This window comes from Crotalus tigris, unplaced genomic scaffold (genome assembly GCF_016545835.1).
Source record: "Crotalus tigris isolate CLP2741 ecotype Arizona unplaced genomic scaffold, ASM1654583v1 scf7180000017663.5292952, whole genome shotgun sequence".
NCBI classification, from domain to species: domain Eukaryota; kingdom Metazoa; phylum Chordata; class Lepidosauria; order Squamata; family Viperidae; genus Crotalus; species Crotalus tigris.
In genome coordinates, this window is record NW_024096550.1 from 4,121,724 (window position 1) to 4,389,820 (window position 268,097).

At 39.3% G+C, this 268,097-nt stretch overlaps 3 protein-coding genes across 13 annotated transcripts; all 3 read right to left on the reverse strand.

The window, feature by feature from the left end:
- Positions 1-4,252: 4,252 nt before the first annotated feature.
- On the reverse strand, positions 4,253-175,734 carry PLCE1 (phospholipase C epsilon 1). 9 transcript variants are annotated; one of them, XM_039335999.1, is made up of 35 exons: positions 175,450-175,734; positions 165,235-165,392; positions 156,353-157,726; positions 93,981-94,239; positions 77,353-77,648; positions 64,879-65,024; positions 63,034-63,292; positions 60,709-60,923; positions 51,701-52,376; positions 51,316-51,498; positions 49,530-49,647; positions 45,909-46,071; positions 44,432-44,554; positions 44,212-44,348; positions 41,484-41,722; positions 40,388-40,449; positions 40,143-40,308; positions 38,383-38,490; positions 37,944-38,060; positions 36,853-37,011; positions 33,644-33,773; positions 32,019-32,060; positions 30,801-30,925; positions 28,896-29,013; positions 27,557-27,688; positions 16,710-16,997; positions 14,513-14,676; positions 13,779-14,040; positions 12,577-12,695; positions 10,744-10,872; positions 8,879-9,088; positions 7,917-8,078; positions 7,031-7,249; positions 6,401-6,600; positions 4,253-5,103 (listed from the first exon to the last, which is right to left on the reverse strand). In XM_039335999.1, the coding sequence occupies exons 3-34, from the start codon at positions 157,187-157,189 to the stop codon at positions 6,421-6,423; spliced, it is 6,543 nt and encodes a 2,180-aa protein (XP_039191933.1). In that variant the 5' UTR covers positions 157,190-157,726; positions 165,235-165,392; positions 175,450-175,734; the 3' UTR covers positions 4,253-5,103; positions 6,401-6,420. The 9 variants fall into 9 exon arrangements, with proteins under 9 accessions (XP_039191933.1, XP_039191931.1, XP_039191932.1 ...); XM_039335997.1 differs by lacking the exon at positions 175,450-175,734 and adding an exon at positions 175,018-175,427; XM_039335998.1 differs by lacking the exon at positions 175,450-175,734 and adding an exon at positions 174,336-174,502.
- A 30,176-nt stretch (positions 175,735-205,910) lies between these two features.
- SLC35G1 (solute carrier family 35 member G1) lies at positions 205,911-224,324 on the reverse strand. Its single transcript, XM_039336007.1, has 3 exons — positions 224,044-224,324; positions 210,528-210,708; positions 205,911-208,730 (listed from the first exon to the last, which is right to left on the reverse strand). The coding sequence occupies exons 1-3, from the start codon at positions 224,273-224,275 to the stop codon at positions 207,971-207,973; spliced, it is 1,173 nt and encodes a 390-aa protein (XP_039191941.1). The 5' UTR covers positions 224,276-224,324; the 3' UTR covers positions 205,911-207,970.
- Positions 224,325-235,299: 10,975 nt separating this feature from the next.
- LGI1 (leucine rich glioma inactivated 1) lies at positions 235,300-252,634 on the reverse strand. 3 transcript variants are annotated; one of them, XM_039336009.1, is made up of 9 exons: positions 251,717-252,634; positions 251,081-251,593; positions 250,603-250,674; positions 244,503-244,574; positions 244,335-244,406; positions 241,172-241,243; positions 238,024-238,193; positions 236,586-236,750; positions 235,300-236,506 (listed from the first exon to the last, which is right to left on the reverse strand). In XM_039336009.1, the coding sequence occupies exons 2-9, from the start codon at positions 251,275-251,277 to the stop codon at positions 235,689-235,691; spliced, it is 1,638 nt and encodes a 545-aa protein (XP_039191943.1). In that variant the 5' UTR covers positions 251,278-251,593; positions 251,717-252,634; the 3' UTR covers positions 235,300-235,688. The 3 variants fall into 3 exon arrangements, with proteins under 3 accessions (XP_039191943.1, XP_039191944.1, XP_039191945.1); XM_039336010.1 differs by lacking the exon at positions 251,717-252,634 and having other exon boundaries at positions 251,133-251,245; XM_039336011.1 differs by lacking the exon at positions 251,717-252,634 and having other exon boundaries at positions 250,585-250,674; positions 251,081-251,110.
- Positions 252,635-268,097: the final 15,463 nt, after the last annotated feature.

Sequence of the window (268,097 nt, forward strand, 5' to 3'; positions counted from 1 at the left end):
ACTTTACTTGCTTTATCTATAGCCACTCTCTTAAGAACATTCAGCGGGTGCATCAAAGCACCTGCTCTCTATTAACCTGGGGAAAAGTTCCCCAAGCCTTCTCCCCACGCCCTGCAGAAGTCAAAAATCTCCTGCATTTCAGTCCTAGACCACACTTTAACCCAGGAGTTCTCAAAAGAAATGCATATTTGATCACGTCTTCCAACTAAGGAACGTACAGAGTTGTCCAAGGAATAAATATACTGCTTCCTAAAACATGTAAGTTTTCTCACATTTTCTTGACTGTTACCAGTCGAGACCAATAGACTACCAGTAGACTGATCATCTCAGGCTTTTCTCTTTTAAAAGAGAAAGATTTAATGGTACACTGCTTGACTTCACTAGCCTAGTCACTTTTATGCACAGAACTATTGCATGTCGTGCTGGACCTCTCCTGCCTGGAACTGTTGTCCCTGCACTACTGTGGTAGGCCTCTGTTTGGACAGAAGTCTAGACCCATGGCTAAGCCCATAAGCTTCACCGCTGGAACCCACACCACTGAGAGGACAGATAGGACTTAACCACATCTCTGTAGGCTTTATGACAGCCCTATAAAGCTTCTGAAGTCCAAATGACAGACACATGGGATGCCCTGGTCCAATGAATATTCCTCCCTCTGGGGCAGACACATGTGCCCAGCCTGCATATATCTTTCAGGGCCTCCAATAACTATCTTTGTCATCTGCATTCTAGTGGCATCCAGGTTGGCACAGCCACATTCAAAAGTGCTAGGAGTGTGATGGGTGCACCAGGCACAAAATGGAAGACCACTCAGCTTGACTAGTCCTTCCAATTTGGCATCCCTTAGCTCCACAAGCCACTGATTTTGCTTGATCAGTATTACAAGACCACTAACGTGATATCATAGTGGACACGTGAGCGGCCCAATAGCCAGTGTCCACCCTACTTTTGGTTCACATAATGTTTGACCTTGAAATTGATCCTGCCTCACTTTCCATACCATCTACTTCTCCTTATTGTCTCATGCAACAGTGTATCTGGCTGGCCCTCCATAAACGCTCCAGCTGTAGTTTCTTGGTCTGTTGAAACATCAAACAGGAGTAGAAAGATACAGATAAGAAACATGATTTGTTCTCTATTTCCGTTTGTGTTGGTGTCTTGTAAATTGAGATTAATTTTCTCTTGATTTTTGTACAAGTATAGCCACAACCCTATTTTATTTATAGAATAATAAGGTTCTCCTATCACTGGTTTATTTATTTTCAAAGCTCTTCTCTTCCTTTGAAGCTTCCACTTTAAACATATAAATAAAACATTGTTTGCAATCCGCACTTGGTCTATAATGATTGGAACAAGTGCTGAACTATGTATTATTTTAAAGGCAATGTATTAAAGAAGCTGCCCCTGGATCAGTAAGAACTCACAGAGAGTAAAATAAGTGCTGTTTTAACAAAAACATATGCTTAGGGCAAAAGGGCCTCTTACAGGTCAAACAATAAAATACTGTACAGAATTTAGCAAGGGTATGATCAAAAGGGTCAAGATAGCCATGATGATGCAATTGAAGCTCTGGCTAGTTTTTATGTTGGGTGTAATATAGTTGAGCATCTGGAAGCAATTTTTTTTTTTACTTTCACAAATTTACATAATACTACCAACATCTATAGAAGTTTACCTAAGAAACAAATAATGATTTCCTAAAGACAACTGAAAATGTCTATAATAAGGATACAATGCATACATGAAATGCACTTCATTTTTTTGATCCAATAAGCTGGATTTTAATTGTGTTGAAATTATGGAAGAATTTAAGCAATTTGAATAGCAATAAAGGCTTTAACCAGACCTATGTATTTTTTTTTCTGTTGGGGATTCTTTGTAACTCATGACATTTTTGATCTTGTAGTTTCCTGTGGCTTGATTATAAATGCAACTTACTGTATTTGTTTTGGGGGCTTGCCTATGGCATGTTACTGAAGATGTCCATGCAAGCTTGATCTGCCTTTGCAAACCCATCATAAATTTTGGAGACTGAATTATTCCGGTGTCCTGCTTGAGTCAAGAATGAACTTCTGTTGTTCCCGAGGCCAAGTGAGAAGAGCCCAAAACCTGTATATTATAATCAAGAGGACGATGAATTTAGAAGGTCTTCAATACACTTATCAATCAATAAGTAAAAGAATTTCTCCCCTCATGACACTACAGCCAACCCAATGGTCTTCTGCTGCACAGAGCTGATTAATGAAATGCTGAAATATGAAATGGAGGCAAATAATTATGAGATAGAACTACTCCATAAGCCTGCTGGTCCAGAATGGATATTTTCCAATGTTTCTGCTTTCTCACTGATTGCATCAACATCAGCATTGCTGGTTTCTTTTGAGTTGGGGAAATATAATTATCAGCAAGGCAGCTTCCAATACATGTCTTGTTTCTCCACGCCTACCAAAGGGAAACTTTGTAAGTAAAAGTTTTCTGTGCAAGGCTGTCCACAGCATCAAAAGCTAAGATTTTGTCAGCCCTTCAAGACAGTCAGGACAAGAAGCTCAAACCATGACTAAGACTAAGACTTACTCCGAAAGAGCACTTCCCCTCTTGCTTTACTTTCCAGGAAACTAGAAAGGGTCCCTTTTGAAAAGATTTCCATATCCCTTTTTCTTCTGTAGGCTGAGGTATCTTTTGCATGATGGTTATCTAATCTGCAGCTCTTCCTCCTGACTCCCAAGGCCATTCCCACATGCCGTTACAGATTTTATCCAGCTAACAAGAGAGGCATCACAACGTTGCAATACACCTTGTCCCTTGTGTACTTAACTATGATGTGGCAATGACAAATGAAAAAGTCAGAGGTCTCATCATAATGCATGCTTCATAATTCCTCCCTGCCCGGCTCTCTCTCCAAAATGTCCATTGGCCCAAAGCCACAATTCTATTTCTCAGTGGCTGGAAATATCCCCAATAGATATTTTAAAGAGAAAAAAGAGTAAATAAAATGCAAACTTTGTGTCTACATCCAGTGTGTACTGATCCAACCAAGCTATAATCCCTGACCTTTCTAAAGCAAGTACTTATTTGTGAACCCCTAAATGCACAAAAACAAATACGTTTCTGCTTCAGATTTTTTCTTCGAATAATGCATTCATTTTCTCTCTGAGGGACAAATTGTGTTTAGTCTAGGATATGGACAAAAATAAACAAGAGTCTTTTATGGATTTAAGTATTAAATTTTTCCACATTAACTACAAAAAGTTAGTATATAGCTATTAGCTCACTGTGTTTCTATCTTTCAAAATAGCTCTTTGGTGCTTCTTCATTGACAGGTAGAATCTTTTTGTCCCAGAGGTGAACAATATGTTTTGCAAACATGAGAACAAAGCTTTGTAGCATGTCCAATCTGATTATAACTTTACATTCCATTCAGGTACAAATTGGGTATTTTGTGTCCTTTTAACTCCAGTTAAGCAAACAGGCTCAGTTCTTGGTTTATTCATTCAAGTTCAGTCTGTTGAACTGCAGGTATACTGTGTTGCTCAAAGTTTCACATAGCCTATTTTGACAGGTTTACACTGCAATCCTAGACAAGTTTTTAAAAAAAAATTAAGCCTGGTTAAACACAAAGGAAATTAAACCCGAGTAATGAATATGCGATTGCAGCCTTCAGATGTGTTATGGCTCTAAACTGTAAAGCACATTTGCTACCACTTTTAATCTGTTTTCTATCAGGTGGCACAAAACTTCAGATTCAAAAGAAAGAAAAAAAAAAGGGGGGGGGGGATAAACCAAGCTACAGCATATGATAACTCCTCCTTCTTTTCCTTAGCAGCCATTCTAAATCAGCACTGCATTAAGGAGATGAAGTGGGGGGGGGCATTCTTATCCCTGCCTCCACTGGAGAACCACATGGCCTGTAAACCCCTACTGTAAACATCCTATTATTTTTGGATAGTTATAATATATAGGCAAAAGGAAAATATCTAATAAATGTTAGTAGTTTTATAAAATATATTCAAAAACCTGTGATTTTATAAAAATAGGTAATTATTTTACAAGACTTTTAGGAAAAAAGAAGCCCCAAGTTTTATATCAACCAGTCCATACATTCTACTTAAATGGCAGGTTTTTCTCCTTTCTTTAAATACTACTTTAAATACTTTCTACTACGCAGAACATGTGTAAGTACAAAAAGTATAAATTTTACTTGGGTCTTGTGTTGTGTGCTGAAGAATCCAGAAAAAAAAAAACTTTACTTAAATGGCTTTTTCTCAAAAAAATTTAATATTACTTACTGATATTCAACATATAGATGTACGAATGTACTTTTTCATTAAAATTAAACATTTACCCCTTTAAATTGAGAAATAAGTAACACTTTCTATAAAGATAGGTAAAATTCTCTAAAGCAAGACATGATAAATATATTACAGTGTCACATACTTTAAAATATTAAAATAAATTACTATATTTCAAAACAGGGAAACTAGGATACATTACCTGAAAAAATCTTCTAATCAATATATATACCATCTACTGTACACTGTCATTAAGACAAATGATATACTCACAATATTCTACTAAAAATGTGAATTGCAATGTACTACATACATCTACCTTTTGACCATATGAGTGTGAAGAGGAATTTTTAAAGGTGCATTACAATTATGCAACAAACTATGAAACATTATGAACCTTTATTTTCCCTTAAGATACTTATTAAAATCTTCTATTCCAAAAAACAGGCTTCTGTTTGCAAGGGTCTACATAAGGTGCATGCTTTGTTCTCCCAAACCAAGGTGCTGATTTTGAAGAAGAAAACTGTTTCCAAATTCTTCCATGGGATTCTTTCAAAGCTCAAAGTCACAACTTTTCCTCTGCAGAAATCCATCAGCCTCTCACGTCCATCACACCTGCATTGCCAATCAACCTCAGCAGGTCCTTCCAGGGCCTCACTGTTGATTTCTTCCATTCATCAAAGGTTTTTTTTCCCCTCTCTTTCAGAGAAATATTCCAGTAACAGAAAAAGGACTGCCCAGATAGGAGGCTGAAGGATTCGTTTTTATATCTCCTCATCTTCACTGTGGCTGTTGTCTCGTGTATTTATAATACCTTGAAATCAGGAAAGAAAAAACAGCTGACATGTTCTGAAGCTGACATGCTACTTAATTTCTTTTAAACTTCGGCTCCTATACTATTCCTTTGAAGCTTTGTGGTGGGGGTCACTAAATTAGTATTTCTATTTAGGAGAGAACTTTTCAATCAAGAGTGACATCACATGCACTAAGAAAGGCCTGTGAAAATATGATTTGTTTTGTGTACTAACAAGTCACACTGTCTCCCGCAGAAGGGAAGATGTCTTGAAGATTTCTGGGAAAGATGTTTTGGGGGCACTGATTGAGAGCATGAGAAACTACCATGTCAAGGGAATCCTAAATTTAACTCAGTGGAAAGAATAATCTGTTGGTTTTGTTTTTCCTGCTATCTTTTATTAGAGCAATAAACCACACTGGTAATAATGGAAACACACAATAGAAGCTCATCATAGTTCAGTACAGTTCTCTTAGTCCAGGGGTCCCCAACCTGTGGGTAATGGCCCATTATGGGGCCATGACCTATCAGCCACCGGACTGCATGAGTGGCTGGCCAGTGCGCGTGTGTGTGTGCACACGCTCAGCCCCACTCGCACGAGTGTTGCCGCAAGCATTGTGGGCATTCACGGCCCCATTCATGAGAGCATCGCGGGCGTTCACGGCCCCACTTGCATGAGCGTCGCAAGCGTTCATGGCCTCATTCGTGCAAACATTGTGGGCCTTCGCAGCCCACTCATGCAAGTGCTCACGGCCCCATTCATGTGAGCAATGGGTGTTCTACAAAACCATTCCTTCTTTCCCCCCTCCCCCTGCTCTGGGCTGAAAGGTTGGGGAACTCCGTCTTAGTCTACAGGGATTTATTACATTATACAGCCAAAGCTCAGCAATATTTATGCAATTTCTGTGTTCATCTTTAGGATGTCATTCATAGTAAATAAAGACATCCTTAAATGAAAATTCATTCAATGCTCTTAATAGCTTCCAAGCCTAGACAGAAAAGTTAAATTCTCCCACCACATCAAATTTCCTGTATTTCATGAAGCATGCCTGAATTAAACAGCCTGTCCATGAAATAAAAAATAGTTCAGAAGCATAGAACTACTGTATTAGTTCTCTAAAACATCAGCTGCCTTCGTCTTCCTTCAACTGACACCTAATCTCTGGACTTGCTTTCTTCTTCCTTGCTGTCCAATCATTTTTCTTCCTGCGTTATGTCTTTGAGACTGTTAACCTGAAAACTCCCACCGGTACGGAGAACCTTTTTTTAACTAAAGAACAACTTTTTACTTAATATTTAGACAATGACGATACCCTACCTGAATTGAAAGCTGTTAAGTTATTCCATAGCATCACTAAAGGTCAAATGGCAAGTGGCCTTTTCATCTTTACTCTGAAGACCTTCTGGAGAAGTTTGTAGAGGTGGAGTTATAAAGCCTCTGTACTGCTTACTTGACTTTGTTAATTTCTTAAATTCATTAGCAAAGGAAATGCCTTTTCTTTTATCATCTCGACTTGCCTGCCCAGAAGAAAAAAGGAAAGAAGGATCTCAAAAGAAATTGTCAAATGTGATTTATACACATAAATATTGGAAAAAAATACCTTTATGAAGAACATGACTCATTACATTATTATTAATAATATGAAACTACATAATTTTCTATTTTCTCTTTCCCTAACAAAGCTTTCTGTAAGATGCATAATGAACCCAATTCATACCTATTAATTATCCAAAGAAGATTAAAAATAATTAATTTAGAAAGAAGTGAAGAAATATGTGTGTCTGCCAATTTTACTTTCAGATAGGTATTATGTGTTGGGTTTCTTCTTATTTAATCCATTTCTAATGATGCATAACTGTGAAACAGCAAAACATTTTCAGAGCTGTACATCATGTTATATACTGTTACCTAAAATCCAAACTTTGATCTCTTTAATTATTTACTTACTTGGACTTGTTCCTTAAGTTTAAGAATAAATTTACCAGCTCCTTTCCATTTGTTCTGAACCTGAAACACACATTCTTGGTCCAAAAGGATCCTCTGACATGTTTTAGGTGTGGAACATCTCTTGTTTGCTGGCTCTTTTGTTACTTCTTCCAAAAGGACGTAATCACTTGGGTTAGGATTGTTCAAAATACTGTAAGAGTATTTGGCTTTGCATAAAGTCTGTAAAAGAAAACAAGTTGGAAGCCAATAAGCTTCCCTCAATTTATGAGTGTCGGTCTTACCAGGTAAATCAGATTGGACTCATAAACAGATGAGCTAATTCTACTATGTCGTAAAGCTACATGGACAGAATTATGCATGTCTGAAAGTACAAACCTGCCCCCATCTCCCTTACAACCTAAGATACTCTTCTGAGCCTCTTGCCTCACCCATCCTCTAGTTGCGGACTATGTTGTAATATAATAATAATAATAATAATAACAACAACAACAATAATAAAGTTGGAAGAGACCTTGGAGATCATCTAGTCCAACCCCTGATCAGGTAGGAAACCCTATACCATTTCGGACAAATGGCTGCCCACTCTCTTTTTAAAACCTTGCAGTGTTGGAGCATTCACCGCTTCTGGAGGCAGGTTGTTCCACTGGTTAATTGTTCTAATCTAATCTGTCTCTAATCTAACTATTTTCTTGCCAGCATTTTTTGGTCCAATCTTCCAAGGTCCTCCCCAAGGAGCAAGTCAACACTCAACCAATTGTACCCTGGTGATCTGAATTAGACACTTCCATACTACCCATTAAACATGCCTTTGAATGATATTCTATGCTTCCGCTGAACACCAGTGTGAATCTCAGCTAGGCGCTAGGAGCAAAACAATTTGTTCTACCTGCTGGATTACATCCTGGGCTGTGCTGAAGCAAGGAGCCTTGATGACTGTCCGAGGTTGCTCAGGGGAAACATCATGAACTTGAACAAAGAAGCTATCATCTTCAGAGACTGCGAGGGCATCGTCTTTTTCCTCTTGACAGAGATTCCTTGTATTTAAACTCTAGAAAAAAATATTTTAAATATTAAGAGCATCTAGGTTTTCAGAGTAGAGCCATATCACTTAAGAACCACAGAAGCTGCTCCCTCAAATCTCTTCTCCCTTCTTTATGGGGGGGGGGGGGTCCTTGGTGCTCTCTGAGCTTGGCTGTTTTCTTGCGGATGTTTCATTACCCAAACTAGGTAACCTCATCAGTGCTAGTGATGAGATAGAGTAGCACTGATGATGTTACCTAGTTTGGGTAATGAAATGTCTGCAAGAAAACAATCAAGCTCAGAAAGCACCAAAGATACTCCCCCCCCCCCGCAAAAAAGGCATCCTAGATCCTAATAAACAATGAAGAGTATGAGTTTGCATACACATATTAAAATAGAGAGTAAAAGTGCAGAATCAACCATGTCCTTACTGAGATTACAATAAGATTAAAAGGAAATTTGAGAGTATACTTCTCTCTTCAGTGGTGACCAATTATGTATCAACATGGGATGTTTTTAAATAACTGGAAAGGCTCAGATCATAGCAAAAAAAAAAAAAATGCTTTTAGTTTTTATTCCATGCTGTAATGCACATCTCCAGGGCAGAAAAAAGAATCTTAGAATGCAAAATAACATCTTGAGAACAACTTCACATATTTAATTTAAGTGCTTTCACTAAGAGTGCATAACAAATCCAGCTTCTTTACAAGGCTGGAATCTTCTGTACAAATGCCAAGAATAAATTCCAGCCAGCCACACATGCTGTTTTTGTCACTCCACCGGCTCCCCAATACTATCAGCAATAGATGTCAAGGCAAACAGACTCACTTCCTCACGCATTTTAAAGATAATTCTTCCGACGTAGCCTTCCTCTGGGAACCAGCTGTTCAAGAGCTGGACAAGCTCTTCCTCAGGACCAAGTACCCTCTGGAACGGTGGTTTCCTGTACTCATTTCTGTCTTTAGATATAAAGCATTTCTCCTCCATCAAAAAATAGTCAGTGGGATAGTTTCCAATACCATTTGCATTAGCCAAAATCTAAAACAGAACCATGAGGATAATTAAAATGGCAAAGGAACGAAAGTTCAATACTAAATAATCTCACGTATATGAATACATATGAATGAATTACTCAGAGGGTCTTTTGTAGAGTTTTGTACGATGTAATACAACTGATTATTTTAAAAGAAGCAAATGCTTTTGGATCCTATGTTCTGTTCAATCTGTCTTGCCAAAATATTTATTCAGCATCCCAAGATAGTAGAATGGAAGAGCAATCTCCCAATCAGTTGAAGGATTTTCTACTTATGAATTTGGCACTTTTAGCTTTGGCTCCAGATGGGAAAATACATGACAAACCAAAGTCCTACGATGAAGCCAATTTGTCCGGCTCTGTGGGACATCTCATTTCTCACACCAAACGTATCCTCCAAGCACACTTTAGGGATACAAAGAATTATATTGCTGCCATCACCCCAGTTATTTTTTTTTCTTTAGGATCTCAGTCTTTCTGTTGTCCTAAAACGGGTCTTCAAACCTGGCCCTTTTATGACTTGTGGACTTCAACTCCCAGAATTCCTCAGCTAGCATGCCTGGCTGAGGAATTTTGGGAGTTAACTCCACAAGTCATAAAAGGGTCAAGTTTGAAGAACCCTGCCCTAAAAGCTTGCATCACTTTTTAGTATCACAGAATAATTGACAATCAAACGTTAACAAAACCTTTTTGGCAGCCCTGCAGTATAGGCAGTGATGTGTTTTTCCCCCAAAGATGCTTCATTTTAGAGTTATATGATTTATCTGATTCATATTAATTTCTAGACGACTGATTACAATGACTTCAGTTCTAATGAGCGAGGGCGTGGGCAGGAAAAGATCTGGCTGAAACCTATTTAATTGATTATAAATTTATTAAATTTATATTTTTCCTCACTCATCAGACAACTGCAGCATGTCAGCTCTATGAAATTGAGTTTGAAGACAATTATGGCTATGATGTGTTCCAGGTACATTTTTACCTAATGAACTTCCGGCTGAACATTTCTGTATGTCAAGATAATAAACTAGTCTTTGATGTTAAAGAGGGAAAGGGAGGAAAAAAGAATATATGCAAAAACCATTTTCTGATTGGGGATTGGAGGATGTGACTGGAGAAGAGAGAAGGAGGACAACTACTAACACCATTCATACATGCGTAACATTTTCAACTTAATTTCATCAGTGCAAACACAATTTCTTCACAATTACTAGAGAGGACAAAACAAACTTCAGCATTTTTGCCTCATAAGCTCAGTGCTGTTCTAGGGGGAAAAACTGACAATAGACAATTAACAATTCAAGGAAATCAAGAAAACTCTTGGGGCTTTTCAGTTATACTTAGGATTTTTGCCAAAGAAATTGTCACATTTTTTTCACTACTGTGAAGACAACGAATCACTATGCAGGGCTTGAGTGCATAATGAGTAGAACAAGTGAAAGAAATCAAATCAATTTTTTTTTGGGGGGGGAGGGTTGCTCAAATCAGCATACAGATGAAAGAGCAGAACTCCAAAGCCTGTCGTAACCACCATTTGTTCAGCACTGTTGTAACTTCAAATGGTCCTTGAACGAATGATGGTTGAGAACCGTCTGTGGTATTGGCTACATGCCTCTTAATATTTTAAGAATTCAAGTGACTTATTTCATGCAAAACTTACTTCATGCAAAAGCTGAGCTACTGTAGTTCCTTGCCTTACAGGAAAAATTGTGAATGGTTCTGGACCTGGAACGCCATGTATGGTGACTCTGTACACTGCAGCTGCTCTCCATTCTGTTGTGCTGAATTGCTGTCCAAAATACACACACCAAAATAGTATCAATCAGAACAGAGCTGGAAAGGACCTTGGAGATTTTCTAATCCAACCCCCTATTTAAGCAGGAGACCCTATACCAGATGTCCTCAACCATGGCAACTTTAAGCTGGCTGAGAAATTCTGGGAGTTGAAGTCCACAAGTCTTAAAGTTGCCAAGGTTGAGGATCCCTGCCCTATACCATTTTCAGACAGGTGGTTGTCCAATCTTTTCTTAAAAATCTCCAGTGAGGAAGTGCTTACAACTTCTGAAGGCAAGCTGTTCCACTGGTTAATTGTTGTTAGTAAATAGTAAATAGAACCTGCTTCTGTATATTGTAATATATTGCACTCAACTAGTATCAGTGCTAGACATTGCTTAATAGCACATTCTAATTTCATAAGGTCCAATTCATACATCAGGACAGATTTCTCTAGGCAAATTCTAGGTACAATGCAGAAAAAGAGAGACTCAAGAATGAGTCTAGGTGGGACAACTCGGCATGGCCAACTCTCCACGAGACACTTCACCAAGGGGCAAGAGTTACACTGATATTGAAGAAATGAAGGAATAGAATCATTAAAGAAAGGATGCCAAAGGAGGGACAAAATGAAATGTGACTGAAAAAAATGAGTTATTGAATTGTCCTGTGGCGAGTAAACCCATGGCAAGTTGGTCATGTGAGTCAGAATTCATAATAAAGTAAGCTATGATTCAACGTTATTAAAAATAAGTAAGGAGAAAGAATAGTCAGAAAGACTAAATTAACCGAATTAATTCAAATGAGTAAAACTGAATAATTTGTCATATGGAGAATTGGGTAATGCTTAGGAAACTGGAGAAATACAATTGCCCGTGTAACAATATATAAACACTAGAAAAAATAAACTATAGTTGCTATAGTTTCTTATGAACTGAGGAATGATCAAAACTGGTTAAGAATTAATCAAATTATTAGATTGTAAGCAAGTGTTTATCTCTCAAGCTCAAAGAAGTCAGAATTAAGCCTACTTAACATTGGGTGACCTCTATTTCTAACTTTACTTGCCAAAAAAGCAATAAAATTAAAAGAAATACACTTTATATACCCAGAGTTTAACCCAGTTAATCAGCAAGTCATACAGAAGAATTATATGTAGAATCATAATATGGTCACATTCTATCTCCTAAACAAAAAATCATTTATGGAATCACTATTAAACTACTAATTCAAGGCACATCATAGAATTTTATGATCCAGTCTGATATAGTTGAATTTTTAAATTAAAATTAATGAGCCAATATATTCTTGTACAGAAAAAAATATATGTGCATATATATGTTGGTAGCTGATATTCAAATAGGTTAAAAGCCACAGTTCTAAAAGAAAGAGAGCAATACTCAGTATGTATATTGGAAATACAGTTTGTGTGAATGTTATTAGTAGGCAATTAAGATTAGCTTTGAAAGAAAGAAAGAAAGAAAGAAAGAAAGAAAGAAAGAAAGAAAGAAAGAAAGAAAGAAAGAAAGAAAGAAAGAAAGAAGGAAAGCAAGCTCCATAGATGCCAAGGCTATTTTGTTGGTTGTATAGGAATAGATTGAGCATCATAAATGTAATTGTCTACTCAGATTTTGGTCCTAGCTATAGCTCGTACCTAGCTATGTAAAACTGTTAAAATTTTAACTAGAAATATAGTGCTAAATATATTTTAGTTAATTACCCAAGAAGTAGGTACAGCATTCAAACAAGAACTTTCTTCCATTCTTCGGCTGTTAATAAACAAACTGGAGATTTCTAATGCTTCATTATGCAGGTTTCGTAACTGGAGATGTCTGTAACCTTAAAGAATTTATAATTGAAAATTGCAGGAAAAAAAACAATGAAACAGAGTGTATTCTTAAATATACAGTGTATATCACAATCAAGTAAACAAAAAAACAACTAATGTCCTCTACTCTATCCAAGTTGTTTTTCAAAGAGCTCATCTTGAAAAAGATTCATTAAAAAAGAGTATTCTCTTATCAAAGACAAATAAAGAAATTCAGAGTGGAATCAATGGCTGCCCATTAAGTTAAATTGCCTATTCACTTGTGTGGCATAAATGGCTAAATACTGCACAAATACTGTAGACTATGCTGGGTAAGTTCCTCTAAAACAGAGTTGAGTGATGACAGGTGGCATCTGTTAAGATATTTTGGAATTAATTGTTAGGATATTTTGGAAATAGGCTATTTCAATGTACAATTAAGAGGGTCAGCATGTTATGAAACATGCACACAGACTAATTGGTGTACATACTAGAAAGGAAGGAACTCTTCTGCAGTCTAAGAATTCCCACCGCATCAGCAGTTTTCTGAAACTGAACATCTTCTAAACAATTAATCTCTGAATAGCTAAATATCCTCTTTCTTTGTTGCCTCCAGGGTCCCTTGCAGCTCTATTCTATTCTTCTTCTCAATATGCAATAGAGGCAGCTGTGCAGTCAGGAATGAACCAAAGACTTAACCTAGCACTTAAATCTTATAAATTGGTAAGTTAAAAAAAAACTTTATATTTTATATGTAAAGAATACACACAAAGTCCAAATCAAAAGCCTTTTCCCACGCATCAAGAGATATTGCTATTTATATTTCTCTCTCAGAAGGCATTAGTTGCATGAAATAAAATCTGCGTGTGCTGCACCATCATTTTTAGTGCTAACGACAATCTGAATTTGTGATCAAACATTATTTTCCCTACAAGTAGAATTGTAAGGTAGGAAAATGCTGAAGGCACGTCACTTATTTTTAATAAAATACCTCAGCAAAGCATGCAAAGAGAGTAGAGTCCAGCCAGTAGTACCTGCATGCATTTTCTTCTTCACCATTAGGCAACAACTACTAAGCAGCGTAGTCTGGGCTTTGCATCCAAGCATTACCTTACCTCTCTTTAAAGCTTTCAGAGGAATTATTCTCTGAGCCATCACAGTTGAGGAATTGTTTTCAACAACGGCAAAACGAAGGAATACTAGATCCTCAAAGTGAATCCGGAAAAGGAACTGTTCATTCCACATGGGATTTAGAGTATTGCGATGAATCGGTTTGGTGCGGAAATGACAGCTATCCAGAGGCATCCCAAGCACATCAAGTTCAATGCACGGGCTTCCTGTGCTGTTGCTGGGACAAACATTTTGTCCGGACACAATCTGACACATAAAAAAAAAATAGAAGTTGATAACAGTGATTTTCATACGTTTTTTTATTCTCAAACTGAAGAGTTCAGGAACTTCCAAACCGGGAAAAAAAAAAATGCCTACAATGATTAAAGCTTGATTTCAGAGAATCATTAAGAGGAAGCAGAAATATATCTATACATAAACACAACTATAATAACAGTCTTGTTATTTACTGCTAGCTTATTCTGATCCGTAAAACAGTATCTGCTTCTGGGAAAACACCCGAGTGGAAAATTGCTGCAGCCAGGAGCCCAAAGATCCAATGCTTCCACCATCAAATATATATATATATAAAAATTGGTCTGTAAATGGTTCCCATACATGTGCGGTTCTTATCACATCAAAGCTCACTGTGAAAGTTTTATGACACCATTTGCTCCTATACTTCATTGTATGGGAGCATTGATTGGTTGCTTTTGACTTTCAAACAGGGTGCACTTACTGTTAGTGAATAAATAGCCGGTTCTATATTGTCAAAATCTCGTTCTAAAGGACAAAACTGCTGATATTTGGGGCAGTTCTTATTCCAATAAACAGGTGGCTTCAGAACATATCCACAGCCTCCGTTGGCTTCGAACATTGCTGCATTCAAATGCAGGGGAAGATCTATGGATACAGCATCCCAAATATTACAAATTACTATACCTAGCTTTCAAAATAAAGCATATTAAAAACAGATCAGAAAAATATTTCTGCAAAATTGCAATGGTAAAATATGCACATTAATCTTGATTCCTTCCAGTGTGACAACACATTTAACCTATATACATACATACATAAGTAGATACATACCGTAATACATAAAATAAAATTAAAAGCAATAGATTTTTATTAAGCTATTTAGAAAGTGTGTAAGTTATACACTTCTTTAATGGCTCCATAAAATTTATTACAGATCCATTCATAGGTCCATTATTGAAAAAAAAATGATTATAATGTTTATGGAAGAATTCCTTCTTGAAGAAACAAAACTAACAAAAGTTAGCTTATGACAACTTTCTCAAAACTGATTTTTCTTCAAAATTTAAATTGGTTTGAACTCAAGCATTAATCTGAAGAGTTAAGACTGTCATAAAATATACAATAGTGTAAGAAGTCTGGAAACTCTATACCATAGGTACATCTGTATAAAAATTATGGTTTTTATTTTGTTTTGTATTGTTAAAATCTTAAAAGCTCCCTTATGGTTCAACCATCAAGTAACATATAAAAAAACTTAAACAAAAGCAAAGCTAAGAAGAGAAATGAAATGCTGATTTAGAATATAAACAGATTTGTACACGTGAAAGCAATTATTTAACTAATCTTTATAAACCAGTATCAATACTTCACCTTAAAAATGTTTGGCAGAATTAGAAGAATTTATTTAGGAAGTGCTAATCTGCACAGTGCCTTGATTATCCTAGCCTTCTCACCAGTTTGCATGCAAAATTGCAAACTTCTTAATCAAAAGCCACTTCTAACACTCATTTTACCAAGATTCTTCTTTAATAATGTGCAACTGATGATATGTAAAAACAGTAATAGCTGTTCTATCGAATATATTTTTGCAAAGTCAAAAGGATTTGTTTGGTGTAAATACACAGGATTATTATATACATTCCTCTGTTGAGTGATGATACAGAAATATGTTTTTCTCATAAATGTCACCATGCTACATTGCAAATATGGAAATTGAACCCCCCCCCCCAAACTGGGCATAGAACAGACATCTTAAGTTGTTTCTTTAGTGGTGTATTTTTCCATTGGATACTTTGGCTGCCCTCCATGCTTCCTGCCTCCCAACTCCCATTTAACACTGAGCTAGCAATAGCCAGCTTCAGAAAGCATTTGTGGCAGACTTATGGAAAAGCGTATTGGGCTTACAGTGCAATGAATACATTTCACAAGTTGGAAAGATTTAGCTGCAGCCACAGCAGGAAGAAGAGGAATCTGTGAAACCACTTTTTTCTTTCTTTCATTGAACTTGATAGTCTTTGTTTTATAACTACACAGTACAGGTAGTCCTTGACTTACAACAGTTCATTTGGTGACCGTTCAAAGTTAGAACTGCTCTGAAAAAAGTGACTTAATAACCATTTTCCACCTTTGCAACATCCCCATGATCGGGTGATCAGAATTCAGATGCTTGGCATCCTGGTTCGTATTAATGACCATTGCAGTGTCATGTGATCACCTTTCATGATCTTCTGACAAGCAAAGTCAATGGGGAAGCCAGAATCACTTAACACAGAGGTCCTCAACCTTTTGGGCACCAGGGACCGGTTCCGTGGAGAGAAGTTTTTCCACGGACCGGAGAGTGTGTGGTTTTGTGTGCTGCCTGCATCCCACGGATGGGGCTTGGCTTGTTTGTGTGGACCGGTTGCTGGCATGCCGCGGCCCAGTACTGGTCCACGGACCAGGGGTTGGGGACCTCTGACTTAACAAATTGGGTTACTAAGTTATCAGCTGCAATTTATCTCTTAACAGCTGAGGCAAGAAAGGCCGTACTGTGGGGCAAAACTCACTTAACTAATGCCTCGCTTAACAATAGAAATTTTGGGTTCAACGGTGGTCGTAAGTTGAGGACTGTATGTACAATTATGTAAGCCCAGAAAGACACTTCAGCACAAATCTAAGAAGAATCAGAGAGCCCATACCATCCGTCTGGTAGTTCAGTGCCACTAGCTGTACTCCGTGGAGCCAGAATAGAAGGGGATGAGGGTTGGAAGAATCGATGCGGGTTGCTGCCGGATAGGTTCTCAGTAGCTGGCAGGTGGTATGCTGTATCAGTTTCTGAGAATATCGCCTGCACAAGCGCTTGGCGGCGTTTTCATTCAAGGAAGAAATGTGGTAGCACCTCGGTGTCCTTATTATAGAACTCAGAGAAGTTGTGGGAAGAGGGGAAGAGGTTTCTTCCCAGGTCTGCCGTACACTATCAGAGGTTCCTAGAAAATAAGTGATACCTTCAAATGACATTTTCCAAATGTGAAGTTATGGCATTTACCTGATGTTGCGCTCATCTAGAAAAATATATTAATAGGAAATAAATACACAATTCTTTAAAATCATGATGATAACCCAAGGTATAATTGGCAGGACAGTAAGGAATTCTTGTGTGTCATGACCACTTTTCTTGAAAACTTTGTTCCCCAAAGGAAACAACATTTTAAGAAATAAAATTATAGCTTAACTCTTCAGAAATGATAAATGCTGCAGAATATATTCTTCAGAAAAACATATCCAATGTTATGCATTTTCTATTCTTTATTTGTGCTTAAATTAATCTGATTTGTGGCTGATTTATTATCTCATAAATTAAAAGCAGTAGCAGTGCATGCATAATCAAACATTTCAACAGAAAAGAATGCCTCCTGGCACATACATAAATCCTGGTGTAGATTAACAACTTAACATTCATAATTTAAATCTAAAAAATAGAAAACAGATGTTACCATATTCTTTTTTTTTCCCTTTGGAACAAGTCTATACATCAATATACTTTAACTGCTTCTACACATAGTTACACAACATTTAACAAATATTAAGCAGAGCTTCCTCTTTAACTACAGCTAGTATTAGATCAGAAAAACTTATTTGATTATACAGGAAGGAAACAAAATAGAAGGTTGAAATCCAAGGAACAGGTATCATCAATCTCTTATGGCTAAAAGATTGGCACAATTACATCAGCATTTTGGCTCCCTCTTGGAAATTAAATCTTTCTAACTGCACTGTCATTTCCTTACAAATAATTACATTAGATAGAACTGGAAAGCTTTTTTCCAGTATTACCATTTCTTAGAAATTTAAAGTAAGCAGGGACAACATGTTTAAATTTACTCCATATTGCATCTTCACTGTCATATTCTCAGAAACAATCCTATTTAAATCACTGCTGCTACTGCTTTTTAAAAACACAGCACATTCATCTTTAGTTTATAAAACATTTTTTTTATTAAGTTTTTAAAAACTTTTTACAGTATATAACCCAGATCCTTCCCACCCCTTCACCCCTCCCAGAGCTGATTACAGGGTTACAAATAAGCAATCATAATCTAACTAACATTACTCAACTCTACTAACAATCAAACCCATAACATACTTTAACTCCTTTTCAAAGTAAATATTAACAAATTAAAAACCAAAAATAATAATATAATTAAACAATACAAATAATATAAATTCAATCATATTAAACTGTTAAAAATAATCTAAAATTTACTCATAAGCTAAATAATACTTTTTAGTCTCATATTTATTCTGGATATAATCTATCCATCTTCTCCAAACCAAAATATATCTTTCTTGTGAATAATCCTTCAAATAAGCGGAAACTTTTGCCATTTCTGCTAAATTAGACACCTTGAGTATCCATTCTTCCACGGTAGGCACTAAATCTTTCTTCCAATATTGCCCCACCAGTAATCTTGCAGCTGTTAAAGAAATTAACATCAAAATCTACAATAACACCTAATAAAAATAATTGTGGCGTAAACTTTATCTTTCTCTTAAAAATCTTTTGAATGTTCCACCAAATCTTAATCCAAAAAGCTTTTATATTTCTACAAGTCCACCAAATATGAAAATAAGTTGCATCTAAGCTTCCACATCTCCAACATTTGGGCTGTAAATTAGGATACATACAAGACAGCTTTTGAGGATCCAAATGCCACCTATAAAACCTTTTATAAAAGTTTTCTCTTAAATTTTGAGCTTGAGTAAATTTTACATTTCTAACCCAAATTGTCTCCCATGTATCCAATAGAATCGGCTCTTGAATATTTTGAGCATTTTACCATACAGTCTTTAACTAACTCCATTTCAGAATCCAATTCTATTAAAACATTATAAATTCTCTTTATATGGGCTCAAGTTTGATCTTTAATCTGTTTTACCAAATTCACGTCCTTTAAAGTAATACCAACCTTTTGATCTAAACTCCACCTAGCTAACAATTGATTATACTGAAACCAAGAGTGTACAATATTTTCTTGCTTCAACTCAGCTAAAGATTTTAATTGCCAATCCTTCCCTACCAAACTAAATAATTCCTTATAAGAAATCCTATCCAAATTCACTCCCCTAGATACCCCCTCTATCACGTGTCCAGGAATCCCCCAAATTGGAATTTTATAATTTAACCTATAATAATACTTCTTCCAGACACGTAATAAAGCGTTTCTTAAACTATGAGATTTAAAAACCTTATCTACTTTTTTATTATAAATTAAATATGCATACCATCCGTATAATAAATCCCATCCCTCAAGAAGAAGTATATTTTTATTTGTTAAGTTAAGCCAATCACTAATCAGAGTTAAAGCCACCGCATCATAATACAATTTTAAATTAGGCGCCTTAAGTCCTCCTCTTTCCCATGCATCTTGTATAATCTTAAACTTAACTCTTGGTTTTTTCCCTGCCCACATCAACTTATTAATACCCTTCTGCCATTCCTCCAAGTTGGCATCTTTTTTCAAAATAGGTATCATTTGAAACAAAAAAAGAAACTTTGGAAGAACATTCATTTTAACCGCTGAGATTCTCCCCAACAAAGATAACTGTAGTTTTTTCCAATCATTAAAATCCTTTTGCACTTTTACCCATAATGTCTCATAATTATTTTTGTACAACTTAACATTAGAAGCTGTAATGTAAACTCCCAAATATTTAACCTATTTCACTATTTTAAAACCTGTTAATTTAGCTAACATATCCTTTTCCTTCATAGACATATTTTTCGAAAGTATTTTAGTCTTATTATTATTTACCTTAAAACCAGAAACTTTCCCATACTGGGTTATGATTTCCACCAAATCCCTTACCGAATCTGTCAGTTGAGATAATGTCACAATCAAATCATCGGCAAAAGCTCTCAACCTATAATCATTCTGTTTTATTTTTATTCCCTTTATTGTAGTTGATTCATGAATTTTAATTAATAAAATCTCTATTGTTAAAACAAATAACAATGGGGATAGTGGACATCCTTGTCTAGTACCCTTTTCAATTTCAAATGCTTCTGTTAATCCTCCATTAATTATAGTTTGTGCTGATTGCTGTTGGTATATAGCCTTAAGAGCATACAAAAATTTATCCCCAAAATTCATTTTCTCTACAACTCTCAATAAAAATTGCCAATTTAACTGATCAAAAGCTTTTTCAGCATCCAAAAATATCAAAGTCACAGGGATTTGATTATTCTTATCCAAATACTCAATTAGGTTAACAATTTGTCTTACATTGTTGTTGTTAATTGCGAAGTCGTGTCCGACCCATCGCGACCCCATGGACAAAGTTCCTCCAGGTCTTCCTGTCCTCTACCATCTTCTGGAGTCCATTTAAATTCACACCTACTGCTTCAGTGACTCCATCCAGCCATCTCATTCTCTGTCGTCCCCTTCTTCTATTGCCCTCAATCTTTCCCAGCATTAGGCCCTTCTCCAGTGAGTCCTTCCTTCTCATTAGGTGGCCAAAGTATTTGAGTTTCAACTTCAGGATCTGGCCTTCTAAAGAGCAGTCGGGGTTGATCTCTTCTAGGACTGACCGGTTTGAACGCCTTGCAGTCCAAGGGACTCGCAGGAGTCTTCTCCAGCACCATAGTTCAAAGGCCTCAATTCTTTGGCGCTCAGCCTTTCTTATGGTCCAACTTTCACAGCCATACATTGCAACTGGGAAAACCATGGCCTGGACTATACGCACTTTTGTTGGCAGGGTGATGTCTCTGCTTTTTAGTATGCTGTCTAGATTTGCCATAGCTTTCCTCCCCAGGAGCAAGCGTCTTTTAATTTCTTGGCTGCAGTCCCCATCTGAGGTGATCTTTGAGCCCAGAAAAATAAAATCTGTCACTACCTCCATTTCTTCCCCATCTATTTGCCAGGAATTGAGAGGGCCGGATGCCATGAGTTTGGTTTTCTTAAGTTGAGTTTCAAGCCAACTTTTGCACTCTCCTTCTTCACCCGCATCAAGAGGCTCTTTAGTTCCTCTTCACTTTCTGCCATTAGAGTGGTATCATATGCATATCTTAGGTTGTTGATATTTCTCCCGGCAATCTTAATTCCAACTTTTGATTCATCTAGCCCTGCCTTTCTCATGATGTGCTCTGCATATAAGTTAAATAGGCAGGGCGACAGTATACAGCCTTGCCGGACTCCTTTTCCAATTTTGAACCAATCAGTGGTTCCGTGTTCGGTTCTCACTGTTGCTTCTTGACCCGCATATAGGTTTCTCAAGAGACAAATGAGATGGTCTGGTACTCCCATCTCTTTAAGAACTTGCCACAATTTGTTGTGATCCACACAATCAAAGGCTTTTGCATAGTCAATGAAGCAGAAGTAGATGTTTTTCTGGAACTCCCTAGCTTTCTCCATGATCCAGCGTATGTTGGCAATTTGATCTCTAGTTCCTCTGCCTCTTCGAAATCCTGCCTGTACTTCTGGTAGTTCTCGATCCACATACTGCTGGAGTCTAGCTTGTAGGATTTTAAGCATAACTTTACTAGCATGTGAAATGAGTGCAATGGTGCGATAGTTTGAACATTCTTTGGCATTGCCTTTCTTTGGAATTGGAATGTAAACTGACCTTTTCCAATCCTGTGGCCACTGTTGAGTTTTCCAAATTTGCTGGCAAATTGAGTGTAGCACTTTTACTGCATCGTCTTTTAAGATTTTGAATAGCTCAGCTGGAATACTGTCACCTCCACTAGCTTTGTTGTTGCTCAGATTTTCTAAGGCCCATTTCACTTCACATTCTAGGATGTCTGGTTCGAGGTCAATGACCATCTCATTGTGGTTATCTGGGATGTTAAGCTCATTCTTGTATAGTTCTTCTGTGTAGTTTTGCCATCTCTTCTTAATCTCTTCTGCCTCTGTTAGGTCTCTGCCATTTTGGTCCTTTATCATGCCCATCTTTGCATGAAATGTTCCCTTCATATCTCCAATTTTCTTGAAGAGATCTCTGGTCCTCCCTATTCTGTTGTTTTCTTCTATTTCTTTGCACTGTTCATTTAAGAAGGCATTCTTATCTCTTCTAGCTACTCTCTGGAATTCTGCATTCAATTGGGTGTATCTTTCTCTTTCTCCTTTGCCTTTCGCTTCCCTTCTTTCCTCAGCTATTTGCAAAGCTTCCTCAGACAGCCATTTTGCTTTCTTGCATTTCTTTTTCTTTGGGATGGTTTTAGTTGCTACCTCTTGTACAATGTTGCGAACTTCCATCCATAGTTCTTCAGGCACTCTGTCTATCAGATCTAATTCCTTAAATCTATTTGTCACCTCTACTGTATATTCATCAGGAATATGATTTAGTTCATACCTGAGTGGCCTAGTGCTTTTCCCTACTTTTTTCAATTTAAGCCTAAATTTTGCAACGAGAAGCTCATGATCTGAGCCACAGTCAGCTCCTGGTCTTGTTTTTACTGACTGTATAGAGCTTCTCCATCTTTGGCTGCAGAGCACATAGTCAATCTGATTTCTATGTTGACCGTCTGGTGATGTCCATGTGTAGAGCCGTCTCTTGGGTTGTTGGAAAAGAGTGTTTGTTATGACCATCGTATTCTCTTGACAAAATTCTATTAGCCTGTGCCCTGCTTCATTTTGTACTCCAAGGCCAAACTTGCCTGTTATTCCAGTTATCTTTTGGCTTCCTACCTTAGCATTCCAATCCCCCATGATGATAAGGACATCATTTTTTGGTGTTAATTCTATAAGGTGCTGTAGGGCTTCATAGAACCGGTCAATTTCATCCTCTTCAGCACCAGTGGTTGGGGCATAGATTTGGACTACTGTGATATTGAATGGTTTGCCTTGGATTCGAATTGAGATCATTCTGTCATTTTGGGGATTGTATCCCAGTATTGCTTTTCCTATTCTTTTATTGACTATGAAGGCTACTCCATTTCTTCTGAGGGATTCTTGCCCACAGTAGTATACCTGATGGTCATCTGAGTTAAATTCACCCATTCCTGTCCATTTTAGTTCGCTGATTCCTAAGATGTCAATGTTCAGTCTTGTCATCTCTTTTTTGACTACGTCTAGCTTGCCTTGATTCATGGATCTTACATTCCAGGTTCCTATGGATAAAAAATCTTTACAGCATCGGACTTTCCTTTCACCACCAGATATATCCACAGCTTAGCGTCCTTTCGGCTTTGGCCCAATCGCTTCATTCTTTCTGGCGCTACTAGTACTAGCCCTCTGCTCCTCCCCAGTAGCATATTGGACACCTTCCGACCTGAGGGGCTCATCTTCCAGCGTCATATCTTTTTTCCTTTTAGTACTGTCCATGAGGTTTTCATGGCAAAGATACTGGAGTGGTTTGCCATTTCCTTCTCCAGTGGATCACATTTTGTCAGAACTCTCTGCTATAACCTGTCTGTCTTGGGTGGCCCTGCACGGCATAGCTTATAGCTTCATTGAGTTAAGCAAGCCCCTTCGCCACGACAAGGCAGTAATCCATAAAGGGGTTACATTATATTGTCTTACATTATATTTCATATATCATCCAGTTATAAATACAGATTGATCACTATGGATCAATTGCTTCAAAACTTGCATTAATCTATTTGCCAATATTTTTAAGAAAATCTTGTAATCCGTATTCAAAAGAGATATAGGTCTATAATTCTTAGGCTGTGTCAAATCTTGATCCTTCTTTAGGATCAACGATATGAAAGCCCTTCTCCAAGATGGAGGTACCTCTGCTCCCAACAAAATACTATTAAAAAGTTCCTTCAGTGGTTCTATCATTTCTTCAGATAACATTTTTTAATAAATAGCTGTTAATCCATCTGTACCAGGAGCCTTACCAACCTTTAATTGTTTAATTGCCCAAATAATTTCATCAGAAGTAATTAAACAATTCATCTCATCTCGTTGGTCATTAGAAAGTCTAGGAAAGTGTGCTGCCTGTAAGTACTTTTCTATATCTGAAACTTGTATATTTTCACTAGCATATAACTTTGAATAAAAATCTAAAAAGCTCCTTTTAATCAAATTCTGTTGATATACCTCTTTACCTTTATAATCTATTTTCTCTATAATCCTTGACTTCTGTTTCTTTCGTAATTGGTAAGCCAACCATCTACCAGGTTTATTTGCATTACAAAAGGTATTATGTTTCATATACCACAAATTAATTGCAATCTGGTCAGCCATTAACATATTAAATTTCTCCCTAAGCATAGTTATAGAAACCTTTAAACTATTATCCAGTGGATTTAAAATAAGAGCCTTCTCTTTGAGTTTAATCTCTTCTTCCAACTCTTTATGTTTTTGCATCTGATTACACCTATGCGCATTATTCATATGAATCAAAACCCCTCTCATATACGCTTTACTAGCATCCCAAACCATTGGCATCGAAGTACCCTTATACATATTCAAAAGAAAAAATTCCTTCAAATATTCTCTACATTTCTGTGAATTCCCCTCATATCTAAATAAATTTTCATTCAATCTCCAAGTCCTTCTATTCCCATCTTCAACAGATAACTCCAATCATACAGGACTATGGTCAGACAATATTCTAGGGAAAATCTTAGCATTCTTAACCCTAGAAAAAAAATCATTAGTAATTAAGAAAAAATCAATTCTGGAATACGATTGATGCCTGTCTGGAAAAAAAAGTGAAGTCTCTTTCTTCAATATTCCGTTCTCGCCAAATGTCTCTAAGTTCCAAATCATCCTTCAAGTCAAAAAAAGCTTTGGGTAGTTTAGCATGATTAGGAGATTTAAAAGAACCCTTCTTATCTTTACTTGAATCTAAAACACCATTCCAGTCATCCATCATAATAACAGATTTATAATCCAGTTGACTTAATTTCTGATGTATCAACTTGTAAAACTGTTTTTGTTGTTGATTAGGGGCATATAATCCAATAATTAGGGGCATATAATCCAATAATAAGGTATTTAATAATAAATCAATAATAACATATCTTCCTTGTGAGTCAGAATCAATTAATTTAGGCGATAAATCTTTCCTCACATAGATAACTACTCCCCCTTTTTTCTGCGGAGCAGAGGCTATAAAATGTAATCCTAGCCGGGAGTTAATCAAATACTTTTGGTCCTTTGAAGTAATATGAGTCTCTTGCAAACATACAACATCATTCTTATGTTGTTTCAAATAGTGAAATACTTTCTTTCTTTTCTGTGGTGAATTCAAACCATTAACGTTCCATGTCAGAAACTTTGCCATCTTTAGTGGCCTGAAGCCTCCGGAACACTGCTTGTAAATCTGCCGTCAATGATCTCTTCAGTCTTGTTCCTCCCACTGGCTCTGAGGTAGTCGAATATGTTGTAGATCCAACATCCACTTTTTGTTGTTCTTTTCCCTTACGTCTATGAGCTGCATGAGTCATTCTCTGTTCCTTTGGATCATCTTTTATCTCCAAACACTGTTGCATAGATTCAGCCTGCAAATCTCCTGGAACTAATGACATTGCTCCTTCAGCCAGCTGTTCTTCAAGCTTTTCTTCAGTTCTCTTAGATCGTGGAGATGGTGGTGTGCCTGCCTTCAGGACGGGAGCATAAAAATCTCTTGCTTTAAAAATTGTATTAAGTCTATAACGTGTCCCAACATAGTTCACCACTATTTCAACAAGTAAACCCCATCTGAACTGAACCTGTCGTTTTTTAAGCTCCTCAGCCAAAAAAGCGAAGTCCTTTCTTTTTCTAAGAATTTTTGGAGGTATTTCTTTTAAAATTATAACATCTTGAGCTGCAATTTGAAATCTCTGCTTATAAAAAGGCTGTATAATTTCATTACGAAGTGATCTTCTGGAAAAATAAATAACCACATCTCTTGGTAAATTTCTCTGTCTTGCAATCCATGAATTAACCCTAAAAAAATTTTCTATCTCTCTCAAAATTTCTTCAGGATCACATCCCAAAATAGGAGCTAAGTCTGCTGCAATTTCTTCTTTCAAATTCTCTCGCAAATTCTCCTTCAGCCCTCTTATTTGCAAAGCATATTCCATATCTCTATATTGTGACATAATAATTTCATTCTGTGTTATATCAACATTATTTTCAACTTTTTCAACTCTATCTTCTCCTATTTTTCTCCTCAAAAAGCTCTGATATCTCTTTTTTAATCCACCGTGCTGTTTTCTCCAAAGCATCCTGTAAGTCTTTGAGTGTGAATGCCGATGGTGGGGGAGAGGGTGGGGGAGACTTAGGCTTGGATTGCTGTACAGTCTGAATTACCGGAGAGGAAATTGAGCTTTTAGGAAGAGCAGAAATTCCAGAGCATTTAGAAGCCATTTTCAAACCATTTAAAACCACTTCTCTTATAAAACCAACAGTTACAAAAGATGAAAAGAGGGGACAGTAAAAACAAATCCCCCCCAAAAAAGGGGAAAAAAGGCTTATTCTTTAAATAAGTAACCAAAATCCATTACTTTGTTTAAACTTTGTTGCCAAGTGAAAGTGAAAGTCTTTCTTAACAATGTCCTTTCAAAGAAAGAAACGGCATTCCTCTGCCATTTTTCTCTTCTTTCTTTTGTTAAAATAATAGATGGAGAAGATACTTTACTTATTTCCTGAGTTAAAGTCCCAAATTTTTCACAATTCTGATCCTCCTGATCAGCTCTGTCTGCTTTTAATTTTACTCACAGATCTCTTTAAACAGCAGATGTGGAAGCAGCGTCTGGCTTTGTTCCTAAGAACAAAGGCATCCCAGGATGTGGAGAAAACCCAGACTCCGTGGGAGTTCACCCCCTTCGCCTTCCAAAAAATAAATTTAGGGAGGACCTGGGGAACTCGACCTCTATCTGAGTAAGCTCACCTTCTCCCCTTCTCCCGGGGAGAAAGGCTTCAAACCGCAAAACAGCTGTTGATTGCTGTCTCTGCAGGCTTTAACGCATTTCCAGGGCGGACAGCTGGAAAAAAGCCTCCATCGGCGTGGCAATCGCCACCGGAAGTCATAAAACATTTTTATAAGAAAAATTTCTTTGCCTAGAAAGATAGCTTTAAGTTGCCTAGAAACCAGGAGACTGTGAGTTCTAGTCCCATCTTAGATGTGAAAATGGCTGGGTGACCTGAGGCCAGTTACTCTCTCTCAGTCCAACTCATCTCCAGTGTTGTTGTTTTTGTGGGGAAAATAGGAGGAGGAAGAAGTATTAGGTATGTTTGCCGCCTTCTTATAAAAATAATAAAGGTGGGATGTAAATTAGTTAACTAATTAAAAAGATATTGATATTTCCAGTGGCCCAACAGAGGTCTAATTCAGTTTCCAGTGTCCCAAAGGTGTTCCCCCCCCCCCAATAAGTTAACCAAGAAAGTCTAGTTGTCTTTTGAAAAAAAGCACATTTGGGACTTCCACTTTGTTAATTTGTAGAAGATTACTTCTAATCTTCTACCAGGTCTACTGCTGGTAGAGAATCTTTCCATATGGTGAGCACTGCCCATACAGAGTCACACATTTAATTTATAACAAGTACTTGAGGTATGTGTGTTGAGTTATGGAGCCTTCTCTGGAATTGATCTAGGAATTCTGACAGTACCTTTTCCAGATGCTTTTGCAAGTATGGTTGTCTCCCCTGGGCTCAGCCTTCCTGGACTGTTGCCAAAAATGGACTTCCGGCTCTTTCTTTCCTTCCCTCGGCTAGAACCAGATGGATTTAGAGTTGACAAGCCTTTTCCCATAAAAAATATAACAAATAGATGGGGAAAAATGAGTGTGAACACATTTGATCATTTGTCAGCTTTTGAAATTTCAGCTGAGTTTTGCCAGGTTATACACTGAAGGGGCCATATGGACTCTTAATGATTTATCAACTGCTTTGCTAATTAGTGTATTGGTTATTTCAGAAATGTTATGGCTTGGATTCTAACTTTCATTTGTGGATTTCTGGTTGCAAAAATGGAATTCTGTAAGATTTGGAAATTCTCTGGAACATAAATGGTGAAGATTTAATTTGGGGAAGAGAAATACAACAGTACTTGGAAATTGAACAAAATACAGATTGTTTTTCACTTTTCCTTATTTCCCCGTGAACTAGGTGACAGACATATACTGGCCTGACTGTATGGGCCCACATGCTTGGCATATTGTCAGGTAATTGGCTGTAAATAATTTTTGGAGGATCAACTTCTCTAAAGGAAAACAAAATGACAAAAATGAAACATGTAGAGAAACTTTTTATAAGCCAATAGAAAGTCCTAAGCAGCATTTTAAAGCTAGTGCAGTACATAGATACAAAATAATCTTCATTTCCATGCACAGCATTATGAGATTATTCATCTTTTCTTTAAAATTTCTACAATGTTATTTTATTCTTGCCATAGGCCTTTTTTTCCCCTCCCACCCTATCCATTATGGAATGCCTGATGGCCCATTTACTGCAACTTGTCTATTCTTACTCTGCTCCAATTTCCTGTTTGTGCTCCTATCCCAATACAACCCCTCTTTTTTAGTTCCCTTGTTGGACTACAACCAAATGTCTACTGAAAGGAATACTTGTGCATAGCTGTGCATGAGCTCTGAGGAAGACAGTGGAAAAAGCAATGCCTAGAAAGAGTGCTTCTTGCAAAGGAAGAGAGAGAGAGAAAAAAAAGAAAAAGAGAAAGAAAGAAAGAAAGAAAGAAAGAAAGAAAGAAAGAAAGAAAGAAAGAAAGAAAGAAAGAAAAAGAGGAGGAGGAGGAGGAGGAGGAGAAGGAGAAGAGGAAGAGGAAGAGGAAGAAGAAGAAGAAGAAGAAGAAGAAGAAGAAGAAGAAGAAGAAGAAGAAGAAGAAGAAGAAGAAGAAGAAGAAGAAGAAGAAGAAGAAGAAGAAGAAGAAGAAGAAGAAAGAATCAATGCAAATGAAGTAAATAGTCAAAGGCAGTCAGGACAATGTACTTACCAGGGAATTTCACAGCCTGACAGTAGATGACAAGATCGGAAAGTTCTGGTGCTATTTGTCTACTTTCTTTTTTATTTTGGGAAAGATAAAATTCTTCACTCAGTTCCATATCATAAACCTACATCAAATCAAATAAACTTTCATTATAGTCATAGATCAACATAAGGTCTTGGGATACAATTATTTAAAAGAAGCAGAACATTTTAAATCTATCTATCTATCTATCTATCTATCTATCTATCTATCTATCTATCTATCTATGTATCTATCTATCTATCTGAATAAAAGATGAAAATCTAAAAGCTAGAAGATACCAAATATACTTACATTTCACACATATATATATTTATTATATATTGTACACACATATATAAACACATATATACTCTGTACACATATACACATACATACACAAATATGTGATAAAAAATAAAAATATGTGGCTATATCTATCAAATTACAAAGCACCCTAATGTGACAAACTAGGTGCATACCAAATGTAGTTTATTAAATTGATCATCAAGCACAAGACAGAATTCATCAACCCCTCAAATGTTGAGTGCTGTTGCAATCCACTTTTGAGTTCAATTAATCAAAAGGGATTTAGCCAAACTTAATGCAATAGAAATGACCAACCAGCAGCAACAAAAGCATGAGAATCAAGCATCTTAAATAGATCAAAAATGCAAGTTTATACATAATGTCGTAGAACAGTGGTGGTGGACCTATGGCATGCATTCCAGAGGTGGCACCCAAAGCCCTCTCTGTGGGCACACAGGCCATGCCCCGAAGATGCAACCATCCCTCTTCAGCCAGCCGCCTGCTAACTCACCAAGGTCCCATGTGGCTGGATGCATCCCAGCACAGCTGGTTTCCCTCCCCCTATCCCATCCCTCCTGGCCTTGCATGCTCTCCTTTTCCCACTGCATCGCCTCTTCAGCTGTCGGCAGGCTGTCCAGCTCAGAGACGGCTTCTCTGAACTGCTGCTAGTGGGCTGCGGAGCCCCAGAGTGCGTCAGTCAAGAGGCCGGCAGGCTGTGGATGCTGACGGACACTGTCAGTCCCTATGTGGTCGCTGGCCTCTGTGTGCGGGGCCCAATGGTGTCAGGCAGCAGCCTCCCCGGCCCCTGCCTCACCTTGCCCTGCAACAATGGCACCCCTGCCCTGCCTCGCCTCACCCCGCAGGACGAACCTCTGCCCACTGCCTCACCTGCTAGAGATCCCCTGGATCTCCCCCAATCATGCCCGGCCCCCACAAGCGTCCCTCCTCATGAGCCACATCGAGGAGACCACGCTTACCTTGGCCACACCCACCCAGTCTGCCATGACCACCACAGCCATGCCCACCCAGTGGGCCACGCCCACCTGGCACCCAGCGATAAATAAATGGATTTTGGGTTGCAGTTTGGGCACTCAGTAAAAGGTTCGCCATCACTGTCTTAGAACCTTGGAATTCTAAAGTTGGAAGTTTGAAGTTTACTTCTAGAATCTATGGTTCACGTTTTACATCCTGAAACATCCTTCATTAGGTGCAACAAGAAATAATGGCAGGTCAAAATATTTTAAATTTGCTTCTAAATAAGACCAACTGTGAAAAATACATCACAAATAAAAAGAGGGCTTTATGTATTATGATGAAGATATTACAACTGGCTATTTATATTTTCTTCTAACCACCTTTATCTTTGTGTCGAAAATTTAAGAATAACCATATTATAGAACTCACTTCTAATATCCTTTTCAAGTACTGACAAAGTTGTTTGCTGATCACAAAAGTTATAATATATTGACTTATCTTTAAAAAGCTTGGTTGTTTTTTTTTTTAAATAGGTTCTTAATAAATCCCAGCTCCCGCCAACCCTTCTTTAGGATAGATAGAAGTTTGGAAGAAAAAGCTAAATACTACCTTTCCTTTAGAGCTGCACACGGTGCTATCAGCCTTTTTAATTCTCTTGGCACTTTCTTCACCAAATTCAAACTGAAGCTTATCAATCGTTAATTTATTCTCAGGTCGGTCTTCCAAAATGTTATCTGGAAAGAAAGTAATATCTGATTGAAGTTTCTGAAAGGGAAATTTTATTTCAAGTGAATGTTTTGGGATGGTATTATCTGAATAGAGATTAACCAGCCAACTAATGTTTCTTTCCCTAATACTATTCTGTTGAGTCAGAATAATATCCTATTGTAACCGAGTTCAGCAACCAACATTTCCTTAAAGAAAGAAAGCAGATTTTTCCAGTTATATATCTATGCATTACAGGTAGTCCTCAATTTACAACCACAATTGAGCCCAAAATATCTGTTGTTAAGTTAAGATATTGGTTAAGTGAGTTTTACCCCGTTGTATAACCTTTCTTTCCTTAGCTGTTAGGTGAATCACTACAGTTTTAGGTTAGTAATTTGGTTGTTAAGTGAACTGGCTTCCCTACTGACTTTGCTTGTCAAAAGGTTGCAAAAGATGATCATATGACCTTGGGACACAGCAACGGTCATAAGTATGAACCAGTTGCCAAGCATCTGAATTTTGATCACATGATCATGGGTAAAGTTGGGGCTTATAGTATTTGCCGGGATTGTAAATGTAAAAAATAGTCATAAGTCACTGTTTTCAGTGCTGTTGTAACTTTGAACGGTCACTAAAGGAACTGTTGTTAAGTTGAGGACAACCTGTAATATATTACATTAAAACTGCCCAAGTTACTGTATATGGACAAAAGCAATCTGATGCAATTTTCCAAAAACTTAAGTATTTTAAATACTTGTTGCATGGCAATGTACATAGCCACACTATGGATAGCTAAAAGGGAGGCGTGTGAAAAGGAACTGAGGTGCTTATTAACACACATATTCATTTATTCATTCATTCATTCATTCCCTCACTCAAATTGTATTGCATACTTTAAATCATATATGTGCCCCAAAATCTATTTTACTTTCAACATGTATAAGAAAAAGTGCAATATCTGCAGATATTATAAGCTTCAAAGCAGGAAAAGAAAATTAATGAAATATGCAGTTGAACTTAACTGTTATGTGAAAATGCATTCAAAGCACACATTCTAAATTGCTTGGAAATGCAGAGATGTAATTCATGCAGTTAAAATGTTTGATCAAGGGGTTTTACCTTCCTGGCTGTTAGCAGCAGGAGAAGCATTAAGGACATCAGCTATGAAAACAGTCAGAAAAGAAATAAAAGTAAAGGGAATTGACAGATAAATGAACATAACATTCAGACTAGTAGAATTATCATACTGACACAAACACTTGAAGAACTGCTTTAGGGAAACCTCAGTAGTACTTTATAAAAGAGAATACGAAGGCAAAGCAATTGGCCTTCATATCCAAAGCTGTCGGAAAATCAAAGAAGAATTGACTTCTTAGTATGAGTATTTAGCAAAGATGGGAATCAGGTAAGAGATTAACACAACAGTCTTATACACACTTTCAATGACAATGATTGGATGCAATGGAGCTTACTTCCATGTAAAAATGCACAGAAATTGTGATGTTAATTTATCAAACAGGTACTTTAATCATATTAGCCACAGAAGAGTCTACCTGGGATGACTCAGCAGATTCTTTACATCATGCAAGAAAATAACCAACAACATATTAATATTTGCTTTTGCAACTTATTAGTTAAATTGTATATTCTAATTTAACTTGTTTAATCATATTCAACTGAATCAGCTCTCAATGAGGGGTACTATCTTAAGCACTGAGCTCATGGCAGAACACTGAAGTTAGAAATGATTGTTAGTTGTCTTAATCACAGGATATCTTTTGGGATTTTTGTTCAGTGTTTTGGCCTTGTCATGATCATCTAAATTAAAGCCTTCAATGTGACATACATGAATGTCTGGAAATGTTAACCTGAGGAGCTTTCAATAATGAAGATTTATTTAACTAAGATTTAGATGAAATGTATACGGACTGACATGTCATACAATTATTTTCCCAGTACTTTATGCAAACTAAGTATCTCTATTAACAAAAGCGGATATTAGGGAATATTTTAAATCACTCCACCTGAACCAGCAATCTTCCAGGAATTATCTAGGAGTTACAGAAACTGATTGATTAATTTCAAAAAGATAAGTTGGGTTAGTACCAGCAACGTTTGCTAGATTGAGGTTTTAAAAAATCCACAACGCTGTCAAGAAAACTATAGAGGTACCCATGAAGTCACCAATTCAATTTGATTTAAAAGGTTTGCATTCGCTGTATGAGAACGTACCAATCTCTGGGAGGCTGAAGAGATTCTATGGATTATGGTCAGCCAGATAGATGCTCAAACTGCTTTGGCATTTTGGTCTACCTATTGAGTCCCTTCCAAGAACGTGGACTATGACTATTACTGTTACTACTACTACTATAGATTGTATTGACAGTCTGTACTGTATTTTGACATGGGTTTATTTTATTTATTCCTTGACCCAGGGATTTCAAGAATAGTGACCATGTTTCCCCCAAAATAAGACCGGGTCTTATATTAACTTTTGCTCCAAAAGACGCATTTTCCAGTTAGGTCTTTTGGGGGAAATACGGAACTAAATGCATATGTCTGGCTGACGATCTTAACTGGGGCTTATATTTGGGGTGGGGCTTATATTATGAGAGTCCTGAAAAATCATACTAGGGCTTATTTTCTGGTTGGCTCTTATTTTCGGGGCAACATGTTATGACAAAAATTTTGGCCTTGCCATAAATCTGAAAAATGCAGCATTATATGCAAGTGTGTTCATTTACCATCAGACAAGGATTCATAGTCATAATCATATTCATCTTCTTCATCCTCCTCTTCTTCGTTAGCAGTGGAAAGATTTCCCACACTGCTACCATTGCTTGCCTGAGTCTGCATGTATGCCAGCTGATGAGCCTGCAGCATCAAATCAGATTTTTGAAGTGAGACTGTATGTTCAGTTAGAAAATAACAACAGGTCCTCTACCTTCATCCTCCACACCCAGTTATATACCACCTTTCTTATATTCCCATTTATCCACTCCTACTTCCTACTAGATTATTCTTTCCATTGAGCTATCAATAAGGCCTTACTAGACATATAGGCTTCCATCCACTTGGAATAACATTTAAATTTATTTAACAGAGGAGGTCAGCTACAAAAATATTGGTACGGTAGTGGTGCAGGGGTTAAAATTCAGTATTGCAGGCTAACTCTGCCCACTGCCAGGACTTCAATCTTGAATAGAATGGAGCTGGAAGAGACCTTAGAGGTCTTCCAATCCAGCCCCCTGCTCGAGCAGGAGAACCTGCACCATTTCAGACAAGTGACTGTCTAGTCTTTTTTAAAAACCTCTACTGATGGAGCACCCACAATTTCTGAAGGCAAGTGTTCCACTAGTTCAGTGTTTCCCAAACTTGACAATTTTAAGGCATGTGGACTTCAACTCCCAGAATTCCACAGCCAGCAACGCTGGCTGTGGAATTCCCACAGCCTTAAAATTGTCAAGTTTGGGAAACACTGCACTAGTTAATTGTCCTCACTGTTAGGAAGTTTCTCCTTAATTCCAGGTTGCTTCTCTCTTTGGTCAGTTTCCAACTATTGTTTCTTGTCCTGCCCTCTGGTGCTTTGGAGAACAGTTTGACGCCCTCTTCTTTGTGGCAGCCTCTCAAATACTGGAACACTGCTATCACATCATCCCTGTTTCTTCTTTTCTTTAGACTAGCCAAACCCAAGTCCTGCAGCCGTTCTTCATATGTTTTAGTCAGTGTTGATCAAATTGTGGTTCTTGTGGAACTTTTTCTCCAAAGTTCCAGGTTTGTTCTCTCTTTGTGGAATTCAGTTGAAGTCCACATGCCTTAAAATTGTCAAGTTTGGGAAACACTGCACTAGTTAATTGTCCTCACTGTTAGGAAGTTTCTCCTTAATTCCAGGTTGCTTCTCTCTTTGGTCAGTTTCCAACTATTGTTTCTTGTCCTGCCCTCTGGTGCTTTGGAGAACAGTTTGACGCCCTCTTCTTTGTGGCAGCCTCTCAAATACTGGAACACTGCTATCACATCATCCCTGTTTCTTCTTTTCTTTAGACTAGCCAAACCCAAGTCCTGCAGCCGTTCTTCATATGTTTTAGTCTCCAGGCCTTTGATCATTTTAGTGGTTCTTCTCTGAACTTTTTCCAAAGTCTCAATATCATTTTTGTACAATGGTGATCAAAATTGGTTGCAGTATTCCAGGTGTGGTCTTACTAGGGTTTCATAAAGCAGTACTAATACTTCACGTGATTTTGATTCTATGCCTCTGTTTATATAACCCGGGGTTGTATTGGCTTTTTTGGCTGCTGCTGCACATTGCTGGCTCATAGTCAAGTGATCGTCTACTAGGACTCCAACGTCCCTTTCACAGTTGCTGTTTTTGAGCCAGGTCTTGCCTAATCTGTACTTAAACCTTTGATTTTTGCTGCCTAAATATAAAACTTTGCTTTTCTCCACATTAAAACTCATTTTGTTGGATAGGGCCCATTGTTCAAGTTTGTCAAGGTATTTTTCGATCCTGAGCTTGTCTTCTGGGGTATTGACTATTCCTGCCAGTTTGGTGTCATCTGCAGATTTGATGAGCTCCCCTTATATTCCCTCATCTAAGTCATTAATGAAGATATTGAAGAGTACTGGGCCTAAGACAGAGCCTTGTGGTACCCCATTGCTTACTTCTCTCCATGTGGATGTAGATGTCTTGACCGGCTCAAGGTTGACTCAGCCTTCCATCCTTCTGATGTTGGTAAAATGGAGACCCAGATTGTTGGGGGCAATATGCTGACTTTGTAAACAGCTTAGAAAGGGCTGTGGAGCACTATTAAGCAGTATATAAGTCTATGTGCTGTTGTTAGTGCTACTCCATGCAGAGACTAGCTATCTCTAATGACATGAATGTAAGCTATTTATACAGCCTGAATCTTCTCCTGCAACAGTAAGCATGTCTTTTTTTTCTCATTAAAGAAACACTAGAACAAAACATTCCATGCCAAGATATAGTATACAAATAAACCTCTCCCTTTGGGCATCTATGATTTCCAGTCTTCATGCAAAATATCTTCATTGCATAAGATATGCATTTGCTTTGATCATTTGCTTTGATATTTAGCACAAAAAGGTTAGATATACCATAACTTAAAGGAATGTGGGAGTTTTGTTTTTGTTTTCAATGAACAACATCTTACTCAGTCATAAAACTCAGATCTGTAGCTCATCCAGGTTTATTTAAACCATTTTCATAAATCGTGGCTTTAAGATACCTTCTTTGGAACTGATAGTTAATATTAATAACTGTTTGTTAAGTTTAGATATGTCAAGTTGTGGCTGCTAAATGGAAAAGCTTTTAAAACTTTTCTCTACACCAGACAAGGTGTAGCTTGTCTACACCACCTTTGCAGAGGTGGCATTTGCTGTCTGTTGCTGTCTTCTCAATTCTGTTTGTATGCATTTGTTCATAAGCTTGGTCTTTTATAGCCAGAATTAGCCCCTCGGTCTCTTTCTTCAATATTCCTGCTCTTATCCATTGCCAGATCTTGTTATCTGCCTCGGCTGCTATTTTCTTTATGTACTGGCCACATAATACTTTGTCTTGCCATGTCTCATTTCTATTCTTCATTTGATCTTTATTGTAGAACATTTCGTCTCTTAGGTATTCAGTAAACTTTCATGCTTCAAAACAACTTTTTCACTGCCTTTCAGATATTCTTCCAATGCTTTTTTTCTTTCTTCAAATTATTATTATTATGGTTGGTCCACAGACAGCCAGATATTTAGACTGGATTTTCCACCTATCATGTCCTTCCCAAGGACCTGAAATAGGTAGATATTGTTGTTTAATGGTGTTAAAGGTATAGTTGCAAGAAGTTAGTGGCTCCAAATAAAACTGCCTTTTATTTCCTTAAATTCAAATTTTATTCTTAAAACATTGTGATGTCCAAAGTGGAATATCTGTAGTCAATTTAAAACTTACCTTTTGTTTTAATATATCCACTGGAGTTTGATGAGCTTTGAGCTTCTTATTTTTAAGCAGAATCTTTCTTCTTAATTGATGGGGAGAAGGTAACAATGGGTCATCAGAAAAGTCAGTTTCAAATAAAAATTTAGTTACCAGTTTATCCCCAAATGAATTCTGGAATATCAACATAATAAAAGATATTAGTTCTGAATGATGTTATTAACCCCCCTCAGACAATCAAATTTTGATTCTAATAAACCAGGATATGTATAAGCTTTATATACCTGCATTCAGTCCTTTTTTTGCTTGAGTATTTATTTATTTATTATGAAATTTATTTGCCACCCTTCTGATATTCAACAACTCATGGCAATAAAGTTAGGACTCTGCAGTTAACCATAACATACTGTTTATTTCTATACAATTTATTATGAAAATTGATATGCTCTGAGTACCCTACAGCATTTATATAATAAGATTAAAAATACAAATCAATTCATCCAATTATAATCAATTGAACTGATTGAGACGAAATGGTTTATGACTTCCTAAAAATGTGGTAAGGTGGGTTTTGTTTTTGTCCAAACCATAAAAATTATTATTATTGTTGTTATTTTCCTAGGAAGCAAAGATGCAAAAAAGTAATGGTAAAGGTTTCTGAAGACCCTTTTCCATGATCATGTGGCCAGCATGATTATATACCGAAGCGCACAAAAACCTGTTACCTTCCCACCAAAGTGGTACCTATTTATCTACTCACATTTGCATGCTTTTGAACTACTAGATGGGCAGGAGCTAGGGCAAGTAACAGGAGGTCACCGCATCACTCATGCTCAGGTCTTGAACTCAGTGTCTTTAACCACTGAGGCATTGTGACATTTAAAGCTATGTTTTAAAAGTTAATTTCAAATCCTCTCTTATTGGGAAGCCGTTATTCACAGTATCCTTGTAAGGATACAGTAAGAAGATAATAACTGACTGCAATTTCTAACATATTTGCTAATATAGAAAACGAAACATAGGAGAAAAGGAATTGTATATGTATTAATGATTATGTTAATAGCTTGGCTTGTTAAATCTGACATGAATATAGTCTTGTAACCCACCTTGAAAATGTCAGCCATCTTTCGTTGCTGTGGCAAAGAACAATGATTTTCAATAGATATGATAACCGGATTATCTGAAGTAATGAAAGCATTACGATCAATAGCTTCAATTACTTCCTGTAATAATAAAAAACAATCAGAATTACAGCATTCCCGAATCACAATTAACATGCACAATACTACAAATTACTAAAGGAAATCTTAGTATACTGACTCTAAACCAAAAAAGGAATGCAAAGTTTAGGGAAACTTAAATTAGTTTGAAAGTCTTCTGATTAAAGCACAGTCATAATCACAATTTCAAAGGTTTTGATCTCATATGCCTCAAGAAGGTTAACATATACTCTTCTGTCAAATTAATTTATTGTATATATGATTTGATATTAATTATATGATATATGATATATATGTTCTGTTATTTATTATAAACTACATATACCTTAAAAGCTATCTTGGTAGTAAGTGTATGTCCATGATAAATTACAGGCATGCCGTCATCACCATCCCAGCAGTCTAATTCCACACTCCGACAACCTTGTAATAAAATCTGTAATACAGAAAAGCATGATAATGTAATGATCCTATAACAGTGTTTCTCAGTCCACACCTTAGAGTTGTTCTCTAAGATGTGTGGACTTCAACTCTCAGAATTATCCAATCAGCATGCTTTTGTTCTGTGAACAAAAGAAGCTGTTAAAGATATAACAAGGACAAGGTTATTCCTTTTTTGAAATTTACTAGCTCTATGCAAAATTTCTTTTACTGTATCATTCTAAACCTTCCATCTTTTCATAGGTCCCAGCAAAACTTTCCATTACAGACATAAACAAAATGTAAATCAGATTATGTTTTATGAGCTTCTTCTATTTTAGAAATAAATTCACATATTGTAGATTTTAAATGCACCTGGAAAAATAAATGTGGAAATTAACCTTGGTTTGGGATGGGTGCATGCATCTTCTTTTGGCACGCACATCAAGGATGCTTCTAAATGCTTCCCCAGAGCTAATTTCATCTTTTATTTTAAGACAATTAATGGGTGAGAAAAAAGAAAGAGAAAGAGAGAATAATTGTGCAATTTCATTTGACTGATAGTTCCAAAAACTGTTATGGGTAATCCTCGATTTATTATTGTGATTGAGCCTGGTCCTAAATTGTGGTGATTGTTAAGTGAATCACAATGTGACCACATTTGATTTTACAACCTTTTTTGCAGTGGTCATTAAGCGAACACTGTGGTCACTAAGCAAACATCACAGTTTTAAGAGAACATTGTAGTCATTAAGTGAATGTTGCAGTTGTTAAACTAGTACATTTTCCCCAATTGGATTTTTTTTTTTTTTTTTGCTGGAAACCGGAAATAAATCCTGGAAACCAGCAAAACCTGCTGAAAGTTGCAGTCATGTGACCACGGTACACTGCAAACAGAGGTAAATATGAACTGATTGCCAAATGCCTAAAATAGGACCACATGATCATGGGGAGATATGGCACTCAGAACTTCGAAAATACGTTATAAGTAGATCTGTCATAACTCTGAATAGTCACAAAGCAACCGATCATTCAGTGAGGACTACCTGTACTCTGGAAGTATCCATTGAAGCTAAACTAGGACGCATTTTATTCAATGCTAACGAAGTGTTTATTAATATCTACACATAATAAGTGAGATGGTTCTAGCATTCTTTTAACTATCCTGGACCTTCATTATGCACACAAATAAAGCTGAATCCCTGGAAAATATGTTTTCATCTGGGTCACTTTGCTTGGAAAGTATGTCTAAAATATTATATAATATTCTTAGAAGCAACATTCTCTTGAGTAATAATTTTGCTACAAACTCATCATCTTTTTAGCACAAGTTACATTATTCTGAATGGTGCCTTGACATCTACACGAAACAACATATTAGCTCAGTCTTTCCTGTGGGAAAGTCTAATTTTAGCAGTTTAGATCAGACTGGCTAGTGTCTAAATTCTATGACTCTCAAATGAAAACTCAGAACAAAGCATAAATATATAAATATAAAAAAAGCATCTGAGCACAACTGTGCATACAAACCGCTTTCCCACAGATCTTATTTTCCTACGTTTTACAAGCCATGACTAGGAACATGTGAAAGGTCATGCTTTTTTGACTTTACAAATAAATAAACAAATACTTTTAGAAGAAAGGAGACAGCAGATTGACTTTCTATACCTGGCTGTAAAGTTCAACTGAAGATTCTCCTTTAAGCTGATGTCCCGTGAGATATGTATTGTGTGAAGATTCGATGTAATAATATGAGAGTGGAAACTGTAAATCTTCTATGTTCTCTTGAGATTCATTATTCATACAGGCAAAATTATCTTTATCCATCAGAAACCTAAGATACAGATTTTTAAAATTCATAATAGTTACATAAAGCATCTGGACTGTACATTGGAATATCCAAAGATAATTACCGTGTGAATCCTTCAAATGACATTAGCCCCTGCTGACACATATTGATGCTTGGTTCAAATTTCTGCAATGGTAGAAAGGGAAAGGGTGAAAATTAACTGATCTAACAAACATCCATTTTGACTCAGTTTTTACATATAAATAAATACAATACACAATTGGCACAGCTAATTAGATATGATAATGGCAGATCTAGGTTTTCAAATGAAGCTGTATGTTAACATGGCATCTAAAAGGGAAAGGTAGCACTGGACATAAATATCAAGTAGAAAAGCAGAGACTGGAAGAGAATAATACAACTCTCATTTGCCAATTTTCAACCATGCCAAGATCAACACCCTCCATTCCCACAACATTCGTCTTAGCCATTTCTGCCCTTCAAACCTAGCCAGAAGAAACTGGTAGAGAGGAAAATGTTGGAGGATAAAAACAGTAAATAAGGAATCAGTATTGAACTTTTGTACATCACTACTTTCAGTCTCTTGTACATCTATGATATGAATATTGGGAGGAAGGTGGTATTAGTGCCTTCAAGGCAATTTCTACTCCAGGGAACTAGGAGCCATGGGGGCGCAGTGTTTAAAAAGCAGTAATGCAGGCTAATGCTGCCGACTGCCAGCAGTTCAATTCTCACTGGCTCAAGGTTGACTCAGCTTTCCATTCTTCCGAGATCGGTAAAATGAGGACCCAGATTGCTGGGGCAATAGGCTGACTCTGTAAACCACTTAGAGAGGGCTGTATATAAGTCTAAGTGCTATTGCTATTGCTACATGGATAAGTTCTGGAAGGTTTATGGCCACATTTTCAGAAATGGTTTGCCACTGCCTTCCTCCTAGGTCTGAGAGAAGTGTGACTAGCCCCAAATCATTCTGCTGGCTTTCATACCATAATAATCAATTAAAATATTAAAAACACTAAGTTTGGGTTAGAAAGTTGACAGGTTAACCAACTCTCATTTAGTCAAACTTCATTTGTTGTGCCTTTGAGGCACAAAGTGTCATCCCATAGAGACTATCATGAAGGGCTTAAAAAGCAATGTGAAAATACGAAGAGCAAATTAGCTAAATACATGCACTTTGAAAAGTCTGCATTACTTACCTGAATAACACTGAGGATTTCATCATAAGTATAGTGCTCTCCTTGGCAATTGACCAAGAAATCATTCAGCTGCTGTATTCCCACACCAAATACTCCCAAAGATGTGCTCTCTACTCCGGTGCCATTAGTAACAATGCTTGCGGCAGCAATAGCAGCCGATATTTGTCGCTGGTTGTCTGACAGCTGCTGCCTATTCTTAATGAACAAGCCCAAATCTGATATGTTCCTCGTTAATAAATCTGAAAGATTAAAAACACGATCAGAACTTTCATAGAATACTCATGCTGCTTTTTTCCAGTCTTTAAGTAGTCAGCGATATTTGGAGAACATTTTGCTGAATCTACGATTTGAAAAAAAAAATACTGAATCCATGATTTATATGATTTGGAAATGTATTGGTAATATTGAAATGTTACAATGTGATTTACCCCTCAATGCATTGCGCTGCACTATATAAAAAATAAAAAATTGGCCAACAAACATACAAAATTATTACAGATAATTCTTTTTTTAAATTTTTTTTATTAAATTTTATTAAATAACAAAAAAACAAAAAGTTTAAAAACATTGAACATGGTAAATCAGACTTGACCAATATATCAGTTCATTCCTATTCATAATTAATTAAACTCTATACAATAACATCACTCTAAACTCAATCTTAACTTATCTCATCACAGTGACCTCCAAATTTTTTCCCCCACCATTTATAAAATTTATTCCATATTTGGTAAAAATCCATAACATCCTGATTTTTGAGTCTTTTAGTTAACCTATCTAATTCTGCACAATGCATAATTTTATAAATTAAAATTTCCTCACTAGGTACAGCTGTATTTTTCCAATTCTGAGCGAATACTATTCTTCCCACTGTAACCACATGAATAAATAAATACATATCCTCTTTACTAACATTTTCTTCAACAATTCCTAACAAAAATGTCTCAGGCTTATACTGAATATTTTGTATGCTCATTTCTGTTACCCATTTCCAAACCATACGCCAATACCCCTGTGTTTCCTTACATGACCACCACACATGAAAAAAGTGCCCCTTTCTTTTTTACATTTCCAATATAAAGTTGAGTATCCTTTATACATTTTGGCTAGTCTTGCTGGAGGGAAATGCCATCTATAAATCATCTTATATGAATTTTCTTTATAGGATGACGCCAATGTGATTTTATTGTTTCGCATCCATACCTGTTGTCATTGATCCAAATTAATATTATGTCCTAAATCTATCGCCCATGTCACCATTGTTTCTTTAACTTGTTCTTCAAATAACCTATGTTCCAATAAATGTTTATAAATATTCTTTGATTTTTCTTCGGACCAAGTAAAATTTTATATAGTCCCGTATCTTGTCTATAAATACCCCAATCATGTTTATCTTTTGAATATCTTGCTTGGATCTGGAGATAAGACCATCACTCTATTCCTTATTGTCTTAACTCTTGTCTAGATTTTAGAAGACCCGTCAAAATATCTTTGTATCTAATAACCTTATCTTTCCTAAGCAAGTTGGGGTGTATAACTGCCTCCGATGGAGAAAACCAAATCGGGATCTTTCTATAGTATTGTGATTTAACTGTATTCCAGCTTTTAATTAACCCTTGTCATACTTTGTGCTTTAAAAAATATTGATAGTTTCTGCTTTGCTCCTTCCACATATGAGCATGCCATCCCTGTTGAAGATCAAAACCCTCTAACTGTATACATCTGTGATTCTCTAAAGTTATCCAATCGCTAGTCCAAGATAAGGCCGCAGCTAGGTAATATAATTCCCAGTCAGGGAAGCCTAGACCTCCCCTTTCCTTAGCGTCTTGTAGTGCCTTCAATTTTATTCTAGCCTTCTGACCAGACCATACAAATTCTAAAGTTATTTTATTTAACTCTTTAAAAAATTTCTTATCCAAATAAATTGGAATATTCTGGAACAGAAATATCAATTTAGGTAGAATATTCATTTTTATAGCAGCAATTCTCCCCAGTAGTGAAAGACGTAAATTTCTCCAACGTTGGAGCATTACAGATAATTCTCACTGAATGACCGTTTGTCCAGTGACTGTTCAAATTTACAATGGTACTGAGCAAGGAGGATTTATGATAGTCCTTGCAACTGCAGCCACAACAGTGTTCCTATGGTCATGATAACAATCTAAACTGGTTGCACTTGGCAGCCAGTTTATAATTATGATGTTGCAGCATCCTGAGGTCACATGATTATTATGTGCAACTTTCACTACCAGCTTCCACAAGCAAAGTGAATGGGGAAACCAGCAGGACGTTGCAAGTCATTCCAGTAAATTACTCTTGCTCCTGTCCATTTTTCTCTCGAGAAGCTCCCAAGCAGCAGGGCAAGTGTAGGACCCACTCACTCTGGGTCATAGCACTCATCCTGTCTTCCACACTGCTTGCAAACCATGTAAAGAAAGGCTTCTCATGACTGGGACTTCTGTCTTCCTGCCAGCTTCCCCATTGTTTGTTGGAAGTAACCAGGAAATTTCAAATACTGGGGATGTAAGGCCCTCACTTAACAATCTACCATCTTTGCTTAATGATGGCAACAGGGCTGCCAGTTGTATCATTGCTAAGTGACGTGTTCATATAACATTGCACATTACAACCACATTCATTACGCAAGGACTATCTGCACTGGAATTACAACTCTGTCATAGACAACCCAGATCTAAAACCAATTTGCTATCACATTGTTTAGTTTTACCTAAATCAGGCTGGAGGCCGTTTGTATTTTCATCAATCTTCAGGGAAGTATACAACGGAGCTGAATCAGGACTCAGACGATTGCATGGTATGGCATATGTATCAAAAAGATCCTTGAGATCTTTGCGGCTTCGTACGCTGTAATATACAGACTATTTTTATTATGTATTTTTCAATTATGTAAACTGAATCTGCTTATGTGGAATAAACTAGTAATTTACCTGAAAGACTTGAAGAGCTCTACAAATTCAACAAAGCTCATATTGCTATCAGAAGCCATACATGTCTGGAAGCCTTTCAATCCTCCTTTACCTCTTCCATGCCAGCTACTACTGCTCCAGGTGCTAAAAAAAATATTAAAGTGTGTATATTTGATTATAAGTTTATGTAAAAGCAGTTATTTAATTGTTATAATATTGTAGAGTACAATAATATTGCACTCTAAACACACCATCTTTACAAGGCCAATTTTAATTACTTGATTAAAGAAGGAAATTATATTGATTTATTTAATCATTAATACAGTAATATTATATAAAAAGTGACAATAAAGGTTATCTCATCTTATCCTCTCCTCTCCTCTCCTCGTCTAGCCTATCTTATCTCTTTATTTTAGAAGGCTCAGCGCGGGGCACATTTTATTTATTTATTTATTTGTTTGACTTATATACCGCTTTAAGTGCAAGCACTCTCTAAGCGGTGTACACCAGTAAGCAATGTATATATATATTTACATTGCCCCCAACAATCTGGGTCCTCATTTTACCTACCCCGGAAGGATGGAAGGCTGAGTCAACCTTGAGCCAGTGAGATTTGAACTGCTGATCTGCTGAACACAGTCAGCTAAAGTGGCCTGCAGTACTGCACTCTAACTGCTGCGCCACCTCGGCTCTTTTTTTATTTTTACTATACCCTATCTCAATGGTGGTGAACCTATGGCACGGGTGCCAGGGGTGGCACTCAGAGTCCTCTCTGTGGGCACACGCGCCGTCGCCCCAGTCCTAGGCCTTCAGCTGGGTTTTATAAAACCTTTTTGCTTTAGTACTCTGCAGCTGTGTGCAAAAAAAAAAAAAGGTTCAATCAGTCAATTTCAACTTCTTGCGGGAAAAAAAAAGATCTTGCAAAGTTGGAATTGATTAATTGAACTTTTTAGTCCCACCCAGTGCAGCCATGCTCACCCAATGGGCCACATCCACCCAATGGGCCACACCCATCCGGCACTCAACGATGCATAAGTGGGTTTTGGGTTGCAGTTTGGGTACTCAGTCTCTAAAAGGTTTGCCATCACTGTCCTATCTGATAGGGTAGGCAATGATTTGTTCAAAGATGAGCAAGTACTGTGGCTGAGTAGATATTTCAGTCTAACAACTAGGCCTGAAATGCTATAAAAATGGCATCCTATCCTTAGAATGAAACCAGGCATTTAGTTCCTTTACTTGTAGAACAGATTTTTTAACAATTAATTCTGATTTTGTATGATGATTTCCACGATCCCCAAATTCTGAGTTTCTGTACACACACAAGTACAATTCTGTTACAAGTGATAACTAAAAAAAGCTGCCAACCATCAGTTTCTCAGATAATAGAAGCAAACCTTTTTCAAACCATGCATGATACGCTTCAAAAAAAAAAAAAAAAAAAAAAGCCAAACTCAAAGCCAACACTCACAACAGGCTTAAAAAACTGCTTTCTTCTTACCTAGGTTGGCTTTTGATTGACAGTGACATCACGGGAGAAGACTGCGGTCTAACAGGTGAAGAGACACCAGGTGTTACACTAGGTGGCTCTGAAGTAGTCAGTGACTGTGTTCTTCTGGAAGGCAGAGTGTTTGCTCCAGTAAAAGTAACCAGAAGAGTTGGCTCTAACAATAAAAGAAATTTTATCAGTGACTTTTATTTATCTGTAAATCCTACCTGACCCATGCCTAATGCTCCATCAAATAAATTATAACTAAAGAACTATATTTTATTGAGCTACTTGTCCAGTTTCTGAAACAGTGTCCAAAATGTTGTGTTATATGCAAGCATTTGTCAGACAGAAAGAAAAGTGCTGAAAACAACTGTTCATAGTGCTTTAGGAAATATCTAGTAACATATATCACTAGTGTCCCACATTCTGTTTCCCATTTGGGAGTGATTTACTTCTATTTAAAAAAAAAGAGAAATGTTCATATTTCTAATATTCATTAGACGAAATAATTTTATTCAAGCAAAATAAAACCACCAGGTAGTAATTACTAAGCATAAATTAAAACACTGACATTTTTTTTCTCAAATGTTTGGTTTCCTGAAAACATTTTGGTCATTATGATAGCCCTCTTCAAATTGAACACAAATGGAATTTTAACTGACCGTATCACATAGGAATCTTGAAAGATATGAAATTAACCTTTAATAACTATAACGTATTTAATCACATAATGTTTCCAATATGCAGCATTAGTTCAACTGTTTAATTATTAATAAGGGAGATCTCTGGTGCCCTCTGAGCTTGGTTGTTTTCTTGCAGATATTTCATTTCCCATCATTATTAATCTGTGCATTAATTTACGTGTGTCCTCTCTTTTTCAGCCATCATTCTGGCCACAGGTAATTTGCATTTTTTACTTACCTATAGTAGACCTTAATAACCATACATTCCAACAAGCTATCAGCTTAACCCATAATTGAAGCTGGCTTGTTTCTAACAAACTGTAATTAAAATTAAACAGTTCGGATGAAATGATAAGCAGCAGTTGATTGGAATACAACAAAAATACCTTCTGGACTTCCAGTTAGGTGTTTTGGTATAATGGATGCAGGAAGTTAGAGCTCCGTCTTTCACATTTGATTTCGCCCCCCTGAGGACCCTAAAAAGGGTCAAAAATCGCCACGGAGAGGCTACGAAGGAGGGAACCCTTGTCAATCGCACAGAGGTGGCAGAGCTTCCGCTGGATCCAAGGAAGCCATCCAAACCAACGGGGGAAAGTCTGGCTACATTCGTGTGGCCAGTCAGAAGCTGCTGACAACCGAAGATAAACACTAACTAGCAATTTTTGAGCAACATGGATGGAACTAGGTGAGCCTTTATCCTCTTTTTATGACCTTAATACTACTTTCCTGGAAAAAAGAATGCCCAAAGAAAAGAATCCTCCCCGATGAGAGAGGGAAGTTTTTGCCCCGCTCCCTCAGGAAAAAAAAAAGCGGCAAATTAATTGCTTTGGGGGAAAATAGAGAAAACTAAAAGATCAATTTGGAATTAATACAGATATATAGCTTTGAAATTTGGGGACTAAAAGTACTTTTGAGACTTTTTTTTAGAAAAGATATTTGAAAGTCTGTAAAATAGGCTTAGATTTGGAAAGCTGGAAGATAGTGTCAAGATGGTGACATCTAGTGGCAAATCATGGCACTACAATTTATTATGCTTAAAGGAAACTTGGCTTGAAGCTCGGACTTAGACAAGACTCTTTGTTGTTCCTGGAAACTTTCACTTTTACAGACTGCAGCTGGGAAAAGGGAAAAAAAAACCTCTTGGGCTGCTTATCTGTTTTGGGGACCCTATTGGACTATAAATACTACAACATAAAAAAACAAAATGGGTGTTCCATACTTAGCCGCAAATGGTAAAAAACTGTCTTTAATACTTGCCTCCGAAGCCCCCAGCTTAATATACCAGCAAGGAAATGCTAATGAATCTCAGAAAGAAATTCTTTCTATGTTGAAATCAATCCAAGAGACAATTATTTTATTTCATGATAAGACTAAAAATAACGCAAATGAGATAAAAGAACAATTCTCTAATCTAAATTTACAAATCCAGACAATGACTACAAAGAAGGAACTAGTAACCCAGAAAACAGAAAGAAAATTAGAAGAAATGGATCCAAAGATGGAGGACCTAAAGGAAGGAATTAACAGATAAATACAGACAAATAAAAAATTAGAAGATGCAGCGATAACACTAGAAATGGAAGAGATACCTTACTTGTCAAGATCTCAGAACACATTTGAGGATAAGGAAGAAGAACTGATCGAATGGATGATAAAGCTGTTAGGAGAAATGTTAAATATTGACAAACAAGAAATGAAAAGAAAAACTGAAGGACAAGGACAGAGGCTGTTTAATGAATATAAATGGGTTGAACGTTCTTCCAAAAATATATCAATCAAATTCTCTTCCTCATTCCGAACAATATATACAAAAACAGAGGAAGAATTACTTGAGTATTCAAATGCAATGACTTGGCAAGTTATTTGGCAAAGGAAGAAAGCTAGAATAAAACTGAAGAAAATAGAGGTTTTGACCTATTAGATGACCTATTATAATATTAAACAGATGTTTGAATATGATTAAGAAAATAGATAATTGTTAGAAATAAAAGTATTATTATAATTAGAAGGATAGGATTATACTTTGTTATGAGATAGGAAATATGAAAATTTTAAAAGGGTTTGAATAAGGGAAGTTTTTGGTTACCCAAATATAATTTATTATAAGAAAAGTACAAGTGAAAGAGATATTTTGAATATTGATGGGAAATTTAAAAAATTTAAAAGCGGGAAAAACAGGATATTGATTGAACAAATGGATTTTAAGTGCAAATACAATTGAGATATGTTCTGGCTAGAAAAGATATTATAAACTGACAATATTATGTATAATACCAGAAAAATGTGATGAAGATGTCTATATTTAATTGTATATGTATTAACAGTAACAAGAATTGCATTTGCCCAGTGTGAAAAATGCATACCACCAGAAGAAGAGAGGACCAAGGAAGCACTGGATGGTGTAGTACTGGAACTAGACTGAGAAAGTTAATATGTACTACTGAATTACTAATGGACTCAGACTACATGTTGTTTATTAAGTACTCATGATTGTAAAATTAGAAAATTAATAAAATATTTATATAAAAAATATCTTCAAAGTCCTCTTTGCAGCTGTATTAGAGGAGAGGAACTGCTACAATGTGTATTGCTTATTTCAGCATTGAATTCTCAAGTGTATCCCACTTTTAGTGACCACAGTTTGCTACTTTTCCAAATCTGCAGTCATGGCTAACTATAATTATGATTTGTTTTACTTAGCCAGTTTTGGAGTTCTTGGCTGAAGTTTTCTCATTTGAAACTAACCAAAGTTAGATATTCATCACAATTTTTCACGTTGTTAATCTTGAAGGCTGTATGTATGTGTCACGTACAGCTCTTGAGGATGTCATGGTCACAATCTTTTAGCTTTTTATTGATTTTATTATAATTTCCTTCATTGCTGTGAGTTACCCAGTCATTGAGAGTTGAGTGGCATATAAGTTTAATAAAATATTATTATTTTTACCTGGTTCTTCTTGTTCATCAATATCTTGAGGGTCTGAACCACTTCTATTCCGATTTTCCTTAAGAGGTTTTACTTTTCGACTTGCCATCTCATCATCAGTGCCATCTCCACTTTCACCCTTGAAACAGTGACTTTCTCAATAAACGTCTTAGAAAAACAGCACACATTTCAACCACTTTCTATTTTGTAAGTCACACAGTTCTATGAGCAGCTAATCAAACCAGTTGGTGAAAGGCTATGAAAATTGCATATGGAACAGAATGAGTAATAATATTCATTGGCGGGTCAAGCTAGCCATTTTTAAAAAAATATATACTATATATACATATATATATATATACACACATATACATACACAAAAATACATACACATATACATACACATACACACACACACAAATATATATATATATATATATATATATATATATATGTTTTCTGAGGTTTTCGCGGGTGTTTGTATGTAGGTCTTTGGTTGTTCAGGTTTTCTCCCGCGTAAAATTGGAAGTGTCTTGGCGACGTTTCGACGAAGTCACATTCGTCATCTTCAGGCTGGTGCTCCTCGAAGCACGAAGCTGAAAGCACCAGCCTGAAGATGACGAATGGGACTTCGTCGAAACGTCGCCAAGACACTTCCAATTTTACGCGGGAGAAAACCCGAACAACCAAAGACCTACATATATATATATTCTTATTAATATATATATATTAATAAGAATAGTGAAAATAAAAATATGATTCCTGGGTGAATCCATAGTCAATTACCAATAAAACGTGAACACCAGGAATATAATAAACTATAAAAGTTTAATACCATCACCGATCACCAAGCTTTCGTCAGATACTTCTGACATCGTCAGGGTAATGCTGGTCTGTGGGAGAGTGCCTTTAAAGGTGAGCTGTCATTGCACATGGCTCCTAGATGTCGTAGGTCCTAATTGATTTAACTGCTTTTTAATTACGGCTTCCATACTGATGACTCCTCTTTTCTTGCTTTTACTGCTTGTGGGTGTGTCATTATTCCCCTCTACCTCCCACTGTCTTGAATTAGGGAGGTTCTTTCCTCCCCTTTTTTGGTCATTCGTATCTCTTAAGTTGTTCCCTCTTCACACCTCCGTGTCTCCTGCCTTCCTCCTTCTTCTGATCTTTACTTGCTCCCCAATTGTCATCCCTCATTCTATGGGGGTGCACTCTCAGCCTTTCTCCCCATCCCTTGCTTTCCATTTCCCTCTCTTTGGCTGCATAAACTCCGTTTCTGTCATTGCCATTCCGTCTGACATCTACTTGCTCTTTCACCCCATTATCAATGTTCTCGGACTCCACGTCAGTTAAATCAATTAGGACCTACGACAAGATCTAGGAGCCGTGTGCAAATGATGGCTCACCTATAAAGGCACTCTCCCATAGACCAGCATTAACCCTGACGATGTCAGAAGTATCTGACGAAAGCTTGGTGATCGGTGATGGTATTAAACTTTTATTATATTCCTGGTATTCACGTTTTATTGGTAATTGACTATATAAATATATATATATATATATATATATATATATATATATATATATATATATATATATATATATATATATATATATAAATAAATAAACAAAAAGAAAAAAGAAAAATTGCATTGCTTCCAAATAAATGAAATTTAAAGAACTAAGGTTTACTTAATAAGGTTTATTTAAACTAAGGTTTATTTATGTAAAAGTTCACTCTGACAGGTAAAAACATAATAAATCTTAAATAATCCATGTACTAATATTAACTAACAAAAGATCCTACCCTCATGAGCACTTTTTTTTTCTTCTTAGCTGCACTGATTCCTAAAGTGTTGGTTCTTTGCATGCCTGGCTTCTCTATGCTTTTTGCCAAATTTCCCGAGCTTGCATTTCTCGTACTCCAGCGTCTCCCTCCGAATAACTCGACCGCTTGAGCCAAGGTTGGACCCTCGTATCGGCCATCCTCCTAATAAATGTATTCAACTTTATTAAAATGTACAACCTACATAATTAAAGAGAAATAGTTTATATTCTTTTAATTGTGTGCAGGCATGTTAGAAAAGAACACAGTGTAGGAATGGAAAATAGATGATTACAGAATTCAACAATACAATAACAGGAAAAACAATATATTTGATAGGAAAAGGGAGAATTATAGTTCACTTTACCTGATAGAGGCTGACGTACTGTTTCCGCAGCCACTGTAACCTCTGATCAGGAAATCTCCTCATCTTCCTTATAGCATTAATTAATTCCAGCAATCCATGAAACAACATTTTAACCGTATATTTTGGAGCAACAAAGTGCAGCAATTTGTTTTCAGTAGTTTGAAGTCCATATAATAATGTTATACCATTCTCTTCAAGAGTCATGTTTAAAAGGTTATTCTGGATGCACACCGCATGCATATCAATGCCGGAGTGTCCCATATACACAGCTTTCGCTGATAACAGATCTAAGCAACCCTCGGCCACTCCGTTTAATCCAGTACTGCCAAGAAACTGAAATTTTCCAAGGTCAGTGGTGCTACCTAATGTGCTAAGTTTTATTTTAGAATTTGTACAGCAAGCAATGGTTGGCTTTGTCCATATCAATGTACTATTGTCAGGTTGAAGCTGAAGGAAGCAACGAGCTGATAAGTGAGTTTCTTGATCATAACGTATGACGGTTGCGCCTTGCAACATGAACTGATGGACATCAGTTCTGATTGACAGCACATACCAGGGAATTATCTCTATTCCATGGCCGAAAGCTTCTTGTTGTTCTTCAGCAGCCTGGGTAGCCCACTCTTTGGACTGCTCAAATATGTCATTTTCAGAATCTGACAGCTCTCCAGTTGTTAAGCTGAGTAGAAACCAAGATACAGTGAGCCTTTATTTGCAAAGATCAACATGTCACTTGTTATTTCATCATGCAATTCTGTAAAGTAATATGCAGCCTTGCAATATGTTATATGCAAAATATTTTAACATTAATTAATGTTTAAACTCATACTTTCTCAATGAGCTTCATTTGTAACAAAAGGGTTATTTTATTAAAAACAATATAACATCGTAAAATTATTGCATTTATTTAAACATTTATATTCTGCGTATTTTCCAAAGAGTTCTTATGAGTAAATCCCCATGTCACCAATGTTGGTTTTGCTTTTTTAATAAAAAATATAGTAGAATTAATAAATGTTTATTATTTCAGGCAAATTAAAAGTATATTCAAAAGGAAGTAAGGCCTGATAAGACACCACCGTTCAAAATGTATGCATTAGATTTTCTTTCTCTTTCTTCCTCATTTAAAATGCTTGTTCATTTAAAAAAAAGTGGAAAATATACACGCATGTATAAAAAAAAATCAAGAAAAGACTCTCTTCCTATGGCTTAAGGAATGCAATCATGGAAAAGATCTGAGAAGTATACTTAAAACAGTTCAGCATCACAAATTATTCAATACATGCCAAAGCCGTAATGTTCAACCTATATGATATAAGTGATGGACAAGTCTGTAATAATATGATTACGTGATTCATATATTTAGAAGCTCAAAGCATGGCACTAGAAAATAGATTTCAAAAAGCACTATTACATTATACCAGTGGTGGCACAGTGTTTAGAATGCAGGATTGAGGCTCTGCCAGTAGTTTGATCCTGACTGGCTAAACCTTCCATCCTTACAAGGTCAGTAAAATGAGGAGGTCCAATTGTTGAGGGCAATTTGCTGAGATTGTAAACTGCTCAGAGAGTGCTGTAAAGCACTAAGGGGAAGTATATAAGTCTAGGTCACAGGTCGGCAACCTGCGGCTCCGGAGCCGCATGCGGCTCTTTGAGCCTTCCCCTGCGGCTCCCAGCCTCCTCTGCCTTTGCAGAGAGAGACAGAGACAGAGAGAGGAATTGCGCTTCCCTGCTTTTCTCTCTCTGTGTGTTTTTGTGTGTGTGTGTGTGTGTGTGTGTGTGTGTGTGTGTGTGTATAAAAAAAAGAGAGTGCACTCACAGTGTTCTCCGAGGAGCTGAAAAGCTTACTGAGCGGAGCTCTTCCCTTTGCTGCGTCTCTGCAGGAAGCAGGAAGGGCAGGAGAGAGCTAGCTAGCCCAGCTAGGCTGACTCGGGAATTCTGGGAGTTGAAGTCCATGAGTCATAAAAGAGACGAGGTTGCCTACCCCTGATCTTGTTGGACAACAGCCTAAAGCTTGTCAGGTGAGCAGCAGATAGGAGAGGGGGGGGAGAGAGAGAGAGAGAAAGAGAGAGAGGGAGAGAGAGAGAGAGGAAAGAGAGAGAGAGAAAGAAAGAGAGCGGGGGAAGAGGAGTGGCAGACCAAGGGCAGATAGAGAGGGAGAGAGAGAGAGAGAGACCCTTTTGACATCTAAAATGAAGATAACACTGCATATATCCTTTTTTACCTTTGTGTGTGTGTGTGTGTATATATATATATATATATATACATACATACATACATATACATATATACACACACACACACACATACATACACACACACAAACACACACACACAAACACACACACATAAATAAAGGTAAAAAAAGATATATGCAGTGTTATCTTCATTTTAGATATCAAAATGGTTTTGCGGCTCCCAGTGTTTTGTTTTTGGTGGGAAACGGGTCCAAGTGGCTCTTTAAGTGTTTTGCGTTGCCTACCCCTGGTCTAGGTGCTATTGCTATTATGGATTTGAAGTAAAGAAATATTGCAAGTTTTTTCAAAGACTCACAACTAAACATTTTACAGTATGGAGAAATTATTCCAAGTATATTGCTATAAAAATGTACTACTACAGAAATCAACATTGTTCATCAAAAATATGTGTCGAAACTGAAATGAACAGTTATAACAGAGAATGACATGGTTATTTTTATTCCATTGAAACAAATCACTGCTTCAATCTCCAACTATTCTCATATTTGAGAATTTTTAAGAAGACTTTAGTTTACCGTAAAAGAATGCTGAAGAATTAAATTTTAGGCAGTAATATTTTCAATACAATCAAAATGAATGTGTTTTGCTGCTTCATTTTACCAAAAACGGCTATGACTGAGAGAAAAACAAGCATTTGAATAATGAGAAAAAGATAAAGAATATAAAGTTCAGTTTAGTAGCACTTTAAGTGGCATTCTACTGAAACAAAGAAAACAATTAAAAAAAATAAAGCCAGCCAATTGGAATGTAATTACCAAATCCAGCTTAGAGATACAGTATACTGCCTCCATTTTTCTTCATCTTCTTCTAATCCCTGAAAATGTCTATTTATTTTTAGGGAAAGCCTTTCAAGTTTAGTATCCAAGAAATATAATGTTTCAAAGAAAACATAAGCTTCAATTAATAAGCTAATTCTCCCCCCAAAAGCTGTAAATTGTTAAACAACAATCCAAGGCTTTTCAAACATTTTTAGATGTCAAGAGGTGAAATGAAAGGACAAGAAGATCAGCCAAACATCAGATATTGTTCATATGCCCAGAAAGAACTGATGCCAGATGATAATTACATTATAAGCGCTTTTGTCAGGAAGCAAAGATGACTTCACATACATATTAAGGGAATGAGCACATTTAGAAATAGGCATTTGTGTTTCCTGCACAAATGTTGATTAACTGAATATTAATATAACCTTCATTGTTTAAAATTATATGAGGTCAGGTTGTTTGTGATTTTTTTTTTACAGCTGGGCAGCTATGTAAATATAGACAAAGATGAACTATAGTCTTCACTATATTTCACCATTATTTCCTCTTCTTCCTTTTATTCCCTCTGGTAATCATGAAATTCAGGATGATTACTTGTAATTACTGTTCTTCAAGTGTACTTCGTTTATGTATTTATAGCCATGGCTTTGCATTTTTACAAATTTTTGCTCAAAACCATTTCAAACTGTGTTTTCAGTGCAAGACACCACCTCTTATTTATGTTCAAATAATTTGTCCACCACTTCCTAGAACTGTTCCTAAAACTAACACTTTGCTAAAGACCAGGTGGATGAATTATGTGAAGGACTAGGTGATCATTCAAAACAACCAAGTAATTATTATTAGTCTTCATAATGAGGGAATAATTGTTTACCTTAAGTTATTTATTTATTCAAATTCATTATAGCTGCCTAACTTAATGGACATTTTAGTCCATTTATTTGGTTGTGAAATATAACACAAGAGAAGAATAGAAGACAGCATTGCAAATAATTCATCCAGGTAGAAATCTTAAATAAGAGTATTTCAAGCAAAAATGTAACTTATACCACTAAAAAAACCAAACCTTTTTTTAAAAAAGTGATAAAACTTTTGGCTTGAAATCTCAAAAAAAAAAAAAAAACAACTAATCAAATCTAACAAGTAAAATGATCCATGATTTACAGTACATGTAAAACAGTAATAATGTAATAAAGCTGATTTCTAGTTGGTTCTTTCATTTGTCTGTTTTTAAGAAAATTCCAAAAGTACTGATTCTTGATTGGGCTGTCTCTGAGCCAGATTTCATTAATGCCAGCACAATAGTTTACACCAGTCAAATGGTCTTTCTTTATATGTTTTAGTAGCTTTAAAAGGCTTGGCTTTATAGCCACTTCTAATGATTAATTTGTTACTGCTTGCTTATAATGCTACTTTTCAATGTTGATGTTACTGAGATTTTATTTTGATTTTGGCCATGTCCAGATGTAAATATACTTTCTTTCCTGCAGTTCTTATGCTTTATTATGAAGATGTCGGGTGTATACCATCGGTCTCATTGGACTGATCATAATAAAGTAGCCTTTCATCTCTCCCACCCCAGTCCCTTTCCTGAATACAATGATAGTTGTGAACAGGAATGCAAGAGTTTCACATACCTACTCACAAAGACCTGCAAGACTATAAAACTACTCAACCCCTCCCCCAAAGATTGCAGGCCTATAAAGGATTCCTAAACTACCACATTTGTCGCTGACCTTCCTATGATAATACAACTCTTTTCTATCTATGAAATAAACTATTTTTCCCAATGATTTTTTTTCCCTTGTAGAGCAATAATTTGGAAATTATTTGTTAAACGGGTGACAATTTCTTTGGGTACAATTTATTGTTCATATATTGCCATATACAGTGGTACCTCTGAACTCATTATTAATTGGTTCTGGGAGGTGGGATGAGTACCAAAAACAGTGACTACCGAACAAATTTCTCCCATAAGGAATAATGTAGTGAGTCACAAGGCAACCGACATGGACAAGTTCTAGTTTGTGCGTTGAGTACCAAACAAACAATGAGTACTGGGACAAAATTTTCATGTTAAAATGTGTTGAGTACCAAATTCAATGAGTTTCAAAGCAGTTGAGTACCAAGGTACCACTGTATGTGTAATTTTTAAGAAAAACTGCTTACTTGCAGATACATCACCCATCTCTGTATAAAAACAAAAATATGTCCTTTCTATGATTGAAGGAAAACTAGGTAGAATCGAGGAAAAAAGTTAGTTTTAAAATTTCATTGAAATTGCCATGTTTGCATGCTCACAAGTCACATTTTCAGGGCAATGGCAAGAGGAAGGAAAAATGGTGACTGCCTCTAAAGCCACTACCAAAATCCTGACAAAATTACTGCTATGAGTATGTCTCTCTAAACAGATTGTCCTTGTTAACAGGAACAACAACAGAAAAAAGAGGATGAAACATGAACTGGTGACTAAGAGATGGTGACATCTGGATGCTCTGTGAATTTGGATGAATAAGCATATTGCACATGAAAAGGTTTCCTGGAAGCAATGTTTCTATTTTGTAATGTAATTATTTTATAATTTTATTATAATTATATGGCAGAATTGCCTTCAGAAGCTTGCAAGAACACCAAAAGGTTTATTTTAGTTGTTTGCTATAAGATGGGTAGCAAATAAAGTCAATAAATGAATAAATGCATTTCATGAAATAATTTAATAGCTGTGTGTTTTGAAACCCATAACACATTTGGCCTAGGTATTTAATGTTACCTGGAATAGAGAGATATAGATATAGATATATAGAGAGAAGGACAGACATACTAGTTTCCTGTTCAAAGAAGATCATAGCTTCAGTAGCAGTTTATAAATTTAGAATAAAGTTAGGCTGATAGATAGCAACTTGCACAGACCACCCAGTTGAATTTCACAAATGAACAGAACTCTGTCCTTGGGTCATACGCGTACGAGAAATTTTATCTCTCTATATCATAGCTGTCGACTCTCAATTCACCAGGAAAAGAGAAATAATAGTGGTTATATTTTTTCATGGACATATAGTTGAAGCAGTGTAACCTAAAAAAGTTTTCATTGCTCTCTCAGAACATTCATTTAGGTGCACGGTGTTCTGGACTCAGCTGTTTTCCCACCACACAGAGAGAATTGGGAGAACAAAGAATAATAACCTTCCCATATGTCATAATTAAAACAACACCTGTGCTGAATAGCTGTGCTCTAGTGTGAATATTCAAAGCGTTTACTAGCTCTGATAAGCTCTTCCTAAAATAATTCCAGAATCTCAGATAACATGTCCTTAAAAGTAATGGGATTAGGAACAATAATAAATAACCTTTATTTTGACTGAGTTAAAATGCTATTCCAGCAGGATACAATGTTCTAAGCTAAGATCAACAGAGATGGCATGATGTTATTCTTGGCATTGCTGACTTATGTCCTAGTGGCATCTGTAGGCTTCTAAAAGTTTCATATACAAGATGAAATAATTTCCCCTGAAAGTAATTACATCATGAAGGAATATAAAACTTAAAAGAGAAAAGATTCCAAGAATTTTAGAGCCACAATTCCACATATAATTCTTGACAAAAGGACTGGATTTAGAAGTTCAAGTACCGTATACCCTTGTTTTAAGTTATGTATTCTCATATATTACAATCGAGAATATACATTTTAAAATGACATATTCAGCTCAGCTGAATGTAAAGCTAAAGATCAAAGTATAATTTAGTTTTTTTAAAAAGGCCTTCCAATTCATAGCACCTCTCTTCCTTTTCTGAGGCTAAGTTCAGAAATTTTTGCTTCCATTTTAAAGTAACTGTTAATTTACTATAATATCCAGGTTTCAAAAAAACCTACATTAATGTCCTTGAGCTCACTTGTGATTGAAGGAACATTTAGTTTTCATGGCAACAATACAAAATTATTTATTTTTTATTTCATTATCAAATTTAGATACCACCCATCCCAATGTCTAGGTCAGGCGTCCCCAACCCCCAGTCCATGGACCAGTGCTGGTCCACAGCATGCCAGACACCTGGCCACGCAAACAAGCAAAGCTCCATCTGTTGGATGCATGCAGCGCACAAAACCACACCCCTTCCGGTCCATGAAAACATTTCTCTCCACAGAATTGGTCCCTGGTGCCAAGGTTGGGGGCCGCTTGTCTAGGTGACTGTGGTCCACCATTGCTTTCTTCTGGGCTGTTTTCTGTTTCCTAAGTTAACCCACAGCCCTAGTATTTTTTAGCAATCTCTCATCTAATTATATACTTAATCCAGTTGCTTTATGGCTCTGCTAGAGCCGAGGAAGAAACATAGAAACCTATTATTTTCTGAGCCTTGATGCGTCTAAACAAGGAATTAGTTCTCTCTTCCCCTTCCAAAGGGTTCTTTCTTGCTAAGAAAAAAAAAGATGAAAAAATATGGAAGAGTTTTAGACAAGGAGAGAATGTGATTAGAATTCCCTGTAAAATTACCCAAATAACAAGAACTGGAACCACACAAGGAAAACTAAAACTGGAAACAGGAACAACCCATCAAATTCTAAACTAGAGATATGCAACCTTGTTTCCTGTTGAGCATCATGATTTGATCAGTACTTTCAAGTACTGGGATACTCTACTCCCATATATAAAAGTAGAGAAAACTAGGAGACAGAGTGGGCACCATCTTTTAAAGGGATCTGAAGGTCACTTCTAAGAATTTAGGCCACATGCCTTCTCCAGCTTCAAATATCTCCATACTGAGTCATGATTTAGAGATATTTCTGATAATGGTTGCCAATATAACCACATTTAAAAATGTAAGATCTCATTACTTAATGATATTTCTGAAAGAAAAAATATGTAGAAATATAAAAAAAGTACAAATGGGAGTTGTAACAACAGTTCATGCCTATGAAATTCATTCTTATTGAGTTGAATTCTGTGGGTATATATTGTTACAAATTTCAAGGGTTCCCCATTTTTTTCAATATTTGTATGTTGTATAAGGATGATGCCATTTTGAATATTTAAGATCATGACTGACTGGTCATTTTGGGGCAATTATATGAATTATGTCTTACATTTAAAACTTACATCATAATCTTTTTAATGCTATAACTATTCTCCAAAGCATCTGAAGACAGGACAAGAAGCAACGGATGGAAACTAATCAAAGACAGAAGCAACCTAGAACTAAGGAGAAATTTCCTGACAGTTAGAACAATTAATCAGTGGAACAACCTGCCTCCAGAAGCTGTGAATGATCCAACACTGGACGTTTTTAAGAAGAGACTGGACAGCCATTTGTCTGAAATGGTATAGGGCGGGGGTAGGCAACCTTGGCTCTTTTATGACTCATGGACTTCAATTCTGGGAGCCAAGGTTGCCTACCCCTGGTATACGATTTCCTGCCTGAGCAGGAGGTTGAACTAGATGACCTCCAAGGTCCCTTCCAACTACTACTACTACTACTACTACTACTACTACTACTACTACTACTATTATTATTATTATTATTATTATTATTATTATTATTATTATTATTATTATTATTATCGTGCATCATCCAAAGTCAGCCAGATGTTCAGACTGGATTTGTCATTCTGTCTACTTATTGAGTCCTTACCAAGGACCTGGGATAGGCAGATGTGGATGTTTGATGTTATTACAGATATCGTCGCAGAATGGAAGCGGTTCCGAGTAAGGCCGCCTTTTGCAATTGACTAATGGTGAATTTGTCAATGCCAATGGTGTTCAAGTGGTGCTCCAGTTGTTTTTTGATTGCACCCAAGGTGCCTATTACTATTGGTACTACCCTTGCTTGCTTTTGCCACAGTCATTCTATTTCTATTTGTAGGTCTTTGTATTTTGTTATCTTCTCCAGTTCTTTCTCATCTACTCTGCTGTCTCCAGGCACTGCTATTATTATTACCATTACTATTATTATTATTATATCTAAATAAAATAAATATTTTTTTAAAAAAACTTACTGATAGAGAGTTTTGTCCTTCAAAGAATTTTTTCTGGAGTTTCCACCTTCATATTCAATAAAGTTATCTTCTCCATCTTCTGACTCCAAGCTTCGATTACAGCTTCGAATTGTTTGAAATATGTAATTAGCCATAGATTCTTTTTCTATATCATGTAGACCATCTTGACCTATCCTTTGCAAGTAATTATCTTGACCACTATATTCTGCAACAAACTAAAAAAAAGAAGATACAGTACTAAGTATTCACTTTTTAACTATTCACAGCTAAAGATTATTATACAAAAATATATATTTTAGACATCTTAGGGGTACAAGTAGTTATTTTTTGAACCAGATAACATAGATTATCCCTTAATGTTTCTGGCCAACTGGAATCGCATTAAATCTACTACCAGCTCAAGGTTCACTCACCCTTCCATCCTTCCAAGGTCAGTAAAATGAGGACCAAGATTGTCAGTAAAATGAGGACCAGATATGCCCAATGGAATTGAATGGGGTATATTCTTAAATAAATAGGGATAGACTTTCAATGGGAATACATTTTGGCACATACCAAAATGTACTTGCATGCTTGGAATGTCTACCATTAATTTTGCTTTGGCACTTCAGTTCAGCTCACAGAACAGTCTCTGTTCTTGATAACACTGATAGTGCTGTTATAGTAAATCTGAAAGGGCATTTATCTGGAAATAACTACAAAAGCAGAGTATTTCACTGAGGAACATGGGAATATATTTATTGCATTTTTGCTAATTTAGAAACCAAGGAAAGATCCAACAAACTATAACTATAACTCATCCAAAAACGTATTTAAAAAATCTAATAATAGACTATTTTGTATAAGAAGTTAAGCAGATTTTAAGGATTACATTGAATGTGTGAGTGTGTGTATCTGAGAGAATCATTTAATAATCTTACTAATTAATTCTTGTTTGATATAGGGAATCTTCACAGACTTACATGGAAGAAAAGATGATTTTGCCATTTAACCTAGTAATTCTAGTACAGAATAACACAACTATTCATTTTATTTATTAATTAAAGCTTTTTATATGGCCACCCATCTTGCAATTGGAACTCTGGTCAGCTCACAACACATTAGAATAAAAAAGAATATCAACAACACATAAAAAGCAAGAAGTAAGATGACAACAATGCACAGGCTACTTAATCTTCCAACTTGCATGTTCTGGAGTACATCCAGTTTTAATGCTTTGTGAAAAGCTTGCAGCTCCATGTAAAGTATTCCATGGCAGACCCATAAAGAGCACATTGCAGTTGGGAAGTAACTAAGGTGTGAGGGATGAGGAGCAGTGCATCCCAGTCCAGGAAGGAATGTAACTGGCACACAAAATTAAGTTGTATGACCATGTCTTGGATGTCCTTCATGTACTGTAGATGTTAAATAGGACAGTGGAGAATGTTAAGTCCTGATGGACCCCACAGACAGACAATGGGTCATATGCTGGATCTCTCCCATACCACCTATGCCAGAGGTCATCCACAAGTATAATCAGTGCTGTTTCAATTGCATATCTAAGCATGAAACCAGCTGAAGAGAATTTCCAGGATTCTCTGAGGCTGTAGCATAACCACATTCTCAAAAAACATCTTTAAGAAGTGAAAATTGGAGAAGGGTCAAAAGTTACCCAAAATAGTTAAATACACAGATGGCTTCTTGAAAGCAGCAGTGAGACCACCCCCTCTTTCAAGGATGAATTCACCACCCCCGGGATCCAACCACAGATTGCCTCTTAGGATACCCTTAGTTAACCAAGAGGAAGAACAAGGGTACAACACACAGGTGACTGAACCCTATCCACTTCATCAGGACCAACATGAACCACTGTGCTTTGGTCATTTCCATGGAATGTGCCTTAACATCAGAGTTCAGGTTGGAGAGAATCTGAGCAATTTTATCTAGTGCAGAGGTCCCCAACTTTTTGGCATCAGGAACTGGTTCTATGGAGAGAGGTTTTTCCACGGACCGGAGAGGGTGTGGTTTTGTGTGGTGCCAGCATCCCGTGGATGGGGCTTTGCTAGCTTGTGTGGACCGGTTGCTGGCATGCTGCGGCCTGGTACCGGTCCACAGACCAGGGGTGGGGACCCCTGATCTAGCAGATGACTTGAAAGCTTATCAGATAAAACATTATTGCAATTGTAAAGGCTTCAATAAATAAATATTTATGCCTTTACAAATAACATACAGACACACTTATAAATGGACCTCACCTTTTTATGCATTGCCATATCATCAAACTAGGTAAAACATGATGGAAATATAATAACTCTCTTAGGTAAGATTGCTCACGCATTAAATTACCTCTAGTGTTTCATCCTGAGAATTATACTGAGGACAAAGTCTGATGAGGCTTGCAGCCCCATCCAAAACTTCATAGAGCTCTTTTAAAAATACACCACAAAAAGGAACTACTTTACAGCCAGAGATATTCAGAGCTCTGTTGACAACTTTTTTATATTCAAATGATGATTCATGCTGTGCCATAGCATCTTTCAAGCTTCGCATTGTTTCAATATCAGATTGGTCCATGAACTGCCACATTTTTAAAACTTTTCTTGACCTATTTGGAAAACATAAGAATATTTACTAGCTTGTTTGTACATATCTTGTTAGCAGTAATAACAAATAATATCATAATGCAGTTATGAAAATATCATTGCTGCTATACAATTACAATTACACAATTAATCATATTAGCCATGTAAATTTCCCAAAAGATATGCCTGCTTTATTTCTTTGAGGACAGTGTTCTGTCTGGGACATGAGTGCTTTTACCTACTCTTAGTGTGGTCTGGTAATATAAGTACCTAGCAATCATTTAGATGTACATGCTCTAAATACAGGTAGTTTTTTACTTACAACAGTTCATTTAGTGACTTTGAAGTTACAATGGCACTGAAAAAAGTGACTTATGACCAATTTTCCACAACTATGATTGTTGCAACATCTCCATGGTCACGTGATCAAAATTCAAACACTTGGCAATTGATTCATATTTATGACGGCTGCAGTATCTCGGTGTCTTGTGATCACCTTTTGCGAACTTCTGACAAGCAAATTCAATGGGGAAGTAAGATTCACTTAACAACTTTGTTACTAACTTAGCAACTGCAGAGATTCACTTAAGGTAGCAAGAATGATTATAAAATGGGGCAAAACTCACTTAACATTGTCTCATTTAGCAATGAGACAGAAATGTTGGGCTCCATTGTGGTCATAAGTTGAGGACTACTTGTATGTAAGGAGAATGAGTAGATATTCCTGATTTACTCTCATCTTACTCAGTTAATTCTATGTACAATGACACTTGAATTAAAAATTGCTCAAAATAAAAACTGATAAGCCAACAGCAGAAGGAAGATTGTGTTTAATGTAGACTATATACTGTAAGCATATCAGATTAGATTCATCATCACATAATTTCATGAAATCATACACATCATTATGTTTTATTACAAACCAGCAGGAAAAAGTTCTCTTCAAATATAGAATACATGATCAAGATACTATGAAATGTTATGATAAATGGATAGAATGAAGAAACTACAAATATTTTCAAGTATAAGGCTTCCTTTGTACCGCCATACAGCTTAGATCTTGCCTCTGCCCTGTCTCACCAAGTTACTCTTATTTTCCAATGTGCATATTTTATTGATTATAACTGAGAGAAGATATGGTTGTATGAGAAATCATGAATAGTAATGAAAAATAGAGCAAGGATTTTTAATATGGTGGGTTTGATAAGATATATTCTAAAGTTATCTAAAGTATAGATAACTTTATGTCTTCCTTTCAGGGTGGTAATTAGCACTTTTTCTTAACTATGTTTAAATGTGGTACTAAGAGATTAAAAGTTTTTCCCCTGATTTACTTGTTTATCACTCCATAAGATAAATGAGGCCCCTTGAGTTTTCTAGAAAAACGGTATAACCTCTGTCATCCATCTTATTCAATTCTGCCAAAACATCTATAATCATAAACTCAGGGGGTGAGATAAAGGATGCTATTTAACAGAACATTCAACACAATGACTGATGGAGTGAGGTTCAACATTTATTTATTTTTAAATAGACACATGGTATATAACAGATGCTGTAACATAATCTATCCCTGAGTTGCCATCATTTCAAGAATGAGTTCAAGTACCTGAGCCCTGCCAAGAATTCCATTACACCATTGTAGTTGCCCATGTTCCAGCAACATTTTGCCACATGTATTACATAAGAAAAAACTTCTCGCTTTTCCTCCATAGAACCAGCAGTCAGAATCAGCCATGTCACCCAAGAGCTTACCTTGTTAAAAAGAAAAAAGGAAAGCAGAAAACATTACTGTACTTTTTTATTATTCTCCCCCCTAAAATGTTTCAGTTTGTTTTTCAAGTGAATTGTACAGCTTATATGTCATATTAAAAGTGAAAAAAATTCTGAAGTGATTTATTTTAGTCTTGATTTTTTTTACATCTCAGGAACCTGAGATTTTAATAGTGATGTATAGATTTTTTATATCCAGTGTAATCATGGTAACATTATTATTGGGGTGCATAATACTAAGTAATTGTGTACACAATCAAGCAAAAAATATTTTATCTGTATTTAAGAAATTTTCACTTTCATTGTCAATATATGTAAAATTAGTTATGAGTAAATTAAAACTAGCCTTTTTATACAGGTATTGTACACACAATGATAGATTGCTAATTTTAAAGAAAAGCACTAAGGCTTAACGTTTAGTAACATTTTATAACTATAAAGTTTTATGCTTTTTAAATAATACATTTTTTATATTACAAAGTCATGCTCTTTCTTTAAACCATATTTTAAAATGATATTTTACTTTACACCATTTGTAAGAAGTGTGAATAATTTCCCCTCATTAACATCATTTTATATACATATCATTTATTGCTATAAATATTTTAAAAAATAAATTCCAGAAATATTTTAAAATCATTTAAATTCTCAGAACACTTCATATGTTGCCTAACATGTAAACACATCTACTTTAATTTTATTTTACTCATATTCCCAATATGACTTCATTGCTAAATTCCATTTTAGGTTCAGTGAGAATACTCATTTCAGCATAATTTGTTTGAATGTTCAAACCTGAACAATTATCTAACACTTATAAAATGCAGTTCACTTTCCCACAACATTAATTGAAAGAAAAACAGAAATATAGAAACACCATATTTCACATGGAAACATAATTCAAACCAACTGGACTATTTTATAGTGAGATTCCCAAGAGTTTTGTTTTTTTCCCATTGTATAAACACTTATCAACATGAGATAATAAATGCAATCTTTTTTCTCTCCTCCATTTAGTTTTCTTCTTCTTGGCTCATGAAGGATTTATAATTTATGTTTACTGACATTCTTTCAGTAATGAGATCTTCACATGCATTTCATCATCTTTTAACAGTTAGATCTAAAGACACAAAGCAAACTGGGCTACAAGAGTATACTAAAGTAACTAAAAACTATTTATAAAGGGAGAAAACTACCAAAAAAATCAAGTATCTTATTTGCAACAATATATGTCTGGGCTTGGAAGAGAATCAGGCTTGGGCTGGGTTAAGAAGACGCCAAGGGAATATACCAGGGCACAAGATTAAACTGTACTGTTGAATACTATCTGGAAAAATGGCACTTTTTATTGTTGCCAACATAACTGTACAAGGAATCCTCAACTTACAACTTACAACCTACAACCATTTATTTAATGACCATTCGAGGTTGCAACAGCACTGAAGGTGCCTTATGATCTATTTTCACACTTATGACTATTGCAGCATCCCCACGGTCAAGTGATTAAAATTCAGATGCTTGGCAATTGGTTCATATTTATGACAGTTGCAGTGAAATTTGCAGTTGCAAATTTCTGACAAGGAAAGGCAATGGGGAAGCCAGATTCACTTAACAACTGTGTTACTAACTTAACAACTGTAGTGATTCACTTAACAACTGTAGAAAGAAAGGTTGTAAAACCGGTCAAAATTTAACAACTGTCTCGCTTAGCAATGGAAATTTGGGGCAATCAATTGTGATCATGCAGTGCACCCATTTAAACAGACAAACTTGTTTCAGAGGGGATATTATGAGCATTAACCTTAGCATTATTGTTAGCAGTTACAATACTCCTACTTTAGTATATAGAAGTGGACAGCATCCACAATTCATTACTACAAGACATAGAGATGATGTGATTCCCATAACTGAAAGAGGATAGTCCCACAATTGGGACTATCAATATGAATTCTGGGAGTTGAAATCCACAAGTCATAAAAGAGCCAAGGTTCCCCACCCCTGACACAGCACAATCATTTTGCTCTTTATCTGGTTTTTACTTACAATACTTGGGTCCCCCCCTCCCCCCATGTTGTGGTATTCTATTTTTTTTTGTTGTTGTTGTTGTTATGCTGTGCTCTGCCTAGATTTGTTTGGAGTCAGGTGGCATCTTAAATCAAATCAATTAAATTAAATTATTTGAATTAAATCAAATCACAAAATCATCTTCTGCTATTGGAAGTGTCAACAGAGGTTGCAGAGGAAGTCCAGAGCACTGCAGAGAGAAGCAATGTGGCCATTTCGCTTTTAGAAGCAATGAAATCTTCAAAAATCTATTTAAATGGGTGCCCTGCATGATATTTCAGCAAAATCAAGCAGCCCTTCAAAGTTTTGTGCAAGAAGCACCACTAAACTAATTTCTTATGCAGGTAATGTTTTGCTTACAATCTTAAAAGGAAAATTAGAGTTATACAGGGAAGAGAAATGCCAAAAAAAATCAGACAAGTTTGCAGCAAAGTAGAGAGATATGAAATCACACTAAACTTTCATTTACTTTTTGCATCAAATCAATACTTATTGCAGTCAATAACTAACGCGAAATAAATAGAAGTCTTAAATCTAAAGATGAATCTAAAATGAATAAAACACATGACAATGTAAATATAAAATAATTATAACTAAAAGCAATTTTGAAAGTAAAACACTTCCCTTAATAAGCAAGACGTTTCGGGATCAAAAATAAACAAGTATGTTCAATGCGCTGGAGAAAGCAAGAGAATGAACCAAGAAGGTAATGATAAACACTGAGAAGACTGTGTAGGATAAGAACATTTAACTGACAAAAGACTAGAATGGTTAAACAATCCTCTGTCCACTAGTAATGCATTATATGAAAGCTAAAACCCCAAAACAAGGCAGCATTACAGATTCAGAAATGTTTAGAGTATCAGGGACTGGGGGGGGGAGACAATCAACTAGTCCTAGGCTACTTAGGGCTTCAAGTATTGACCAGAAAACAAAAACTCACATACTTGGTTGTATGATGTGAATGGACAATGAAAAGGGGAAATTAGGTAATTTGGGTGGGTTATTGACTAAACCAAATTTTGCAGACTCCTTTTGAACAGCTCTAGCGAAAAAAGACAAAGAGGTCGCCGCCTTAATTGCCGATGCTGAGGCCTGGTGATCTCTACAGAGAGAGAACTCAAACCTCTTGTCCTCCGCTTCAAGGCCTCTGCCATGTCACCTGGGATTGTGGATGTAGAAAATAAAGAGGTTAGTGGGATGTCCACAGTAGGCACCTCCAAGAGGGAAGGAAATGAAGAAGAAACATTGAAAATCTTCTTTTCCGTGGTACTGGGAGAAGGGAGAGTGGCCAGTGAAGACCGCTGTTTCTCCACCGTGGAGCGAAAGACCTTTGGACAAGGAATTTGTTTCTCCTCCACTACCTGCTCAGAAAACAAAGGATTGGATTCTTGCACATTGGAGGTAGATGGTTTAGTTTCCTGTTCAGGGGTGAGGTTGGCTGTGGTACAGGCCTTCAAAAGTAAAGATCTGAACAGAGGGGGATCAAATAGTCCTGATGTTGGTGCCGGTTCCGGCCCTGCCTCCTCATCCTCCGACATGGGCATGTCAGTTGGCTCCAGGTCCACAGACCCCTCCTCACCCAATTGAGAAGATGTCTCAGAGATGCCTGAACCGGTTAATGGAGCACATGCAGTGTGAGGTTGAGGCATGGTTGGCGGAGGCGGTGCTTGCGAGGGACATTGACTCATAGAGGAAGACATGAATTGTGTGAATGCATGGTATATAAATGCCTGGAACTGATCTGACCATATGTCATGTTTGTCATCAGAACAAACCCCAGCTGCAGTGGGAGTATATGTGGCCTGAGGGCCCTGTTGTTTTGTAAAAGAAGAGGAGAGAGGGGAACCAACCTGTTCAATTTCCCCCTGAGGAGACCATGCCCTAGGGGCATCATGGGAAGGTGCATAAGAAGGCTCGAATGGGGAACGGTCCAGTGGAACGGAGGGAACCACCTGCTTCACTGGACAAGAGCCTTTGAGCTCTGGAGAACTCCCTCTCCAGTGCCTGATGTCTCCTCGAGGCCTCTCGCTCGGCTGCTTTGGAGGATGATGCCTTTGTCTTGGCCTTTTTCTTCCCCCCCGCATCCAAATCAGAGGATCTGCGTTTTCTTTGTTCGGGGGGAACATCAGAGCCCTGAGATGCCTGGGGCGATGCACTGTCTGTCATTGCACCCTGGATATTCCGGAAGGAGATGTCCAGGAATGGGGGGAAAACAACACGCAGATCTGGTTGTCAGAGAGGGAAATCCCGCACTCTGAACAACAGCAATGGCAAACAGCCAGACAGTTCTCTAAAACTACCTGTCTAGGCCTTGTGGCACAGCGCCACCCACTAATTGGAACAGGTGGCCTCTAACATAAATTCCCCCTCTCTGAATTTAATATCAGAATATTTGAGTCAAGCAAGAGGATTCAAAATGGCGGCCGCACCCCTTCCTTTAGTTGACATTTCTTTGAAATATAAGGAATTAGAGCTCTGAGAAAACTCTGAGTTCTTCCCCCCAGGAGGAGCCTGTCACAGCAGGCATAGATTAATCGGAAAACAGGTCCAGTCGTACCCTTAAGGTACACGAGGTTCCCTCAAAATGGCTGCCGTGCCTTACACGTGGTCAAAATGGCGTCCCCGCCAGCTCACACTTCCAAAATAGCCTCCGCGACAAGAAAAAAGCACAATCGGAAGGTTTTTAAAGCCACTCCAGTGGGAAGCGCGCTGAGGGAACCCTTTGCCTCAATCCCAGGACCTCACTTTCCCTGTTAGCTGGGAAAACAGTAACTTGCGGTTAAGATGCGCAGCCTCCGCTGCGATCCGAGAACACCGCTGCTTCAATGGGACCTCGTGGCTTCGAAAGCAGTCCGAGTGGGGCCGTCCAGCCTTACCGAACTCCGAGGTGTTCCCAGGAATCGCCAACCGGCTGTTCGCGCCGACCAGCTGGATCGGGGCTGAAGCCGCTTCGGAGCGACTTAATTTCGGCTCGTCCAGAGCCTACGAGGCTTGTGGAAGCCTAAGAGGCCTAAAGCTACAATTACCAGATTCTTGCAATCTTAAGGACAAATTTAAATAAATGAACAATTTAGAATAAGTTTAGAAGAGCAATAATGCCAATAAAGATTCAATTACACTAAAATCACAATCCAAAAAGAAATTAACCTAGTTTAACTGAGGAGCCAATTCAAATTGCGTCCTACTGAGCTGAGACTAAGTCAATAACTGGGAAGACACACCCAGAGGGAGGCGTGACTAAAGTTCTGACTTAGTCTCATCTGAGCAGAAAGGCTGAGATTACCCACCGGTGGATTTTACACTCAACATGCTGGAGAAAGGGATTTGTGGCCTGTACTCACACCTACAACCATCACTCCACCCTGCATTCAGTGTAGTAGAGTTTTGCAGTGTTTGGGGTTAATCCAGTGTTTGGGGTTCAAAGTGCTTTAGACTGCACGCAGTTCACATGTAGCACCTCTCTTAGATAACTCAAGTAATTGTGCCCTTTCCCAGAAGTATGTAGTAGCTTCAGAAGGCAGTCACAAGATCTTGGAAATCAGAAAAATCAAAGCTGCCTTAAAATGTTGCAGACAGGTGCTGTGACTGTTTTCTCATACACTCCAAAGCACCTCTAGATACTGAATTTGAAGCACTGCATAGTATAATCATTAGTAAACATATATATTCCCAAATAGATCTTGATTGGAAACAAATGTAATCTAACAAATACAATAAATCAGATTATTAAACAGTATCAGCCTTAACAGAGTTGAGAGTTTTGTGTCATATTTCATTCTTAGTTCGAGTAACACATAGCTACAGAATTATTCAGAGATTAAACTCTACACAACATATTTTTTGACAGTTGTCCTGGTAACATAAACAGAAGCCTGTCTAGCTTCCAGCAGAATAGGCCATACTGAACCATTAAAAACTTTCAAATTGTTTCAAAAGTAACAGTAAAGAGCATGGCAAGGAAATGTTTTATACTTTTGACTAAGCAATTAATATTAAGAAATGTAATTAAGGGGGATCCAGTTTATTTGGGAAATTAAAGAGAAAGAAGAACCCATAAATAAGCAGGTCTCTATTACAGAAGATTCTAAACACGTGATACGTTATTCTAAAATTCCCATTACTTTAGACTTTCAAATATGGTTGAACAACATAGTGATTTTGGAAGCATAAGCTGCTTTGAACATAGTCCATGAGGCATATACATTTAAGCATGCATATGATTGTAACCTAAATTCTGAAATCTTTGCAGGGAGGGTGAAAAAAAATCAAGACAGCAACTGTAACCATATCATAAAAAACACAACCCCTTTTGTGTTCATTGTGTGTGGCAATAGGCATAAAAAAGGACTGGGCTCTGATCACATCTTCATAACCACTACACTCACCTTTTTGATGCTCCTGTTTTAAGTTTATACATTTTTGGACATATCTGGCAAATAATCTTAAATGGTAGATTAAGGAATAGGTATACAGTACATATATTCATACACACAGAGGCGCATAAATTCTCTCCAGCTGAGGTGGAAAAGGATGATTTATTTATGTATTGCTTTCATATCCCCCTGCAATCAAAACTCCTGATGGTCTGTGCTAGCAGGAAAAAATCATGTACTTCCTACCCAAACATTAGCTTGGTTGGCTGGAGGATGTTACAGACTCTTCTCAGTCAAAACTCAATTTCACTAGGAGTCACTTGTGTTAACTGGTTGGAATGGGTTTTTTATTTTGTTTTTTATTTAATTATACATGCATTTATATTGTATTTTCATTCTTCTTAGCTGCCCAGAATCAGTGAGATGGGTGGCCATATAAATCTAAATAAATAAATAGATGTCTTTATAAAATCTATTAAACTTAGAACACTGAGTTCCTAGCCAATGTAATTAATATAAGCTAGTTGTTTTTAAGTATCACAGCAAAATCACATTACATTTTCAAGATTACAGTCAAGATTTTCTATAGAATTCTAGGATTTCTGGCAGTCCAGTTGCCTTGACTCACCTTTCAGCCAACTCTACCTGGATGATTTTCATTGACATCTAGAATCTCTAATGAATTATAATTATGAACATAATGAACATACCATCATGGCTCTGTGGTTTAATAAAGATTAATTATGCAGAACAATTTTAACACATCTGTTTGTGAACTTAGTAGTTATGTCACTAAAAACATTTTAGAAAAGATCTGCAACTAGCAAAAGGTAAAATTCTTTAGAGGAGCACAAATGGCTGCAACTTTTCCAAAGTTGTCAATCAATTTAGGAGCACTTAAAAATATGAATAAAGTGAAAAATAAATATGTTCTCAGCCCTCAAAAAGTGCAAGAAACTAATGGTAATATCTGGATTGAAAAAGAAACAAAACTGAAGCCAAATATCCCAAACATAAAGCCAGATCACTTGGTATTTATTTAATAAATTGGCAAATCTTTTTTTCACCACCAGCAATGAACTTTACAATTCTTTTACTTTCCTTTTAAATATTCCAAGTGAGAAAATAAGAGTAATATAATCCGTTTAGAACAGTCAATTTGAGCAAAATACTATATAGCTATATTTTAAACTTTGTTGGATAATATTAGTCCTTCTGGGTAAACAATGCAAGAAGCCAAACATCTGAATTATGTACAGTAGATTTATGACTGAGCAGGGCAGAGCTTGAAGCAAGGGCTGTAGACATGGACCATCAAATTGAAATCTCTACAGCCCATCCATTTTGGAATTTAATAAATGCTTCAAAACTAGCTGGGTATTTAATCAACTTGTGACTTCTAAATATCACTTTGATGTTATACTGTACCTTCAGCTGTTCTCAAGAATCTTTAGGATATAAAACTCTACCCCTAGACCTGAAATAGTAGAGTATCCACTTCATTTTATATTGGCTTTTCTTTCAGTGAACCTTAAAACAAATTTAAAATGTTCCACATTCAAACTTTCCTTAGTCAACCAAACAAATTCTATGCTCTATATACAGTAGCTTCTATCTGTTTTTGTCTCCAACTTTCCTTAAGCACTGTGTCTTTCTGGGTGAACAATGCTAAAAACAATGTGTAATGCATTTTAACTCTTTAAAATTTTGATCACAAATCAAAATAAGAGTATAATAGCTTTAAAATAAAGACTGTATGTCTTTGTGCCATAACACACTAATAACTCCAAAGGCAATCACCAGAATAATTTTTATCACACTTCTTCTGTGGCTAGAATCAAATAGGAAATCTCATAAGCCATCCACTTTAAAAAACTTGTCAAATGTTTAATCCCAAGCCTCTCGGCTAAATTTACACATGGGTTATTCAATACTAAGCCTTGGTGCCATACGGTATTTTGGATTTGAACGCAAAAGGTGATCTCGAAGCACGTAGGCACACAAATATAGCAGTCTGCAACTGTTTTGAAAAAGCTGCTTGGCAAAGCAGGGCTATCTGCTACACAATACTAAGAAAATAAGGATTTGGTTTAAATTGCAGGCACATTCCATAATGTCTTTTTGCCTTGACGGCAAGCAATGGATAACTCCTACTAAATATCACTCCATACAGGTAGTCTTTGACTTATGACAGAAGTTACAAGAATTTTCCAAATGTTCTGAGGGCTGCTCCCCATAATCACATGACTCATTTTGGCAATTGGCCTGCATTTACAGGAGTTCATTGCTAGTATGGCCAGAGGGACTTAAAATATGAAAAGATAAGAGCCACTAGATTAAGCAGCTTTATCCTACTACATTTTCCAGCTAAAATTATAGAAAGACAGACCTAGAAATGTTGTTGGCTTTGTGTTTGGAGGTGGTACCAGGCAGCAAAAAAACACATAAACAAATAAACAAACAAAACCCACTCTGCTTTCTTCTTCTTTAATAAAATATGATGAATTAACTGTTCTGCTTGAAAGGAATAAAATAGACTAATAAAGTACCTTCACCAGTTTAATCCAATTATATACTAATTCAAACATAGTGTTCCAAACAAGGACTGGAAACATTTGGCTATTTATACAAACATAATATTTTCTAAAGGTTTTTGCAAGCTCATTTAAGTTTTCAAAAGTTCTGAACTGGGGGATGAAATATTTATTTACATTCCACTGCTGAAGCAAATTTATATTTTTAAGCCCTCTCTTTTTGGACTGTAAGATAGTTAATCTTTCTTACATACATTTATTACATCCCAGTCATTTACCTCTATAGGATTGCAATAGACATATAAATAGGAAGACATAATGTTATATGAGAGTGGAAAAACATTGGAAATTACTTTTTAAAAAGTAAAAGGATCCAAGAACAAGTTAATTTACTACAAAATCAGTGATAGCTGGTTTAAACTTAGAAATTTGACAGATAGATTGTGAATGTATCTAAAATACTAACTATAGTGTTTAAATAATAGTGATCTTTAATTGATTAAGTAACTCTAAAACAGTAGTTCTCAACCTTTTTAATGCCGCAACCCCCAACCGGTCGTAAGTCAAGGACTAAACCTGTCATAAGTTGAGGACTACCCAACCGGTCGTAAGTCAAGAATTTTCCTTGCCCGGGAGCACCGCGCATGCTTGGTGCCGCCCCCTGCGCCGGCCGAGGCATAGCTGGCAAGCGGCAGAGACGGAGCAGGCCGACCACCGGCTGGGCCACCAGCTGGCCCAGCCCAAGGGAGGTAAGGCGCCCGCCGGAAAAGGGGGAAAAAATGGCGGACAGCCTTGCTTGGCGACCCCATGAAATGGTTGATCGACCCCAAATGGGGTCGCGACCCATAGGTTGAGAACCGCTGCTCTAAAAGGTTATCACTTTTCACCTTGTGATCAATGACCATTTATGGCTTTAAAAATCTATTGATACTCAAAACACAGGTATATAAAATTAGATTACTGTAAAAATGCCTTCTACATATTCTTAGATATTATTTCTTTCTAAAAGGATCTGAAAATATTTACTATTCCTTTTTAATCTAAGCAAAGATTTTTACAACAATCCAGTTTCATTTAACACATAAAACTGTCTTGCAATGTTTCTCTTTTATATTTCATGGTCAACCATACTAGGACTTTAAGGCCTTTACACATTGATTTGATAATAAAGTTAAATTACACAAACACAAAGGGCTAACTTGTAAGAGGAATGGGTAACCACATAAAGCCAAAAGTTCTTTTCTCAGAGAATAAAAACTATTAAGTAAATAAAGTGCTAAAACATATAAGACAAACTATTACATAGTAGAGAATTTGCAAGAAATAATTGGGGGAGGGGAGACTAAGGTATGAAATAGTTTTCTTCCATTAAGTATCAAGAGTCTGCCATCTAAAAATTCATTCTGGCTCCCACAATATAAATATAGTGAATTATTTTTACAAGCAATGCCAGAAAGCAGTTACATTTTTTTTTTTTTTTTGGCAGTCAAAGTATGACTCTTGCCCCTGGAATCTTTTTTTTTTTTTTTTCAGATGCAATAATATCTGCATAAGAGTATATTTTTTGAAGAGAATTTTAGGCCAGCCACTAATTCTCTAATCTTGTTATAGGTATTTCTTATTTTCCTTTTCTTGTTATATCTTTTCATGTACTCATATTTTGATCAGGATCTTTCTGATGTACTGTAAGTTGACAATTTTGTAGGTTTAAATACAAAACAAATCTTAAGCACTATACTGCCATATATAAAACTGATACTCACTAGATAGCCGATAATTCTAACAGATATGATTCTGTTGATTATAATAGACCCAAATACACATTTAGCCATGTCCTTTTTGATCAACACTTCCAGTTCCATCGTGCCTTGAATCATGTATCTATCATATGACTGACATGTGGACTAAGATGGCTCTCATTTCTGCTGTCACTATTACACTATAAGAACATCCAAAGTCAGCTCAGGAAAACTGCACAGCAGTATATATTACACTGTTCTAATTGCACTTTTGGATTTCAGTCATATTCAAATAAATTAAACAGAAAATAAGTTTAAGGTTTGCTTCAAAAGAAAAACCAACATCATTTCCTTAAGAACAATAGCATATCCAAAGGGTTTTGGATTGTGGATTATGAAAAAATACGTAGAATCTGTTAAGAGTTTAGAAATGCTTGTTTCATATTTCTTTCATATAATTAGGAAAATTATATTTACTCTGTAACAAAATGGTCCACCAATTAAATTATAAGCTCTCTGCAACAATCCAACCCATTGTTACAATAAATCTATTTGTCAAAAGATCAGGATTGGCAATTATACAGTTCCTCAGGCAACTACCATGGACCAGTGAAATAGAAAGCCCACTGTTAAAATCTGTCCTTTGTTCTCTAAAAAATATTCAGCCCAATACGCAATATACAATTTATGCCAGGCTCCAAAACCCAAGAAAGGCATGCTATGTTACTTCAAAGTAAGGTTTTTTTCTATTGTTCCTCACCTATAGACAGAAATCTTGCCAAACTAAAGCAAACTATGCTTTATGCTACCACTATAAGCCATGGTGGCACAGTGGTTAGAATGCAGTATTGCAGGCTAATTCAGGTCACTGCCAGGAGTTCGATCCTGACCAACTTAAGGTTGACTCAGCCTTCCATCCTTTCAAGGTCAGTAAAATGAGGACTGATTGTTGGGGGCAACATGCTGACTCTGTAAACCACTTAGAGAGGACTGTAAAGCACTATGAAGCAGTATATAAGTCTAAGTGCTATTGCTATTGCTAAACTATTGCATCACTAAAGATATACTCTGAGAACCTAAGGAAGAGGTGTCTTGACCTTGTTCATTCCAAACAAACTAGCTAAACTTTCCTGTCTCTTACTTCTCTGGAATACAGCCCTCCTTCCTGGGAATCCAGGCTACATTCTACCACAGTTCATCAGTGGCTCCAACATAGTTTCCCATAATGTCCTAATGCAGGGATATCAAACTGCCGGCCCATGGGCCGGTTGCATCATGCGGAAGCTGCACCCACCCCAGCTCCAGCAATGCAAAAAAAGTCACGATATGTCACAACACGTGACATGACATGGCGAGTTTGACACCCATGCCCTAATGCAATGGCTGTAACAGAGGCACTGTGAGGAATTAAAGATGCAGCTACATCTAGCTACTTCACTGCTTCACAAATGTGTGCTCCTATAAAGTCAGTCTGAAAGTTCATCAAAGAGGAAAAGGCCCCAGTAGTGCTCTCTTCACTTGAGACCCTTCCAATATGTCCTTTAAAATGTACAACAAAAAGCAACACACAGAAGATAATCAAAATCCCTCCACCTACCTCATTGAATCGTGTCACCAAATTTTCAAGAGCACTCTGCTCCCCATCTGGGACAGAGAGAAAAGCTGCTTTAATGGATGAAAGTTTGTCCCGACATTCAGCATTTCCCAAATCTCTGGTTAAGAAGCAGAGATAGTCAATGGGCAACACTTTTCTGTAAAGATCCTCCTCCTGCTCCATCAGGATACTAGCAACTTCCTCTGGAAATTGAATGAGATGTTGCAGGTCTACAAGTTCTTTACTGGTGGTGGAAGTAAGGGCATTTGATGCAGCCATTGATGAACTCATCTGTCGTTCTAAAACAAATAAAAGTAAAAACTGGCTAACATTTTCTCTTTTATCAGATTTAATTAACATTTTATAAGAAGCTTATCATATGTTCTGCACAAGTTTAAATGCTGAGTGATTTCACATTTGAAGTTCCTTTTTGATTTCAATAAAATATATTTTAAAAATGTACAACTCAGGGCAAATCACTTTCCAATAATAGCATTGGTCCATACAGAGATACATATTTCAAGTGTTAACATTATTAAATACATTAAATTATAATGTGGACAATAATATATAAACATCTACATAGGTAGATATGTTATGTTATCTTCTCCACCCAATGGTACAAGTAATTTATATTCATTTAAATGCTCTGCATAGGACAATAATTATTTCCTCAGTTCTAAAATCTACTCAGTTCATGATAATTTATCCTATTTAGTGACAAATGGGAGAAAGTCACCATGAAGTGAATGAGACCAAACTTTAAAAATTCCATAGAATTTTGGTATTAGTGTCCACTATGGTTCTGTGAAACCTCAGGTCTGTGATCAAAATTTTAATAACGCCAGGCATTTATAGGCAAGATCTTCACAATGCATATCCAAGAAGTACTCTATCTTACCCAACACTATCAAAATAAAACTAATAGGGGCACATGACTCCTTTCATCAGCTGAAATGTTCATAACAGTTATGTTCCATTACATTGGCATCTATTCTTAGCAACCACAAAAATAGATATTCTCCAGAAAGATTTTCCCCCCAAACTGCCCCTTCAGGTTTTCCCACTGTGCACCCATCACAAGTATAATTGTGTCTACCCATCTTCTTGCTTGTCACTGAGCCCAGTGGTTAAAATGTAGTATTGCAATATTGCGGATTGACTCGTCAGGTGTTCAGTCCTCACCGACTCAAGGATGACTCAGCCTTCCATCCTCCCAAGGTCAATAAAATGAAGACCCAGATTGTTGGGGGAAATATGCTGACTCTGTAAACCACTCAGAAAGTGCTATACAGCTATTGCTATACCCTTTTTTGGACTTGACGGTATCAGAATAAGGAAATCGTCAGGTGTAAAAAATCAGGAGCTAGGCTAGAGCGTTTCAAACGAATACAGGTTTATTGCATGCTAATACTGTACTCTGTACAACAGAGGGCTCCAATCTTTGTCGATTGGCAGACCGGAGGAAAAGGGAGGGGGAAGTATTTTATACGCCGCAAATGGGGCGGGGCTAGCACCTACGTGATACTCATTAACCCTGCCCCGTTCTTGCATGGCGCAGCGCCTTGTTTCTGCACCTCAGTTTGGAGTAGTGGTTAAGATATCAAGCTAGAAACCAGGAGATGGTGACTTCTAGCCCTGCCTTGGGCATGAAGCTAGCTGGTGACTCTGGGTCAGTCATTTTGTCTCAAAAAGATCATCTCACTCATCAGCTTTTCTAGCCAATGATCTGCCCAGTTTTACTTTTTCTTGTTTTCTTCCCACCCATTTTTCATGTTACCTAGCAGAATATTTTTTCCCTGTATCACACTCATATTTTTGTACAGTTTTTCAGTATTGATCTTTGGTTCTTCCAAAAAAACCAAAGATACCTGGCACATTTTCCCCAAAAGTAATTTAGATATTCTCAGCACTTTGCTAGGTGAAAACCAATGAAATGCCAAAATTCAGAAAACAAGGACACTTTGAGAACAGTGATCTCAGGCAGTCTGACTTAAATACGATGCGTCTGATTTCTCTTTTCAAATTTCTTTAAATTTACCTACACAATATTCAAAAACTTGCCTTCAGAAATGAAGAGGGATTGTGCTAGACTTTTTGACAACTGCCAACAACAAGTGAAGTCTAGTTTAACTCCAGAAAAACCCATTTATTTTATCCATGTTTGGCTTCCTCCAAAACTATCCCAGTTACTAAAAATGTAAATACTTCCTCCTGAGCTAATCTTTATCTCCCAACCTATCTTACCTCACACGTTGTTGTGAAGATAACAGTAAATCTCTAAAGCCTGAGAACAAACAGGCCCAAAAATTATGAAGAACTTTAAAAACTATTTGTTTTACCATGGTCTACAAAAGGTACTGTTTGTCCTGGCTGCATCTTCAAGTCATTCTTATGATGAAAATCATAACACTGGAAGAGAAGAAGTTACATAGGCTTGTCTCTGTAACATAATAGACAATAGCCAGCACTGCAGCTCCCCTATGCCAACAGAAGTTCTACACAACTGCTATTGGCCCACCTCTGTTTTCAAAGTTGGTGAAGATGAATATATTATCGTATCTGGAATACAAACTGGTCTCACCTTGGATTTTTTTAACAAAAGAAATGTGCTTAAAGAAATAAAGTTTTAAGAAAGTACAGCAGAAGCAATTTAAAATCCTTCTCAGACTTAAATAATTCTGAAACAAAATTCATCTATTGAACACCTAAAAAAGTATTGTTTGATACTGCAATATTTACAGCACAGTTTTCAATGTGTATGTTTTATCTCCTTTAATGCACCAAGTACTGATCAGAAATAGCAGAAACGTACGGAAGTAAGTGAGGTAATATAACTATATATGCAGTGGCACTACAATTCCTATATTTTGCTATATGAAGTTGAGGTAACATATGATGCCTTCGCTAGTTACCTAATTTTTCCTCACTACTGATAAAGCCTATTAAACCATCTTTTCAAAGCTTTGTGATAACAGAATACAGTAACAGAGTTGGAAGGGATATTGGACGCTTCTGATCCAACTCCCCTGCTCAAGAAGGAAACACTATTCCTTTTCAGACAAATGGTTGTCCAACCTCCTGTTAAAAATCTCCTGTGATGGAGCACCCACAACTTCTGAAGGCAACTTGTTCCATTGATTAATTGTTCTGTCAGGAAATTTCTCCTTAGTTCTATGTTGCTACTATCCTTGATTAGTTTCCATTTATTGATTCTTGTCCGGCCTTCAGGTACTTTGGAGAATAAATTGACCCCCTCTTTTTTGTTGCAGCCCCTCAAATATTGGTGCTATCATGTCATCCTTAGTCCTTCTTTTCATTAAATTAGACATACCCAATTCCTGCAACCAATCTTCATATGTTTTAGCCTCCAATCCCCTAATCATCTTGATTGAGGTCTTATTAAGGTATTATAAAATGGTATTAACACTTCAAATGATCTTTTGAACAGTTTATACTATTATACACCAGTTTTACATACCAGTTTACATTACAGAAGCAGCATAGTTTAAATTTCCTTTAGCCTTTGAGGATCATGTCTGGAAGGTACCATCTGACGCTGACTCACCTTTGAAACACCATAAACCACAAACCACTCCATTTTTCCAAAAGAATTCTGGAATGCTGCAGGATCACTCCTACAACATTTGAATGGAATGGCCCAGTAGAGGAATGAAATAATCTCAACTTTTACAAATATTCCATCTACGAACAGAATGTTTGGCAACTCTCTACTGTAGAAATACACAAGGGTCACCATGGGCTGCTTGCAGTGTGCCAACCACACAATTAAGAAATTTCCATTCTGTGACCATTAAAGTGGCTTTTTTTTCTAATGGATCAACAAGACCATGCACAACTTCTTCATTGTTTAGCAAGATGATAAATATGCATACAGTCTAAGCAGGGTGCAGAAAGAACTTAAATAATGTTGGTGCTTCAGGATGATGTTGCTATTTAGGAAAAACAGCTTCTAATATTTGATTAATATAATTTCTGGCTTTAACAATTCATGCATGCAAGCGTATACTATGAATTGGGTCCTAGCTATCAGATTAAAAAAACATTTTTATAACAGAGGTATTGTTTTTCACAATGCACATAACAAGCAGAACAAAAAGGGGGTAAGGAAGAAGCAGAACTGCAAATTACATGGTGACATTATAATTTTCTTTAATACTAAATTCAGTATCTATAATTTATTGCCTATAGCCGTGGTGGCGAACCTATGGCATGTGTGCCACAGGTGGCATGCAGAGCCCTCTCTGTGGGCACGCGCGCCATCACCGCAGTCTTAGGCCTTCCGCTGGGTTTTATAAAACCTTTTCGTTTTAGGCCTCTGCCACCGTGTGCAAAAAAAAAAAAAGGTTCAATCAATTTCAACTTCTCTCGGTAAAAAAAAAAGATCTCACAAAGTTGGAAATGATTGATTAAACTTTTTAGTCTTACCCAGTCTGGTGTTACCACCGCAGCCACGCCCACCGAATGGACAATGCCCACCCAATGGGCCACACGTACCCAATTTAAATAGTCCACTACAATTTCAGAAAGCCATTAAGGAAAAATAACTTTTTTTGTCTTTGGAAAAATATGTATATGGAATTTATATAGGTTGTCCATTGTATGAAAGCTTAGGTTTAAAACATGAACCAATACAGATTTTCTTTTAAAGTAGTGAAGTTCTCCCTAGCATCTATTTTGCCGTTTTCATGTTTGTGCCTCCATTGGATGTTTTCATTTTTATATATTTATAGAAAAAGCAATGTGATTTGTTACCATTTTTGTATTAAAAAAGAGCGTTGTCTTACCTGAACGCTTTTTCTCAGCAGGATGGTGTAGACTCCACTGATTGGGTAATTTAATCCCATCTGCTCAGACTAAGACAAAAAAACTCTGCCACGCCTCCTTCTGGGTGTGACTTCCCAGTTTTTGTCGAGGCAAAGCTACCAGACGCAAGGCTCCAAACAAAAAAGGAAGACACAGGCCTAGACTAACACTAACAGGGTGGGTGTGGAGTCTACACCATCCTGCTGAGAAAAAGCGTTCAGGTAAGACAACGCTCTTTTCTCCATCAGGATGGATGTAGACTCCACTGATTGGGACATACCAAAGCTGCTCATGTCCCTATAGGGAGGGAGTCTAGGCTTGTGACCCCTGAGAACCCACTATTTGCTGTAGGACTCTCCTACCGAAAGCAGCCTCAGCTGCTGCAAATTGATCTATCCTATAATGTTTTATGAATGAGGAAGGAGAGGACCATGTCGCAGCCCTGCAAATCTCCTCGAGTGATGCCTGGGTAGACCAAGCCGCTGAGACAGCAGCACTACGTGTAGAGTGATATGTGAAGGTACCGGAAGGGACTGGGAAATATAAGCCCTGGAAATACACATCCTTATCCACCAACCAATGGTGGAAGAAGAGACCTTCTGACCCATAGTTGAGGGTTGAAAGGACACGAATAATGCCTCAGACTTCCTGAAGGTCGAGGTTCGTTTAATGTAATGGCGCAGAGCCCTGCGCACATCCAACATATGCCACCCTCTCTCCAGATGATGGGAAGGGTTAGGACAGAAGTTAGGAAGGACTAGTTCCTGCGAGCGGTGAAACCCTGTATTGATCTTTGGAACAAATGCAGGATCCAACCTGAGGACCACTCTATCCTCATGGAACATGCACAAGTCCTCCCTGACCGACAGGGCCGCCAATTCTGAAATCCTCCTGGCCGACGTGATGGCCACTAGGAAGGCTACCTTCAATGTAAGGAAGTGAAGGGAGCAAACTTTCAGAGGTTCAAATGGAGAGGACGTTAAAGCCTGTAACACCTTAGAGAGGTCCCAGGATGGATAACGATGAACCGTGGGGGGCCCTACATTGGCCGCACCCTTGAGAAAGGCACTGACTGCTGGGTGTTGGGACAGGGAAACCTGGTTGTCACAGGTGAGAACTGTCGACAAGGCTGCTATCTGCCTACGTATGGTGCTGGTTGACAGACCTCTAGTTAACCCCTCAAGTAAGTAATCTAATATGTCTGGGATGGAGACAGCAAGCGGTGAAAGCCGCTTTTTGGTACACCAAGAGCAAAAACTTCTCCAAGTGGCGTCATAGATTCTGTTGGTCGAGGGACGCCTCGAGGCCTGGATGACGGAAATAACCCCAGAGGAGAAAGACTGTTTGGTCAGACTCTCCCGCTCAAGTGCCAAGCGGCTAATTGGAGCCACTGTGGATCCGGATGTTGGAGGTTCCCCTGGCTGAGAGCTATTCGGTCTGGGGGAATCTTCCATGGAGTGAAATTGACAGGTCCACCAGGTCGGCAAACCACGGGCGTCTTGGCCAAAATGGAGCCACTAAGATTAGCTCTGCCTGTTCCTGGATGAGCTTGCGAATGGTCGCTTGTATTAGTGGAAGAGGAGGGAATGCATAAAGTACGCCCTCCGGCCATCTGCTCCGGAGGGCGTCCGTTCCCTTCGCCCCCCTCGCCGGAAACCTGGTAAAAAATCTGGGGAGCTGTGCATTGATCGGAGAGGCAAAGAGATCTAGGATGGGCTGTCTGAACCTGCGTGATATTTCCTGGAATAGGATTGAGTCTAGCTTCCACTCTGAGTGATCCACTGTGACCCTGCTCAGGGAGTCTGCCTGTTGATTCGCCTCCCCCGATATGTGCTCTGCCCTGATGGACCTCAGGTTGGACTCTGCCCACAGCCCTATGGCCTGGGCTTCCTGCATGAGTGTCCAAGAGTGGGTGCCCCCTTGTTTGTTTACGTGAGCTTTGGCCGCAATGTTGTCTGTCAGGATTAATACGTGTTTCCCTGATACCAGGGGGGAGAATCTTTGGAGAGCCAGGTGGATGGCCCTGAGCTCCAGCCAATTTATATTGTGAGCCAGGTCTGAACTGGACCACTGACCCTGGGCTAAGTGGTTCAGAATATGACCGCCCCAACCGAACAGACTGGCGTCTGTGGTGAGGGTGATCCTGGTGGGTTCCTTGAACAGAGTGCCCTTGGACAAGGCGGACGAGGTCCACCATAGGAGGGAGGACAGAGTGTGATGGGGAACCCTGACCTTCCTGTTGGAGGCGCTGATGTTGCGTTTCTGAAAAGGAAGAAGGAACCACTGGAGGTTCCTGGAGTGCAGTCTGGCCCAAGGAACGATGCCCAGGCAAGAGATCATCTTCCCCAGGAGTTGGGATAATTGTACTGGGGGTACTCTTTTTTCCCCTCGGATCTGCAGTGTCAGCTTCCGGATGCTGACTTGTCGCTCCTGGGAGAGATATACCTTGCATAGGCTGGAATCTATCAGAGCTCCTAGATGGAGCAGACGTCTTGTGGGTGTGATGTGACTCTTTTTGAAATTCACGGAGAACCCGTGATCCTGAAGTGTTTGAATAGTGATTGCCAGGTCCGACTGCCCTGATTGGAAAGATTTGGACTGTATCAGTATGTCGTCCAGGTAGCACTGTACCCGTACGGGTATCATCCTTAGATGAGCCGCCAGCACGGCCAAGATTTTTGTGAAGACCCTCGGGGCCGAGGATAGGCCGAAGGGAAGAGCCCGGTACTGGTAGTGTTTGTGTGCGTAACAGAACCGCAGGAACCTGCGGTGTTCCTGGATGATCGGAATGTGTAAGTAAGCCTCTGTCAGGTCGATGGAGGAAAGGAAATCCCCCTTCCTGATACTTGCTAAGATGGACTTTAGGGTCTGCATCTTGAACCTCCTGTAAATGAGGAAGAAATTTAGACCCTTTAGGTCCAGTATCGCCCTCCAACCACCTGAGGCTTTGGGAACTACAAACAGGATGGAGTAGAACCCTTCCCCGATCTGTTCCTGAGGAACCCTTTCTATGGCTCTGATCTCTAATAAATGAGCGATGGCTGTTGTGATTAGTTGTGTTTTTGATGTATTGTTTGAAACCGGGCACTGTATAAAACGATCTGGGGGAGAAGATCGAAACTCTAGGGAGAGACCCTGTCTTATGGTCTCTCTGACCCAGGCGTCTGTGGTTGTGTTTTCCCAAACGTCGTAAAACAGTGCCAGTCGACCCCCAATGGGGTAGTCCTCCTTGGCGTCATTTGGACCGCCTGTAAGGACGACTGCCTGATCCCCTGAAGGGACGCTTGGTCTGGAACTGACCCCTGGCTGCACTACTCTGGCGGTCCTGTTGCCGATCCTGTCTGAAAGAATAGGATCGCGAGCCTCTGGGCCAATCCCAGGACTGCCCTGCCCGAAAGGGCTGTCTCCAATCCCAGGAACCGCTGGGACGGAATGATGGCCTACGGAAGTCCTGTTGGGGCCGTCTATCTGGTTTTTTAGAGGGATGGGCCAGCGCCTTGCGCTTGTCCTTGCCCTCAATGATATGAGGCTCTAGGACCGGACCAAAAAGGTGGGTGCCACTGTACCTAGATGTTGCTAAGCGCCACTTTGCCTTTAAATCCGTGCTCCATTGCTTCAACCAGAGCAGCCTACGTGACGCCACTGAGGCTGCAATGGATCTGGCTGAACATCTAGCCGAGTGTAAGGATGCATCCGCAATGTATTCGGATGCTGCCACTATTTTCCCTATTGTTTGGTGCGCTCTGACCTGATCCGGCGGAATGAGCGTCTGGAGTTCCTGCAACCACATAATTGCCGAGCGTGCAAAGAAGGAGGATGAGGTTGCCGCCCTTATGGCCCAAGCCGAAGATTGGTGAGCTCTACGAAAAGAGAACTCGAACTTTTTGTCCTCTGCCTTCAAGAATTCAGCCATGTCCCCCGGGACGGCGGTATTGGAGAACAGAGAGGTCAGCGGAGCGTCTACAGATGGGACTTCTAGAAGAGAAGCGAAAGAAGAAGAGACATTGTAAAGTTTCTTGTCTAAACTGCTCTGTGAAGGAGTGGTAGCAAGGGATGCCCACTGCTTTTCCACCGTAGACCTGAAGACTAGTGGGCATGGAATCTGCGGTTCCTCCTTGACCTTTTCCGCAAACAGAGGGTTGGCTTCCCGGTTGGATGAGGAAGAAGGAGTCTCCTCCTGGGCTGAGGTAAGTTTTACCGTGTCAATAGCCCTTACGAGGAGTGACCGAAAAATGGCCGGATCGAAAAGCCCGGAAGAGGTCACCTGTTCAGGAGCTGGATCCTCCTCCTCAGACAAGGGAGTGTCTGCAACTCCCAGTTCCACTGATCCCTCCTCCCCTAATTGTGAGGATGTCTCCGAAACAGCAGAGCTAGGTCTAGTATCATGCTCCACCAGAGGTGGGGGAATAGATGCGGGAGGAGTAGGATGGGACTGCACCTGGCTACTCTCAGTTGATGACATAAACTGCCTGAATGCTTGGTGCATGAAGGCCTGGAATTGAGCCTGGGACCACATTTCCCCTTGGTCCCTGGAACTGACCCCAACCTCCATTGAGACACACCTGGTCTCAGGTGGTTGGTGTGCTGATGAAGGAGAGGGGCGAGGAGGACCTACCTGCTCGGTTTCCCCCCGAGGAGACCAAGGTCTTGGGGCATCCTGAGATGATTCAAATTGAGGTTCTGTCAAAGGAGTATCCAGTGGGGCGGGGGAAACCGTTTCAGTCCCACTGGATCTGAGCCTTTGTGCCTTGGAGAATTCTCTCTCCAATGCTAAGTGTCTCCTTGTGGCCTCTCGCCCGGCTGATTTGGAAGTATCTTTGGAAGACAGATGTTTGGTTTTAGCTTTTTTCTTCCCCCCCATGTCCAATTCTTCAGATCTGCGCTTTGCTTGAGCAGGGGGGACACTAGATTGAGAAGCCTGGGGCGAGGAGCTGTCTGCCATTGCTGTCTAGGTATTCCTGGACAGTAGTACCTAGAAATGAGGGGAGGAACCCAACACGCAGATCACAGTCAGAGATGGAAAACCGATCCTCGCTCTGAACAGAAGGCAATGGCAAGAACAGCCAGACAGTGTTCTAATGCTGTCTGTACAGGCCTTGTGACAAAAGGTCACGGGCTAAACTGAGAAACAGGTGGACAATAAAGGAATCTCTTCGCTCTTCTCTTCTAGGCCTTAGGACCAGTTAATAACACCTTGGTCTGCTCAAATGCAGCCAAGGCCCACACCTGGAGTAGCCCCCTCAAGTTTGACCACAACTCCTGTGGATACAAAAATATCTTCCCCCCTGAACAGGTCTGCTCACAGACCAAGTGACACAGGCAACAACTATGCGTCTGCAATAATGCAGGAATAACTGCCAATGATTATGCAAAAATTTCAATTAGGCCTCCAAAATGGCGTCCGCCACGTGGGACCTCTAGAAGCAGCTGCGCTAGACCATGCAGTCAAAATGGCGGCCGCCAGGCCTTAAGGCCTGGAGAAGCAAAACCCTGTCGTATTTTAAACAGGAGAATCAATTACACAGCAGGGGAATACAAGGCTGATTTGGGATTCCTCCCCCAGTCCCCAAGCACTTGCGATTAGTAGCGCAGCCCCTGCTGCGATCCAGATAAAGCTGCAGTCAGGAATTCTCCCTCAAGGCCTCGAGGCAAGTAAATCACTCAGGAGGTCTCCGAGTTGAAAAGCCGACCTCCGCTACCCAGCTGAATTGGCGGAATCGCAAAGAGGCTACAGATCGTCGGAACGGGAGCTCCCTAACGAACGAAGCCTGCAGCCTCCTTTTCAAAGCCCAAAGGGCTGCAGGGGAGGGAGGACAGAGTCCCTATCCCCCCCAACGCAATCCTCTTAATTTGGAAGTGAAGCCGAATTAATCTAATTGTTAATCAATTTGAATTTAAAGTATCCAATTTTAATTTGAATAGCCTAAAAGAAAAAAGGAAAGAATCAAACTTAGCTAGGAGCCTTCTGAAAAGCGTCTTGCTGAGCACGAGACTAAGACAAAAACAGGAAGTCACACCCAGAAGGAGGCGTGGCAGAGTTTTTTTGTCTTAGTCTGAGCAGGTGGGATTAAATTACCCAATCAGTGGAGTCTACATCCATCCTGATGGAGAAAATACAAAATAAAGTTCATCAGATAAAGTTCATCAGAAAGTTTTTCTTTCAATCTGGTCAAATTATGTCAATGTCCTATTTGGCTTTAAATATACTGCTCATTTTTTTAAAAACCATGTGATGAAGGCATTTTTGAAATTGTGTGACATTTTTAGACATTTTCAAATAAGAATTTAGTCTAATATTTTAAAAAATGCTATTTATTAGTTACTTCTCTAATAAACAATACATTAAAGTAATAAAGATTAATATGTAATCATAGCTCAGATTCATCTATTTTCAAACTGAGTATTATAAAAGTTCAACATATATCCAAAAATAATGAGACACAGTAGGGTGTTAATAGTAATTGTACTACGAAGTCCTGATGAAGTCAAGTTATTCCCTGCAGAGATGAAAATTGCTTTGGCAAATTATATTATATAATTATATAATTAAATGATGTACTACAGAAAATATTACAGCTGAACAAAACATATTTGAAAAAACTTGAGCATTAATAGTACAAAACCCCAAAACATATTCTAGCACTTGAATCTTACTTGATATTAGAGTCCAACAGTGGTACTGTACTACTAAAAGTATCATTACCCATCCTAGAAAAAGTAGCAGCAGCAATATAAGCAATGGCTCTGGGGAGGTACCACTATTACAGGTAGTACTCAACTATAGACAGTCCTCAATTTACGATTTGTTGCTTAGCAATTCTTCAAAGTTACAACTGACCTGAAAAAGGCAACCTATATCCTACAGTTCCAACACTGCTCCCCCCCCCCACCATATTCATGAGACCACACTTTGGGCACTCAACTTGATTATATCTTCAAATAACTGTATTGTCTGTTCCTACTCTGAACTGCTGGTAGTCCTCGACTTACAATGGGTTCATTTAGTGACAGTTCAAAGTTACACTGCACTGAAAAAAGTGACTTATGACTGTTTCATTGCAGCATCACCATGGTCACATGATCAAAATGCAGACGCTTGGCAACTGACTTATAGTTATGACAGCTGCAGTGTCCCAGGGTCACCTGGTCACCTTTTGCAACCATCTGACAGACAAAGTCAATGGGGAAGCCAGATTCACTTAACGACTGTCGCAAGATAGATTGTAAAATGGGGCAAAACTCACTTAACATCTATCTCACTCAGCAACAGAAATTTTGGGCTCAATTGTGGCCTGTTGTGGACTAACTGTATCAGAAATACGTATCTACAGGAGCCAGAAATTGCAGGGGGTTAATGCTGTTTTAATTTATTAAAAGCTGATAATTCAGGGCTAAATTCTGATATTTTTAGGTACAAAAAGAAAAACCCGTTGCTTATTTCTTAACAACTCCTTCATAAGCAATACATTCTATAAGAAGAATGGGGGGGGGAATCTAAGTATACTGTATTAATCCAATTTGCTTTTAGTTATAGCTGACTTATTCCTGCTGTCTAACTGGAAACAAAATTAGCGCTTCTATATTAAAGATTAGCCACCACCTGCTTGTGAAAGAACAAGCTACGTGAGTGTTAACTGAAGCAAAAGGAAAAAAAATCAACAGGAAATTGTTTATACAAATCCTGCTTTTTTGCCATATTTCTGCTCCAAAGTCTCCTCTTTCCAATCTTTGCAGAGCATAATTATGTATAGTCAACTATATTATAAATCTGCTTGTCACTGACTAAAATGAAAATCATAGCTGGTTCAGTATTACAAATGAGATGGAACGGTTTAATTGTTAATCAAATTGTATTAAAATAAAAACATATACAACAAAATAAATTAAATCCTTCTGGTGAAACATATTATCCTTCTCATGAAAACAGATTGTTTAAATTCTTTTTTCAGTGAATTAGGTTACCACTGATTAAGTCATTAATAATTTTGTCAATGAAATAAGTCATTGCCACTGATTTTCCTTTTTTTCTCATGCAAATAAATGAACAATAACCTTGTAAACCATGGGAAATCTGTTAAAATTAACATCCTTTCTACCCTCCCCAGTCACAACCCTTCTTTGCAATATCATATAAGAATGCTTATGACATTCTAATATTAAATCTGGGCAGCTATTATTATCCAACTTTCTGGAATCTCCAAGACACTGCCAAGAATTCTAGTGAAAAATAGCATTGTAATTAAGCTTACCCAGTGGCTTGTTAGAATTTTGGTTACCATACTGTGAGAAAGCAACCAGTTGTAAACATTTTGTTCTGATTTTCCAAAATTTGATTTAAAGGACAGAGAAAATTTTGCAGAATGATCTGCTCCCCACATCATTACTCTAAACTTTCTCTGGTAAATATGTTTTCTCCTCTGCATTGCAATTTGCACAACTATTGCTGATTGTGATATTCAAATAGGGCAAATAAGGATTCAAGAGAACTTGAAATTATCTGTTATGGGAGAAGGAAAAGGTAACATTTGCCATCTAAACGAAAACAATAATTCCTGATACAAAAGAAACACCTTTACTGATTTCTAATGCTAGGTATGTTTATTAATCAATAAATATTGTATTCACAATAATAGTCAAGTCAATAAAATGCTCAATATTTTTCACTAATTATTATTAGAATGTAATGTCAACTATTACATTACAACTCTTCTAGGATGATATAAACTTGCTTGGTGGTTTTCTATGTGAATTTTTTGGAAATTATGCCAGATAACTTTCTAATATAATTTTTTTAATTTACTTCTAAAACAAAGAAAGTAAGCCTTATTACCTAAAATAGTTTTCTGATATATAAATATCCAGTAACATAACCAACACGAACCACAGTTACAATACTGAACTTACTATAATAAAACATGTATTAAATAAAATACATTAGTATTAAAACAGACTAATCTAAATTCATTATAACTAAATTTTCACAACATTTAACATATTCAGAAATATAGCCAAAATCTGTAAAAAAAATGATAAAAATACATATATGTTAGATATGCTTTCCCACAAATAATGCCATTATCTCGATCTCAAAAACATTTTTAGATTAAAAAGACAAGAGAAATGACTATATAAGCCATCAAGCTTACCGGTAAACTGAATATTTCTATTCATTTTCTCCTAAAATGTCAGTGTGTACAGATGCTTTCAAAAGCAGAGAAATGTAACATGCACATTTACTTGCATTCACTATTGTGCAACAGCTGCTCAGTGTGAAACTATGAACTATCAAAATACACAATTAGCATACATTGTGTAAGTCACAAAGACAACAAGCATAAAGGTCAAGTTACCTACTTACCAGATAAAACCGGAAACAAGATAGATTTTACAAAGAGTAGCATTTTATTTGGTTACAAGAAAAACAAACACATTTATGCAACATGAAAATCAATATACCTGGAACAGACTCAGTGAGGCCAAAATCTTCTAATAATCAATACTGTACTACCGGTAGGTTGTTTTTAATATATCCTTTCATATTGTCAAAATATATTAGAAGCCCTCCCCTCAATGATTTTTTCTGAAAATTCAAACATGTTCCTAATTAGCACATGACATATTTATGTATGGGTTTGTTTTTGTTTATATTATCAAAACTCCAAATTTATTTTGAATTTTTTTCAGAGGAAAAGGTTAAAAATTCAACTACTTAGAAAAAGTGTTTTTCATCCCATCTAAGAGGTCATTGATTATATCTTCAAAGTCTGATGAAGTATAAATGAACAATGTTCAAATGTTAATTTTAAGACCTCACATATCAAGATATTTACTTGCATTAATTCTGGACTACATGAATATTTAACTCTTCCTTGCTTTTATCATGTTGCAATATGATACACCTCTTGAACTTTAGTGCAACATATTCAAATGACTTCAATAATTCTGGCAAATGTGACATGATTCACAAAAACGTCAACAATATGATAATTTGGTTTTAGTGGAATGAAAGAATAACAAGGATAAGAAGATTACAGATCTCCCCAAACCCTCTGGCTGCAGCCCACTACTGGGCCTTGAGCCGTTTGGAACTGGGCTGCAGAAGTGGCGAGTAAGCACATGGGCATGTCTGTGCATCCTCACTTGCATGAAAAGTGTGTGTGCACATGCTCCATCTGGGCAAACAGCAGGCACGCATGCCCGCCATTTGCACGGAACTATCCCCTCCCCCCCATTGATCCACAAACAAATAGTTAAATATTTTAAGTTATTCCCTAAGCTGTTTGATGTGTTTAAGTACACAAACAAATCAACTTTCTTTATTGTGCTGCCCATTAAAAAAGAAATTTGTATAGATTAATAAAATGAATAGGAGTGCTAAATAATCTTAGAAATAGAGGACCATGGCAAGAATTACTCTTTATATTACCAAACAAAACAGTATAGGGGAAAAATTACAAAAAAAAGTAATGTTTTAATAACATGACATCACAATACATAGTAGAAATTGTGATTTTCTTAAAAGTATTTTCCGTGGATTTGGGGAAGATGTGATAGGAAAGTAGGGAATGGAGTGTTTTAAATATATCCTTGGCCTACATTCTTCTCTGTATCCTGCAATCTCCCAATTTGCTATAGAGAAGCAAAATTAGGATCTGGAAATCTGATTTAGTAATGTACTGTACAGAAGTAGAGATACATATATTATTTTCCCAACTAATGTTACAGCATTTATTATAGCAACAACATACTAGATTGACAGCATTGTACAAATAAGACACTAAAATATAACAATGTTTATTCATTGAAGTTTTATGTTACTCTACAACATTCTAAAATTGAATGATGCATTTATTTAATTCCTCATTTTATAAATCTTTTGACCATAAGCTTTCAGGAACATAATAAACACATAATTATTTAACACAGAAAGAGACGTGTATTCTGAATGTATCTTAAACAATGAGGACTGTACTTTAATTCTCCTTTCATTAAGAACCACTTTGACATGGAATCTTACTTCAGTACAAACTACAATAAAAACACACTTAAGTATCTTCACCCAGTACTTTGAGACATTACAATCTAAAGTGGTTAACATTCCTAAAAACATAAAATTTGAGAGACTCCACAAAACAATCTAGGAAGAGGGATCCTTTTTAAAAAAAATTCAAAGAATATGTAATCCATGTGATGAGATTAACCATATTGGCTATAGAACTTGAAGATACAAAAGAAAATAAAAACAACTTGTTCCAAGAACACCATGTGAACTTCCCAGACCTAATGAATAGATGCTGATTATGTCAGCTTGATCATAATCTACAAATTCTGATCATTTTTGTTAAGAAAACTTTATACCTATGGGCAATCTTAATATGGTAATTTACTTCCTTTTAAATTATTGGTTGTAAACAGCTTCTTTGCATTCTAAAGATAAAAATCAGAGGCTCCATGTTTCTTTTAAAAAAATAACATGTATGGAAAACTTTTAAAATATCCATCATTTGAACTCTAAAAATGTGGTCTGTATGTATGTATGTATATGTATATAAGTATTTATTATTTTAAAATAATTTTAGATGTATGTAAGTGTGTATATGTATAAGTATATATGTATGTACAGTATATGTGTGTGTATGCAGTATATATACACACACACACGTGTGTTCACACACACACATATAGATATATATATATACACATGCACACACCATTTGGCTTACGACTGGCTCTTTGGAGAGAGATTCCACACATAACAGCTTTCACAAGCAGACCATCAAAAATTATATAGCTTCCTTCATTACCTTTTAACATGATCTTCCCAGTTGATCCTCCTGAAATATTTAAGGTGCCACTTCTTGCTCCCAGAGATATAGTAGCTTCGAGTAAGGCTCCACTGATAAAGTCTGAAAGAGACGTTCTACTTAAAGTAGCCCGGTATTTGGAAACTCTTTGAGGACATGGGGTCATGCAATTTGCATGATGGTCTGATCTTAACAAAATCCTCTCTGGATAGGGAAAGCAGTCCAAAGAATCTTCAGCTCCTTGCGTTGACCTGAAGAGCTGAAAAACAATATTGGAGTGAATAAATTGAATTCTGCGTTGAATTTATTCATTCTTCAAGCATAAAAATAAAAAAGAAGTAAGTCTAATATAAGAAAGTGCTCTTTCAGGAAGCTTTCATACAAGGCTTTCACTGACTAATTATGCTGTGTCACCTACATAATTTTGGACTCCAGATAAAGACTTCCATACATCTGTCTTACCTCTATTCCCCTTACCCACCCTCCAGCATTACTGTTCTTTTTTTCTTATTGGGAAAATAATCTGTTAAGGAGTCTCTAGAATGGATTATTAGCACTAAGAGGCATTTATATAGAAACTCCTCTGGAAATAATCAAGACACTGTAAATTGTTAGAAAAAAATGAAGATGCGACAGGGCTGCTGAGAGCTTTGTACTACAGAAGACAATTGTAATAAGATTTTAAAAAGGCTTCATACAGGCTAGTTTTACACATTATACAAAACTATAGTGTGACTTCCTTGCATATGGCTTAACATGTTGCATAAATCTAGCCAATCATATTTTAACAATAGCTTATTGTGATTTATGAATAACTAAAAGGAAAACAGGTAAATTGCTTTAGCAGAAGGATCCTGGACCAATTTCTGAGAAGTTGAATGTAGAATCATTCAATCTGCATTTTTCAATATAGTTAGTTTAACAGTATTAACAATATTTAGAGGATACATAAGTTCTTATTGAACAACATGTGCACCTCTAAAGATCTTAACATTAAAACAGAATTCTAGATACCAGATAAAACTATTCCACAACAGAGAAATATAATTTTAATTATTTTAATTATTTTATTTGGGTAGCATTATAAAATATCAAAAATGTATAGGCTATCCAATTAAGAATCATCATAGCCGTTAGTTTATTGAACAAGTATTATATTATGTATTCAACTGCTCTGCTTAAAAGCATGGCAAGAAAAATTGTTCCACTGAAGATAATACTATAGACCTCAGCTGTTTTGTTAGAGAAACAAATTTATTTTAAAATATCCAAATCTAGTTTTGTTCTTTATGAAAATAAACTACTAAAGCATCTTTAATAAAATCATCCAAGAATTCTTCCAAAATCCAACCCTCTGCTCAGGCAGGAAACCCTACACCTGAGCAGGGGGTTGAACTAGATGACCTCCAAGGTCCCTTCCAACTTATTATTATTATTATTATTATTATTATTATTATTATTAATCGATCATCGCACAGTCAGCCAGGTGTTCAGACTGGATTTGGCATTTTGTCTACCTATCGAGTCCTTACCCAGGACCTGGGATAGGCAGATGTGGATGTTTGATAGTATTACAGATATCGTCGCAAGATGGAAGCAGTTCCTAATAAGGCTGCCTTTTGCAATTGACTAATAGCGAATTTGTCAATGCCAATTGTGTTCAAGTGGTGCTCCAGTTGTTTTGGGATTGCACCCAAGGAGCCTATGACTATTGGTACTACCCTTGCTTGCTTTTGCCACAGTCTTTCTATTTCTATTTGTAGGTCTTTGTATTTTGTTATCTTCTCCAGTTCTTTCTCTCTATTCTGCTGTCTCCAGGCACTGCCACGTCCACTATCCAGACTTTTTTGTCTTTCTTATCGACAATTGTTAAGTCTGGGGTGTTATGTTGCAGGTGCTTGTCTGTTTGAATTCTGAAGTCCCAGAGCAGTTTAATTTTATCATTTCTATGACTTTCTCTATTTTATGATCCCACCAGTTTTTGCTTACAGGCAAATGATATTTTTTGCAGATCTTCCAATGCACCATTGTTGCTACTTTGTCATTATTATTATTATTATATTATTATTAATATTATATTATTATTAATATTATATTATTATTATTATTATTATTATTATTATTATTATTATTATTTACATGAAAGGTATTGTCCTTATTAGATTATTCCAGAGGTCACAATATGCAAGCTTTAGGTTTCTCCAAAAATCAGGAGTAATATTAAATATAGCAAAAGGGAAAAGGAAAGGGATAACGATTGCTAAACTTCAAACTTCATTAGTTAATATTGCAAAGGAGAACATTTATTACTCATAATGCCACCACAACCTCATTTTTATAAATTATTTTTTCTTCATGTTACACAGCATTAAATGAGTTATTTGGTCAGAATGCAAACTAATTATATTTGCTTTATTACAAGATAATAGACAAGAGATGAATTAACTACATTATAAAGCCTAGATTTGGAAATTTATCTAGCAGAAAGCACCCAAAATTTTCTGAAAGTTAAATTATTTATAATACTTTATTTAGTCTTGTGGCTCAACAGAGGAACACAAAATTTGCATGCAAAAATCCAAGGTTCAATCTATGGCATCTCAGTATGGATTGAAAAAAATAATTCCAGGAGAGGGAACATGATGCAATTATTTCAAATGCTTGTAACTTTTTTCCTCGCTCAAAAACATGGTTGTAAAGATTTCCCAATTAATTAAAAATAAAGAAATTAGCATCCAGTTGAGGTGATAACCAGAACTAAGAACAAACTTCACAGTTCCAATTATTTCATAAAAGATATACTGTTCACTGTGCAGAGAGATGAAGCAATGAACTGCATACCCATTCTGAAAAAGAAAAGGATTGCTTCTCTAATATAGTATTCAATGATGTGTATAAGCATATAATTCAGGAAACATTGGTATAAATCAGTGGTGGCGAATCTATGGCACGGGTACCAGAGGCGGCAATTGGAGCCCTCTCTGTGGGCACACGTGCCGTTGCCCCAGCCTTGCCTCCACCCGTGATCCCCTCCTGGAGGAGAGTTACCCCCCAAGCATGGCCCATGCGGAGCAGCGCAGCCAAGGACATGGCAGCCAGGCAGCGTAGACAAGACTCTGCCCTCATGCCCCAACACCCACAGCTGATGCTGCGGGGCGCGGGAAGAGGGCGTAGTTGCCATGGCGCTGCTGGGCTGCCTGGGCGATCTGCGGCGTGTCCTGGAGACAGTGAGTGGTCTTGCGGGCAGGCAGGGTGGGGCGGAGTGGGGGCGGGGCAAGGGGTGGGGTGGGGCAGGGCCAGTTTTTGGGCACTCGGTCTCTAAAAGGTTCGCCATCACTGGTATAAATCAAATAATTGCATTCATTCCTCAACTTTATTACATTTATAAATTTATAACTCAAGGAGACAAAGATGCCTGATAGATTGATTAGCCTTTATTGTCATTTTTTACTATGGGCACAATGGCACACATTAAAAATGAAATTTAGTTGCTTGCTCTCAAAGTGTATACATACATAACACATATTTAAATATACTATATACAACATATGTATAGACCTACACCCTTACTTATAAGTAACATATAAATATTAATCACTGTCCATCTTGAAGACATAACGGAAGGATGAAGCTTTAGAGTTCACAAAGTTAATACTGTATGGAACAAAATTGTGACTGAATCTGGATGTTCTCCTTTGGATACCACGAAGCCTCCTCACAGAAGGTAACAAGGAAAAGGGGCGTTGGTCTTACCTGAACGCCTTTTCTCAGTATGGAGATGGAGAATCCACCGATGGGTTTTCTCTGTCTGCCTGCTCTTGAGACCAAGTAGCCAAATTTGACACGCCCCCTCTTGCCAGGGGATCCATTCTTAACGAGGGTGAAGTGGCTGAAGGTTGATGAGATATTGGCTCTCAGTTCCCTAATAACAGCCTAACTGACCTTAGGGTGGGTGTGGATTCTCCATCTCCGTACTGAGAAAAGGCATTCAGGTAAGACCACTGCCCCTTCTCCAATACAGGAGATGGAGAATCCACCGGTGGGACATACCAAAGCCTCACTGTCCCGATGGGTGGAAGACAGAAAAGGCCAGAAGGGTGTCCTTGGAGATCACTTGCTGGAGGACCCTCCTACCAAAGGAGGCGTCCGCCGAAGCAAAACGGTCGATCTTGTAGTGGCGTATGAACAGGGAAGGTGAGGACCATGCAAATTTCCTCGATGGACGCCTGAGTGGCCCATGCCGCCGAGGTTGCAGCACTTCGAGTGGAATGGGCAGTGAGATGACTTGGAGACGGCACCTTCCAATGGTACCGGCGGAAACTTTCTGCCCCAGAGTGCCCGGTCTGAAGGACACAAAGAGGGCCTCTGACTTGCGGAAAGGCTCCATATGTTTTATGTAACATCGCAATGCCACGCGTATGTCCAATGTATGTCACTGCCGCTCCTGATCATGTGTCGGGTTTGGGCAGAAGTTTGGGAGAACAATTTCCTGTGCCTGTGAAACAGAGAGTTTACCTTTGGGATGAAGGAAGGATCTAGCCTAAGGACCACCCTATCACTGTGGAAGGTGCAGAGGTCATTCCTGACCGACAGTGCGGCCAGCTCAGAAATTCGCCTAGCCGATGTGATGGTGATCAGGAACGCCACCTTTAGAGACAGGTGTTGTAATGAAACGGTCCCCAGTGGTTCGAAGGGCGATCCTATGAGAGCGCAAAGTACTCGCGGCAATTCCCAAGATGGGTATCTGTGTACCACTGGGGGTCTGGTGTTACACGCACCCTTGATAAAGGCGCGAACCCTGGGATGGTGAGCTAAGGGAACCAAATCCTCACACGTGAGAAGAGTGGACAGAGCCGCCACCTGCCTGCGAATAGTCGCCGGGGTGAGGCCTCTGTCCAGTCCATCTAAAAGATAGTATACTGTTTGAGGGATGGTTAATTTGGAGATTTCAAACTGCCGCCCCCTACATCAAAGGCAAAAAATTTTCCAAGTGGAATCATATATGCAGTTGGTTGCTGGACGGCGTGCAGCCTGAATCATGGTAATGGCACGAGGAGAGAATAACTCCTGCGTCATTACGCGGCGCTCAAGTGCCAGACAGTCAATTGCAACCATTGAGGGTCCGGGTGGCAGATGGCTCCCTGGTGTAGGGACACTCGGTGGGAGGGGATCTTCCACGGAGTTGATTGAAACAGGTTCATCAGGTCTGCGAACTACGGTCTCTGTGGCCAGTGTGCTGCCACGAAAATCACCTCCACTTGCTCGTGTAGCAATTTGCGGATGGCTGCCGGTATGAGCAGAAGTGGGGGAAAGGTGTAAAGTAGGCCTTGTGGCCACATAACTCTTAATGTGTCCGTCCCCTCTGCCCCTGGATTGAGATAGCGGGAGTAGAATCTGGGAAGTTGAGCATTGTCCGACGATGCGAACAGGTCGAGGATCGGTTGACCAAACCTGCGGAAGATGTGTGAGAACAGGTCCGGGTGTAGCCCCCACTCCGAGGGGTCCATTGTGGCACGACTCAGAAAGTCCGCTTGCTGGTTGTTGACCTCCTATGTCATGGCCCCCGAATACAGTGGTCAGGGGTGACAAGGTAGGAGTACCTGTGACAGTGGTTGTTTGTTGGGCCGATGTGCGGGGCGAGCCTAGTGGTGGCAGAGATCCCGGAATGGACCATACGCCCTGTGTCGATGTTGATGGCCCCAATGGTAGTTCCATCTCGGTGGTGGCCATTTGATCCAAATCCAATTGGGCCTGCCTCTGTGCCCTGGAGAACTCCTTCTCCAGGGCCTGGTGCCTACGGCTGGCTTGCTTTTCCGCCAAACTGGAGGGCTTCTTAAGCGTATGCTTGGTCTTGGTTTTGCACTTGCCTGCCGCCTTCTGGCCAGAAGGAGTGTTGCAGCCGTAATTGGGAGGTGGAGAGGTCGTGCCCAAGGACTGAGGCAACGAGTATCCCTCCATCGCTTTGGAGCAATCTCAGGAACAAGCACTGAGAAAAAACTCTGGCAGGTAAGTAGTTGGCGGAAGCGAGATTGGAGCAAATACTGAGATTGCCCCCCTGATCACCCAACCAATAAAAAATTCTCTCTGGGCTACAGTCATGGTAGGCGAGGCGGGTACTGAAGGCACGTTTGGAACCACTCTCTGGGCTCCGCCCAGAGGCCTTAAGTGACCAGGCAGTGTGCACCAGTAAAAGAAAAAGGCAAAAAGATCAGGGCAACCTCGAGGAGGTTTGAAGGCCTGAGGTAGTCAGTAAAGGGTATCAAATGGCGGCTACCAAGACTGAAGGTTACAGACTCCCCCCCCCCCGATTTATATTTGATTTGATAGCCTTATGGTGTGTGTGTGTGTGTGTGTGTGTGTGTTCTGCTATGGGACTTGCTGTGCCTGGCCTACCACGTGGCTCCCCCTAGGCCACGCCTACGGCGAGGTAGGCCTCTTGGGCCTAGAAGGCTTCCCGTGGCCTAGAGGGTCTCACGTGGTATCCACGGATCTGCAGCTTTTGGGGGCGCGCGCTGCGATGCTGGGTCGGCTTTCTTCCGGAGCCTCCCCCCCAGCTGCCTAGTTGCCAGGAGCCTTGTGAAAGGGAAAAAAAGGCTCCATTTGCTTTTGCGGCTTGAAAATGGCAGCCGCGGCCCGTTTCCTTCTGAAAACGGGCTCCGCAGCCTGTGTTTTTTGGTGTTGGGGGGGTGGATGCAGCGCTGGGTGTGCGCTGCGATTTCGCTGCCTTGGGGCTTAATTTGGCTGAAAAGTCAACTTCCCTTCAGCTTCCTTTGTCTACAAGGGCAACCAAAATGGCGCCCGCGTTTGCCCTGGGCTGCTGAAGCGAGCTCCAGTGATTCAGATTCAACTTGAATCCGAGTCTGGAGCTTGCTATTTTTCCCCCAAAACTGGGGAAATGGGGAGAAAGGCACAGCAAGTAGGGGAGAAAGGCACAGCAAGTAGTCTCTGCTGGTGCCTTCTCCCCCCCCCACCAGAGCCCTGGGAAAGGGATGGGAAGCTGGACGAATTTCCCCCCCACACCCCACCTTTTAAATAACTTGAGATCAGAAATGATCTCAGTGCCTGTGGGGAAATTGTTAAAAGAAGGTAGCCAATTTAAAAGCCAATAATTTAGAGTGAATTGCTCTGACTAACCTGAAATCTCTGAAAGCCAAGCCAACACGAGTCTGCAAGAGCTGAAACCAAGTTAAGAATGGATCCCCTGGCAAGAGGGGGCATGTCAAATTTGGCTACTTGGTCTCAAGAGCAGGCAGATAGACAAAACCCATCGGTGGATTCTCCATCTCCTGTACTGGAGAACAGGTCGTGAAAAGGATGAGTAGTGTCCCAGACAATCTTGCAGACTCTGCTCAAGCAACACTTATTTGCTATGTCCTGGATGGAAGGGAGGGAGCCCTCTCTGTGGGCACACGTGCCGTTGCCCCAGCCTTGCCTCCACCCATGATCCCCTCCTCACCAGCAAGCCTCCTGGAGGAGAGTCACCCCCAAGCATGGCCCACGCGGAGCAGCGCAGCCAAGGACATGGCAGCCAGGCAGCGTAGACAAGACTCTGCCCTCATGCCCCAACACCCACAGTTGATGCTGCGGGGCGCGGGAAGAGGGCGTAGTTGCCATGGCGCTGCTGGGCTGCCTGGGCGATCTGCGGCGGGTCCTGGAGACAGTGAGTGGCAGGGTGGGGCGGAGTGGGGGCGGGGCAAGGGGCGGGGTGGGGCAGGGCCAGTTTTTGGGCACTCGGTCTCTAAAAGGTTTGCCATCACTGGTATAAATCAAATAATTGCATTCATTCCTCATCTTTATTACATTTATAAATTTATAACTCAAGGAGACAAAGATGCCTGATAGATAGATTGATTAATCTTTATTGTCATTTTTTACTGTGGGCACAATGGCACACATTAAAAATGAAATTTAGTTGCTTGCTCTCAAAGTGTATATATACATAACACATATTTAAATATACTATATACAACATATGTATAGACCTACACCCTTACTTATAAGTGACATATAAATATTAATCACTGTCCATCTTGAAGACATAACGGAAGGAGGAAGTTTTAGCGTTCACAAGGTTAATACTGTATGGAACAAAACTGTGACTGAATCTGGATGTTCTCCTTCGGATACAAAGCCTCCTCCCAGAAGGTAACAAAGAAACAGGTCGTGAAGAGGATGGGTAGTGTCCCAGACAATCTTGCGGACTCTGCTCAAGCAACACTTATTTGCTATGTCCTGGATGGAAGGGAAGGAACTGCCAATGATCTTTTCAGCCATCCTCACCACTCTCTGCACAGCCTTCCTGTCTGAAGCAATGATTCTTCCAAACCAGACTGTGATGCAATATGACAGGATGCTCTCAATCATTTTCCCCATATTAACAATCCTGTGAGGTGAGCTGGGCTGAGAGAGTGACTGACCAAAGTCACCCAGACGGCCTTCATGCCTAAGGCAGAACTAGAACTCATAGTAGGCTCTTGATTTCTAGCCTGGTGCCTTAACTACTAGGCCTCAAAATCAAAATGCTACACTTTCTCAAAACAGAGCATCTTTATTGGACCACAGAAACCTTAACCAGACTTACTCCACTTCCAATATGTAAACTCACAGACAGTATTGGGAATATTCCCAATAGATGAGACTGACTTATCTCATTTCATGTTCTGAGCCTACCTTTTTTAAAATTCTCCTTCTGCCATTGTATTTGGGGAAGCAGAAGTGAAGGAGAAACCTGGAGCTGGTTTTTTCTATGGACCATGTATTTGTAAGGGTTTAATTGTACAACAGCATAGTTTCAGTCATATTTCCCATTTTTAACTATGCCATGTTTTTCTAGGGTTTTTGCTGTATTATGTGTAGTTGGGGAGGGCTTTAAGATGAAAAAACAAAAAAGTTCCAAAATGTATATGTTTAATTAATATAGTGTTATTCACTTTAGTTTGGAAGCAAGTGCTGAGTCCTAACTTTAAAATAACCATTTTGAATGAAGCATGGAAATATCAGAACTGTTTTGATTACATTAAACAATATCAAACTGTAGTAATAGCAAAAGGAGGAGATTACAATTCTGTATTGGTAACTAAGCCACAAAAAGTTATTTGGGGATTGAATTTATTCAGATTGCCCCACATTTAAGTTTGGTACAACATTCTTGAACTGCATTTCACATTTTTATTTCCTAAAATTATATCTAATTAATCTTCCCAGAATATCTCTTCTACTGTTTTCTCAAAATATTTGGATAACAAAAGTGATTTCAAATTATTATACTTTCCAAAATGTTAGTATTATGCAACCTACGAATTTGATGGCTCTTACTTTCTTGCATTCAGTTTTTCTTAACTACCAATGTTTGCAGAAACAGGAGACAGTAGCTTGCAATCATGAAAGGAGACAACAAGGCACCTGTCCCCAGAACATATGAATTTCTCCAACTGTCTCTAAAGAATGTATTTCTCACCTTTTTTTTTAAATAGTATCTGGTTTCCACATGGGAAAGGAATTTGGTTAAATTTAGGTCAGATAAAAATAAATAAAGCACATTTCCTTCTAAAGTCTAATGTTTAAAGGATGTGTGTTTCAATATTTTATTATTTAGTGTACTGTATTATTATTTCATTTTTGACACTCTGGTTCTGCCTCCTGCCTTAGTATGTCAGTTTAATCACTCATCTTCTAGGGAGGTCTTTACTTCACATTTTACCTCTGAACCTTGGCATGTGAGACAGATAAGATCCACACTTCGTATATAGCTCTCCTCTGCTTAAAAAAGTAGGAAACTGACATAAGCTTGCTTTTATCCTTAGCTTTCCAATGAAAAGACAGCCTGGAGAAGAAATCCCAGCAAACGATGCACTGAGTAGCAAAGAAATAGAGATAGCATCTCTCCAATCTTCCATGCAACCCACATCGGATTCTAGTCTGAATAAATGTGTCTGGGACTTTCATAGTTAGCTTGCCATTGTCCTAGCAATAGGGAAGCTTTGATGGAGCAAATATAGACCTCTGCTGAGCTATGTAAGTAGTCCTCAACTTACAACAGTTCATTTAGTGATCATACGAAGTTACAACAGCACTGAAAAAAGTGACTTATCACCATTTTTCATACTTATGACCATTGCAACATCCCCATGGTCACGTGATATATATTCAGATGCTTGACAACTGACTCATATTTATGACAGTTGCAGTGTCCTGCAATCATGTGATTCCCCTTTTGCGGCCTTTTGACAACCAAAGTGAATGGGGAAACCAAATTCAATTAACAACCATGTTACTAATTTAGGAACTGCAGTAATTTACTTAACAAATATGGCGAGAAAAGTGGTAAAACGGGGCAAAACTCACTTAACAAATTTCTCACTTAGCAACTTAAATTTTAGGCTCAATTGTGGTCATAAGTGGAGGACTACCTGTAATATACTCAAAGATTTTGACTTTACCATATATAACCATAGATCCTTCCAGTTCTCTGGGTTACAGTTCTAGTCTTTATTCCTCAAACTTTCCTGAAACTTGCGAGAATTCAGAGATACATGAGAAAGCAATACAATCAGACTGTCTAATGGGAAAAGGAGACACAGTATAACATGGACAACTGAATAGACAATCCACATTTCACATTCATAGGATATAGTTATCCTCATCCTCCAGAATCCTTTTACATGGAAATCATGCATCCATGAGGCCACTTCAAACTAATGTAGCCCAAGCTATGGTAATGAAATACAGGTCATTCTCGACCTATGTCCACAACTTGGAGCAGAATTTTGGTTGCCAAGCAAGATGGTTAGTAAGTGAGTCACATTCGATTTTAGGACCATTTTTGCCATGATTGTTAAGTAAATCATTGCAGTCATTAAACAACCCAGCTTCCCCCATTGGTTTTTCTTGTCAGAAGCCAACTAGAAAGGTCACAAATAATCACCTGACCTTGGGATGCTGCAACCTTTGTAAATACCTGCCAGTTGCCAAGTGCCCAGATTTTGAATATGGGACTGTGTGGACTGTGACAGTCATCAATGCCATTGTAACTCTGAACGGTCACTAAACCAATAATTGTGAGTCAGTGACTTCCTGTAACTGATTTCTACAACTTGCTTATTGTCTAAAAAGTATATTCTCTGGGATGTTCCATGTTTAATTCACAAGCACTTTACAGCCCTTGTATAAGCTCCATTAAGTTAGGGCTTGAAAGACATTTTGAGCTGCATTAATACCTTTGTTAATATTAGGATGACTTTTACTTTCTAAAAACAAACCCTGAAAATCAATCCACATTAAGTGGACTTTGTTTCTATATTATTGTGTACTTTGACCATACTTCACTTTCTTTTTCTTCTTTCATCAGTTAACTCTCCCCAAAGGGAAGAAATTTTCAAGTTCTCATCTACCACATTTAACTTAAATAACGATTAGGGATGTTCAATTCAATCTGTTTATTGAGCAAATAGATTGAGTAAACTAAAATGATGACTTACTCCAATTAAAGGACATAAAAATCAAGTAAAACATAGATGGCATTATTTGTAGAGTATAAAAAGTTAAGAACTTTTAATAAAATCATTTCTCCGTTTAACAGCCACTCGAGCAAAACTTGCCAGCCTCCATAATACAGTCTCCTTGTTTAAATTAATTCATTATTTAATTTTGTGTGATTCAAACCAGAATAAGTTTCTCTACAAGAGGGTTCTAAAAGTTCCTCACAAGCAGAAGCAAAAATAGAACAATGGAATAAAAACAGTGGCAGGTTATTATAGTTCTATTGGAGTATGGGCAGAAATGCATGTGATATACTATTTTAGGGAACCCACCTTCTATAGTAGTTAAAGACCATTGTTTATTTGTTTGTTTATTTATATCCCATCTTCATTATTTTTATAAATAACTTAAAGCAGTGAACATATTCAACAAACCTTCCTACTCCTATTTTCCCCACAACAACAATCCTGTAAGTTGGGCTGAGAGAGAGTGATTGGCCCAAGATCACTCATCCAGGTTTCATAGCTAAAGTGGGACTAGAACTCATGGTCTCTTGCTTTCTAGCTGGTACCTTAACCACTAGACCAAATTGGCCTGTTGAAACTTGTTCAAACCACAGTCTACCAACTACCTCTCCAAGAGATGACTCTGCAATACTTTACTCAATCTGGTATTAAATAGTAATAGTATTCACATTTGAATCTATTTTTATTGCATGCGTACCAACGAACAATTTTATTTTGTGAAATTTATAGATGGATTCTTTTGAACAAAAACATCTCAAACTCTATTTTTAAATAGCTAATTATTATTGTGCTGTTTGAATTCAGTAAGAATGCTCATGTAAAAGATATGATTGATTGAACATATAAACCAGGGGTGTCAAACTGCCAGCCTGTGGCCAGATGCGTCATGCCAAAACCGCACCCACCCCAGCTCTGACAATGGGGAAAAAGCCGCGACACATCTTGTGATATTGCGAGTTTGACATCCCTGATATAAACTCTCAAGTACAAGATGACATGCGGAATTGCATTTACTCCCAAAAGGCACAACTCGACAAGTCAGGAATCAGATAGTGAATGCAACCTAACTCATTAATTAAATGCCTTAACAATTATTTTGCCTTTAAGTGAATATACGCCAGTTTGTGAGTGCAAAAGGAGGTAGTGTTCCTTTAGGTCCGTGGTGGCGAACCTATAGTACGCGTGCCACAGGTGGCACACAGAGCCGTCTCTGGTGGCACGCGAGCCATTGCTGGGCCGAGCTGTCCCCTCCTCCTCTCCAGGCATGTGCAGTTCTCCGCGCATGCGCAGTCTGGGAATAGGCGAGAGGCTATAAAAAGAGCAACTTTCGGCGGAAGCAGCATTTGCTGCAGAAAGCGAGAGAGTGAGCACAAGTCGGAGCAGACAGCGAGCGAGCAAGCGAATGAGCACGAGCAACAGTTCAGTGGCCACGCCCACTCGGTGGCACACCCACCCGGCACCCGGTGATGCATAAGTGGGTTTTGGGTTGCAGTTTGGGCACTCGGTCTCTAAAAGGTTCGCCACCACTGATTTAGGTACACTTAAAATAATTATATGTTTTGAAAAAACTCTTATGTCATAAGGGATAGAAATCCCATTACTGTATATTATATTCAGAAAATAAGGAACTAATTTGTTTTTCAGAAGAGTTAAGACTGAAGATATTTGCTGTCTACTGCTTGTATGTAAAAACTTAATTATTCTGGCTAACAATTGATCAGCTCTGATTTTTGAGAGTCATGAAAACACCACTTACCTGAAATCACAAAATGAATTTCTACATATGCATATGCAAGAACATGTTCTGTATCACCTTCCATTTATGATTTTTCTTTTTTCCCCCGAATATCACCAAGTTTGTCTTTTCAGCATTTAAAATTAAGGAATGTGTAAAACATTCTAGTGCCCAAATCTATGAAGGCCTGGCTGATAGAATGAAATGGGCGATAGTATACCTTATTGAATTTTATCATTTGAATCAAGAAGTAACAGCAATTTCCTATTTCCCAACTATTTGGGGAAAACAAGAAAAGGGCTGAAACAATATGATTGATGAACAAGTTGAATAAAGACAGTGCTAGCACGCATCATTTCATCCTTTTAAAGATCAGAATAGTGTGTGTTAAATAGCCAACAGGGATATACCTAATTTGAAGTATTTTGGTATAATGCCATACAGGTAATATCAGTAATTTGTCCAAGCTGTTTTAATTTAATCAGTAACTTGCTTTTAGTTGTAAATTCAAAGATGGCATGAAAATCAATTTCTTTATGGTATATTTTACATTGACTTATTTATCAAATGATTCAAGAGGAAACAGTGATCAATTGTTGACTCTAAATTCAGCCTGTTCCTGTGAATGAAAAGAAGAAGAAGAAGAAGAAGAAGAAGAAGAAGAAGAAGAAGAAGAAGAAGAAGAAGTAGTAGTAGTAGTAGTAGTAGTAGTAGTAGTAGTAGTAGTAGTAGTAGTAGTAGTAGTAGTAGTAGTTGGAAGGGACCGTGGATATCATCTAATCCAACCCCATGCTCAGGCAGGAAACCCTATACCACTTCAGACAAATGGCTGTCCAATCTCTTCTTAAAAACTTCCAATGTTGGAGTATTCACAGCTTCTGGAGGCAGGTTGTTCCATTGATTAATTGTTCTGTCAAAAAATTTCTCCTTAATTCTAGGTTGCTTCTCTCTTTGGTTAGTTTCCATCCGTTGCTTTTTGTCCTGCATATATTTCAATTGGGATAGAATTTCATCTATTCTTAGATGAAAATCTCCTTCCCTATAATAATATCTACTAGAAATTTATTTTCTAATAAAGCCATTGAAAATCTAGTCCTGATTTTAAAATTTGGCACTTCTAATAGGCATGTAGTATGGGTCATTTATTATCATGAATTTCACTATCAATAGAGAACGATCAAAATCCTGATTTATTTGAGGTATCTCCAGATTCCACATCCTATTTAACGAAACAGACACATAGACATACCCCTAAAGGGCAGCCATAGAGTGTAATTTCCATGGTAGAATAATTTGCAATCTAAATCCTGCTAAATAAATTATGTCAATGTGACTTCCTGGGATCCAAATTTTCTTACAAGCCTACTATGTCATGGGATTTTAATAACTATGAGGAACTCTTATCAGCAGTTTGAGCATTTAATTTCTGCCGCATTCCAAACCAGGATGTGAACCTGAAGTTCACAGCTAAATTATAAATTGCTATGTGAGATTTTCCTTCCAATTATAAATCTAGGAAGACATATTGCACTTATAACTTATATATTTTAATAGACTCGGTTTAGGTTGACACACCGGTACCTTTTTTTTTAGTGCCAAGTATTTCAACACCTGGACTGGATTTGAATTTATCAGCTCAGAGCCTAAAACAATTTCATCCAACATGTTTAGTTTAATCTCATTGATTTGTCTGCTAAATCAGAAGGCAACTATAAGTATCCTATAGACTGAATTAAATTGCAACTGTTTATGGGGAGTTATTTGCAAGTGGATGTAGGTTCTTGTATCTTTAATAAGAGGCTCTATCCCTTGAAAAGTGGGGCTATTTAAATTATTTTCATATAGTTTCAGAGGGTTAATCTCCACTACTACTCTTCTCAATCAGAGTAATAGGGTCTTCACTGCCTTTTCTATAGACTGATTACTTTTAGGTGTTTTTGGCTAGTAATACTAAGCTTGCTTTTATCTCCTCTTCTTTCATATTAGGCATTAGTCTTTTGGGATCATCTCCTTCCCACAGCTTTTAGGATTAGGAGGGAATTGAAGTTGATAACTGTCTATATTCCATTACAGGTTGTGTCTAGAGTTGCAATTTATTATTGCTATTCTTATTATTTCTGCTAATAAAGCAACCCAGTTTATATGGCAAACTTCACAGACCTTCTGCTTGAATCTGTGGTTGGTCATAATTTCCAAAAGGGAATATTAAAGCCAATATGTGTTAAATCAGCTGTGACTTTCATCTATGTTGATACTGTAATGTTACACAAAGACCCACACAGAGACAAAGGGAAAGTCATCGAGGTTTTTTATTTCTTCCTGCTCTTTCTGCTCTTCTCTCCCTCTTTGCAGCCCGAGTAAAAATTTTGTGCCCTATTCAGCACTATAAGTATAGTCCAAAAGGAGAGATAATCTAAGATATATAATTTAAAAACTCAAGAATTTGTCTAAACTGTGTTGTTGCTGACTCTGGCCCTCACTCAGAAGTCTGCCCACCATTACATAATATAAAATGATATGATTAATAGTGAACCCACTAAGATTTAAAATTATTTTCTGAGTGCAGCAATCCATTTTATGGGCAGCTAACTGGTCAAATAGGGTGGGTCCCAGCTACACAATTGAAATGTTTCACTTCTTGCTATTAAACATAATCAATTAGTGGTTTGCATGACACATTTCTTTACAAAATATCTATCTTGTGTAAATCATCTCTAATATTTCAGGATGCAGTTACCTATATATACCTAAAGCAGCCAGATTTTTTTGGCATGATAACTTTGCAAATTCCTTTAGAATTTTTGAGACTTCTCCCATAAGACATTTTCTCACATGAATGTGCTGAATTTCCAACAAAGCAGAGAGGAAGTACAGCATGCTTCCAACTTACTGTTTCTTCCAAACAAAGCAAAAGCCAATCCAGCTTTTAAAACAAAAATCACCAGCCCTTTCACTCTTTTTTTTTTTATATCAACACTTGATTCTTGAGTATCTATTGCAGGGGTCTTCAAACTTGGCCCTTTTATGACTTGTGTACTTCAACTCCCAGAACTCCTCAGCTGGCTGAGCAATTCTGTGAGTTGAAGACCACAAGTCATAAAAGGGCCAAGTTTGAAGACCCCTGATCTATTGTCTTTTTAATCTTAGAACAAATTTCAAAGCAAGCCTATTGCTGACCACCGGAAGAGAGGCAGGTCTTTGTAAACTGGGGGAGGAGGATCCCACAAATGAAGACTTTATCAGACACACAGGTATACATCAATAAATTAGCATGCAATGATTCCATGCTGGCTACCAATATATTCTATGAGTGTGCAGATCTTCACAGTTCTTTGCCTGGAACTTGCAATCAAAGAACAAAATGAAGGCTTGTTTCTAAGTGTCAGAGCAATGGCAATCTATTCAATAACAGGCACTTCCATACATGGGCAAAAAACATTGTTCTCAAAGTTTCCACTCAGCAAGATAAACTTTTCCCATTGAGGCTCATCTGTATTGCTTAACTATTCCTGATTTCAATCATTTGTAGTTTTGAAAAGATGTATAAAATTAATTCTGTGAAAGATGGTGGATTGAACCCACTAACACCAAAATCCTTATTTAAGCAAAGCAATACAATTATAGCACTTAACACTTATTTCCCTAATGAGAGGAAGAAGGTTCTTCTATGACAAGTTATTCCACCCACTGTACTTTTTTTAAAAAAATAAGTTTTATTAAATATTCTAAGCTCTCTCTCTCTGTGTGTGTGTGCACACAGACACTGTAAAACACTACAATACACGGAGTTGGCAGATTCAGTTTATTTGCCCCCAGTTGAGCTATCAGCTAGCAAAAGATATAAGTAATATTCATAATTGAATAATTTGATATCACTAGAAGTTAATCATTTTATAGTATATATTATATTCAACATATAATCTCTAATAGATGCACATTTCTATTTCATTAAAATAAAGGGAATTTCAGCATTGGTATGTTATGTGATTATAACTTTTTAATACATTGAAATCTTAGAAAATATCTGAATTTGCTCTCAGTCAACAGATAAAATGTGCTTAAAATGTGTAATTAGACACTAAGAGAGTTAAAATACTACAGATAGTTTCTGCTGTGCCCAGTAACATATCAAAGGTTTATAAGAAAGCTTTTCTGAGTTTTCCCACTGGAGTTCAATGTCATATGAGGCATCACTCTCTGAATTTAAAACATCTGGCTTAGGGCCAGGAGAACAAAAATACTTTATATTAACTTCTCTTATCCTCTGGAGACTATTACAGAGCCGGGAGCTGCAAGAGAGACATCCATGAGATTTATTTTGCTTTATAAGTGTTAGTTTCAACTGAAACTTTTTGTATATGTTACAACCTGCTTGCAAAAATCCATAGACACTTCTATTACTCTAAGCTATATTGATATTAGGGATCTACCAGTACTATGACAACTCTTCAGAAACATAAAACTGAACTTCAGAGAAACATGGGTTGATGTTTTTAAATAGCTTTTTAAAATAAGTAATTGCTTATTTAAATCGACTCTCTTCCATTTTAACAGATATCAATGCAGGGACCTAATCAGACAGACACATAAAGTAGACTTAAACTACTTGTAGGAGCAGGGAGCTAATGCCCTTAATAGGGCAAAAAGAAGACTATTAAGTGCTTTACCATCCGTCTTATTATTTCTTATAAATTAGCAGAATGTGTAATGGTTACAGTAATATGTGACTTTATCTTCAGAGGAAAATTAAGAGGGCTGAGGAAGCTGAAAAAAGTTCTTGCTGTTCAAGCAATTTAAACAAACCAAGTATAGATCAGTAATGTACTACTTTTGAATGATATAGGCAGCACGATTAGTTCCTTTTGTCCTCAAAATTGATAATGGTTCTAAATTGCTGTGCCTTGTGCAACTGTAGTAATCTTCCACTATGTATGATTTCCCCTTTTATTGGACAATTGCAGGTCCACCAGCTGCAAAGTAGTGCTAAAATATTTATACGGTCCAGTAAAACTGCAACATTATTTGATATTGGAGCCTTAGCAGTGAAATAAAAACTGTTTGCAGAACTGTTGTGGAGAGCTAAATTATTCTCCTATTGTTGATTCTCAACACCATTTTATTTATACTAACTTGCTGAAAATAAGACAATTTATTTTTCCTTGAGTAAATGTTACCAGGTACCTTATTTTGTTTTCATATTAAGTATGTCATTCTCATGCAAGCCTCTGGCATCTATTCTGGATCTCTGGATTTTTCTTTTTAATTTCACAGCCCTTTGCTTTTCTCTTACTGTCTTTTTAGATATCTTAAACTTCCAATCAGAGGTAGCATTTCTCATTTTAATCAAATTTCTGGTAAGCTCAATATTTCAAACAACTTTTTGTCAAGTTTATTAGATTATAAAAAATAAAGCTTGTTTTATTAATTATATGTATTTCATACAATATAATAGAACTTATGATATCTTGTATTCTATGTCTCTGTGTGTATATATATATGTTTGTGTGTGCACATGTGTATATAGAAAGATAGATACATATGTACATATACATACATATATATATATTTGCACACACATGTATGTATGTATACACACACACACACACACACACACACAATTAATCAGTGGAACAGCCTGCCTCCAGAAGCAGTAAATCTCCAACACTGGAAGTTTTTAAGAAGAGACTGGACAGCCATTTGTCCGAAATGGTGTAGGGTTTCCTGCCTGAGCAGGGGGTTGGACTAGATGACCTCCAAGGTCCCTTCCAACTTTACTATTACATACACAGAGAGAAACTATCCTTTCTTCCAAGCACTTTAAGTTGTAGCACTCATTAAGTAGGTAGTCAAATACAATATTTAGGTTATAAGTATCATTTCTGATTGGAGGCTTTTCTGACTGCTCTTCAGTAGAAATTGAATGCTATTAACAAAACCTGACATACAAGAAAATTGGCTAAGTTTAAATCTTTTAAATCATGTATTGATTTCCACTGTGCATATAACTTGAAGGGCATTTAATCAGGTGAGTGTGTACTTACATACTCAACTAGCGGCAGTTTTACTATCTTAGAAAAAAAATATCAAACCCTAATTCTAACAGTTTTATATGCTCATTCTAACAGATTCCTTGAAATATAGTATAAAACAGTCAAAGACAGCAGAGGGGAACTGAGTATCAATACTATATTCATCCATCTCTTATATTTTCTTTTTTAAAAACAAAACCAAAATAACCTATGCGATTACTGAGATATCAATGATTGCCTTGCTCCCTTCACTTAATAGGTAAAGTTTCACAGGACAGTTGAAGTCTTTAGAAAATCCCAGTCCACAGTTTACTGACATAAAACTCAAACAAATTCAGGAACAAAACTTCACATTAAAAGCAAGGTTAATATATTCTGATACTAAATTAGGTGTACTTTGCAATCTATTTATCTGTTTATCTTATTAACACCTTCATCTTCCTAGGTAATCTACAATTGTCAGCAATGCAGCAGTGGATAAATTGAATTTAAAAAGTTTTCAAACTGTGTACACTATTCATCCTTTTGATCTTTCATGGTGATATTTGTCAATAAATTTAATATTCTTCATTTATATTGTAACCGCCACTTGCCTAGATCAAAGTAACAGAAACTTTAGCAGAGCTGTCATTCAAAGCTGACATCCAGTGAAACATTATGTGGAAAAGTTTTCTCCATTTATAAGAACTTGCACTGCTTGAAACTTGTCAACTGCATTTAAAATAGCAAGCAGTTCAATACCTCAAAACCAAATTACTCTTTTGCTGTGATGGCTTCCATTGTTAAACTACAGTATGTATTTAATAGATCCATATAAGTACAGTGAAATAAAACTTTATATTAATAAACTGCAATAAAAAATAATTGATCCTCCTTATAGAACAAAGCATTTTTTCATTTTATCAGAAATATACAATACTGAATTAATGAACAGAAACTTCTAAAAGCAGCTTTATTCTGAACTCATGTTCAACATTAGAGCAAGAGTCAACCCACAATTGTACATTTAATTCTTATCTAAATTTCTAGAATTATTAAACAATGCCTCATCAAAGGTTTCAAAAACAAGACAGTAAATTCCAAAACTGGAGTACTGTAATACAGTTACTTTCCAACAAGCATCTATAAACAAATAACATTAATCTGATTATAAACAATAAGCTGGCTTTCAAAATTCATGATCAACTGCTAAACAGTCAATACATAACAATGGGAAGCTAACAATAAATTATATACATATTTAACAAATTTTGTTTTCAGCACTAAAAGCACGGTTTCTATGAAATCATTCTGTTATTTGCAAATAGTCTTTGAAGAACATATTACCATCACGCCCGATAATAAGAAAAGTTAAATAAAATCTCTTTCAGTGAATATGCCATACCTTTTCCACTTAAGGGTCCAGAGCTCACTTATCCAGATCATATCAACTTGAACCAAAAGCTACATTGAAAAGTGGAATGCAGAAAAGCATAATACACATACAAAGTCCAAACAAGCCAACTGCACTCAGCTCTCCAGGATGACAGTTTGTTCTCGTCTCAAGAAGCTGTGCCTAAAAGCCTGTGCAGAAACTAGTAATGCAGTGCCAAATCTTAATCCCTTTGCTGAATTTCACAGGGTCCAGCCTCACTTCAGTTCCTGCAAAACCTAAACCTATTTTTCTAATGGTGATGTCTTTTAAAAGCACATTAAAAAATCTAGAAGCCTCATGGAACTGAATCTCAACACTTTTTAGCATATTTTTCTGAATATTACATGTTTACTGTTATGTTTACATATTAAAAATATGTTAGCATATTTTCTGGAGCTTACATATTTAGTCTTGGGCAAATTCAGTGTAGAAATTTAAAGAGTTGAATACATTGGTTTAGATTTATATGCTGTGAATTCTGCAAAGCATAATTTTCTGAAGAAATTTAGTATCTGACCTTCAGAGTTTAGTTGAATTGTTCTATCTATCTATCTATCTATCTATCTATCTATCTATCTATCTATCTATCTATCTATCTATCTATTTACATTAATTCTATTATTAGTATGGGTCAAAGAATTAAATATAGTTAAAACAATGGAAAGACTGTTATCCCAATTATCTTAATGAAAGAAAAAAATTCTTATGATGTAGCAAAACCATGCAAACTTACTAATATGTTTATGTCTCCTCAAAAAACTGATATGTACAGTGAGTGAATTTCAGCAGGTAATAGAAAAATAAAATCTTCCATTTCAGGAAGACAGAAACATTTCACTATTCACAACATCCAAGAATTTCATGAGATACCCATTGTAACACTCTCTCTTTCTGCTTATTTACCCCACCAAGTTGATTTCAAGATAGTTAGAAATATAAAATTACTTAATTAAAAATGACCTTGCAGTCAGTAACTTTGGCTGGATTATTGGAATGACTAAAACAGAGAGATGTGCATTCCTTATATCGAAAGTGACCAAGTATAGTTATAAAGAAAAGCACTGAACATAAGCATTTTAACTGTGCTCAACTTAAATACTATTTCCTAAAAGTTAGAGCTGATAGTTCAAAGTCATCTATATGTATATAGAAACAAACCTCTCTAAATTCAGTGGAACACCTTTCCAGCTAAATGAAGAACATGTTCTATGTGGAATAGTTAAAAGTGTTAGACTATCAGTAGGGAGACCCAGATTCAAGTCCACCCTTATCTATGAGAGCTGACGGAAAGACTTTGGGCCTGTTACTCTCTTTCAGTCTAACCCAATGTTTCGCAACCTTGGCAACTTTAAGCTATATAGACTTCAACGTCCAGAAGTCCTCAGCCACGTTGAAAAACAATTGTCTAACTTATTTCACAGAGTTAGCATTGAATGAAAAGCAGGAGGGAGGGCATAAAATAAAAGTTTTTGGAGTGGTAGGGTCTGAGGGGGGACATTTGATCTTCCTGCTTGCATTGTGTTTGTTGAAGCATATGTTTCATTTTTATATTTTTTACCCTGCAGTTATTCATTCTCTCTCTCTCTCTCTGTCTGTCTGTGTGTGTGTGTGTGTGTGTGTGTGTGTGTGTGATTGCAAGAAAGAATTTTTCCCAGTATTCCTTATGGACAATGAATAATTGTTTTGCTTCTGTCAGGCACAAAGAACCAGGAACACTTAACCTTGTGAACTCTCAAGCTTCCTCGTTCCGTTATATATTCAAGATGGACAGTGTTTAATATTTATTTGTTATGTATGTGTGGGTCTATACATATGTTATAAATAGTATGTTTAGATATGTGTCATGTATGTGTTCACTTTGAGAGCGGGCAACTAAATTCATTTTTGATGTATGCCGTTGTGCCTACAGTAAAAAATGACAATAAAGGTTATCTTATCTCATTGCTACCTATACACAAGAATCTGGTCAACTAATAGTCAAAGCTAAATTGGCGCTAGGTAAGAGTCAATGCAATTCACAGGAGACTGGACTTGAATCTCTTGCAGTTGCGCAATGACTCCAAATTGATGACACATTTAATCCCCCCTTCCAGCTCAGCCTGCTCATCTCCTACAGCTTCCTAGGATTAACATATAATTTGGCTGGTGGAGTTATATGCCATCTTTTTGTGTACATTTTCTTGGCCAACATATTTTGTTTGAGCCTTAGAAGTTCACCTTTTTGATTTTTGTGTATAATAATATGATCTGATAAGGTATGACAATTAATTGGATGGAATTTGAAGTTTGTGTAATGAATTGGAAGGAATTAAGGTTTAACATTATTATTTTTTATATCCCTTAATTAAATCAGTTATAACTATATACATATGTGTTTAAATTAGTTAGATGCTTTTTTTTTGTTGTATGGAATGGTTTGGATAAAAGAACCTTGGCTCTATGGATTGTATTAAGGATAAAAAATATATAATCATATGCATATACATATATATATATTGGAGTTGGAAAAAAAAAAAGTTCAGTCATGAGAATGTAATTTTGAAGTGCTTAAACTGATTAAGTGATTTTTGCCTATAATAATATGATCTGATAAGGTATGACAACTAATTGGATATCTGAAGTTTGACTAATGAATTGAAAAGAATTAAGGTTTAACATTGTTTTTTTTTTAATTAAGTTAGTTATCACTAGAAAAAGAAATGAATGAGATTGGTGATAAGAAGAGGGTTGAGAGAGATTAAAACTTTAATATACATGGTAGAGATACTTGAAGTGATAATTTGTTGATGTAAAACAATATTTGACTATGATAATTTTAAATTGATAAAGCTTTAAAACAGGTGGAGTAGTAACAGAAATTTAAGCTAGAAATGGAATATATTAAATCTATTATGTTATTTGTGAGAAATAGAGAGTTGATAGTGAATGTATTAAGTTGAGCTGTTTATGTATGTTTTTCATCTTGAATTTTGTTTACCCAAACACCACAATGTGTCTAAAGTACTCTTTGTTAAAAAAATTTTAAAAAATCAATAAAATATATTTTTTTAAAAAAACAAGAAGTTCACCTTTTGACAAACTTGTCAATAGTAACTTACCATCCCCACTATGGCTGCCATTTTGTAATAACCCCCAGAGTGTTTTTTTTTTTAAGCATCCAAATCCCAAACCAAACCTAGAAGAAGCAACAACTCAGTGGAAAGCTCAGCAATCACATAGAAAAGCTACGGGAGCTATATTTGAGAAGCTGGGGGAAGTAAGCTGTTCTAATACAGTTATTAGAAACTGAATAACTAAGCCTGTGGATTTTGTAAGGTCGAATCACTGGTATAGGTGAAAGACAAAATTGTTGATACAGAGAGAAATGTCCATACGCTCACAGAGAGAAGCTTCTTTTAAAATTGTAAACTATGTACATACGAAGACATTTCTTCCTCTGCTTCAAAAATATAAAACAGCAAGTTTTCACTTTTTTATATGCTGACTCATGGAAAATATCAAAAATATTAGAAGCCAGTAATGTAAAAGAAATTCAAGCTAAGAACAGTAATATAAAAAAATGCTCATACAAACGTTATCAATATAATAAAGTTTTGTGCTAGACAACAAAAACTAGAACAGAAGAAATAAGATTAAGGACATGGATTAAGAGCACCCATCTTCCACTGCCAACTTCCAATCACTTCTCACCAAATAAAAACAAACTCTTCAGCCCCAAAAAAGGTACAAAGGGAAAACACAGCACTATAATTTAACACACAATTATTTTGTGTGCAGCCAGAAGAACAGTTTAACACTGAATTGAAAAAATACATTAGTCTTGGAAAGATTTTCCTCTCTTTTTAATGTAAGGTAATTTGGGGACCACACCAGCAGAATCCTACATAGAGAATGAGTTGTTCTGAGCAATTCCTAAATGATGGATTTTTTTTCAACTACAGGTGATCCTCCTTTTAGAACAACCTGTTCAGCAACTATTCAAATTTACGATTTATGGGCCAATTCTTGTAGCTACGGCTGTCACAGCATCCTCATGGTCACGTGATGACAATTCAGATGCTTTGGCTCACAATTATGATAGTCGCAGCATCCCATGGGCAAATGATCATAATCTGCCACCTTTATTACTGGCTTCCAACAAATAAAGTCAATGGGGAAAGCTGACAGAAGGTCACAAAGGGCGACCATGCGATGTCACACTTAATGACATGCAGGATTTGCAACCAGAATTTGCTACCTGCTACCAGAATTATTGTGCAACATTGCACTATGGTGTTCAAAAACTGATCCCAATTACTGTTGTTAAGCAAGGACTATCTGGGTATTACCCAAACAAGAAGATAAGTTTGATCCCCTTTAGTAGGGAATAAGGAAAAGGATACTGGTGGAGATATGCAGGAACCATTAGGGAGACAAAAGGGACTGATGCATTCTTTAAGCCAGAGGTCCCCAACCTTTTGGGCACCAGGGATCAGTTCCGTGGAAAGAGGTTTTTCTGCAGACCTCAGGGGGCGTAGTTTCATCTGCTGCCTGCATCCTGCGGATGGGGTTTTGCGTGTTTGTGTGGACCGGTTGCTGGCATGCCATGGCCCAGGGGTTGGGGACCCCTGCTTTAAGCCTAAAGCTGCCAGATAACATTTAGAAGTAATTCAGGCAGATGGTTCCCCTATTCCCTGGAGCTGGGCTTTTCAACCTTTTCACCCATTGTACCACTTTTAGGATATGGCAACATCCGAGTACCACCAGTCGCCTAGCAAGGTGTCAAAAACTTGATGACAAAAAAAAGGAAAAAAGTGATAAAGTACAGGTAGTCCTCGACTTACAACAGTTCGTTTAGTGACTGTTCAAAGTTACAATGGCATTGAAAAAAATGCCCCCCAAGCCACAGCCGAGCAAGACACCTGCCTGCCCGCCCACCTGTCTGAGGTTTTCATTGTTGTGAGTATTTCTGTTCAGGATTGGCAGCGGGGGTGGGGTGGGGGTGTTTGGTTCCCCCCCCCCATCTGCTGGGTGGTTGCAGCAGGTTTTGGTCACTTCACATGACCCTGGGACACTGTGACTGTCATAAATATGAATTAGTTGCCAAGCATCTGAATGTAAATCACAAGACCCTGGAGATGCTGCAACATTCCAGCTGATCAGCGCTTCTTCGGGGTTCAGCAGAAGCACCAGGATCAGAGCCAAGCTCCAGCTGGAGCTGAGCTCTGACAGCCTTGCAGTTCCAGCCATCTCTCGCTCAAGCTTGTGCGGTGCTGCCACCGGTTCAGCTCATTCCCCTCCCTCGCTACCACTTTTCTAGGATGGTCGCGTACCACCTGCCAGATTCCAATGTACCACAGGTGGTACCCATACCACTGGTTGAAAAGCCCTGCCCTGGAGTATAAGGTGGTGGAGAGGTACAGCACAACCAAACTTGCAAGATTTCATCATTGCAGCTAATCTCAATAAAAGTAGTTTTCACCTTACTGTGGATTTCCTTTCCTGGCATGGTCTACCCAGGTAGTATGTCACCTTTTGATCCACCTTTTGGGCTGATTTACTCAATTTATAAATTCAGTACTACTAATGATTTATTGCTATAGTTGCTGTTGCTCAGACTTCTGTTAAAATATATTTTAATTCTATTATAACATTATCTTTTTTTCTTCTTTTTTGTAAACTGCTTTGAGGGTATCTTGGCACAGAAAGGTAGTATACAGATATTGCATTGCATGAATAAAATAGTGTCCTAAAAACATTTGGAATATAGCAAATTACAAAAAAGACCTTTCTTCTCCTGCTGTTCCTATCTCCAAAAGTATATGGAACAGATCTAATACATATAGTGATAAAAATTAAAGCACAAAATTAAATTCACAAGAAAATGAGGAATATTTTAAAGTACTAAATTAACTTAAAATATTAAATCTGGCAAATTAAAGATATCTCAATTATGCAACTAAGATAAGAAAAAAGCCTATGGTGGGATAAGGGATATTAAACCACAGAAAGTTTTTAATGGTACAGTATAGTATATCACAAAGAGATTTAAGCCACAACTTTTTTATTTTCACTAATATAAACCCCATATTCTTATTTCAAGAAAATGCTAATATTTCCCTATATAAATTTAGCTGCAAAATAAATATCTGAAAGTTAATCAAGTCTCCACCTGCTGGTCAACAAAGCTGCTTTCAGTAATACAAGATATAGAATAAAAACCCATTTTAAAAAAACTACAATTATTAGAATACATGGGAAGTGAAATATAGAAAAGATTTAGAGAATTTTAATTTTTAAAAATAAAAATAAATGCACAAATGGAAGAAGCTTCAAATATTCATTAGATACAAAGGAAAAATGTATACTGATTTCTTATTACTCTATCATTTGTTCAAATTTAATTTTAGAAACTACCTAGATTGTAATTCTGAATATATTAACCTACACATCCAACGAACTCCACAGGATTTTTTCTAGCACACATGGACAATAATTTAGAGTGATTACTGTATTTGAACAAATTTTATTTACAGGGTGTCAGATAAGGTTTGCTTCTGTCTTTTAACTAGACACAATTATATTCAGTTTTTCTCCTCTGATAATTTCTTCTGTGTTCCCCTTTATAAAAGGCAAAATAAATGTGTCAAGAATTAAGTGATGATATAATCTAATTATTGCATATTTTCAGCTATTATTCCAGAAAAAATATGAAGAAATAAAATCTGACTATAACATACATCCTAATTTGATTATTAAAATGCTAAAGTGCTTTTATGGTTCCATTCTCTATTGCTTAAACATGAAATATAGAGATATATGGGAGCTGTTTCCAATTTTCTGACACTTTGGCAAAAGCTATATCGTAATAAATGTACATATTCCAGGAGAAAAAAGCTATGCAGAAGGGATCTTTCTGTCAGTCAAGGGGAACGAATATTCAGCACAGCAGACACAAAGAACTGAAACTGCATCTTCCCAAAGACTAAAACAGCATACTGTATCTCAGGGATAAGATGTCTGGAATTATATAGGTCAGTGTTTCTCAATCTCGATAACTTTAAAATGTGTGGATTTCAACTCCCAGAATTCCTCACGCAGGCTGGAGTTGACGTCCATGTATCTTTAAGTTGCCAAGATTAAGAAAAACTGATATAGGTTATCATCACTAGGAGGACACAGTTTTACTAACAGAGAAATGGGACAGAACAACACTTTTCAGAGTCCTTTCAGGCCACAGCACACAAGAAGGCTATGTGTTCCCTGCTTCTGCCTTGTAATTCCTTCATTAGTTGATGTTACATTCATATAAATAAAACAAAGGGTTGCAGAGGTGGTCATGAAAAGACTGCATGTGATAGCCCCTCGGTAATTTTGATTGACCTTGCAAAGTTAAGATAGGTCAGACTCTGATGAGAGACCACCAGGAAATTCCAAAGCCTTAGACTTGACTGGCTGAGGAATTCTGGGAGTTGAAGTCCAAAAGTCACAAAAGGGCCAAGTTTGAAGACCCCTGCCTCAAAAGAAGGCAACAGTCAATAACTTCTACACTTGTGTCAAGAAAACTAGGTGGTTGTGTCCACGAAGTCCTATGGAATTGAACTCATATTGAACAAAGCACTAGGTTTACAAATTTAAAGTATGTTCAGACTTACAAAAAACTCAGTACAAGCCATGAAGAGATTTACCAAGCATTGTAATGATAAATAAGTAGAAAGCAGAAATTCTGGTTTGGTGCTTCTTGAGAAAGGCATTTTTATCAGGCAAAATGTTAGCTTTAGACAAAACGCATGGTGAGAGAAGCAAGAAAAAAAATTACATTTTTAAAAAGAACTTTGCTATTTATTCCCAAAGGAAAAAAAGATCAGTAAACTTGTATTTAAAACTTTTTTCATTAAGGATGAAGGAAACTCACCAGGTGCTATAAAACCTGTTGATTCCACAAGATTCTAATAGCCAAAAAAAAATAGTTAACAATTTCCAAAAGTGATTAGAAAAGGAAGTATGTAAACCCATTGTCCTTTTTGAATGCAATTTCAGCAAGACAACTTTCCTTTGTCTTCTAGAGCTGTAAATCTGAAATTGCTGTTGCATGGTCTCCTTATGAGGAGCAACTGCCAGGAGCACCTGTGGGTGATCTCAAGTCCTCTCCTTGTTCAGAGAGGAATTACAAAAGCTGGTATATTCACTGTCTCTTCATTCTACTGCAGTCGTCTTCAGTTCACCATTTCTTCTCTGGAAGAGAACCAACCCCTATTCAGAAGTACTTCAGTTCTGGAGTAACCTGACCTAGACAGCAGAAACTGGAAAATGAAGCCCTTTTGCTACCAACTCCTCCTTGGTTATAAACTAGTTTCTACCTTCCTAGAGTGATATGGGAAAATGACCTTAGTAAATCTTCAGTCTAGACATCAGTATGATAAATGAAATTTGACTCCAAAGGAAGGATGGGGATGTGAGAAAGCATCTCAGAAGAGATCCTCCCTAGCTTTGAGGAGAGTAAGAGTGAAGGAAGGGAGAGGAATTTTCAGATCTGCAACATTCTGTTAATGTAACCATACAATAAAAGTAGTCCTAATAACCCTAGTCATGCTTCCTGTCTGGACTACCTCACAAAATTGACATCAATCTTGCAGTCAAATCCTAAATCCCCTAATTATCAGTTTTGTCTTTTCTTCTGTCAGCAAAAAGTCTTGTTTTTTCCCCTGACTAAAGGAGTGTTGGCTTACCTGAACGCCTGTTCTCAGCATGATGATGAAGAATCCACCAATGGGTTATTTCAGTCCTCCTGCCCAATCAGACTAAGTTGTCAATTTGTCACGCCCCTCCTTGTCTGGGACCTCCCAGTTTCATCGACGGCATAGTCAATGACAACAGTTCGACGTTCCAGGTACCAGGAAAAAAACAACAAGTCCCCAACACAGACCTAACTGACCTCTAGAAGGGAGGGCGTGGATTCTTCATCATCATGCTGAGAACAGGAGTTCAGGTAAGCCAACGCTCCTTCTCCAGCATGATGTCTGAAGAATCCACCAATGGGACGTACCAAAGCTCCTGGAGTCCCTACGAGTGGGAGTCAGATGTGGTCTGTGAGCATGATGGTGTCACTACCTGCTGTAAAATACGTCTACCGAAAGCGGCCTCAACCAATGCAAACTTGTCCAAACGGTGATGTCTAATGAAGGGGGAAGGCGAGGACTATGTCACCGCCCTGCAAATGTCCTCAACTGAAGCTTGAGTTGTCCACGCTGCAGTTGTGGCAGTACTGTGGGTGGAGTGCGCCGTCACATGACTAGGAACAGGCAGAGCAAGAGATACGTACGTGCTTGCGATACAAGCTCTGATCCACCTACCTATGGTGGAAGCTGACACCTTTTGGCCCATCGAGGAAGGCTGAAAGAATACAAACAGGGCTTCTGACTTACGGAAAGGTGCCGTGCGCTTGATATAACAGCGCAAGGCTCTCCTTACGTCTAGTGAGTGCCACTGCCGTTCCAAGTCATGCGACGGGTGAGGACAAAAGTCTGGGAGAATAATCTCTTGTGCCCTATGGAACATTGTGTTTATTTTTGGAATAAACGAGGGATCTAACCTAAGAACCATTCTGTCCTCATGAAACGTGCACAGGTCCTTCCTGATAGATAAGGCAGCCAATTCCGATATTCATCTGGCAGAATTGCTATCAGGAAGGAAACCTTAAGTGACAGGTACCGCAAGGAACATGTTCTAAGTGGTTCAAAGGGAGAAGAGGTTAGTGCCTGTAGAACCCGGGGTAGGTCCCAAGAGGGATACCTATGAACCACAGGGGGTCTACTATTAGTGACTCCTTTGAGGAAAGACCGGATGGTAGGGTGTCGAGACAAGGACTCTGAAGAGTCCCAGGAAAGTACCGTGGAAAAGGCCACTAGATGTCTACAGATAGTGTTGGACGACAACCCCTTGCTGATACCCTCCAGTAAGTATTCTAACATCTTGGGAATGGTTACCTGTGACAGACTCACGTGATTCTTGTTGCACTAGAGACAGAAGTTCCTCTACGTATGGTCATAAATACGATTAGTAGCCGGTCTTCTGGCAGCCTGAATCATATTGATCACCCCTGACGAATATGATTCCCGAGTCAGGGTGTGGCGTTCAAGTGCCAGGCAGTCAATTGAAGCCACTGGGGGTTTGGATGTTGAAGATCCCCCTGCGTCAACCATATGCAGTTGTCTGGAATCTTCCACAGGTCTGAGACAGAGAGGCTTACCAGGTCTGCGAACCATGGTCTTCTAGGCCAGTGAGGGGCAATAAAGATTACCTCCGCCTGCTCCTCCAGGATCTTTCTTATAACTGCTGGAAGCAGAGGCAGTGGGGGAAAGGCATATAAGAGGCCTTGCGGCCATTGGCTGCGTAGGGCATCCACCCCCTCCACTCCCTGAGAGGGCAACTGAGAAAAAAATCTGGGCAGCTGGGTGTTCCCTGGCGAGGCGATTGGACGACCAAATCTGTCCAAGATCTCCCTGAAGATATCCGGGTGTAACTTCCACTCTGAATGGTCCACTATGGACCTGCTGAGGAAGTCTGCCTGTCGATTCGCCTCTCCCGAGATGTGCTCGGCCCTGATGGAAAGCAGGTTGCTCTTTGCCCAATGCTCGAGCCTCCGTCATGAGGGACTTGGACCAGGTGCCCCCTTGCCAATTCACATGAGCTTTTGCAGCCATGATGTCCGTCAGGACCAGCACATGTTGCCCCTTGACTACTGAATGAAAATGTTTGAGAGCTAGGTGGATCGCTCTGAGCTCCAACCAATTTATGCTGTGTCTCAGGTCTGTCTGTGACCACTGACCCTGAGCCATCTGGGTTTGGAGGTGTGCATCCCAACCGAAGAGACTTGTGTCCGTGGTCAAGCTGATGCGACTGGACTCTTTGAATAGAGTCCCCCTGTGAATGGCTGAGGATGCCCACCAGCCTAGGGAGAGACCCACCTGCCGCAGGATGCGCGCCAACTGGTTGGAGGTACTGGTATGTTGTCTCTGATACGGGAGCAGAAACCACTGGAGAGCCCAAGCATGCAGTCGGGCCCAAGGCACTATCGCTATGCAGGATATCAACTTTCCCAGGAGTTGAGAAAGAAGAGCCAATGAAAAAGTCTTGCTCCTGCATACCCTGAGTGCCAGGTCTCTGATGCTCCTGTGTCTCTCCTCTGACAAATACACGTGACAAGATTCCGTGTCTATTACCGCACCCAGATATAACAGGCGGGTCGAGGGAGTAGTCTGGCTCTTTTTGAAATTTATTAAGAACCCGTGGTTCTGTAGGGTCCTGATTGTGAGCGCCAAATCCGACTGGGCGGTTGAGACTGATTGAGACTGAATCAGTATGTCGTCCAGATAGCACTGGACGCGCACTGGGACCAACCTTAAATGAGCTGCCAGCACTGCCAGGATCTTGGTGAAGACCCTGGGAGCAGAGGAGAATGGGAGAGCCCTGTACTGAAAGTGGCGGTTGAGATAGCAAAACCACAGGTACCTGCAATGTTCCGGGAGGATGGGAATGTGCAGGTATGCCTCTTTTAGATCTATTGATGTCAACAGGTCCCCTGGCCTGATACTGCTGAGGATGGAATGTAACGTCTGCATCTTGAACCTCCGGTATTGTAGGTGGAGGTTCAGCTCCTTGAAGTCAAGGATTGCTCTCCATCCCCCTGAAGATTTTGGGACTACAAATAGGATGGAGTAATACCACAATCCCTGCTGTTTCAGGGGGACCTCCTCTATGGCCTTGATGTCCAGTAAGTGATGAATGGCGTCCTCCATGAGCCCTCTTTTTATCGGGTTTCTCATGGCTGGGCAAGAGACAAAGTGGTCTATTGGCGTGGATTTGAACTCCAGGGACAGGCCTTCCCTTATGGTGCGCAGAACCTAGGAGTCTGTGGTCGTGCTTTCCCATTGGCGGATAAAAACAGTAAGTCTGCCGCCAATGGGGGGAGTCCCCTCTGAATCACTTGGCACGACGGAAGGGGTGACCCCCTCTGTCACAAAAGGAAGGTTTATTCTGGGTTTGGTACCAGGATCTGTCCCTATAGCTCGCCCTGTCAAAGGAGCGCTCTGTCTTAGGAGCTGGGGGCCGGTAGAATTGCTCCGGCTCTGTTGTGGTTCCAGTCCAAAAGGACTGACGGCGACTGTAAGGGAGGAAACACCTGTTAGTTCTCCTAGCCAAATGAGAAATGACCTTCTGTTTTTGCTTGTTTTCAACGAGATATGGAGTTAATGCCTCCCCAAATAATCTGCTACCTATGAAGGCGGAGGTGACCACACGCCACTTGTGTTTGCTCTCAGCCCTCCAGTTTTTAAGCCATTGTAGCCCCCGAGCAACTACGCTGGAAGCCATTGCCCAGGATGAGTGTTTGGCCAAGTACAGGGAGACATCCGCCATATATTCAGATGTGACTATGAGTTTGGTCAGATCCTGATGTATCCTGACCTCCTCCAATGGAATTCTATCCTGCAATTGTCTGAGCCAGGTAATGGATATCCTGGCAAAAAAAGAGGTGGAAGTTGCCACCTTTGCTGCTCACGCCGATGCCAGGTGAACTTTGCGTAAGGCAAGTTCAGATTTTTTATCCTCCCCCTTAAGGATGTCTGAAACATCTGCCGGAAGACTAGTTGCAGAGAAAAGTGGGGCTAATGATTCATCCACCTTAGGTACCTCAAATAAGTCTGTCAAATTCTTTGCCATGTCCACAATATTGCGCTCAGACGCCCCCTGGGATGACTGAGCTGCCGGTGATTCCCATTGTCCCTGAATGTTCTTCAGGAATAAGGGGGGACATGGGATTTGAGGTGTTTGGCTACTGGCTCAGCGAACCAAGGGATTGGTGTCTTGACCTCAGGAAGGCTGTGGGGAAGGAGCCGGATCGGAGGAGAGCTTACCCGCTGTGCAGGCCCTGCGCAGCAAGGAGAGAAATAGAGATGCATTGAAGAGCTCCGCCATGGGCTGAGATTCATGTGTAGGCTCCTCGCAATCTGACCAGCGGTCCACACCTTCGTCATAATCCAAGACATTGGAAGACTCGGATTCAGGAGAATGGGATGGGGAAACCATACCTGAACGATCCAAAGGAGATCGTGAAGAGGAAGCTGGCACAGAAGAAGGCCCTGGAATTGGGGACGCTTGATGGTGACCCAATGATGCCATGGCTTGGAGCACCGCCTGCGATATCCACGATTGGAGCTGGTCTGAAAAAGATGGCTCTAGCACAGGCCGTAACCCTGCAGCTGTCGGTGTGAATGTTGCAGAGGGTGCTGTTGACGGGCTGGGTAGATCAAGGTCCTCCCCAAACAGGGGTGGTCCCGCCTGACCAAAGGTCTGAGTTGAGACCTGCTGAAGTACAATCTCAGGAGACCAAGCTCTCAATGTTGACGGTAGATGTGCTCTAGATGTGGACGGTAGATGGAAGATGGTGCGGAGATGGGAGGTGTATGACCATGTTGTGCTGACAAGCGTTGGGCCCGGGAGAATTGCTTCTCCAGGGCTCTATGTGTTCGGTCGGCCTACCTATCACTTGCCTTGCCAGCCTTTCTGCCATATTTAGATTTGGCTTTGGCCTTACCTTTAGGCTCCTCAGAAACCGGCTCAGCTTGGACGGGGATGTTGTCTGTGTCCAAAGGCTGTGGCTCAGTGGGTTCTGTCATGTCGATCGAGATGCACCCCAGACAAGACTCTGGAACTGACTCGCTCTGCAAGAGACATCAGGAGCCCTCCCGAAGAGGGACTGACTGCATGTGGATAAGCGTGAGCCGGCCCACTGGCAAACCTGGGCTCATGCTGGGCGCTCTGAAGTACTCGTCACCAAGGCACAGGGCAATCCGTATACCAGGCCTGAGGTCAAAATGGTGAAGAAATCACACGTGTCTCACAATTGTGGCAATGGTCAGGATCTTGTAAGCAACCACTAGATGCACAGTGGCAGATACTCAGGCAAAGTATGGCGAGCAGGGCCTGATGGATTGTCGCTTCAGCAGTGATTTCACGCAAATTGTTGATTTGATGTCATCAAATGGAACAGTAGATCCTGAAACTAAAGCTCAATTGCAAATTTAGTTTAATAAAGATCTAATTACGAATAGATATGTTATATGTAGATATATCAGTTACAACTGTGAATAAAATCTAACTGCAGCAATCACAAAATGGCGTCCTAGCCTGTGAGACAATTCTGGGCATTGCCCTATGGCACTACAAGCTAACAAAATGGCGGAAGCCTCGAATCCAGAGGGGGGGAGGGGAGGAAGAAAAGATAATTTTACAACCAGGCTTTGAATGCTACAACGCCATAAATTGCAATTTCAAATTTATTTCAACGTTGAAATTATTGACTAAGCAAGTCGCGCCTAACAGCAGTTAGGCGCGATCAGTTTGCTGCTCCTAAATGGGGCCTCGGTCCCCTTAGCAGCAGCCGGAAAAAAAGCATTTTAAAGTTAATGAAAACGTCCCCCGCAGCACACTCCGAGCGGCTTGCAGCTCTCATTGTTAGACCGAAGGGCCTTCGATGAAGAGCTGTAGGCCAGAGGACTCAAAATGGCAGCCGTTAAGAAGAAGCTCAAACCGGGCCCGGTTAGGGAGGAGGCCACGTGGCCTCAAAATGACGGCTGCTAGAAAGAACTGAGTCTGCTGCTAGGAGAGTGGGAAGAACTCAGTCCCCTTTCAATTTAAAAAGAAAGAAAGAAAAACCCAGAAGGCTGCTGAGTTTGGGAAAAAGCCACCCCCCCCCCTTATGTGGTGAATACCTGAAGGAAAGGGAAAAGGGTCAGACCTCCCAGAGAAGGGAACAACCAGAATTATAAATCTCCTATTCTCCAGGAAGAATCCACCAATGGTTTATTAATATCTAGTCTGACCTGCTATCCAAATGAAGAGAGAGTCAATTTATCATGTCCTCATGGGCGAAAGACTAAGCTGAAACTGGGAGGTCCCAGACAAGGAGGGACGTGACAAATTGACAACTTAGTCTGATTGGGCAGGAGGACTGAAATAACCCACTGGTGGATTCTTCAGTCATCATGCTGGAGAACGATCAGCTCTGCTATTCCTACAAGCTTCTTTAGTTTCATAATCTAATTCTCTAATGGTGATATTTTGTTATTCTTCTATCTTTTCAGCTTCCACAAACTTTTTCTAAATTTCTATACTGAATGATAGCTTTGATTGTGCAAATAACAGGGTTTTTCAAACTTCAAAATGATGGCAGTGGCATTCTGGAAATTGAACTCCACATGTCTTAAAGTTATCAAATTTGAAAAACACTGGATTAAGATACCCCTTTAGTATTTCACTATACAGGCTGTCCTTGACTTGCAAGGATTCTTGTGGCCAACATATTTCTTTACTTTAGGTGTAGAATGTCCATTCTTACAATGCCTAAATTTCCAACACTATAAAAGTATTCATATACTTATATTACAATGTTGTGCTGGAAGAAGGAAATGGAAGTATGTGTTTCTGTCTTAAATGAGCTGGACAAAGAGATGGGTTTAAACAGTATTTTGATTACAGTTTAAAACATAAAGCATGATGATTGCTGATCCCAGCTGGTTTGGATGGAAACAAGAAACTGTTTACTTTAAATAGAAACAGATGCTTCTGATCACCTTGGATCCAAGCCAGAAAGTAGAGGAGAGCATATTTATACAGAAGGCAAGTTATGCTTATATCAAATCACATTGCATTCAGGTGCCAAGTCAAATGTTTGAACTAGCTTCCAGAGAATGCAAGATTGCTCTACTTAGAAAAGTTCTGTAATCTACCTTACCACAGAAGTTGGTTTATCTTATCCATCTTCTTGCCTAAAATATATAGGCATTATTTTTAATATGTAAACAATTATGAATATCTTAATATAAAGCAACTGCTCTTAGTCTCTTTCTTTGCACTTAGTCCTCCAAACAAAGAAAAACCGGGGATTTGTAAGAACATTAAAAATGGAAATACAGAACAATTTATCTGTGCTTACAATTTCTTTCCTAATCTGTTTTAAAAAGCATACATCAGAATATCAAATATCTGAGAGCACAATAAACCTGCATTTATCGGTTTTGCCACCAGATGGTGCATCTATTCCATTAAGAACAAAAATTATTTCTTTGTTCGGCAGTTCAGTCTTCACATATAATTTTATTTATATAATTTATAGCTATGCTTACCGAGTTATAGCCAAAATATTTATAATCACAGGATTTTGATTAGTTGTCTATGACAATTAAAACACCCCCCCCTCAAAAAATAAGACTAGAAGTTTTTAGAAACTAAAAGGAAAAGATGAAACTAGATTATGTTTCTCACACCAAATTTTAGGCTAATTATGAACTGTAGGCTACATAGGATTAACTATAACTAATATTTGAACTAATATTTGTGGACTAGTAATATGAGACTAATTTACAAGGATGACATATATTTCATTATATTCTTTTTTCTAAGGCCATATCATCTTATACATTTTAAACAACACAGCCTCCACACATTTTCAACTATTTTTGAGGACAATGATGATTAATTATACTTGTATGTTGCTGCCTCCTATACATGGCAGTTTACAACAAATCGTAAAATAAAATGTTCACAGCATGTATATGCATGTATAAAACAAAATTAGGCGAGAGTCAGTTTGATGTAGATTAAGGTATCAGACTAGAAACCTGGAGGTAGTGAGTTCTAGTCCCAACTTAGGTACAAAGCCAGCTCGGTGACCTTGGGCCAGTCACTTTTTCTCAGTTCTGGGAAGGTGACAATGCAAACCACTTCAGAAAAACTTTGCCAAGAAAAGTAAAAGGAATAATCCAGGTAGTCATCAGGAATCAAAAACTGACTTGAAGGCATCAAAAAACAAATGCAATATTGGTAATTATAAATAGCATTGTAATAAGTATATTGCAAAAACAACAAAACGATTAGCTGCTGACAAGCAATTTTTATCCAAAAGCTCTCGGAAAAGTTAGGTTTTCAAAAATTTCTGGAAAGTGACTTGTTATGCGAATTTAACCATTGTAACCATTTGTAAACTATGGGTTTATGGATATTTTACAAATTATTTTAGAAATCATGAGTAAAACATGCAGGGTTGCTAGTCATTCTGGTCTAATTTATGAGAACTGGTTGTTAAATATTTATACCTATTAAAGTAGCTAAGTCATAAAAATATATATTTCTAGCTGATACAGGCAGAAGAAGACGGAAAATCAAAAGATGTTTTGATCAGGCTTTGTGTGAATAGGCAAAACCACAAGCCTGAGAAGACTGCATTCTGGACATTCCAATTCAAAAATATGGTATTTAGCTTAGTTGTTTTGAAAAGACCAGAATTTAAATATCTCCATTTAATGTCTTACTTAGCCAAAAAGCTTTTTTCAGTCATAAACCAGTAAACAGTCACACTAATAAGAATTATAGCCATTTCATTGCAATAGTGGTATTTATGAGAATTCTAAAAGATACCTAAAATCTAGCAGTACCAGTCACATACTACAACAACATCAAATAATAATGGTTGAGGCCACCAGAAGAACAAGAACTTTGTATCTTCCTTGACACCTAGAGCAGTATAGAGCAGCGTTTCTCAACGTTTGTGTGATGGCGACCCCCGTCACACAAACGCTATGCGCATGCGCGGCGCGCATGGGGGCGCCCCCGTGTGCGACACGCATGCGCACCGCCGCCCCCATGCACGGTGCGCATGCGCGGCGCCCCCAGAGGCGCACCGCCGCCCCCATGCGTGGCGCGCATGCGTGGCGGCGCCCCCGGAGGGAACAAAATGGCGGATCGCCGCCTTTGGCGACCCCCGAAAAGTGGTCGATCGACCCCAAATGGGGTCGCGACCCATAGCTTGAGAACCGCTGGTATAGAGGAAGTAAAGAAGACAATTGAGATGGGCAGCATAGAAATTTATTAAATAAATTATTTTTAATTTATAAAATACATGATTTGTTTTCTGTCTTTCTTTCTGTAGATCTATACTAACAATAAAAATGACTAATGACGTGTATGTACATAGTTTGAACATATAATTAAGAACCAGTGGTTCAATTTGTTTTCAGGAAGAGTAATGATAAACTCCAGTGTTAGAAGACTCCTGAGCATATCATAGGCAACCAAAAAACCCCAAAATGGATCATTGAACAAATCAACCCATAGTTCCCACATGAGACACAACTGATCAGGCTCAAATTATCCAACTTCAGATACACAGACCCAGCTCTGTGGAAAAGGCTCTAATACTGGGAAAGTTGGAAGGCAAGAGAAAAAGATGACAACCAGCATCAAATTACACTGATGACGAATACACTGTGGGAAACCCTGAAAAACTAAGGTAGGGGCAGATAGTCATGGAGAACGGGCGTTGTCTTACCTGAACGCCCTTTCTCAGCATGATGATGTAGAATCCACTGGTGGTAATATCAGCCTTCCTGCTCAGAATAGACTAAGTCAGAACTTTAGCCACGCCTCCCTCTGGGAGTGTCCTCCAGTTTTTGACGAGGCAAAGCATCCATGACGAAGTCTGACGCAATGGCTCCAATTAACATGACACCTGCCTAAACTGCCTTAAGGGAGGGTGTGGATTCTACATCATCATGCTGAGAAAAGGCATTCAGGTAAGACAACGCCCCTTCTCCAGCATTATGAATGTAGAATCCACCGGTGGGACATACCAAAGCTCCTTCATGTCCCTACGGGGAGGGAAAGTCTAGGCTTGTGTCCCGAGAAGAAACTACTTGCTGCAGAACTCTCCTACCCAACGAGGCATCCGCCGCAGCAAACCTATCAATCTTGTAGTATTTCACAAAGGAAGAAGGGGAGGACCAGGTCGCTGCCCTACAACTCTCCTCGACCGATGCCTGGGTGGACCAGGACGCAGACGCAGCTGCGCTCCTCGTCGAATGAGCGGTGATATGTGTAGGAACCGGAAGTGACTGAGAAAGGTAGGCCCTAGCAATGCATGCCCTGATCCATCTACCAATGGTCGAAGAGGACACTTTCTGACCCATGGCTGAGGGCTGAAAAGACACGAACAAGACCTCCGATTTACAGAAAACTGAGGTCCGCTTAATATAATGACGCAGAGCCCTGTGCACGTCTAACTTATGCCATTGTCTCTCCAGATGATGCGAAGGATTAGGACAAAAAATCTGGAAGAACTATGTCCTGTGACCTATGGAACCATGTGTTAACCTTGGAACAAAGGAAGGGTCCAAACGAAGGACCACCCTATCCTCAAAAAGGGTACACAAGTCATTCCAAATTGAGAGTGCGGCCAATTCCGAAATCCGTCTGGCCAATGTAATAGCCACCAAGAATGCTACCTTTAAAGAAAGGAAATGAAGAGAACAAGACCTGAGGGGTTCGAAGGGCGAAGAGGTTAGGGCTTGTAGCACCCTAGGTAAGTCCCAAGAGGGATAACGATGGAGCACAGATGGTCTGGCATTAACCGCTCCTTTCAGAAAGGCACTTACAGCTGAATGATGTGATAAAGAGACCAGGTTGTCACAGGTAAGGACCGACTGCAAGGCCGCAACCTGTCTGTGGATGGTATTAGGCGAGAGCCCCTTATTCATACCTTCCAAAAGATACTCCAATATGTTAGGAATGGTGACAGCTAATGCCCTGAGCGGCTGTTTAGGGCACTATGCGCAGAAGTTCTTCCACGTGGCGTCATAAGTCCTATTGGTCGAGGGGCGCCTTGAGACTTGGATCATCGAGATCTCCCCTGACAAATAGGATTGTCTAGCTAAACTTTCCCACTCAAGTGCCAGGCGGCCAACTGGAACCACTGTGGATCTGGATGTTGAAGGTTCCCTTGGCTGAGAGCCACTCGGTCTGAGGGAATCCTCTACGGTGGCGAGAGAGATAGCTCCGCAAAGTCAGCAAACCATAGATGCCTTGGCCAATGTGGAGCAATTAATATTATCTCCGCCTCTTCCTGAATCAGTTTGCGAACAGTTGCCTGCAACAACGGGAGGGGAGGAAAGGCATAGAGCAGACCCCCCCGGCCACTTGCACCGGAGGGCGTCCGTTCCCTCCGCCCCCCTTGTCGGAAACCTGGAGAAAAACCTGGGAAGTTGGGCGTTCATCGGAGAGGCAAAGCGATCCAGATGTGGATGGCCAAACCTGACCGAGATGTCCCTGAACAGTGCCAGGTCCAGTCGCCACTCTGAGTGGTCTACTGTGACCTTGCTCAGGGAATCTGCTTACCGATTCTCTTCCCCCCCAATATGTGTTCCGCCCTGATGGAACCCAGAGTGGACTCTGCCCATAGACCCAGCTCCAAAGCCTCCTGCATGAGTGACCAGGGCCGGGTCCCTCCCTATTTGTTGACGTGAGCCTTGGCTGCCACATTGTCTGTCAGAACCAGGACGTGCTGTCCCGGCACTAGGGAGGAAAACCGACAGAGAGCTAAGTGAATGGCTCTGAGTTCGAGCCAATTTATGTTGTGGACTAGATCCGATCGGGACCACTGTCCCTGAGTAAGATGAGTCTGAAGATGGGCACCCCAACCAAACAGACTGGCATCTGTACTCAAGGTGAGCCTGAGAGGCTCCTTGAAATTGGTCCCCTTGGACGTTGCGGATGACGCCCACCAAGGGAGAGACAACAAGAGTGTGATGAGGAATCCTAATCTTTCTGGTGGATGAACTGAGGTTCCGCTTCTGGAAGGGAAGGAGGAACCATTGGAGACTTCTGGAGTGAAGTCTGGCCCACGGAATGATCCCCATGCAAGAAACCATCTTTCTCAAGAGCTGAGACAGCTGGACCAAAGACACTGTTCTCTCTCTCCGAACCTGGTGCACGAGCATTCGGATGCTGATCCGACGCTCCTGAGAAAGATAAACCCTGCAAAGGTCCGAATCTATAATTGCCCCTAGATGGAGGAGGCGCTTTATGGGGATCGTGTGGCTCTTTTTGAAGTTCACAGAGAACCCGTGGACCTGAAGGATATGAATTGTGATTTCCAGATCTGACAGAGCCGATTGGAAGGAACTAGACTGTACTAAGATATTGTCCAGGTAACACTGTACGTGCACCGGCATCATCCTGAGGTGGGCCGCCAATACTAGCAGAACTTTAGTGAAGACCCATGGAGCTGAAGATAGACTAAAGGGAAAGGCCCTGTATTGGTAATGCCGGCACGCGTAACTAACCCGAAGGAACCTGCGATGGTCCGGAAGTATCGGAATGTGCAAGTATGCCTCTGTCAGGTCTATGGAGGACAGAAAGTCCCATTTCCTGATGCTGGCCAGGATGGACTTCAGGGACTGCATCTTGAGCCTTCTGTAGGTCACAAAATGGTTTAGTCCCTTTAAGTCCAGTGTTGCCCTCCATCCCCCTGAGGTTTTGGGGACCACAAACAGGATGGAGGAAAACCCCTCTCCTTCCTGTTCCCGTGGTACAGGCTCTATTGCCCTGATTTCTACCAAGAGATGACCGTGGCTACTAATTTTGCTTTGGTTGTGTTTCGTAATACTGGGCACTGGATGAAGCGATCTGGAGGAGGTGAATAAAATTCTAAGGTGAGCCTGTGTTTTATGGTCTCCCTGACCCAAGAGTCAGTGATGGTGACCTCCCAAACGTCACTGAACAGTGCCAAGCGACTCCCTACGGGAGAGTCCTCCTTGGCGTCACTTGGACCGCCTATAGGGATGGCCCCCAGAGGTCCTGAAGAGACGCTTAGACTGGAACTGGCCCTTGGCTGCAATGTTCTGGCGGTCCTGTTGGCGATCCTGCCTGGGGAGAAAAGATCACAAGCCTCTGGGCCAAACCCAGGACTGCCCGGTCCGAAAGGGCTGCCTCCACTTCCAGGAACCACTGGAACGGAAAGCCTGCCTACGAAACTCCTGCTGGGGCCGCCTATCCACCTTTTGGAGAGGTGTGCCAGGAACTTACGTTTGTCTTTGCCCTCAATTATGTGTGGTTCGAGGATTGGACCGAATAGGTGTATACCACTGTACTTGGACATCGACAGACGCCACTTTGACTTTAAGTCAGTCTGCCACTTTTTCAGCTACAGAAGTCTGCGAGAAGCAACAGTAGCTGCAATGGATCTTGCAGAATACCTGGCTGAATGAAGAGAGGCGTCTGCCATGTACTCTGACGCTGCCACTAGTTTCCCTAGTGTCTGATGTGTCCTAACCTGATCAGGAGGAATGAGTGCCTGAAGTTCGCGGAGCCACATGTTTGAAGCTGTCGCAAAAAAAGGAAGATGAAGTCGCAGCCCTGATAGCCCAGGCCGAGGATTGGTGAGATCGACAAAGAGAGAACTCAAACTTCCTGTCCTCCGCCTTCAGGGCCTCAGCCATATCCCCTGGAATAGCAGAGGTGGAAAACAAAGAAGTTAAAGGAATGTCCACAGAAGGCACGTCTATAAGAGAAGCGAATGAGGAAGAAACGTTGAACAGTTTCTTCTTCTCCTCCACAACCTTGCCTGCAAACAAAGGGTTAGACTCCTGGCTAGTGGAGGTGGAAGGTTTGTCCTCCTATGCCAAAGTGAGTTTGGCCATGGTACAGGCCTTGATAAGTAGAGATCTGAAAAGAGATGGATCGAAAAGACCCGAAGTTGTCGCCTGTTCAGGCGCTGCCTCCTCATCCTCAGACATAAGCATGTCGGCTATCTCTAGGTCCACTGACCCCTCTTTTCCTAACTGGGAGGAAGTCTCAGAGACACCAGAACCAGGGACTGTGGCACGTCCCACTTAAGAAGGTGGTATGGATGGAGACAATGGAGTTTGCAAAGGTGGTTGACTCCCAGAGGAGGACATAAACTGAGTAAATGCATTTTGCATAAATGCCTGCAATTGAGTCGACCACACATTCTGTTGGTCCCTAGAACTGGCCCCAGCCTCAGTTGAGGCATACGTGGCTTCAGGACCCTGTTGTGTAGGTGAGGATAATGAGTGATGGGGACCAACCTGTTCAGTTTCCCCCTGAGGAGACCATGCCCGAGGGCATCCTGGAAAGGTGCAAATGGAGGCTCAAATGGAGAAGTGTCCAAGGGAACGGGGGGAACCACTTCAGCTTCACTGGACCTGAGCCTTTGGGCTTTGGAGAATTCCCTCTCCAGCGCCTGATGTCTCCTCGTGGCCTCTTGCCCGGCTGCCTTTGGGTCTGTTTGGTGGATAAGTATTTCGTCTTGGCGTTTTTTCTTTTCCCCCGTGTCCAAATCAGTTGATCTGTGATTTGTTTGTGCGGGGGAAATACCAGAGCCCTGGTATGCCTGGGGCGAGGAACTGTCTGCCATTGCAGTCTGGATAATCCGGATAGGAGATATCTAGAAGTGGGGGGAACCCAAACACACAGATCAAGTTGTCAGAGATGGAAAACCGATCCTCGCTCTGAACAACAGCAATAGCAAAGGACAGCCAGACAGTTTCCTAGAACTGCCTGTCTGGGCCTTGTAGCAAAGTACCACAGACTAATTGGAACAGGTGGTTCTGAAATAAAATTCCGCTTCGCTCCACTCACACAGGATTAGTACCTGGGCCTCAATGAGTAGTTACAGCAATATTACAGGCATTAAGGATAAGTACCTGGACCTCAATTAGAGTTATAGCAATATTACAGGTATTAAGGTTAAGTACCTGGACCTCAATGAGTATCCAGAATAATAATGATGATGCAACGAGGTGATCACTGGTGTGATTCTCTTTAAAAATCGCACCAAAATATCTTGAATTTCCACAAATGCTTCCCCCCGATGAAGGCCTGACACAGCAGGCCTGGACAATCAATCAAGCAGGCCTCAATAAGGCACAAAGGAACACGAGGCCTCTACAAAATGGTGTCTGCCTAAATCTGATCCAAAATGGCGGCCGCGCCCTGAGCACGCACTCAAAATGGCAGCCGCGTCTTTAGTGCCTCAGAACAATGGTGAACAAGCCAGAAACAGAAAGAAATGAATCTACAAGTCCTCTTGTACATAAGAGCCTTAGACTCAGCAGTCTAAAGAGGCTCCCTTCCCCCGGCTCCGAAAAGGCACTTGCGGTTTGGTCGCGCAGCTCCGCTGCGATCTGAAGTCACCTGCTTCCAACGAAGAAGCTCCTGCGTCGGCAATAGCAAGAAAGATAAAATCTCGGGTCTGCAAGCTCCGAGGAACTCCGAAAAGCCGCAAACCAGCTGTCCTGCTGATCAGCGGTCCCGCTGATCAGGTAGATGGGAGCAAGAAGAATCCACCAGCGAGCAGCTTGTAGCCTGCCCTGTAGGAGCCTATTAGGCTCTTGAGGCCCCAAAGGCCTGAGTAAAATCCAGGAGGTTGTAGTGCCTCTGATTACTGCCAAATTCTTGCCAATTTAGATCCAAAAACCAAGTCAGAATAAAACAAATAAATTTAGAACTCTTTTAAGTAATTTGAAATGCAATTAGGAATAAAGCAAAATTAATTAACTAGTCTAACTGAGGAGCCAAAGTAATTGTATCCTACTGAGCGAGACTAAGTCAAAAAACTGGAGGACACTCCCAGAGGGAGGCGTGGCTAAAGTTCTGACTTAGTCTATTCTGAGCAGGAAGGCTGATATTACCCACTGGTGGATTCTACATTCATCATGCTGGAGAAAATCCATGTGGTCACTAAAGATCAAAAATGATTTGATGACACATAACAATCAAACTATTATCTCCTTCATAATTATAAAATTTTATTGGATTATAAAATAAAATACAAAAAACAAAAAACAAACAGTAGGAGCCAGTGGGGAAGGAAAAGGGAAAAAGAGGTGAGGGGGGGAAAGGGGGGAAAAGGGGGGGAAAGAAAAAAGGGCATTGACTTCCAACTTCCTCTACTGCAGTAGAATAAAGCATTAACATTGAACCTCCATTTTTTATTTTTCCAAAGTAGTATAAACTAGCCATTTTTATAACAATAATTCAAGCTAATCGGTAAATCCAAGATCAAAGTTTCATTTTTTTCCACCTCAAGCACAAAAATCCAGATGCCGTCTCCATGTGGAAACAAAAGTACTTAGAATTTTCTGTATTAGAATATGAATGCTACTCCAATATTTGTTTGCTAAACTATTATCTCCTTCCCAAACTTGTCATCAGCAGCAGCCATTTAGTCATCTTAGACCTCGGCCACTCTATGGCCAAGGGTCTCTCTTCCCAAACTATTTTTTCCTAAATATCAGTTTTATTTGATCAGTGGAACAGAAATGTTTCAATAAGAATGAAATGAAATAGATGTGAAGGGGCGTTGTCTTATCTGAACGCCTTTTCTCAGCACGGAGATGGAGAATCCACTAATGGGTTTAGACTGTGTTCCTGCCCAATCAGATCAAGTCAGCCAAAGTTGCCACGCCTCTCCTGGGCTAGAAGATCCCAGTCTTGATGAAAGCGAAGCCATGACTGACAGCAAGACATGTTGGCTCATAAATGTAAAACTAGACCTAATAACCTGCTAGGGTGGGAGTGGATTCTCCATCTCCATGCTGAGAAAAGGCGTTCAGGTAAGACAACGCCCCTTCTCCAGCACTGGAGATGGAGAATCCACCAATGGGACATACCAAAGCTTATTGACCCTAAAGGAAGGAATCAGGCCTGCCCAGTGTGGCACTTTGAGATAGTACCTGTTGCAGAACCCTCCTGCCAAAGGATGCCTCCGCCGAGGCGAACTTGTCGATTTTGTAATGCCTAATGAAGGGTGACGGAGAGGACCATGTGGCCGCTCTGCAAATGTCCTCAATGGACGCTAGAGTGTCCCAGGCTGCAGAAGTAGCTGCGCTATGGGTGGAATGGGCCGTGATGCTCCATGGAACCGGCACTGAATCCACCCTATACGCCTCCGCAATACAAACCCTAATCCACCTGCCAATCATGGAGGACGACACTTTCCTGCCCCTGGAAAAAGGATGATATGAAACGAAAAGGGCTTCGGTAGAACGGAATGCAGCTGTCCGCGAGATATAATAACAGAGTGCTCTGCGAACGTCCAGCAGATGCCACTGCCATTCCAGATCATGTGAGGGTCCTAGTAGGACAAAAGTCTGGTAACACAATTTCCTGAGTCCTGTGAAATAAGGAATTTACCTTTGGAACAAAAGTCGGATCAAGACGAAGGACCACTTGGTCCCGGTGAAAGATACACAAATCACCTCTGGTGGAGAGAGCAGCTAATTCAAAAATCCACCGCATGGATGTGATAGCCACCAAAAATGCTACTTTGAGTGATAAGAATCACAAATCACATGTTCTGAGGGGTTCAAAGGGCGGATTGGTAAGCCCCGCAAGACCCTCGGTAATTCCCAGGAGGGATATCTATGGACTACAGGGTGCTTGGTGTTGGTAGCACCCTTGATGAATGATCAGATCAAGGGATGGTGACCCAGGGAAGTTGCAGATTCACATGTAAGGATGGTGAAAAGAACAGCAATCTGTCTGCTTAGTGTGTTGGGAGCCAAAGCCCTCTCCAGGCCCTTCAGTAGGTAGTCCAATATGTGAGGAATTGTCAGATCCGGTAATGTCTAGTGATGCCTTGAGCACCATGAACAGAAATTTCTCCACGTGGCCTCATGAATACGGTTGGTAGAGGCCCGACGGGAAGCCTGGATTATAGAAATGACTCCTGGCAAGCAGTGCTCCCAAGCTAAAACTAAGCGCTCAAGTGCCATACAGCTAACTGGAGCCATTGGGGGTCTGGGTGAAGTAGTGCCCCCTGACTGAGCGAGACCATATCCGGAGGAATCCTCCACGGTTCCGCTAGTGAGAGGTTCACTAAGTCAGCGAACCATGGTCTCCGAGGCCAGTACGGTGCCACTAGGACAGTGGTTCTCAACGTTTGTGGGACGGCGACCCCCGTCACACAAACGTTATGCGCATGCGCCGCGCGGTGCGCATGCGCGGGGCCGCCCCATGTGCTGCCTGCGTGCATGGCACGCATGTGCGGGGGGGCGCCCCCATGCGCCACCCGCGTGCGTGGTGCCGCCCCCATGCACGGCGCATGTGTGCGGCGGCGCCCCTATGCGCGGTGCGCGTGACGGCGCCCCCTGAGGGGAGAAAATGGCGGCTCGCCTTCTTTGGCGACCCTCAAAAAATGGTCGATCAACCCCAAATGGGGTCGCGACCCATAGGTTGAGAACCGCTGCACTAGGAGAACTTCCGCTCTTTCCCTGAGGATCTTGCGTATGACCGCTGGGAGAAGAGGGAGAGGAGGGGAGGCATAGAGCAGACTCTCTGGCCACGGACTCCGTAGAACGTCCGTGCACTCTGCCCCTGGGCATGGGAAACGAGAGAAGAACCTCGGTATCTGAGCATTTGTTGGGGAGGCGAATAGGTCTAGAATCGGAAGACCGAATCTGTGGGATATTTCCCTGAAAATCCTCGGGTGCAGGCGCCACTCTGAGTGGTTCACCGTAGTCCTGCTGAGGAGATCCGCTTGCGTCTTTGCCTCCCCTGATATGTGATCTGCCTTGATGGAGGCCAGATTTGACTCCGCCCAAGAACCCAGAAGAAGAGCCTTGGTCAGGAGGGCACGGGATTGAGTGCCCCCTTGCTGATTCACATGGGCCTTGGCAGCAACGTCCGTGAGGACCAGTACGTGACGTTTCGCTACCGAGTTGCGGAAGTGTCGAAGGGCCAGGTGTTTGGCTCTGAGCTCCAACCAGTTTACATTGTGTCGTAGGTCAGATCAGGACCAACGGCCTTGGGCCCACTGTGATTGTAGGTGTGCACCCCAACCATTCAGACTGGCATTGGTCATCAGAGTAATTCAGTCCGGCTCCTTGAAGGAGGACCCCCTGAGCATGGCTGATGGGAGCCACCACCTGAGGGAGCGCAACACTCTGAGTGAGATCCGAACTCTCTGAATGGATGAGCTGAGGTTCCGTCTCTGGAAAGGGAGCAGAAACCACTGAAGTGTCCTGGAATGGAGCCTGCCCCAAGGCACGATGGCAATGGCCGATATCAACTTTCCCAGTAATTGGGAGAGACTTGCTAGTGTTGCCATGCTGCTCCCGCAGATTTGTAGGACCAACTGTCATATGCTGTCCCGACGTTCTTGGGATAGAAAAACCCAGCAGTCGACCATGTCTATGATGGCCCCTAGGTGTAATAGCCTTGTTGTGGGGGACAAGTGACTCTTGGAAAAATTTACTGAAAACCCGTGGTTTTGAAGAAGGTGGATCACCCATTTTAGATCCACCAGAGCGGCTTGTCCTGATGATGACTGAATCAGAATATCATCCATGTAGCACTGGACTCTGACTGGCACCATCTAGAGGTGAGCTGTTAGCACAGCGAGGACTTTGGTAAAAACCCTCGGGGCCGAGTATAGACCGAAAGGTAACGCCCTGTATTGATAGTGCCTGCCCCTGTAAGCAAACCTTAGAAACCGGCGGTGGCTGAGAGAGATGGGGATCTGAAGATAAGCTTCCGTGAGGTCTACGGATGTCAGGAAGTCTCCTCTTCTTACGCTTCTGAGAATTGACTGGAGCGTTTGCATCTTGAATTTGCGATAAACAAGATGCCGGTTTAGGCTTTTTAGATCTAGGATTGCTGTCCATCCCCCCGAGGCTTTGGGGACGACGAAGAGGATGGAGTAGAATCCCCGACCTCTCTGATCCAACAGTACCAGTTCTATGGCCCTTATGCTTACGAGGTGCTGAATGGCCTGTTGCATCAACCTTTTCTTTGTGAGATTTCTTGATTGGGAACAAGAGATAAAGCGATTTGGAGGGCAGGTGAGGAATTCTAGGGAGAGCCTGTAGCGAACCATGAAAGGGCCGTTTACCCTGAAATTGTTGTCTGGGTTTAGAGCCCGTTCTGTCTGATTGTCTGTCCGGTCTGTCCTGTATGACAGGAAAGGAACGAGGCGGATAGGAGTAATTGAGCCTAGTCCCTGTACGGAAGGACTGCCTCCGTAAGTATGTGTTGGATCTTTTGTCTGGATGCTTAATAAGGTGATTGAGGACCTTATGCTTATCCTTATTCTCTGTAAGGTATGGCTCTAAAGCTTCCCCAAACAGCTTCCCCCCCCCCCAGTAAGGGGCTGCAGACAGGCGCCATTTGGACCTGGCGTCCGCATGGCAGTGTTTCAGCCAAAGCATACGGCGTCCAGTAACGTTGGAAGCCATTGCCCTGGATGAAAATCTGGCCACCTGTAGCGTTGCATCGGAAGCATATTCTGTTGCCACCACCATCTTGCTCAAATCCTGGTGGGTTCGGATATCTTCCACAGGAATTCTGGCCTGAAGCTGTCTGAGCCAGCAGAGAGCAGACCTATTAAAGAAAGAGGCTGATGTAGCTGCCCTAATAGCCCAAGCTATAGCTTGGTGTGTCTTGCGTAAAGTTAGCTCCTTTTTACGGTCTTTTGCCTTTAGGGCATCAGACACATCCCCAGGAGTGGCAGTGGGAGATACCAGGGGTCCCAATGGTTCGTCCATCTTGGGGACCTCCAGGGCATCTGCCAAGTCCTGTGCCACATTATAAAGCCTTTTCTCACTGCCACTCGGAATGGGGAGGGTACCCAGGGATTCCCACTGTTTCCTGATCGCATTTAGAAACATAGACGGATATGGTATGCGGTGTTGTGTGGTTACTGGTTCTGTGAAGTTCAGATCCGCCTCCGAGTCCGAAGCAGCAGTCGATGTTGATGTGGAAGGCTCGGGACCAAGATGGGCCATTGAAGTGGCCTTTCGGAGCAAGGGGACAAAATGAGACGGATTAAAGAGACCCGTAAATGATGGCTTTTCGGGAGGGTCTTCCTCCTCATCCAACATCGGAATCCCCACGTCCGCATCATACTCACGAAAGGATGAACCCTCAGAGTAAGAAGACTGTGAAGATGAATTAGGTGCACCATATGCCTCGGTAGTTGGCTGGTGGATCGGTAGGGGGGAAACCGAGGTAGACCTAGGCACCTGAGATCCAGCCTGGAGGGTGCGTGCTACTGCCTGTGCAATCAACTCGTTTAGGCGGTCCTCTGAGGGAAGAGGAACCGGCTCTGTTGGTCTGAGTCCAGCCGCAGTAGGAGTAAATGTGGCTTCCGGGGCTGACTGTTGAGCCCGCTGAGCCACAGGCTGCACAATGTGTTCCCGATGAGATGAATCACCCGGTAGAGGGGTAGAGACGGTATCCCCTGTGGACCAGATCCCCAGAGGGGAAGCAGAGGGTCCCAGTGGTAAATCAAATGAAGGAACTTCAGCCTGAGTGGCTTCAGTCCTGGCCTGTCTTTGAGCTTTAGAGAATACCCTCTCTAATGCCTGGTGTCTCCTACTGGCCTGTTTTAACTCCTTTTTTGATGGTTTGCCTGCAGACCTAGCCTTGGCTTTTGCCTTGGCTGAAATCTTTCCTGCCGCCTCTTGATTAGAAGACTTCTGTCGTTTAGAGGCTGATGAGAGTGGTGAAGCTCCCTTCTTGGAAGAGCCAGACTCCTCCATCCTCGTGGATTATCACAGAAGCACGATTGGGTACTCCTGGTATCCAGAGGCAGCTGTTTGTCTACTGTGGATAAGCACAGGAGCACGATAGGGTACCCCTGGAATCCAGAGACAGCTGTTATTGTCTACTTGGATAATCACAGATGCACGATAGGGTACACCTGGTAACCAAGGACAGCTGATTTGTGGATAACACAGGTGCATGATGATGTACACCTGGTATCCAAGGTCTGCTAATTTATGGATAACACAGGTGCACGATAGGGTACACCTGGTATCCAAGTCCTACTAATTTGTGGATAACACAGGTGCACGATGGGGTACACCTGGTATCCAAAAACTGCCAATTTATGGATAACACAGGTGCACAAAACTGTACACCTGGAATCCAATACTGCTATACAGGGAGAGTCAAGGACCTACTGTGTGTGTACAGTAATGCTAAGTGTAGATGAGGAGACACCAATTCAATACCAGCCAGATGGTGTAGTGTTACCAACTGAAGGACTGCTTTGGATAAGGGGATTCAGTGCAGGCCCCAAAACAAACCAGGGCTGTCAGACAGAGTATGAACAGAACTATTAGTTCTCAAGATGGTGGTCAGTTTCAAAATGGCGGCCGTTGTGAAAAGTGAAACTCCCTGAGTCAATTTACCAATAGAGAATGGCGCTCAGCGTCTATAAAATGGCAGACGCGAGTTTGAAATAACTATTTGGCCACCACGATGTAGTCTCTGAGCGTCCCTATAGGAGCCAGAGAACTTTCCCAACAAAAGAAATCAATAAATAGCTTCAACGGCACGGTCACAGCTTCCGAAAGGCAAACGGAGCTCGCCTGCATCTTCCGCCGTTTAGCCGCCTTACAGAGCCGCCAGCCAGCTGATTTATCGAAAAAACCCGGTTTGGAGCGACTGCAAAAAACTCCCCAGCAATCAATTAGAAAAGAACAAGCCTTCAGACCACCGGAGCTGCAAACACAGCCCTGGAAACAAAGAAAGAGTGTCTGAAAACGCTGAGAAGCCTTCCTGCTTCACTCTAATTCCAATTGCCGTCCTGGGGCCTATGCACCCAAAACGAAACGTAAATCAATCCTCAGAGAAGCCTCCCTGACTGATTAGAACTCCCCCCCCCTTGAATCATATGCAAACAAGCCTTGGAGCTGCGATTGCAAACCCCACAAGGGAAGGCAAGCAGACTAAAGTAAAGAAAACAACTGAAAACAACTTTCTGAAGGGGTAAGAAAAAGGTACTGAACTTAGTAGGAATCCAATGAAGAAGGCTAGGGAGGAATGGAAACCCGAAACCAAAAGACAAGTAAACTCTAAAAGAGGAGCGGTACTAAGCCTTCCTTTTGAAACTAAAAGGGGAGGGGGGATTGGAAATAAACAGCAATCCACACCGAGTGCTGAGCCCAGCACTGAGCAGAAACTGTTTAAAGTCAAAAAAGGATGGAAAATCAACCAATGGAGACTATACCTGCCTAAGAGCCAAACTTGCACCTCTGTCCATGGGCAAGATCAAGTCAAGACTGGGATCTTCTAGCCCAGGAGAGGCGTGGCAACTTTGGCTGACTTGATCTGATTGGGCAGGAACACAGTCTAAACCCATTGGTAGATTCTCCATCTCCAGTGCTGGAGAATAAGCTCAACAATACTGTGTTTATAAAGAATTTTACTAAAGGTAGAAAAGAGTGAATAAAAATAGAATTATACACAAAAAGCTGTCCCTCAAGAATGATTGAACTTCAATCATGTAATTTTCAAAATACAATCTTACGTTATTCCAAAAGGTCATCCTTTGTTGTGCAAGTTTATAAAACATAATAGTCCCTAACATCAGTTGTTAACAGAACATCTATCTAAGCTCACCCACAAGGGACAAGCTGTTCTTATATGGTCATTTTACTGTAACCACTTTTCAGGTTTTTACTAAACTATTAATTTCACCTACATAGTCACCATTTAGTACATCAACAACATGTAACCATTACTGAAACTGAGATTGAATTCCTACAGTTCAGCAGAGAATTTTGCAATCAATATATTATCAAAGAGCATTTTCTCTTAATGTTATTACGTAACATACCTGGGATAATGCTGTAACTGGAAATTCACAGCACCTATACTATTTGTCTAGAGAGTTGCACATGTGAATATAATCCATCCCAAACTTATAGGAGGGTTGAACTAGAAAGCCTCCATTATCCCTTCCAATTCTTTTATTCTGTTCGTCTGAAGAAGAAAGCTATAATATGGTCTTGATCATACATCTTTTGTATTCTAAAATGTCAGGAATCACTTTGAAGTACTGAATCTCATTGATAGATAGAGATGCTGTTTCTCCAGATTCACTTTACACTGTTGGAAGGTTCTCAAGCTCAAAATAATATAAGTCAGAACAAATAAGTCCCCAATTTATGGTCACAATTAAGCTCAAAATTTACATTGCTAAGTGAGAAGTGTGTTAAGTGAGTTTTGCCCCATGTTACAACTTTTCTTGCCACATTTGTTAAATGAATCACTGCAATTGTTAAGTTGGTAACGCGGCTATTAAGTTAATCCTGCTCCCCCATTGACTTTGCTTGTCAGAAGGTCGCAAAAGCTGATCAGATGACCCCAGGACACTGCAACCGTCATAAATGTGAGTCGGTTGTCAATCATCTGAATGTAAATCACATGACTATGTGGATTCTGCAATGTCTTAAGTGTGAAAAATGGCCACAAGTCACCTTTTTAGTGCCGTTGTAACTTCAAACCATCACTAAGCGAACTGTTGTAAGTTGAGGACTACCTGTAATTCATGTTGCAACTCTTAACAGCCATGAAAGAAGGAAACGTACAGATGGGTGTCCATAGTCCAAATTCATTTTTTGACTCTGTAACATTTCTGTATTGCCTTATCTTATTACTTTGTAATGTAGCTTATTGCAATCTAAATATATAAATTTTTGTAATCAACAGATCAAACTGCCTATGATATTAATACATAATTTTACAGAAAAGGGTTCTGAGTATGCATGAATACATTGAATATATCTTCTAATAATAGATGGGGTTTAGCTTATATAGGACAATGTGAACATGCTTAACATAAAAGTGGACTTTAGTGTTCTGTGCCATACTAGCCAAAATGTGCCAATATATGTTTGGCAAGGAATACTGCAGGTAGAATATAGGGACACTGAAAGAAAAGATGTGAATTTCAGGAAGAATTGTGCAACTTGAATGAATGCAATAATCTGGAAAATTATTGCAATGCATGAGTGGGAATAAAATAAGATGGCAGAGACAAAGCGATTTAGAGACTCAAGAATAAATGTGAAAAGTGCCTGATGAGTATTTATTTACAAAAAGGCCTGTTTAGAAATCAGGGTTTAAGCATAAGCCTATTCACAAATATACCCCAAAAGAAGGATTATATGTTTAAAAGCCTGATTGATTTTTTTTAGGATGAAAAATAAAGAAATGACTGAAAGATATAAGCATGATGAGAGATGAGAATCTGGGACAGATTATTTGAAAAATGAATCTTGGACAAAATGGATGCAAAGAAAAGAAATAAAGGAAAGAGATCTTTGCAGGAAGAAAAAAAACTACCCAGAATCTGTCATAGTTGGGTGGCTGTAACACACTTGACTAAACAAATAAAGTCTGGTATTAGGAAATAGAGTAATTTCCCAACAGGAAAAAATTGAAAATGGATATAAGGAAAAAATGTGAAAGCTGTTTGGACAGAATGAAAAACATTATAGGTGCTATAAAAGTGCGCTAAGATGGCTAATAGGAAAAAACACTTGGAATGATGAATAGACTGTGGATGGGGGAGTGGGGAATACACATATAAAGAAGACCAGATAAAAATAATATATAACATGCAATAATTACAAAGAATGTGGGTTAAAATAAAGCAGGGAAGAGTTGATATTACAAGAGGCAAAGAAAATCTGTATCAGTTCTGATGGAAATACAGTAAAGGAGTTTGGAAATTAATGAAGAAATCTCCAGCAAATTAAAATAAAATTGAAAATAAAGATGTTAAAAAGATTTGTGAGGAAGCTGGAGTGAGGAATATTTCAGAGATTTGTAACAGGAATTATAGTAATATATTGAAGACCAGAATTTTAACCAATATTCACTATAAATATTAGTGCCCAAGAAAAAAAAGGAAAATGATAGAGAATGGTGAAATCATAAATGTTATGAAAGTATTGAAAGATGGCAGGGCTGCAGATGTAGATTTTTGTAAATGGAGAAATGTTAAAATGTGATTGGGTTATGGAATGACTGTGCAGATTGTGTTTGCATTAGGTACAGATTGTATCTGTCCCAAATATTTGGGAAAATGCCATTACTGTTCCCTACAGAAAGAAAAATATAGCCAAAAGTAAAAATAACAACTACTGATTTGTTAACTAGAGTGCATTCAGAAATCATTCAGACCCTCTTCACTGTTATCAATTTTGGTATGCTGCAGCCTGATTCTACAGTTGTTGACATTCAACTCTGAATGTCCTAGAGCAGAATTCCCCAATCTTTCTAGCTTGGCAGCCGGAGCCTGGGGGAGGAGGCAAAGAGGAGATGATTTTGTGGCAGGGACAGGCGCATGTGTGTCCCCATGTACGCGTGAGCGCCGATGTCTACAGTGACGCTCATGCATGTGGGGCCACAAGCGGTTGCAACAAGGCTCGCATGAGTAGGACTGCGAGTGTCTACAAGGTTTGCATGAGTGGGGCCATGCGCATGCACCAGCTTGGCCACTCAGGTTGGCGACCCCTGTCCTAGAGTGGCCCAGCCAGAGCCCTGACTATTGAATGTCTCTGGAGGGACCTGAAAATGGCTGTCCACCGACGGTTGCCATCCAATCTAACTGAGCTTGAGAGGATTTGCAAGAATGGCAGAAAATCCCCCAATCCAGGTGTGCAAAGCTTGTCGTGTCATACCCAAAGACTCGATGCTGTAATTGCTGCCAAAGGTACTTCAACAAAGCACTGAGTGTAAGATCTGAACACTCATGCCAATGTGATATTTCAGTTTTTTTCTTTTAATAAATTTACAGACATTTCTAAAATTCTGTTTTCACATTGTTATTATGGGGTACTGAGTGTAGTTTAATGAGGAGAAAAAATGAGGTGGCAGCATAATAAATTTGACAAAAGTGAAAGGGGTCTGAATACTTTCTGAATGTACTGTATTTGTGGGAAAATGTTCAGGCCTTCTAGTCTCTTTCAATCAAAATTCTACCAATAAGCAAAATCTAGGAAATGCAGTACTGCTTTATACCAGATAGGGAATGCGTTAAATAAACTGAGTAATCAGCGGATTATTCATTGTTAAGCATAGTTTCATGTATTTTTAGATAAATATATAAGAATGCTTGGAGTGCTGTTAGGAGATGTTAGGGATGTAGAGATACATGTATGCCATGCTATTGTTGTGTTAGATATTTCAGTGTTAATACTGGATTACCCAGTTGCAGGTACAGTCTGAGTTCATTTTATGGTATTTGTAATTATTGTGTTTGTTTTTACTACATTTTGGTAAAAGCCTGTTATTATATTATTATATGAAAATAACTTACAAGGAATGTTAGACAGATTCTATGATGCAGCAAGAAGTATGGAACCAAAAATTAATGTTTCAACGACTGAAGAACTTGCAATATATTGCCAGGGGGAAAAATGAATAATTTGAAGTTATTCATAAATAGTGAAAAATAAGAACACAGTTTTCCTGTTCCTTAGAAAACTGATGAAAGAATTTTAAAACTTGCAAATGCTGGCAGAAAAATGGGTAGTATGTGCTCTTTTTGGAGGAAAATAATGTTAAAAATAATGAAAATGATGATACAAAAGAATAAGCTTCTGACTGTTTTATTATTGGAAAGTGACAGTAGAATATGTCAGTAAAAGCATAGAGGTTGAATGCCATGGGAATGGAATAATGTGTGGTTAAAAATAAAAGAAGAGCTGCAATCAAGCAGTGTTGACTGAAAGTTAATTGAATACCAAAAAAAGCGAACGGGTACAGAACTATCTTGAAATGGTTTATTCATATAGCGAAAATGAATGAGGATTAATCTGCAAAAGAAATATAGGAAAGTAATAACAATAACAATAATAAACTTGGAAGGGACCTTGGAGGTCATCTAGTCCAACTCCATGTTCAGGCAGGAAACCCTATACCACTTCAGACAAATGGCTGTCCAGTCTCTTCTTAAAAACTTCCAGTGTTAATTCCAGTGTTAAGAGCATTCACAACTTCTGGAGGCAGGTTTTTCCACTGATTAATTGTTCTAACTGTCAGGAAGTTTCTCCTTAGTTCTACGTTGCTTCTCTCCTTGATTAATTTCCATCAGTTGCTTCTTGTCCTGCCTTCAGGTGCTTTGGAGAATAGCTTGACTCCCTCTTCTTTGTGGCAACCCCTGAGATATTGCCATCATAGCACCCCTCATCCTTCTATTCATTAAACTAGACCAGTGATGGTGAACCTTTTAGAGACTGAGTGCCCAAACTGCAACCCAAAACCCACTTATGCATCATCGGGTGCCGGGTGGGTGTGGCCCATTGGGTGGGTGTGGCCCATTGGGTGGGCATGGCTGTGGTGGTAACAGCAGACTGAGTGGGAGTAAAAAGTTCAATCAATCAATTCCAACTTTGCAAGATCTTTTTTTTCCGCGAGAAGTTGAAATTGATTGATTGAACCTTTTTTTTTTTTACACGGTGGCAGAGGCCTAAAGTGAAAAGATTTTATAAAACACAGCTGAAGGCCTAGGACTGGGGCGATGGCGTGCATGCCTACAGAGAGGGCTCTGAGTGCCGCCTCAGGCACCCGTGCCATAGGTTCGCCACCCAATTCCAGCAACCGTTCCTTATGTTTTAGCCTCCAGTCCCCTAATCATCTTTGTTGCTCTTCTCTGTACTCTTTCTAGAGTCTCAACATCTTTTTTATATCATGGTGACCAAACTGGATGCAGTATTCCAAGTGTGGCCTTACCAAGGCATTGTAAAGTAGGTATTAACACTTCACGTGATCTTGATTCTATCCCTCTGTTAATGCAGCCTAGCACTGTGTTGGCTTTTTTTTTTTTTTGGCACCTGCAGCACACTGCTGGCTTATATTTAAGTGATTGTCCACTAGGATTCCAAGATCCCTCTCATAGTTACTACTATTGAGCAAGGTACCACCTATACTATACCAATCCATTTGGTTTTTCTTGCCTAAATGTAGAACCTTACTTTTTTCACCATTGAATTTAATTTTGTTAGATAGCGCCCAATGTTCAAGTCAATATCAAGATCCTTCTGTATCTTAAGCCTGTCTTCTGGAGTGTTGGCTATTCCTGCCAGCTTGGTATTGTCTGCAAATTTGATGAGTTCCCCATCTATCCCCTCATCCAAATCATTGATGAAGATGTTGAAGAGAACTGGGCCCAGAATAGAGCCCTGGGGCACCCTACTACACACTTCCCTCCATGTAGATGCAGTTCCATTGAGGACCACAGGCTGAGTACGGCCGGTCAGCCAGCTGCGATTCCATCTCGTGGTGATGCTGTCTAACCCACATTTTTCTATCTTATCAAGTAGTAGGTTGTGATCTACTTTATCAAATGCCTTACTGATGTCCAAGTAAATTATATCCACAGCATTCCTCTGGTCCACTAATTTTGTCACCTGGTCAAAGAATACAATAAGATTTGTCTGGCATGATCTGTTTCTGACAAACCCATGTTGGCTTTTAGTAATGACTTTTTTTGCCTCTAGGTGTTTGCTGATTCATTGTTTGATTATCTTTTCCAGAATCTTCCCAGGTATTGAAATCAGGCTGATAGGTCTGTAGTTTCCTGGATCCATTTTTTCTCCTTTTTTGAAGATGGGAACTACATCAGCTCTTTTCTAGTCCTCTGGTAGTTCCCCAGTGCTCCAGGATCTTTGAAAAATATAGTTCAGTGGTTCTGAGATCACATCTGCCAGTTCCTTCAGAACCTTGGGGTGTAATCCATCTAGTCTTGGTGATTTGAACTCGTCTAGGGTGGACAGGTGCTTGCTTACCATTTTCTTGCCTATCTTAAGTTGTGTTTCTGTTTTTTACAGTACTGTTTTTGATAGGTTGGACTGTTTTTTTCCCTTTGTGTAAAGACAGATGCAAAAAATGAGTTAAGTAGTTCTGCTTTCTCCCTGTTGCTTGTCACCTTCTTGCCACTTTCTCCCACTAACGGACCAATCAATGAGTACCAAAAATGATGAGTACCAAACAAATTTTTCCAATAAGCAATAATGTAGTGAGTCACAAGGCAGCCGACAACGACAAGATCTGTTCCTACCCGCCTGATCTTCCATAAGGGCCTGAAGATGTGGCTCTGCCATTTGACTTGGGGCCCAAATGGGGGAGTTTCATACTGCAGGTTGATGGACCAATAGCAGATTCCCCCTGTACTTCTTGCTCCCTTCCTCTGCATCCATTAGTAATAAATTGTATTTGTATTGTTAATAGATATATATGTTTGTATGGTTACATGTTTTTATTACTTTTAATGTTGAAACCTTAAATAAAGCAAACTGATTAGGCATTAACTGGCTGGACCATTTCTATCCCCTTTCGTACAGTTGCACAAGGAAAGATCAACTGCATTCCCTGGATATCTGCAACACCACAATCTGTATGATAAATTTTAAATCACCAATATTGATTTTCTATATGTGAACAAAAACTATATTGCTGCCCCAAGGCCACATTCCTATCCTTCAGCTATAATATTAATTGATTAATTTAGTATTTAATTTTAGTAGGAAACTAAGACCTATTTGGAGCATAGCCTACTCTTGGTTAAAGGAATGAATCAGTAGAATCATTACTAAAAAAAAGATTGATAATATTCTTCCCATATACTTACAGAGTTCTTATTCCATCAAATGACTTAGGTAGAACTAGCTATTATACACTGAAAGAAAGCAGAATTCATAGTAGTAATGGCCTGAATTAAACACTGTCATCAATGTTTCTGAGTATATTCTTTTTCTTAAAGCGTCACAGGATTTGTTCAGTTCACATCGGACCAGAAAATGGTAAATTATTAGTTTTAAATCTTCCATTCAAATGGCTTTACGTTGAAACGTTAATGGTTTCCATTTTGTTCTTAATTTGGGAGTAGAACTCTTGTATCTCCAGCATGCTGTGTACTACCTAATTAAGACTGTGTTAAATAATAATGTCCTTTTCTTCTTCTATGTGACCCATAAATCTCTCTAAATAAGTTCATTGAGAAATTTAGACAAAGAATTTGCTCACTGAAGATAAGATAAATTTAGTGAAATACTTAAAATGGCTAACTCTATATCAGTGGTGGCGAACCTATGGCACGGGTGCCAGAGGTGGCACTCAGAGCCCTCTCTGTGGGCACGCATGCCGTCGCCCCAGTCCTAGGCCTTCAGCTGGGTTTTATAAAACCTTTTCGCTTTAGGCGTCCGCCACCATGTGCAAAAAAAAAAGGTTCAATCAATCAATTTCAACTTCTTGCAGGAAAAAAAAAAGATCTTGCAAAGTTGGAATTGATTGATTGAACTTTTTAGTCCCACCCAATCTGCAATTACCACTGCAGCCACACCCACCCAATGGGCCATGCCCACATCAGCCCCCGAACACAGAGGCCAGCGACCGCATGGGGGCATGCTCTACCACCTCTACTCAAGCGTGCTAGCCAGCTGCTTCGCCTCCTTTGTGCTGGGTGGAGCTGCCGTTCCGGGTGCCAGGGTGGCCTAATGGACCTGTGCAAGCTGGCAGCAGTGGTAGGTGTGCCCACAGAGAGGGCTCTGAGTGCCACCTCTGGCACAGGTGCCATAGGTTCGCCATCACTGGGCTATTCCTTGTCAGTAAACATTTCTTCATACAATATAATGTTCTGGTCAGTCACTTGTCAAGGAATATCTCCAGCTAAACTAGAACCCAAGAATTCCACCACTAAGGTAAACTCCTATCTCAGTATTAGCTACAGAAGATCAAAGTTAAGGCTTTGACAGTATTTATAGCCAAAGATAATTTAAAAAGTAAAATATAACTCCTTAATCTCGTAACACATGGACAATGCAACCACAGTTTCAACTGGGAAATCCTGAGTTTCCTAGATCAAACTAAATACTTGGGAAATCCTGGAAGATTGGCACTCAGACAAATCAGCCTTCAACAGACACAGAGATAAACTACATTTACACACCATTCAAAAGTTACAGTAAAAAAGCTAAGAAGGAAACAAAAAACCCAAACACATTCTCTCCAGCAGCGAACACCCAGGTAAACAGGGATTAACATCAGACAATCAAGCAAAACACAAAACCCTTAACAAATACCAAGGAGAAAGCCATGTTTTCATCAACCCTGGCAGGATAAGTTACTATATACTATATATACAGGGAGCAAACCCCACACTCACTAGCACTGATGATGTTATGTTGGGTAATAAAATGTTGGCAAGCATACAAACAAGCTCAGAGAGCATCAGGGACTCCATAAAACATTTTACTGTAATATTCAAATAAATGCAGTCACTAAGTCCAGGATATTATCACATCCCCGAATCCTCCAGAAATATATTCCACACAGATTACTTCTTCTCTGTCCTAAGCAATTAAAAATATAATGCATCAATCTAACTTACTATTGAATATGCAGCAAGCCCAGATCATTCTTTTACTCATTAGAGGTCGTCCTCAACTTACAACCATTGGTTTAGTGACCATTCAACGTTACAATAGCACTGAAAAAGGTGAATTATGGCCAGTTTTCACACTTAATGACTGTTGCAGCATCCTCATGGTGACCTGATAAAGATTTGGGTGCTTGGCAACTGGCATGTATTTATGACTGTCACAATGTCCCAGGATCTTGTGATCACCATTTGCAACCTTCCCAGCAGGTTTCTGACAAGCAAAGTCACCGCATGATTCACTTAACAAGTGCAATGATTTGCTTAACCACTGTGGCAAAAGGTTGTAAAATGGGGCAAAACTCACTTAACAACTCACTTATCTTATTTAGCAAAGGAAATTTTAGGCTCAATTCTGGTCATAAGTTGAGGACTTGGGATATTTTTATCCCAAGAATAAGCTAAATATTTGGATAACAGTAGACTTTGATAAAATACCATCATAAATTGATTAAGAATTAAGAATGTGTTCCTTTGGTTTCTAATAAACTGGTTAAGAAACTCTGTATTTTCCTATTTTAATTGGCTACATCACTGAATTTTAACTACCATAAGAGCAATTTAAAAATGTAAATTCTGCGTCTCCCAGCCACATTCTGAAATTGGATTTTAAAAAGGCACTTACCCCATGCCACATAGATTGCAGAAGATAATAATTTAATGCTTGACTTATTGAAACTTGAAGGATTTTTAGCTGCTCTGATATAATCCCAGTGTTCCTTAATTCATTATGAATCTTCCACCGAGCAACACAATTCCAAGCAATAGCCCCTATGTGACCTGATGGTAAAGTCCTTACAATTGCTCTGGTTCCAGTGTATACTGATTTCTTAATCTCCTTATCGTTTTTGCAAAATCTCCTTATTAATAAGGTAGAACGCTCCTTCTTACTTCGGGAAAAATTTTCCTCCATAATTCTGTGGGCAGTGCAGTTTTCAAAATGGCTCAGAAGAGGCTTTGAAGGCATCCTTCCAGTAAAATTACCACTTGAGAAAACGTGACCTGAGCCTCCCACACTAAGTTTTGGAGTTCCTTTTTTGAAACACAATAATTTATCCACTGATGCATCAGAAGAATCATGGAGTTTTCCAGTTTTACTCCCACAGGATGGCAGGTCCAGGTAGTTACAAGTGCAGGCTATGGAATCATTGGTGCAAGACATACAGTCATTCCAAATGAAATTATTATGCAAAGTATGTATGCTTTTTGAGAGATTATTGCTCTCTTTAGCATAACTGGCATCTGTAGTTTCACTTTCTTTTTTGTGGACTGAGGACTGGCTCCTTAGTGGCTTCAACTTTATTTGAGATTCATCCATGTTTAACTGAATTTCAGCATACATGGCTCTTTGCAGCGAAGAAATTCCAGTTTCTGAATATTTCTCTTTCTTTGAAAAAGAATCATATGAGTTATATAGTTGGTTATGTATAGCATTACTCTTAACAGTTTTTCTGTAGATCATAATTTATGTTAAGAAATTCCAAAGGAGCAGGAATAAATGTGCCTCCCTGCCAGGCATTTTCTCTATCAGTCATTTCTTTTTTATCTGTTAAAATAAAAATGCCAAACAATGTTCCCTAGCAGGTCTTTTTATTCAAGTTATAAAAAAGATCTGTACATCTGATTTGTCCTCTCATAACTGGCAGCTACAGAGCTTATCTCCATTATATCCATTCCAAATGGCCAATGTTGGTCCCAAATCAACTGTAAGTAAAGCCTATTTCTTTGGAAAACAAGCTGACCCCATGACATTTTTTAAATGTGCAGGTATTTTTCCTCCAAAGCTACAGTGTAATGAATTCCAATCACTTGGTTGGCACAGAATATAAATTACAGTCGGTATTTCTTTGGAGCATGACAGCATTTAGACTTGTTTTCTCCCAACGACTGATACTTCTGTTGTAGAATATAGTGTTGTTTTCCCTCTTGTACATTTCTTAGAAGAACATAACAGGAAAAGGCCCTTGCTTCTTAAGTCATGCAGCTTCCACTTGGTTTTCTGTAAGGAAAAAAAAAACAGTATTAATGGTATTAAATTACATACCCATAAATATGTATATGTGTAACACATCCAAGCAAGTTGACATCCCCAAGGAATTTCACCCATCAGCCCAAAGATGGCATCAAGCAACATCGGCAGAGAAACTGCTATGCCACAGGATAGCTGGTACAATAGTAACAACTGACTTCTCAGGCTTGGCCTGAGAAGAACCATCTCACATTTGCTTAATTACAAGGCAGCACCGGTGACAATCCCAACTCTCTCCCCTCTCCAAACAATAACAGCTCCCCTCACTTTTGGGGTCCTAGCTGATGTCAAATCTGAAAGCTGACTGGGCACAAAGGGAAATTCCATCTCCCTTCACTTCAGCCAGGGCTTGGTGATATATGCCAGTTGAGTTGTCTCATCCATAATTATATCATGTGATATAAGGTAAGGTGATATTGATTAGAAATCAATCTGCATTGAGCAGCACTAGCTGGACTTGCCCAACTCATCCCATGTCTCCATGTCTAACCCACCCTCTACCTCATCATTTACAGGCCCATTATTGGGTTGGGAGGGAGGACCATGATGGAATGATTTCTGAGGCTTGGTTAAACCTGCAAGTCTAGCCATCTATCTAAACTCACATCTTCACAGTATCAGTTCCACACCAGTCCCAGATTAGGAGATATTTACTAGACAACTGGTCATACCAATCTAGAACTAAAATTCATGTTCCCCTTTATTCTTCCCCACAAACTCAGGGCTATTTCAATCATCTATTAAACTTATTGTTAATCTTGAGTTGTACAGCCTACAAATATCTCAGTATTAGTCGGTCCCTAACATTGAAAACTGAGCCAAATAGGTATACAGGAACACAGCAGTTGTGTTTGTTGTTGTTGTTAATTGCGAAGTCATGCCCAACCCATCACGACCCCATGGACAACGTTCCTCCAGGTCTTCCTGTCCTCTACCATCTTCTGGAGTCCATTTAAGTTCACACCTACTGCTTCAGTGACTCCATCCAGCCATCTCATTCTCTGTCGTCCCCTTCTTCTATTGCCCTCAATCTTTCCCAGCATTAGGCCCTTCTCCAGTGAGTCCTTCCTTCTCATTAGGTGGCCAAAGTATTTGAGTTTCAACTTCAGGATCTGGCCTTCTAAAGAGCAGTCGGGGTTGATCTCTTCTAGGACTGACCGGTTTGAACGCCTTGCAGTCCAAGGGACTCGCAGGAGTCTTCTCCAGCACCATAGTTCAAAGGCCTCAATTCTTTGTTGCTCCGCCTTTCTTATGGTCCAGCAGTTGTGTTAGGTAGGCTCTAATAAAAGATTTTCTATATATCAAATGGAAGACCTATTTGTAGTGAACTCAAGATTTAAATCTGTGTCCCTTTTATCTCTCATCTGCACAGCATTCACTTGTCCCTTGTTTTGATTCTGACTAGTCTGGTTTTACGGAGTTCTGGCTCTGTCAAGACGCGCGCTATCCCCAATGGTTATCTTTTTTATGATTTTGATCATTATCAAATCTGATGAAGTAAAACATTGTGAAAGGATTGTTTTTATTATGGATAAATCTATAATCCAGTACAATGAAAACAAAAGAAAATCCTCCTTTTGATATATTAGAATTGTGATATGTTATGGGCATCTAAACAGCAGCATAAATTGGGAAGGAAATAGATCAAGCACAGAAAGATCATATTTGATCAGAAATCAAATCATAATTGAACAGAAACGATACAGGTAGTCCTCGACTTAAAACTATTCGTTTAGTGATCATTCAAAGTTAAAACTGCACTGAAAAAGATGACTGATTCACACTAACTACTGTTGCAACATCCTCATGGTCACATGATCAAAATTCAGATGCTTGGCAACTGGTTCATATTTATGATTGTGCTGGACTAGTATACAGACGTCTGGTCCATTATATAGCTAGCTTAGGAATTGAGAACTGTGTTAGAGCATTTAACATTTAAAGGGTTAAACGCTGTCTCCTTAAGAGATTGCCTCTGGGGAATGTAGTCTAGTTGTTAGTCAGTCCTATATCTTATCTAGTCAGTGGGAGGGGCTTCAAAGTTTATTACAGGATGTCCTGGCTACGTACCAGGGTTGTAAAAGCCTTTGTTTAATCAAGCATCATGTACACATCGACTGGCATCCGTAACAATGCCTAGCTGAGATGGGGACTTATTCCTTTTTACCTACGAGAATGGATAGATATGAATATGACCAGATGTATCTACTGCAAAGTAAGTCTCTGCTTAGAATTCCTGGACAATAAATATTTGTTTAAAACCATTTTCGTGGAGTTTATGCTATCTGGATCAGAACTATAACGCATCTCAGTTCACGGTTCCAGAATAATGACAGCTGCTATGTCCCAAGGTCATGTGCACACCTTTTGTGACCTTCTGACAAGCGAAGTCAATGGAGAAGCCAGATTCACTTAAACCTGTTACTAACTTAACAGTGATTCACTTAACAACTATGGCAAGAAAGATCGTAAAATGGGACAAAACTCACTTAACAACTATCTCACTTAGCAACAAAAGTTTTGGATTCAATTGTAGTGATAGGTCAAGGACTACCTGTACAAACGTGAAGCCTTTTGGCAAACTATTTACCTTTCGCAATGAAATCACTGCTAATGAAGTATAAATAAGATATATGTAATAAAGCAAATAGGTAGTTCTTTCTGCCCAGAATCTTTAACGTAAATTTCTAAAGTAAAATGAAGTTCCATTTAAACATTTGCAGGCCAGATGCTGATAAATTGGTATTAAAAGAAATGAGTAGCAAAACTATTTTTGTCAGAGCACCTTGCAACTGCTGTTTGCATGAAGGAAAAACAGGGAAATCTTGAAACAAGATTGCAGCCCCTACCAGAGTATAACAGCTGTGAAAATAATATTCTTTCTCTGAAAATAGCAGCAGTGGCTACATCTTGGTGCATGTTTCTCAATGTTTCCTTTCGTAAGCTATGTCATATAATATAATTAGACTGTTTGGAGGAATCAGAAAGATTATACCTGTTATCAAAGATGTGTTCACTTTAGGCAAATATTCACCAATTATTTGGCTGGGAATTTTGAGAATTATATTTGAAAGTCAAAGCTACAATCCTATTTAGATGTATCAAGAAATATCTTTCTGGGGCTTAATTCCAAATAGGCTTGCATTATACTATAGGAGAGTTAGGAGCCATCAAACTGAGTTTTACTTTTATGATAAAAGTTTTTTGTCTTGACTATCTGAATTACAAGGACATCTAAGGATATTCGACTAATCTCTTTCATCCTATCCATTGCTTTCCCTTTCTTCTATGTCCCTTAATCTTGCCAAGTGTTGGAATTCTGATAGTTTATCAGTCATATCGCCAACACATGTGAGTTTCTGCTTCCTGATGATTACTTCTTTAATTATCAAAAACTGATTGATTGTATCTTCTTTCATTCATTTTTAGTGTCCAGGTTTGGCACTATTTCACGTGTTACTTGTTCATTTGGTATTTATTTCTCAAGGTAGGTTCTTTTCTTCTTTCTAAATTTCTAATTGTATTACAATCCTACTTTGAACACTATATTCAGAAAGATGTTGCTTTTCTTCCCATTGAATCACTCCCTTCTGCAACACTGAGGATAATTAAGACATATAAATGGAGCATGCTCGCACACATGCATGCATTTGCATGCTGCTCGTGCAAGTGGGATGTGGGTGCGTGTGCGCCACTTCCACAGCCTGATTTGGAACAGCTCAAGGTCTGGCTGGGGATCCCTGGCTTAGCCAATATATTATTCACTGTAAATTGAATAAATCATGGCACATTCATACATCATATAAACCTAAAATAATTGGTTCATTCAACACCCTGGTCCCAAACCAAATTAGTTGAGGATAAAAAGGGTTAAAGGCTGCCTCTATCATTGGTCCTAATACCTAATCTTGAACTTCAACCCATTCATTCTGGTTCTCTGAGATGACAGAGAACAAGTCCATTCCTTCTGCTATAATGTTTTATGTATTTGAAGTCTCTTCCTTTACATATTAAATACAGTCTGTTCATTTAAATGTATTCACATGACCTGTTTTCCATTCTCCTCACCAACTTGTTAGCCATCCTCCAAAGTCATTCCTGCTCTCCTTTTTAGACTGCACAGTATAAGAAATCCTCGATTTACAAACATAACTGAGCCTACAATTATAGCTGTAAGTGTTGACAGCTATTAAGCGGCTCACCCCTTGACCATGCCCAATTTTACAATGTTTTGTGGTGTTTATTAACATGGCTGTTCTAAAGTAAATGCAGTGGTCAGTGCAATGAGAATCCAGAAGAGCAGAAGCACCGTTCCTTTTCTCACAATCTGACAAACAAAAGTAAGTGCCATGGTCATTAAGCAAATCCACTGTTTGCCAGGGGTTTTTTTTGCTGGAAACTGGAAGTAAATACCCGTTTCCAGCAAAAATGTTGTATAACATGGTCACAGGTCTACTTGTAGTGAGCACAGTATTACAAGCATTCAACAAAGGTAGAATAAAACCATTATGTGGATTATGGATTATAGAAATCAATTGTTAGTGATTCTTTTACAAATGTAAATCCAGACAATTATTAAGTGATTTATGTTTTAAAAAATCAATAAAATATATTACAAAAAAATGAGGCACTTTCCTGCTATAATCTAGATCCTATGCTGTTGTTAATGTAGTACATCTCAAAATAGCACTTGAGTTTGTAGTAGCTGAATCAGTGTCTGACTTCTCCTCCTTTAGATATAGTAGTAATAGCAATAGCACTTAGACTTATAGACCGCTTCACAGTGCTTTATAACCCTCTCTAAGAGTCAGCCTATTGCCCCCAACAAATGAGGATCTGGATCCTCATTTTACCAACCTCGGAAGGAAGGTTGAGTCAACTTTGAGCAGGTCAGGATCGAACTGCTGGCAGTGAGCTGAAATAGCCTGCAATAGTGCGTTCTAATCACTCCACCATGACTCCCTATAATGAACTGAATGACAAGATTACTTTCTCCCAAGATTCCAGTAACCTTTGCCCTTTCAGCCTGTTTTGTCCTGTTAGTAAAGCTTAACTCCAGAAGAGCAGAAGCCCTGTTCCTTTTTCCACAATCTGACAAACAAAATTGTCAGCAAGAGAGGACAGGAATTTGTTGGCCTTCTGATTCCCAGCACATTTAAATGTTCAACAGTCTTTACTTTTCAATTGTTAAAAATTCTATCTTGCTTATTTAAAGCACTGCAATTTGAAAAGAGAATAATGAAAAAAATGTGTTAAAACCAGTGTGGTATAGTAATTAAGGCATTGGATTTGGAAGAGGAAGATCCATGTTCTACCCCATTCTCAGCTCAGAAGAGGAATTTTCTACATAAAGCCTTAAGCTCCTGACCATAAAAGATGGGATATAAACCAAATAAATAAACCATCAATGTTTCAAAAAAGAAGTTACAATTACATTAACTAGAACTTCCCCATCTGATTTTATTGAATGACTGGTATTGGGATAGCTAACTTCAAGTTGTGTAAAACTTGGGCACAATTTCTTATAAAGTAAATTATTTTTTGTACCTGTTTTCTTGTATACTGTAACAGTGTAGCCCCCATTGAGAAAAACTACAATATCAACATAATTGTGTTAATAAAATAAATCTAATGCTTTATAATAGCAGACACTGAAATTAAGATACAGATAGGTTTATACAGATGCCATCAAGCCTTTAAATCAGTGTCTCAAATTGCTTAGGACTTTAAAGGAAATCACCAGCACTTTAAACTGAATTTAGAAGCAAAGTGGCAGCTACTGCAGCTGATATGAAATAGTTGTTCATGCTTTGATCATTTTACTTTGCCATAAGCATCCAGACTGCTGAGTTCTGCACCTGTTGAACATACCAACCTATCTTTAAAGACAAGCCCAGATGAAGCATATGAGAAGCATAAGAATCTAGTCTAGAAGCAAGCAGATATGTGTGAATGTCAAAAACTTTTTCCACTAAATGGGATCACAGCTTGTAAATTAGACAAACTCATAAAAAGTATGTCTATTTACCTAAGTTATTTTGTCTCAATATGCCTGTTTATTTTGCTTTATAAAAATATACCAAAATTATATTATAGTCCCTTAAAAGGAAGCAAAGCCAATACTTGCCCCACAACTAAGGGTCTTTCCAAACAAAAGTATCAATCAGAAAGTATTGTGCAGCTATTTCATTATTCTTTATCAGATGTTTGAGATAAAATAATAATGTCAAAAAAACCCAATTAATTTAAATAAAACAGAAGGGTCCAGCCATTCCATATACTCCACAAATGATTGGCTGATTCCACAATAAAAGTTTTATGTAAAGGCACCTTCTTTAGGGAAGTCTCTTTCAAGTTGATCTTGATTCCTGATGACATGACATACAGAATTGCTTTCAACCTCCCAGGTTAGATCTTATCACCCACATGAATAATACTAAGTTGTTTACTCATTAGAAAAACAAAGGGAACAGTGTAAAAATCAGTAAGAAATAAATATCCTCAGCAGCCAAGTAAGGATAAACTTAACGTGGATTTGTTGCGGGTTTTTTTAATGAAGCATTTGTAGCACAGCAAATATTTATGATTAAGCTATTTCCTAGTATAACAGGGGTCTTCAAACCTGGCCCTTTTATGACTTGTGGACTTCAACTCCCAGAATTCCTCAGCTATTCTGGGAGTTGAAGTCCACAAGTCATAAAAGGGCCAAGTTTGAAGACCCCTATACTATACCATGGGTTGTTTTAACACTGATTGGTTGAATAAACCTGGATCCCTACTGCTAAGCTATAATACTTAAATAGTTCATACACAATGTTCACAGAGAATAAATTGACTTTAATATGATGCCCGTAAGTATTGAAGGTATTTTAACAGCTTTGTATTAAACAATCCTTCTGAAGCACTATGAAATAACTGTTGGCAAACACATCCTATCTCTTTGCACCCTACCTCTGAAATCAGCAAAATATATTTTACATATAGAGCAGTATTTCTCAGCCTTGGCAACTTTAAGATGTATGGACTTCAACTCCCACAATTCCCCAGCCAACACTGGCAATGGCCGGGAATCCTGGGCGTTGAAGTCCACACCTCTTAAAAGTTGCCAAGGTAGAGAATCGCCAATTTGGAAGCTAGATTTCTTGGGTTATCACAGCTTGTTGGTAATGATGTCAACAAAACGCCATAAGGTTGAATGACGCATGGCTAGGCTTCATGTCGGAACTAATCCCAAAGCGAGCCCTTTGAATGTTCTCACAGTCCCATTGGGCGTCTCATGCCGGCAGCGAGAGCTCTGCTTAAAATGGGGACTTTTTCCCGCCTTCAAGCCGACGGGTTCCCGAGCGCACGCGAACTCTCCGGGCTGCTCCGTCCTTGCAGAAACGCAACACCGCAACCGCCGCTAAGGAACTCCTACTAAGCGGAGGCTGCAAGTCCGGCACTCCCTTCCCCTCTGTTAAAATAAAATTAAATCTCACCCAGAAAACTCCTCCGCTCCATTCGGCATTCGCTGCTGACTGCCAATCATCATTAGAAGGAGGGGGCCCAAATCCTGGTCACCTCTGCTCGCTGCCCTCCTCAGCAAGCGCGGAGAGATCCGAACGGCTCCCCCTTCACTTCTACGTCCCCTAGAACTCTGCGGAGAGGAGGAGAGAAAAAAGATTGCTCGGCAGCCGGCGCTTACCCAGGAGGAGGCGACGGGTCTGGCTAATAACGCCTCGCTGGGCGGGAAAAAGAAAAAAAAAAAAAACCAAAATCTGAGAACGTGAGGAGAGGACGTGGGAGGAAAGATTAAGGCTATGGCAACACGCTTTTTTTTCCCCCTCCGGGAGGAGAGAATCAGCCTGAAGTCTCCATTCCAGGATGGCCGGATCTTTGTTCATCAAAATAAATAAATAAATCTTTGGGTTGGAAGGGAAGTGGGGCCATTACTCTGCAAATGCTAATCCACTCTTATTTGCATTTCACTTGTTGGACAAGTGAAGTGCAAAGAGAAAAAGAAAGGAAGTAAGATAAAACAATGCCCTAATCAGTATAGATCAGGGGTTCTCAACCTTGGCAACTTTAAGACTTGTGGACTTCAATTCCCAGAATTCCTCAGCCAGCAAAGCTGGCTGAGGAATTCTGGGACTTGAAGTCCACAAGTCTTAAAGTTGCCAAGGTTGAGAACCCCTGGTATAGATTGTAGTTTGGTTGTGTGATAAGGCCAAGAACCAGAAGAGTTTTGCCTTAGGCATCAAGTTAGCTGGGGGACTTGGGTCAGTCCCTCTCTCTCAGCCCTAGGAAGCAGGCAAGGGCATACCACTCCCCCAAAAAACTGCCATCCAGGCCCTCACCTGGAGTCAAAAAAGTCACACACACACACACACACACCATGAAGAGTGCTATGAAAAGATGTGGTAGTAACACATTTTCGGGATCATGTCCCAACTGCTGAGGTCCTGTTATGGTACCTACAAATGTTGGTCTGTGACTAACAAAAATTGATATACATACACATTCTGATAGAAGTTCCCTGAGAATGGGCTCCAACAGACTAAAAGCCCAAAAGACTAAACCTATGGTCCTGGTGACGGACCCAGACTGGATCCTGTAACTGACTGATTGTATCCTACAGATTATTGATGATTTCTATTTTAGCCCTAAAAACCAATTTTTCCCTTGCTGTGTAATGTGTTCTGTACAAAACAGCCATTGCTCTTTAAATTTAATTAAACCTCTAAGATGGATACGTATTTTCAATTTTGATTTCACAGCATATTCTTCAATGTTAGTCTCCCAATCTAATATTGTCCTTAAGGTTTCTTTTCTTCAGGGTTGTGCCACCCTTGTTTTTGCAACTGTCAACTGCTGGTTTCTATGGATACAAGTATGACAAATACCTTAATGCTGGACTTCTTAACCTCCCATCCTGTAACAATTATTTATGAATAAGCTTCCCTGAATAGCAACAGGAGATGTTCAGTTATTTTGCTGCAATATAATTTGTTGTTAGCAAAAAAAAAAAAAGTATCTTGTGGCACCCTGCATCTGATAACCTTTGGCTAAAAGCAGTTTGTTTGTATTTTATTAGTGCCTCCACAATGTATTCTCAATGTAGAGATTGTTCACTCCCAAATCCCTCCAGGCATAATGCAATTTCATTGGTTTTAGCTTAGCACGAGCAACTACAGTATGTGATAGTAGATGGGAAAGATTATAATGAGTATAATTGGTGTATTCTTGCAATTTAAATATGTTCACACACGGCTTTTATTGGGAGGGCATACAAACTGCAATTGACAGCCCAATCTAACAATGTTTGGATCTTGAACTAGGAAGACCCAGGTCAAGCTCCTTGCAAGGCTGCAAGTTCAGTAGGTAATTTTCAGTCTGGCAGTCTTTCAGGCCAATTTACCACATAGGGCTGTTTTGGAGCAGGAAATATAATTAAAGTAACTTTGAGCCCCTGTAATGGAATGTGCATCTGGAGAATCAATGGTTAGGAGTTTTGGCAACACAGAACTTTCCCAGGGAGGAGACATCAGAGAGACGCCCAGATTAAGAGACTGAATTGGATAGGGGAGGCTCAAGATAGCCACACTTAGGATATACCTATCTATGGTGGCACAGTGGTTAGAATGCAATATTGCATGCTGACTCTGTTCACTGCCAGAAGTTCGTTCCAGACTTTCATCCTTCCAGGGTCTGTAAAATGAGGACCCAGAATGTTGGGGGTAATAGGTTGACTTTGTAAACCACTTAGAAAGTGCTGTAAATCACTATGAATCAGTATACAAGTCTCAGTACTATTGCTATTGCTAGTAAGTTAGAAAGTTATAGCTTTAGTTTGGCAAGATTCTGTCACTTCAGTATAAGCTAATAGAAGATTGAAATTGATTGGATTTTGCTGTGTCATCTCTTTTGCTGTGACAATCCTTGAAGGAAAAACAGGATATAAATGTAATACAGGTAATCCTTGACTTAGGATCATAATGGAGCCTGCTCATTACAGTTGTAAGTCAGGAAGATATAAAGCAGGTCATCATGTGACCAATCCAATTTTATGGGTTTTTTTGTTGCAGCAGTCATTAGGTGACTTACCATGATTGTTCAGTAAATCTGTGGTCATTAAGCAAATGCATTGTTCACTATGGAGCATTTTTGTCAAAAACCAGAAGTAAACAGTTTTTGGCAAAAAAAAGTCAAATTGTGGTCACGTGACCATGGGATGTTGCAAATGGAGATGTTGTAAATACAGGCCAGCTGCCAAATGCCCCCAATGTGATGGGGGAAGCCATCATAACTTTCAGAACTGGGTCATAAGTATGAGTTCCCATGGACACATTATGGGAAGATCTAGCTCTCTGGAGAAATCTATAGTACTTGGAAAGAGAAGAAGAGGATGACCAGCAGCAAGGTGGATGGACTCAATTATAGCAGTGATGGGTACATTGTTAGAAGAGCTAGAGGACCAGTTTGGTAACAGTTTTTTTCTGGAGAAATCTATGCAGTCACTAAGAATTGATACCAAACTAATGGCACAAAATCAATCAGTCAGAATTTTGCTGTTCAAAAATCACTTTAACATAGTATATATGCCATGGAAGCCAAAAAGAACAGCAGATTTAATGTTTTATATAAGAGCAGGGATCTGAAGTTAGCATCTTGAGGACAAAAATCTCTGCAGTTAAGATATATACATTAGTTACAAATTAGTCCAACAGGTGTAAATTACATAGTGATGTGATATATCTGGAATATTCTTATCAAGGTATTATCATCTGTTCCTCCTAAGTTACAGTTACTCCGTCTTGGCCTCACTCTTTACCTGCTTCGACACCTAAGGCCGAGAACCCAAGAATTAGGCGGGACTTGCAATCACTGTTTCTCTATACCAGTGGTGGCGAACCTATGGCACGTGTGCCAAAGGCGGTACTCAGAGCCCTCTCTGTGGGCACGTGCGCCATGCCCCGGAGATGGCAACCGTCCCTCTTCAACCAGCCGCTCGCTAACTCGACGAGCTCCCATATGGCCGGATGCATCCCAGCACCCATGCATTCACTGGCCTCTGTGTGCAGTGGCTGATGGTGTCAGGCAACAGCCACCCCGGCCCCTGCCTCATCTTGCCCTGTGACAATGTTTTCACCCAGCAGGATGAGCCTCTACCCACCGCCCCACCTGCCAGAGACCCCCTAGATCTCCCCCAACCCTGCCCAGTCCCCACAGGTGTCCTTCTCCAGGAGCAACATCGAGGTGATCACGCCCACCTTGGCCACACCCACCCAGTCTGCCATGACCACCACAGCCATGCCTACCCAGTGGGCCACACCCACCTGGCACCTGGCGATAAATAAGTGGGTTTTGGTTTGCAGTTTGGGCACTCGGTCTCTAAAAGGTTTGCCATTACTGCTCTATACAAAACAGGGAAAAAAGATAACCCTGCCAGTAATGACTAATCAGCCTCCTCAATAATATCAGCAAACTTTATGCAAGATCAATCTGGCTTGCTCTGGCTGAAACAAGAAAACATACTTACAGAAGAGCAAGCCAGATTTAGGGAAGGACAATCCACAGTTGACCAGTGCTTAGTGCTGTAACTTCTCATTGAAAAATACTCCTTCTGCAACCTTACTTCCTTTTACACTTCCTTCGTAGACTTCAAAGCACTTTTTGATACCATACATGAGCCAAACTATGGGAAAAACTGGAAAACTCTTTGACTGACCAATATTTACTTCATCCAATACCTATGAAGAGAAATCACTCCAAGTAAGATACAACCCTGTCTTCTCACCAGTCCCATTGAAACTGAGAAAGATCTAAAGCAAGGAATTCCATGGTGATCCATCTCCTCAACACAAATTTTCACTCCCCAAAGCTAGCTGGAAGACACACCTCTGTTGTACTCTACTGAGACGGTGCAGTAATACTCCCAAGAACACTTATTGGCCTTATAAGATCATTGGGAGCATTAACACAGTATTGCAAGAAAGACCAGCAAGAGCTCAATTATCAGAAAACCAAAATTGATTAAGTTTCCTGTTTCAAATATCTGGGAGTGGTCTGCCAACAGTAGGAAACCCCAGGGGGAATAGGTCACTGAAAATTCTCAGAGGAGCTCACTGCCATCCTTAAATTCCTCAACCTAAGAGGAATTTAAAAACTACATTCTTGCAGCACTCAAATTATTTGAAGGCAGGACAATAGCACAACTTCTCTATGGCACCCAGTTGGATCTCTACTCCAATTTTGTACTATTAAAACTTGTTCAAATTCTTCAAAGCCCAAAGCCATCTTGAGGCTAGAGACATACCTCATGAAAAGTACAGGCTAGAATGTGAGTGTCCATACTCAACTATTGGCTACGACTCTCCTGCTTTCTTTCTGGCCTCACCCCCCTAATTGTGAGGGATGATTTTCAGTCCACTTGGAAAAAGACTGTGACAACTAAAACCTTTGGGCTTCTCTCCAGGTCTTCTACTCAGCATCAGGCTAAAGCACTCATTTAATTGCGTGTAGCAGACACAGAGAACCAGTTGGACCTAGCCAGGTCCTCAACCTTTATTGCCAGTGAACCCAATAGGTACTCTGCCTCCTCTATGGCATACTTAACTAATTTTGAAGTACCAAACCATTGGAGGACCATTACTGTGGCACAATATCACACCCTGCTTTCAGTTGTCTTTGAAGGCTGATACAAGGAGACCCCTTACACCAGTGGTTCTCAACCTTTTTAATGCCACGACCCCCAACCGGTCGTAAGTCGAGGAGTACTCAACCGGTCGTATGTCGAGGACTACTCAACTGGTGCAGCACCGTTTGCAGAATGGGACTTTTGGCGGGCTCAGCAGGGCAGAGACAGCCTGGACAATTCCTATTGGCTTTTGAAAGCCAATAGAATTAGACTCTATTCAAGAGAGTCTATTCTATTGGCTTTCAAAAGCCAATAGAATAAAAGGGAGTAGCACAGCTAAGGAAAAGGGGAAAAAAAATGGCGGACTGCGTTGTTTGGCGACCCCCGTGAAATGGTCGTTCGACCCCAAATGGGGTCCCGACCCACAGGTTGAGAACGACTGCTTTACACAGAAAGACAATACACTTGTGACTCTGGACACACAGAAACAACAGAATCTGTACTTTTCCAGTGCCTGTACAACAAAGACATTCATACTAGCTTCATTTTGCCACTATTGCATAAATACCCAGAGTAAACAGGACAACTGTACACCTCTTAGATATCACTCCTGCTACAACACAAATCATGTAGAGTGCTCTGTATTAAGATGAATTTGCCATGCTCCCCTACACACATCTACTGCTCCGATGCCTCCTTTTAGACCAGTGGTTCTCAACCTATGGGTCGCGACCCCATTTGGGGTCGATCGACCATTTCACGGGGGTCGCCAAGCAAGGCTGTCCGCCATTTTTTTCCCTTTTCCAGCAGGTGCCTTACCTCCCTTGGGCTGGGCCAGCTGGTGGCCCAGCCGGTGGTCGGCCTGCTCCGTTTCTGCTGCTTGCCAGCTACGCCTCGGCCGGCGCAGAGGGCGGCACCACACATGTGCGGCGTTCCCGGGCAGGGAAAGTCCTCAATTTACAACCGGTTGGGTAGTCCTCGACTTACGACCGGTTGGGGGTCACGGCATTAAAAAGGTTGAGAACCACTGTTTTAGATTCTCTGGATTTTTTAAAAATACTTTTTAGCCTTTTATACGTACTTTTATTCTGTTGTACTTTTTATGCTTTTTAACTTCTTGTATCTCACCCACTTCATGCTGGACTTTAAAGATTTGATTTGGTCTGATTTGATTATATTAAAAGTTAGGGGGGAGGATGTAAAGGATCCCTTCAATAAATAAGGCTATGCCCTGGCAACCCTGTTTTTAATCAAAACAAGCTGTCCCATGGCTTTTCAAAGGATGGTACCAGCTAAATGCACACCCAGACAGTGTGTTGAAGTTTGCAAAGCCCATAGTACTCCTTGCTGCCTTGATTGCAGAGCTCTTCCCTGGCACTGTTAATAAGTTAGTGACTAATACTCTTTAATGCTTTGTGGCAGGATAAATTAAGGGAAACAATTAGCAGATTTCTCTGGCTTCATTCCCTTTCTCAAGTGTTGCCTGCCAACAGGCAAATAATCATCCATCACTGTGCCTGGTGTGGAGCAGAGATGAGTGGGTGGGTGCTTGGAATGGGGTATTTGGCCACCTGTTGTATGACCTCCATCAGTCAAGCTATTTCTGAACACTGTCTCTAGCACTAGCATTCTTCCAAAGGAATGCTAAGCCCTTATCCCAAAATAGCCCACCTGATGGCTCACAGGTACAAAGGAGGGGAATAGGGTGAAATGAGAATAATCATCAATAACAAGGAAGTCCCACTGTCTGCTACTGACATTGTCTGGAGCAGGCAAATGGAACACTTCCTCCCATTATAAAGACACTAAAAAGTACAGCTGTCTGAGACCCCTTGTTGGCAAAGGCTGCAACCCACGCCAGAGAAAACCCAGTTCTCTTTCCAGGTTTAGAATCTGTTGGTTTTTTTTGTCCTGATTTTAAAGTATAAGTCTGCTGGGTTTTTTTTTTCTTATGTACAGTAATGGCAATCTTGTAAAGCTCAGTCCTCCTACTGGACAGTGATTCATTTCTAGAAGGAACACATTTTGAAAGTGTTAGTCCCACTGCAACCTGAGATAGTGTTACTAAATTTCACATAACCCTTTAAGATCCAGTGAATTGGCTTTGTAGATGCTTAATAGTTGTGGAGATTTTATATGTCTTTTATTGGAAAAAAATCTTCAGAAGGATATGGGAGTATGCCTCAATGGCTAGATTTTTGTATTTAAAATCTGACACAGAATTTAATTCTAATTGGAAACTATTCTTGGCTTATAATTTTATATAGAAAGCATAGCACACCCAAATGTTTTAGAGTTTGTATTTTAATTCTATGTACAATTTAGTCATATTCTTAAAACGACTTGAATGATACTAACCATACATTTTAACTCAAATTTAACAACATAAAATGGATATAAAAGTTCTCATAACAACATAAGGCCCCTATAATACCAATTCTTTGTGACTTTAATTTGGTTGTTTATGTGTTCATATTTCATTCCTGTATTTGATTCTTCTATCCTTCTATCATTTATTTCGTGTATGTTTTCAAAAACACAATAATACGGGAGGGGAAAAAACTCTATAAAGAGTGCTAAGTATGCAATTGGTTATTAAGGCGCCTGTGTAATGCCTGGTTAGCACTTTCTGATGTCCCTGGAGAAATTAGGGGTCTGGTGTTTTCTAGCCCAAGCCAATGGCCCTGATCACAGCAGCTAGATGGAAGAGGCTGTACCCACCGTATTCTATAGAGGGACCAGAAGCAGGATAGACCCTCACGATACCAGGTCAGCAATCACATTGTCTCTGAAGGATGCTAGATCATATCCACCCCAAACATTGTAACAGGAGAAAGGGGAAAGCCCTGGAACAATCGTAGATCCCTTTGATGAAGCCACTGCATGAGCACATGATGTCACCAAACAAATGATTACTAGAGCATGTTTATGTCAGTGAGCAGGATTGTAGCATAATTCATAAGAATTCCAATCCGTTTCAGCTCCCTATAATTCAAGCACACATTCTTTTCTATATGAGGATTATCTGGATACTGAGCTGCACAAGCAGCAGTTTTAGTCACAGTACATTTCCCCTGTGTGAGCTTGATTGTCCGCAATTTATATGTACTTCCAGTGATATCTGCTGAAGCTTCAACAATTGTTATCTTTCAGTTAGAAAAAATGGCTCTCTGGGGGAGTTTAAGAGCAGGGCAAACAGGCCATATAGCTGTAAATATTTTTTCAGTCCATTCTTACTGTAAGACTAAAATAGTTAAAAACAAAACAGAATTTGGCAAACAATAGCTTAATACAGTCTGCTCTAGCCTGGACCCCTTAAAACATAACTTCTCCCAAAATTCTCCATCAGAACAGAAATTTCAATTCAATAGATTATTATTATTCTTTTCTTGACTATCCAGGTCAAGTGGGAACGCTGTGCAGTTAATTAGAAATCAATATTCTATCATGAACCTTGATTTTAATTTATCAGATTAGTTTCTCTAGTAAACCAGATTTTGGTGAGCTGATACAGACTGAACATTCAGTGGCATAGGCAAAGGACCGCAGATGGGGTAGAGCTGCAGACCGTTCATCACCAATGTTATCATAGATCACATTCACATTATTTTTCCACCATCAATCTGAAAATCATAAAATGCATCGTATTGGAAAAAGGATGCCTCAAAATTGGCCACTAAAAAAAATATCTCACACTGCAGAAAAGCAATTGTAAAGAGGTGTAAACACAAAATAACAGTACTCCCCTTGTCTCCCCAGGGCAAGCTACCTCTGAGAAAGTACCCTTGAAGATCAATATCCCTTCTGCCTTAATTTTTCATCCAGGCAAGAGAAAGTACATTTATTAAAAAAAAAAACTGTCCAAGAAATGGTTTCCCTTCCCAACAGGAAGGCTTCAAAAGCCATCACAGGGCATTAGGGTGCCAGACGCTGAGTCCACATAGTAAGTTCACAAACGCCTACCTCTTCGGGAAGTGCCCATTGTCCTTAAGCAGACCCTGCGTCATCCCCCATATTACGTGTCTGGACCCCCAAAGAACCTCATTTTCTTTCTCCGCATCGACTCAGCACTCACACAAGGGGCGAAGGGAGGGGGAATTTTCAAAGTAGTCTTCCTTACTCTGGCTTTCAGTGACGGGGAGCAGGAACTATAAAGAACTTGCAGTTACTGTCCTGAATCCCAGCATAAATTCCCCATCAGCTCCCGCCCCCAATACAGCCCCTTATTTACTATACAGTACAGTGAGGAGGGAGGGACTTCTCTACTCCAAGCTAGGCACCTGCAAGATGGTGGAAATCCTAAAGTTAAAGCGGGGCTGGTTATTATATAAGCGTTTCCTCAAAGCACTGGTCCTTCGGGAGTTCCCCCCCCCGCCAAACACTGGCATACAGACGCGTCCCCTCCCACGCCCCGCGGGGCTTGTTTCCACGAAAAGCGGGGCAGAGGAGTGGCATCCCTCGCTGTTTCTGAAAAGTACCCATTTCTAGATAACGCGCCGGGCAAGGAATTCCCCCGTTCTGCCACTTCCAACCGCATCTACTCCGCCTTCCTAAAATCTCAATTTCAACCCCAAACTCTCCTATAGAAAGAAAAGGCATCTCCCCCCCTCCCTTTTGCATTCCGGAACTACATCTGCAAACATACCGCGATCCTGAAGTTGCATCTTGCAACATCTAAGTTGATTTCTTGCGCCTTGCCCCAGGAACAGCCGCCGATCGAATGCAAAAGGCGTGTGGACGTTCAGTTTTAAGAGTAGCAACTTCCCCCGCGCTTGAAGAGCGCGGAAAAAGGATCCAATAAGGATAACTTTTGGGGAGGGGGATCTGAAGAGAGAGAGAGAGAGAGAGAGAAAGCAGCGGTCGCGTTTCTCAATTTCGCGCCCTCTTAGCCCAGCACGCTTCAAAAGCTTTCAAGGGGGTCAGTCTCAGTCAGTGTGACTGCTGGGTTTCTACCAGCGATCGAAACGCTCCCGCAAAACCTTTGCCAGAAAAGAAACCGCTCCCCAGCCGGTGCACCCCACCCTCGCGCGTCCCGAGCGGAAGTGGGGGCAGCGAAGAAAGATCCATATAGGCTGACCTGCCGCCACCGGCGCTGCGGAACGAGAGCGGGCCGCCTCCTCCCTCGGCTCGGCGGCTGCAGAAGCGGCGACTTGTGCGTGGAGCCGCGCGGCCGGCCGCTGCCTCACTCCATTGGAATGTCTGAGCTAACTCAGCTCGGCGTCCAGCGCGCTCAGGGACCGAGCTGGGCTGCAGCGCTGCGCCTGCCTTGGTGGAGCTTCCTTCGTCTGCTCTTCCCTTCCCTTCCCTTCCGAGCCTTGCCAGCACTTTTACACAAGGTGCCTCTTTTACACCCTGCTTTCTCTGCCGGCTGAAGGGGGGGGGGGAATAAAAATCCGAGGCTATCGCAGAGGAAAACAATGGCTCGATTCAGGACCGGGTTGAAAAGTGGAGCACGCACAAGCGCGCCGCTATTGTGCGCCCCTGCCAAGGAGGAGAAGAAAGGCTGTGAACCGCAAGAACTAAAGGGGCAGAGCGAGGGGATATTGTCAAGTTTCCATCAGTTTCATGGAAAACTAGGAGTTGGCGGAACGGAGCATCTTTGCATTTAAAAGACCGCCCCCTCCCTCCCGTTAAACAAGAGGGGAGAGAGAGAGAGAGAGAGAGACTTGTTTAAAGCGGTTTTGGAACTTGGATTTCAGAAATGTTAATGCAGGCTGCAGGCAAAAAAGCCATTTTACTTTGATAAATATTGAATTCTGAATATTTTACAGAGACAAACACTGTTCTGATTATGCACTAATATAGCCTCCTTCGCTGCCCATGGACTGTACATTTAATTTATGGTATTCCCCTCCAATACAAAAAAAAACAAAACAATCTATGGGACCTGAATTTGTAAAGTTCTACTTCATTGTTAAATGTACACAGTGTTACTATAATATACTTGATTAACAAATATGTTAATTGAGAAGTGAGACTGCATCAGTCTACAGGTGATCAGATGATAATTATTGTCTGCTTTATGAAGCAATTTCAGTTTTGTGCCTTAAGATTAGATGAATACACAGGTTACAGATCAATGAGATATAAGAACCTTTATAGATAAAATGTAAATTGAAAACAATGAGCAGAATCCAATCTTTTACAGTAAAGCACTTTCAAACATTACTAATTAAAGAATGTGAGGCCACACTTAATTCTCCCACTCCAGTTTCCGTAGGAGCTAGATATTTAATGGTAGGCTGAAGCAAGTTGTTCATACTGACTAATTGAAATATTATAATAAAGCTCTTTCCTAATTATTTTCATCATTGAATCAGTGCTCCTATACCATCTGACTTGATGCTGATTTAATGTTTTCCTGCACAACCCTACACATTCTTGAAGTAAATCTGGTGTGGTAAGTGTAAAAGATTGCGGTCTTTATTTCTAACCTTATGCTTTAATTGGCTCATCATTCTGATTTCCTAAAAGTTTGCATACCACTGTGCTATTTCTAGTGGACTGCTGCTTTCCATTTCTGCACGAGGATCAATTTGACAGCTGTCACCAATGGGGTAGCCAGGATGTGACAGAATGTTTGCTGGCCTCTTTTAAGCTCTTTAGCCACATCCATTTTGGATCTTGCAATATCAAACTTCTAGTGACCTATCTGATTTTATATTGTGTTTTGGCATTCTTTAGCAGCAGCTTCTAATGACTCTCTAATTAGCTTGGTATCTTGTGGAGTTTTAGAAAACCCAATGATAATAAGCCATTTTATTTTGGGGGAAATGTAAATTGGGAAACTTACTGTAATGCTGAAGGTTTCTTGTAACAAGTGTTTTTCAATCTCAGCAATGTTAAGATATGTGGATTTTTAACTCCCAGAATTCCCTAGCCATCATTCTGGGAGTTGAAATTCAAACATCTCAAAGCTGATGAGGTTGAGAAACACCGAGATAACTCTAGCAAATTGATAGTATGTATGAACCTGACTGTTTTTGTTAATAGAATATCAAGAAACTGCTGTTCTCTTTTCTGGAAACATAAAGGGATTCATTAGCTAGCATGAACTGCCAACATTTTGAAAATAAAAAGAATAAAAAGAAGGTGGAAGGAAAGAAAGAAAAAATGAGAAAAAAGATGATGTTGCTTTAATTAATTAGTTAGAGCCAGTTTGGTCTAGTGGTTAAAGCACCAGGCTAGAAATTGGGAGACCTAGTCTCGCCTTAGATACGAGAGCTAGCTGGGCAACCTTGAGCCAATCACTTTCACACAGGCCAACTCACTGCACAGCATTGTTGTGGAAAAAACAGGAGGAGTAAGATATATTGGATATGTTCCCCACTGTGAGTTATTTGTAATAATAAAGGCAGGATAGATAGAAATAAATAAATTAGTCAAACATTTAGAATCAACCACTGTTTTTAGGCTCATTTGCTGGGTATTCTGTTCACTCAAGATCTGAAGGATGCCATTTTCTAAATAGTTTTCATAGCCTGTGCTGCCTTGTTGTGTACGCTAGCCAAAACATGAACAGTGGTGTACCATGTTGTGTAGTATCTGTTGCCAGAGACAATGTAGCAAATATGATATTCTGCACCAAATATATGGCATATCTCTTGTTAGTGATTTACATTTTACAGCTGTTGGAGTTGGGTGGCCTTATAAACCCAATAAATAAATGCTTCATTCTTAAAATAATACAGTCAAAATTAATTACTATCTGTACCAATAAGCAAAATAGTTTTTGTATAATAATCATTTCAATTGCTCAGAAGAATAAATCTATGCAACTTGAAAGCTTTTCAAGTATTCCAACAGAAGAAGGTTAAGATTTCTCCTGCCAGGGGTGTCCAACTCTAGGGGCCGGTGCTCATTTCCTGTTCACAGCTGAGCCAGCAGTGTCTGAAGAGATCACTTCTGTCATCATGTGGCCAATATAATTATATGCCAAAGGCACACAGAATGCTGTTACCATCCCATCAAAGTGGTACCTATTTATCTACTTGCATTTGCATGCTAGGCTGGCAGGAGCTTGGACAAGAATGATGCTTGTCTCTGGAATTGCCAACTGTCTGGTCACTAAGCCCAGTTTTTTAACCACTAGGCCACCATATCCCCTATTCCAATGATGGCAAAACTTTTAGAGACCGAGTGCCCAAACTACAACCCAAAACCCACTTATTTATCGCCGAGTGCCAGGTGGGTGTGGCCCACTGGGTGGGTGTGGTCATGGCAGACTGGGTGGGTGTGGCCACCTCGATGTTGCTTGTGGGGAAGGATGCCTGTGGTGGCCGGGCAGGGTTGGGGGTCTCTGGCAGGTGGGGCGGTGGGCAGGAGGCTCGTCCTGCGAGGTGAGGTAAGGCAAGGTGAGGCAGGGTAGGGGTGCTATTGTTTCAGGGCAAGGCGAGTCAGGGGCCGGGGTGGCTGCTGCCTGACACCATCGGTCCCCGCACACAGAGGCCAGTGAACACATGGGGGCCAACAGTGTCAGTCAGCAGCCACAGCCTGCCAGCCCCTCGACCAGCACACTCTGGGGCTCCACAGCCTGCCGCCAGCAGTTCAAAAAAGCCGCCTCTGAGCTGGCCAGCCAGCTGACAGTTGAGGAAGCGATGCAGGAAAAGGAGAGTATGCAAGGCAAGGAGGGATGGGATGGGGGGGAAAGGAAACCAGCCGATGCATCCGGCTATGTGGAACCTTGCCGAGTTAGCGGGCGGCTGGTTAAAGAGGGACAGTTGCCATCTCCGGGACATGGCATGCGTGCCCACAGTGAGGGCTCTGAGTGCCGCCTCTGGCACATGTGCCATAGGTTCGCCACCACTACCCTATTCTATATTATATTCTATATTTATTTATAGAATAAATCTATGTAAATTAAAAGTTTCTAACTGGTCCAATAAAAGATATATTTATATTTGTTTTATACAAATGCATATTAAAATCAACCAATGGGACTAATATTTAGTTTAAAATTCTAAAGAAATTAAGCAGTTGTTTTAATTTTTTCCAGATTTTTTTCAGAATTTCAATCTTTGTTTAAAATTAAAGACTTGCTTAGCATTAAGTGGACTCCTTGAAATTTCAGCATGTCGATGTCTATGGCAACACAAATATACTTTTTGATCAAGTGAATTCAGGCACATTTTATATCAACTTGATAACAACCTGATAATGTGAGGAAATGGAGAAGACACCTGTGCATGCACAGCCAAATGTTGATGTTTAAAAGTCCTACTGCTTAGCAAACAAAGACTAAAAAAAAATTGCACCTCTGCAACTTTTTAATAGGAATAATATTTTATCTGGTGGTAAACACCAATTTTATCTGGTGGTAAACACTGCTGCAAATTCATCATGACATTGCCATAAAATCAAAGGCAGGCACATTTCAAGGTCATGCAACCGGCAGCCTCAAGCCACACTAGCAGTTTCCAAAACTTTAAGGGCATCCCTTGGATCCTCTAAAAATTGCAACCAAATTTATTTATTTATTTATTTATGAGACTTATATACTGCTTTAAATGCAAGCACTCTCTAAGCGGTGTACACCAGTAAGCAATGTATATATATATTTACATTGCCCCCAACAATCTGGGTCCTCATTTTACCTACCCTGGAAGGATGGAAGGCTGAGTTAACCTTGAGCCGGTGAGATTTGAACCGCTGACCTGCTGAACACAGTCAGCTAAAGTGGCCTGCAGTACTGCACTCTAGAACATATCTGGGGAGATATCATAAGAAACATATTCAATTAATTTATTTTTAACCAGCTTCATCCTAAATGCAATATAATTTTGGTTCCAGTTCTCCCTTTTGAGTACTTCTCTATAATATGTCATCAAAGGACAAAACTACATTTAATAGGAGTCAATAAACTGCAGCTCAAAGTTAGAATTGTAGGATTTCTTTACTGCCATTTTAAATGGCCCATTTACTATAATTGGGATGTTAAAGAATCTGAATAGGGGAAACTGAACTTTGATAATGTATCTTACCTGAAGCTAAAAAAAAAATTCTATTAAACAATAAAACTGCTATGACATGTAAACATCATTGAATTCAACATAAGCACTTACCAGATATCTTACCTTCCCAGTAAGAAAAACTGCATAAACTCATACTCCCGGTTCATGTATGGCTTTTGACAAAACCTTACATTATAGAGCTCTGGAACATATTCTGCAGAACATATACTGTGTATTACTCAAACAAGAAAGTGTCCATAATAACTATTAAAATAATGCTGTTCTGAAGTGGGAAATGTAAGTTGGAAAAGTTCAGTAGATTTTTTTTTTATGAATGCAAGAACATCTGAGTTATATTATTGAACAGATGAGTAAGAATTTAATGCATTGCTTGTTTCATTAAAACAGCTGAAATGGTGTGGTTTCCAAGTTTGTAACTGCAGGGTTATTACAAATTAGCAATAAAAATTCAGGCTGTCAAGGAAATATATAACTGCCGATGCCATTTCCCAGATAAAACCAAAGGAAGCCCGCTCTCGCCAGTTTTTATTATTACACATTAAATCTGCATGTGATGTAGGCCATATGTGTTGCACACGTGTCCTGGTAAGTTTATGTACTTGATAGTGGTAGAGCTCTTACTAGACCATCATTAATAGGGCAAGATTAAAAACTGGGGAGTAAAAGCTGAGTGTGAATACTAAACCTGATGATATAAATACATTGGTACATGAATTTAAATAGATTGTCAAGAACAAGTTGTTACAAAATAATACTTATATACAGTAAAATATAACATTCAGAGATCTTTCTGCTAAGAATCATTTGACCGAAATAAATTTAAAACAAAATAAAATAAAATCTCATTCATTAAGTAAATTATCAAGTTCAATTGATGGATCTGAACACGGAAGTCTTATGGCTTGGAGTACAGGATGATTTCATGGTACTTATTTTTTAAGAAGAATCTTAAACCCCATTGGTCTGAATAGTCAGTCAGTCTGTCTATCTATCATCTATCTATCCTCTATCTCTCCATTTTCTCTCCCATGGCCATATAAACATTTATATGGCCATTCACTTGACACACTCCTATAAACAGAAGAACACTGACATCCCCTAAACACCGCTGAAGATGTTACCTAGCCTGGTATTGAAAAACGTTCAGAAACCAACCCTCAAGCTCAGACAATGAAGTTTCACCCTCATCCTACACTCAAGCTACAGATATTTGCCACTATTGCAAACCTCATTTATGCTCTGTATATAGAATGTAACCTTTTTTGTCAATACCTGCTGTTGTTTTATAGGTATGTGTACATGGTTGGCGGTCTTCCTGTGAAGAAAAAAACTTGCTTGCCCTATAAAGTGATTTGATTGTGGACTTTAAACCCATGGAAGAGGCTAGGTTAGCAAATGCAACAATAACAATTTTTATGAAAGAACTGCTGTTTTAAATAGCTGTTGCAGATGTGACCATGATTTCCAACTTTGTCACTATTGGCTTCAATCCCATTCATACAGTGTTTGAATGAGGCCTTTTTCTTTTGATCCTAATGTGTTCCATTTTACATTTACTTTATGGACTTAGAGCCTTGCTCTGGTAAAAAAAAAATCCCCATTTGAGAGAATGGATTCGCTTAAAGACTAATTTCTTAACAACTGCTATAAAAATAGATGAAAAATAAAATCCAAGGTCCCTTGATATACGACTACAATAACTTACAATCAAAATTCAATTGTTATAAGTTGAGGACTACCTGCATATAAGATGTTCAGATATTGTCTATGGATATAACAGTATTTCCATCCTTGGTTTTCACTAAGAAAACTTTACCTTCAGGAATATCTGGCAACAAACAATGGTGGTACAATATAAGCCAACATCCAAAAGATTTACTGTAGTACCAGTACCAGTATTTTCCATCAGTTTATGGCAACCAGATTAGGAGAAGCTCAGAAACTAAAATGACTCATCAAAAACACGGAGTGCAGCCTAGGATAAAAAGTGACATTCCCTAAAGATGTTTTAGAACACCAGGGGATTCATGAAAGCAATTGTCTTCATAGATCTTGTCTTCATCAGGAATAGGCTGAATTTTCCAGAAGCAAGATATTAAAGAGCATTTTATACATGTTTAATTACGGTATAATGCAACTTTGTTTCTTTTTAATTCCCCAAATATATTTGTCCGCAGCATGAAGAGTTCCCCCGTATCCTTAAAAGTGGAATGCTAAGCACTGAGGTATCAGGCAAAAATTATTAATTAAAATGTAAAACATATGCAAACATTTAAAAACATGTTAACACATTAATAAGCAGCTCCAGTATGATGTAACAGTGACAGTAAATGGAAGTCATTATGCCACTGTCACATGAACCCTTAAAATCAAAATGATTAGTAAACATGCCTCAGAGAAGCCTGGCACCAAGAAGTAAAGATTCTCTAATGGGTTCCCACAACCACAAATGCCTCTCAGAATGATAGGAGCAAGGACCTTCTTCAGAGTTGTATGGAATAAATTATAACCAAATTTGTTACAGTCTCAGAAACTATGAAAATATATGAGAAAAAAAATATCTTAATGTTCTGATGCAGTGCAATAAAATAGACCACTTTGTTGAAAGAAACAAAATTCACATATTCAATTTTTACAATAAGAAACTCATTCTAAGTGATCAGGACAATTGTAAGAATCATAAAATATAACTTGGTATATTCTAAAGGAATTTTATTTTTGTAGAGAAGGTTTTGAAATTACATGAACAGCGATCTACAAGCACACCTACACCCACACAGTAATTTCTGTGCTTTATCTAACTTACTGCAAAGGTAGGATAGATAACCCCACATTTTGTCAGATAGTAGTTTCAGAACAAAGATGGAAAATGGAAAATGAAGACCTATCAAGGAGATGTAGAGTGCTGAAGATTCTGTTTGGGATAAAGTAAAAATAATATATAAAAACGGATCATAAGGGATCAGGAACTAGAACCAAAGAAGCCTTGTGAATGATATAGTGTCTGGGTATAAGGATGTTTGACAGGGATCCAATTAATGAGAATCTGCAACCAATTTAACCATTAAATGTAAACTATTTGCCAGACTATTCCCACTTTTGAGGCAAAGATGAAGCTCTTAGATTAGGGCTTGCTCTTCTTTTTAACTCTACCCTTGGTGCATGCATATCACTGGATGCTTACTGGTTAAAGGGGGGAAGATGAAGAATGGTACAGTAAGGAAGACTTAAATCCTAATCACCAGGTTGGGGATGAATAACAGAATAATAACAGAATAACAGAGTTGGAAGGGACCAGTCCAACCACCTGCTCAAGCAGGAAACCCTATACCTTTCCAGACAAATGGTTGTCCAGTCCCTTCTTAAAAGCCTCCAGTGATGGAGCACCCATAGCTTCTGAAAAATGTTGGCTGGGCATCTCTGTGCTATTATTAGGTGCAATTGAGGAAGGCCCTCAGATCTGCTCCCTTCCTCTGCTTCTCTGTGAATTCATAACGAAAAAGGGAAATAACTTTAAAACCATTTCAATCCCACTTCCCTAGTCACTGGGCTCCTCCATGTATTTATGAATTTGAGTGTAATCAGCTAATTTCTTTTCAGAACTACAATGACTGCATTTCAACAGCGGTATATCAATATTGCTGGCAAAGTGTGTTGACCCTACAAAGCTTTCAAGTGTTCCATGTTTGCTGACTTTTATGTCAGCATTGTAACTTTTGAGGACTCCATCCAAATTTAGCTTGAGGAATGTGAACTGAGAAACATTGGGAAGTTGGGAAACTTTGTAGGCAGTCTGTCTTATTGAAAATAGGGCACCCACAGGTACAGGAAAAATTAACATATAGTGATAGCTTAGAGCAGATGAAAAAAATTTCTGTTTCAAGGAGTGCTGGGAATCTAGAACGTCTAAGAATTTACTGCATACATTATTCCTTCTTTGAACCTGGAGATGTATAATCAATTGAACAGTGTCATGTTGCAAAGGTTAGTTAGTAGCAGTAGCAACAGCACTTAGACTAATGTATCACTTCATACAGCTTTACAACCCCTCTAAGCAGTTTACAGAGTCAGCATATTGCCCCAACAATCCTCATTTTACTGACCTCGGAAGGATGGGAGGCTAAATCAACCTTGACTCGGTGAGACTCGAACTACCAAATTGCAGCCAGCCGGCAGTCAACAAACGTAGCCTGCAGTATTGCATTCTAATCACTGCCCTATCACAGCTCTTTTACGTAATCCTCTTATATGGTTAAAATTATGATATGAGGGAGGTACTGTATTCAGGAGAGTTTCCTTTAGAGTAAATTTAGTTTATTCTATTTGCAATAGTGACTCTCAGTAACTAACACAGGATTAAAATTCAATACTCATCAACAATAATACAAAATCCATAATGACAATTGAGGATAACACAAATCATTAGTAAATGATCATCAGTCTCACAAGCTGAATTAACCACCTACCTTCTTTGATTCAGATAAACATCCACATTTTAAAAATTTTATGAAATACCATTGGGCTTAGGGCCAATGAAATGTTAGGGAGCATGATGTGCCAGAGGACAAGTGCAGCAATAGAAAAGTCACACTTCCTGGCCTTGTCAGATGATATGTCTTAACAGATGGAGCTCCACAGCTTCAAGAACCAAAAAGTAACCCCATCAGTTTCACTGGGTTTGCTCAAGGTGGATATTTATAACTGAGAAACTCATTAATCTTCTGTTACTGGTATTTTGCTGAACTTCTGGTGAGAATGAAATGGTGAGCTAGATGTTCCTCTTGCAGCGTGTTTGTGATCTGGGTACTTGGTACTTGGTTCGTGATTATGGTATCACAGTGAGCCACAGACTCATGATTGCAGTTTTTGACATTCCCTGCTGGCTTTCCACAGGCAAAGTCAGTGGGGAAGCTGGCAAGAAATCAGAAGTTGCAATCACATGAGGTCCTACATGAAGTCCTAGTTTAATGACCTGTGTGATCTGTACTTAGCGAATGCAGCCAAAACTGCCAGGTCTGCCATTGCTAAGCAACATGGTCATGTGACATTGCATTTTACAACTGCATCATTTAGGGATGGCAATTTTGGCCCCAACTGCCATTGTTAAGTCAAGGACTACTACCTGTACATGCACACTGCAACGAAACATTTAACATTGTATGAAGTTTGGCTTGATGTTCTACTTTACAAGTTTGTTGGGAGCATTTGCTTTTATATTTCACACATACTGTATAGTAGGTTTTATGTCCTTACTATACAAACATGGTACTGTAAATCAATACATACTTTTTTTTCCAGTCAGTTATGTTGCAAACATCCTAAAAACACCTGTTTTTAGAAAGTTTTTAAACCAATTCTACATGGGACAACATCAATTAAAAACCAGGACCCACGAACACCGGCTGGCAGTCAAATGCCACGATCCCAAATCCTTAATCTCTACACACACCGACACCAAATAACACCAGATCAATTGGAGCAACACTAAAATCTTCAACCACGCCATGCTACCATCCCCCACACTTGTGAGCCTGGCACTCCACAAGCAATTCCATCGACAGTGACCTACAACCAGCCTACGAACCCTCGGAATCCAAATCAACTGCACAGCCAACCAGAGACGGCACCGATCTTCAGCCAACACATGCAAGCTCCCCCTCTCCCCCTAGCAGTTCACCTTCCAATGACCCTGTCCTGAAGTAACCTCCCCATCACAAGACCCATCACAAGACCCTCACTTGACACACCCACACCTGAAGCCTTTATAAACAGAAGAGCACTGACACAGACAGCAGTGTTTCTCAACCTTGACAATTTTAAGGCATGTGGACTTCAACTCCCAGAATTCCACAGCCAGCAATGCTGGCTGTGGAATTCTGGGAGTTGAAGTCCACATGCCTGTGGAATTCTGGGAGTTGAAGTCCACATGCCTTAAAATTGTCAAGGTTGAGAAACAGTGTGCCTAGTTGCTGCTGAAGAAGTTACCTAGCCTGGTAATGAAACATTCAGAAACCAACCCACAAGCTTGCGAACAAACCTTCACCCTCAAACACCTGTTTGCATTTCTGTTTGCTTAGCAGAAACTTGGAACAGGCCACTGACTGACTCATTTCCAACACCTGAAGTTTGTCACGATAAGTACTTTGCAAATATTTGCAGCAAGTAATCAGTCATGACTTAAGAAAGGGCTTGTAAATAAAATAGGCATAGCCCATATTTATATTAATGAGACCTTTCACAGCACTTCTCAAAATTTCAGTACTATAATGGGTTTGTTATATTTGAGTAGAAAACCCACATCAAATATAAAACCTTCTTCTATGAGCCAATATACAAGGTCAAAGTCAACCATAGCAATCACTTTTCAACTGGCAATTGAGCATCACAGCTCAAGAGAAATAGGGAAAAAAATTAAAAAAGCAATCTTAGAGAATTTAACAAGTTTAATTTATGTTATACTACAGATATACCAATGATATTTCAAATATACATTTAATATTTTTAAAAAGTTCAAAAATATTTTAGCTAAAATAAATATAATGATAACATCTGCAAGTAATATCAGACTAGAGGTAATCCTTGACTTATTTCTGTAATGGAGCCTACCCATCGTGGTTGTAGATCATGATGGTCTCAAGTGGGTCGTCCATATCATCGGCCCAATTTTATGACCTTTTTGTGGTGGTCATTAAGCGAACCAATGTGCTATTTTTCAGCAAAAAGTCATAAAATGCAATCATGTGACCGCAAGAGGCTGCAAAAGATCATAAATGTGGGCCAGTTTCTGAGTGCCCACATGCAGTCACATGACCGGGAGGGGGATGGCTGTTAGAACTAGGTTGTAAGTACCTCCGGGAAAGTCTGTAGGAATTTTGAGCAGCTGCTAGGCAACCAGTCACAGGTCAAGGATTACTGGTATAATATCTGGGCTTGAAGAGCTGTTATAAGCAACTGGATCTGTCATCACCTGTCTCATTGAAAAGGCATGCTAGACTATGACCACAGCAAAAAATCTGTTAGGAGAAGATGGGAAACATTTCTTTAAAACTGGAATAACTAAATAAGGTGAACTATCTCTGATATGGATGAGGACAATGGCATGGAGACACGCTCTGAAAAAAAGTTACTTGGGCATATTTGTATCGTGGTTAGGGGACTGACAATGAGACCTAAGATCAACAGCTTATTTAAAAAGAGACAGGTAGTTGGGAAATCTAGTTTTCAGATAGCTTTGCATCAAATTCAGATCATTGGTTCTTAGGATGAAGATTATTCTTGTTCAATTTTACTTCTGCTGCACTATAATGCTATGAATAGGCAGAAGGGAGATCTAAATCAAGGGTGTATTCAATCCTGGCAACTTTAAGACCTATGAACTTCAACTTCCAGAATTCCCCAGCCAGCCATGAAGAAATGAGGAGTTACAGGCTTTTTCTTTAGGGCTTATACTTTACTGAACTTTGAAGATAGCAGGAAACAAGCCTGTTTGGTTTAATGGTTAAGGTGCTGGCCTAGAAACCTGCAAATGGTGAGTTTGTGTCCCAGTTTAGACATGAAACCCAGCTGGGTGACTTTGGGCTAGTCATTCTATCTAAGCCCAACTCGCCCCTCAGGTTTGTTGTGATGAAAATAGGAGAAAGAAGGAGCATTAGGTACATTCACTGCCTTGAGTTACTTATGAAGACTAGATAAAAATCTAATACAGGTAGGCCTCAACTTACAATAGTTCATTTAGTGATGGTTTGAAGTTGCAACAGCACTGAAAAAAAATGACTTATGACCATTTTTCACACTTACAACCATTATAGCATCCCCCATGGCTACGTGATCAAAATTCAGGCACTTGGCAACAGACTCGTACTTAAGTTGGTGGCAGTGTCACAGGATCACCTTTTACGACCTTGTGACAAGCAAAAGTCAATTGGGAAGCCAATGGTATTTCTACCTTAACAACTGCAGTGACTCACTTAACAACTGTGGGATGAAAGGTCATAAAATGAAGCAAAATTCACTAAACAACTGTCTCACTTAGCGACAGAAATTTTGGGGTCAAATGCAGTCATAAGTCAAGGACTACCTGTAACTATATAAAACAAATAAAGAATTGCTTTTTAAGAGTAATATAGCAGTAGCTAAGATGTTGGAAGCTTTACACAGCTCCGAATCATTGTTCTTCCAGGAAAACATACAGTACCCTACTTATTTATTTATTTATTTATTTTTATATCCCAACTTTATTGCTGAACTACAGCTCCCAGCATGCCTTAGCATTGACAATATTGGTTGGGATTGCCATGCATTGTAGTTCAGAATGCTCCATGTTGCCTGTCCTTCTGAAAGCCCATTCCATAAGCATTTCTGAATGGGTATATTCTAATAGAACATTTCAATACTGGAAGGTTTATTGATCTGGTGCAGATTTTCTCAGGATAATCCCTTCCCTATCACGAGCTCCTGTACAGCTTCTCCTACCTCCTGGAAGTGTATTTGGGCAGTGGCACAGTATGTGGGCTATCTACACACACACACACAAAGACACACACACAAATAATCCATAAAATACTCCTTCCTCTCCATTCCAGTAATTCAAGCTTCTGCTGAACATTTAAAAGCCTTCGGTTTGCAGAAGACCTGCATTAAATATAATGCCTATTTGTTGTCTGACAAATTTATTAGGCTGAATCCAATGCAGATGATTTGGAAATTTTAAGAATAAAATGTGTGATGCAAGCCTAGCCTCAGGAAAAGTTAATAGGGATTATAGAATAACTTTTATTAACAGATCCATATATCTGGATAAATCTGATAGGAAAGCGAAGAGAACAAATGAAAACAAATCTTTTTTAAAAATCTTGCAGAACAACATGCCATGTGTTTGTGAAGAAAATAAAACTCTGAAAAGAAAGATTTCTTCCTTCCAGAAAGATATGCCATATTAAATGTTTGGAGAAATGTTTCTGTAATGGTACCTTGTATTTCTAACTGAATCCAACATAGTTACTTTAGTTGTCAACAATGCAGATTTTCCAAAGTTGGGTATCAGCCAGAAATTTGGTTGAGGTTGCTTGCCTATATTGCCTATTAGCACAAGCTGAATACTTTCCAAATTTGCTACATAGACCCACATAGAAGCATAGGAAACACTCATTTTATATTGGTTAAAAAAATTATTATCATACAATAGTACAAAATGATGAGCTTTCTTATGGCTAATCTTCGCATCACGGATCATGAAAACATTCCCAAGCAAAGGACTTTTGACTCTAACCTTTCCTTTGCCTCCCTTCCCCTCCCTTCCCCCTTCCTTCCTTCCTTCCTTCCTTCCTTCCTTCCTTCCTTCCTTCCTTCCTTCCCTCCTTCCTTCTGTCCTCCCTCCAACAATAGATACCCAACTAAAGAAAAACTTCTTTTCTGATGATTTATTTTAGGAGCAGGTTTTTTTCTGCAGCCCTTTTGCAGAAATGCTGTCCTTTTGAAGGCATATAAATATGTTTGTGTTTCTACATGTGCTATTTACTTTTTAATTATATCCTACCTTACAATGTAGGCAGTCTAGAGCCAGTTTGATGTAGTAATTAAAGACATCAGGCTAGAAACTGGGAGACTGGGAATTTTAGTCCCACCTTAGATATGAAGCCAGCTGGGTGACCTTGGGTCAGTCACTCTCTCCCAGCCCTAGGAAGGAGACAAGGCCAATCTACTTTCCAAAAACACCTTTGCCAATTAAACTGCAGGGACTACTCTAGGTGGTTGCCAGGAGTCAGAAAACTGAGCCAAAGGCACAAATAGCCACATTGCAGTGCAGGGTGAATTGCTTGATGCTCTATGTTTGCTTTCTTTCTTTAGTCATAGTTCTTGGAGTTTTAGGTTATAGCTTCCTTTATTGACTTAAAGGCTAATTTAATTTTAAAGAACACTGGGGTATGCTTATGACTCCATAGTATAGTATATACACAGTGAATAAAAGTTAGACTCGATGACCTCCAAAGTCCCTTCCAACTTTATTATTATTATTATTATTATTATTATTATTATTACTATTATTATTATCATCAGTAGCAAATTCAGTGCAGCAGCGATGACTTGATCTATTAGCCAAGTTAAAAATCCTGCAACATACTCAACATACTTATTCTCCATAGTATTCCTCACAAGGTTGCTATGTCTGACCCCAGAATGTACTGGAGAAGTGTCAGCTTATCAGATTCTTGAATCATTTATCTAAAAACCCACCTCTCCTCTCCAGAGACCAGCACTTCTTTTAGGAGACCCAGAAGTGCCCCAAAGACTTTGGGTAATATTTAGCCTTTTGAGAAGGAGCAGGTTCCCCGAGCAGAATACGGCAACTTGCTTTTCTTGTGCTGCATGCTAAGCCTGAAAACAAAAGCATAGTTACATTTCTTGGGAAAGAACGAGGGCTAATAAAAACATGTCTAGCAACAAAGAAGAATGTGGCCTTGAGAATTAACTAGGTCACAGGGATTTATGAATTTCATTCCCTCAGATATAGATAGATAGATAGATAGATAGATAGATAGATAGATAGATAGATAGATAGATAGATAGATAGATAGATAGATAAATAGATAGATAGAGATATATAGATATAGATATAGATAGATATATAGATATAGATATTTATATATAAAACCCCATTTGTGACTAGTCAGCAATTTTGTATGAATGGCAGATAAGACGAGGCATTGCATATTTGTGTTTTCATGTTATGTTGAAAGGGGATTATTGATTAACCACAAGGGGGAAAAAAAACCTGCCTCTAAACTCATCTTCCATAAGCAGATTAGGTACAGCAAAATCAGTGCAAGTCCGTCTTCACTGAAGCTTTAATATTTTAATACAAGGGTTTTACAAGTGATGCTGCTAGGGACATATTACAAACAACTATCTGCAGCTACACTTACTGTGTGCCAGTGCTGCTCTCTCCGCTACATAGGAGGCACTCTAGTATAGTGGCACCTTTTGCTCTGCAATGCCTTTAATTGTTAAATTAAAAAGCTTAAAATCCCCTGCCCTTATTCCTTCTTTTGTCTAGAAAGGGAAAAGAAAAATGAAACTTCAGGGAGGAGTATGAAAGGCCAGCAGGAAGGACAAACAAGAAAAGAATACAGGTAGTCCTCGACTTACAATAGTTCATTTAAATGTTTGAAGTTATAATGGCACTGAAAAAAGTGACAGGACCATTTTCCACACTTATGATCATTGCAGCATCCCCAATGGTCACGTGATTTACCTTTGACTGCTTGACAAATGACTCACATTTATGGCAGTTGCAATGTCCCGGAGTCATGTGATCCCCTTTTGCAACTGTCTGACAAGCCAAGTCAATGGGGAAGCCAGATTCACTTAACAGCCATGTTACTAATTTAACAACTGCAGTGATTCACTTATTGAATGTGGCAAGAAAAGTCATAACATGGAGCAAAACTTGCTTAACAAATCTCTCCCTTAGCAATATAAATTTTGGGCTCAAATTGTGGTTGTAAGTTGAGGGGTATCTGAAAATGCAAGAGGCCATCTCATTTAGGGACCATCACTTTTAGATGATGATAATGATGATGACAACCCCCAGTGAGGCACTCCTTAACATCATCCTGGGGTTTGTGTGCTCTGAGGAAGATGAGAGCTATGCCAGAAGTTCAACCATTCTGGGCTCACCAGAGGAGCTAGATGAAGAGTGTCCCCCATAAACAGTATGGTGAGATGTAATTACAGAAACCCATACTGGATCAGTTGGTGCCTTGGTCAACAAGGACCGTGTTAGATGTTGGAGTTCCTGAACATCTAGTGACAAATGGGCTACAAGCAGTGGTGCGATTCAGCCAGTTCGCACCACTTCGGCAGAACCGGTAGCTAATTTTTTGTTGCCCAGGCCCAGAATGGACTTTGGAAGTGGCATCCACGCAGAGAACTGGTTGTTCACATATTTGAATCCCACCACTGGCTACTAGGCTCAGGATTGTTGGCTGAGAAACCAGGGCCAGCAGCTGCAGGACTATTGGGATAATTAGCACCAAGGGTAATAGATGCCTTGGGTGCAATCCCCAAACAACTGAAGTACCACTTCAACATGATTGGCATTGACAAACCCACCATCGGTCAATTGCAAAAGGCAGCTTTACTTGGAACAGTTTATCTTTTGTGATGACACCTTTAATGCCCTCAAACATTCACATCTGCCTATCCCAGGTCCTTGGGAAGGACTCAATAAGTGGACAAAAATGCCAGAGCCAGTCTTAACATTTGGCTGGCTGTGCAAACAAACCATAGTAATAAGTGAATAGCATAAACCTAACAGAGAGCCTACAACAGTATCTAACATTTTTTTCGTGAGATGACTTAATAATTAGATTTCCTTAAAAGCACACACAAAAAATATACTTCACTTTAAAAAAAAAAAGTAAAGTCACAATTCATTGATCAGAATGCTGTTGTGACCGAGGAAGTTCAGTAATCCCTTTTGTGGGGATTTATGTGAGGTTAAATGATGAATGAATCATTTGAGACAACAAAGCACAAACCTTATTAGGTATTTGAAGCCTTCAGAGGAGGAAACATACAGTGCTTTAACCTAAACATCTTCTGCCTCAGAGTAATGGAGGATTGAGGAATACATTCTGTCAAGAGGGCAAAATGGATGTTACAGTTCTATCTCTGGACTTCAAAAACCTGCAAAAGTGACATTGGTGACTATCATTAAGAAATGACAGAGTATGTTTAATCAATACGCTAATAAACAAATATACCCATCATCAGACTCAGAGTGCTTTGGTCTTTAAAAATGCTGTGAGCTACGGTTCCTAAACCACTGAATACTAGCGACACCTATTGGATGAAAAAATAATTGTTGTAGGAGCTATGAGGGAAAAAGATTCCAAAATCCATAGGCATAATACTTTTATTAGCTTTAGTAACTATATTGCCTGTATGGATTTAGAATAAAAAATGCAACCTTTCTTTCAATCTCACATTCAAATTAATCATTCTTTTTCCCTGTCTATTTTGCAAAAGTAAAGTAAACTGAAAAAGAACTATTATGTGTAATTAAGCTGTTTTGTGCAGCCTGAGGATGCATTTCCCAATCTTTTAAAATCCAAGTACAGGTAATTCTCGACGTACAACAATTCATTTAGTGATTGTTTGAAGTTACAACGGCACTGAAAAAAAGTGACTTATGATCAGTTTTCACACTTACAACCGTTGGAGCATCCCTAGGGTCATGTGATTTACATTCGGATGCTTGATAACTGGTTCATATTTATGACAGTTGCTGTGTCCCAGAGTCATGTGATCATCTTTTGCGACCTTCTGACAAGCAAGTCAGTGGGGAAGGCAGATTCACTTAACAACTGTGTTACTAATTTAACAACTGCAGTGATTCACTTAACGAATGTAGCAAGAAAAGTTGTAAAATGGGGCAAAACTCACTTAACAAATTTCTCACTTAGCAACATAAATTCTGGGCTCAGATGTGGTCGTAAGTCAAGGACTACCTGTATTTGCATATAAGATAGTGTCCTGTGTAGAAACTATAGGCAGCTTATCTGAAAGATTAAAGAATTGTTGGAATTAAAGACCACACTAAATCTCCATCAGTACTATGGGAAATGAACACTGAAAATTGATTCTCCTCGTATTCATTTGAATGTGAGTAGAAAAACCTGCTTTATCAGTGCTCCAGTTGGTCACAAGGCTTCACTCATGTTCAGGTAGAAGCCCTTTTAAAACTTTCCCATAAAAGAGTGGGGATAAACTGGCTGAATATGCAGGCACTGGTGTAGAGTTTAAGATGCTGGACTAGAAAACTGGGAGAACTTGATTTCTAGTCCTCTCTCCGGTACAGAAGTCAGTTGAGTGACCTTGGGTTCAGCCCAACCCATCTCACAAGATTGTTGCTGTGGGAAAAGAGAAGGAGGAAGTGCCATATACACTACCCTGAGTTTTACAAAGTAAAGGTGGGATAATAAATGTGTGCCCATCTAATCTTTAATTTCAGGCCTTGTGTAAGGATGTTTGACTGCACAGCACGCCATTGTACTTGTTCACAGATTTATTGCCATCGAGTCAGTGTTGACTCTTTGCAACCACATAAGGATTTTCCCCAGGAGGATTTGTCCCCAACTTGGCTCAACAGTGCACCCATCACCACTGTAACCAAACCCATCCATCATGTGGCCTCTCTACCAATGCTCATACTCAAAAATTTAAAAACTCTAGGAGATAATCCTCTGTAGAAGATTTTATTTCTCAGCAAGAAAAATAATTGCTAGAAGCACTGGTAGCAGATGAGGTAATTTTGTCCATTCAGATATGTTAATAGCATTAATAGGAGCTATGGTGGTGCAGTGGTTAGAATGCAGTACTGCAGGCTAACTCTGTCCACAGCCTGAAGTTTGATCCTGACCAGCTCATGGTTGACTCAGCCTTCCATCCTTCCGAGGTCGGTAATGAGGACCCAGATTATTGGGGGCAACATACTGACATTATAAACTTCCCAGAGAGTGCAGTAAAGCACTACGGAGGAGGGGGAGTATATGTCTAAGTGCTATTGCTATTATTTCTGTTCCACAGATATCTAAACAATAATTTATTTTTGAATATAAAAACTGAAATTACTTAAAACTGGAACAAAGAGGATTTTTACATTATAAATATAAATCAGTGTTTCTTCCTGGAAGAACTGTACAAATATTGAATTTTCCAATACATGTAGGGTTTTATTCCTGCAAAGTGTTCAAAGTACATATGCTATTAAATCATTTTCTTTGGAATATTCTTTAGAAAACATGGATCGGTCTTATTCTTGTGAACCAAAAGAAACTGATTTTGAAATCCCTGAATGTATATGTGTGTGTGTGTTTTACAAGATATGGAAAATCCAAAAAACAATGTGGTGTCCCTACATCTGGAAGGCCAGATACAAATTAGGATTTCAGTTTCCTTTTTTATCTTCTTATTAAAGATTAAGTAGTCCTGAGGTCCCCTGTATCTAACTATCTAGTATGATGGATATTGAAATGAACTATATTAGGGAAAAACACATGTATGTTTTTTAAAAAATATAAGTGAATATATGCCATAAAAAAGAAAGAAAAAAGGACTACAATGTTAATTATAGTTTTCTCTTACAAATTATGGGTAATCAATTGCAGCTTTTCCCCAGACTGGTGCTCCCCAAACATGTTCCCAGGGAATTACTGTATATATATATATATATATATATATATATATATATATATGTTTTCTGAGGTTTTCGCGGGTGTTTGTATGTAGGTCTTTGGTTGTTCGGGTTTTCTCCCGCGTAAAATTGGAAGTGTCTTGGCGACGTTTCGACGAAGTCCCATTCGTCATCTTCAGGCTGGTGTTTTCAGCTTCGTGCTTCGAAGCACGAAGCTGAAAACACCAGCCTGAAGATGACGAATGGGACTTCGTCGAAACGTCGCCAAGACACTTCCAATTTTACGCGGGAGAAAACCCGAACAACCAAAGACATATATATATATATATATATATATATATATATATATATACATAAATACATATTTATGTATGTATATCTGTATATTAGTATGTGTATAAAATATGCATAGTATGATACATATGAGTATATATGGAATTTGTGTATATTAAATAACTTTTAAGTGCGTATGTGTACATATGGTGGTCAAAGACCATAATAAAGGTTTATTTACTGACTTATTTACTTACTGAAAGGCATAAGATTGGGAAGGACTGATTTGTTATTTATAGGTAAAAGGTAAAAGAGATATGCACATGGACATAGAATTACGCAGTACATTAAAGATATTAAGTTTGCTATTGTCAATGTTTGCAGCAGTGTAACTTACACATTTAGAATTCATAATTCCGAAAGTTCATGATGTTCAGAAAGAGACTAAACATTTTATTCATTTATTGTTTTAAAATGTATAATTCAATTTTTCTAAGTATTTTTTTTAAAATATATCAAACATACATTCTCTGAAAATACAAATAATTAAAAAAGTGATATGGCAGAGTGTAGAACTTACAGCAGGCAGCTGTTTTGAATTAAAAAAAACCTTTAGTCTAATGGTTAAGGCACCAGGCTAGAAACCAGGAGACCATGAATTCGAATCCCACGTTAGGCACGAAAGCTGACTGGGTGACTTTGGGCCAGTTAACCAAATCCACCTCACAGGGTTGTTGATGTGGGGAAAATAAGAGGAGGAAGGAGTATTGGGTATGTTCGCCATCTTGAGTTATGCGTAAAAATAATAAAGGCAGGATATACATAACATGAAAGATTATGTACATTCATTCATCTGATATAATATAATATCCATATTAAAGTTGACATCATATGTAAGTGAACAATATATTGTAATATATACATACCAATTGCAATTTGAAAAAAAATCATTCAAGGTAATGTTGATTATTCATCTATCCACAGGAATGAGTATATATCCTTCAAGGTATGTTTACCAAAGCATCTATAAGTCAGGAATGTTTGTACGTTTTCTGACTAACAAATTTTATTCAAAGGCACAAACCTTCATGAGCTGCAGTTTATATCTTTTAATAAAATTTGTTGGTTGGAAAAGGTCCTATCAGACCTGAATTTTTTTTTCACCCATCATACATTAACATAGCTCTCTCATCTTACAATGGTCTTAGGAAACAGAAGTGATTTGGGCTTTTTAAAGGTCAGTAATTGCAACAATATGTTGCATGGCACATGGTTCTTCCAAAGTAATTTCTAGCAAGTCTGTTCGGTGTATGCTGAGAGAGGGAGAAAGAAAAAAAAAACGGAAGAGAAAACAAAAAACTAACTAGTACACCTAATCACTTGTATAAAAGCATCTTCTAAATTTTCAACTTGTTTACTTACACCACTGGATGGCAGTACATCAGTGTTTTTCAAACTTGACAACTTCAAAATGTCTGGACTTCAACTCCCAGAATTCTGCAGCCAGCATGAAGTGGCTTTGGGGGTACATGAAAACTCTTTTTGGTGGATACCATGATTCAAAGAAGGACCACTGCAATGTAGCTTCATGGCTGGACCCATACAGAATACCATTATCATGAATTGTGCCTCTGGTTGAATACTGCCTAGCCCTACCCTGAAGCTCTGAGATATTTTTATGAAGCCACTGAGACTGAGCCATCCTCAGGCCTTTCCCCAATATCAGGTTAGCATTTCTACTCATTAAGTTGCTAGAAAACTATGGCAGCATGAAATGTGTTGTTCCCATTGTCAAACCCACTTTACCTTTATTGTCTCCATTTATTTACCTTTTACCTTTCCATTTACCTTTACTGTCTCCATTTCAGGTCACCGCATTTATCCGAATTTCATCCAAGACAGCAACATCATAGTATGTAAACTTGGAATTATCTGCCCATGTACTGTACAGTGTCAAATTTATATAGCAGCCCATTTCACGGAAAGTGACTCTGGGCCATATATAACAATCCAATAAAACAATAAAAACCCTTTCTAGGCTCTCTCTTCTCCTAATTCCACTTTTCCTTCCATTCCAGCAGGCCTCTGTTCCCTAAGCTTTGACCTCTTGTCCTTAAGATTGGAGAAACAGGAAGTTCTTATCAGCAGTTGAGATAAGAAAAGTCCTTAGCTGTACAGGAACTCAGAAATTGTTTTAAATATGTCTCAGCATTTTTATGACTTGTCGTATATAGAACAGCACACTTTATGGTAATTGGCAGAACCTAAGAGCACTTAGCTCTTAAGGTAGTTTCCACCTTCATTCTAACAAATTTGAGTTCTCTACTGGCACCAAGTTATGTTTCTAGATGATGATTTTATACCACAATTTCTTCCCAAAAGAGTAAAGGTCGGTGTTTTATAGACACATGCAAAAGATTTGCATGAATAATCCCCCAATGAGAAAAATGTTTGAAGCAGATTAAAGTTATAAAGCCTGCCTGATCATAATTATACAGTCAGGGTACTGCCATTTCAGTAACTCCATCTGGGATCTTTCTGCTGTGCACCATTCCCATGAGCAGTCCATAAGCAGGGTTTTCCAGAGGATTTAAAATCATGGATCAGCTGATACAATTTGTTAAGTATTTGATTCCCAACATATCCAGGGCTATGAAATGTGATTGAATTTGGCCAGAAGCTCAAAAGCAGGGAACAGGGTGGTTTGAGAATCAGTATCATGTGATTTCATTTGATCATCAGCTGTCATTTGTTCAATGAAAGCATCATGCAAATCCAGCTGAAATCATTGAAGGCTGAATAATTAAAGCCAAGCTACATTTTCAAGAAAGAACCCCAACTGAGGAATGTGCTAAAGTTGGGTATAAGTTCTCTGTCTAGATACCTGCTCCTTCAGGAATAATAAAAAACCATCCCTAAAAGGATTATCTTAATTCTTGATACAAACTAATCTGACTGGAATTCAGATGTAGTCATATCTCACTCTGTTTCTTCAATGGATATCTGATGCAATTGCACAATTTCTCCTGATTCAAGTAAAGAAATAGATAACATCATGCCAGATAGATAGATCTCCATGAGGGCCTATGATCAAAAGCCAGAGAATTTTTCAGTACAACTGAAAATGATCACATCAAATTAAAAGAGCATTACTGCAAAAAAAGATAATTTCTCATCCATTCAGAGGACACCATTATGATGATGCCCAAAGCCACTTAAAATTGTGGGAAATAGTCTTAAATGACAATAATAAAGACCATTTTGTTATTATGTTCAATTTTAAAGTGAGAATGAAATTAGGCAGAAGGATGAGATTATGATTTTCCTTCCTTTTAAAAAAATATTCAAACACAGTAATTGTTGTTACATAGCAACATTTTAAGTCTTTTTTTTTTTCCACAGATGGGGGCAAAATAAGTGTTTTTAGGCTGGGATTAAAAATGTCTATTTAACTGTCACCACTGAATGTTGCCCAATACTTGGATACGAATTATTTCAAATCTCAATGGTTATTTTCTGGATTCACCTGTTATATCTCTTCTCCAGGTCTCCTATATATTAGACAAAAACTCAGGAACTAAGGATTTGGGTTAATCTCTACAAGAAATTTTCAAGTTATCAGTGTCTTCATAAATAACCAGATCTTGTAAATATAGCATCATATTTGGAATAAATATGAACAGCTTCATCCTCAAGATGCATCCAGATCTATTATAGTAGATTCCAGTGTAGTCAGCTGAGACTTTAATAATAATAATAATAATAATAATAATAATAATAATAATAATAATAATAATAATAATAGTTGGAAGGCACCTTGGAGATCATCTAGTCCAACCCTCTGCTCAGGTAGGAAACCCTATACCATTTCAGACAAATGGCTGTCCAGTCTCTTCTTAAAAACTTCCAGTGTTGGAGCGTTCACCGCTTCTGGAGGCAGGTTCTAACTGTCAGGAAGTTTCTCCTTAGTTCTAGGTTGCTTCTCTCCTTGATTAGTTCCCATCCGTTGCTTCTTGTCCTGCCTTCAGGCGCTTTGGAGAATAGCTTGACTCCCTCTTCATGGGCACCCCACTACATCCATGTAGATGCAGTTCCATTGAGGACCACACGCTGAGTACGACAGTCAGCCAGCTATGAATCCATCTGGTGGTGATGCTGTCTAACCCACATTTTTCTATCTTATCAAGTAGTAGGTTGTGATCTACTTTATCAAATGCCTTACTGAAGTCCAAGTAAATTATTTTCCACAGCATTCCTCTGGTTCACTAATTTTGTCACTTGGTCAAAGAATGCAATAAGAGTTGTCTGGCATGATCTGTTTTTGACAAACCCATGTTGGCTTTTAGTAATGACTTTGTTTGCCTCTAGGTGTTTGCTGATTCGTTGTTGATTATCTTTTCCAGAATCTTCCCAGGTATTGAAGTCAGGCTGATAGGTCTGTAGTTTCCTGGATCCATTTTTTCCCCCTTTTTTGAAGATGGGAACTACATCAGCTCTTTTCCAGTTCTCTGGTAGTTCCCCAGTTCTTTGTTGGTATTGTGCTAGACTAGGCTTTTATTATCTCACTTTTCAAAATTTCCCAAGCTTCTTGAGTTGTTTTTCCCTTGAGGATTCTCATCCATGGAATCCTTCCCAAGTTCTAAGTTTATTGAAATTAGCTTTCTTAAAGTCCAAGACTCTAGTTTGACTGTGTTCTATTGCTTGTGCTTCCCTAATGTTGAATTCCAATATTGCATGATCACTTCCCCCCAAGGTTCCTGTGGTTTCAACACCTTCTATCACAGTGGTTCTCAACCTTTTTAATGCCGTGACCCCCAACTGGTCGCAAGTCGAGGACTACCCAACCGGTCATAAGTCGAGGACTACCCAACCGGTTGTAAGTCGAGGACTTTCCCTGCCTGGGAGTGCCACGTATGCATGGTGCCTCCCCCTGCGCTGGCCAAGGCGTAGCTGGCAAGGGGCAGAGATGGTGCAGGCCGACCACCGGCTGGGCCACCGGCTGGCCCAGCCCAAGGGAGGTAAGGCACCCGCCAGGCCCCACGCGCACCAGCAACCCTCCCTGTGCCCGACGGCCTCCCACCTCCCACCCCTGGCCCTCTTTTACTTACATTTTTAGTAGTTGCTCAGCAGGGAGGGGTGGAAGCTTCCAGACAGCTCGCCTTCGCTGCAGACAACTTGTAGCACCATTTGCAGAATGGGACTTTTGGCGGGCTCAGCAGGGCAGAGACAGCCTGGACAATTCCTATTGGCTTTTGAAAGCCAATAGAATTAGACTCTATTCAAGAGAGTCTATTCTATTGGCTTTCAAAAGCCAATAGAAAAGGGAGTAGCACAGCTAAGGGGGAAAAATGGTGGACTGTGTTGCTTGGCGACCCCCGTGAAATGGTCGTTCGACCCTAAATGGGGTCCCGACCCACAGGTTGAGAACCACTGTTCTATCATTTCATCTCTGTTAGTGAGAATTAGATCCAAAATGGCTAATCCCCTAGTTCCCTTCTCTACCTTTTGGGAGACAAAGTTGTCTGCTAGGTTTGTCAGGAACCTGTTTGATCTTCCACTTGCTGCAGAGTTTGTCTCCCAGTTGATGTCAAGGTAATTAAAGTCCCCCATTACTATTGTGATGTGCTTCCTACATACCTTAGTTAGTTGACTAGCAAAAAATTCATCTATTTCCTGTTTGGTTGGGCGGCCTATAGTATACACCTATGGCAATGTCATTCCCCCCCCCCTCCTTTTATATTGACCCAAATGCATTCAAGACAGTTTTCATCATTGTTGTGCTCTATTTCTGTGGAGATGTAGTTATTTCTTATATAGAGAGCAACTCCATCTCTTTTGTTTGGTCTGTTTCTTTTAAATAATTTAAATCCCTCTAGCTGTGTGTTCCATGTGTGGGTTTCATTCCTCCATGTTTCCGTAATGGCAACAATATCATATCTGCCCTCATTTCCCTGAATTTCTAGTTCACCCTGTTTACTGTGCATACTCTGTGACTGTTCACAAAGTACCAAATACTGTACATGTAGTTCACTGAAGATGAATTTTGTTTTCCTTACAGTCCCTGCTCCAGGACAGAAATCTGAGATAAATTTTGACCTGAGTGCAGGTCAGTATTCTCAACAGGTTGTTGAGAATATTCTGTTATTAATGAAATAATAACAGAAACTTTTGAGTTTCTTTATACCTGTTTTATTTCATATAAACCTTATATGAAAATATTCATTCCACTTCTAAGGTTCAAAAATTAATGTTTATTTTAAAAATAGATCTACTTTAAAGTACTGGAATTACAAAAATAGTTTAACAATGTGCACTAAAGATTCTGAAACTAGGGCAAGGAATGTTTTGTTTAATTTCCTGATATATTGCAAAATCTCAGATACTCAAATAACTTCCATTTGAGGTGTCTAATGTAACATATCTTCAGAGATGGAAATTTACTAGCTGTTGACATCAGCACATAGAACAGTACAGCTGGCTATACAATAACACACAAATATTGGGTAGATCAAATACAACTTTGAGATATTCCAATCTGTAGGTAATAAGTCTTGTTATAACTCAGAAATATTTTATAAAATATTGTGACAAATTCTTCACTAATTATCCACCATGTTCCTTTTTCACTGAGATAACTAATTGCTTGATTATGCCACCATAGATAATGGTAATTATTCTGCTTTAGCAGTACAGCCAAACTGTAAGGCCCAATCTCTACATATGGATGTAGTAAACTAGAGTCCAGTAAAACAAGTTTTGGAAAATGATTTATAGCTGGCTATTTACCTCTGGAAAGAAAAGTTTATAAATAATTTAAACTATCTGTCTATTCATTTCACCTCACCAGCAGTCCTCTTGTTCTGTGTTTCTTTGGTGACTTTAAGATGTGATCACTTCAACTCTCAGAATTCTCCAGCTGGGAATTAAGCCAATATAGGTTAAGAAAATTGTCTCTAAATTAAATTTAGTGAAGAAACAAAACCAGAAAAGTGTGATTCTTTATAAAAAATACACATTTCTGAGAAAAGTTAAAAGAGACAATGAAAAAGCGAATCTATTTTATACGTGTAATTACACTGAAAGGTGATTCATTGATAGCATATATATATTAATATATAGAATATATACATTCTCATGAAATGCTGGATAGGCTGTACCAAGAATGCCACCACAGTATTGTGCATACAAGGACTTTCAATGTTAAAAGTAACTGGAAACTATTATATTGAATATTTTTTTCCCATCATAATCTCTAAGGAAAAAAAACATAAAATTAAAACCCCTATAAAAATGAAACTGAAAAGATAAGAGAAACTGTAGATTCTGAAGAGTGCAGTTAGAAGGGAAAATGCTTTTCATTAAAATGCTGGTTAACCTGAACACTTGTTATGCTGCCGCCCCTGCAAGGATGCAAGGCAGTACTCTAAATTTGGCTTTCCTATTCAGAAGAATATTTTTCCTTTTTAACATAACATGACTTCAGTGGAAGTCATTGTTTTGCAAAGTCACCTTTAGAAAGGATTAAAATGTTTCATTTATCATAATTTGTGTACTGTGTTCACCTGCCATTAAGTATTTTGCAATACTTACTAATATGCCTATCATTTAAGTCCTCTTCAGGTATTTCTAATAGGGACTGAACAGAGGACTTGACTCTCTATCCATCACTGTCTCATGTTGACTCATGAAACGTAGAGAGGAATTACCTACAACTGGCCAGCCTAATCTCCCAACTTTCACAAGATTGGGAGCCCAGATTTTAATCTTGTGGATTGGATGAGTTTAACCAAGGACAATTGAATGTGGTTACTCCAGTGGTGGGATTCAGCCAGTTCACATCACTTCTGCAGAACCAATAGCTAATTTTTTGTTGCCCAGGCCCAGAATGGACTTCCGGAACCGGCATCCACATAGGGAACCGGTTGCTCACATATTTTAATCCCACCATTGGGTTACTCCCTCCCCAGAGACTCTGATGCTAGCTATATGAAAGAGATAATATTTAAAACAATAAATGAACACCAACAAAAATGCCAGTTCATAAAAATGCAAACATATGCTGTGCAAAACGTACCCTGGACCAATTTGGCAATTAAAACATTCAGGTGATTTAGTCTTCCCAGACACTGAATCACTTTTGAGTAATGATCATATTCTGTGGCATGAAAAAAAAAGCTTTCCATCTAAAACAGTCATAAATCATTTTTTTCAGTGCCATTGAATGATTGTTAAGGCTTACCTGTACAATCAACCTATGTAGAATAAAATCCCTGTGTAGGTTTTATGAATTGTCTCCCTATCTTTTAGAGCATATGGATGAGATGACTCTATCAAATATTGAGAGAAAATGGTGGCAGAACAATCCAGCTCTTCTGCAACCACAGCATAATCATGGCAGAACAAAAAATGCCAGAAAGCTTCCTGCTTTCTTTCCTGATAGCAAAAATGATAAAGAAAAGGACAAGAATGGGAGGGTGGATGTAAGGTATTTAAATGTTTCACATATTGTCTGGATATTCCTAAATTAAATCCAACACAGATTCTTCTTTTTAATGTGCACTTTAGCCCACTTCAATTTCTTTTCTGAAAGCCTGTAATATATTTAGCAGGAGTGCTGTTTTGTGCCCTGATGGAAATATTGACTTCCTGATAAATGTGCAGTCACTCTTCCGTATAGTCAGCATTCTAATAAGTAAACAAGCAAATGAACAAACCAACAAGTACTGTACAAACAAGTAAGCATGTACGAACATAACCAATGCAGGCATTTGTCACAACAAAAGACTTCATGTGAAACTGATTTAAGGTTTGGTCAGTTTAAGGAAGCATCACCAGCTGGGGAAAAGACTCTACTCAACTAATCAAGGTCAAAGGGTTGAGCTTATTAACTTCCAAGTTTTAGGGAGAGAGGCACTGTGGAGAAAAGCAGCTCAGGAAGAGATTGCTTGTTTGAACAATTTCTCTGCCCTGCAATGGGGCAAAAAAAGGGGAAAAACCCAGGCGAGGCACAGGATACTGTAGGGGAGAACTTTAGCCTCAATGAGACAGAATGTCTATGGAGATTCTCAATCATCCAGATCATAGTTGTCCCAAAGTTGCTTTTTCCCAAAGGTAACTGGACTTTGTTTTTTTTCCCTTTGAAAACATTTAGGTTCTCATTCAATAAGCTTCTTCAGTTCTCTGTATCATGTGGTTTGCTTAACAACCATTTTGCCAAAACTAATTGCAGTCACTAAATAAGGATTACCTGTAAGAGACAGGCAGTGCTGACAAGGTGTCCCATCCTTCCCGCAGCCAAAGCAACATTGTCCATGGAAGCATAGGATGCTCTAGCCAGATGCTCCTGCAGTAGGCCAGCTGGGGCCCAGCAGGATGCCAATCTTCTGAAAAGTCCTCCATGGAACATAGTCACATGGAAAATACCATCAGGATCCATCTTCAGTTCTTCTCAAAGAGGGCTGGTCATGAAAGAGAGCCCCATAGTAAGAACATGTCTTTTGCAAAAGCTGAGTATAACTTCTTGGTCCTGGCTCTGTGGATATGCCCTAGGTCAGGGGTAGGCAACCTTGGCTCTTTTATGATTCGTGGACTTCAACTTCCAGAATTGGCTCAGGAATTCTGGGAGTTGAAGTCGAGTCATAAAGGAGCCAAGGTTGCCTACCCCTCCCCTAGGTAATCTTTCCCCAGATCTTGGTTTACTGATTGTAGGTATACAAAATACTCAGTCTGAATAACACTTCTATCAACATTTTCTTCTTTTGAAAGGGAACTTGTACAAACTCACATCTTCAGACTAATAACTGAAATGGGGCACTTTTACTACTAGATTACAATTACTCTTGGAATTATCAGAGACATAAATCAGTTAAAATAACTGGATTTCAATCGACATATACACCAATCCTGATAACGTTGACCAGCATATCCGCATGAAATATCATGTAGCAATGTTAATATAATTGAGGTTTATTTTTTTAATTATTTTTTTTAGACTGCACACTTTTGGTTCATACTATTTTTAATATTTTATTTATATTTTTAATATGTAACAAAATTACCATTTTAAATGGAACATTTGATAAACAAATAATGCTATAATTGTACAGGAATATTACTTAAATATTTTTTTTAAATGCATAGTATTGCAGAAGGCTACAATCTGTTTCTCTGAAAAGAAATGGCCCTTGACACAAGTAATTGTTGGCTTCCGCTATACACTGAGCAAGCAGACATCTTCCTGACCAAGTGATTTCTCCTGTCTTTTCTCCCCATTCAGTACGTATCTGTAGTGCAGCTCTGGAGGACACAAGAGGGAGTTGTAGTAAGACAGAGATAATGTTCTATCAAGGATGTCCCATCTGTTGGCAAACAGATGTTGGGGGATTTCATTCAATTTATTCCTTGACTTGAATTTTAGTAGTTGAGTAGAAGGAAGGTATGCATGAAAAGAAGAAAATGCTTTCAAACTCAGAACAAACTCCCACATTCTGAAATTTCTACTGAACTATTCTGGACCATATGTGGTTGAGTAGACCCAAACCCTGGACCACTTTGATTGTTTCATGGCTTAGGTGAAATTAAAGGTAAATAGGGAAGCTGGTATCCTTTCCTCTCTCCCCTTATCAGCTTCTAGCACAGCATATCTGATTAGCCCACTGCCCTATCAAGGGTCTTCTCTTTCTTCTCAGTTGGCCCATGTAGTGTCTCCATGGTCCAGTCTGTGCTTCCCATTTCTGTTGTTTAGTTGCTTCCATCCTTGGCCTCCTCCTCAGGCCTCCTCACCCTCACCCACAATTCCTTTTTCCAGGATCAAAATTGCCTCCCCCCCCCCATGTACAGAGCCCCAAAATGGGTTACTCAAAATGGGTCAACTCAGGTATGGGCCATCAAAAACAATTGTTCCATGCACAGAACATTGCACACAACCGTAACACAATATGGCTTTCACTCCTTCTACTCAGAAGTAATATATTTAAGACACATAGTTTACATCTCTACAAATACAATAAAATGTTTAAACAAAATAAAAGACATAATTATATCAAAAGTATTCATAACTTTTTAAATAAAAAATCTGTTCTATAAAGACTTAATGCACAAAAAGAAACAAGACTTAATTTTCCCACTTGCAGCTGAAGAGACCAATCTGAATTTAGTTAATGTACTACACTAAAATAATAAAACTGATGCTCTGAGTATTGTAAAAGGAAGTTTTGTACAATATGTGTAATTTTACTTTATATTTTAAAAGTTTATAAGCTGTGATGCAGTGTAATTTTAACATTGTGACCTGCATGATTCAGTCATACAATATCATATGCAGTCAAATTAGTTTATATAAATGTAAAGTTACCTAAATTAAAATTCAAAGTGGGCACAGTGGAAGCACCTCATGTTTATATCCAAAGCACTTACAGATCATTATCTGCTGCAACTGGCATATTATAGCCAATTATATTTACCCTGTAGAAGACAATGGACTAAAAACAATTTTCAGATGTTGCAACCAACATATTAAACATAACATATTGAATGAAAATTGGAAAATACAGCATAAATGACTGACTTTTTCCCAGTTCCTCTGTGAAACCAAAATTGCATCTATTTCAATTTAATTTGTGAAATAACATGTAATTCTATACTTTACAAATCCCACTTTAGGAATGATTTAGAAGTTAAGAGTTTGGTTATGCTTTTCAAGTTATAAGAGGTAGAGAAGGAGGATATGCAAATTCATAGTGCTTCCTTTGTCATAGTTTTTATCGTGCATAAATTGGCGCTAAGGAATCAGCTGTATGAAAACAGGGATGCTTTACATAAGAAATTACAGTTAGGTTGCAAAACCTATTTTCTAAACACTTAGGCAAGTCTTGTGGCATTTTGGTTTTGCAACTTTTTTTAACCTAAAGAATAAAATACTCATGAAATTGTCATGAAATTGCTGTATTTGCAAGGCACAAAGGCTGCTAAACAAGGCAAATTTGGCACACAAAACACAATATTTCTTCTTGTTTAGATTCATCCCTGATATAAAACAAGCTGGTTATGGTGAGGATTCTTACCTAGATAATGAACACATAGTTAAGAGAACTGGCCAACTGATGAATTATTTAAAATAAGTATCATAATACTTTGTTCTGTTTAACAATGGCAGTGGTTTAAATTTTCTGTTCTGTGCTTCTTTTGGAATTTTGATACCACTTGCGGATAACTGTTCCAGAACTACTGGCTACCACACAAAGAGCACCTCCCACTGTCCACCATCTTGGTATATGATTAAGAAAAAGGACTTGAAAAATAAAAGCGAACACCACATCCATGGTTTTCATTATAGCAACAGGACCAGCTTTTTCAATCTGTAATGCTTTAGTAAGAAATATCTGACCACCAAGTCCTAACAATCCAATTGATATTAGGAGAAATCTGTCTATACCACAATTGGGCAAAGTCCACGCGTCCATTATAAAAAGTGCTATTATACACACAATCAGCCCAATTATTGCATAATACCAAATAGACAAAAAGTAATGGACAGATTTTCCCACTTTTCTTAGGATCACAAAAGTTAAGGCAGCGGCTACTGCACTTGCAATGGCTGCTATGGTTCCTTTAAGGTGATCTGTGTAACTTTCTTCCATGTCAAGAACACTGGATCCAAACAGAAAAGGTGGCCTTGCTATAAGCACTACTCCCGTGATTGTAATCAGAGTGAAAAGAAGGTCCCAGAGACTGTATTTCTCTCTGAGGAAGATCCAGGCAAAGAAGGATGTAAAAACTGGGCTGCTGAAGGTAATGACGGTAGCATCAGCAAGAGGCATCACTTGGAAAGCATAATAAACAAGGATCATTGCACCAGAGCCAAGCAATCCTCGGAGGAAAAGAAACATTCGCTTGTCCTTTGGTCCTAGGAATCCTGTTCTGAAATGAAAGAAACATATACAGAGAGACATCATAGCTACCCTATGCCTGAGACTCAATAATCATACCCCGGTCCCTAACAAAGGGGCTTTAAACTTGGCCCTTTTATGACTTGTGGACTTCAACTCCCATTTTTTTCCACACAGACTAATCAACATTCTATTACTCTCCTCTGTCTTCATCTGCTACTGAGCTTGTAATTAGGAAGTTCAAACTATGAATGCCATCTTATGAAAGCTATACAAGTCTCATTCAAGTTGAATTTGACTCATGGGGACATCTATACAATTTTCTGATCAATAGTTCAGAAATGGTTTGCCATCAAATTCTTTAGTTTTTTTTTTTTTTTAATTTTCCAGTCTGGTCTATGGACCTGGCATTATATGCATGTATATGGCTACCCATCTCAAACACACAATACTGAGCAGCTAACAATACTTAAAAACAGAATAAAAACAATATAACAAAATTATAAATAATAATGTAAATAGCAGGCAGGGAAAAACAACAACCAAGATCAATAGAAGTAATCCTCAACTTACAATAATTCATTTAGTGACTGTTCAAAGTTACAACAGCACTGCAAAAAGTGACTTATGACCATTTTCCACCCTTATGACCGTTGCAGCATCCCCAGGGTCACGTGATCAAAATTTGAATGGCAACTGGTTTATGTTCATAACAGTTGCAGAGTTCTAGGGTCATGTGATCACCTTTTGCAACCTTCTGACAAGAAAAGTTAATGGGAAAATCAGATTCACTTAATAACCGTGTTACTAACTTAACAACTACAGTGACCCACTTAACAATTGTGACAAGAAATGTCAAAAAAATGGGACAAAATTCACTTAACAAATGTCTCACTTAGCAACAGAAATTTTGGGCTCAATCATGGTCATAAGTCGAGGACTACCTGTAATTAAAATAACCATGAAATGGGCTCCCTTATTCCCTGGTAGTCTCTCATCTTGGAGGAGATGAGCCAGATGCCATCACCTTCATACATCTGTACAATTGTCAATTCTCTTGGATTTGTCATGATGTGCATACCTATAGAGCCCTCACTTCCTGAAGCAGTGTCTCACAGCTGCAACTCAATGGCAACCTCAAACATTGGTGTGGTCCTTGTCTAAGATATGGACTCAGGTGAATGCATTATATATTAAGCAATGTAATAAGGCACTTTTTATACCTTTGCTATAGAAGTATACTGAATCCAGAAGAATAAAACTGAAGTCTCCTGTTTTATTCACAATTCATTACTCTGTCTTCAAGTCCCTTCTATGCAGCCCTTTTCTCTGGCTGGGAAATCCCATCAAGATAAAAATATAAGCTAATAATGTATAAATATATAAAAATGATCAACAAGCCAACCCTGGGAGAAATCAGGATTCTCATTCAGCCTACTAAAGTTAGTGTATTAATCTTCTTTCCCCCAATCCTGTTTTACACAGATCTGACAGCACCTTAATTGGATTTAAGTCTGCTATCATCACATTAGCTGTGCTTCAGATTTGTAAAATACATGTCATGCATCCCTGTATCAATTTAAAATATTGTGAAATTAAGTCATGTTAGCTGCAAAAGGTATTTCACTTCTCATCCAATAACCTTCCTCAGTTTTGACTAAAAAGGTTCTTGGTTGAGAAGTAAAATGTTTTCAAGGAAAAAACCCAAGAAAGTCCAGTTGCCTTTGGGATAACCATGATCTGGATGATTGAGAATCTCCATATTTTTGTACATTTTAATTTTCTATGAAGTTTTTTTTTTTACATGCAAAAGGAAGAGAATACTCACTTGAAGTATATTAATCCAGGAAGAACAAATGTTATTTGAAAAACACATCTAATAGCACTGATTTCCACTGAATGAACATCTTCAATTTTCTTTAGAAATAAAGAAGCAACAGAGAACAGGAAGGCAGATAATAATGTATAGAACAAGCCAAGCCCTGGACATCCATTTTTCTTCTTTATTCCTAGAATGGAATAATTGTAGTTTTCAGTTAGCAATGGATAATTAAAAAAATAAAAAATATTTTTTGTATGTATGGCGACATTTGAAGAAGAAACACTCAGGAAGAATACATTGCGGTTCTATATTGCCTGAGAGCCCCTATCCCTATAGACATGCAAATGTTAATATATATACATATATGTATATTTTTTAAATTGAAATAAAGTGAATACATAGTGATTTATACACTGTTATGAAGAATAGTTAATTCTGGGTTACACATTTGGGGAAAAATTGTTCAGATTGATAATATTTAGTCAAAAATGTTGAAGGCCAGTTAATGTAATAATCATTCACCTTCATTCAGAAGAAAAGAGCTCAATCAACTAATATTTTCTTACACATAAAATAATAACAAAAGGAAAAAACCCCAATAATTCACTATATACCGAAGAAAATGATTGTAGCCACTGTTTCTCAACCTTGGTAATTTTAAAATGTGTGGCCTTCAAGTCCCAGAATTTCCCAACCAGAGTATGTTGGCTGTGGAATTCTGGGAGGTGAAGTCCACACACCTTCAAGTTGCCGAAGCTGAGAAACACTGATATTGAGTGACACACTAATAATAAATATCAGAGCCCAGACAATTATGTGAACCAAATGAAGCCCAGAAACACAAAGAATATTTTATTTGTTAAATTTATATCCCATAGTTCAAAGTTTTATAGATACCGTGTTTCCCCAAAAATAAGTCCTAGTTTTGGGGTGAGGCACATGCCTAAAAATCAAGCTAGGGCAGGGGTGGGGATATGGAGCTGCTCCACATGCCCCACACCCACTTACCTTGCAGGCAGGCCTCTCCTCGCCGGCCCACTTCTTCTGTAGCGTCTTCTGCAGTCAGGCCTGCATTTCTCAGTCACAGGTCTTTCCAGAAGGCCACTGCAGCTGAGAACAGAGCTATGATTCAATCCATATCTTGGTTCTGCAAGACCTCTGCAGCTGAGAACCGAGCTATGGATTGAATCCATAGGGGCTGTTGGAGCCGGAGGTGAGTATAAAAGACATCCCCCCCAAAATAAGACCTGGTGTCTCTTCAAGAGGGAAAAAACAAAAACAAAATAAGACCTGGTCTTATTTTCGGGGAAACACGGTAGCACTTCCTCCTTGTTTTCCCACAACAACAATTCTGTGAGATAAGTTGATCACATAGAGAGTGACTGCTTAAAGTCATCCACTGAGTCTCCACCAAGGGTAGACTTGGGCTTGAGCCTCCTTTTTCCTACCTAGCTTAATACGTTAATCACTACAACATTCTCTTGGCCTTCAATTAATATATTTAGAAAGGAATAACAGAAGAAAAATACAACCAGAATAATTCAGAATGATTATAAGAGAAATACTAAGAGCTTTACTTCAAGGCTGCTAATGGATAATTAAAAAGAATTGATGTCATGAGCTAACTTCAGGAGGCATAGGTTCAGAACTACTGTATGTAGCAAGAGAGCTTGCTTATTTATAGTGGCAACAAAAATTCAGATGCTAGCATCCTTTCTGCTAACTGTAATGGGATGTGTGGATGACCTTGAGGGAAGGGGGGAAGAGATGCTGTCTAGGAAGCCATCAGAGAAGAGAGGTAGGAGCCCCTAGTGACTTAAGGGTCAGAAAAAGAAACTTAGGAAGGACCCACTTTAACTGATCAAGCTATTAAAAGTTTGTACCTTGAGTTTTGCAAGACTGATGTCAGACCTCCCAAATAAACCAGTCAGGAGACACAACTAAATGAACTAATTCTACTTTATTGCAAGGCTACGTTAACAGAATCTTGCAAGATTCTCAAGGACTCAGGATGGTCAGGACCAGTTAATTAATACATGCTCAACATCCAACAGTAAAAAGAAACAAGAAGTTCTGGGACAATGTATGCATCTTTTTCTTCTTTCTAAAGAATTTGCTGAAGACAGAGAAGATAATCAAGAATTTTCTTAGGACCTGGATGCTTCCAGAAACTGCATATAGTACTCTTAGGAAAGTAATAATGCTTTGCAATTATTTTTCCCCTCCCCTGTTCTGGATTAGTTCATCTAAGGTGATTAAACAAGCCAAAGATATGTCTCGGGATTTAGTGACTGAAACAAAGCATGATTTGGCGAGGTGCTCCTGTCAGTTGCTAGGCAATGAGGAATTGAACCTGAAACTTGAGAATCACTGTTTTCTAATACTGAACAGCTGTGAATCCAAGGTGACAAAATATAGAAGGTCATGGCCTAGCCATTTCAGATCATGTAGATCTGTGCTAAAATCAGCTTTCAACCAGCAGTGAACTTTCCATTTTGAAAAGACTGAATCTTGAATCACTGGTGACACTAATGTGCTTAAGATTAATAATTATGCTTGATATGAGAAATCAAACATGGATTTTACAGTATCGTGATTTAGTAGATCTAGCATCCAATATCCACAAGTGAAAAATAAGTATTGTATTTCTTACAGGTGGTCTGTGGAGAGGTCACAAAAGTTGAGATGGCAATCACAAATTCCACCGCTTTGTATATCATCGATGTTGCATATGGGCATGAGATTCTTGATCTCTTTTCTACAAATGTCCCTGAGTTCTTACATATTCAAGAAAATAAAGCTGGGGATAAAGTCTTTAAAGACTTCCTACAGTAAAAAGAGTAAAAAATTATGTTATATATTAGCTCAGTACTTTTGCCATTTATATCCATTTGTCAAAAAATGTAGTGGTTTAGAAAAAGCAATTTTTACAAGTTTTATGAGAGGTAACTTGACAATAAAATGCTGCCCGGCATTGATAACTTCTTTGTTTGATCTAGGAGAGATCTTCATATGTTGTATTTTATTTTGTTTTTCTCATCAGAGACACGCAAACTAACAAATGATATCATTGGAATATAAAAATAGGCACATTCAACTATTTCCTCTCCTTTTTCAAAGAAAGGCCCTTTTTCAAGAATACCTGAAGATTATTGATAATTCCCAATTGCCAATACTGAGTGATGTAGCCCGCTTGGAGCAAAACAGGCTGAGATCTAGACATCCAGCTATCCAGCACTTGTAAAAGATGATTTCAACACTCACAACATGTGGAAACAACATGGATAGAAAATTGCCCCCCACAATTTGAAGCTTTCGCTGCATCTTGGAAAAACCAGCCCCATGCATTATGGACAACACTGAACCAAATTTGCATTGGTTGTGATTGATGTGCAGAAGCCCTCTGTAAGTGGAACAAAATATCATCACCAAATTGTGATTGTGGGGCTGAAAAACAAACGATCCAACACATAGTGACAGAGTGTCAAAACAGAGCCTATAATGGAGATTTCACTGATTTCCTGTCTGCAACAAATGAAGTAAAAAATTATATTTGCAACTTAGACTCACTTTTGTAATCTTCCTGTTAGGAGTTCAGATTTTATATTCTGTTTTGTATTTTACCCGTGTTCCTTTTACTGAAATATGATATGAATGTGCCATACGATAGATTGCTAAACCGACAAATATAATAAATAAATATCCAGTGTTCTTTTTTTATCAATGCATGTCCAAATTTCAAGAAACAGAAGACGAACATGACAGGCAGAAAGATGCTGCAGTCACTGACCAATTCAAAACCAAAAACATATTCTGAGCAGCAAATAAAAACCACAGAAAAGCATAATAATAAAAATAGCCTACATTTTGGTGTGCCAAAATGTGACCTGTTATACAAACAGCAAAACAAAATTTAGCCATGTTCAGAGAAATAAAATCACATTAATCAGACAGTTACAACTTTAAATAAACTGAATCTGGATAACCTCAAAATCAGACTAGATGGGGATTTGTTAACTGACAGAATTACAGAATAATAGAGTTGGTAGGGTTCTTGAAGGTCATCTAGTCCAACCTCCTGCTCAGGCAGGAAACCTTATACCATTTCAGACAAATGGCTGTCTAGTCTCTTAAAAACTTTCAGTGTTGGAGTACCCACAACTTCTGGAGGCAAGTTGTTCCACTGATCGATTGTTCTAACTGTCAGGAAATTTCTCCTTAGTTCCAGATTGCTTCTCTTCTTGTTAATTGCATTCAGGCATCTTTATAATAAGGGTAGTACACAGTAAAATGTGGGTTAATGTTTCAGGAACTCCTTTCCCACAATATGATACTCTGTACTTTCCATTCAAAAATTGTGGTTGGAACATTAAATCTTGCCAGGGTTAGGGTTCTTCTGAATTCATATAGTTAAGATGTAAAATCTCATAATTACCAGGCAATACCAGTGACATTTTTTATAAATTGAAAGTAAATGTTTATATTTGCTAGTAACGTGCAAATATTTATATTTCAGAAATGGGTAGAAATCTTTTTTGCAACCAGAGTCTGTTTCTTTTACGGCATCTGAGAATTGCAGAAGGGATGGTAGTGTTATCCGTACAGAGGATGGATTGAAATGTTCAGTCTATTTGGGTGGTAAGATTGGAGAGATTTAGTTAACTTTATTCAGTTAATGAAGATGCAGCAGTTAAGGTAAAGAAAAGCACTGAGATTAGCAGAGGATAACCTACTTTCAGCCTTTTTTTTAAAAAAAAAAGATGACTCATGCTATGGAAAATCGACAACTAGTTGGCATGTTTTAGGAGCACTTCTCCTTTGACCACAGATATGGGTCTGGGGAGATCATATACTGACAATAGCTTACCCAGTCCAGATTCCCATTAAAAATAATTACTTGAATCTTATCAATCTAGGAAGTAAAAAAAAATTAAAGAAGCAGGCAAGTTCCATACTGAAGGTGTCTATGAAGTCACTAAGAGGTGAGCTTAACTCAAATCAGACTACCTTTCTGTCTAGCTTAGAAGATCACTGCATTTGGAGACTTATTGGATAATAAATTTATATCTGATTATTTAAAATTAACCTAGTTGTTCTTTAAGAGAGATTTAATGTTTGAAAGACCAGATACAAGAAATTCTTGACTTACAGTTAACAATTGTTCATAGTTACAATTGACTCTTAAAAGGTATAGTACATACGACTGTCCTCGAAGTTATGACTGCACCTCCATGGTCATGGGATTTCATTTTGAGTGCTTAGCAACCAGCTCACAATTATGATCAGTTGCAGTATTCTGCAGTCATATGATTGGGATTTGGGACTTTCCCCCCCATTTTCTAGCTGAAAAACACCCATTTGATATGATAGATTCATTTAACAACTATGTGGTTTGCTTAATGATCACACTTACTTGCTTTATTGTCATCATAAAAATGGTCATAAAAGCCCAATCATATGGTGTCTTGACTTACAGTATGGTCGAAACTTCAGGCTCAATTGTGGTCGTAAGTCAAGGGTTACTTGTATCACAATTAAAACAATCTTTATTTACCACCATTTTAGTCACCCCAAGTTTAACCCTCACTGGAAAACTTTTATTCAGAATTAGAAATTTTAATTAGCAGAGTTATTTGTTGCATTTGAACAGTATTTAAGATTATTTTAAAATAAAATGTTAACATTGATGTGATAAAGAGTCACTATTGTAACATATAGAAAGAAATAGTTCGCAAAAGCAACAGTAGTCAGTGCAAGAAACAACTCATCCTCTAAACCAGGGATGGGCAATTACTTTTCCCAAGGGGCCACACCTCAGAAACTGAGACTGCTGTGGAGGGCCAAACCAATAGGCCTATGAAGTGCACAGATATGCACACACTTACATAAACTGAAAAAAAAAATAGCAGTTGCCTTCAAAATAAAAGCAATCCACACAGGCCGGACAGGGACAGACAGCCAAAGGGCCAGAAGTAGCTTGGGAGCCATAAAATCCCCAGTTTTCCTCTAAACCAACTTTTTCATTGTTGCCAACTTTAAGTCTATGGACTTTAATTCCTAGAACTCCCAGCCAGCCATTCTGACACTTGAATTACATACAACGTAAAAGTTGCCAAGGTTGAGAAACTTTGCTGTATACTGTGCTTTCTGAGACTGTACTTGATCCCTGGATTCTCCTTCTTGCTCTCTCAACTGCACTGACTTCCCTGTCAGAAAAAATTAATTTCTCTTTATTTATTTTATACTTTGACTTCTGGCTAAGTTTTGTTTTACTTGCCCCCAATTCCAAGCTTGGAGGAAATTATACAAATGTCAACAATCATTTCTTAAACTTTCTAAACTAGCTCATGGATTGTTTGGTGTTTTGTTTAATTAAATTAAACATGCTGTACACTTTAAACAACTTAAAACCATTTTTTTAGTAACCATCTGAAGTTAAATGGCACTGAAAAAAGTGATTTTTTTTTTACCACTTTTCACACTTATGACTGTTGCAGCTTCCCTAACGTGATCAAAATTTGGGCACTTGATAACTGATATGTATTTATGATGGTTGGAGTGTCCCAGGATCACGTGACTATTTTTGTAAACTTCCCAGCTGGCTTCCGACAAGCAGTGTCAATGACTGCATGTTTCACTTAAAAACTGCAGTGATTCACTTAACTGGGGTAACTCATTTAACAACTGCCTTGCTTAGCAATGCAAATTTTGAGCTCAATTGATATCTAACAGAGAAAATGAAAATACGTATCCAATAAAAGTCTTTTCTCGCTCTGCAGAAGAGAGGAACACTGAAGTCAAAGGTTTCACTGAGACTCACAAAAATCTGTGACTCATCGTAACTTTGGTGTTCCAATCAAAAATTCAAGTAATTTTTGTTTTTATTTGTGGCAGATATGCCTTTTTTTTGTCTTTACTTCTACTTAGCAACTATATGAGAAAATACTATTTTTCTCATATAGTATTTCCCATGTAGCAATCCACAGCATAGATGTACACGTTGTCTTGTGCATCAGTTGAGGCCTTTCCTGGATCAGGAGTCCTTGCACTCCAGTTATTCAAGCTCTGATCATCTCGTGTTTGGACTGCTGCAATGTGTCCTACATGAGACTACCCTTGAAGAGCATTTGAAAGCTTCAACTGGTGCAGACTGTGGCAGCACGGGCAGTTTTGGGGGCTCCTATAGTGGACCACGTTACGCCACTGCTCCACAAGTTACACTGGGTGCTATTTTGCTTCTGAGTGCAATTTGTCAAAGCATGCACAGTCTTATTGTGCTGAGGTAACCCAGGAGTAAATAAAGTAAACAGTGGTTTGTATTAAATGGTGGTTTATATTACAATATCTACAAATGCACTAGAAACAAAATACATACACATGGTGATAATTCAGCAAACTCCAATACATAGCAATTACAGCAAGAAACAGACAAGAAAGAGAGAACCCAGCAGCACAGACTTCCCTTTTATACTCAGGCTTGTAAAGGGATAAACACACCTGCTGAGTCATTCCTGATTGTATCATCCACCTTACATTACATTACATCATTACATAACCTGTTTAGCCTTTAAATAATTATCGAAGTGTTGGTTATTATCTTGAAAGCCCTGCATGGCATGGGTTCAGGCTACCCATGCTGGCAGAGGAGGCATGCTGCAGACCCCAAATTTTGATTGGTGGGGTCCAGGAGAAGGGCCTTCTCTGCCTTGGTTTCTGTCCTTTGGAACATCTTACCCTCAGAGGTGAGATTGGCTCCCGCCCTTCTGACCTTCTGTAAAGGCCTGAAGACCTGGTTCTGCCAGATGGCTTCGGGTCCCAATGGCGGAATGGTTGAAGAATTAACAGGCAATCCCACCTCCCTTCCTGCACATCCTGCTCCCTCCCTCAATATCTCTTAACTATAATTCTATCTTAATTCAATTTTTATCATTTTCAAAATATTTATATTTTATAGTTTTAATGCTATAATCCGCCAAGAGTCGCTTCAAACCCAGATGGGCGGCACATAAATCTAATAAATAAATAAGTCTAATAAACAAACAAAGAAATGTGTTGCCCTGTATTTGAAGTGCATTTAGCTGGGGAAAAAGAAGCAGTGAGCTCCTACTTACACGCATGTTTCTTTTTTAAAATGCAAACAGTTTGGCCCTTAACCTACTTACACAGATTGTATCTTCTCCATAATAAATTCACAATTCTTTCAACCAGCAGTCATCTCTCTGTCCTACACTCAGGGTGGTTCACTCTTTCTCAGTAATACAAAAAAAATGATTCAAAGCAGTGCACAAAATATTAACTTAATATATATCCAAGGCATCTTGCATCTCAAGCATATTACAATTGGAACTGTACGTGCACATCTCAGTTTAATCACAGTCATTTCAATCTAGATTGTTCATACAGGAACAGATAGACCATTTGACATCTGCTTAATTATACCCACTGCAAAATTGTTTTGATCTTAACTGAATTATTTTCCTAGTTTTCTCATTATACAATAAAGGTCCACGTTAATGGGTGCTGTTTATTTCATATTATATTAAAGTAGGGATGCTCAAAATGAACTACAGCTGATGAAAGAAATATAAACCAGGCTGACCTTGAAGAATAAAACATCAGGTTAATGTTTAGCCAGACTATTTGATTATCAGAAAAAAATAAGGTGCCAAAATCAATAGTGGAATAGTTAAAGTGGATCACAATCCAAGGAATTGCAGGTCCAAGCCTCCTTCTCTGAAGTACAATATGGCAGGGTTTCCTAATCTTGGGAAATTTTAAGACACATGGACTTCAACTCCCAGAATTCCTCAGACTGCATGGGACAGGAGGTGGTAAGGCCGAGTACTGCGGAGCAATCACAGGAGGAGCGACCAGACAAGTGGTTGGCTGAGCTAGGGAAAGGAGGGGCACACCTGCAGCGGGGAGGCCCAGAGGAGAGTGCACACAGCTGCAGCTGGCCAGTGGGATGAGGAAGAACTGCCTCTCCTCCTGATCCAGGGCTGAGAAGACACAGGCACAATGGAGGTCAGCCAGTGTTTCAATTCCACTCTTCAGTATATCAATACTTTCAGCATTTCCTCATTTCAGTTTCATTCCAATTTCATTCAATTTTCTGGAAGTTTCTTCACCAACTTCCAAAACATTTTTTTTTCATTAAAGTTGCTCAATTTCTGTACCTCTTTTAATCTTAATCACTCCATGTTCTCACTGAATGTTCTTCTAAACCGGGGTCCCTAATCTCCAGGCTGCAGCCCATTACTGAACCACGAGCTGTTTGGAACAGGGGCATGGAAGTGGCGGGTGAGCGTGCATGCATGCACTCATGTCCCCACTTGCATGAGCAGTGTGTGTTTGTGTGCACATGCACTGTATTTGCGGAAGCGGTGGGCACTTGTGCAAATTGAGTTGTGCGCACACGTTCACATTAACTGCCACTCATACAGAACCATCCCTTCTCCCCTCTCCGCCAGTCCGCAAAGCCAGAGAGATTGGGGAACTCTGTTCTAAACTATCTCTTTTTCTGTAATCGTATTATACATCTTTTACAGCAGTCATTCTTATGTGCACTTTTCTTCATCCACAGCCTCTTTCACTTCATCATTGCACAATGTTTCCTTCTTCATCCTTCCCAGTAGCATAATTCCCACATACTTCTGTAATACTCTATATAAGGGGTGTCAAACTGCCGGCCCACGGGCTGGATGCGTCATGAGGAAACCGGGCCCACCCCATTACCGGCAATGGAGAAAAAGCTCTGATATGTCGCGCAACATCATGTGATGTCGTGAGTTTGACATGTCTGCTCTATAGCAATGTTTCTCAACTTTGAACACTTGAAAATGTGTGGACTTCATCTTGCAGAATTCCTTTCACTCTCCTCCATGCAGCTTCTGCATGCTCTTTCTATTCATTCTACCACGAGATTAATCTGCTATTTTTTTCCCAAATGAAAGACTATGCTATTGCTTCACACTGCCAAAATAAATATAATAAAATAAAGGAGCTTTTCATTCAGCTGTTTTTAACAAGCCCAGCAAATTGCTACACTTTTTGCATTATCTGTCTTTTCAATGTAAACTTTAAGAATGGAGTAAGATAATATTTTCCAAGCACAATGTTCTACTGACATTGGATCTTAAAATATAATCATACTTTCAACACAGCTTTGAAAATTATACCCTTGATAGAAATTTTAAATTCAAGTTGACTTCATAATTACACTGAGGAACAGAGATGTCATTTTTACTCAGGATCAAGTCTAACTAGAGATTGACAGAAGTTAACATATTTTTGTGTATGAACGAATAAATTACACATAAAAGTACAAAATGCTCTAACACCATGGGCCTGCATCCAAAATACATTTTCTTCATACAGGAGATGCATTCAATCATAAACATTCCAACCTATACATATTTTATAGAAAGGTTTGATATGTCGAGTCAAATCTTTAGTATGGTCACATACCAGCACAGATTCAATACTGTATAAGTTTATGTATAAACTTAAAACCATCTCTTACAGATATTACATAATGGAGAGCAACGTCAGATAATAATGAACAAAACTACAAATAATAGTTCTCCTTTAATGATTGGTCACCTAATGACCATTTAAAGTTACAGTGAACCCCCCCCCAAACTTACAGCCCATCCTCAAAGTTACAACACACACACACACACACAGCACATTTTGGGCAGTTGGCAACTAGCTTGCATTTACAACTAGTTGCATCATCCCACATCACATGACCACATATTGCACCTTTTTGCCAGTTTCCAGCAAAAACTATCCATTCAAGAGAATAGATTTGCTTAATGACCATGTGCTTTGCTTAATAACCATGGTGATTTGCCTTATGACCATTATACAAATGATTGTAAAAATCAAGTCAGACCACATGGTGATCTGCTTAGCAATTGCAATGACTTATGACCAAAATTCTGGGCTCAATTGTAGTTAAGTAAGGACTACTTATATGTCATGTTTAAACCAGATATAGTCCTCAGCCACTATCAAACAAGATGAAACAGTCAATTATGGGATTAATTAGGATGATACCATTTTTGCTTAAAACAATAAAGCATCTCTGTCTCCACTTGCAATCTCAAATGATACAATCCAGGTATTTTGTTTACTATTTGAAAATGAAGCCAAGCTATTCAAAGGTATCACACAAGGCAAAAAATGCCAGCACAGTATTTCTTAAATTCTCACATTAATTTTGTCAGTAAGAAAAATCAAAATTATATGCCAAGAGGCTTCAGGAACTATATATAGTACAGAAATGCTTAACAAAACCTAAAGATTCTATGAGGATTTATTTGGATGTTAAAGTTTACTATTATTTAAACTTGCTAAATAATATAATTGCATTTGCTAAAAGAAATAGTTGATCTGCTCTAGTATAAAAAGTTATAATTTGCTCTTTGCCTGTGACTTAAAGAATTATTTAAAAATGAATGAATACACAATAGCACATTATAGATACAAAGCTAATTGAATGTGAAATATCAGTTTCTGCTTTTCTACAGTAATATGCTTAGGTTGAACATCAATTAAAATATATGTTTATGTGAATTTGCATAGATATGTATATACATATACATACATCTATACATGTATATGTATATAAATGTATACAAATAAGAGCACATAAACTGCCAATCTTATGAGCAGGCTTTCAAACCTCCGGCATTCCACTCTGATGATGTTGGCAGTTAGCCGACGAAAGCTAAGTTTATCAAACAGTTGTTAGTTTATTAAACAGTTGTTTTTATTTATTCCGGTGTTCGACTACTTTTCTCAACAAATAATTATATTTGCAAAGAATGAGAATACGGGCTACTTAATACCATTATTCTGTAACATATTCCATATTATTGTAGGTCCAGAGCAGAAGTGTCAAACTGCCAGCCCCCGGGCTAGATGCGTCATGGTGAAACCGCGCCTACCCCATTGCCGGCAATGGAAAAAAAGTCGTGATACATCACAACACGTCACATGATGTTGCAAGTTTGACACCCCTGGTCCAGAGACTCATGATTTCAAAATTAACTTAAATGAAATTATCCCACAGCAAAATTTAATAGTTTGTAAAAAAAACCTATTTAGTATAAAAATAATCTGCTGGATGATTTTAGAGGATTGTATGTATGTATGTACATATGCATGCATGTATGTACACTTCCCATATCACCTAAGTGACTCTGGGTTGTTTTCAAACCTATTAAATAAAATAACATGTGTAAACTTAGTTTACATAGTTTGTAAACTAACTTTTACAATAATTAATCTGGAACTAAAGTTTCCTGATTCGATACAAACATGAATTTTTCCATTAGAAGGATTAGACACATTAAGGCAGTGATGGCAAACCTTTTAGAGACTGAGTGCCCAAACTGCAACCCAAAACCCACTTATGCATCATCGGGTGCCAGGTGGGTGTGGCTCATTGGGTGGGCATGGCTGTGGTGGTAACAGCAGACTGGGTGGGACTAAAAAGTTCAATCAATCAATTCCAACTTTGTAAGATCTTTTTTTTCCCCCCCGGAGAAGTTGAAATTGACTGATTGATTGAACCTTTTTTTTTTTTTGTACATGGTGGCGGAGGCCTAAAGCAAAAAGGTTTTATAAAACCCAGCTGAAGGCCTAGGACTGGGGCAACAGTGCGCTTGCCCACAGAGAGAGCTCTGAGTGCTGCCTCTGGCACCCATGCCATAGGTTCGCCACCACTGCATTAAGGAATAAGGTCATGTCTTAAATTAACATAGATGAGTTGTTATGCATTTAAAGGAAGGCTTGTTTACCTTTACTACTTTGTGTGAAGGATACTAAACCGTGTTCAAACTGGGTACAAGAGTGCTGAATAAATGGGTTACAGTAAATACGGATTCAGGATGTATAGAAACCTCCCCCCCCCCAAGAATGCATATTTCCAGAACAGAAAAGGCAGGATATGCACATTTTGTAACTTAGATAAAAGTGAAAAATGAAAATCTAAAAAATGCAGAGCTGGGCAAGGCTTTCAGGAGGTAAGTGCTATAAAACGCTGGGAAGCATTCTGTTTCTTGGCACTCTGATCCTAACCAGTCTGGTCGATCCACTCAGATTTTTTTTTTTTTTTTTTGTGGTGGTTGTTTTGTTATTCTCGATGAACCAGAGAAATAACCTCTCTTTTTTAAACTCAACGTTTAAGATCAGCCATCCTCGTTTACTCCTTTGGGGGACCCCCGTCCGAATTGTTTAGCAGGATTTTTCAAAAGTTGGAGGAAACCTAAGAAAGGAGGGGGCAGCTCTTCGGGCACGAGCTGGGACTCGCCCGTCGCCCAGGCAGAAGCGGCGGCGGCTCAGCGTCGCCTTAGCCGGAGGGCACCTAAAGAGCGGAGCCCGCTGTTTCTCGGCGCCCTGGGCGGAGGTCAAGGGCAGAAGCGCAATGAGAAGAGCGCAGGGATGGGGACAATCTCGGCGCCCGCTAAGCCGGGTCACCGAAGAGCCACCGGCACTTTGCCTCCTCACCCACCGGGTATCCTGTAGCAGGTCCAGGAGGGGCAGGAGCTCTCGCCGCCCGGCTTGGCAGCACCCGCCGCTTCCATGTCGTGAACCTGAAAAGGGCCGGGCTGCTCCGGGACACCTCCGTCCTCCTCCTCCCGGTTGCCGGGTTCCTTCTGCCTGAGCTCCCATCGCTCCGCTGCCTCTGGCCCGTCTGCGGTGGGACCGGCGGCGCCTTCCCCGCCGGCCTGTCCCAGCACCATGAGGATCGCCGCGCTGCTTCGAACGGCTTTGCCGGCTCAGTCCGGCGAGGAGCCGGCAACTTTAGTGCGCATGCGGCAAGACCGGGTTGGCGCCGCCTCCCTCTGTCCCGTGGGCGAGGCCGGCTGGTTCCCGGGGGGAGTTTATTGGTGGCTGTGGGCCTCTGGCGGGCTGCTTCTGCTTTCCAGCTCCTAGAGTGGAAAGGTGGAATCTGGAGTTAAATTTGAAGGAGAATATTTGAGAATACATCAGGCTGTTCAGCACTTTAAATCTATGGTTTTTCAAATTTGGCAGTTCTAAGATGGATGGACTTCAATTCCCAGAATGCCAGAGCCAGTTAAGCTGTGTGGACTTCAACTCCCAGAATTCCCCAGCCAGCATGATGACTGGAAAATTCTAGGAGCTGAAGCCCGCACATCTTAATGTTGCCAAGTTTGAAGTACACAGCATTAAATAATACCTTGTGAAAAAGAAAGGGCATATGGCCACCCAGAATTATGAACCACTTTAAGGCTTGCCTCTGCCATGAAAACCACTAGCCCCCCCCCCCATAGGCATCTCATTCAGTTGTGTTGTTTGCCTTTTTGTAAAGAGGAAAGGACAATAATGATTAAAACAGTGAATTCTCAGTTGAGGTCCTTTTGGCCTCTGGGGTTGCTTAGGTAAAAAAAATGTAACAGGGAGCATGACGCTTGCCAAGGGGGACAACAGAAAAACAAAGTATATTATACTGCAAATACTGTTTTTTTTTATTCCAGAAAGCACACCAGTTACTGTTCCATGGTAGCTTCTTAGTACTCTCTACTCTAATTTGTCTATGATAATTGAATACTATAGGATAGTTCAGAGGTGAAATTGATAGTGAGCTTTCATGGCTGGAAGTGGACTTCAACACAGGCCACCAAAATTCTAGGCCAATAGCTTCTTAGGTAGTCTACCACACTGGCTCTCAGAATGGGCAAGAAAGTAACTTGTCTGATTGATTGATTGATTGATGACTGATTAACTGACTGATTGATTGTATATGCTGCCTATCTGTTAACCACTATATGTAATGTTTATGACTGCAACAGAAGGCCAAGATTAAAGGACAAGAAACATTAATTGTAGATACATCTATTAATGTAGAAATAAATATTCTTCTATGATGAATATTTAACACCTCTTGAACTGAGGTATTACAGGTAGTCCCTGACTTACAATAGTTCATTTAGCGACTGTGTGAAGTTACAACAGCATTGAAAAAAGAGGCTTATGATAGCTTTTCATATTTACAACCGTTGCAGGAACTCCATGGTTACGTGTTCTAAGGTGACCAACCGTCCTCCTTTTGGGAGGACAGTCCTCCTTTTTTGAGTTCTGTCCTCCCTCAAAAAGTGTCCTCCTAAATGTCCTCCTTTTCCATATACTGTCCTCCTTTTGGGAGGACAGTCCTCCTTTTGTGAGTTCTGTCCTCCCTTGAAAATGTCCTCCTAAATGTCCTCTTTTTCTATATTTGAAGACTTATCTGCAGGGCTTTTTTTCCCTCATAGAACGCCCAGAAGGGCGAAAGCCCTTTCGAAAGCCAATAGGAATTGCTGCTGAGCGCGCCAAAACACCCAGGCAGCAAACTTTGCACATGCAAGTTGCAGGAACTTTGCACCCCTCACTGCTACCCAACTACACCATCTCTTACTTAGTTTCGCAGATAGCTGGAGAAGGCTGGAGCGGTAAGTTTCTCTTGATCTTCCCTGTTCGGTTCTACACGGGGATGCACAGGGTAGGCGGTGGTGCTGGGGGGTGGCTGCAGGGCCGGAGCCAGTGCGGCTGGTGCTTTGCGAGCTGTGGGGCCAGCTCTACGGGGATGCGCAGGTTGGGCAGTGGTGCTGGGGGGCGGCTGGGGGGACAGCTGCAGGGCTGAAGCCGGAGCAGCTGGTGCTTTGCCTTTGCGAGCCGTGGGGCCGGCTCTACGGGGATGCGCAGGGTGGGCGGTGGTGCTGGGGGGCGGCTCAGGGCCGGAGCTGGCTCGGCTGGTGCTTTGTGAGCCGCGGGGTCAGCTCTCCACGGCAGGGCAGCGGTGCTGGCGGGGCTGCTGTGGGTCGGGGCGCGGCGGGCAGTTGACCTTTCATGGGCTGCGCCAGCTGGTGGTCTACGCAGTGCTGACCTGCACTGCCACCACCTCACCCTGCGCATCTACGTGGCCATCCTGGAGCGCCTGGCTCACAACACCTGCCGTTGCCGCCCACCCCCATGCAGTCCAGCCATGTAGATTTTTGGACAAGTGAGAAATCGAGATTGAATGTTGATACTCTAGCTGCAGCACTTGCCGTAAAATTCAATATGAAGGATATTTCTTGTTCAGATATTTCCAATATATTGTTAGAAGATGATACATTGACAAAAAATATTCATTCAATGGAAAAGTACTCATTTAAATAATTAATAGGCATGTAAGCATAATTACAATATAAAATGTTATTGTTACAAATGTTTTTTATTATGCATTGATCATATTATGGTGTATTCTGTATTATTGTTGCAATAAATACAATGTTTCTTTTATTTACGATATTTTTTTCTTCAATTTATTTGTGTCCTCCTTTTTGTTGTAAAAACGTTGGTCACCTTAGTGTTCAAAATTTGGATGATTGGTAACTGATTCATATTTATGACAGTAGCAGTGTCCTGGGATCATGTGATCACATTTTGCAACTTTCTAACTACCAAAGTCAAGGGGGAAGCCAGTTCATTAAACAACCAAGTTACTAACTTAACAACTGCAGTGATTCACTTAACTGTAGCAAGAAATATCATAAAATGTGGCAAAGTTCACTTAACTGTCTCAGTTAGCAACAGACACTTTGGGCTCAATTGTGATCATAAGTCAAGGACTATAGGTATACTAATTGCTAAAGAGCAGATTTGATTGTTCAGCCTTACACATTTATATGAGTATTTACAGTATTTAAATATTATTGTAAATAATATTGTCAGGTAAAAGGTCCAATGGATGACCAGCTTTGTAAATCAAAATTCTAATTACCCAAGATATAATATGGTTGCATGGAGACCATGAATTCTCAAACTACCTCCAATTCCGAAATCAGGAGAAAAACATTTCCTAATATTAATTCTAGGTGACTCCATAAACACTCCAGCAATGAGACTGAGTAGTTCAGAAAAGGAAGTATGCATTTATAAAGGTGATACAACAGCAGCATCCCAGCTTGTCGTATATGTCCAACTACATAAATACAACCTCAGAACAAACCAGCTGCAGAACTCTCATGTTACTGTGTTCACCATACTATACCATACGTCATACTCCATTTACCATGCCTCAGGATTGTGGCTATTGGATTACCCAAAGCCTGTCAGGACAAGTCTCATTGAAGCAATTACTGTACCTTTTTTTTAATCATTGTTTGAAAATGACCCCAGTAAGCCAAACTGTAAACAAAAGGCTATACACCCCCACCATAAAAGAATCAACATTATATGCAGAATCAACTGGGTGATAGTCAACATTTCATAAGATACATAAGATGCCAACTACAGCAAAGAGTTGGAGAACATCAATGTTATCTGTCGTAAGTCCATTTCAATATTGTGGTAATGGTCACTAAACGAATGGTTGTAAGTTGAAGACTACCTGTATAGTCCTTTGATCATCTAGCCTCAACTTCAACCCGAGGGTCTTTGCTGCACCTCAAATGGCCATCTCACAATGTTCCCCAAGGCCTACAAGCCTGGGGAACAGCACTATTGGCCCTGTAGCCCAGTGTTTCTCAGGATCTGCCATGCGGTGCTTACCTTCGATCAGTATTCTCTTCCTGTGGAACAGCTTGCCTTCAGAAGCTGTGAGTGCCTCATCACTGGAGGTTTTTAAGAAGAGACTGGACATCCACTTCTTGGAAATGGTATACGTCTCCAGCTTGAGCAGGAGGTTGGACTAGAAGAGCTCCAAGGTCCCTTCCAGTTGATTCTGTTGACATGCCCCTGTGGCCTACCTGAGGCTGGTCTGGGTCTGAAGCCTTTGTTCTTGAAGCAGCTTTGGAGAGTGCTCTTTGGTGTCTTTGGTGTCTCTGAGTCTCAGAAACTCACACAAAAGCATACTTTGTTCTTGCACTATTTTCAGAGGTTTCAGGGACCACTTGAGAGCACACCCCTCTCGTGCAATTTCTGTAGGTTAGGAGGCCACCCAAGAGCACACTCCCTTCTTGCACAGCCTCTGCAGCCTCCAAAACTTACACAAAAACAGGGCACGCTTTCAAGAATAGTTGTCACTGGTATAACTGCTGTGGTGTGTCAGCTTTGGCAGTTGTCACAGCCTTGTCTAATCTATCAAGATAATTGGATAGGTTAGAGAAATGGTGAAACATTTCTTCCACCACTTTATTTATAAAAACGGTGAAAAATACAGGTCTCAATTGTGAATCTTATGATGTTCCATTCAATATTTTAATCCAGTTCAATTGGTTGAACAAAAACTATTCACCTTCACAATATAAGGACACCTTTGCTTTTATCCACAAAAATTGGGGAAATTCATAAAAAGTTACCATAAATATGTCTGTAATATTAGGAGAATGCATGTAATTCCACGGATCTCCGGAGGCCTGATCCGGGTGTCGGAGGCCTTTCCCAGGCTGCCACCATCCAGAAAGTAACTGGCAATTGTGGCAGACTGCAGAATTCTGGGAGATAAAAGTCCACACTTCTTAAAATGACCAAGTATGAAAAATGCTGGCATACTATATGAAAGTGTGTGTGTGTGTGTGTGTGTGTGTGTGTAGATATATGTGTCCCCCTAACTTTGGCACCTGAGGCCAGTGCTTGATCCTGCTTTAATGTATGGTAATTTAATGTAAGAAATTCATCTCTACAAAAGCATGAAATATTACAACATATTATTGTACATTAATACTGATGGAATTATGAATGACAATTATATAACATGCCAGATATTTGATATGTGATATGCATATATATATGGGGATAAAATATATTCTGATGAAAAATAGATAAATTTAGTTTGTATCTTCACTAGAGAATATTTTTTCACAGAACAATGCTGCACAAAGAACTTGAAAATAGCTGGCGCCATCTGCTGCTCACATTAAGAACTACAAAGTACAAACCTTATCTTTTGCTCCTATTCGTGACAAAAACACACTCCAGCAGCCTCTGTTTTCTGCCACGCTGCCCTCGTGTCATGAGCAATGGTGACTGGTGAAAAGAAGGAAAGTTGCCAGGTGTGTGTTTTAACCATTAAGTAAAATCAGCACGTGCTCAGCCCTCACCCCCATCGCAGGAAAAGGAGTATCCCTAGCTATCAGGAGTCTTCAAACTTGGCCCTTTATGACTTGTGGACTTCAACTCCCAGAATTCCTGAGACAGCATGCCTGGCTGAGGAATTCTGGGACTTGAAATCCACAAGTCATAAAAGGGCCAAGTTTGAAGACCTGTTTCAGGGGTGTCAAACTCAATTTCACTGAGGGCCGCATTAGCATTGCGGTTGCCTTTGGGGGATGGGTGGGTGTGGCCAGAGTGGGTGCAGACTACTGGGTGGGCGTGGATGGAGTGGTGTGGCCTACTGGGTGGGCGTGGCCAGTTCTACATCATTCACGTCAAGGGTGTCTGTGGGGACTTGGGCAGGAGTGGGACAGATCTGATGGGTCTCTGGAAGAAGGGGGTGGGACCAGGGCAAGTGCCAAGGCATGGTCCACCGGGGCAAGTGCCAAGATGGCCGCCACAAAATTGTACATTGGCTCCCAGCTGGCCTAGGCCAGGGCCAAGGCAGCAGAGGCTGTTCCCTCACTGTTTCCAGGATGGCTTTGCGGGCCACATGAAACCACTTTGCAGGCCACATCTGGTCCCCAGGCCTTGTGTTTGACCTGTCTGACTTGTTTTAAATAAACACCTTTCAGTTTTCAATATTTTTTTTTATTTTGTATTTTTCCCCATAACAATTTTATTAGAAAGTGTTGAAAATTTGTATTTTTCTATCACCTTAATTATATGTAAATAATTTGCTTACTGCTATTTATTGTTACATAAATAACAAGTAGTTGTGAGTCCCAGCCTGGGGGATAGCCTAAAAGAAAACGGAATTTTTAATCTCTTATTTCACCTGCAGCACTTAATCCTGATGCCTTGTCAGTTAAACAGTGGAAGGAGCAATGGGCCACCATTGTTGGTTTGTGTTTGGGGACCTACCAATAGGTTTACACACTGGAATTGGGAGGAACACCCTTGCAATGTTTTGTCTAATTAAAAGAATGTTTTTAGCATTTTTAAAACAGTGACCATTCGACTTAACTTGATATGCATCCAATGAAGTGCAAATAGAGGACACAGAACATTAGCATTCCTACATTTAAAAAGTGGAATTGGAGGTCAGATTTTTCAATTACATTTAATTTTTAGTTTGGGGAATATTTTTATCTTGCTTTGCCTTCTTTTCTTATGTTTTTCATCCACCTTTCTCTTTCAAGTGACACTGGGAATGTTCCCTCCCCCAGTGGTGGGATTCAGCTGGTTTGCACCGGTTCAGCATTCATTGCACCTCAGCATACAATAACTTTCCCCAATCTGATACCCTCTAAATGTGATGGAGCCTAGCTTTCAAAATTACCAGTTGGCAAGCCAAAGGCCTACTGACTGTCAGTAATGGAAGTCGTAATTGAATACATCTGGAAAATAACAAGTTAGGAAAGACAGACTAATAACTATTTAAAATGTGAGCATTCTCCTGCCACATCAGATTATTGTGCTATCAGTTCTGCAGATTTTATTCTTCATTAAGCATATTGATTGGAGACAATAATACTTGAAAGGTAATAAGAGAATTTGAACATGATCTCTTGAGGTGATTGTTATAAAAGAAAGCTTCAGGTGGTTTGGAAGAAACAAAATTTCTGAAAAAAACCCCTATGTTAACAGAATAATAACAGAATAATAGAATAACAGAGTTGGGACCTTGGAGGTTTTCTAGTCCAACCCCCTACTCAAGCAGGAAACCCTATACCATTTCAGACAAATCGTTGTTCAATCTCTTCTTTGAAATCTCCAGTGTTGCAACACCCACATTTTCTGGAGACAAGTAATTCCACCGGTTAATTGTTCTGTCAGGAAATTTCTCCTTAGTTCTAGGTTGGTTCTTGCCTTAATTAGTTTAAGGTTGGAGGCTAAAACATATAAAGAATGGTTGCTGGGATTGGGTATATCTAGTTTAATGAAGAGAAGGACTAGGGGAGACATGATAGCCATGTTCCAATATCTCAGGGGTTGCCACAAAGAAGAGGGAGTCAAGCTATTCTCCAAAGCACCTGAAGGCAGGACAGGAAGCAACGGATGGAAACTAATCAAGGAGAGAAGCAATCTAGAACCAAGGAGACATTTCCTGACAGAACAATTAATCGGTGGAACAACCTGCCTCCAGAAGTTGTGAATGCTCCAACACTGGAAGTTTTAAAGAAGAGATTGGACAACCATTTATCTGAAGTAGTATAGCGTTTCCTGCCTGAGGAGGGGGTTGGACTAGAAGATCTCCAAAGTCCCTTCCAACTCTGTCATTCTATTCTATTCTATTCTATTCTATTCTATTCTATTCTATTCTATTCTATTCTATTCTATTCCCCTTTACCTTTACATCTACCTTCCTATTTCTATTCTAATCCAGCTTCAGGTGCTTTTGAGAATAGGTTGACCCCCTCTTCTTTGTGGCAGCCCCTTAGGTATTGGAAGGGGCTGCCACAAAGAAGAGAACCTCAAATAGCCTATTTGTTAAGAACCTCAAATAGTCTTTGTTCCTTCTCCTGCCATCCCGGCAGTCATTTATGCTGAACAAGAATAAATTCTTAGTATTGCTGCAGAGATGACACAAAGGGATGGCTTGGTTATGACACCCGCTGCTGCTCTTCTGGCTAATGAGTACATTTTGCAATATCAGTTCAAGAGCATCAGTGCGCCCTAAGTAAAAACATGCAGCAGCGTATGCCTCAGGCATTGCCATGAAAAGACAAACATTGAAAAGGAGACGCAGATAGGGTCTGAAAGCTATTTTTAAACTTTAGAGTACTGCAGGGCATTGGGGAGATAGCCCATTTCTCCTAATTCTATTAATAGTACTGGGGAAACAATGGCTTGGGATTGACTGAGAGGACAAGAAAGCAACAGACCTTTCTTTCTCGCAGCAATTCATTTCAGATCAAAAGCTCTGAATTACACACAGTGAATGCTTCAGGAGAAAATAGAAGATCTAAATGCAAAAATAGGTCCCAAAATAGCCCAGTTTTATACACCATGGGGTTTTTTTGCAACATTTCTTGAATTTCAACTTGGTAGACAAAGAATATTGTGCTGGGCAGTAATGGCATAAGTCTTCCTTCCCTGCAGGTAGCATTTATGATTATTATTCCTTCCTACAAGTTACATAATCAAAACCACATAAATTGTTGCGTGCTACATATTTTGACCCTTAGAATTAAGGCAATCTAAGCCACTAGATTTATTCTATCAGAAATGAACACAACTTCTCCAAATTATAGGCTGAACATACTCAAACCTCAAGCTTCAGCCATTTCCCTCTACTTGTTTCATATTTTAAATAAGGAATGATCCAGATTTATTGAGCAGGTCCTTCAAAAGATAAATGTAGGAATTAGCTCATTTGTCAATACCAACATACACACACAGACACATAGAGACACAAATAAATAAATAAAATTCTGGCTCCACTGTTAACTGATGGAGCAAAACAAAGCTTGTGCAATTTATAAATAGACATTATTTAAAAATTAATACTCTATTAGATAAGAAAGCTAATGGTATTTGAATTAATGTCTCTTGCAGCTAATACATTAAAATACAGTATAGCAAAGAGAAGTTCCTGAATAAGAAAATTGATTTGTAGTTTTATCCATTAATAACTTTCTGCTTTGCTTATAGTACCAGCAGCCTTTGCAACTTCTAGGTAATACATCTCTGTAAACCTCAAGACACCATTCCTACTTCAACATATCACCCTTTGAATGGAGAAAAACATTCATTTTAAGCGTGAACAGTATTTCATACTGATAGAAGGCCATAAAAATGATATTAACATTTATGTCTTCAAACATGATCCTTGGTCTGAAATAAAAAATAATTCCATGGAAGAATTACATCTATAAAACGTATTTGTTCTACTCATACACATAGCGTAATTAAAGAATTAACTGTTCAGAACCAGCATTGAGAAATATTCTATTTCCTCTATCTTTACACCAATTTGAAAATAGATCTGGTCCTCCCTGATTGCACAACACAGATTATTTTTGAGAGCTGGGTCAAATCTTTACAACTCTGCTGCAATTGTTTGCAAATGGAGCGAAGATGTTATTCAAGGTATTCAAAAGCAGATTCCAAGGATACGATGCTTGGTTTATTATCACCAGAGAGAATCGCAAGAACTTTTCTTTCAGAAAGAAAATGGGGCCTGTTTATTCTATTGTCCCTGATACTGCAATGTATTTCTTTTTAGATTTACACACAAAGTTAAATCATTACAAACTCTCACCAACCTTACAGGAAATAACTCTGCTTCATTCCTTTAGTTGAAAGGCCCTTTCAAATACAGGTAGTCCTCAACTTATGACCACAGCTGAGCCCAAAATTTCTGTTGCTAAGTGAAACATTTGAGTTTGCCTCATTTTATGACCTTTCTGGCCACAGTTAAGTGAATCAATGTAGTTGTTAAATTAGTATCATGGTTGTTAATTAAATCTGGCTTCCCCGTTGACTTTACTTGTCAAAAAGTCACAAAACATGACATTACAACCATCATAAATATGAGTCAATTGCCAAGCGTCTGAATTTTGATCATGACCATGGGGATGGTACAATGGTCGTGTGAAAACTGATCATAAGTCATTTTTTCAGTGCCCTTGTAACTTTGAACAGTCACTAAATGAACTGTTGTAAGTTGAGGACTACCTGTATAATTTTTTGGCTTGCTCAAAATATTAAAGTAGCCCTATCCATGACACAACAGTCTCCCCCTACTTCTGCTGCTAGGTGCATTGCAAGACAGATGTTGATTAGGAAATCTGTCAGCTGTTGTTCATCACATCTGGATGGTACCACATTGAAGAATGCTATACCAAGCCAATATTGCTGCTTAGTATTGCCTAGGGGGAAAAAAAACAAGCATTGTTTTACAATAAACAAGTTTTGGGAAGTCAGAAACCATATATTCACTTTATTTTTTACTTTTAAAATATTAGCATTTCCTACAAAATATAAATCTTCTTACATCCCCAAGGAGACGCACGCTCATTTTATCTGTTGTCATGATAAACTGAAAATGCACATCTGATTTTTTCTTTTTCTTATTGATACGACAGACAATTTGTTTAGTTATTTGTTCTAACCTCTCAAGACTTTAAAAGAAAAGTGGTAGAAAATAAACACCGAAGATAAAATAATACCTATGGCCATGTAAGGGATGATCCTTATAAAATATACTGTTTTTCTTCAATATCTACCATTATGTAGCTGTGCAACACTTCTAAAATGATCAAATATGCAATACTACTGCTACTGAAAAATAATTAGAAAAAGTGCATTTAGAAAAAAATCCAGGTAAGGAAGTCATATTAGACATTTTATAAATAAGCCCTGAATGTTTATTATTTATATGCCAACAGTCTGATATTTCTAATTGTTTTAGAAAGATGGCAGTTTGTATCTTTCCCATTAGGACAGAAATTATGTCAGTATTGTACATATTGAGAAGAAAACATAAGAGATAGTCCAGCTGATTTTTTTTTCTTATGAATGTCATGGAATTAAGCTGTACATTTGATACATGTGAATGCATATAAATTACCTGATTGAATTATATCAAACAATCTTTTTCTGTTTAGAAAAGTGTATGTAATAGATTTATACCAAAGTGCAATATAACATTTCTGGTAATATTGAAATTTCATGACCCTAGGGCACCCTCAACATGAGCAAAAACTACCTATGGGATGATTATATAAATAAAGCTATTTGAGAATAGAAAAGAAAACGTAAACATTTTATTTGGCAATGTTCTGATCAGTGAATAATGAAAAATTACAATTGATTGGTGCTTTCCAACTCATTTAGGAGGGATGGAGCTTCATTAGCTATTTACACTGTTGTTGCAAATAATAGTTAATGCTTTAATTTATCCTTCTTTTAAAATTGTAATTTCAAATAGCACTAGACTTGACATTTATGGTTGAAGATATTAGTTGTAGCACTTTATTCAACAATCTCAGCTGTTAAAGGCATTTTGCAGACTGGACGTAAAGAGAATCATTGTCATGCATTTAGTTTGTTAGGTCTCTGTTATTAATGGAAGAAGTCTCACAACAGACTCCATACCTGGGGTGTTTGTGTATGTGTGTAAATATGTATGTATCATGCACTTAAGTCAATTATGATGTGCTTATAGATCACTGTATTTCCTTTAAAGCTTGATGCAAAGAGAAAATCTTGTTTGTCAACAAAAACGTGTGTGAAGGATCTTGGCGCTTGAATATTTAATTCTTGAAACTTGACAAATTTGGCTTTTCCCGCATCCCAGAAATAGACTTGAGTGAAAGAATAATCACTTCCAAGAATAGCATACTGATAATTCTTTATCTGAAGTGGCTGGAACACCATGGACCCCCTGGACGGCATTCTTTGTAAATCCAGAAATTTGGATCCTGTCCATTTCATTACTTTGGAATCCCCAATGAATCTTGTTAGGCAAACATAAATATCTTCTTTCACTTTGAAGTGTTTGACAGCATAAACATCTTCCATATCTGGAATATCCACTGGGTCAGCGAAATTGTTTGTGCCCCTGTTCCACTGATATAGGACTGGGTGTTGAGAACTGCTTGAGATGATCAGGTGAGGCTTGGTGGCTATTTCAAGATACTCCACATCAGTGTCTCTGTACCATTCGTGCAAAGATTGGTCAGAATAAAATCCATTTCCATTCCACTTATAGACAGTGGTGATGCCAGCTTTTGAACTATCTGCTATTGCAAAGTATGCATCCTTTACAATTGTGAATGTCTCGATGTCATTAGGCTTTCTGATCTTAAGGATCTCAATATCCTGAATTTTGATAAATTTGTTTGCATGAATGTCTCTTTTGTATATATGGGAGCCACCGAAGAGCTGGGCAACAATGATGTATAAGCGATTCTCAACAATGATCGGCTTACAGACAACCACCGAAGTCCCTGCACAAAGATTGATATAGTGTATCATCAACTGGCATGATAAGGCCACACAAAGTTCAAAGAAATCAACTGTTAATACCTGTGATGTTATCAAAATTCCTGAATGTCCCTTCCACATGGTCCCATTGCAGAAAGATACATTTTCCGATAAAAGGCTGCGCGATAACCACATATTCATCATTCATGAATGAGAAAGTGTCCACTGACAGGGACTGATATGGTAACTTTCGAAATACGACAAATTCTGAAAAAAAAGTACATACTAAAAGTTGGTATTTAGTTGTTGGAATGTTATTGTAAAAAGTAAATCACTTATTCAAGGCACTGGTATTTTATAAATCTATTTCTCCTGCTTATTAGACTTTAGTCAACAAAAACAACAAAAGATGAAAATGTTTATTAACAGAGAAGAGCATTCATGCTTGAATCATAGCCAATTCTAATTAGCCTAATCCTACTGTGGCTGTTATGGTTCATCAAGTCACATCTGACTCCTGCTGACTATAAGGATAAATCCCTGTAGTTTCCTTGGCAACATTTTTGGGTGTGGCTTGCCAATATCTTGTTCCTAGTGCACAGAGAGAAACAGAGTGACTGGCCCAGAGTCACCAAGCTGGGTTCCAGGCCTAAAGTAGGACTAGAACATTTGACCTTCCAGCTTCTAATTTAGCAGCTCATCCCCAGACTAAACAGGCCTTTTCTTTCTTACTAGCACCCTGGGATGAAAATTATGAATATAGCAGTCACGCTGATTTTCATAAAATGTAATTAGGGCCCAATACTGCAAATAAGACACTTTCAGTTACTGTGGAATGAGAAACCTTGATCTTCTCCAAGCATAAAACAGTTTTGGCCAGTTAAACCCTACATAGTAAAACCATCCCATATAGTTGAGATTTCCTACCCAGCTTTGCTTAACTTCTATATTGTAAGGAATTTGTAGTGTGCATCTGATTTCGCACACTGACCTATCATTTGCTTCACTATGGCTTCTGAAAGTAAGTTACAGATAATCACACACAAGGCTAAGCCAAAATCAGTGGAATCTCATTGAGATTTAGGGCAATAGGTGAACCAGGCCATACAACCATTGTGTAGGTGTCTATGGAGATTCTCAGTCATCCAGGTCATGGTTGTCCCAAAGGTACTTTTTTCAAAAGGCAACTGGTTTTTGTTTTTCTTTGAAGACATTTCGCTTCTCATCCAAGAAGCTTCTTCAGTTCTGAAGCAATGAGAAGCGATATGTCTTCAGCAAAAACAAAGTCCATTTGCCTTTTGAAAAAGCAAAAACCATTGTGTGGGTTCAATCTCCTATAGAGAAGGATGGAGAGAAAAATCTCAACACAACAGAGAAGAGTCTGAGTTCTTGAAAGCTGCTGTGAACAAAAGACAGGCAATATTCGGCTTAGGTAAATAAATAGATTAACCCAATAGAAGACTGTTTGCTCAACCAAAAGGCAATTGCCCTTGAAGAATAAAACTTAATGAAACAAATAGAAGACATATTGAAGACTTACGTGTAATGATGCAATCAAATTCACTAGGAGAGAGGCTATTGATTTTGCGTTTCTTATACTCTGGTGGACTTTCACAATAAATGTCTTCCACTGTTGCATTTGTTCTGCTTATCCATGCAATTAACCATTTCAATTTGCAATCACATTTGAAAGCATTTCCTCTCAGGTCTCTGGACAGAAACAATGTTTTTGAAATATTATAATTTAAAAACTACCATTTGTTTTTTAAAAAACAGGTTATTAGTTTATACTATTCTTAGATCACTATTGCATGAAAGACAATGCGTTTTAAGGAAGAAACCAAGCCTGTATTTAAAAAAAAAACAACAACCTAGGGGTCTAAAAAAGCAAATGTATATTACATTTCCTAAGAGAGAGAAGGGAGGAAGGTAAAAACCTTACACTGAATTAAGCATCCTTTTATTATATTTCTGGATGGAGAGGCACAGCGTGGGTCAAGGGGGAACTAAGATGAAAACAGCACCATATCATCATACTGCAAGACCTCCCTCTTTTGTATGTGAATTATGGTGTTATACCCATGTACAAAAGGGGTGGAGATTGTAGAATGACAATGCAATGCTGTTTTTGTTATTTTGACAAAAGCATCCAATTTTGCAGATGCTTCTGCCTGGATTATGTATGGAGAATGTTGCCTCTGGGGGCTCTTTTTTTTCTTATTCTGGTTGAGTAATTCCTTCAGGCTTAAATTGGACCTGGAAAGAAATAAAATCCTTTGATACAGCAAAAAAGCTTTAAGATTGCTTTCTTCTTTGGAAATGTAAAATTACCTATTTTAAATGATTTTAGAAACTAATTACTAAAGAAGAATAATACAATATTATTAATATAACTTTACCTGCTTAAAATATATTCAGATTAAAAACAGAAAAGAAAAATGTCTGGAAAATAATATTCCAACAGAACTCTAAAAACTTTGAACACGGGTACCCAAAAGTCTTTTCCTTGCCTCTTTCTCAAACTGACCAATCAATGAACAGCAACTACAGTAATTCATAAGTTGACCAATAATGACTGTCAATGACCCACTGCCCCATATCAGTTGTAGATGTCTTTTTTCCATCTTGTCTTAGCATTCTTTAGCCAGTCCCTATACCACAAAGTCCATAATTTTTTGATGTCTTGCTAAATTCTGAAGACCAGAATATAACCAAGAAGCAACATGTATTTTTTACACATAATGACTGTTCCAGAGTGTAAGACCAGCTATGTATATTTCAGATCAAATACAATAATACAAATCATATGAATTAATATTTCAAGTCCAAAATGTATCTCCAACAGAAAAGCAATTGCAACTAATCTTTTATTAAATAATTGCTGTAGTGTCCAATAGGCAAAACTTTCTTCTCTGTTAAAAACTCATTTTAAGTTTACAGGAAACGAATTTAAAACAACTTTCCATGTGATATTTTAGCTCATTATTCTAGATGTCATGTAAACAATATAAATTTTATAAATGTCCTTTTAAAAGCAAAAATATCTTCAAACGTTGTGGTTGCTCTTTCACGCTAAAATAAGAAGAGCCAAGTTCAGGAAATTAAGCCCAACTGATTTAGATAGATAATACTTTGGTACATGTCCTTCCCATTAATAATCCTAGCTCATTTTATTCTTCTCAGATGTTATCTAGATCTTGATAGACATACTTTGTGCAAACTCGAATATGTTTCCAGATGCTAGGGAAAATGCCTGTTCTCTGTGTAGTTTTATTTTATTGCATACATTTCAGCCTGTTTTCTGCTGGAACACCGGGTCACTTTATTGTGGGGGTGTCTGCCTCATTTTGAACATTTCTTGTAATCATTAAGTTATTTGGGGTGGACGGATGTAACTTTATATTTTGATGTTCTTCTCATGTAGTTGCATTTGCATGAAATGGAAATATGGGACTGGCAATTGTATAGGGTTTCCTGCCTGAGCAGGGGGTTGGACTAGAAGACCTCCAAGATCCCTTCTATTCTATTCTATTCCATTCCATTCCATTCCATTCCATTCCATTCCATTCCATTCCATTCCATATACATAAAAGGGAAGTATAGTTTTGCATAAGGAGAGCCAGTTTGGTCTAGTGGTTAAGGTACCAGGCTAGAATCCAGGAGACCATGAGTTCTAGTCCTGCCTTAGCCACGAAGCCAACTTGGTAACTTTGGGCCAATTATTCTCCCTCAGCCCTAGGAAGAAGGAAATGGCAAACCACTTCCCAAAAACCTTGCCATAAAAACTGCAGGGATTCATTCAGGGAGTTATCAGGAGTCAATACTAACTCAAAGGCCCCCATACGCAACCATAAAGCTATATATAAAAGGTTAGATGGACAAATTGCTGCCTTAGAGCCAGATGGCAGCTCTTGGCCTAATTTCCTTGCAAAAGAGAGAAGCAGGTGCCAGAAAGAGAAAATGAGGTGCCAAGAGGCCATTCGCTACTTGCAATTATTTGCGGCACAAATAGGCCTTCGCTCCATGTCTTGCCTACCTGTGAACAAAGCACACTTAATTGGCCCTTGGCTGTTTAGTATATTTAGAATATTTTCCCTTTTATTCTAGCAGTAAGTTTGAAGACCCCTGTTGCAGAGCAAATTGTTTAAAGCAGCTGGCTCTCTTGCCGGTGGGAATGGCTATGGCTAAATTAGTTCATAGAGAACAGCTAATGCTCTCAGTAGACATGGCTGAGAAATTCATTCCATTCCCATTTCTAGGAAAGCTTATGAAGATTGTACTTTCCAAGCATATGAAGTAGTTTTCTCTTTCTCCCTCTCTTGCAGGGCAATTTGACAATTATAAAAAATGCACAGATATAATTTTAAGAAAATCTGCCTATGAGATAAAGTTGCCACAAAAACACATTACTGTAGGGGACAAACTTGTTTTAGATATTCTGCGGCACCATTCTGCAATCTGGCACACTCATTTGCCAGCTGCCAGTTTGCAGAAAACTGCCATGAGGAATGCTCCTAAATAGAAAAAAAATCTATTAGATGAATGAGATAATTGATGATAATGGTCTTGGTGGGTATAAAGCAGATAACTTCAGGCCCATTGTATGAGCAGTTGTTCCATAATAAGTATTGATGGGCTTTCCCCCCCCCCTTTTCATTCATAATGGGAATATTAAAAATGTATCTTACACATTTGATAGTGAATCCAATCCTTTGAATATGTCTTTAGGGAGTGTTTGGAGGTTATTGTTTGCAAGACTCCTGTAAAAAAAATATAATTAGGGTTAGATTAATCTTGCATTCTTGTTTCCTGTTTAATGAATTACTAGGATGGCAAATAATAACACATGCACTGCTACAATGTGATTCACTATTATAATCAGTTGTAATAGCAATTCCAGTAATTGTAATATTATTGTAATATGAAACTCTTTATTTATTATACCTCAAAAGACACAATTCCTGTTAAAATATTACATCCACACTCCCTATTATTCTAAGCTTTTCCAGCTGTCTGCTGTCTTGCCAAACTATTAACCACAATCCTTGTGTTTTTACCAATAAAGGAGAATATTTGTAGCTCAGGGTTGAAATGAGGGATCGTTGGTGCTCTCTGAGCTTGCTTGCTTTCTTGCAGATGTTTCATCACCCAAACTAGGTAATATCATCAATGCTCTATTTTATTGTTTTTACTGTTACTGTTAACAATGAAAAAGATTTCAGGGTATTTTAAGCATCCTCTGTCCTCAAATTCTACCTTTAGCAGTTCCACCTGTAGAACAGTAGAACCTGGACAACTTTAAGATGTGTTGACTTCAACTCCCAGAATTCCTCAGCCAGCATGTTTTTCAGTGTTGAGAAATACTGCTCAAGAATATCAGTTGCAATAGCTTTGTAGCCATGGCTTGTCTCATTGACATCTATGATCACACTCAAATTGTTTTCCACCCATGGATGCACTTCCGCTAGCATAGGAGATTTCCATAACATCATACCCTTCCGAGAAAATAATAACAGTAATACATTTGCTGTCATTATGCTGTTTATTATTCATATTCTTAAATGGGAAGATGACTAAACTATTTATTACGCAAAAAAATGTCTGTATTACATTGACTCAGTTCCAACTTATTACTGAAGGTCTGTCCACAGGCCAATTCCAAGGACTTGGAGTTTTTTTAAGCCCTTTATTAGAAAAATACCATGATACCAATAATAGTTCCACAATTTAAAAAAGCTTGTGGCCATCATCTTGACTTTTTCGAATCAAGAAGATAATGGTAAAAAGTCTCTGGAGTTGACCTCAACTGCTGGTGAATACTTGGGTGTTCAAAAACCCCAACCACAACTGCCCACATGCAAAGCTAGGTTTATGGTTCCTTGGATGGTTGGCTAATATATTTACAACTAATTCCTGAGTATTATATATAATTGTAAAAAGGCCCTCCTCTTCTGATCAAAGGAATCTGCTGAGCCAATATTAGGCAGGACTTTGGTGCAGTGTCACTAGAGCAAAGAGAGAAGCCACATAGTCACTTCCGGGTCACTGCTCAGAACTTAAGAGCTTCCCATTGCTAATGGTGCAGAGAGAGCAGGTCAGCTGGAAGGAGAATGACAGTGATGAAGTCTCTCCCCATACTGTAAGTGTCTTTGTGTGTGTGTGTGTGTGTGTGTGTGTGTGTATTACAATAAATAGGTAAAACACAGACACTTAACATATGAATAGCCTCCAGGTCAGCAACAGTGGTAATTTCAGGAGGCCCCAAATGTTCCTATACACACACAGAACACAGTCCCATTGGGTGCAATGGGGTTTACTTCTAAACAAAGGCAAACAGGATGGTGGCGTTGTGAGCTATTAGTGCAAATAGGGTACTGGCCCTTCCTGGGTTATTAAAGCAGCCTGGGAGATGAACACAGGAAAGGTTCATATGGTGGTTTTGGCCTCTTGGAGGTGGTATGCCACTCTTCAAGAGATCATGGCTGGATCCTTATCTGCTGGAGAATTATCAGCCAATTTCCAATTTTCCCTTTCTGGCAAAGGTTGTGGATAATGTGGGTTGGATGACATTTCATCCATTTCCGGCAGTGGTTGCACTTGATGGAGCTGGGATGGGGATGGTGTATCCATTCTAGAGATCCACAATCTCTTAGCAGCTTTCAATACCGTCAACCACAGTATTCTTCTGGACTGGCTGCAGAGGTTAGGCACAGGAAGCATTATGCACAAGTGGTTCATCTCCTTTCTCAGTGGTCAGTTTCAGTCTATGTTGATGGGAGTGGAGAAGATCAACTCCACGGCCTCTCTTGTATAGAGTACCGCATGACTAGATGCTGTCCCCATCCCTGTTCAACATCTACATGAAACCACTGGGCAAGGACATCCAATTCAGAGTGCAATATCACCAGTATGCTGATACCTTACTTTACATCTCAACTCAAGGGGCTATCAATGTATTGACTCAGTATCTGGAGGCTATTAGGTCTAAATAGGACCAAACAGATTTCAGCTCAATCCTTGCTGTGGCTATTGAGGATGTCAGCATCTTTGGTTTTGGATGAGGTTGCACTTCCTCAGTCAAGACTGGTATGCAACTTGGGGGTCCTTCTGGATTCACAGCTACTGCTCAGAGAGCAGGTCAGATGTGACCAGGAGAGCCTTTGCATGGGTTCATCTTGTGCATCAGTTCACCCCTTCCTCGATCAGGAGGCCCTTCAGCCAATCGTTGGTATCTCACAATTGGATTATTACAATGCATTCTACCTGGGGCTGCCCTTGAAGACTACTTGGAAGCTACAGCTGGTTCAGAATGCAGCAGTGCAAGCAGTAACAGAAGCCTCTTGGTGTTCCTATGTGTCACCACTGCTACGGAAGCTTCATTGACCGCCAGTTGGCTTTCAAGTGCAATTCAAGTTGCTGGTTATTATCTATGAAATCCTCTATGGGATAGGGCCCAGATATCTGAGACTGCTTATCTCCAATATTTCTGCCCACCCAGTATGTTTCAGCAGAGAAGATGCTCTCCAGGTCCTCTCCAGTAAACATGGCCACCTGGCACAACTGAGGAAGTGGGCCATCTCTGTTGCAGCATCCCTGAGAAATAAGGACAAAATCTTCACTCCTGAGCTTCTGGAAAGTTTTGAAAACCTGGATTGGTCCAAGGCCTGGGGTTGAAGTTTATTACTTGTTCAATGGTGCCTGCTTTGTTTTGTTGCTTTTGCTGTCTATTAGATTATTTTAGTCTGGGTGCCTATGTAATTTAATGCATTTGGATATTCTTTTGTTTTCCTTGGTTTTGTACAGTGGAGTTGGATGGCCAATACATTTAAACAAACCAACAAATATACTTACAAGTGAATTAAGGACTTCAGCCCGCGAAAAGAAGTGTTGGAAAGTGATTTGATGTTGTTGTTTTCTATAAACCTATAATGGGGTTATAAACGCAACTGGTCAAAGCTATCTCCATCTCAGGCATTTAACTCACTCAAAAAATCTTGGACCATAAATATTTCAACTCACAAATATTCTAGATGAGGAAGGCCCATGAAAGCATCGCTACTAATGGTGTCAAATGTGTTTGCAGTAAATAACCTGTAGAAAGAAATATTAGACAAAAAATAATGTGACATGGTCTTAGACATACATAGATTTTTCAATGCTTGATTATTTTTAGAGATGAAGATTATAGTTCCTGCTCTGCATATGTCCTAACAAAATGAAATAGACACACACACAATCTAGATTAGCTTTCTCCAACCTTACATCCTCCAAGATGTGTTAGAACTATATTTCCTAGCTGATCTAGAGCTTCAAGACACAAATATATATAATATACATGAAACCGTTTCATGATATTGACTAAATATGCCATAATTTAAAGAACTGGCATTTCTGAGTATTTTCCTACAACCCCACAATGTCTCCTTCGAAGTTCTAGAGTTTGCCTTTATAAGAAATAAATACAGTGCAATCAGAAATATTGTTTCAAAATTATCCTTTCCTCTAACACTTGAAGTTGAACGCAAATTGCTGCAATTTACATAATAGCTTCCATTGGAGCGCGCCAACACTATTCTCAACCGCATGTGGAACTTTTGCAAGGGCAAGCATTGCTATTCATTCCAACAAAAGGAACATAATTTAGGCCCACATCAAACACGCAAAATGGTGTGGGTTTTTTTTTATCCTTAAATGAACCACAAATGTGTTTTTGATGAACATCAGCTATATTATCTATGTCTATATCTCTGTGTGTGTGTTTGTGTGAGAGTGTGGGGGGAGGGAGGTGTTTCCTTGTCCAATCATGGTGCTCATCTCTTATTTCTTGGCTGAGGGAGCCAGCATTGTCTCTGTGAGATGGGCTGGATTGAGAGAGGGTGACCTGCCCTGAGTCACCCAGTTGGCTTTTATCTCTAAAGGTCTTCTTATTTCTATGTTGATATCAGGGTCTTCTTATTTCTATGTAGATATCCTATACATAGGATATAGATTTTAGGATTGCTATTTTGAGCTGCAGAAATCCAGATCACCACTAAAAGGCATCAAGGAGGTCATACCATGGTCCTCCAGATGTTTGCAACTCTTGACAGAATTTGCTCCCTGCTTTCCCCTATCTCAGGGGTCCTCAACCTTGGCAACTTTAAGACTTGTGGACTTCAACTCCCAGAATTCCTCAGCCAGCTCCGGCTGAGGAATTCTGGGAGTTGAAATCCACAAGTCTTAAAGTTGCCAAGGTTGAGGACCCCTGCCCTATCTGGTTCTTTAAGGTTAAACCTTTGCTTCCCACTTAGGTTCTAGGATGTTCCTCTCCCCACCAAACATGGAATTTAAATGAGAAAAAAAATAATCCTGAGGCACTAGCAGAATTCTTTCTTTCTTTTAACCTTTTAATACCCATGAAAGGAGATGAGAAGGACATGCTTACATGTACTGCATTTTATTTATTTCATTAGTCTATAGGCTGCTCCAGTTGTGAATAACTGAGCAATGTACAACCCACCTTTGTTAAGCGTCTAAGATGGAAAAGTATAATCCTCTCCAATTCATACACTATCATGATATCGTACATACTATAGAAAAATTTCCAAAAATATGGGGCCAAATTAGAGACGTAGTTAATTACATTTAAACAATAACATATAACCCTACACAGCAGAAAAGGTATCTAACTTCACTCTATAAGGAACCATCAACTGGATCAAAGGGTTATAATTGTTTCTATTTTTAGCAAATGCTCCTACCAATGTGATATTTGCACCTGAAAAGGCTTTTTGCAATACACATGCTACTTAACTCCCTGGACCAGTGCAAGTTACATGATCAATGGAATAATATTTTAATATTTTTCTGCACTGTTACAGCTATTATCTTCTTGATAATTAAATTTTATATGTTAAACTTAAGCATTATTTTTCTCTGATATTTCCTTTTTTACTTAAGGGAAGTTAAAGCAATTTATATTAAATAAAATATCCTGTAAAGAATTACTACATAAATTAAAGTAAGCAAGGTAGATTTACGAAAGTCTTTATAACTTAATTAAGATTGTAATTGGTACAGTTTTTAAAAACAGAATGAAATGCATACTATTGAAAGACTGACTGTATCCTGAAAAATGCAGTTTCAAAGATTTTTAATTTTATTTTTTAAAAATCAAATATATATACATCCAAATTAAAAATGTTAAGACTTTTGGTTATACCGGTAGTTTTATTTACTCCAAAGTTCAGTGTGCATAATGCAATTAGATTTAAAACATAGCAATAGAAGTAGAAGTAGCAAAGAGATGCTTTATTATTTTAAAATTTTCTTGAAGTATTAATCTCTAATATTGGAACAGTATTTTACTAATGCCTTACATTTTTTTTCTTCAACACTGAAAGAAAAGAAAATTTGGTTCTGGCCATCACCCAGATGTCCAAGAGCTAGTAGAATTTTACTTCATTCCCTCCCTGCTTTATGACTTTTATTTTAGTCACTTATCCTTTGTGGAATAAAAGTTTCATCAGATCTATCAATTCTCAATGAGATCATAGATCAATTGCAGCCAGGGATATTGTTTGGGTCATCCACTCTGCAATTCCCTCCTGCAGTGATTCTCTCAGGATTAAGATGACTCTTCATGAGACAGGCAATATATTTTGTGGTGGTTGCCCGTGGCATTCAGGGATTGTGGCATGTGATGCGTAAGTTAGGGGACAATATATCTGCCGATTTGAGGGAGGGGTTAAAGGTTGAAATAAGTACCTTAAGCAGAATCTTCAAATACCCACTTTGTTCCTTAACCTCAATTAGAAAAATAATCCCAGTTTGAGTCGAGAGATGCATTTTTTAAAAAGGCAATATGACCGCCATAGGCAGTGCTTTTTTTGTAAAAAAAAAAAAAAAAAAAAAAAAAAGGTGCCGGAACTCACACACGTTATATAACCCGCCTTGCCTACCCTACAAGGTTCCATCCCAAAAAGGTGCCGGAACTCCATTCTGGGCGTTCTATGACAAAAAAAGTCCTGGCCATAGGTAAAGCTTAAGACACTCATTTCATCCCCAATAACCTCAAAAATTGGACTAAATATTTTGCTTTCCCCATCCAAATGGATCCTTGGGGGTTCGAAGACCACAGGTTGTTACCAGTGGCCTAGGAGCTTCCAAGCTAGTTTTGCTCTCCTTTCTGTGATCTTTCTTTTTCATTGCTCCCTCATTCCACCTACCTGTTCCCCTTGTCTCATCTCACTATTAGCACTCCTTCCTTCCTTCCTTCCTTTCTTTCCTTCCTTCCTTCCTTCCTTCCAGTCCCTCCCTCCCTCCCTCCCTCTAAAGCAGGGGTCCTCAACCTTGGCAACTTGTTAAGACTTGTGGACTTCAACTCTCTTAAAATTGCCAAGGTTGAGCACCCTTGCTCTAAATAAGTTCTGTACACATTTGTCTTACTCATTGCCCTGAGCGCCTTTAGATCCCCAAGTATTTCCCCTAAAAACTCACTGGAGAAGCCATCTATGATTCTATATTTAAAATTTTAAGAGAAGGAACCAGAGAAGGAAACTCCTTCTTGATAATAAAAAGGGACGATGGTGATATAAAAACAAAATGATCACAAGAATATTATGGAGAATGTGATTAAGAGTCACTTGTAATATACCCGTTGAAAGTTTTAATTTTCAAGATGTATACGGCTCCTGATTTTGGAGGTCTTTCTCCCAATTTTGAAGCCTTCGATATGTGTTCAGCGGATTTCCATTACAAATTTCCTGTCCTTTTGTGTGGCTGTTTTTTAAATGTGATTTATTGTGGACCAGATTGTGCCTCTTGATATGTTCAGGGCTAGTCTTACTTTCTGTAGCCTTTCGATTGGGAGAGGGGGATTCTTGAAAACCCTCTCCCCTTTTTCATACTATTTCAAAAACAGTTCAGACTCAATCAGGAAGCACAAACTAACTACAGGTAGTCCTCGACTTACAACAGTTCATTTAGTAACTGTTCAAAGTTACGATGGCACTGAAAAAAGTGACTTATGACCATTTTTCACACTTACGACCATTGCAACATCCCCATGGTCACGGGATCAAAATTCAGATGCTTGGCAATTGACTCACATTTATGCCGGTTGCAGTATCCTGGAGTCATGTGATCATTTTTTGTGACCTTCTGACAAGCAAAGTCAATGGGGAAGCCAGATTCACTTAATGACCATGTTAATAACTTAACAAATACAATGATTCACTTAACAACAGTGCCAAGAAAAGTCATAAAATGGGGCAAAACTCACTTAACAAATAACTCGTTTAGCAACAGAAATTTTGGGCTTAATTGAGTTTGTAATTCAAAAGCTACCTGTACAAATGTGTGCCTGATACCTCCCTTAAAGCAGCTCCACCTGTCTTTTTCTGTTATAACTGTCATCACTCTTCATCAAGCTATTGCCCTCCTAAGATCTTGGACTACAGCTTTTATCAGCCAATATGAGGATGGGAGCTGTATTTCAACAAAGCTAGAAGATGCCAAGTCAAAGAAGCCTGATCTGTACTGCATATTCCTTGGGAATTACATTCTATCTTTTAGCCTTGCCAACAGTTTCCATATTCTTAAAATTTTCTTAAAAAAATATTCTTGGGAAGTGGGAACACTAGTTCCATCAATGAAGAAACTATCAAAATCACAAGGCACAAATGCAAATGGCTTCAAAAGCCCACCTCTCCTTCAATAACAATCTTACTTTCCAAAAATCACATAGGAGAGCTAGTATTTTGCACCAAACAGGCAGAATACGAATCAGAAATAATGTGGCATCATCTATACAAAAATAAGATGAGAAAATCAGTATCCTAAAATGCCCTATGATAAATAGTTACAGATCATAAATACCAAGCAATCTGCATTTCTCATTCCCAATGAGATTCTGGACCCAAATTGTACATCTATATATCAAAGGTATGATTTATATCTACTCACATTAAAATGTACCATTTCCATCTACAAAAAGGTCACAACAAAGCCTGCTGAGATGGCACACTGGCATACTCATGACTAAATAGCCGCCATGGGCCTTCCCCTTTATGGAGAAACATATCTTTTTTCATTATCTTTTTTCTTCCCAGCGCGATAAGGTGAGATTCTTGCCCTATTCCTGATTATGGTTTTTTTATTCTGAAAAAGATCTGGGAAAAACTGTATGTTCCCATGGTAACTATATTTACTCGTTTGTTTGGAATTGAAACCTCAGCTGAGAGCACATTCTGTCTGATCAGCTCCCAGTATATAAGGTGAGAAAGAAAAGGACATCACCTCACTGACAGAGTATCAGCATTAGAAGTGGATAATGATCAGTCAGACATAATGCTTAGCACTAAAGCAAAATTATGCCCTAGACCAATTCACACAGTCCACCGTGTGTGAGCCTGGGTATTTAAGATTCTTCTAAAAAAAAGAAGTTGTATTTCTTGACAGGTTTCTGAATCAGATGTATCTTAATTTATGGACTGCATTTTTTCCACAGAACTTGGGCTTTTCCTATAGGATCAAATGATGCTAACCAAAGAAATATTTCTCGGCTGTGTTTACTGCAGCCAACAGTCTTCAATCCTCACACAAATCACAAATATGAAGGATCTATCTATATCACTGACATGAGGCTTGCTTATAAAATTGCCCCGCTGAAATCCATGTTTCCTTTCTGAGAAAAGCAAGTTTGTTTAGTCAGCCACAACTCTTAACATTCAGCAGCACTAATTCTGAAAGCGTAGACAAATGATTTATGACGACCCATTATCCAGCCTCAGAAAAGACAGTACACGGTAGGGCGGTGCACACCGTACGGGAACATGGTGGCATTGCCCTAACTAGAATTCACATTTACTAAATAGGCATTCCACTAAGAGTGGTGGTGGATACTAAAGCACCAAAAGAACAGATCAAGACAGTGAAGAAAATATCAGTAATAATAATCTGCTAGGTATCACACACCTTTAATTACTTCCACTGGAAACGCTAGGTACATTTTGTTATATAATAGCTCTGCACTAGCTCCTTCATATAAAACAAGTATTGTACTTAAAGCCCGTTAGTGGAGCGCTTTTAGAGAGAGACACGTTTCATAACAAGCAATCACCATATAAACCGTTCTCACAGAAGTTGCAGATTGGGCGAGAAGATGAAACTCCTTTCTGGGATTTTCGTGAAAGCAGATCTCACAAAGGATCTGGAAGAAGAGGAAAACGGGAGGGGGGGGAAGAGGGGGAAAGAAAGCAAAGCAGAGGTTAACAGCGTCCGAGCTCGTCGGGGAGTCATTTTGTCACCAAGCCCTGGCTGGTTAACTGTCCCGTCAACAGGAGTGACAATTTCCAGCGGGGGACGGGGGGGGGGAATGGCTGTTGCAAGATCGACGCCGCCGAGCAACAGACGGCGTTGCATTAAGAGAAACGCGCAGAGGGATCCAACTTCTAGCCCTTCCAACACCCGCTCCCCGCTTTTGCCCCTCCATCTCGGCGGCTGCTTTGCAATCCCAGCGGATCTTCCCTCCGGCCGGCCGGAGCGCCCACCCGAGACCCACTGCGCGATCCACCGACAAGCCCCCTCTCCTCCCCCCACTGCCTACAGCCCCTTACAGGGAGGTAATGTCGGGCGACACGCTGCGCGGAATCGCCCGGGCGTTCTCACAGAGCGCGTTATCTTTGGTACAAGTGCACGAAGCCGGGCAGGCGGTCTTCCCCGGTCTGCTCCCATCGGTCAGCAACAGGGCGGAGAAAAGGCACAGGAAAACTGCCGCGGATCTTCCAACGGGTTGCCGGTCGGCTCGGCCCATCCTTTGGTTCCGTTCTGGTTCCGGCCAGTTAGAAGGAAGAAGGCGAGAGGAAGAAGCGCAGCCCAAATCATGAACGGGCAGGCGGGAATCTCCGCGTTTTTACCGAGCCGAGGAAGATCTGCGTGGAGAACCCGAGCGAGACGGCTTTCCCTTCATCCCTCCTCCGGCTCCGTGGCTCTCGTTCTGCCCCCGTCGCCAGCCCTTCTTCTGCCCTTCCTTTCCCCGCTCGGAACCTGTCGGGGGACTGAAAGGCTCCAGCCGCTCAGCCGTCGGTTGTTTGGGGATTCGCCAGGCAGCCGTGCGGGGCGAGCGGAACCTGCGGGAAAACGGGGAAGGAGGAGGACGGAGGGATCCAACTAGCTGGAGAGGCGAAAGAGAAAAAAAAGGGGGGAAGAAAAAGAAAGAGAGAGACTCGCATCCCCGCGAAACCCATACACACAGGCGCGCGCGGCGGCGGCGGCTGCGGCGACTACCGCTCTGCTGCTGCTGCTGCTGCTCGGGGTTGCAAAGTGTGACGCACGCCGCGGAGCCAAGGCACGGCTTTCACTTTTCTTAGGGGAGGCCCTCTTCCCGCGGCCCAAAATAGGACCACCTTCTGCTTGGCTGGTGGCGGCTGCGTGGGCGGGCGGTGTGTGTGTGGGGGGGGGGCTCCGTGGGGGGAGGAGGAGAAGGGAGGCAGGCAGGGAGGATCTCTCCACCCGCATCAATTTTCCCTGGGGGAAATCGGACTTTGCATCTGCCAGGCGACGGCCGGAGGGAAGCAGCCAGTCTGCGCGGAGGAAAGAAAGCGAGGGAAAACATCCAAAGGGCGGTGTGTGTGTGTGCGCGCGCGCGGGGGGGGGTGTTATAAAAACCCAGTTGGCGTAGGTGTTGAGGCCTGCGATTTCATTGCACAGGCTGGCTGGTACCGCCGCAAAAGAAACGGACACCTCGGGCACAAACAGTCGGCCTCTTATCAACCGAGCGTATCTGCAAACGGCCACGTTCAAACCCAGCCAGCAAAATGCTTTTCGTCTTCTTCCCATCCTTAAGTCTTCCCTTAATGCGCAATAGTTGGGCTTCGAGGCAAGGTGAATCTGGGCTGCGTCTTTTGGAAACCTGTTTATAGAGTGCCCAGTGTAAAGTAGAAAGCAAGGAAACAGCCATAATGTTTTGAAGCTCTGGGCAATTTATTTGTTATTTATTTATTTTCAACCATTTCAGGCTCCCTGCAATGTCTTCACTGTGAATCTGACACATAAAGAACTGTTGCATCACAGTGAAAGGTGTTAAAACCTTAACATTTCTTATTCCACTGCCAGGCCAATTTCTCCTAGGAAATAACTATTTAGGAGCTCTTTACAATACCAACTAAACATAACATTGGTCCATGTGCTAGGACAACTTCAGGTGTGCACTCTGCTCCATGTATTTGTGGTCTGCCATCATTGTCAATTTATTTCTGGCTCAGCTGCCTTGTACCCAAAATTGCAAAATAAAGCAATGGCTTCATTTGTTTCAAATCTCTTCTCCCCCGGAATCCCGGGTTCCCAGTAAAGGTTCAGCAGCTACAGGCAATATTGTAGTGCAGACTAGAGCAAGGTGGCTGAGGAATTATGGGAGTTGAAGTCCATCCATCTCAAAGTTGCTGCTACAAAGTGGTAATATCTTACGGTAGATGCTTAACATCTATCCCACAACATGAACTACTGTAAAGGTGTAGACAGGAGAAGCTACCACTGACTGAACCCTGTTGGTCACACTCTCCTCCTCACAATTGAAAGGAAGAACTAATTGGCTCACCCAGTTCTTAGAATTTATCTTAATGGCAGTCAAAACCATTTACTTCATATTGCTTTGGGGAGGCTGCAGTATGGTGTGTGTTCTCATGCTGATAGTGTGCAGGTGTCCATGGAAAAGTGGTGCCATGCTGGAAGTATCCACAGAAACAATGGCTGTGAGGTTCATTTGATGTACAGAGTCACAAACTAGCCTATCACATTTTAGCCAACATTCACAGATACCTGGCAAACACAACTTAATGTGCTCTGTGAAGCAAGTCTACATCCCACACTTGTGATTTACCATAACTCCATCATATTCTAACAATCCTACCCTTTTCCCACCATTGCACAGTATTGGCCTCATTTCATTTTCAGCTCAAAGTAAAACAGTCATTCCTAGGTGTGCAGGTAATCCCCAACTTACAACTGTAATTGAGCCTAGACTTATGGTTTTAAGGCATGATACTGTAGTTGTTAAGAGAGTCCCAATGTGACTGCACCTGATTTTACAACCTTTCCTTTAATGGAGTGTTAAGAGAACACAGCAATTGTTAGTGAACCCATCAATGGGTGGGTTGTTGGTTTTTTTGCCAGAAACAGATGTAAACACCAGAAAGTAGCCAAAAAATACTGAAAATTGCAACCATGTGACCACAGCTCACTGCAATTGGCCATAAATGAAAATATTTTTATACACCCACACAACTCAAATAAACATAGGAAGAACCAATTTCAAAAATCAATTGCACTTGTCCACAATAAGATTTTTTTCAATTAGTCTATTACCTCTATTTGTGGAATGTGTAGAGGTTCAAACAACATCCTCTTCCAGGTCTAACCTTCCCCCTTTCTCTTTATTCTTATCAGGAGGTTGGTTAAGGAGAAAAAGATGGAATATACTTTTGATTGATAAAATATCTTAATGATAAGATATTCTTTTCCACATACAGCATTCCATTACTTTATGAGTTTTCCACATTTAGTATCCTTATGTAGGTGTATGAGTATGTATAAGAATACACATCCAACAAATCTTTATATTTATTAAATATGTCTGTGTTTATGCTTGAGAAAACAGAATGTTAATATTTTCTGTCCTGGAACTTCAAAGCTGAAGAGATGGCTTCCACAATCAGGTTTAGCCACAAGTCTTAATGTTGCAATTTATTATTCTTATTGTAGGGCATAACATTTGATCTTTTATTGTCATTTCTGCTGAGTAGAATTCTATTCTAGTATAATCTGGTTATACAATTTTATGAATTATGTCGATGTTTAGTGGCTTATTTAAGTTGTTGGAAATCTGATAAAATGGTAGAAATCTTCAGCTTCAATTTGCATAAATTTTCTATTAATACCCATGTAAAGGTACCTGGTTTATTTTCTTGAAACAGATTTGATTACAGTTGATGTTCTGCAGTTCATTCATAATTGTAGCAGCTTCCTCATCCTATTGTAAATAAAAGACACAAGTCCTAGCTCAAATTAAGGAGGGTTCATACATCGATATGTTCAACATCCAAATAAATCAGATTGAAGATCTGTTCCAATATCTTAAATCCAGATGTTGAAAAGTCAAGAATGAGTTTTATGGATCATTGAGTAGCATATTATGGCTGTTTCCCCAAATTATATCTTCACCCCAAAGAAATTACATTTGTAATTTTCATCCTCCATATAGTTGAACGTGCTCCGAAGCTTGCCTAACTTTAGAATTTAATCTTAGTTTTAATTATCACTTTATATTATTGAAAAGTGGTTGTCTTCAGAGTTTATTTTAATAAAGAAAGTCATTCCTTAAAATTCATATGACCTTTCCCATGACCTAACTCTTTTCTAAAACTTTGCAAGGCTCTATAGTTTACATTAGGGAGTGAGTGAACTATAGTGTAGTTCATTATAAGCTGCTATATAAAGGGTTGAAATCTTCATATGGAGATGGCAAACAACATAATTCAGTTACAGTAGATTATGTGCTGACTTTCAAGGCTACATAACAGAAAAATAAGAAAAATGCAAGTCAATTATCATTCAATAAAAATGTACTCCAAATCAAAAATATAGTCAGAAGAATGATGTGAACTGAGCAGTAGGGTAATATGACAGGAACTGGAACAGATTAGAATAGATTTGTTTATAGCAAATTGTCTGAAACTTGGCTAGAAGTTTTTATAATAAGAGTTCTCTGGCTATTTCTCTGTCCCAGCAGCTTTTCAGATACAAGATAAAAATTTGGGTGTTTTCAGAAAGTCCACTTAAACTAAGAATTCTACTGAAGGCAGAGGCTTTACTGTGGATGTTTTACAAACTCTTATGCATTCTTGGGAATTCAGAAGAGAACTAGCTCCTCTGAAAAAGCAGCTGAGTTAATGATCTATGACAGACATGTCAAACTTGCAACGTCATGTGACGTCGCGCAACGTATCAGAGCTTTTTCGCCATTGCTGGCAATAGGGTAGGCGTGGTTTCCCAATGATGCATCCGGCCCATGGGCCAGCAGTTTGACACCCCTGATCTATGACTTTGTCCACAGGAATACAAGTAGTCCTCGACTTACAATAGTTCATTTAGTGTTTGTTCAACGGTACTGGAAAAAGTGACTTATGACCATTCTTCTTCTTCTTGTGCCATATCCATTATCGGATGTTGGCGATCATGTTGACGATCCTGTTTTTATCAGCCACATCAGCAGCATCCCAATGATCACATGATAAAAATTCAGATGCTTGACAACTGACACAGATTTATGACAGCTACATAAATCAGTTTCTTCTTTTGTAACCTTTTAACAGACAGAGTCAATGGGGAAGCCAGATTCACTTAACAACTATGTTACTAATTTAACAACTGCACCAATTCACTGAACAACTGGCAAAAAAGTTGTAAAATGGGGCAAAACTCACTTAACAAATGTTTTACTTAGAAACAGAAATTTTGGGCTCAATTGTGGTCATAAGTTGAGGAATACCTCTAGATAGAAATAAATCCATGAATAAAATCTATTATGGAAAGTGATGTGAACCTCCAATTTTTAAATTAGGCTAAAGGATGCAAGTTGCTCAGCACTCCCCTAACAAAACTCCCTTTTGATCAGGACTGCCAATGACCCACCCTTCCTTCCTTCCTTCCTTCCTTCCTTCCTTCCTTCCTTCCTTCCTTCCTCCCTCCCTCCCTCCCTCCCTCCCTCCCTCCCTCCCTCCTTCCTTCCTTCCTTCCTTCCTTCCTTCCTCCTTTCCTTTCCTTTTCCGCCCATCTCACCATCAGGGGCAACTTTTGGGTTTAGATGAACAGGATTAATAGCATCCTACCTCCAGAAATCATTTCCAAGAGAAGCAACAGAGGCAGTATAGAGAAATAAAATGTTTAGCTATTTGCTGTACTTTGATGATATCTAAACTCAGTTGCCTGAAGTGGTTGAATCCATCTAAGGATGGGATGGAGATTTTTTTTTTTGCATGATGCCAATTGTGATAGAAATTGACATTTCTTGCACTAATACCTTTTCAGTAACCAGTTCAAATTCTTTCATTCTCTTCTTTGATTAGTAGTTTCAGATATAGCTGCAGAGGCTCAAGATGTATATGTGCAGGAATCACTTCTAGACTGAGCTGAAGTCTACCGCAGGAATCTCTGCATGGATTAGGACAGGAGATCCCAATGTTTTAGATCACTAGCAAATTTGGAATTTTGAAAGCATGTCATAAGCACACTTACAGAATGATTGCCATGGTGGATTTAGCCATTGTACTCTGCTACTCGGAAGAAAACTCACCTCCCAGAATATTCTACTACATCTCTTTGGAGATGTAGTTCCAAGCAAGATTTTGAACTCTAGCAACTTATTCTACCAATGCCTCTAGGTAACATCTGGGGCCCAGAAGCATTCTTGGAAGCAAGATTCTTCCAAGACTCAAGAGTGATGCATTCCTGCTTTCTGTGCATTTATTTGTAATCAGTAAGAAAGAAGATGTTGGTGGGTAACCCAGTGATTAGAGGAAAAGAGGTGTGGAGTTTTTGTTTTGTGGAAAGGCAAACTGTGCAGGATTCCCACAGAAGACCAATTAGCAAAAACTAGTCCGATCAGCCCCTTTTGCTGTGGTGGGTTAAGGCCAGCCAATGGACATCATCAGAACCAACTGATAGGTAACCTTAGAATAACAGAATACCTGAGCATCTAATACAGGACCCTTGGAAGTGAATATTAATTTTATATCCTAAATGTGCTATCTTTGATTCCCCCCCCCCACCTGCATTTTAGCTTCTCTCTCTGTGACAGCTAGATAGTCACTGTAACCTGGCAACCAGAAATATGCAGTCACGTAAATTCTGCAAATCCTATTAACATTTAGGCTGCCACCTCTCCTTATGAATGTCTGCTTTTTGAAGAGCAAAATTTTGGCAAGCATATCTCCGTTGCTTTCCCTCTCCCCCCATCTCCCCCCAGTAGCACTCTGTCCTGAAACATCCATTATAAATAAAAAGAGTTAGATAGACTACTTTATTCCTTAGAGAAATAGACTTGCTTCTCTCTGCATTTCAGTTAAACCTCTTTTGCCCGGAAGACAACCCAAGAACAAAAATGTGTAATATCTACGCCAAGGGCAGATTTCCAATTTTCCATTCGCTTCTGGCCCTAGTCCATCTGAATGTATAAGAGGGGAGGTGCGACTATCCAGTTGGGAAGTTTTGAGCAAAGTCTTTGCTAAATCAAAAGGAATTGAATTCCTTTACCTGTATATTTGTTAAACTACATCCTGCCTTTCCTTCAGCTGACCAATTCAGCAATCCTTCTGTCCTTCAAATCCCTTCGGTTGGGCTGACAGAAATTGACTAGGATTAATCCCAAATCTCTCAGTGAGATCCTATGCCTGAATTAGACAGTGCCTGTGCCATTCCTTAACTCAGTACTTCTCAATCTTGGCAACTTTAATATCTTTGGACTTCAACTCCCAGAATCCCCCAGCCAGCAAGGATGAAAAGCTGTATGTATGGCTGGCTGGGGACTTCTGGGAGTTGAAGTCCACAGATCTTAAATTTGCCAAGGTTGAGAAACAATGCCCTAAGCGCATTACACCAGCTGGTTTTCTTGAACAGTCATGCTGCCAACACTGGAGAAGTTGCTTTAAGGTGAAACAGCGGAAAAGCTGGGTAGTGAAATGTTGGCTTGTTGCTACAAATCAGCAGTAACTGGACAGAGTTACTCGTCTGCAGGTTCCTCCTTCCCAACCAACAGAGTTCAAGGCTGGAATGTTTTTTGAGCCAGAAGGCAGAAATCCAATGAAATGCTTCCATTCTGCCAGACCTTCTGGTTCCCCTAAGCTTCCTAACCTCATATGGCTTTTCATTCACTGCCTTTAAAATATACTTATTCCAAACTGAAAAGAAAATATTGTGAGGCCATTTTCATATCCCAGCTCATATTATTCAAGGTTTAGGTCCTCCCTCATCTCACTGAAGTGATAATTGTGTTTCAGCAATAGTGCCTCCATTATTTAAAATATGTTTAGTTAGTTCCTATTATCAGAAGCTGTAAGTCTTAAATTAAATTATGAATAGCTTCTTGTAGACATAGAAGATTCTGATCAATTATATCTGTTACTTTTTTTTTGCGAGATTGCCATGCTGTTTGGAATTAGCCTTTATGTACTTACAAAATTGTTTTTGGCAGCTGATTCTGAATATCTGCCAACTGAACTATTTACCATACATGAAGGAACTTGCCTATTGAAACAGGAACAGCAATCAAACACTATCCTTATACTATACTCTGTACTGGTGTATTCAACCTTAGCAATTTTAAGATGGGTGGACTTCAACTCGCAGAATTCCTTGACTAGCAAGCTGACTGGGGAATTCTGGGAGTTAAAGTCCACAGGTCTTAAAGTTGCCAAGATTGAGAAGTACTACTCTATACAGAGAAATAGCTTCACTAGAAAGATTTCTTAGGAGTTTCAATAGATTTTTGAAACTTTGCTGATTTGTTATTTATTTTTTTAATCCATTACATTATTCACATTCATGGTAAGTTTACAGCAACACCATTCACTTATACCTCTCCACTATAGCTTTAGTCCTGTAAAGGAGTACTCTTTACAGGTAGTCCTCAACTTATAACCATTCGTTTAGTGACTGTTTGAAGTTACAATGGCTCCAAAAATTATGACTTATGACTGTTTTTCACACTTAACAATCGTTGCAGCATCCCCATGGTCAGGTTATCAAAATTCGGGTGCCTGGCAACTGGGGTGTATTTATGACAGATGCACTGTGTTACCACCATTTGTAATCTTCCCAGCCTCCTCCTGAAAAGCAAAGTCAAAGGGAGAGGCCAGATTCACTTAAGGACCTCATGATTCACTTAACAACTGAAGTAATTTGCTTAACAACTGTGGCAAAAAAGGTTGTAAAATGGGGCAACTGCCTTGCTTAACAACAGACATTTTGGGCTCAATTGTAGTTGTAAGTCAAGGACTATCTGTACTACATTTCTCTTAATCTCTTAACACTCCTCCCTTGTTGCATTCAGCTTACTTTTATGGGTTTTTCTTTTTCTGGCATGTCTGAAGGAGATTTTTAGGGACCAAGCTAAAAGCTACACACCCAAATAAATCTTCCAGGCAAAACAAACTATTGGATCAGCTATATGGTGTCAAATCGGGTAACTCTGCCAGGGAAACTAAAATGGTCATCTCAGCCATAAAACATTTTTTAGAAGCTCAAGGAATGCCAATAAGTTAGGAAATAGTACTGGAAGCTGAGCAAAACTTTCAAAAAGGCAAAGAAAGTCAGCTTCCTAGAAAGAAACCTAGACTGCCTTCACACATTGAAAAGAAGTTAAGTATGTAAGGGATCTTCTGTCTGAATCACAGTTCACACAGAACTCAAAGCTACACCAGTCATTAAGAGTAAGATGAGAAATGAGAAGTCATATTAAACAAGATATGATAGAAACTGATCTTTACCTTGTTTAGAGTTAATGATTACATATTACAATTACGACCCAATTTCTGTGTTCTTTGGCAAATCTGGTTTTAAAATGAGAATTTTGAAACCAGAAATTTCTTCAAGAACCTCTACCAGGATTATGAGTTCACATTTTTGCCAGTACTTTTGTGGTAAATAAGACTCAGTTTAACTGAGGCTCTGTTTAATCTCAAATTAACCCTTTTAAAACCCCAACAAGTTCTGCTGAGATTACTAAGATTACTAGACATCGGGAAAAGATGGCAGGAAGGGTCTGCAGAAATTTTAAACCACAAAATTTATAAATCTGAAATAAAATGTATTTTACTTCCCCCCAATTCTTATGTGGTTAAGATTTTAGAGACATACAGAGACCAACGATGCAATGCTGAAATTATGCAACCATGTTAATTTAAAGCAAATTTGTGCAGAACTATCAGTGACATTAAAAGTCTTCCTGTAGTCAATGTTCTGCATGCTTTCAAAAGACAGCTCAGTTGCCTGCATTCTTTAATGAAAAGTTGTGGATTCAGAAACCATGCTCCCCCATTTGTGCAACTGTCGTAAATACATACCAGTTGTCAAGCGCCCAAATTTTGATCACATGACTGTGGGGGTGCTGCAACAGTCTTTAAGTGTGAAAAACAGTTATAAGTCATTTATTCCAGTACCATTTTTTCTATAGGTAGTCCTTGAGTTATAACCACAATCGAGTCCAAAATTTATGTTGTTAAGTGAAACATTTGTTAAGTGAATTTGCCCCATTTTATGATTTTTCTTGCTATAGTTGTTAAGTGAATCATTGCATTTGTTCAGTTAGCAACATATTTGTTAAGTGAATCTGTATTCCCCATTGATTTTTCTGGTCAGAAGGTGGCAAAAGGGGATTACATGATCCCAGGACACTGCAACCGTCATAAATATGAACCACTTGCCAAGCATCTGAATTTTGATCATGTGATTATGGGGATGTTGCAACGATTGTATGAAAAATGGTCATAAGTCACTTTTTTCAGTGCAGTTGTAACTTTGAACCGTCACTAAATGAATTGTAAGTCAATGACTACCTGTACTCTAACTTTGAACGGTTGCTAAACAAATAGTTGTAAGTAGAGGACTACCTATATTGGGCCTCTACCAATTATTTGAAAGGGGGCTTTATTTTGGAATGAGATTCTTTTGAAAACAGTAAGTAATCACAGCTCCTTACATGTCTGATACAACTTGGAGGCTTTCTCAGTTTCTTTTGTGGGTGCTTTCTATGTAAGCAAAGCACCTTGCTGAATAATATGCACATTTCTATAAGGCAGTGTTTCTCAACCTTAGCAACTTTAAGGCATGTAACTTTCAATTCTCAGAATTTCCCAGTCATGCATGCTGGCTGGGGATTTCTGAGAATTAAAGTCCACATATCTTAAAGTTGCCAAGATTGAGAAACGCTACTATAAAGTGTATATTGGTATGTATGTATTAATTATAGTATACTTTCCCATTTAGTATAAGTCAAATCCTACTGTAGCTGTTTATCTAGGTCTTGGCTGGGATTTCTAGCTATTAACATTGCAACATCAATTCTGCAAATAATTATCCTGCTGAACAAAAAGGAGATGCTCACAATCTCACATTTTCTACCAGTGTCCTGCCAGGAGTAACAAAACAGATTCCAAGATTCAATCAGGCAACCAATATGCTGGAGACAAGATGCAGTTGATGTCATTGATTAACTGCTCTGATTATATAAAGCATTAGTACTGAAATATCATGGAGAAATGGAAACCGATTCTTTTTTTAGATCACTGATTGTCCCAAACAAGGATGGACAAGATTTGTTTTTTGCTCAAATCTGCAGAACATGTGCCATGGAGATAACAGAATAACAGAGCTAGAAGGAACCTTGGAGATCTTCTAGTCCAACCCCTTGCTCATGCAGGAAACCCTATAACATTTCACACAAATGGTTGTCCAGTCTCTTCTTAAAAACTTCCAGTGTTGGAGCATTCACAGCTTCTGGAGGCAAATTATTTCACTGATTAAATGTTGTGTCAGGAAATTTCTCCTTAGTTTTAGGTTGCTTTTCTCCTTGATTAGTTTCCATCCGTTGCTTGTCCTGCATTCAAGTGCTTTGGAGAATAGCTTAATTCCTTCTTCTTTGTGGCAACCCCTGAGGTATTGGAACATTGCTATCATGTCATCTCTAGCCCTTATTTCCATTAAACTAGACATACCCAATTCCAGCAACCATTCTTTATATGTTTTAGCCTCTAGTCCCCTAATCATCTTTGTTGCTCTTCTCTGTACTCTTTCTAGAGTATCGACATCTTTTTTACATGATGGCAACCAAAACTGGATGCAGTATTCCAAATGTGGCCTTACCGAGGCATTACAAAGTGGTATTAACACTTCACGTGATCTTTATTCTATCTCTCTGTTGATACACCCTAGGTCAGGGGTGGCGAACATATGGCACGTGTGCCAGAGGCAGTATTCAGAGCCCTCTCTGGGGGCACGCGCGCCATGCCCAGAGATGGCAACCGTCCCTCTTCAACCAGCCGCCTGCTAACTCACCGAGGTTCCATGTGGCTGGATGCATCCCAGCACAGCTGGTTTCCCTTCCCCCTGTCCCATCCCTCCTGGCCTCACATGCTCTCTTTTTCCTGGGCATGACCTATTGCATTGCCTCCTCAGCTGTCGGCCGGCCTTCCAGCTCAGAGGCGGCTTCTCTGAACTGCTGGTGATGGGCTGCAGAGCCCCAGAGTGTGCTGGTTGAGGGGCTAGCAGGCTGTGGCTGCTGATGGACACTGTCGGCCCCCATGCGCTCGCTGGCCTCTGTGTGTGGGGCCCGATGGTGTCAGGCAGCAGCCACCCCGGCCCCTGCCTTGTCCTGCGACAATGGCACCCCTGCCCTGCCCTGCCTCACCTTACCTCGCCCCGCAGGACGAGCCTCCTGCCCACTGCCCCACCTGCCAGAGACCCCCTGGATCTCTCCCAACCCTGCCCGGCCACCACAGGCATCCCTCCCTACGAGCAATATCAAGGTGACCATGCTCACCTTTGGCCACACCCACCCAGTCTGCCACACCCACCTTGGCCACGCCCACCCAGTGGGTTACGCCCACCTGGCACCCGGCGATAAATAAGTGGGTTTTAGGTTGCAGTTTGAGCACTCAGTCTCTAAAAGGTTCACCATCACTGCCGTAGATGTTCAAAGCAAAATACAGCTGCTTTTCTTTTTTAATACACTCAAACTTTCTCAATTCTCATGCCATCCTCACCTCTGGGAGATTCTCGCTACCAGCTTAGATGGTTAGATATGTGATGATAGGATACAGGCTGCAGCTATACTATAGAACACGGGTGTCAAACTCGCGACGTCACGTGATGTGTCATGACGTATCGCAATTTTTTTCCCATTGCCGGCATGATGCATTCAGCCTGTGGGCCAGCAGTTTGATACCCCTGCTATAGAAAATTGGCTTTAGCAATACATAAAATGCTGTCAGTTTCAGAAAACAGGTGTAGTCTATAGAGCTTTTCCAACAATATTACTCTTTTGCCTCTCCCTGAGATGTCAATAGTCTTTGGCAATACTGCATACCTATTCCACCATGTGATCAAGCTTAGCTAACAATATTATGAACCTTCTAGATCCTAAATACAGTCAATAATTGAAAATTGTTCCAAATTTAAATAGTTTGGAATAATAGTTCTTATAACTAAGAAACAGCACTTGAGGCTTTTATTTTAGTATTGCTTGGTGGTAAGAGATAACAATAGAAATAGAGATATATTCAGATACACAGGGATAAATCAGCTTGCTAAATACTTACTTCTTAAGTGCAGGATGAAAGGTGTTTTTATTATTACTATTATATTTATTAAATTTATATGCCACCTGGCTTCCAGCTTATAATTATTAAAACTTTAAAAACAAAAAATAGGGAAAACTTCACATAAAAGATACAAGAGAAAATTGTGATGTCTGAGTTGTGGTATCAGATCCACCATCTTCCTGTTGCAGTGCCATGATTGCTGGCGGGTGATGTGCTGAAGTGGACAATATAGCTCTATGTACCATATAGCTCTACGTAGCCCTAACTAGAGAGCAGGTATCAGTGTGTTGGAGTGTCTGGCAGTTATTGGGTTAAATGCTAGGTATGTTGATGGGTCAGTGGGTGGAGTCTCAAAGGTCATTGGGAGACTTCCTGGACACAAGCCACATGGGAATCTCTTTGTCTGTAAGAAGCATGGGCCATGGAAGGTCACACAATGAGCCTGAGTCGTTATAAAGATGGTATGTAAGAGCATCATTCTCTTACCTAAAGAGACGGTCTAAAGAAATGGACAAAGATGTATTTTCCAGGAGTATCAACCACAGCATGAATGCAAGTAATCTTTCTAATAAATATATTTTTGTTTATTATAAGATCTTTTCTTTTTGAGTTATCTATCTGACTGGATTTAAAAGAAGGCGCTTTAAATTTGAGTCAGAATAGTAAGAGAATGCTCATAATTCAAGCCATCTTTTGAAAGCAAATAGTAAATTGACGAAGATTAATTTTCCTCTCAAAGCTGCAACAGTTTAAAGAAAGAGAATCAAATTTGTTAGCCTTTTCTCTACATTAACCCTTAAGGAAGTAAAGCAGATACTTTCTTGTTAGTAACTCTATGTAACTAATCTCCTTCAATTGCCTGCAAAGTAATTTCTGGGATAGCAAAGCCAGCATATTTATGTAAAAGACAGCTTTCAAGGAGTGATTCAGAGGCATTGTTTTGCTAATTCACTAGTAACTCCGCTTGCTAGCCAACACTTCAAAGTTAAAAAGTGTCTTGTATCTGATTTAAAATTACCTTTGGATCTGTTCACAAGCTAATGTTTATAGCGAAGAGAAAAGAAAAATCTACAAAGTTTGAATTCTAACACCAAAAGGAGCTCGGGCTCTATCTCCCTCTTTTCTTTGCCAGTGAATTACGCAGCCTGAAACAAAGAACTGTTTAATGACTGCCTCTAAAGTTCAAGAAAGGCTTGGAAAGGTGATACAGCCAAAGGCAGGCAATTAACTCTTCACTGCCTCCAAAGGGAAAGCGTCTCTCTCTCTCAGCTTGCCTAATGCAAGCAAGGATTTGAAATTTGAGTGTTTAGAAATATGTTGACTTTTATGCTTGAAGAGTAACAAAGCAACAACAAATTTGTTTCTTTAAAGTGCAAGCTACTTAAAGTTATCCCAAGCTACCAACACCCCCTAGAGGGCACAGAGTGAACCTACCAGAAGCATTCACTCACTCACTCAAGCTTGAGGGAACTTAGACAGAAGAAATCAAAGCCAAGTCTCTTTGCTTATCATCACAGCTGATGACCCAGGGTCACAGCCTGCAACTCAAAGGTAGCCAGGTGAGAGTTTGTATCTCTACATTCTCTCAGTGCCCACCAGCAGTACGGTTGCCAGGTGGGAGTTTGTACCTCTACATTCTCTCAGTGGCCACTAGCAGTAACGTGGTAATAGGAAAAATTTGGCTGTCCTTTCTTCAGACGCCCCCTAGTGGTTAAAGGAGGCACTACATGCAAGCCTTTACCTGCACCCAGAGAAGGCCCTCTAGTGGACAAAGGGTGAACCTTGAAGCCAGAGCACCCTGGTAGCTGACCCGCAGCAAGTGACCCCTAGTAGTGAAGGAGCGAACTGCACTGAAGTACCCACAAATGCAGGAGAATGCACCCAGTGGCATCTCCACCCACAGACAGCACCTCAGAAGCTGATCTACAAGTAGCGACCCCTAGTGGTCAAAGAGAGAAGTTCTTCAAATTCTCTTCAAAATCGCTGAGAAGAACACTGAACCTACCCTAACCATGGCGGAGTGTCTTGTTGATTTGGACGAAGGGGTTCAATTAACCAGCCTAGTTGAGACACCCCAACCAGCCAGTCAAGGAGAGATGCTGCAAACAGCCAACCTTGACCCGTATGCAGAGGTTGAAGCTCAAGCCTCAACAAAGCCAAAAACGTCTCAGGGTCAATACGATCTAAGACAACAAAGCAGCCATGCACTCACATCTGATGGAAAGATGGGAGTCAAACTACAAGCGCCATGAAAGACACTGGAGGAAACTACTCCATCTCTACCAAGAGCCTCAGGAGGAGCTTTCCCCTGTACAGGTGAGTGAATTGGAAGAAGATAAAGAAGATGCCCTCGAGCAATGGAGGAGCTCTGAACGGCAGCTCGAGGACATTCAAGAACAATTAAGAGACTCAACTGTCGATAGTGAGATGCAAAGCCTCAAGCTACTAAACAAGGAATGTAAGAAGTTTCTAGAGAGCTCATAGGGTTCTCCAGAGCCTGAGCCTCGCCAGAGAGGTAGACCGGTCGACAGGGCCGAGTCCAAAGTTTCCCGCTCCTCACATGCACCCTCCCAATGGTCGAATGCGGCTCCATCACATGTGTCTGGAACAGCCTTATCCTCTCGCCACACATTCAGGGCATATTCCAGCGTGTCCCAACAATCGCATGTCACAGGTGCCTCCTGCCTTTCGAAGGCATCCTCCCATCATAGCCGAGCGTCCAGAATTTCACAGGAAGAGCAAATAATCATAGATGCTAAAGCTGCTGAAGCTGTCTTTCGTGTACACAAGAGGAACAGCTGAAGAAGAAGGAATTGGAAGCGATGGAAATAGAGGAAGCTCGACTGAAGGCCAAAAGAAAGGCTGAGGCAGCTCAAAGAAAGGCTGAGGCAGCTCAAAGAAAGGCTGAAGCAGCTAAAAGAAAGGCTGACGCAGACATTGAGGTGGCCGAAGCAGCCAAAAGAGAAGCTGAAGCAGAGGCGGATGCAGAAGCTGAAGCAGATATAAGGAAGGCCAAAATGAAAGCAACTCAAGATGAACTTGAGTTCATACGAAGTCAACAAGAAGTGGCAGACAAAATGGCTAGGGCGGAAAACCTTCAGAGAATACTCCAGAATGCCACTTTCTTGCAAAATAGGGAGCAACTGGAAAATGAGGAGCGTTGTAGCCTTGTACAGGCATACGTGGACAATCAAAGCACATTCCAGAATGCGCAGGTGAGAGCGCCACAGCCAGCCACAAGTTCCCCAAGACCGAGTAGACGAACAGAGGAATCTCAACGGCTTGATTCGCCGGTCAGCCACAGTGCTGATGTCGCGACACGTAGGTCACAAGATCCTCCCGCCACTGCTGCCCCATTGAACCCACTGAACCACACCCTTGATGACAACCTGATGGGACTACCAGCAATGGCAGCGACTGCACAGCGGGGAGTACCACCTTACACCATTGTTGCCCCACGGAACCCGCCGAACCATACCACTAATGGCAATCAGATGGATCCGCCTGCAACGCCAACGGCCCTAAAGCAGAACCAGCCATCGCTAGGGGAAGAGATTGAAAGAGCTCGAACTGTACTAGACTCCCTGCTGCGCCAACAGGAGGCAGCGTCCCAAGGAACTGCCACCAGGCCTGACCACAGAGGAGAGTCTCGACCTACAGCCATGCCAACCTACCAGGCAACTAGCTACACTCTAGCAGAAAGACAGAGCCTCCAACAAGTAAGCAAGCAGGAACCTGAGTTTCCTCAGTTCAACGCCAGAGTGGAGGAGTTTAGACCAAGCCAACAAGGTCCCTTGCACGTGGCTTAGCAAAATGCCCTCAGCCAACAATGCGCTGAAGGAAGTTACCAGCCAGCCATGGCGCACGACCCCACTCCCGGAAGGGATCCACCACCTCCACCAAGCTACAGCCCGCACACGGGATCAATGTATCCCCCAATGTATATTGGAAGAAGGTTGGACTTGGCAGCCAGAGGGATACGGAAATTCTCTGACAAAGCTGGAAGAGACTACTTGTTGTGGAAACATATCTTCAAGCGCGCCATCAACGAAGAAAAGGCTGGGCCAGACGAGGAACTTGTTCAGCTGACAGCATGGTTGAATCTGTAAACACTGTGAATGACATCTTTGCATCCCATTTGGGCGACCCCAACGTCGGCCTTGCAGAGGCTTGGGCCGCGCTGGATGGTGATCCCTCAGTGACGGAGTCCTCGCTTCTGGACCGCATTCTTAATTTCCCCAACATAAGAATCAACGACCGCCAA

Excerpts from the sequence above, each read along its gene's own strand:
- LGI1 (XM_039336009.1), bottom strand. The coding sequence starts at position 251,277 with ATGGGCCGAGCCGACCGGCAACCCGTTGGAAGATCCGCGGCAGTTTTC. Across the intron at positions 244,575-250,602 it reads TCGCCCAATCTGCAACTTCT|GTTATTTACTGCAAACACAT; the intron begins GTGAGAACGGTT and ends TTCTTTCTACAG. Across the intron at positions 244,407-244,502 it reads CTTCCTCATCTAGAATATTT|GTTTATAGAAAACAACAACA; the intron begins GTGAGTTGAAAT and ends ACCCCATTATAG.
- PLCE1 (XM_039336001.1), bottom strand. The coding sequence starts at position 157,189 with ATGATCTACAGAAAAACTGTTAAGAGTAATGCTATACATAACCAACTA. Across the intron at positions 51,499-51,700 it reads AGTACGTCAGCCTCTATCAG|GAGGATGGCCGATACGAGGG; the intron begins GTAAAGTGAACT and ends TACATTTATTAG. Across the intron at positions 8,079-8,878 it reads TCTTTAAAATGCGTGAGGAA|AGTTTAAATACAAGGAATCT; the intron begins GTGAGTCTGTTT and ends ATTTTTTTCTAG.
- SLC35G1 (XM_039336007.1), bottom strand. The coding sequence starts at position 224,275 with ATGGTGCTGGGACAGGCCGGCGGGGAAGGCGCCGCCGGTCCCACCGCA. Across the intron at positions 210,709-224,043 it reads GACCTGCTACAGGATACCCG|GAATAAAGAAGAAAAATGGA; the intron begins GTGGGTGAGGAG and ends ATTCCATTCTAG. Across the intron at positions 208,731-210,527 it reads CCTGGATTAATATACTTCAA|AACAGGATTCCTAGGACCAA; the intron begins GTGAGTATTCTC and ends CTTTCATTTCAG.